The following is a 283,314-nucleotide window of genomic DNA, read 5'->3' on the forward strand; positions in this document are numbered from 1 at the left end:
GCCAAATCTCTCCGCCCCGAACTCTCGCCTTTCGTGGGCCCCAATCTCTTCCCCCCCTGAACTCTCGTCTCTCGTGGGGCCCAATCTCACCGCCCAGAACGCTCGCCGCTTGTGGGCCCCAATCTCACCGCTCCGATCCCTCACCTCTCCTGGGCCCCAATCTCTCCGCCCTGAACTCTCATCTCTCCTTGGCCCCAATCTCTCCTCCCCGAACACTCACCTCTCCTTGGCCCCAATCCCTCCATTTCGAACACTCACCTCTCCTTGGCCCCAATCTCTCCATTCCGAACTCTTCCCTCTCCTTGGCCCGAATCTCTCAGCCCCCAACTCTCGCTTCTTGTGGGCCACAATCTCTCAGCCCCGATCTCCCGGTGCTACTCCACCCCGACCTCACCACTCCTCTGCTGCTTGCCGCACCACCTGCTGTACAGGGGCCATTCTGATGATCCTGTCCATGCTCCAATCGCTGACCTGGATTCCGGTACAAAGCCAAATCTAGAATCTCAAGTCTACAAATCGAGGGCAATTTAGAATAAATCGCCTCTCAACTATGCTGCAAATATTAGAAAGACGCTTTGGATACCTGGTCTCCTGTGTGGGTCTGTTTGTTGCATCTGTTTGAACTGGAGTGGAGATGGAGGAGAAGCTGCTGGGTTTCACCCCCAATATTTCTGTGCCCAGTGGGACCAACAATTCTCCATGTGGGGCTCTCAATGGAGGCGGGTTCCCTTTCCTGAAGGACATTAATGAACCAGTTAGGTTTTACCACAAACTGCAGCTTTCATGGTTACTATTTCTAGTGCTGGTGCCAGAAATTACCAAGTTCATGAAGCTCAATTTCTCAAAGTGCCTTTGTGTTTTTGTGGGATCTCTCTCATCCACCCTTTTTCTTGACTGAAATTCACTTTACAGGGTATTAAAAGGGGAGGATTTATCGACCGGAGGCTCAAACATCACATTAACATCTGACGAAGTCACTCGATTCATCGGGAATGGAATATCATCCAGCAACTATGGATGCAAAAAGCACTGTTCATAGCGGGGAGAAAGTGTACACATGCTCTGTGTGTGGACAAGGCTTCAGCCGATCATCCAACCTGGAGAGACACAAGCGCAGTCACACTGGGGAGAAACTGTGTAAATGTGGGGACTGTGGGAAACGTTTCAACTACCCGTCCCAGCTGGAAACACACCAGCGAGTTCACACTGGGGAGAGGCCGTTCACCTGCTCTGAGTGTCAGGAGGGATTCACTCAGTCATCCAACCTGCTGATACATCAGCGAATTCACACTGGGGAGAGGCCGTTCACCTGTTCCGTTTGTGGGAAGGGATTCACTCAGTCATCCGCCCTGCTGACACACCAGCGAATTCACACTGGGGAGAGGCCGTTCAGCTGCTCTGAGTGTGGGAAGGGATTCAATGAGTCATCCAACCTGCTGGCGCACCAGCGAATTCACACCGGGGAGAGGCCGTTCACCTGCTATGAGTGCGGGAAGGGATTCATTCAGTCATCGCACCTGTTGAGGCACGAGCGAGTTCACACTGGGGAGAGGCCATTCACCTGCTCTGAGTGTGGGAAGGGATTCACTCGGTCATCCCATCTGTTGAGGCACCAGCGAATTCACACTGGGGAGAGGCCGTTCACTTGCTCTGAATGTGGGAAGGGATTCACTCAGTCATCCCACCTGTTGAGGCACCAGCGAGTTCACAAATGTTTGTAGAGGTTGGATTATGCTGTTATTGCTGCTGTTAATCACAACCCGACTGAACCATGTTCATTCTGACAATTGGGATTTGTTTCCGCTGATGAAAATTCCTTTAACTGGACAGGAGTTTAATATTCGAGATATAGACAAATAAATTCGTGTTGCTTTCAACACATTGCTGCAGGCTTTTCTCTTTCCCACCCGAGTGTTTAGCATCACCTGGCTGGAGCTCAGAGAGGACAATCTGGGGGAGGATCATATGGGTGAAGAACTTCAGCATGGACACAGTCCTTCAGGGTCATACTGAGAGCAGCAAATGCACTTTGTTCTTTCTCATCTCTCTTCACTGACAGCAACCCGTGCGGGTAAATCTTGACAATGTAAGGTGCGGATGATATCCACCCAACGGGGTTAAAAGAGCTGGGACGGGTGCTCTGCCAGCCTCTTGCCCATATCGCCAACAGCTCAGTAGATTCATGGGTTGTTCCCTGAGATTGGAAGGTAGCACATGTAGTTCCCATTTTTCAATTGTGCACAAGTCAGAGCTCGGAAACTGAAGGTCCATCAACGTGACCTCGATCACTGGGAAGGTGCTTGAAGGGATCCAGAGAGATGCTGTTTTCCATCATGTGGAAAGTGAAGGGGCCATTAGAGATACTGAACATGGATTCCGGTAAACATGGTCACGTCTTACAAACTAGCTTGAGTTTGTAAAGAAGTTGTTAGTTTGGTGGATGGGGGAATCCGGTTGACATTGTCTACCTCAGGGTGTCAAACGCATTTTCGAGGGTGGGCCTGATCCAATATCCTGGCACTTGGCATGGGACACATTCAGCAAAAGCCATTAAAATAGGAATAATTGAAGATAAACTACATCAGAATTTACATTTAGATTTTATTTACTGCCGCTGCTCCTGATCCCTGGCACCTCTTAGCTTGAGCATTCATGAACGAACCCTGCTCAAACCATAAGCACAAGGATATCGGTGCATGGTTCTGCCTGTGACCACAAGGCTGTGTCACTGCCACACACAGATACCGTTTCCTTGTTTCACATCTCCATGCAAACATCATCTCTTCACACATCCCCTTGCTACACAATTGCAGCAGACATGAGCAAGGACGTGAGGCTTATTAAAATACATATTTCATTACAGCAAAGGTTACACTGGGAGAAATGTTCAGTTATTTTCCATTACAGGCAAAATTCCGGACAAACCAGCAGCACATTGGCACCTGAACAGTGTCTCATCGGCCTACAGGCTTTTATTAAATAGATATTCTGCCTGAATATAAACTTAAACCAGCATTGCAGGCGTGATGCTCTATTCACACATTGAAAGTGAGAGAGATGCTGTGGGGCACACGCTAAGTCTAGCAGCTGAAAGTGATTGACAGACTGGGTTTTGTGTTTAGTAATCCCGGGCGTGTTACCAATACCAGCAAAGATGAAGCCCATGGAATAAAAGGGACAGTGGATACTGTCTCACTGTGAGCGAGTCAGAACGAGAAGCTTGAACAACAGCCGAATATTCACAAATGGAGACCTCACCAGACCAAAGGACATTGGTGGTGTTTAATGGGCTGTTTCTGTCACTGGGCTACACGAGACTATTTGTGACAGAAGGAAAGCGGGTCACAGGAAACAACCAGTTTACCGGCCTGCCCAGGGCCCACTCTGACCCCCACCTTCTCTCTCTCACTATTGATGGACACTGCTGCAGTAATTCTGACGTTTCCTCTCTTGTCCCTCCTACACCCCTAATACACGGCCCGACACAATCTCCCTCCCACTACATCCTCACTGTGCTGGAATCCACACCAGTCTCCCCATCTGCTCCTTGTTCTCTCCCTGGATCCTGAAACTACAGAACTTACTGATCCCTCCTGAAGTCTTCAGGCTCTAAAAGTGAAGCTTGATGGCCCTCAGTCCTCACTCCTTGATTTACCTCCCCTTCTCTCCTCCTCTTTCCCCCTTGGTTGTGATCCACACTCTGGGCCTTGGGCCTTCCCCGGGGATTCTCAGTATGAACAGGGGGATGTGTGTTGAGACAGGATGACCCAGCTCTCCACCTTTAAAGGGACAAGGAGAGGACCAGCTGGGCTGAATGGCCCTGCTTGATGACATCACTGCAGTGCCTAGCAACCACCCTCACTGAGTCCTGCTCATTATGGGCTGGGTTGAGCTCAATCCTGTTACAGGAAGGGAAACAGGAGCAGGATTCGAGCCATGTGGAGCCCAGGATTAATGGGGAAAGGTACAGGATCAATTTATACCTTATTGAGCGAGAAATGTCAGTGTCCCTGGCACTCCCTGTCCCTCAGTATCTGTGTCGGGGAGCGACCGATAGGTTCACTCTGTATCTGACCCGTGCTGTGCCCGAATGGAGTATATTTGATGCTGACATGGGCTGCTCAGCTCGATGAGCACAACATTTAACCCAAAGATGATCAGATAAACCCATCAGCTTCTCCCCTGGACACAGGTCCTGAAGGACAGGGAGTGTCTCTATTAATTTGGCTGGTGTCCTTGATCAAATTTAAACACCTCATCTCTTTTTAAAAATTTGTTCATGGGATGTGGGTGTCACCTCTCACCTCTCATTCTTCCAAACGCTGGAGAATATCGGCCTGGTCTACTCAATCTCTGATAGGACAATCCCCCCATCCCAGGAATCAGTCTGATGAATCTTCATTGCACTCCCTCTATAGCAAATTTAACTTTCTTTAAAAGCACCTGAAGGTAACAATGATGTAATTTACTGTGTTCTGTAAGAAAGTGCCCTTTTGTTTTATTTTTTCTGCACTGTATTGTGTTTAGTTAATAAAATATTGGTCCGAATTAAATTGGAGTTATTAAAATTAACTAAGCTATGTTTTATTCAAGGTCAATAATGATAGCTTTACGAATAATTTCTGCTGTTTTAACGGATTTTTAATTCCGAAGGAAGTTTTCAAGTTCCAAACTTAAAAAAAAGAACCAAGTGTTGATTTAAAACAAACTTCTGTTTGTTCACTTGAGTAGTAACGAATTCAGTGTTCTGTTTATAATCAATTTACAAGTGGAGTATAGTCACAGATGGAGCACGTGTAACCAGGCACGGGTATCTCCACGCTAATGAACAAAGGAAAAAGCTTACATTTATAGACTGTTTTCTTATCAAACTGGAGCCGGCTTTGCCTAATATGGTAGTCTCTGGCTACTGCATAATCCAGAGACACAAGTTTACATCAGCAACACATTTAGAAGCATTGTGGCCTGGTACGGTGATCATGAACCACTAGTACTGGACTTTCCTTATCCAAACAATATTTCTAATCCATTCTGTTATGAATATCGTAGCTTGGTTGGTCACAAAACACCAGCTGTTGCTAAGTGAAATCTGTCTCTCTCTCCCTAATAATAAAAACCACATTTTTCCCTCTATCGAATGAATGAAACATAAACCCCTTTCAGAAGCTGAATTAACCAGGGTCCACATGTCAACCTGTCCCACAGGTTTTTTTATGGGTTACCTTACCTGTTTTTTATATCCTTCTTTGTCTTTACTAATCCTGGTTTTCTCTCAGCGTCCTTCCAATTCCTTATATTTTCAATGTCCCTTATTGACTTCCTTACAGCATAATGCAATGACCAGAATCACTGAAGCTATTATCCCTGCTATCACCAATCCCAGCTGGAACAATTTAACTGGATGCTACTTTCCAGCATTCCTCATTCACAAGTCTCGGGATTGCCTGTTCTGTCTCTCTCTTCATCTATATGATTTGCACTGTGTGTTTCTGGGATGTCCTAATTCGCTGAATTATGAGCTTTAAAGCCATAAACAGGGAGAATATAGCGTCCTATATGTGGAATGACTCGAATGGCTTCATCCTCCAGAGGCAGTCTCATCTGCAGATAAGTTGCGTTATGATGATGTACCAGAACCAGCGTTTAGCACCGATACATGTGTTCCTCGGTGGAATCAAGCTAAAGTGATGTTCCAGTCTGGGGCATCGGGTTGAACCCACAGTCATATACGTGACAGTAGTAGTCACACAATACTGTCCTTTTCCTTTATACACGGTATTAGTTTGGCCTACGCCCCATTTATTTATTTCAATCTGCATTCTGGAGATTCTTTGTCGAGGGCGAACCCACAAGCTGGAACATCTACAAACCCATGTTGTCCCTTGCAGAGTACAACACTGCATATCTGGTGCTATCCAAGTTCCTCCCTTCTTAATCAGATATCTTGGCTATTCCTCATACTGTTTATGGATCGGACCGAGCTCAGTCTTCCACCCTTGCAAACGATTCTACCCTATACACCGTCCATGGTTTCGTTTCATTTCCATTTTTCCTCAGCAAAGGCAAGACCAGTCCCACTAGTCTAATATCTTCACTTCTTTCTCCTTCCCTAGGGTATAAAAATCCCAATTCCTATTGGCTGCATCACATCAAAGTCTATGACTTGGTTCCCCGAAACCATTTTCTCAGTTGTTCTTCATGAATAAACAAAGGGATTTGATTACTCACTCTCTTGTCCAGTTCCTTCTGTACCACATTCATCATAAATGTCACAGAGGCTACGCATGATACCTCCAGTAAGCCACATCGTGTTCCATTCACTTTCTATATCTATTCTGTTTACTCCTGCTAACCTTGCTGTGTCTCTTATTCTGAGCTATCCTGTCAGCTCTCACTTTCCTTGCGATTTAAACTAATTCTCCTTGTGTTCCCCATCTTTCTCATCCCTTGGTTCCTGTTTTCTATTCTTTACTAACACATCCTTTATTAATTATCTTCCCATTTTGTCTATTAATTGTGAATATCTCCCTTCACATAATCTAGTTGATAGATTGAAGCTCATGTTTAAAACTTTTGATTTCAATTGACAATTTAAAAACACACATTGTTATATAATACATTTCATGATTCAGTTACTTCTAGTCCATTAAATTTGGGTTATTTTACTGGATGGGACAGGTCGAGTTCTTTTTGTGAGGTGGGATGTCATTTTATTTAAGTCCCACATATGATGATCACTATCAGCATTTGTACTTGGCAAACGAATAGTTAACATTACTGATCAACATATGACATTTCTTACTTTAAAATAACCTGCCGTCATTACCTTTTAAGTTTGTATTGAAGTATTTTATAATGGTCTTGAATTACTTATTGTCCTGGAGTGATACTAACTCTTTAAGTGAACACTATTAATTTAGTGTTTGGGGTCAGGATGTGTCCCAATCCACCTGGTTCAGGGGAGACTTCCTGGTCTCCCAATCTTCCCAAGGAGCACGCTTTAGGGTTATTTCTCTATTACCACCAAAATTATGCTTTTGAGGGTCTATACCTCGGTTTATCACGGATTCCAAAACTAACCCTTTTGAGGTCCTCTGCTTCCTCCTGGAGATCGCCTCTCACTTGGATCCATGTTTTGTTATGGAGCCTGTGAGGTCTGGCCTCCTTATCTCCCACCTTCAGCTTGTAGCTGATCTGTACACAGCCATGGCCACCTTGTCCAGACAGAGACAGGCTGACTTTTTTGGTTTTTAGCCTCTCTACAAGCTTTCTTTGTTCAGTACTTAGTGGAGGCTTGAAACTGATGACCATTCTAGCTGTAAGGAAATCCTAATTTGATCAGCATTCTCGCTCCTGTTAATTCTAATGCCTCTGACAGGTAGCAGGGTATTTAACTCCATCCTGATTATTTCAAAGTCGGTTTCTCTATGGAGAATGTTTCACGACCTTGACGGTTTAAAAAGTTCTCTCACTCTCCTGAGCCACATTAGCCATTTCATGTTGTGCTGTTGTCGATAACTGAGCATGCCTGAGACTCGTTCACACACACGCAGCGGTATCCCAGTATCATGCCACATGTGACATCTGATCCAAGCCATTTGAGATGATCTTATCAAAAGATCGTGGGGTTTCTGAAGATCTTTGCTCATCTCCCTCTGCACGGTCCCGATGTCTCGGGTATTGGCCAGGCGATCAAATTCAGTTTTCTTATTGTTCAGTGTAGGCAATGACACAAACATCTCAGAGAAATCTTAGCAATTTCCTACACTTCCCTGACTTTAACAAGAATTTACATGAACACCAGATTGTACCCAGGTGATTTATGACAATTCTCCCAGGAACAATGAGTTAAGAAACATTTCTATTTGGATGTGTAACTTTCCTGTTTTCCTCTTATATCCTCACTCATTTCCTCTCATTACATTTTATACAGTGTTCACCATTTCATTCATGAGCACGGAGGAACTTTACTGTCTATTACAATATTATCCTACTGTCTTTAAACATCGATCGAACATTCCCACTTGCTCCAAGTTTTGACCCAGTTTCTTTGTTTAATTTTATTTTACCGAACCTCTCCTTAGACCTTTTGTTCTTCAAAGTATGCCAGAGAGCAATTCAGTCGACAAGAGGAAGGATGTGAGTTACCTTTAGCATAACAGTCGCCCCCAAAAACTTATTTCTGAATACATAGTTTGGACAGAACCAAAGAGACGGGACTTTTTAAAAAAAAACTTAATTATCTCAATTTTGAGCTAAATTTTCCTTCCCATGTGTTTGACCAGCGATGCTTAGCAATATATATATATATATATATAAAATCAGTTTTAATTTCACAAACAAATTATGCCCAGACTTTGTCATTTTACAAAGAAGACAAAAGTAACAATTGCGTTTGGATGCAAGTCAGTTATCTTCCCCTTCGAGCAGTGTGACTTGGACAATAGGATTACATCGGATATACAGCACAGAAACAGGCCATTCGGACCAACCAGTCCATGCCGGCGTTTATGCTCCACTCGAGCCTCCTCCCTTCTTTCCTCATCTAACTATATCCACATAACCCTCTATTCCCTTCTCCCTCATATACTTGTCTAGCCTCGCCTTAAATGCATTGATACTATTCGCTTCAACCACTCCCTGTGGCAGTGAGTTCCACCTTCTCACCACTCTCTGGGTAGAGGTTTCTTCTGAATTCCCTATTTGATTTCTTGGTGACTATCTTATGTTGATGGCCTCTAATAATGCTGGTCCCCACAAGTGGAAACACTGTATCTGATCTGTCAAAACCTTTCATAATTTTAAAGACATTAGGTCACCCCTCAGCCTTCTTTTTTCAAGGGAAGAGAGACCATGCCTGTCCATCCTTTCCCAATAGGTAAACGATCGCCTTTCTGGTATCATCCTTATAAATCTTCTCTGCACCCTCTCCAGTGCCTCCATATCCTTTTTGTAATATGGTGACCAGAATTGCACACACAAAGTCTAACCAAGGTTCGATACAAGTTTAGCATAACTTCATCACTTTTCCATTCTATAACAATTCAATTCTATAACAATCGATCCCAATAATTTAACTCAATACTTTAAATTCTTAATTCCAACTTTGTCAGCAGGCTGCGACATTCGATGTCTGCAGATAACTGGAGATAATTTTGTTTTAACTGCTGGATCTTTTGCTATGCCATCAACCTCTTATCCAACTGGAACTGGCATTGCCTGATATGGTCGTCTTTTGCTACGGCATAGTCCAGAGACTCAAGTCTGCATTTTCTTCCAACATACATCAACAACGTTAGAAGCACGTAAAACACTGGTCTTCCTGTGGCAATCGCAAACCACTAGTCTCTGAATTTTTCTTATTCTAACAGAATGTTTAGATTAGAAATATTCTATGATGAAAATATCCACGGCCAGTTGGTTGGAAACACCAACTGCTGCTCAGTGAAATCTCTCTCTAATGATAACAACCACATTTTCCCCGATATGGAATGAACTAAACATGAACACCTTTTAGAAGCTGAATTAACCGAGTTCCCGATGCCAACACCCCTCTCATCTTCCATTCACTTCAATTGAAAGGAAAAAACCAGATTGCATCGGTTGGGTTTTGAAAGATATTTACAACAGATGCTAGATATTCTTAGAGTTAGCATTGATCTATATTCTGTCTACTCGAGGAGTTTGATAACAGACTTTCTCCTGTGAATGCAGAGCTGGAATATTGGGCCGGGATGTATTTACTTGTTCATCTTGTTGACTCGAAAATGTTGCCAATGATTTGACGTGACCTGTATTTTCTTAAATATATTTCCTGAGTGGATTCAAATTTAAATTGAACCCAGGTTTGCAGGCGTGATGCTCCATTCACACATCGAAGGTGAGAGAGATGCTGTGGGGCACACGCTAAGTCCAGTATCTGAAAGTGATTCACAGACTGGGTTTTGTGTTCAGTGATCCCAGGCATGTTACCGACACCTTCCCACAATACCAAGGCTCGGAGAGGCACTCTGGAAGGTAAGGGGAACTGGCACTTGTCCACGAGAGTAACCAAAGGTATGAGAACTGAAATAATCCAGAGTTAGAAAGGAGAAAAGGCCCCAAAATGGTGGAGTCAGTAACAGGACATCAATTAGTCTCCTCTTATCTTGGAACATTAAATGTCGACACACTCTGTTATTGAAACATCACAATATTATATTCCAGCCCAGTTATAGGGGTTATCATCAGAAACAAACTTCAACTGTCAGAATGGACACGATTCAGTCGGGATGTGATAAACAGCAGCAATGATAGCAGAATCCAACCACTGCAGTCACTTGTGAACTCGCTGGTGTGTCAGCAGGTTGGATGACCGAGCGAATCGCTTCCCACATTCAGAACAGGTGAACGGCCTCTCCCCAGTGTGAACTCGCTGGTGTGTCAGCAGGTCGGATGACTGAGTGAATCCTTTCCCACACTCCGAGCAGGTGAACGGCCTCTCCCCGGTGCGAACTCGCTGGTGTGCCAGCAGGTGGTATGACACAGTGAATCGCTTCCCACACTCAGAGCAGGTGAATGGCCTCTCCCCAGTGTGAACTCGCTGGTGTGTCAGCAGGTTGGATGACTGAGTGAATCGCTTCCCACACACGGAGCAGGTGAACGGCCTCTCCCCAGTGTGACTGTGTTGATGAATTTTCAGCTTAGACGGGTAGCTGAATCCCTTCCCACTGTCCCCACATTTCCACGGTTTCTCCGTGGTGCGGGTGTGTATCCGTCTCTCCAGGTTGGATGATCAGTTGAAGCCTCCTCCACACACAACACGTTTACAGTTTCTCCCCACTGTGAATGGTGCGATGGTTTTTCAGGCTGTGTAACTGGTTAAAGCTCTTTCCACAATCAGTGCACTGAAACACTCTCACTCGGGTGTGTGGGTCTCTGCTTTCACAGTCACACTGATGTTTGTAATCTTTCCCCATAGACAGAATAAACAAACATTTCTCCTTCCACATTCAAAGGCCGATGATATTCAAGTCCTGATGAATCGAATTACTCTATCAGATCTTGACGTGACGTTTAGTTTGAGTTTCCCTCCTTCAAATCCTCCCCTTCTCACACCCTGCAAAAGGTGTTTACAAAAGTCATCACTGTAAGTACAGGATCGAAATTCAGAAGAGACAATTCTAGTTTCTATGGAACATTCTTTCCTTCTGCTGTGTGGTTTTAAGTATTGACTTAATAAAAATAATAAAGAGGGAGAAGATAGACTGAGAGTAAACTGGCAAGAAATTTAAATACAGTCAGAGCTTCTACAGATATATAAAAAGGAAGAGATAGCTAAAATAAACGTTTGTCCCTTAGAGGATGAGACGGGAAATTAATAATGAGAAACAGGGAAATGGCAGAGACTTTAAACAAATATTTTGTGTGGTCTTCACTGTGGAAGACACTAAAAGCATCCCAATAATAATAGATAATCAAGGGGTCACAGGGAGCGAGGAACTTAAAACAATCACTATCACTGGAGAAAAAGTACTGGACAAACTATTGGGACTAAAGGTGGACGTCCCCTGGACCTGATGGCCTGCATCCTGGGGTCTTAAAAGAAGTGGCTGCAGAGAAAGTGGATGGATTGGTTGTAATCTCCCAAAATTCCCTGCATTCTGGCAAGGTCCCAGTGGATTGGAAAAACTCAAATGCAACACCCCTATTCAACAAGGGAGGGAGGGAGAGAGAAAGCAGGAAACTATAGAGCAGTTAGCCTAATATCTATCATTGGGAAAATGCTGGAGGCCATTATTAAGGAAATAGTAGCAGGACATTATGAAAATCATAATAGTCAAGCAGAGACGGCATGGTTTTATGAAAGGGAAATCACGTTTGACAAACTTGCTGGAGTTCTTTGAGGATGTAACGAGCAGGGTGGATGAAGAGGGACCAGTAGCAGTTGTTTATTTACATTTCCAGAAGGCATTCGATAAGGTGCCAGATAAAAGGTTACTGCACAATATAAGAGCTCACAGGATTTGGGGTAATATATTCGCATAGATGTAGGATTGGCTAACTAACAGAAAACAGAGAGTCAGGATAAATGGGTCATTTTCAGGATGTCAAACTGTAACTAGTGGGGTGCCACAGGGATCAGTGCTAGGGCCTCAACTATTTACAATCTATATTAATGACTTGGATGAAGGGACGGAGTGCACTGCGGCCAAATATGCTGCTGATACAAAGATAGGTGGTAAAAAATTTATGAGGAGGACACAAAGAATCAGCAAAGGGTTACAGACAGTCTCAGTGAGTGGGCCAAAATTTGGCAGATGGAGTACAATGAGGGAAAATGTGAGGTTATGCACTTTGGTAGGAAGAATAAAAAAGCAAATTATTATTTAAATGGCGACTACAAAATGCTGCGGTACAGAGGGATCTGGGGGTCCTTGTGCATGAAACACAAAAAGTTAGCATGCAGGTACAGCAAGTAATCAGGAAGGCAAATGCAATGTTGGCCTTTATTGAAGGGGAATGGAGTATAAAAGTAGAGAAGTCTTGCTACAACTGTACAGGGTGTTCGTGAGACCACACCTGGAGTACTGCGTACGATTTTGGTCTCCTTATTTAAGGAGGGCTATACTTGCATTGGAGGCAGTTCAAAGAAGGTTCACGAGGTTGATTCCTGAGATGAAGGGGTTGTCTTATGAAGTAAGCTTGAGCAGGTAAGGCCTGTACTCATTGGAGTTTCGAAGAATAAGAGGTGATCTTATTGAAATGTGTAAGATTCTGAGTGGGCTTGACAGGGTAGAAGCAGAGAGGATGTTTGCCCTCGTGAGGGAATCTAGAACTAGGGTGCATAGTTTCAGAATAAGGGGTCGCCCATTTAAAACGGAGATGCGGATGGAATTTCTTCTCTGAGGGTGGTGAATCTTTGGAATTCTCTACCCAGAAAGCTGTGGAGGCTGAGTCAGTCAATATATTTAAAGGGGAGATAGACAGCTTTTTGAAGTATAGGGGAGTCAAGAGTTATGGGGAGCAGGCAAAAAAGTGGAGTTGAGGTTAAAGATCAGATCAGCCATGATTTTATTGAATGACAGAGCAGGCTCGAGGGATCCAATGGCCTACTCCTGCTCCTATTTCTTATTGTTAATCTGTGAACCTTGACCTGAACGTTCCAAAATGTTACTAATTTTGAGGAATAGAAAAAATATCTCAGCGTTGATAAATGCATCATCTAACATCTCCAACTGAGCTAACCTGCTCTAACTATGTCAGTATTTGTGTCAGCTGTGACTCAGTGGGTAAAACACTTGCCTCTGGGTCACAAGGTTGTGGGTTCACGTCGCACTCCAGAGACATAAACACAAAACTCTCGGCTGATGCTCCAGTGCAGTGCTGAGGGACTGCTGTACTGTTGGAGGTGCTGTCTTTTCGATACGATGTTAAACCGAGGCCCCGTCTGCTCCCTCAGGTGGATGTAAAAGATCCCATTGCACTATTTCAGGCAGAACAGGGGAGTTATCCCCGATGTCCTGGCCAATATTTTCCCTCAACATCAGTAAAGCAGATTATCTGGTCATTATCACATTGTAAATTGGTTGCTGCGTTTCCTACATTATGATGGAGACTACACTTCAAAAAGAACTTAATTGACTGTAAAGTGGTTTGGGGCATCTGGTGGTGGTGAAAGGTGCAAAATAAATGCAAGTGTTTTTATTTTCTATGTGTCTTTTATTACTCTACCTTCTCCAATTGTGCCTCCTTTTGTCTGCTGTCATTTCCCCATCTACTCTTCCCCACCCAACTTTACAGTTCATTTCTTGTGTACATGGTCTCTCTCTCTCCTTTCCCTCACTCTATCGCTCCCTATAAGCTGTCCATCTGCCATATCTCCCAGTTCTGATCAAATGCTCTCCCTGACCCATCATCATTTCTCCTTCCTTTATAGACAACAACAACTTTCATTTATATAGCACCTTTAAGAACATAAGAGTTATGAGCAGGAGTAGGCCATACGGCCCCTCGAGCCTGCTCCACCATTCAATAACATCATGGCTGATCATCAACCTCAACTCCACTTTCCCGCCCGATCACCATATCCCTCGATTCCCCAAACACCAAAAATGTATCTATCTCAGCCTTGAAATAACACTGTAAAATGGCCACTGGTGCTTCACAGGAGCATTATCAGATAGAATTTGACTCCGAGGGTCAAAGAGGCACATTTTAAAGAGGGTTAAAAAGGAAAAGAGTGGCTCAAGTAAATGTTGGTCCCCTGGAGGTTGAGACTGGGGAATTAATAATGGAGAACAGGGAAATGGCAGAGACGTTGAACAAATATTTTGTATCGGTCTTCACGGTAGACACTAAAAACATCCCAATAGTGGATAACCAAGGGGCGATAGGTAGGGAGGAACTTAATACAATCACTATCAGTAATGAAGTGGTACTAGGTAAAATAATGGGACTAAAGGCGGACAAGTGTCCTGGACCTGATGCCTTACATCCTAGGGTCTTAAGAGAAATGGCTGCAGAGTGGATGCATTGTTTGTAATCTCCCAAAATTCCCTGGATTCTGGGGCGGTTCCAACAGATTGGAAAACCACAAATGTGACGCCCCTATTTAAAAAAGGAGGAAAACAAAAAGCAGGAAACTATAGACCAGTTACCCTAACATCTGTCGTTGGGAAAATGTTGGAGTCCATTATTAAGGAAGCAGTAATGGGACATTTGGAAAAGCATGATTCAATCAAGCAGAGTCAGCATCGTTTTATGAAAGGGAAATCAGGTTTGACAAATTTGCTGGAGTTCTTTGAGGATGTAATGAGCAGGATGGATAAGGGGGAACCAGTGGATGTGGTGTATTTGGATTTCCAGAAGGCGTTCTATAAGTTGCCACATAAGAGATTACTGCACAAGATAAAAGCTCACTGGGTTGGTGATAATATATTAGCATGGATAGAGGATTGACTAACTAACAGAGTCAGGGTAAATGGGTCTTTTTCCAGTTGGCAAACAGTGATTAGTGGGGTGCCGCAGGGATCGGTGCTGGGTCCTCAACTATTTACAATCCATATTAATGATTTGGATGAAGGGACAGAGTGTAATGCAGCCAAGTTTGCTGATGATGCAAAGATGGATGGGAAAGCAAATTGTGAGGAGGACACAAAAAATCTGCAAAGGCTCAGTGAGTTGGCAAACATTTGGCAGATGGAGTATAATGTGGGAAACTGTGAAATTATCCACTTTTGGCTGAAATAATAGAAAAGCAAATTATAATTTAAATGAAGAAAAATTCCAAAGTGCTGCAGTACAGAGAGACCTGGGTGTCCTTGTGCCTGGAACACAAAAAGTTAGTATGTAGGTGCAGCAAGTAATCAGGAAGGCAAATGGAATGTTGGCCTTTATTGCAAGGGGGATAGAGTATTAAAGCAGAGAAGTCCTGCTACACTTATACAGGGTATTGGTGAGGCCACACCTGGAACACTGCGTACAGTTTTAGTCTCCTTATTTAAGGAGGGATATACTTGCATTGGAGGCTGTCAGAGAAGGTTCACTAGGTTGATTCCGGATATGAGGATGTTGTCTTATGAAGATAGGTTGAATAGGTTGGGCCTATACTCATTGGAGTTCAGAAGAATAAGAGGTGATTTTATTGAAACATACAAGATAATGAGGGGGCTCGATGAGGTGGATTCAGAGAGGATATTTGTACTCATAGGTGAAACTAAAAGTAAAGGACATAGTCTTAGAATAAGGGGCCGCCTATTTAGCACTGAGATGAGGAGAAATTTCTTCTTTCAGAGGGTTGTAAATCTGTGAAATTCTCTGCCCCAGAGAGCTGTAGAGGCTGGGTCACTGAATACATTTTAGGTGGAGATAGACAGATTTTTGAACGATAAGGGAGTAAAGGGTTATGGGGAGCGGGCAGGGAAGTGGAGCTGAGTCCATGATCAGATCAGCCATAATCTTATGGAATGGCGGATCAGGCTCGAGGGGCCAAATGGCCTACTCCTGCCCCTATTTCTTACGTTATTAGGGTGTTCAAGGAGGAGGGAGGGAATTTTGGAGCTTAGGGCCTCGGCAGCTGAAGGCATGGCCACCAATGGTGGTGTGATTAAAACCAGGAATGTGCAGGAGGCCAGAAATCCTGGAGGCTTGTAGGGCTGGAGGAGGTGACAGAGATAGGGAGGGGCGAGGCCACAGAGGGATTTGAAAACAAGGATGCGAATTTTAAAATTGGGGCTTCATGCCCAGTCACCATTTCTCCTTCCTTTACAGATGCTCCCTGACCACTCTCCATTTCTCCTTCCTTTACAGATGCTCCCTAACCACTCCCCATTTCTCCTTGCTTTACAGACGCTCCCTGACCACTCTCCATTTCTCCTTCCTTTACAGACGCTCCCTGACCACTCCCCATTTCTCCTTCCTTTACAGACGCTCCCTGACCACTCTGCATTTCTGCTACATTTTTTGAAATATTTAAAGATTTTAATAAATCTTTGAAGGTCGCAGGACAGGTTAACAAAGCTGTTAATAAAGCGTAAAGGATCCTGGGCTTTATAAATCGAGGCACAGAGTACTAAAGCCTGGAAGTTATGCTAAAGCGATATAAAACACTTGCTCGACCCCAGCTGGAAGATTGGGTCCAATTCTGGGCACACTTCAGGAAGGACACAAAGGCTTTGGAGAGGGGACAGAAGAGATTTACTGGAATGGTGCCAGGGATGAGGAACTTCATTTATGTGGAGACTGGAGAAGCTGGGATTGTTCTCCTTGGGGCAGAGAAGGCTCAGACGAGATTTGATAGAGATGTTAAAAATCATGAAGATGAGATAGAATGAATAGAGAAACTGTTTCTATCGGCTGATAACCAGAGGGCACAGATTTGAGGTGATTGGCAAAAAACAGAGGTCACATGAGGAAAACCATTTTCACACAAGGAGTGATTATGATTTGGAATGCACTGCCTGACGGAGCGGTGGAGACAGAGTCAATAGTAGCCTTCAAAAGTGAATTGGACAAAGACTTGAAGCAGAATGATATTGCAGGGATTTGGGGAAAGAGCGGGGGAAGCGGGATAACCGGATTGCTCCCCGAAAGTATCGGCACAGACTCGATGGGCCGAATGGCCCCCTTCTGTGCTGTAATATTCTGTGATTCTAGAATTCTTTACAGACGCTCCCTGCTCAGTCACCATTGCTCCTTCATTTAAAGACGCTCCCTGGTCCATTACTATTTCTCGTTGATTTACAGACGCTCCCTGACAGTTTGAGGCAGACACAGCGCATGCACTGACCGCTCCTTCGGGCTGGAGCGGACCCAGGACCCGGCAGGCAGGGGGAGAATGTTCCCCGGATAATATCCCCCCCCCCACGGTGTGCGGTGAATGTTCCCCGGTTTATATCCCCTCCCCCCGGTGTGGGGAGAATGTTCCCCGGTTTATATCACCCCCCCGGTGTGGGGTGAATGTTCCCCGGTTTATATCCCCCCTCCCCCCGGTGTGGGGAAAATGTTCCCCGGTTTATATCCCTCCCCCCGGTGTGGGGAGAATGTTCCCCGGGTTATATCCCCCCCCCGGTGTGGGGAGAATGTTACCCGGTTAATATCCCCCACCCCGGTGCGGGGAGAATGTTCCCAGTTTATATCCCTCCCCCCCCAGTGTGGGGAGAATGTTCCCCGGTTTATATCCCCCCCACCGGTGTGGGGAGAATGTTCCACGGTTTACATCCCCCGGTGTGGGGAGAATGTTCCTTGGTTTATATCCCACCCCCGGTGTGAGGAGAATGTTCCCCGGTTTATATCACCCCCCCGGTGTGGGGTGAATGTTCCCCGGTTTATATCCCCCCTCCCCCCGGTGTGGGGAAAATGTTCCCCGGTTTATATCCCTCCCCCCGGTATGGGGAGAATGTTCCCCGGTTAATATTCCCCCCCCCCCCGGTGTGGGGAGAATGTTCCCCGGTTCATATCCCTCCCCCCCCCGGTGTGGGGAGAATGTTCCCCGGTTAATATTCCCCCCCCCCCCGGTGTGGGGAGAATGTTCCCCGGTTTACATCCCCCGGTGGGGGGAGAATGTTCCCTGGATTATATCCCCTCCCCGGTGTGGGCATGATGTTCCCCAGTTTATATCACCCCCCCCGGTGTGGGGTGAATGTTCCCCGGTTTATATCCCCCCTCCCCCCGGTGTGGGGAAAATGTTCCCCGGTTTATATCCCTCCCCCCGGTGTGGGGAGAATGTTCCCCGGGTTATATCCCCCCCCCGGTGTGGGGAGAATGTTCCCCGGTTAATATCCCCCCCCCCCGGTGTGGGGAGAATGTTCCCAGTTTATATCCCTCCCCCCCCAGTGTGGGGAGAATGTTCCCCGGTTTATATCCCTCCCCGGTGTGGGGAGAATGTTCCCCGGTTTATATCCCCCCCCCCCGGTGTGGGGAGAATGTTCCCCGGTTTACATCCCCCGGTGTGGGGAGAATATTCCCTGGTTTATATCCCGCCCCCGGTGTGGGGAGAATGTTCCCCGGTTTATATCCGCCGGTGTGGGGAGAATGTTCCCCGGTTTATATCCCACCCCCGGTGTGGGGAGAATGTTCCACGGTTTATATCCCCCCCCCCCGATGTGGGGAGAATGTTCCCCGGTTTATATCTCCCGGTGTGGGGAGAATGTTCCCCGGTTTATATCCCACCCCCGGTGTGGGGAGAATGTTCCCCGGTTTATATCCCCCCCCCCCGGTGTGGGGAGAATGTTCCACAGTTTATATCCCCCCCCCCCGGTGTGGGGAGAATGTTCCCCGGTTTATATCTCCCGGTGTGGGGAGAATGTTCCCCGGTTTATATCCCCCCCGGTGTGGGGACAATGTTCCCCGGTTTATATCCGGGCCCGGGCCTGCACTCGGTGTTGTTGTCCCCAGCGTTTCTTTAAACCGCTCCCTGGATCTCGCTCACCTCCTGCGTCAGCGTCTGCCACCGCCGCCTGCACATGCTCAGCTCACACTGCCCGGGTGATTGATGGCAGCTCCCCACCAATAGGAAGAGTGGGGCGGGGCTGGAGGACTGAATGGGCAGTTGGTCCTCCAACCAATTGGAGTGTGTGAGGGGTGGGGCTTCCGGCAGGCTGCAACTCGTGGGGTGCAGCAAGGATCAGAGCTGGGGCCTCAGCTATTTACAATCTATATTAATGACCTAGATAAAGGGACCGAGTGTAATATTTGCTGACGATACAAAGCTCGGTGAGACAGTAAGCTGTGAGCAGAACACAAGAGTGCAAAGATACATAGATAGACGATGTGAATGGGCAGTAAGGTGGCAGATTGAGTATAATGTCGGGAAATGTGAGGTTATTCACTTTGGCAGGAAGAAAAGAAAAACAGAATATCTTTTAAATGGTGAGAAACTTTAATTGTTGGTGTTGAGAGAGATTTGGGTGACCTTGTGCAAGAAACACAGAAAGCGAGCATGCAGGTACAGCAAGCAGTAAGGGGGTGGAGTATAAGAGCAAGGATCTATTGCTACAATTGTACAGGGCCTTGGTGAGACCACACCTGGAGTACTGGGCAGTTTCAGTCTCCTTATCGAAGGAAAGATACACTTGCCTTGGAGATGGTGCAACGGAGGTTCACAAGATTGATTCCTGGGATGAGAGAGCTGTCTTTCGATGAGAGATTGTGTAGAATGGACCTATACTCTCTGGAGTTTCGAAGAATGAGAGGGGATCTCATTGAAACATACAAGATTCTGAAGGGCATTGACAGGGTAGATGCTGAGAGCTCGATTCCCTTCGGGCTGGAGTGATTAGAACTCGGGGGCTCAAAATAAGGGGCAGGCCATTTAAGACAGAGATGAGAAATTTCTTCACTCAGAGGGTTGTGAATCTTTGGAATTCTCTGCCCCAGAGGGCTGTGGATGCTCAGTCTATTCAAGGCTGAGATAAATAGATTTTTGGACTCTCGGGGAATCAGGGATATGGAGATCAGGTGGGAAAGTGGAGTTGAGGGCGATGATCTTATTGAATGGCGGTGCAGGCTCGAGGGGCCGTATGACCTACTCCTGTTCCGATCTCTGATATTCTAATATTGACATCTAAGGGGCTCTAGATTTATTAGTCCCACCCTTTATCTTAAGGGAACATACTTACTCTGAACCCTCACTATCTCCTCCTTGAATGCCTCCCACTGCTCTGACCCTAATTTACCTTCAAGTAGCTGTTTCCAGTCCACTTTGGTTAAATCACATCTCTGCTTCGTAACATTAGCTTTACCCCAATTGAGAACTTTTATTCCTGGTCTATCTTTGTCCTTTTCCATAACTACCCTAAATCTAACTGAATTGTGATCACCAACACCAAAATGATCTCCCACTGATACCCCTTCCACCTGCCCAAGCTTCATTCATTAAACCTAAGTCCAGAACCACCCCCTCTCTTGTTGGGCTTGCTACATAATGGCTAAAAAAAGTTCTCCTGAATACATTTTAATAATTCTGCTCCTTCTATATCTTTCATACTAATTCTATCCAAGTTAATATTTGGGTAGTTGAAATCCCCGACTATTACTGCCCTATTATTTTTGCATGTATTCGAAATGTGACGATATATTTGCTCTTCTGTCTCCCTCTGACTGTTTGGGGGCCGATAGTACATCCCCAGCAGTGTGATTGCCCCTTTATTGTTCTTCACTTCTCCCATGTGGCCTTATTTGATGATCCGTCGAACATATCATCCCTCCCCACAGCTGGAATTGTTTCTATAATCAATACTGCGGCGCGCTCTCCTTTTTTTTATCCCCGTCTCTATCTCGTCTTAAAACACTGCAACCAGGAATGTTGAGCTGCCATTCCTGCAGTTCTTTGAGCCGTGTTTCACTGATAGTTACAATATCATACCCCCACATGTCTGTCTGTGCCCTCAGCTTATCTGCCTTAATCCCTAGACTCCCTGCACTGGCATTGAAGTATTTCTGGATTGATTCCTGTGATGAGAGGGCTGTCTTATGATGAGAGTTTGTGTAGAATGGGCCTATACTCTCTGGAGTTTAGACGAATGAGAGGTGATCTCACTGAAACACACTGGCACTGGCATTTAGCGCTGCTAAACTCCTTATTGTCTATTTTCCAGCCTTTGTTTCCTCTGCCTTCAAAACACTAGCAAAACCCCAGTGAGGATATTGTCCAGTCCTGTTGAGGTGCAACCTGTCCGGCTTGTACTGGTCCCACCTCCCCCAGAAACACTCCCAATGCCTCAGGAATCTAAAGCCCTCCCTCCTGCACCAAACTCCAGCCATGCATTCATCTGTTCTATCCTCTTATTTCTGTACTCACCAGCACGGGGCACCGGGAGTAATCCGGACATTACTGCCTTTGAGGTCCTGTTTCTTAATCTCTTTCCTAGCTCCCTAAAATCTGCCTGCAGGATCTCATCCCTCTTTCTATCGATGTCATTGGTCCCGATATGATCCACAACCTCTGGATGTTCATCCTCCCCCCTCAACAATGTCCTGCAGCTGCTTAGTGATATCCTTGAACCTGGCACCAGGGAGGCAACATACCATCCTGGAATCATGTCTGTGCCTGCAGAAGCGCTTGTTCGTTCCCTAACTATCAAATCCACTCCCACTATTGCTCTTCCACTCTTCTTCCTCCCCGCCCTGTGCAGCTGAGCCACCTACGGTGTCGTGGACATGGCTCTGGCTGCACTCCCAAGAGAAACCATCGCCCTCATCAGTATCCAGAACTGAAAACCGGTTAGCGAGCGAGATACACTCAGGGGACTCCTGTCCTACTCTTGCCCCATAACGCTGAAAATGTTTTCAACTCATGTTTATCTCATCCGAAAGTTACAAGTGAATCTGCTTCCACCACCCGAACAGGCAGTGCGTTCCAGGCCAGAACATCTCGCTGCTTCATTAGTCCCCTCATGTAGCATCTGCTTCATTTGCCAATCACATTAAATCTGTGCCTCTGGTTACTGAACTTTCTGACACTGAAAATTGTTTCTCCTTATTAAGAGGATTGGCGGGCTGGAGGAGGTTACAGAGATAGGGAGGGGTGAGGCCTTGGAGGGATTTGAACAAGAGGATGAAAATTTTAAAGGCTGAAGCCACCAGCCGTCTCCCCCAGTGCAGAATGTGACTCACTGCTAACAGAAAGGATTTTTGTTTACTTACAAAAGATGCATAATGAAGGGAAATCAATCTCTGTATCTTTAACTAACAGCGACATGAGGGAAATTAATCACCTTTAAACACCTCACTTGGCACTGAAGTGTCTAAAACTCATAATAGGAACTCCAGGGAAACAAAATACTGACAAATGTTAAACTGTTTTGCGGACAAAAGAAATCTCGATTTAGCTTTAAAAGATGAATTGTTTAACAGGGGTTCACACAGACTCACCTGACAGGCCGACTCAGGATCCACCCCTCAAGCACCGCGATTGGTTGCAGAACACGCTGCTCCCTGGGCCCTCCGGACTCTGACCTCTCTTCCTGTTGGTTCCCAGGGCAATCAATCACCACTCGCCAACATTACGCTGCCACATTAAGTTGAGGGGTTCAGAGGAAGAAATAAAATGGGGCCGTGAATCTGAGTTAAGAAATAAAATTAGAGAAGCATGATTAAATTTATGAACAAAACTATTTAAAGTCAAATCAAATGAATTGTTGCATTTAATACATCCTTCTGGGCCAAGTGGGAAACAAGTGATGTGTGGGCTGTGCAGAGTGTCTGTGCCCAGTTACACAGCGTGTCCCTGGCTCCCCGCTCCAAGTGCACATGTTTCAGCTCACATCCAACTGACTGGATAAACCTCGCCCGTCTAAACCCCATCACACAAATAGCAGCATTTGATGTTTAGTTCTGCTCAACCTTTATAAACACTGGTTAGGCCTCAGCTGACACATTGTGCTCAATTCTGGGCATCACACTTTCAGAAGGGTATCTCCACCTTAGAGAGAGACCAGAAGAGATGTACGAAGGAGGAGGGACTTCAGTTATGTGGAGATACTGGAGAAGCTGCGGTAAGTCTCCTTGGAGCAGAAAAGGTTAAGAGGAGATTTGATAGTGTTCAAAATCATGAACGGTGTTGATAGACTAAATAAGGAGAAACACATTCCAGTGGCAGAAGGGTCAGTAACCAGAGGACACAGAGTTCAGGTGATTGGTAAAAGAAGCAGAGGCGCCATGAGGAACCATTGTATAAACAGCGAGTTGTTGCAATCTGGAATGCACTGCCTGATAGGGCGGTGGAAGCAGATTCAACAGTGGCTTTCAAAAGTGAATTGGATAAATACGAAAGGGACAATATTTGCAGAGCTATGGGGAAAGAGCAGGGGAGTGGAACTAACTGGATAACTCGACCATAGAGCCAGCACAGGCACAATGGGCCGAATGGCCTCCTGCACTTTCATTCTATGAAAATGGCCGATGATCTTATCCAGAATGCTGCGACCACATATCCCCAGAAAACCAAGACCGCCTATTTCCACCTGTGTAATATCGGCCGTCTCCATCCCTGCCTCAGCTCGCCCTCTGCTGAAACCCTCATCCATTCCTCGGTTATCTCTAGACTTGACTACTCCAACACACACCTGGCTGTCCTCCCACATTATACCCCACGTAATCTTCACCTCATCCAAAACTCGGCTGCCCGTGTCCTAACTCGCACCAAGTCTCGTTCACCCATCACCCCCTGTGCTCACTGACTTACATTGGCTCCCGGATAAGCAACACTTCGATTTCAATATTCTGATCCTTGTTTACAAATCCCTGCATGGTCTCGCCCCTCTGTATCTCTGTAATCTCCTCCAGCTCCACAACCCGCAGATATGTCTGTGCTCCTCTAATTCTGCCCTCCTGAGCATCCCTGATTATAATCGCTCAACCATTGGTGGCCTTTTCTTCTGTTGCCGAGGCCCCAAGCTCTGGAACTCCCTCCGTAAACCGCTGTACCTCCTCCCTGAAAGCATTGACTCTGGCTTTGTTCAGTTCTACACTCACTGGTTCTTCTCTCTCTCCTCCGCTGAAGGTGCTGACTCTGTCTGGGTTCAGTTCTCCACAGACTGGTTCCCCTTCCCTGAAGGTACTGACTCTGGCTGGGTTCAGTTCTACACTCACTGGTTCCCCTACCCTGAAGGTACTGACTCTGGCTGGGTTCAGTTCTACACAGACTGGTTCCCCTACCCTGAAGGTGCTGACTCTGGCTGGGTTCAGTTCTACACTCACTGGTTCCCCTCCCCTGAAGGTACTGAATCTGGCTGGGTTCAGTTCTACACTCACTGGTTCCCCTCTCTCTCCTCCCCTGAAGGTACTGACTCTGCCTGGGTACAGTTCTGCACAGACTGGTTCGCCTCCCCTGAAGGTACTGACTCTGGCTGGGTTCAGTTCTACACTCACTGGTACGCCTCCCCTGAAGGTGCTGACTCTGGCTGGGTTCAGTTCTACACTCACTGGTTCCCTCCCCTGAAGATACTGACTCTGGCTGGGTTCAGTTCTACACTCACTGGTTCCCCTCCCCTGAAGGTACTGACTCTGGCTGGGTTCAGTTCTACACTCACTGGTTCCCCTCCCCTGAAGGTACTGACTCTGGCTGGGTTCAGTTCTACACTCACTGGTTCCCCTCCCCTGAAGGTACTGACTCTGGCTGGGTTCAGTTCTACACTCACTGGTTCCCCTCCCCTGAAGGTACTGACTCTGGCTGGGTTCAGTTCTACACTCACTGGTTCCCCTCCCCTGAAGTTACTGACTCTGGCTGGGTTCAGTTCTACACTCACTGGTTCCCCTCCCTTTAAGGTACTGACTCTGGGTGTCTGTGCTCCCGTCGCCTCTTTATACACTCTGACCCTCCCTATATATCTGTAATATCTCCCTGTTTTGGTGATGAGCTCTCCCTGACCACTCACTCCCTGACTCTCACCACTTCAGGGAATCATACGGCACTGAATGAGGCCATTCGGCCCATCGAGCCTGTCCGACTCACTGAAAGACCCACTCTCTGCACCTGCCCCAAAACACCAGAAAATGTTCCCTTTGAACATTGCTGGTTTTGAAAGTTATTATTGATGTCCCAGAATTGAGGCCAACCCTCAATATCTGAGGTCTAACTAGTGAGAGATAAAGGTTGACCAGAACTTGCTTGTTGTATTCTATACTGCTATTAATGCTGGAACAGATTGATCAGCGGACCCTGCCCCTCACAGCTTTATGTTCACCTGCAAATTGCACCATTTGCTTTAGAATGTCTCCCATTTTTCCTCTTTCCCAAATCCCAGCTGGTGGCCGGTGACCCCGCTGACCCCGGGCCTGTCACCGCGGGTCAAGCCCGGGGTCAGCCTGTGGGCTGTGATTGGCCCTGGGCCCTACACCACGTGTTTATGACGCTCACCAGCCCCACGCGCGGCTCCAATTCCTGCCCCGCGCCGACAACCGACATAATCCGGGCTCCACCAACTGTCGCCACCGCCGCCCGCACATGCTCAGTGCGGGAGATCCGGGCTCAGCCCCGCCCCTCGCACACTCCGATTGATTGGAGGACCCACCTCCCGCTCGGTCCACCAGTCCCGACCCTGCTCTTCCTATTGGCCCGAGCCGCCGTCAATCACCCGGCAGCGTGAACCGAGCATGCGCAGTGGGGCGGCTATGTCTGAGGCAGCGGTTGAGAGATGGACGGAGGGAGGGAGCGGGTTAATAAACCCCGGGGGGCCGCAGGCTTCACACACACCGAGTGCGGGCCCAGGCCCCGCCCGCCCGAGAGACAGCACTCCGCATTATCCGCTTCACATACACCCGCTGTGGGCCTCAGGCCCCGAACGACAACCTGCGGCTCCGGCCTTTCCCCGAGCGGGGCCCCCGGGGAGGTGGGCTCTGGGCCCGTGCGGGGCCCCCGGGGAGGTGGGCTCTGGGCTCGGTGCCCCCGGGGAGGTGGGCTCTGGGCCCGTGCGGGGCCGCCGGGGAGGTGGGCTCTGGGCTCGGGGCACCCGGGGAGGTGGGCTCTGGGCCCGTGCGGGGCCGCCGGGGAGGTGGGCTCTGGGCTCGGGGCACCCGGGGAGGTGGGCTCTGGGCTCGGGGCACCCGGGGAGGTGGGCTCTGGGCCCGTGCGGGGCCCCCGGGGAGGTGGGCTCTGGGATCGGTGCCCCCGGGGAGGTGGGCTCTGGGCCCGTGCGGGGCCGCCGGGGAGGTGGGCTCTGGGCTCGGGGCACCCGGGGAGGTGGGCTCTGGGCTCGGGGCACCCGGGGAGGTGGGCTCTGGGCCCGTGCGGGGCCCCCGGGGAGATTGGCTCTGGGCCCGTTGGTGGGCCCCGGGGAGGTGGGCTCTGGGCCCGTGCGGGGCCCCCGGGTTGGTGGGCTCTGGGCCTGTACGGGGCCCCCGGGGAGGTGGGCTCTGGGCCTGTGAGGGGCCCCCGGGGGAGGTGGGCTCTGGGCTTGGTGCCCCCGGGGAGGTGGGCTCTGTGCACATGCGGTGCCCCCGGGGTGGTGGGCTCTGGGCCCGTGCGGGGCCCCCGGGGAGGTGGCCTCTGGGCCCATGCGGGGCCCCCGGGGAGGTGGGCTCTGGGCCTGTGCGGGGCCCCCGGGGAGGTGGGCTCTGGGCCAGTGCGGGACTCCCGGGGAGGTGGGCTCTGGGCCCGTGCGGGGCCCCCGGGGAGGTGGGCTCTGGGGGAGATTAGATTGTTAAACACACTTTGTCCACACAATGGAAAAGTGTTTGAGGAACAAGTATTTCTGGAGAGACTTTTAATCCATTGAACATTTACAGATTTTTAAATGTGTTCCGGGCTGTGGCCGTCGCTGCCAAGGCCGGCATTTATTGGCCATTCCTAATTACACTGGAGAAGTTGGTGGGGAGTCACCTACTGGAACCGCTGCAGTCCGTGTGGGGAAGGTACTCCCACAGTGCTGTTAGGGAGCCAGTTCGAGGATTTTGACCCAGTGACGATGAAGGAACGGCGATATATGACCAAGTCCGGATGGTGTGTGACTTGGAGGGGAACTTGCAGATGATGGTGTTCCCATTCACCAGCTGCCCTTTTCCTTCTGGGTGGTAAAAGCCGTGGGACAGGTTTGTTGGCAGGTTCCCTTCCATCAGAACATAAAAATTAGGAGCAGGAGTCAGCCATATGGTCCTTCGAGCCTTCTCCACCGGTCAATACGACCATGACTGATCTTCGACCTCAACTTGACTCTCCCGCCCGATCCCCGTATCGCTGGAGGACATTAGTGCACCAGTTGGGATTATTGTGACAATCCGGCAGCTTTCATGTTGACTGTTTTTTCTAGAGCCTGCCCCACAAATTCCCCGATTTATTAATCTCAATTTTACAACAAGCCTGTGTGTTTTTCTGTGTTCTCTCTCACTCCCTTTTATCTGTTTTATATTCATTGTACAGGTTTTTAGAAGGGGAGGATTTGTGGACGGGAAATTTAACTCCAACATCACATCAAGGTCGGTCAGTCTATTCATCGGGACCTGAATATCATCAAACATAACATGGACGCAAAAAGCAGAGTAGACAACGGGGAGAAACCGTACACGTGTTGTGTGTGTGGACGAGGATTCAGCCGATCCTGTGGCCTGGCGAAACACAAATGCAGTCACACTGGGGAGTACTGTGAAAATGCGGGGACTGTGGGAAAGGATTCAATTACCCGTCTGAGCTGGAAACTCATCAACACAATTACACTGGGGCGGAGGCTGTTCAGCTGCTCCATGTGTGGGAAGAGATTCACTCGATCATGTGAGCTGCTAACACACCAGCGAGTTCACACTGGGGAGAGACCTTCACCTGCTCCGTGTGTGGGTCAGGATTCATTTCTTCAACCCACCGACTGACACACCAACTTGTTCACACCAAAGTGAGACCGCTTAAATGTTCTACCTGTGAGAAGAGCTTTAAAAGCAAAAAGGAACTGCTGACACACCAGCGCACTCACACTGGGGAGTGGCCGTTCACCTGCTCCATCTGTGAAAACACATTCAACAGTAATTACTGTAGTGTTTGCCAGCACTCTAGTAATGGCTCCACGAGGTAAGGTATTGCACTTGCACTGTTGTGACCTTAGTCCTTTTATTTCAGCTCCTGAATGAGGTTACAGTAAGGTGGGCTCCCTTTTATACCTGCGGTGTGCAGGTGACCCTTAGGTCTCCACCCGTTGCACCCTCTGGTGGTACAGGCATATTGTATACAGTGTAAAGATACATTCATAGGTCTTATGTAACTGTACATTGAGTGTACAGGGTATATACATGCACAACAATTATCACCTTCTGAGACACCAGCGAGATCAGACCGGGGATAGGCCGTTCACTTGCTCCATATGTGGGAAGGGATTCCCTTGATCATTCAGCCTGATGAGACACCAGCGAGTTCACAAGTGACTGCAGGGTTTGGATTCTGCTGTTAATCACATCCAGGACTGAACCATGTTCATTCCATTGTAGAGCTCCGCTGAAGGTTGTAAGCTCAGGGAGTGGGACCTCAAGGATTGGAGTGTAAGAAAGCTGTGTTTCGGTATCCTGACAAATATATGGCGCGGAACCAGAGGAATACTTACTGGTTAGGATCTGGAATGCACGGCCTGAGAGGATGGTGGAGGCAGACTCAATCGCGGCTTTCAAAAGGAAATTGTATAAGTGCCTGAAAGAAAAAAGATTTGCAGGGCTACGGGGAAAGGGCGGGGGAGTGGGACTAGCTGAAGAGCTCTTGCAAAGAACCGGCACAGACTTGATGGGCCAAATGGCGGCCTCCTGTGCTGTAATCACTCTGATTCTCTACTGAGGAACCGTCCAGCGTAGGCCTAGGGGTGAATGATGCCCGATTCCCTGAACTGTTTCACATTGAACCCAGTTCAGATCTGGATCAATTCAGTTTACAGAAGAATAGAGAGAAATATCACCCCCAACTGAGGGAGACAAAAGCAGCCATTGGAGAAGCTCAGAGATCTTTGGAAAAGAAGAGAGTGCTCAATTATGGTAATCATTGCAAAAGCTTTTCCAGCTACATCAGGAGGCAGAAGATGGTTAAAGATGGTTTCGTGCAGGGGTGGGCCATTATTTGGGCTGGAGGGCCACTGAACAAGTTTTGCTGAGCTGTTGAGGGCCGCCCATTAATGTAACCCCTAAGGTGGACGGCCGCACGGTCATGCATCAATCGCGGGGTCCCGCACAGGCTGCTCACCAGTTCCCACCACTGGAAGAGACACCGTGCAGCAGATTTAAAGGGACCGCTCAACAGCTCCCACTGCTGGAAGAATCACCATGCAGCAGATTTGAAGGGAGCGCGCACATTGGTGAGAATACAGTGCTAAATTGGTAAATTTAAAACAGTCCCGCTCTTGGGGCCTAAATTTGACTAGTAGAGATTTCTGGCGAACTCACCAGAGGTGCGCCGCTTTTCTACACCGATTAGGGCGCCAAAAATCTTCAGGCCGAGTTAGGCCACTCCCCAGCCTCTCCTCGATGGAGGCGGAGGCAGGTCCCGGTGCTGAAAACAGTGCCGGGACCTCTGCACATGCACGCTAGAGTGTGCACACATGTGCAGTAGCTCCTCGCCCCAGAATCTCTGCGTGTGCTCTGCAGGCTGTGTGGGAGGGGCCAGAAGCGCGCTTCCACTAACCCTGGCCGAATGGGCTCCCTCATTGTTGGCCCGCTGAAGGTACATAAGAACGTAAGAATTAGGAACAGGAGTAGGCCATCTAGCCCCTCGAGCCTGCTCCGCCATTCAACAAGATCATGGCTGATCTGGCTTTGGACTTAGCTCCACTTACCCGCCCGCTCCCCATAACCCTTAATTCCCTTATTGGTTAAAAATCTATCTATCTGTGACTTGAATACATTCAATGAGCGTGCCTCAACTGTTTCCTTGGGCAGAGAATTGCACAGATTCACAACCCGCTGGGAGAAGAAATTCCTTCTCAACTCGGTTTTAAACTGGCTCCCCCATATTTTGAGGCTGTGCCCCCCTAGTTCTAATCTCCCCGACCAGTGGGAACAACCTCTCTGCCTCTATCTTGTCTATCCCTTTCATTATTTTTAATGTTTCTATAAGATCACCTCTCATCCTTCTGAACTCCAACGAGTAAAGACCCAGTCTACTCAATCTATCATCATAAGGTAACCCTCCCATCTCCGGAATCAGCCTAGTGAATCGTCTCTGCACCCCCTCCGAAGCTAGTATATCCTTCCTTAAGTAAGGTGACCAAAATTGCTCGCAGTACTCCAGGTGCGGCCTCACCAATACCCTATACAGTTGCAGCAGGACCTCCCTGCTTTTGTCCTCCATCCCTCTCGCAATGAAGGCCAACATTCCATTCGCCTTCCTGATTATCTCCTGCACCTGCAAACTAACTTTTTGGGATTCATGCACAAGGACCAATCGTGGAGCAGTAGAGGCGTGTCCTGCGCAGTTGGAGCTGAGAGCAGTGAGGGAAGCAGCTAGCAACTTGAGCTCCTGCCTGGAGAGCCCTGAGACCAGCCCAGGAAGTGAAGGAAGGAAGGGGCTTCAACACAACTTTACCCAGAGGGAGAGGAGGAAAAAGCAGAAAACTTTACAACATCTTTATCATTTCTGCAAGGAGTTGGAGAGAGGGGGAAAAAACCACAACAACCAACATCCAGTGTGGAAGGAGGGAGACTCTACTATCTCTACAGGTGGGTGTGGGTGCATTTCCCCAAACAGACTTTGTTGTATCGGTGGGGGGAGGAAAGAAGACCACTGAGGGCCGGAACATCGCGGGGGGTGTGTGTGTGTGTGGTAGTGTGTGTGGGGGCCTTGCTTACAACTAGGCCCCCCCCACAATTGGAACCCCCCCCACCCCCCACATTTGCCTAGCCTGGGATAGCTGGAGCTACCAGGCTGAAGATTGTTATTAATCACCCAATTAAAGATCGTTAGGAGTGCCTGGTGGCTCCAGCTACCCCAGGTGAAGACATCTTCTCCCCCCACCTGAAGACCACCTCAAAGACTTTTGTGTTTTGCCATCTGGGGAGTGCACCCACCCACAGCTGCGAGGAGAGACCTGCCCTCGCAGCCCCCCCCCCCTTCCCACCCCCCTCTCTCTTTTCTCTGCTACTCTGTTTCTCCCCTCTCTCTCTGAGAACCCTTTCCTTCCAAATTTTAAAAAAAAAAACAATTAAGACAACTGAGCAGAGGGAGCAAGGCCTCTCCCCAATTGTCAACGAGGGGAGAGGTGCCTCGTTAAGGGCTCCTCTGCTCAGTTAAATACACGAGGCCATTAAAGACCATTAAGGCCTGTGACTTTGGGGTGGGTGTAGCCCTTAAAGGGACCCCGTGATGGCGACCCCATCCACGCCGGTGGCAGGGCCAGCAAGGACGTATGCGCAGGTGGCAACCGCTTCCACAGCACCTCCTGCGCCACCCGCTGCCCTGCCACCATTTACACTTATAACAAAAAAACACGGGGTCAAGAGCTACACTCACCCCACAATGAGCATCGAGGAGTGCGTGCGGGCGATGGCTGGGGTAGTCGGCCCCTCGGCCATTGTCGCAGCCTCCAAGATGTCTGGGAAGGCTGTTTTCTTCCTGGGGTCGGAGCGGGCGGTGTCCCTGGCCCTCGAAAAGGGGCTCACGGTGGGCGGGACGTTCCTGCCGGTGGATCCTCTCGAAGCCACCGCGCAGAGGGTCATCATTTCAAACGTCCCGCCCTTTGTTCCCGCTGGGCTCCTCCTCCCTCACCTACAACAACTGGGGGAGGTAAGGTCAGGGATCAACCCCATACCGCTCGGCCTCAGGGAGAACAGCCTGCGCCACGTGTTCTCCTTCCGCCGCCAGCTCTTTGTCCGGCTGGCGCGGGAGGACATGACAGAAGGGCACTTTAATGTGGTGCACGAGGGGACTGCCTACCGCGTCTTCTGGACGTCGGACGGCGTGCGGTGCCATGCCTGCAGGGAGGTGGGGCATGTTCGCAAGAACTGCCCCGCCTCCAAGGCCGCCAAACCACCGAAGGCGGCCAAGGCTGGCGCTGCCGCCACCCCTCCCCCTAGTTGCGTCCGCGTGCCGGGAGCCATGGGTGCGCGGGCACCGTCGGAGGCCTTTGTTTTCAGGGCCTCCGGCGGGGGGGAGGGAGAGCGTCCGACCGGAAAGAAGGCGCGGAAGAAGACAAAACATCAAGAGGCGGGTCCCCTCGGTGCGCCGGATAATTTGACCACCGCGCTCAGCCCAACCCCGTCACCGGCGAGCGCGGGGTGCCCCGAGCCCGTGCCCGAGCCCTTGAACAACACCACAGAGGGGCCCGGGCGCGGGCAAGAAAAGGAAAAGGGGGGGGCGGAGCGGGAGGCCTCGGCAGACATGGAGGTCTCCCTGACTCCACGCGCCCCCAGGAACAAAAAGAGGCACCGCCCCAATGACGCGGAGGGGGAACAATATCCCTCCGCGGAGGAGTCGGTGCCCGCCGCGTGTCCCGCGTCCCCCACCAGCGCCCCCAAATTGCGCTGCAGGCGCGAGGAGTCTTTCCCCGGGGAGGGTGAGACAGTTGAGGCTGCCCAGCCTCTGCCTCCCGGGGATGGAGTGGAAGATCTGCCTGTCGTGGGGGGCGTGGGGACCGCGGAGGAATGCGTAGCCGCCGGGCCGGGCGTCCCGGGGACTGAGGCGGGCGAGGCCGAAAAGGCCGAACCTGAGCCCGCCCAGCTATTACCCAACTTCCCCCGGGAGTTGCTCGACCCGGCAGAAACAAAATATATTGATTTTAATGAAACTGAAGATGCTGGGCCGGGGGGTGGCAGCGGGGAGGGGGAGGAACACCCACCCTCGCCCCTTACTTTGGAGCTGGAGCACTTGGAGGGCCTGGGGATTTCCTATGGCCGGGTCTCTCCTTGTTCTCCGGTTCCTGGGGCGGAGGGGGAACCCCTTCCGCTGTCATTTCCCGACCCAGCACCATTTTTAAAAGAGCCCAGTGGGGACTCCTCTGCCGACGATCCTGGGGGTGGGATCGGGGCAGTGCCAGGGCCGGTTGGAGCGGCCGGTTCATTTGCCGTACCTTGTGCGGTCGATGGGCCGGCTGCTGGCGGCCACCTCCCGGAGGAGGACGGGGACTCGGTGGGGGACGCGGGTGAAGACCTAGAGACCACCGCCAGTGAGGCGGTGGATCTGCTCGCGGCCGCCGCTGAGGCCCTCCTCGTTCCTGCAAAGGAACTCCGGGACTTTTTGGCCCAGAGCCGGGGTCGCCGCGACCAAGCCCGACTGGCCCTGGAAAAATGGTCCGAGCCGGAGCTGATCAAGGGGTCCGTCCGCGCCGCCGTTAAAACCTTGGCCGCGGGCGGGCCCTTGACAAAGGAGCAGCACCTTGAGCTGCGCGAGCTCGAGGGACTCCTCGCTGGGCTGCGGAGGGAGCGGAGTTCAACAAAAGACTCCGCTCCCTCCCCCACAATAGGTTAAGGTAGAGGTTGCACTATGCTTTTGCCATGAAGATAACCATAGCCAGCCTCAACATCAACGGCGGCAGAGGGGCACGCCGTAGATTTGACAATTTTTCGCTCCTGCGGGAGGGGAAATATGCGGTGTGCTTCCTGCAAGAAACCCACACCGTTCCGGGAGACGAAGCCACGTGGCTCCTGGAATGGCAAGGAGAGGTCCGCATGAGCCACCTCACCGCCATTTCTAGTGGGGTGGCCATCTTGCTGGGCCCGCATTTTCAGCCGGAGATCTTGGGGGTCGAGGAGCCCGTGCCAGGCCGCTTGCTGCACGTAACGGTTCGCCTGGGGGACGTGCCGCTCCATCTCGTGAACGTGTACGCCCCTCATCCCGGCCCGCAGCAGACGCGCTTCTTTGAAGAGGTGTCCGCTCTTCTTGGCTCCGTCGACGTCGGCGACTGCATTGTCCTCGGGGGGGATTTTAACTGCACCCTCGAGGCGAGGGACCGCTCCGGTGCCCCGCAGTGCATGACGGCGATGGAGAAGTTGAGGGACCTGGTCGGGTCCTTCGACTTGGTGGACGTCTGGCGAAATCTCCACCACGACTCCAGCGCCTTTACTTGGGTGAGGCCTGCAGTTGGATGGTCTAGAGTCGACCGCCTTTACGTGTCTCGGGCGTACGTTTCCTGCGTCCCGGCGGCCTCCATGCGGCCGGTGCCGTGTTCGGACCACCACCTGGTGTGGGCGGAGCTCGCTTCGCTCCGCGCGAGGACGGGGTCCGCGTACTGGCACTTTAACAACCGGCTGCTGGAGGACGTGCGGTTCCAGGACTCGTTCCGTCGATTCTGGTCCGACTGGAGAAGGAAGCAGGGGGGCTTCCCCTCCTTGAGGCTATGGTGGGACGTGGGCAAGGCTCACGTCCGCATCTTCTGTCAAGAGTACGCGAGGGGGTCGACCAAGAGGCGGGCGGCCAGAGTCGGGCGCCTAGAAAAAGAGGTGCTCGACCTGGAAGCCCGTCTCGGTCAAGTCGTCCAGGACCCGGCCCGGCGGACGGTGTACGAAGCGAAGAAGGCCGCGCTGAAGGACCTGCAGCTCGTCGGGTCCCGAGGCGCGTTCGTGAGGTCGCGGATCCGGTTCCTGCGGGATCTGGACCGCGGCTCCCCCCCCTTCTTCTACTCGCTGGAAAAAAGGCAGAGTGTCCGTAAGCAGCTCTTGACGCTGCTGGCCGACGACGGCTCTCTCGTCTCGGATCCGGAGGGCGTCAACAACAGGGTCCGTGAATATTACGGGGCTCTGTTCTCTCCGGATCCGTCCAGCGAGGAAGCGCGTAGAGTTTTGTGGGAGGACCTGCCGAAGGTCGGCCCGGAGGGCGCCGAAAATCTGGAAGCTCCGCTAAGCCTGGCGGAGCTGACCGGTGCCCTCGCCCGGCTCTCGAGGGGAAAATCCCCGGGGCTGGACGGGCTGACCGTGGAGTTCCACAGGGCGTTCTGGGACGTCCTGGGGAGCGACTACGCGCGGGTCCTGGGGGAAAGTCTGGCGACCGGGGAGATGCCCCTCTCTTGGCGCAGGGCAGTCATCGTCCTGCTGCCTAAGAAGGGCGATCTCCGCCTCCTTAAGAACTGGCGCCCGGTCTCCCTCCTCAGCACGGACTACAAAATCTTCGCCAGGGCGATGTCTGCTCGCCTTGGTGCCGTGCTGGACCACATGATCCACCCCGACCAGTCATACACGGTCCCGGGCCGGACGATCCACGACAACATCCATCTGGTCCGGAACCTCATCCATTGCTCCCAGGAGGCTGGTCTGTCGGTCGCCTTCCTATCCCTCGACCAAGAGAAGGCGTTCGACAGGGTGGATCACGACTATCTGCTCGGAACTCTGCGCGCTTTCGGGTTCGGGACGCATTTCGTCGCCCGGATCCGACTTTTGTACGCCGCCGCGGAGTGTCTGATTAAGGTTAACGGGTCCTTGACGGCGCCCCTTCGCTTTAGGAGAGGGGTGCGCCAGGGATGCCCCATGTCCGGCCAGTTATACGCCGTTTGCGTGGAGCCTTTCCTGCGCCTCTTGCGGACGAGGTTGACGGGACTGGCTCTGCAAGGGCCGGGCGTGGAGGTCGTCCTCTCGGCTTACGCCGATGACGTGCTCCTCGCGGTAGAGGATCCCGCTGACCTGCGGAGGATGCGTGAGTGCCAGGAGATTTACTCGGCCGCGTCCTCCGCCAGGATCAACTGGGAGAAATGTTCCGGACTCCTGGTGGGTCAGTGGCGGGTGGACTCCCTGCCGGAGGAGCTCAGGCCTTTTGCCTGGAGCACGACCCATCTCCTCTATCTGGGAGTCTACCTTAGCCCCGACGAGGGAGCCTGGCCGGCGAACTGGCAGGAGCTGGAGGCCAAGGTCGCCGCTCGCCTAGGGCGCTGGACAGGACTGCTCCGAGTGCTGTCCTACAGGGGTCGAGCGCTAGTCATAAACCAGCTGGTGGCCGCAATGCTGTGGTACCGGCTGGTCACTTTGACCCCTCCCCCTGCGTTTGTCGCCAAGATACAGAAGAAGCTGGTGGACTTCTTCTGGAACAACAGGAAGCACTGGGTCTCTGACGCGGTCTTGAGTCTCCCGCTTGAGGAGGGCGGTCAGTCGTTGGTGTGCGTCAGCGCCCAGCTCGCGACTTTCCGTCTTCAGACCCTGCAGAGATACCTTTACGTCGAGCCCCCTCCTAGGTGGTGTGCTCTGGCGAGGTATTTCTTCCGCCAGCAGCTCGACCTCAATTATGACACGCAGCTCCTGTTTGTGAACTTGGGGGGTGCCAGGACCGCCCTCCGGGAGCTGCCTGTCTTTTACAGGGAACTCATCAGGGTCTGGAACAAAGTCTCCACCAAGCGCAGCTCTCCACCGGCTGGAGTGGCGGCCGTCCTGCAGGAGCCGCTGCTCGGGAATCCGTACCTCCACGGCCGAGGTTTTATGTGGCGGTCGGAAGAGAGGGCTGTGGCTGGTGAGGTGACCAGGGTCAGGGACCTGCTCGATGGCGGAGGAGCGGGCTGGATGGCGCCAGTCACGCTGGCGCGGCGCCTAAATTCTGCCAACGTCCGCCACGCGGCCGATGCCATCGAGTCGCTAAAAACAGCTCTGGGCCCTGACTCCGTTAGGTGCATCGAGGAGGCTCAAGCACGTGGGGAGATCCCGTCCGAACTGACCCCCGTCCGGACGGAATTCCTCATCGGCGCCAAACCCCGGAACCTCCCTCGGGGGCCGGCGCCTCACAACTTGAGCCGCCTCGGGGAAATCCCCTCCGTGCCTTTCAGTTCCGCGCGGAGGGGTTTCCTGTACGGGCTGCTCCTGCACACCCTCAACTTTGCCATCCTCGCCGGCCGTCCGGACACGCCATGGCGTACCATCTTGCCGTCCGGAGGAGGCGGGGGTCCCCGATGGAGGGCACTCTACGCAGGGGTCCTCCCACTATTCATCGGGGACTTGGCCTGGAGGGTGGTGCACGGAGCAGTGCCGTGCAATAAATTTTTAAGCCGGTTCACGGACTCCCAGGCCGCCTGCAATTTCTGCGGTCTGGAGGAGTCCGTGTTCCATGTTTTTATTGAATGCACGAGGTTGCAGCCCCTGTTCCACTATTTGAAGGGGCTGCTCCTGAATTTCTGGCTGCACTTCAGTCCCACTCTCCTGATCTTTGGGCACCCTGTGCGGAGGGGAGCGGGTAGGTCCGAAGGCCTCCTCGTAGGACTGCTCCTGGGCACGGCCAAGGGTGCCATCAGCCGGTCCAGGCAGCGGGCGGTCGAGGGGGTCGTTCAACCTGACTGCCTGCCTCTCTTCCGCTCTTACATCCGGTCCAGGGTGTCCTTGGAGATGGAGCACGCGGTGTCCACCGGTACGCTCGCGGCCTTCCGCGAGAGGTGGGCACCGGAGGGACTGGAGTGCATCATCACGCCCGGCAACCAAATTTTAATTTGATTTTACGTTTCAAAGTTAATTTGTTTTAATTGCCGGTGCTTTTACTGTCCCCTTCCCTTTTATAGGGGGCACTGGGGAAAAATTGTGATTTTAGTGCCCAAAAAAAAACAAAAAAAAAAGAAAAAAACACAAAAAAAAACACAAAAAAGGGGAAAAAAAAAAATGGGCCTAGTAAATGTCTGGAGTGTCACCCAGGTCGGGTGGCACCGTTTAATGTTTTATGTTTTCACAGATAAACTCAAAAGAGTTTCATGCACAAGGACCAATCGTGGAGCAGTAGAGGCGTGTCCTGCTCAGTTGGAGCTGTGAGCAGTGAGAGAAGCAGCTAGCAACTTGAGCTCCTGCCTGGAGAGCCCTGAGACCAGCCCAGGAATAGAAGGAAGGAAGGGGCTTCACCATCAACTTTCACCCAGAGGGAGAGGAGGAAAAAGCAGAAAACTTTAACAACTTTTATCATTTCTGCAAGGAGTTGGAGAGAGGGGGAAAAGACCAACAACATCCAGTGTGGAAGGAGGGAGACCCAACATTCTACAGGTGGGTGTGGGTGCATTTCCCCAAACAGACTTTGTTGTATCGGTGGGGGGAGGAAAGAAGACCACTGAGGGCCGGAACATCGCGGGGGGTGTGTGTGTGTGTGGTAGTGTGCGTGGGGGCCGTGCTTACAACTAGGCCCCCCCCCACAATTGGAACCCCCCCCACCCCCCCACATTTGCCTAGCCTGGGATAGCTGGAGCTACCAGGCTGAAGATTGTTGTTTTTCTCAATCACCCAATTAAAGATCGTTAGGAGTGCCTGGTGGCTCCAGCTACCCCAGGTGAAGACATCTTCTCCCCCCACCTGAAGACCACCCCAAAGACTTTTGTGTTTTGCCATCTGGGGAGTGCACCCACCCACAGCTGCGAGGGGAGACCTGCCCTCGCAGCCCCCCCCCCTTCCCACCCCCCTCTCTCTTTCTCCGTTACTCTCTGTTTCTCCCCTCTCTCTCTGAGAGCCCTTTTCTTCCGAATTTAAAAAAAAAAACACCCAATTAAGACAACTGAGCAGAGGGAGCAAGGCCTCTCCCCAATTGTCAACGAGGGGAGAGGTGCCTCGTTAAGGGCTCCTCTGCTCAGTTAACAGACGAGGCCATTAAAGACCATTAAGGCCTGTGACTCTGGGGTGGGTGTAGCCCTTAAAGGGACCCCGTGATGGCGACCCCATCCACGCCGGTGGCAGGGCCAGCAAGGACGTATGCGCAGGTGGCAACCGCTTCCACGGCACCTCCTGCGCCACCCGCTGCCCTGCCACCATTTAGGTTAATTACTAAAAAACACGGGGTCAAGAGCTACACTCACCCCACAATGACCATCGAGGAGTGCGTGCGGGCAATGGCTGGGGTAGTCGGCCCCTCGGCCATTGTCGCAGCCTCCAAGATGTCTGGGAAGGCTGTTTTCTTCCTGGGGTCGGAGCGGGCGGTGTCCCTGGCCCTCGAAAAGGGGCTCACGGTGGGCGGGACGTTCCTGCCGGTGGATCCTCTCGAGGCCACCGCGCAGAGGGTCATCGTGTCGAACGTCCCGCCCTTTGTTCCCGCTGGGCTCCTCCTCCCTCACCTACAACAACTGGGGGAGGTAAGGTCAGGGATCAACCCCATACCGCTCGGCCTCAGGGAGAACAGCCTGCGCCACGTGTTCTCCTTCCGCCGCCAGCTCTTTGTCCGGCTGGCGCGGGAGGACATGACAGAAGGGCACTTTAATGTGGTGCACGAGGGGACTGCCTACCGCGTCTTCTGGACGTCGGACGGCGTGCGGTGCCATGCCTGCAGGGAGGTGGGGCATGTTCGCAAGAACTGCCCCGCCTCCAAGGCCGCCAAACCACCGAAGGCGGCCAAGGCTGGCGCTGCCGCCACCCCTCCCCCTAGTTGCGTCCGCGTGCCGGGAGCCATGGGTGCGCGGGCACCGTCGGAGGCCTTTGTTTTCAGGGCCTCCGGCGGGGGGGAGGGAGAGCGTCCGACCGGAAAGAAGGCGCGGAAGAAGACAAAACATCAAGAGGCGGGTCCCCTCGTTGCGCCGGATAATTTGACCACCGCGCTCAGCCCAACCCCGTCACCGGCGAGCGCGGGGTGCCCCGAGCCCGTGCCCGAGCCCTTGAACAACACCACAGAGGGGCCCGGGCGCGGGCAAGAAAAGGAAAAGGGGGGGGCGGAGCGGGAGGCCTCGGCAGACATGGAGGTCTCCCTGACTCCACGCGCCCCCAGGAACAAAAAGAGGCACCGCCCCAATGACGCGGAGGGGGAACAACATCCCTCCGCGGAGGAGTCGGTGCCCGCCGCGTGTCCCGCGTCCCCCACCAGCGCCCCCAAATTGCGCTGCAGGCGCGAGGAGTCTTTCCCCGGGGAGGGTGAGACAGTTGAGGCTGCCCAGCCTCTGCCTCCCGGGGATGGAGTGGAAGATCTGCCTGTCGTGGGGGGCGTGGGGACCGCGGAGGAATGCGTAGCCGCCGGGCCGGGCGTCCCGGGGACTGAGGCGGGCGAGGCCGAAAAGGCCGAACCTGAGCCCGCCCAGCTATTACCCAACTTCCCCCGGGAGTTGCTCGACCCGGCAGAAACAAAATATATTGATTTTAATGAAACTGTAGATGCTGGGCCGGGGGGTGGCAGCGGGGAGGGGGAGGAACACCCACCCTCGCCCCTTACTTTGGAGCTGGAGCACTTGGAGGGCCTGGGGATTTCCTATGGCCGGGTCTCTCCTTGTTCTCCGGTTCCTGGGGCGGAGGGGGAACCCCTTCCGCTGTCATTTCCCGACCCAGCACCATTTTTAAAAGAGCCCAGTGGGGACTCCTCTGCCGATGATCCTGGGGGTGGGATCGGGGCAGTGCCAGGGCCGGTTGGAGCGGCCGGTTCATTTGCCGTACCTTGTGCGGTCGATGGGCCGGCTGCTGGCGGCCACCTCCCGGAGGAGGACGGGGACTCGGTGGGGGACGCGGGTGAAGACCTAGAGACCACCGCCAGTGAGGCGGTGGATCTGCTCGCGGCCGCCGCTGAGGCCCTCCTCGTTCCTGCAAAGGAACTCCGGGACCTTTTGGCCCAGAGCCGGGGTCGCCGCGACCAAGCCCGACTGGCCCTGGAAAAATGGTCCGAGCCGGAGCTGATCAAGGGGTCCGTCCGCGCCGCCGTTAAAACCTTGGCCGCGGGCGGGCCCTTGACAAAGGAGCAGCACCTTGAGCTGCGCGAGCTCGAGGGACTCCTCGCTGGGCTGCGGAGGGAGCGGAGTTCAACAAAAGACTCCGCTCCCTCCCCCACAATAGGTTAAGGTAGAGGTTGCACTATGCTTTTGCCATGAAGATAACCATAGCCAGCCTCAACATCAACGGCGGCAGAGGGGCACGCCGTAGATTTGACAATTTTTCGCTCCTGCGGGAGGGGAAATATGCGGTGTGCTTCCTGCAAGAAACCCACACCGTTCCGGGAGACGAAGCCACGTGGCTCCTGGAATGGCAAGGAGAGGTCCGCATGAGCCACCTCACCGCCATTTCTAGTGGGGTGGCCATCTTGCTGCGCCCGCATTTTCAGCCGGAGATCTTGGGGGTCGAGGAGCCCGTGCCAGGCCGCTTGCTGCACGTAACGGTTCGCCTGGGGGACGTGCCGCTCCATCTCGTGAACGTGTACGCCCCTCATCCCGGCCCGCAGCAGACGCGCTTCTTTGAAGAGGTGTCCGCTCTTCTTGGCTCCGTCGACGTCGGCGACTGCATTGTCCTCGGGGGGGATTTTAACTGCACCCTCGAGGCGAGGGACCGCTCCGGTGCCCCGCAGTGCATGACGGCGATGGAGAAGTTGAGGGACCTGGTCGGGTCCTTCGACTTGGTGGACGTCTGGCGAAATCTCCACCCCGACTCCAGCGCCTTTACTTGGGTGAGGCCTGCAGTTGGATGGTCTAGAGTCGACCGCCTTTACGTGTCTCGGGCGTACGTTTCCTGCGTCCCGGCGGCCTCCATGCGGCCGGTGCCGTGTTCGGACCACCACCTGGTGTGGGCGGAGCTCGCTTCGCTCCGCGCGAGGACGGGGTCCGCGTACTGGCACTTTAACAACCGGCTGCTGGAGGACGTGCGGTTCCAGGACTCGTTCCGTCGATTCTGGTCCGACTGGAGAAGGAAGCAGGGGGGCTTCCCCTCCTTGAGGCTATGGTGGGACGTGGGCAAGGCTCACGTCCGCGTCTTCTGTCAAGAGTACGCGAGGGGGTCGACCAAGAGGCGGGCGGCCAGAGTCGGGCGCCTAGAAAAAGAGGTGCTCGACCTGGAAGCCCGTCTCGGTCAAGTCGTCCAGGACCCGGCCCTGCGGACGGTGTACGAAGCGAAGAAGGCCGCGCTGAAGGACCTGCAGCTCGTCGGGTCCCGAGGCGCGTTCGTGAGGTCGCGGATCCGGTTCCTGCGGGATCTGGACCGCGGCTCCACCCCCTTCTTCTACTCGCTGGAAAAAAGGCAGAGTGTCCGTAAGCAGCTCTTGACGCTGCTGGCCGACGACGGCTCTCTCGTCTCGGATCCGGAGGGCGTCAACAACAGGGTCCGTGAATATTACGGGGCTCTGTTCTCTCCGGATCCGTCCAGCGAGGAAGCGCGTAGAGTTTTGTGGGAGGACCTGCCGAAGGTCGGCCCGGAGGGCGCCGAAAATCTGGAAGCTCCGCTAAGCCTGGCGGAGCTGACCGGTGCCCTCGCCCGGCTCTCGAGGGGAAAATCCCCGGGGCTGGACGGGCTGACCGTGGAGTTCCACAGGGCGTTCTGGGACGTCCTGGGGAGCGACTACGCGCGGGTCCTGGGGGAAAGTCTGGCGACCGGGGAGATGCCCCTCTCTTGGCGCAGGGCAGTCATCGTCCTGCTGCCTAAGAAGGGCGATCTCCGCCTCCTTAAGAACTGGCGCCCGGTCTCCCTCCTCAGCACGGACTACAAAATCTTCGCCAGGGCGATGTCTGCTCGCCTTGGTGCCGTGCTGGACCACATGATCCACCCCGACCAGTCATACACGGTCCCGGGCCGGACAATCCACGATAACATCCATCTGGTCCGGGACCTCATCCATTGTTCCCAGGAGGCTGGTCTGTCGGTCGCCTTCCTATCCCTCGACCAAGAGAAGGCGTTCGACAGGGTGGATCACGACTATCTGCTCGGAACTCTGCGCGCTTTCGGGTTCGGGACGCATTTCGTCGCCCGGATCCGACTTTTGTACGCCGCCGCGGAGTGTCTGATTAAGGTTAACGGGTCCTTGACGGCGCCCCTTCGCTTTAGGAGAGGGGTGCGCCAGGGATGCCCCATGTCCGGCCAGTTATACGCCGTTTGCGTGGAGCCTTTCCTGCGCCTCTTGCGGACGAGGTTGACGGGACTGGCTCTGCAAGGGCCGGGCGTGGAGGTCGTCCTCTCGGCTTACGCCGATGACGTGCTCCTCGCGATAGAGGATCCCGCTGACCTGCGGAGGATGCGTGAGTGCCAGGAGATTTACTCGGCCGCGTCCTCCGCCAGGATCAACTGGGAGAAATGTTCCGGACTCCTGGTGGGTCAGTGGCGGGTGGACTCCCTGCCGGAGGAGCTCAGGCCTTTTGCCTGGAGCACGACCCATCTCCTCTATCTGGGAGTCTACCTTAGCCCCGACGAGGGAGCCTGGCCGGCGAACTGGCAGGAGCTGGAGGCCAAGGTCGCCGCTCGCCTAGGGCGCTGGACAGGACTGCTCCGAGTGCTGTCCTACAGGGGTCGAGCGCTAGTCATAAACCAGCTGGTGGCCGCAATGCTGTGGTACCGGCTGGTCACTTTGACCACTCCCCCTGCGTTTGTCGCCAAGATACAGAAGAAGCTGGTGGACTTCTTCTGGAACAACAGGAAGCACTGGGTCTCTGCCGCGGTCTTGAGTCTCCCGCTTGAGGAGGGCGGTCAGTCGTTGGTGTGCGTCAGCGCCCAGCTCGCGACTTTCCGCCTTCAGACCCTGCAGAGATACCTTTACGTCGAGCCCCCTCCTAGGTGGTGCGCTCTGGCGAGGTATTTCTTCCGCCAGCAGCTCAACCTCAATTATGACACGCAGCTCCTGTTTGTGAACTTGGGGGGTGCCAGGACCGCCCTCCGGGAGCTGCCTGTCTTTTACAGGGAACTCATCAGGGTCTGGAACAAAGTCTCCACCAAGCGCAGCTCTCCGCCGGCTGGAGTGGCGGCCGTCCTGCAGGAGCCGCTGCTCGGGAATCCGTACCTCCACGGCCGAGGCTTCATGTGGCGGTCGGAAGAGAGGGCTGTGGCTGGTGAGGTGACCAGGGTCAGTGACCTGCTCGATGGCGGAGGAGCGGGCTGGATGGCGCCAGACACGCTGGCGCGGCGCCTAAACTCTGCCAACGTCCGCCACGCGGCCGATGCCATCGAGTCGCTAAAAACAGCTCTGGGCCCTGACTCCGTTAGGTGCATCGAGGAGGCTCAAGCACGTGGGGAGATCCCGTCCGAACTGACCCCCGTCCGGACGGAATTCCTCATCGGCGCCAAACCCCGGAACCTCCCTCGGGGGCCGGCGCCTCACAACTTGAGCCGCCTCGGGGAAATCCCCTCCGTGCCTTTCAGTTCCGCGCGGAGGGGTTTCCTGTACGGGCTGCTCCTGCACACCCTCAACTTTGCCATCCTCGCCGGCCGTCCGGACACGCCATGGCGTACCATCTTGCCGTCCGGAGGAGGCGGGGGTCCCCGATGGAGGGCACTCTACGCAGGGGTCCTCCCACTATTCATCGGGGACTTGGCCTGGAGGGTGGTGCACGGAGCAGTGCCGTGCAACAAATTTTTAAGCCGGTTCACGGACTCCCAGGCCGCCTGCAATTTCTGCGGTCTGGAGGAGTCCGTGTTCCATGTTTTTATGGAGTGCACAAGGTTGCAGCCCCTGTTCCATTATTTGAAGGGGCTGCTCCTGAAATTCTGGCTGCACTTCAGTCCCACTCTCCTGATCTTTGGGCACCCTGTGCGGAGGGGAGCGGGTAGGTCCTAAGGCCTCCTCGTAGGACTGCTCCTGGGCACGGCCAAGGGTGCCATCAGCCGTTCCAGGCAGCGGGCGGTCGAGGGGGTCGTTCAACCTGACTGCCTGCCTCTCTTCCGCTCTTACATCCGGTCCAGGGTGTCCTTGGAGATGGAGCACGCGGTGTCCACCGGTACGCTCGCGGCCTTCCGCGAGAGGTGGGCACCGGAGGGACTGGAGTGCATCATCACGCCCGGCAACCAAATTTTAATTTGATTTTACGTTTTAAAGTTAATTTGTTTTAATTGCCGGTGCTTTTAGTGTCCCCTTCCCTTTTATAGGGGGCACTGGGGAAAAATTGTGATTTTAGTGCCCCAAAAAAAAACCAAAAAAAAGAAAAACACAAAAAAAAAAAAAAGGGGGGAAAAAAAGGGCCTTGTAAATGTCTGGAGTGTCACCCAGGTCGGGTGGCACTCTTTAATGTTTTATGTTTTCGCAGGTAACTCAAAAGAGTTTCATGCACAAGGACCAATCGTGGAGCAGTAGAGGCGTGTCCTGCTCAGTTGGAGCTGTGAGCAGTGAGAGAAGCAGCTAGCAACTTGAGCTCCTGCCTGGAGAGCCCTGAGACCAGCCCAGGAATAGAAGGAAGAAAGGGGCTTCACCACCAACTTTACCCAGAGGGAGAGGAGGAAGCAGAAAACTTTTTACATCTTTACCATCCTGCAAGGAGTTGGAGAGAGGGGGAAAAGACAAACAACATCCAGTGTGGAAGGAGGGAGACCCAACATTCTACAGGTGGGTGTGGGTGCATTTCCCCAAACAGACTTTGTTGTATCGGTGGGGGGAGGAAAGAAGACCACTGAGGGCCGGAACATCGCGGGGGGTGTGTGTGTGTGTGGTAGTGTGTGTGGGGGCCTTGCTTACAACTGGGCCCCCCCCACAATTGGAACCCCCCCCACCCCCCCCCAATTGCCTAGCCTGGGTTAGCTGGAGCTACCAGGCTGAAGATTGTTGTTTTTCTTCATCACCCAATTAAAGATCGTTAGGAGTGCCTGGTGGCTCCAGCTACCCCAGGTGAAGACATCTTCTCCCCGCACCTGAAGACCACCCCAAAGACTTTTGTGTTTTGCCATCTGGGGAGTGCACCCACCCACAGCTGCGAGGGGAGACCTGCCCTCGCAGCCCCCCCCCCCTTCCCACCCCCCTCTCTCTTTCTCTGCTACTCTGTTTCTCCCCTCTCTCTCTGAGAACCCTTTCCTTCCAAATTAAAAAAAAAAACAATTAAGACAACTGAGCAGAGGGAGCAAGGCCTCTCCCCAATTGTCAACGAGGGGAGAGGTGCCTCGTTAAGAGCTCCTCTGCTCAGTTAACATACGAGGCCATTAAAGACCATTGAGGCCTGTGACTTTGGGGTGGGTGTAGCCCTTAAAGGGACCCCGTGATGGCGACCCCATCCACGCCGGTGGCAGGGCCAGCGAAGACGTATGCGCAGGTGGCAACCGCTTCCACAGCACCTCCTGCGCCACCCGCTGCCCTGCCACCATTTACAGTTATAACTAAAAAACACGGGGTCAAGAGCTACACTCACCCCACAATGAGCATTGAGGAGTGCGTGCGGGCGATGGCTGGGGTAGTCGGCCCCTCGGCCATTGTCGCAGCCTCCAAGATGTCTGGGAAGGCCGTGTTCTTCCTGGGGTCGGAGCGGGCGGTGTCCCTGGCCCTCGAAAAGGGGGCTCACGGTGGGCGGGACGTTCCTGCCGGTGGATCCCCTCGAGGCCACCGCGCAGAGGGTCATCGTGTCGAACGTCCCGCCCTTTGTTCCCGCTGGGCTCCTCCTCCCTCACCTACAACAACTGGGGGAGGTAAGGTCGGGGATCAACCCCATACCGCTCGGCCTCAGGGAGAGCAGCCTGCGCCACGTGTTCTCCTTCCGCCGCCAGCTCTTTGTCCGGCTGGCGCGGGAGGAGACGACGGAGGGCTATTTTAATGTGGTGCACGAGGGGACTGCCTACCGCGTCTTCTGGACGTCGGACGGCGTGCGGTGCCATGCCTGCAGAGAGGTGGGGCACGTTCGCAAGAACTGCCCCGCCTCCAAGGCCGCCAAACCACCGAAGGCGGCCAAGGCTGGCGCCGCCGCCACCCCTCCCCCTAGTTGCGTCCGTGTGCCGGGAGCCATGGGTGCGCGGGCATCGTCGGAGGCCTTTGTTTTCAGGGCCTCCGGCGGGGGGGAGGGAGAGCGTCCGACCGGAAAGAAGGCGCGGAAGAAGACAAAACATCAAGAGGCGGGTCCCCTCAGTGCGCCGGATAATTTGACCACCGCGCTCAGCCCAACCCCGTCACCGGCGAGCGCGGGGTGCCCCGAGCCCGTGCCCGAGCCCTTGAACAACACCACAGAGGGGCCCGGGCGCGGGCAAGAAAAGGAAAAGGGGGGGGCGGAGCGGGAGGCCTCGGCAGACATGGAGGTCTCCCTGACTCCGCGCGCCCCCAGGAACAAAAAGAGGCACCGCCCCAATGACGCGGAGGGGGAACAACATCCCTCCGCGGATGAGTCGGTGCCCGCCGCGTGTCCCGCGTCCCCGACCAGCGCCCCCAAATTGCGCTGCAGGCGCGAGGAGTCTTTCCGCGGGGAGGGTGAAACAGTTGAGGCTGCCCAGCCTCTGCCTCCCGGGGATGGAGTGGAAGATCTGCCTGTCGTGGGGGGCGTGGGGACCGCGGAGGAATGCGTAGCCGCCGGGCCGGGCGTCCCGGGGACTGAGGCGGGCGAGGCCGAAAAGGCCGAACCTGAGCCCGCCCAGCCAATACCCAACTTCCCCCGGGAGACGCTCGACCCGGCAGAAACACAATTTACTGTTTTTAATGAAACTGTAGATGCTGGGCCGGGGGGGTGGCAGCGGGGAGGGGGAGGAACACCCACCCTCGCCCCTTACTTTGGAGCTGGAGCACTTGGAGGGCCTGGGGATTTCCTATGGCCGGGTCTCTCCTTGTTCTCCGGTTCCTGGGGCGGAGGGGGAACCCCTTCCGCTGTCATTTCCAGACCCAGCACCATTTTTAAAAGAGCCCAGTGGGGACTCCTCTGCCGACGATCCTGGGGGTGGGATCGGGGCAGTGCCAGGGCCGGTTGGAGCGGCCGGTTCATTTGCCGTACCTTGTGCGGTCGATGGGCTGGCTGCTGGCGGCCACCTCCCGGAGGAGGACGGGGACTCGGTGGGGGACGCGGGTGAAGACCTAGAGACCACCGCCAGTGAGGCGATGGATCTGCTCGCGGCCGCCGCTGAGGCCCTCCTCATTCCTGCAAAGGAACTCCGGGACTTTTTGGCCCAGAGCCGGGGTCGCCGCGACCAAGCCCGACTGGCCCTGGAAAAATGGTCCGAGCCGGAGCTGATCAAGGGGTCCGTCCACGCCGCCGTTAAAACCTTGGCCGCGGGCGGGCCCTTGACAAAGGAGCAGCACCTTGAGCTGCGCGAGCTCGAGGGACTCCTCGCTGGGCTGCGGAGGGAGCGGAGTTCAACAAAAGACTCCGCTCCCTCCCCCACAATAGGTTAAGGTAGAGGTTGCACTATGCTTTTGCCATGAAGATAACCATAGCCAGCCTCAACATCAACGGCGGCAGAGGGGCACGCCGTAGATTTGACAATTTTTCGCTCCTGCGGGAGGGGAAATATGCGGTGGGCTTCCTGCAAGAAACCCACACCGTTCCAGGAGACGAAGCCACGTGGCTCCTGGAATGGCAAGGAGAGGTCCGCATGAGCCACCTCACCGCCATTTCTAGTGGGGTGGCCATCTTGCTGGGCCCGCATTTTCAGCCGGAGATCTTGGGGGTCGAGGAGCCCGTGCCAGGCCGCTTGCTGCACGTAACGGTTCGCCTGGGGGACGTGCCGCTCCATCTCGTGAACGTGTACGCCCCTCAGCCTGGCCCGCAGCAGACGCGCTTCTTTGAAGAGGTGTCCGCTCTTCTTGGCTCCGTCGACGTCGGCGACTGCATTGTCCTCGGGGGGGATTTTAACTGCACCCTCGAGGCGAGGGACCGCTCCGGTGCCCCGCAGTGCATGACGGCGATGGAGAAGTTGAGGGACCTGGTTGGGTCCTTCGACTTGGTGGACGTCTGGCGCAATCTCCACCCCGACTCCAGCGCCTTTACTTGGGTGAGGCCTGGAGTTGGATGGTCTAGAGTCGACCGCCTTTACGTGTCTCGGGCGTACGTTTCCTGCGTGCCGGCGGCCTCCATGCGGCCAGTGCCGTGTTCGGACCACCACCTGGTGTGGGCGGAGCTCGCTTCGCTCCGCGCGAGGACGGGGTCCGCGTACTGGCACTTTAACAACCGGCTGCTGGAGGACGTGCGGTTCCAGGACTCGTTCCGTCGATTCTGGTCCGACTGGAGAAGGAAGCAGGGGGGCTTCCCCTCCTTGAGGCTATGGTGGGACGTGGGCAAGGCTCACGTCCACGTCTTCTGTCAAGAGTACGCGAGGGGGTCGACCAAGAGGCGGGCGGCCAGAGTCGGGCGCCTAGAAAAAGAGGTGCTCGACCTGGAAGCCCGTCTCGGTCAAGTCATCCAGGACCCGGCCCTGCGGACGGTGTACGAAGCGAAGAAGGCCGCGCTGAAGGACCTGCAGCTCGTCGGGTCCCGAGGCGCGTTCGTGAGGTCGCGGATCCGGTTCCTGCGGGATCTGGACCGCGGCTCCCCCTTCTTCTACTCGCTGGAAAAAAGGCAGAGTGTCCGTAAGCAGCTCTTGACGCTGCTGGCCGACGACGGCTCTCTCGTCTCGGATCCGGAGGGTGTCAACAACAGGGTCCGTGAATATTACGGGGCTCTGTTCTCTCCGGATCCGTCCAGCGAGGAAGCGCGTAGAGTTTTGTGGGAGGACCTGCCGAAGGTCGGCCCGGAGGGCGCCGAAAATCTGGAAGCTCCGCTAAGCCTGGCGGAGCTGACCGGTGCCCTCGCCCGGCTCTCGAGGGGAAAATCCCCGGGGCTGGACGGGCTGACCGTGGAGTTCCACAGGGCGTTCTGGGACGTCCTGGGGAGCGACTACGCGCGGGTCCTGGGGGAAAGTCTGGCGACCGGGGAGATGCCCCTCTCTTGGCGCAGGGCAGTCATCGTCCTGCTGCCTAAGAAGGGCGATCTCCGCCTCCTTAAGAACTGGCGCCCGGTCTCCCTCCTCAGCACGGACTACAAAATCTTCGCCAGGGCGATGTCTGCTCGCCTTGGTGCCGTGCTGGACCACATGATCCACCCCGACCAGTCATACACGGTCCCGGGCCGGACAATCCACGACAACATCCATCTGGTCCGGGACCTCATCCATTGTTCCCAGGAGGCTGGTCTGTCGGTCGCCTTCCTATCCCTCGACCAAGAGAAGGCGTTCGACAGGGTGGATCACGACTATCTGCTCGGAACTCTGCGCGCTTTCGGGTTCGGGACGCATTTCGTCGCCCGGATCCGACTTTTGTACGCCGCCGCGGAGTGTCTGATTAAGGTTAACGGGTCCTTGACGGCGCCCCTTCGCTTTAGGAGAGGGGTGCGCCAGGGATGCCCCATGTCCGGCCAGTTATACGCCGTTTGCGTGGAGCCTTTCCTGCGCCTCTTGCGGACGAGGTTGACGGGACTGGCTCTGCAAGGGCCGGGCGTGGAGGTCGTCCTCTCGGCTTACGCCGATGACGTGCTCCTCGCGATAGAGGATCCCGCTGACCTGCGGAGGATGCGTGAGTGCCAGGAGATTTACTCGGCCGCGTCCTCCGCCAGGATCAACTGGGAGAAATGTTCCGGACTCCTGGTGGGTCAGTGGCGGGTGGACTCCCTGCCGGAGGAGCTCAGGCCTTTTGCCTGGAGCACGGCCCATCTCCTCTATCTGGGAGTCTACCTTAGCCCCGACGAGGGAGCCTGGCCGGCGAACTGGCAGGAGCTGGAGGCCAAGTTCGCCGCTCGCCTAGGGCGCTGGACAGGACTGCTCCGAGTGCTGTCCTACAGGGGTCGAGCGCTAGTCATAAACCAGCTGGTGGCCGCAATGCTGTGGTACCGGCTGGTCACTTTGACCCCTCCCCCTGCGTTTGTCGCCAAGATACAGTGGAAGCTGGTGGACTTCTTCTGGAACAACAGGAAGCACTGGGTCTCTGCCGCGGTCTTGAGTCTCCCGCTTGAGGAGGGCGGTCAGTCGTTGGTGTGCATCAGCGCCCAGCTCGCGACTTTCCGTCTTCAGACCCTGCAGAGATACCTTTACGTCGAGCCCCCTCCTAGGTGGTGTGCTCTGGCGAGGTATTTCTTCCGCCAGCAGCTCGACCTCAATTATGACACGCAGCTCCTGTTTGTGAACTTGGGGGGTGCCAGGACCGCCCTCCGGGAGCTGCCTGTCTTTTACAGGGAACTCATCAGGGTCTGGAACAAAGTCTCCACCAAGCGCAGCTCTCCGCCGGCTGGAGTGGCGGCCGTCCTGCAGGAACTGCTGCTCGGGAATCCGTACCTCCACGGCCGAGGCTTTATGTGGCGGTCGGAAGAGAGGGCTGTGGCTGGTGAGGTGACCAGGGTCAGGGACCTGCTCGATGGCGGAGGAGCGGGCTGGATGGCGCCAGACACGCTGGCGCGGCGCCTAAATTCTGCCAACGTCCGCCACGCGGCCGATGCCATCGAGTCGCTAAAAACAGCTCTGGGCCCTGACTCCGTTAGGTGCATCGAGGAGGCTCAAGCACGTGGGGAGATCCCGTCCGAACTGACCCCCGTCCGGACGGAATTCCTCATCGGCGCCAAACCCCGGAACCTCCCTCGGGGGCCGGCGCCTCACAACTTGAGCCGCCTCCGGGAAATCCCCTCCGTGCCTTTCAGTTCCACGCGGAGGGGTTTCCTGTACGGGCTGCTCCTGCACACCCTCAACTTTGCCATCCTCGCCGGCCGTCCGGACACGCCATGGCGTACCATCTTGCCGTCCGGAGGAGGCGGGGGTCCCCGATGGAGGGCACTCTACGCAGGGGTCCTCCCACTATTCATCGGGGACTTGGCCTGGAGGGTGGTGCACGGAGCAGTGCCGTGCAACAAATTTTTAAGCCGGTTCACGGACTCCCAGGCCGCCTGCAATTTCTGCGGTCTGGAGGAGTCCGTGTTCCATGTTTTTATTGAATGCACGAGGTTGCAGCCCCTGTTCCACTATTTGAAGGGGCTGCTCCTGAAATTCTGGCTGCACTTCAGTCCCACTCTCCTGATCTTTGGGCACCCTGTGCGGAGGGGAGCGGGTAGGTCCGAAGGCCTCCTCGTAGGACTGCTCCTGGGCACGGCCAAGGGTGCCATCAGCCGGTCCAGGCAGCGGGCGGTCGAGGGGGTCGTTCAACCTGACTGCCTGCCTCTCTTCCGCTCTTACATCCGGTCCAGGGTGTCCTTGGAGATGGAGCACGCGGTGTCCACCGGTACGCTCGCGGCCTTCCGCGAGAGGTGGGCACCGGAGGGACTGGAGTGCATCATCACGCCCGGCAACCAAATTTTAATTTGATTTTACGTTTTAAAGTTAATTTGTTTTAATTGCCGGTGCTTTTAGTGTCCCCTTCCCTTTTATAGGGGGCACTGGGGAAAAATTGTGATTTTAGTGCCCAAAAAAAAACCAAAAAAAGAAAAACACAAAAAAAAAAAAGGGGGGGGAAAAAAAGGGCCTTGTAAATGTCTGGAGTGTCACCCAGGTCGGGTGGCACTCTTTAATGTTTTATGTTTTCGCAGGTAAACTCAAAAGAGTTTCATGCACAAGGACCAATCGTGGAGCAGTAGAGGCGTGTCCTGCTCAGTTGGAGCTGTGAGCAGTGAGAGAAGCAGCTAGCAACTTGAGCTCCTGCCTGGAGAGCCCTGAGACCAGCCCAGGAAGAGAAGGAAGAAAGGGGCTTCACCACCAACTTTACCCTGAGGGAGAGGAGGAGAAAAGAAAACTTTTATCAACTTTTTACCATTCTACAAGGAGTTGGAGAGAGGGGGAAAAACCACAACAACATCCAGTGTGGAAGGAGGGAGACCCAACATTCTACAGGTGGGTGTGGGTGCATTTCCCCAAACAGACTTTGTTGTATCGGTGGGGGGTGGAAAGAAGACCACTGAGGGCCGGAACATCGCAGGGGGTGTGTGTGTGTGTGTGGTAGTGTGTGTGGGGGCCTTGCTTACAACTGGGTCCCCCCCACAATTGGAACCCCCCCCCACCCCCCCCACATTTGCCTAGCCTGGGATAGCTGGAGCTACCAGGCTGAAGATTTACCCTATTAAAGATCGTTTAGGATTGTGTGCCTGGTGGCTCTAGCTACCCCAGGTGAAGACGTCTTCTCCCCCCAACTGAAGACCAAACCAAAGACTGTGTTTGTTGTGTGTTTTGCCATCTGGGGAGTGCACCCACCCACAGCTGCGAGGGGAGACCTGCCCTCGCAGCCCCCCCCCCTTCCCACCCCCCTCTCTCTTTCTCCGTTACCCTCTGTTTCTCCCCTCTCTCTCTGAGGCCCCTTTCCTTCCTAATTTTAAAAAACAAAACCCAATTAAGACAACTGAGCAGAGGGAGCAAGGCCTCTCCCCAATTGTCAACGAGGGGAGAGGTGCCTCGTTAAGGGCTCCTCTGCTCAGTTAATATACGAGGCCATTAAAGACCATTAAGGCCTGTGACTTTGGGGTGGGTGTAGCCCTTAAAGGGACCCCGTGATGGCGACCCCATCCACGCCGGTGGCAGGGCCAGCAAGGACGTATGCGCAGGTGGCAACCACTTCCACGGCACCTCCTGCGCCACCCGCTGCCCTGCCACCATTTAGGTTAATTACTAAAAAACACGGGGTCAAGAGCTACACTCACCCCACAATGACCATCGAGGAGTGCGTGCGGGCGATGGCTGGGGTAGTCGGCCCCTCGGCCATTGTCGCAGCCTCCAAGATGTCTGGGAAGGCCGTGTTCTTCCTGGGGTCGGAGCGGGCGGTGTCCCTGGCCCTTGAAAAGGGGCTCACGGTGGGCGGGACGTTCCTGCCGGTGGACCCTCTCGAGGCCACCGCGCAGAGGGTCATCATTTCAAACGTCCCGCCCTTTGTTCCCGCTGAGCTCCTCCTCCCTCACCTACACCAACTGGGGGAGGTAAGGTCGGGGATCAACCCCATACCGCTCGGCCTCAGGGAGGACAGCCTGCGCCACGTGTTCTCCTTCCGCCGCCAGCTCTTTGTCCGGCTGGTGCGGGAGGAGACGACGGAGGGGCACTTTAATGTGGTGCACGAGGGGACTGCCTACCGCGTCTTCTGGACGTCGGACGGCGTGCGGTGCCATGCCTGCAGGGAGGTGGGGCACGTTCGTAAGAACTGCCCCGCCTCCAAGGCCGCCAAACCACCGAAGGCGGCCATAGCTGGCGCCGCCGCCACCCCTCCCCCTAGTTACGTCCGCGTGCCGGGAGCCATGGGTGCGCGGGCATCGTCGGAGGCCTTTGTTTTCAGGGCCTCCGGCGGGGGGGAGGGAGAGCGTCCGAGCGGAAAGAAGGCGCGGAAGAAGACAAAACATCAAGAGGCGGGTCCCCTCGGTGCGCCGGAAAGTTTGACCACCGCGCTCAGCCCAACCCAGTCACCGGCGAGCGCGGGGTGCCCCGAGCCCGTGCCCGAGCCCTTGAATAACACCACAGAGGGGCCCAGGCGCGGGCAAGAAAAGAAAAAGGGGGGGGCGGAGCGGTAGGCCTCGGCAGACATGGAGGTCTCCCTGACTCCGCGCGCCCCCAGGAACAAAAGGAGGCACGGCTCCGATGAGACGGAGGGGGAACAACATCCCTCCGTGGAGGAGTTGGTGCCCGCCGCGTGTCCCGCGTCCCCAACCAGCGCCCCCAAGCAGCGCCGTAGGCGGGAGGAGTCTGTCCCCGGGGAGGGTGAAACAGTTGAGGCTGCCCAGCCTCTGCCTCCCGGGGATGGAGTGGAAGATCTGCCTGTCGTGGGGGGCGTGGGGACCGCGGAGGAATGCGTAGCCGCCGGGCCGGGCGTCCCGGGGACTGAGGCGGGCGAGGCCGAAAAGGCCGAACCTGAGCCCGCCCAGCCAATACCCAACTTCCCCCGGGAGACGCTCGACCCGGCAGAAACACAATTTACTGTTTTTAATGAAACTGTAGATGCTGGGCCGGGGGGTGGCAGCGGGGAGGGGGAGGAACACCCACCCTCGCCCCTTACTTTGGAGCTGGAGCACTTGGGGAGCCTGGGGATCTCCTATGGCCGGGTCTCTCCTTGTTCCCCGGTTCCTGGGGCGGAGGGGGAACCCCTTCCGCTGTCATTTCCCGACCCAGCACCATTTTTAAAAGAGCCCAGTGGGGAATCCTCTGCCGACGATCCTGGGGGTGGGATCGGGGCAGAGCCAGGGCCGGTTGGAGCGGCCGGTTCATTTGCCGTACCTTGTGCGGTCGATGGGCTGGCTGCTGGCGGCCACCTCCCGGAGGAGGACGGGGACTCGGTGGGGGACGCGGGTGAAGACCTAGAGACCACCGCCAGTGAGGTGGTGGATCTGCTCGCGGCCGCCGCTGAGGCCCTCCTCATTCCTGCAAAGGAACTCCGGGACTTTTTGGCCCAGAGCCGGGGTCGCCGCGACCAAGCCCGACTGGCCCTGGAAAAATGGTCCGAGCCGGAGCTGATCAAGGGGTCCGTCCGCGCCGCCGTTAAAACCTTGGCCGCGGGCGGGCCCTTGACAAAGGAGCAGCACCTTGAGCTGCGCGAGGTCGAGGGACTCCTCGCTGGGCTGCGGAGGGAGCGGAGTTCAACAAAAGACTCCGCTCCCCCCCCCACAATAGGTTAAGGTAGATGTTGCACTATGCTTTTGCCATGAAGATAACCATAGCCAGCCTCAACATCAACGGCGGCAGAGGGGCACGCCGTAGATTTGACAATTTTTCGCTCCTGCGGGAGGGGAAATATGCGGTGTGCTTCCTGCAAGAAACCCACACCGTTCCGGGAGACGAAGCCACGTGGCTCCTGGAATGGCAAGGAGAGGTCCGCATGAGCCACCTCACCGCCATTTCTAGTGGGGTGGCCATTTGCTGGGCCCGCATTTTCAGCCGGAGATCTTGGGGGTCGAGGAGCCCGTGCCAGGCCGCTTGCTGCACGTAATGGTTCGCCTGGGGGACGTGCCGCTCCATCTCGTGAACGTGTACGCCCCTCATCCCCGCCCGCAGCAGACGCGCTTCTTTGAAGAGGTGTCCGCTCTTCTTGGCTCCGTCGACGTCGGCGACTGCATTGTCCTCGGGGGGGATTTTAACTGCACCCTCGAGGCGAGGGACCGCTCCGGTGCCCCGCAGTGCATGACGGCGATGGAGAAGTTGAGGGACCTGGTCGGGTCCTTCGACTTGGTGGACGTCTGGCGAAATCTCCACCCCGACTCCAGCGCCTTTACTTGGGTGAGGCCTGGAGTTGGATGGTCTAGAGTCGACCGCCTTTACGTGTCTCGGGCGTACGTTTCCTGCGTCCCGGCGGCCTCCATGCGGCCGGTGCCGTGTTCGGACCACCACCTGGTGTGGGCGGAGCTCGCTTCGCTCCGCGCGGGGACGGGGTCCGCGTACTGGCACTTTAACAACCGGCTGCTGGAGGACGTGCGGTTCCAGGACTCGTTCCGTCGATTCTGGTCCGACTGGAGAAGGAAGCAGGGGGGCTTCCCCTCCTTGAGGCTATGGTGGGACGTGGGCAAGGCTCACGTCCGCGTCTTCTGTCAAGAGTACGCGAGGGGGTCGACCAAGAGGCGGGCGGCCAGAGTCGGGCGCCTAGAAAAAGAGGTGCTCGACCTGGAAGCCCGTCTCGGTCAAGTCGTCCAGGACCCGGCCCTGCGGACGGTGTACGAAGCGAAGAAGGCCGCGCTGAAGGACCTGCAGCTCGTCGGGTCCCGAGGCGCGTTCGTGAGGTCGCGGATCCGGTTCCTGCGGGATCTGGACCGCGGCTCCCCCTTCTTCTACTCGCTGGAAAAAAGGCAGAGTGTCCGTAAGCAGCTCTTGACGCTGCTGGCCGACGACGGCTCTCTCGTCTCGGATCCGGAGGGCGTCAACAACAGGGTCCGTCAATATTACGGGGCTCTGTTCTCTCCGGATCCGTCCAGCGAGGAAGCGCGTAGAGTTTTGTGGGAGGACCTGCCGAAGGTCGGCCCGGAGGGCGCCGAAAATCTGGAAGCTCCGCTAAGCCTGGCGGAGCTGACCGGTGCCCTCGCCCGGCTCTCGAGGGGAAAATCCCCGGGGCTGGACGGGCTGACCGTGGAGTTCCACAGGGCGTTCTGGGACGTCCTGGGGAGCGACTACGCGCGGGTCCTGGGAGAAAGTCTGGCGACCGGGGAGATGCCCCTCTCTTGGCGCAGGGCAGTCATCGTCCTGCTGCCTAAGAAGGGCGATCTCCGCCTCCTTAAGAACTGGCGCCCGGTCTCCCTCCTCAGCACGGACTACAAAATCTTCGCCAGGGCGATGTCTGCTCGCCTTGGTGCCGTGCTGGACCACATGATCCACCCCGACCAGTCATACACGGTCCCGGGCCGGACAATCCACGACAACATCCATCTGGTCCGGGACCTCATCCATTGTTCCCAGGAGGCTGGTCTGTCGGTCGCCTTCCTATCCCTCGACCAAGAGAAGGCGTTCGACAGGGTGGATCACGACTATCTGCTCGGAACTCTGCGCGCTTTCGGGTTCGGGACGCATTTCGTCGCCCGGATCCGACTTTTGTACGCCGCCGCGGAGTGTCTGATTAAGGTTAACGGGTCCTTGACGGCGCCCCTTCGCTTTAGGAGAGGGGTGCGCCAGGGATGCCCCATGTCCGGCCAGTTATACGCCGTTTGCGTGGAGCCTTTCCTGCGCCTCTTGCGGACGAGGTTGACAGGACTGGCTCTGCAAGGGTCGGGCGTGGAGGTCGTCCTCTCGGCTTACGCCGATGACGTGCTCCTCGCGATAGATGATCCCGCTGACCTGCGGAGGATGCGTGAGTGCCAGGAGATTTACTCGGCCGCGTCCTCCGCCAGGATCAACTGGGAGAAATGTTCCGGACTCCTGGTGGGTCAGTGGCGGGTGGACTCCCTGCCGGAGGAGCTCAGGCCTTTTGCCTGGAGCACGACCCATCTCCTCTATCTGGGAGTCTACCTTAGCCCCGACGAGGGAGCCTGGCCGGCGAACTGGCAGGAGCTGGAGGCCAAGGTCGCCGCTCGCCTAGGGCGCTGGACAGGACTGCTCCGAGTGCTGTCCTACAGGGGTCGAGCACTAGTCATAAACCAGCTGGTGGCCGCAATGCTGTGGTACCGGCTGGTCACTTTGACCCCTCCCCCTGCGTTTGTCGCCAAGATACAGAAGAAGCTGGTGGACTTCTTCTGGAACAACAGGAAGCACTGGGTCTCTGCCGCGGTCTTGAGTCTCCCGCTTGAGGAGGGCGGTCAGTCGTTGGTGTGCGTCAGCGCCCAGCTCGCGACTTTCCGTCTTCAGACCCTGCAGAGATACCTTTACGTCGAGCCCCCTCCTAGGTGGTGCGCTCTGGCGAGGTATTTCTTCCGCCAGCAGCTCGACCTCAATTATGACACGCAGCTCCTGTTTGTGAACTTGGGCGGTGCCAGGACCGCCCTCCGGGAGCTGCCTGTCTTTTACAGGGAACTCATCAGGGTCTGGAACAAAGTCTCCACCAAGCGCAGCTCTCCGCCGGCTGGAGTGGCGGCCGTCGTGCAGGAGCCGCTGCTCGGGAATCCGTACCTCCACGGCCGAGGCTTTTTGTGGCGGTCGGAAGAGAGGGCTGTGGCTGGTGAGGTGACCAGGGTCAGGGACCTGCTCGATGGCGGAGGAGCGGGCTGGATGGCGCCAGACACGCTGGCGCGGCGCCTAAATTCTGCCAACGTCCGCCACGCGGCCGATGCCATCGAGTCGCTAAAAACAGCTCTGGGCCCTGACTCCGTTAGGTGCATCGAGGAGGCTCAAGCACGTGGGGAGATCCCGTCCGAACTGACCCCCGTCCGGACGGAATTCCTCATCGGCGCCAAACCCCGGAACCTCCCTCGGGGGCCGGCGCCTCACAACTTGAGCCGCCTCCGGGAAATCCCCTCCGTGCCTTTCAGTTCCGCGCGGAGGGGTTTCCTGTACGGGCTGCTCCTGCACACCCTCAACTTTGCCATCCTCGCCGGCCGTCCGGACACGCCATGGCGTACCATCTTGCCGTCCGGAGGAGGCGGGGGTCCCCGATGGAGGGCACTCTACGCAGGGGTCCTCCCACTATTCATCGGGGACTTGGCCTGGAGGGTGGTGCACGGAGCAGTGCCGTGCAACAAATTTTTAAGCCGGTTCACGGACTCCCAGGCCGCCTGCAATTTCTGCGGTCTGGAGGAGTCCGTGTTCCATGTTTTTATTGAATGCACGAGGTTGCAGCCCCTGTTCCACTATTTGAAGGGGCTGCTCCTGAAATTCTGGCTGCACTTCAGTCCCACTCTCCTGATCTTTGGGCACCCTGTGCGGAGGGGAGCGGGTAGGTCCGAAGGCCTCCTCGTAGGACTGCTCCTGGGCACGGCCAAGGGTGCCATCAGCCGGTCCAGGCAGCGGGCGGTCGAGGGGGTCGTTCAACCTGACTGCCTGCCTCTCTTCCGCTCTTACATCCGGTCCAGGGTGTCCTTGGAGATGGAGCACGCGGTGTCCACCGGTACGCTCGCGGCCTTCCGCGAGAGGTGGGCACCGGAGGGACTGGAGTGCATCATCACGCCCGGCAACCAAATTTTAATTTGATTTTACGTTTTAAAGTTAATTTGTTTTAATTGCCGGTGCTTTTAGTGTCCCCTTCCCTTTTATAGGGGGCACTGGGGAAAAATTGTGATTTTAGTGCCCAAAAAAAAACCAAAAAAAGAAAAACACAAAAAAAAAAGGGGGGGGAAAAAAAGGGCCTTGTAAATGTCTGGAGTGTCACCCAGGTCGGGTGGCACTCTTTAATGTTTTATGTTTTCGCAGGTAAACTCAAAAGAGTTTCATGCACAAGGACCAATCGTGGAGCAGTAGAGGCGTGTCCTGCTCAGTTGGAGCTGTGAGCAGTGAGAGAAGCAGCTAGCAACTTGAGCTCCTGCCTGGAGAGCCCTGAGACCAGCCCAGGAAGAGAAGGAAGAAAGGGGCTTCACCACCAACTTTACCCTGAGGGAGAGGAGGAGAAAAGAAAACTTTTATCAACTTTTTACCATTCTACAAGGAGTTGGAGAGAGGGGGAAAAACCACAACAACATCCAGTGTGGAAGGAGGGAGACCCAACATTCTACAGGTGGGTGTGGGTGCATTTCCCCAAACAGACTTTGTTGTATCGGTGGGGGGTGGAAAGAAGACCACTGAGGGCCGGAACATCGCAGGGGGTGTGTGTGTGTGTGTGTGGTAGTGTGTGTGGGGGCCTTGCTTACAACTGGGTCCCCCCCACAATTGGAACCCCCCCCCACCCCCCCCACATTTGCCTAGCCTGGGATAGCTGGAGCTACCAGGCTGAAGATTTACCCTATTAAAGATCGTTTAGGATTGTGTGCCTGGTGGCTCTAGCTACCCCAGGTGAAGACGTCTTCTCCCCCCACCTGAAGACCAAACCAAAGACTGTGTTTGTTGTGTGTTTTGCCATCTGGGGAGTGCACCCACCCACAGCTGCGAGGGGAGACCTGCCCTCGCAGCCCCCCCCCCTTCCCACCCCCCTCTCTCTTTCTCCGTTACCCTCTGTTTCTCCCCTCTCTCTCTGAGGCCCCTTTCCTTCCTAATTTTAAAAAACAAAACCCAATTAAGACAACTGAGCAGAGGGAGCAAGGCCTCTCCCCAATTGTCAACGAGGGGAGAGGTGCCTCGTTAAGGGCTCCTCTGCTCAGTTAATATACGAGGCCATTAAAGACCATTAAGGCCTGTGACTTTGGGGTGGGTGTAGCCCTTAAAGGGACCCCGTGATGGCGACCCCATCCACGCCGGTGGCAGGGCCAGCAAGGACGTATGCGCAGGTGGCAACCACTTCCACGGCACCTCCTGCGCCACCCGCTGCCCTGCCACCATTTAGGTTAATTACTAAAAAACACGGGGTCAAGAGCTACACTCACCCCACAATGACCATCGAGGAGTGCGTGCGGGCGATGGCTGGGGTAGTCGGCCCCTCGGCCATTGTCGCAGCCTCCAAGATGTCTGGGAAGGCCGTGTTCTTCCTGGGGTCGGAGCGGGCGGTGTCCCTGGCCCTTGAAAAGGGGCTCACGGTGGGCGGGACGTTCCTGCCGGTGGACCCTCTCGAGGCCACCGCGCAGAGGGTCATCATTTCAAACGTCCCGCCCTTTGTTCCCGCTGAGCTCCTCCTCCCTCACCTACACCAATTGGGGGAGGTAAGGTCGGGGATCAACCCCATACCGCTCGGCCTCAGGGAGAACAGCCTGCGCCACGTGTTCTCCTTCCGCCGCCAGCTCTTTGTCCGGCTGGTGCGGGAGGAGACGACGGAGGAGCACTTTAATGTGGTGCACGAGGGGACTGCCTACCGCGTCTTCTGGACGTCGGACGGCGTGCGGTGCCATGCCTGCAGGGAGGTGGGGCACGTTCGTAAGAACTGCCCCGCCTCCAAGGCCGCCAAACCACCGAAGGCGGCCATAGCTGGCGCCGCCGCCACCCCTCCCCCTAGTTGCGTCCGCGTGCCGGGAGCCATGGGTGCGCGGGCATCGTCGGAGGCCTTTGTTTTCAGGGCCTCCGGCGGGGGGGAGGGAGAGCGTCCGAGCGGAAAGAAGGCGCGGAAGAAGGAGAAACATCTAGAGGCGGGTCCCCTCGGTGCGCCGGAAAGTTTGACCACCGCGCTCAGCCCAACCCAGTCACCGGCGAGCGCGGGGTGCCCCGAGCCCGTGCCCGAGCCCTTGAATAACACCACAGAGGGGCCCAGGCGCGGGCAAGAAAAGAAAAAGGGGGGGGCGGAGCGGGAGGCCTCGGCAGACATGGAGGTCTCCCTGACTCCGCGCGCCCCCAGGAACAAAAGGAGGCACGGCTCCGATGAGACGGAGGGGGAACAACATCCCTCCGTGGAGGAGTTGGTGCCCGCCGCGTGTCCCGCGTCCCCAACCAGCGCCCCCAAGCAGCGCCGTAGGCGGGAGGAGTCTGTCCCCGGGGAGGGTGAAACAGTTGAGGCTGCCCAGCCTCTGCCTCCCGGGGATGGAGTGGAAGATCTGCCTGTCGTGGGGGGCGTGGGGACCGCGGAGGAATGCGTAGCCGCCGGGCCGGGCGTCCCGGGGACTGAGGCGGGCGAGGCCGAAAAGGCCGAACCTGAGCCCGCCCAGCCAATACCCAACTTCCCCCGGGAGACGCTCGACCCGGCAGAAACACAATTTACTGTTTTTAATGAAACTGTAGATGCTGGGCCGGGGGGTGGCAGCGGGGAGGGGGAGGAACACCCACCCTCGCCCCTTACTTTGGAGCTGGAGCACTTGGGGAGCCTGGGGATCTCCTATGGCCGGGTCTCTCCTTGTTCCCCGGTTCCTGGGGCGGAGGGGGAACCCCTTCCGCTGTCATTTCCCGACCCAGCACCATTTTTAAAAGAGCCCAGTGGGGACTCCTCTGCCGACGATCCTGGGGGTGGGATCGGGGCAGAGCCAGGGCCGGTTGGAGCGGCCGGTTCATTTGCCGTACCTTGTGCGGTCGATGGGCTGGCTGCTGGCGGCCACCTCCCGGAGGAGGACGGGGACTCGGTGGGGGACGCGGGTGAAGACCTAGAGACCACCGCCAGTGAGGTGGTGGATCTGCTCGCGGCCGCCGCTGAGGCCCTCCTCATTCCTGCAAAGTAACTCCGGGACTTTTTGGTCCAGAGCCGGGGTCGCCGCGACCAAGCCCGACTGGCCCTGGAAAAATGGTCCGAGCCGGAGCTGATCAAGGGGTCCGTCCGCGCCGCCGTTAAAACCTTGGCCGCGGGCGGGCCCTTGACAAAGGAGCAGCACCTTGAGCTGCGCGAGCTCGAGGGACTCCTCGCTGGGCTGCGGAGGGAGCGGAGTTCAACAAAAGACTCCGCTCCCCCCCCCACAATAGGTTAAGGTAGAGGTTGCACTATGCTTTTGCCATGAAGATAACCATAGCCAGCCTCAACATCAACGGCGGCAGAGGGGCACGCCGTAGATTTGACAATTTTTCGCTCCTGCGGGAGGGGAAATATGCGGTGTGCTTCCTGCAAGAAACCCACACCGTTCCGGGAGACGAAGCCACGTGGCTCCTGGAATGGCAAGGAGAGGTCCGCATGAGCCACCTCACCGCCATTTCTAGTGGGGTGGCCATCTTGCTGGGCCCGCATTTTCAGCCGGAGATCTTGGGGGTCGAGGAGCCCGTGCCAGGCCGCTTGCTGCACGTAACGGTTCGCCTGGGGGACGTGCCGCTCCATCTCGTGAACGTGTACGCCCCTCATCCCGGCCCGCAGCAGACGCGCTTCTTTGAAGAGGTGTCCGCTCTTCTTGGCTCCGTCGACGTCGGCGACTGCATTGTCCTCGGGGGGGATTTTAACTGCACCCTCGAGGCGAGGGACCGCTCCGGTGCCCCGCAGTGCATGACGGCGATGGAGAAGTTGAGGGACCTGGTCGGGTCCTTCGACTTGGTGGACGTCTGGCGAAATCTCCACCCCGACTCCAGCGCCTTTACTTGGGTGAGGCCTGGAGTTGGATGGTCTAGAGTCGACCGCCTTTACATGTCTCGGGCGTACGTTTCCTGCGTCCCGGCGGCCTCCATGCGGCCGGTGCCGTGTTCAGACCACCACCTGGTGTGGGCGGAGCTCGCTTCGCTCCGCGCGGGGACGGGGTCCGCGTACTGGCACTTTAACAACCGGCTGCTGGAGGACGTGCGGTTCCAGGACTCGTTCCGTCGATTCTGGTCCGACTGGAGAAGGAAGCAGGGGGGCTTCCCCTCCTTGAGGCTATGGTGGGACGTGGGCAAGGCTCACGTCCGCGTCTTCTGTCAAGAGTACGCGAGGGGGTCGACCAAGAGGCGGGCGGCCAGAGTCGGGCGCCTAGAAAAAGAGGTGCTCGACCTGGAAGCCCGTCTCGGTCAAGTCGTCCAGGACCCGGCCCTGCGGACGGTGTACGAAGCGAAGAAGGCCGCGCTGAAGGACCTGCAGCTCGTCGGGTCCCGAGGCGCGTTCGTGAGGTCGCGGATCCGGTTCCTGCGGGATCTGGACCGCGGCTCCCCCTTCTTCTACTCGCTGGAAAAAAGGCAGAGTGTCCGTAAGCAGCTCTTGACGCTGCTGGCCGACGACGGCTCTCTCGTCTCGGATCCAGAGGGCGTCAACAACAGGGTCCGTGAATATTACGGGGCTCTGTTCTCTCCGGATCCGTCCAGCGAGGAAGCGCGTAGAGTTTTGTGGGAGGACCTGCCGAAGGTCGGCCCGGAGGGCGCCGAAAATCTGGAAGCTCCGCTAAGCCTGGCGGAGCTGACCGGTGCCCTCGCCCGGCTCTCGAGGGGAAAATCCCCGGGGCTGGACGGGCTGACCGTGGAGTTCCACAGGGCGTTCTGGGACGTCCTGGGGAGCGACTACGCGCGGGTCCTGGGAGAAAGTCTGGCGACCGGGGAGATGCCCCTCTCTTGGCGCAGGGCAGTCATCGTCCTGCTGCCTAAGAAGGGCGATCTCCGCCTCCTTAAGAACTGGCGCCCGGTCTCCCTCCTCAGCACGGACTACAAAATCTTCGCCAGGGCGATGTCTGCTCGCCTTGGTGCCGTGCTGGACCACATGATCCACCCCGACCAGTCATACACGGTCCCGGGCCGGACAATCCACGACAACATCCATCTGGTCCGGGACCTCATCCATTGTTCCCAGGAGGCTGGTCTGTCGGTCGCCTTCCTATCCCTCGACCAAGAGAAGGCGTTCGACAGGGTGGATCACGACTATCTGCTCGGAACTCTGCGCGCTTTCGGGTTCGGGACGCATTTCGTCGCCCGGATCCGACTTTTGTACGCCGCCGCGGAGTGTCTGATTAAGGTTAACGGGTCCTTGACGGCGCCCCTTCGCTTTAGGAGAGGGGTGCGCCAGGGATGCCCCATGTCCGGCCAGTTATACGCTTTTTGCGTGGAGCCTTTCCTGCGCCTCTTGCGGACGAGGTTGACAGGACTGGCTCTGCAAGGGTCGGGCGTGGAGGTCGTCCTCTCGGCTTACGCCGATGACGTGCTCCTCGCGATAGATGATCCCGCTGACCTGCGGAGGATGCGTGAGTGCCAGGAGATTTACTCGGCCGCGTCCTCCGCCAGGATCAACTGGGAGAAATGTTCCGGACTCCTGGTGGGTCAGTGGCGGGTGGACTCCCTGCCGGAGGAGCTCAGGCCTTTTGCCTGGAGCACGACCCATCTCCTCTATCTGGGAGTCTACCTTAGCCCCGACGAGGGAGCCTGGCCGGCGAACTGGCAGGAGCTGGAGGCCAAGGTCGCCGCTCGCCTAGGGCGCTGGACAGGACTGCTCCGAGTGCTGTCCTACAGGGGTCGAGCACTAGTCATAAACCAGCTGGTGGCCGCAATGCTGTGGTACCGGCTGGTCACTTTGACCCCTCCCCCTGCGTTTGTCGCCAAGATACAGAAGAAGCTGGTGGACTTCTTCTGGAACAACAGGAAGCACTGGGTCTCTGCCGCGGTCTTGAGTCTCCCGCTTGAGGAGGGCGGTCAGTCGTTGGTGTGCGTCAGCGCCCAGCTCGCGACTTTCCGTCTTCAGACCCTGCAGAGATACCTTTACGTCGAGCCCCCTCCTAGGTGGTGCGCTCTGGCGAGGTATTTCTTCCGCCAGCAGCTCGACCTCAATTATGACACGCAGCTCCTGTTTGTGAACTTGGGCGGTGCCAGGACCGCCCTCCGGGAGCTGCCTGTCTTTTACAGGGAACTCATCAGGGTCTGGAACAAAGTCTCCACCAAGCGCAGCTCTCCGCCGGCTGGAGTGGCGGCCGTCGTGCAGGAGCCGCTGCTCGGGAATCCGTACCTCCACGGCCGAGGCTTTTTGTGGCGGTCGGAAGAGAGGGCTGTGGCTGGTGAGGTGACCAGGGTCAGGGACCTGCTCGATGGCGGAGGAGCGGGCTGGATGGCGCCAGACACGCTGGCGCGGCGCCTAAATTCTGCCAACGTCCGCCACGCGGCCGATGCCATCGAGTCGCTAAAAACAGCTCTGGGCCCTGACTCCGTTAGGTGCATCGAGGAGGCTCAAGCACGTGGGGAGATCCCGTCCGAACTGACCCCCGTCCGGACGGAATTCCTCATCGGCGCCAAACCCCGGAACCTCCCTCGGGGGCCGGCGCCTCACAACTTGAGCCGCCTCCGGGAAATCCCCTCCGTGCCTTTCAGTTCCGCGCGGAGGGGTTTCCTGTACGGGCTGCTCCTGCACACCCTCAACTTTGCCATCCTCGCCGGCCGTCCGGACACGCCATGGCGTAACATCTTGCCGTCCGGAGGAGGCGGGGGTCCCCGATGGAGGGCACTCTACGCAGGGGTCCTCCCACTATTCATCGGGGACTTGGCCTGGAGGGTGGTGCACGGAGCAGTGCAGTGCAACAAATTTTTAAGCCGGTTCACGGACTCCCAGGCCGCCTGCAATTTCTGCGGTCTGGAGGAGTCCGTGTTCCATGTTTTTATTGAATGCACGAGGTTGCAGCCCCTGTTCCACTATTTGAAGGGGCTGCTCCTGAAATTCTGGCTGCACTTCAGTCCCACTCTCCTGATCTTTAGGCACCCTGTGCGGAGGGGAGTGGGTAGGTCCGAAGGCCTCCTCGTAGGACTGCTCCTGGGCACGGCCAAGGGTGCCATCAGCCGGTCCAGGCAGCGGGCGGTCGAGGGGGTCGTTCAACCTGACTGCCTGCCTCTCTTCCGCTCTTACATCCGGTCCAGGGTGTCCTTGGAGATGGAGCACGCGGTGTCCACCGGTACGCTCGCGGCCTTCCGCGAGAGGTGGGCACCGGAGGGACTGGAGTGCATCATCACGCCCGGCAACCAAATTTTAATTTGATTTTACGTTTTAAAGTTAATTTGTTTTAATTGCCGGTGCTTTTAGTGTCCCCTTCCCTTTTATAGGGGGCACTGGGGAAAAATTGTGATTTTAGTGCCCAAAAAAAAACCAAAAAAAGAAAAACACAAAAAAAAAAAAAAATGGGGGGGAAAAAAAGGGCCTTGTAAATGTCTGGAGTGTCACCCAGGTCGGGTGGCACTCTTTAATGTTTTATGTTTTCGCAGGTAAACTCAAAAGAGTTTCATGCACAAGGACCAATCGTGGAGCAGTAGAGGTGTGTCCTGCTCATTTGGAGCTGTGAGCAGTGAGAGAAGCAGCTAGCAACTTGAGCTCCTGCCTGGAGAGCCCTGAGACCAGCCCAGGAAGAGAAGGAAGAAAGGGGCTTCACCACCAACTTTACCCAGAGGGAGAGGAGGAGAAAAGAAAACTTTTATCAACTTTTTACCATTCTACAAGGAGTTGGAGAGAGGGGGAAAAAACCACAACAACATCCAGTGTGGAAGGAGGGAGACCCAACATTCTACAGGTGGGTGTGGGTGCATTTCCCCAAACAGACTTTGTTGTATCGGTGGGGGGTGGAAAGAAGACCACTGAGGGCCGGAACATCGCAGGGGGTGTGTGTGTGTGTGTGGTAGTGTGTGTGGGGGCCTTGCTTACAACTGGGCCCCCCCCACAATTGGAACCCCCCCCCACCCCCCCCACATTTGCCTAGCCTGGGATAGCTGGAGCTACCAGGCTGAAGATTTACCCTATTAAAGATCGTTTAGGATTGTGTGCCTGGTGGCTCTAGCTACCCCAGGTGAAGACGTCTTCTCCCCCCACCTGAAGACCAAACCAAAGACTGTGTTTGTTGTGTGTTTTGCCATCTGGGGAGTGCACCCACCCACAGCTGCGAGGGGAGACCTGCCCTCGCAGCCCCCCCCCCCTTCCCACCCCCCTCTCTCTTTCTCCGTTACCCTCTGTTTCTCCCCTCTCTCTCTGAGGCCCCTTTTCTTCCTAATTTTAAAAAACAAAACCCAATTAAGACAACTGAGCAGAGGGAGCAAGGCCTCTCCCCAATTGTCAACGAGGGGAGAGGTGCCTCGTTAAGGGCTCCTCTGCTCAGTTAATATACGAGGCCATTAAAGACCATTAAGGCCTGTGACTTTGGGGTGGGTGTAGCCCTTAAAGGGACCCCGTGATGGCGACCCCATCCACGCCGGTGGCAGGGCCAGCAAGGACGTATGCGCAGGTGGCAACCACTTCCACGGCACCTCCTGCGCCACCCGCTGCCCTGCCACCATTTAGGTTAATTACTAAAAAACACGGGGTCAAGAGCTACACTCACCCCACAATGACCATCGAGGAGTGCGTGCGGGCGATGGCTGGGGTAGTCGGCCCCTCGGCCATTGTCGCAGCCTCCAAGATGTCTGGGAAGGCCGTGTTCTTCCTGGGGTCGGAGCGGGCGGTGTCCCTGGCCCTTGAAAAGGGGCTCACGGTGGGCGGGACGTTCCTGCCGGTGGACCCTCTCGAGGCCACCGCGCAGAGGGTCATCATTTCAAACGTCCCGCCCTTTGTTCCCGCTGAGCTCCTCCTCCCTCACCTACACCAACTGGGGGAGGTAAGGTCGGGGATCAACCCCATACCGCTCGGACTCAGGGAGAACAGCCTGCGCCACGTGTTCTCCTTCCGCCGCCAGCTCTTTGTCCGGCTGGTGCGGGAGGAGACGACGGAGGGGCACTTTAATGTGGTGCACGAGGGGACTGCCTACCGCGTCTTCTGGACGTCGGACGGCGTGCGGTGCCATGCCTGCAGGGAGGTGGGGCACGTTCGTAAGAACTGCCCCGCCTCCAAGGCCGCCAAACCACCGAAGGCGGCCATAGCTGGCGCCGCCGCCACCCCTCCCCCTAGTTGCGTCCGCGTGCCGGGAGCCATGGGTGCGCGGGCATCGTCGGAGGCCTTTGTTTTCAGGGCCTCCGGCGGGGGGGAGGGAGAGCGTCCGAGCGGAAAGAAGGCGCGGAAGAAGGAGAAACATCTAGAGGCGGGTCCCCTCGGTGCGCCGGAATGTTTGACCACCGCGCTCAGCCCAACCCAGTCACCGGCGAGCGCGGGGTGCCCCGAGCCCGTGCCCGAGCCCTTGAATAACACCACAGAGGGGCCCAGGCGCGGGCAAGAAAAGAAAAAGGGGGGGGCGGAGCGGGAGGCCTCGGCAGACATGGAGGTCTCCCTGACTCCGCGCGCCCCCAGGAACAAAAGGAGGCACGGCTCCGATGAGACGGAGGGGGAACAACATCCCTCCGTGGAGGAGTTGGTGCCCGCCGCGTTTCCCGCGTCCCCAACCAGCGCCCCCAAGCAGCGCCGTAGGCGGGAGGAGTCTGTCCCCGGGGAGGGTGAAACAGTTGAGGCTGCCCAGCCTCTGCCTCCCGGGGATGGAGTGGAAGATCTGCCTGTCGTGGGGGGCGTGGGGACCGCGGAGGAATGCGTAGCCGCCGGGCCGGGCGTCCCGGGGACTGAGGCGGGCGAGGCCGAAAAGGCCGAACCTGAGCCCGCCCAGCCAATACCCAACTTCCCCCGGGAGACGCTCGACCCGGCAGAAACACAATTTACTGTTTTTAATGAAACTGTAGATGCTGGGCCGGGGGGTGGCAGCGGGGAGGGGGAGGAACACCCACCCTCGCCCCTTACTTTGGAGCTGGAGCACTTGGGGAGCCTGGGGATCTCCTATGGCCGGGTCTCTCCTTGTTCCCCGGTTCCTGGGGCGGAGGGGGAACCCCTTCCGCTGTCACTTCCCGACCCAGCACCATTTTTAAAAGAGCCCAGTGGGGACTCCTCTGCCGACGATCCTGGGGGTGGGATCGGGGCAGAGCCAGGGCCGGTTGGAGCGGCCGGTTCATTTGCCGTACCTTGTGCGGTCGATGGGCTGGCTGCTGGCGGCCACCTCCCGGAGGAGGACGGGGACTCGGTGGGGGACGCGGGTGAAGACCTAGAGACCACCGCCAGTGAGGTGGTGGATCTGCTCGCGGCCGCCGCTGAGGCCCTCCTCATTCCTGCAAAGGAACTCCGCGACTTTTTGGCCCAGAGCCGGGGTCGCCGCGACCAAGCCCGACTGGCCCTGGAAAAATGGTCCGAGCCGGAGCTGATCAAGGGGTCCGTCCGCGCCGCCGTTAAAACCTTGGCCGCGGGCGGGCCCTTGACAAAGGAGCAGCACCTTGAGCTGCGCGAGCTCGAGGGACTCCTCGCTGGGCTGCGGAGGGAGCGGAGTTCAACAAAATACTCCGCTCCCCCCCCCACAATAGGTTAAGGTAGAGGTTGCACTATGCTTTTGCCATGAAGATAACCATAGCCAGCCTCAACATCAACGGCGGCAGAGGGGCACGCCGTAGATTTGACAATTTTTCGCTCCTGCGGGAGGGGAAATATGCGGTGTGCTTCCTGCAAGAAACCCACACCGTTCCGGGAGACGAAGCCACGTGGCTCCTGGAATGGCAAGGAGAGGTCCGCATGAGCCACCTCACCGCCATTTCTAGTGGGGTGGCCATCTTGCTGGGCCCGCATTTTCAGCCGGAGATCTTGGGGGTCGAGGAGCCCGTGCCAGGCCGCTTGCTGCACGTAACGGTTCGCCTGGGGGACGTGCCGCTCCATCTCGTGAACGTGTACGCCCCTCATCCCGGCCCGCAGCAGACGCGCTTCTTTGAAGAGGTGTCCGCTCTTCTTGGCTCCGTCGACGTCGGCGACTGCATTGACCTCGGGGGGGATTTTAACTGCACCCTCGAGGCGAGGGACCGTTCCGGTGCCCCGCAGTGCATGACGGCGATGGAGAAGTTGAGGGACCTGGTCGGGTCCTTCGACTTGGTGGACGTCTGGCGAAATCTCCACCCCGACTCCAGCGCCTTTACTTGGGTGAGGCCTGGAGTTGGATGGTCTAGAGTCGACCGCCTTTACGTGTCTCGGGCGTACGTTTCCTGCGTCCCGGCGGCCTCCTTGCGGCCGGTGCCGTGTTCGGACCACCACCTGGTGTGGGCGGAGCTCGCTTCGCTCCGCGCGGGGACGGGGTCCGCGTACTGGCACTTTAACAACCGGCTGCTGGAGGACGTGCGGTTCCAGGACTCGTTCCGTCGATTCTGGTCCGACTGGAGAAGGAAGCAGGGGGGCTTCCCCTCCTTGAGGCTATGGTGGGACGTGGGCAAGGCTCACGTCCGCGTCTTCTGTCAAGAGTACGCGAGGGGGTCGACCAAGAGGCGGGCGGCCAGAGTCGGGCGCCTAGAAAAAGAGGTGCTCGACCTGGAAGCCCGTCTCGGTCAAGTCGTCCAGGACCCGGCCCTGCGGACGGTGTACGAAGCGAAGAAGGCCGCGCTGAAGGACCTGCAGCTCGTCGGGTCCCGAGGCGCGTTCGTGAGGTCGCGGATCCGGTTCCTGCGGGATCTGGACCGCGGCTCCCCCTTCTTCTACTCGCTGGAAAAAAGGCAGAGTGTCCGTAAGCAGCTCTTGACGCTGCTGGCCGACGACGGCTCTCTCGTCTCGGATCCGGAGGGCGTCAACAACAGGGTCCGTGAATATTACGGGGCTCTGTTCTCTCCGGATCCGTCCAGCGAGGAAGCGCGTAGAGTTTTGTGGGAGGACCTGCCGAAGGTCGGCCCGGAGGGCGCCGAAAATCTGGAAGCTCCGCTAAGCCTGGCGGAGCTGACCGGTGCCCTCGCCCGGCTCTCGAGGGGAAAATCCCCGGGGCTGGACGGGCTGACCGTGGAGTTCCACAGGGCGTTCTGGGACGTCCTGGGGAGCGACTACGCGCGGGTCCTGGGGGAAAGTCTGGCGACCGGGGAGATGCCCCTCTCTTGGCGCAGGGCAGTCATCGTCCTGCTGCCTAAGAAGGGCGATCTCCGCCTCCTTAAGAACTGGCGCCCGGTCTCCCTCCTCAGCACGGACTACAAAATCTTCGCCAGGGTGATGTCTGCTCGCCTTGGTGCCGTGCTGGACCACATGATCCACCCCGACAAGTCATACACGGTCCCGGGCCGGACGATCCACGACAACATCCATCTGGTCCGGGACCTCATCCATTGCTCCCAGGAGGCTGGTCTGTCGGTCGCCTTCCTATCCCTCGACCAAGAGAAGGCGTTCGACAGGGTGGATCACGACTATCTGCTCGGAACTCTGCGCGCTTTCGGGTTCGGGACGCATTTCGTCGCCCGGATCCGACTTTTGTACGCCGCCGCGGAGTGTCTGATTAAGGTTAACGGGTCCTTGACGGCGCCCCTTCGCTTTAGGAGAGGGGTGCGCCAGGGATGCCCCATGTCCGGCCAGTTATACGCCGTTTGCGTGGAGCCTTTCCTGCGCCTCTTGCGGACGAGATTGACGGGACTGGCTCTGCAAGGGCCGGGCGTGGAGGTCGTCCTCTCGGCTTACGCCGATGACGTGCTCCTCGCGGTAGAGGATCCCGCTGACCTGCGGAGGATGCGTGAGTGCCAGGAGATTTACTCGGCCGCGTCCTCCGCCAGGATCAACTGGGAGAAATGTTCCGGACTCCTGGTGGGTCAGTGGCGGGTGGACTCCCTGCCGGAGGAGCTCAGGCCTTTTGCCTGGAGCACGACCCATCTCCTCTATCTGGGAGTCTACCTTAGCCCCGACGAGGGAGCCTGGCCGGCGAACTGGCAGGAGCTGGAGGCCAAGGTCGCCGCTCGCCTAGGGCGCTGGACAGGACTGCTCCGAGTGCTGTCCTACAGGGGTCGAGCGCTAGTTATAAACCAGCTGGTGGCCGCAATGTTGTGGTACCGGCTGGTCACTTTGACCCCTCCCCCTGCGTTTGTCGCCAAGATACAGAAGAAGCTGGTGGACTTCTTCTGGAACAACAGGAAGCACTGGGTCTCTGCCGCGGTCTTGAGTCTCCCGCTTGAGGAGGGCGGTCAGTCGTTGGTGTGCGTCAGCGCCCAGCTCGCGACTTTCCGTCTTCAGACCCTGCAGAGATACCTTTACGTCGAGCCCCCTCCTAGGTGGTGTGCTCTGGCGAGGTATTTCTTCCGCCAGCAGCTCGACCTCAATTATGACACGCAGCTCCTGTTTGTGAACTTGGGGGGTGCCAGGACCGCCCTCCGGGAGCTGCCTGTCTTTTACAGGGAACTCATCAGGGTCTGGAACAAAGTCTCCACCAAGCGCAGCTCTCCACCGGCTGGAGTGGCGGCCGTCCTGCAGGAGCCGCTGCTCGGGAATCCGTACCTCCACGGCCGAGGTTTTATGTGGCGGTCGGAAGAGAGGGCTGTGGCTGGTGAGGTGACCAGGGTCAGGGACCTGCTCGATGGCGGAGGAGCGGGCTGGATGGCGCCAGTCACGCTGGCGCGGCGCCTAAATTCTGCCAACGTCCGCCACGCGGCCGATGCCATCGAGTCGCTAAAAACAGCTCTGGGCCCTGACTCCGTTAGGTGTATCGAGGAGGCTCAAGCACGTGGGGAGATCCCGTCCGAACTGACCCCCGTCCGGACGGAATTCCTCATCGGCGCCAAACCCCGGAACCTCCCTCGGGGGCCGGCGCCTCACAACTTGAGCCGCCTCCGGGAAATCCCCTCCGTGCCTTTCAGTTCCGCGCGGAGGGGTTTCCTGTACGGGCTGCTCCTGCACACCCTCAACTTTGCCATCCTCGCCGGCCGTCCGGACACGCCATGGCGTACCATCTTGCCGTCCGGAGGAGGCGGGGGTCCCCGATGGAGGGCACTCTACGCAGGGGTCCTCCCACTATTCATCGGGGACTTGGCCTGGAGGGTGGTGCACGGAGCAGTGCCGTGCAATAAATTTTTAAGCCGGTTCACGGACTCCCAGGCCGCCTGCAATTTCTGCGATCTGGAGGAGTCCGTGTTCCATGTTTTTATTGAATGCACGAGGTTGCAGCCCCTGTTCCACTATTTGAAGGGGCTGCTCCTGAAATTCTGGCTGCACTTCAGTCCCACTCTCCTGATCTTTGGGCACCCTGTGCGGAGGGGAGCGGGTAGGTCCGAAGGCCTCCTCGTAGGACTGCTCCTGGGCACGGCCAAGGGTGCCATCAGCCGGTCCAGGCAGCGGGCGGTCGAGGGGGTCGTTCAACCTGACTGCCTGCCTCTCTTCCGCTCTTACATCCGGTCCAGGGTGTCCTTGGAGATGGAGCACGCGGTGTCCACCGGTACGCTCGCGGCCTTCCGCGAGAGGTGGGCACCGGAGGGACTGGAGTGCATCATCACGCCCGGCAACCAAATTTTAATTTGATTTTACGTTTTAAAGTTTAATTTGTTTTAATTGCCGGTGCTTTTAGTGTCCCCCTTCCCTTTTATAGGGGGCACTGGGAAAAATTGTGATTTTAGTGCCCCAAAAAAAAAACCAAAAAAAAAGAAAAACAAAAAAAAAAAAAAAAAAGGGGGGGGAAAAAGGGCCTTGAAAATGTCTGGAGTGTCACCCAGGTCGGGTGGCACCGTTTATTGTTTTTATGTTTTCACAGGTGAACTCAAAAGAGTTTCATGCACAAGGACCAATCGTGGAGCAGTAGAGGCGTGTCCTGCTCAGTTGGAGCTGTGAGCAGTGAGAGAAGCAGCTAGCAACTTGAGCTCCTGCCTGGAGAGCCCTGAGACCAGCCCAGGAAGAGAAGGAAGAAAGGGGCTTCACCACCAACTTTACCCAGAGGGAGAGGAGGAGAAAAGAAAACTTTTATCAACTTTTTACCATTCTACAAGGAGTTGGAGAGAGGGGGAAAAACCACAACAACATCCAGTGTGGAAGGAGGGAGACCCAACATTCTACAGGTGGGTGTGGGTGCATTTCCCCAAACAGACTTTGTTGTATCGGTGGGGGGAGGAAAGAAGACCACTGAGGGCCGGAACATCGCAGGGGGTGTGTGTGTGTGTGTGGTAGTGTGTGTGGGGGCCTTGCTTACAACTGGGCCCCCCCCACAATTGGAACCCCCCCCCCACCCCCCCCACATTTGCCTAGCCTGGGATAGCTGGAGCTACCAGGCTGAAGATTTACCCTATTAAAGATCGTTTAGGATTGTGTGCCTGGTGGCTCTAGCTACCCCAGGTGAAGACGTCTTCTCCCCCCACCTGAAGACCACCCCAAAGACTTTTGTGTTTTTGCCATCTGGGGAGTGCACCCACCCACAGCTGCGAGGGGAGACCTGCCCTTGCAGCCCCCCCCCTTCCCACCCCCCTCTCTCTTTCTCCGTTACCCTCTGTTTCTCCCCTCTCTCTCTGAGAACCCTTTCCTTCCTAATTTAAAAAAAAACAAAACCCAATTAAGACAACTGAGCAGAGGGAGCAAGGCCTCTCCCCAATTGTCAACGAGGGGAGAGGTGCCTCGTTAAGGGCTCCTCTGCTCAGTTAACATACGAGGCCATTAAAGACCATTAAGGCCTGTGACTTTGGGGTGGGTGTAGCCCTTAAAGGGACCCCGTGATGGCGACCCCATCCACGCCGGTGGCAGGGCCAGCAAGGACGTATGCGCAGGTGGCAACCGCTTCCACGGCCCCTCCTGCGCCACCCGCTGCCCTGCCACCGTTCAGACTTATAACCAGGAAACACGGGGTCAAGAGCTACACTCACCCCACAATGACCATCGAGGAGTGCGTGCGGGCGATGGCTGGGGTAGTCGGCCCCTCGGCCATTGTCGCAGCCTCCAAGATGTCTGGGAAGGCCGTGTTCTTCCTGGGGTCGGAGCGGGCGGTGTCCCTGGCCCTTGAAAAGGGGCTCACGGTGGGCGGGACGTTCCTGCCGGTGGACCCTCTCGAGGCCACCGCGCAGAGGGTCATCATTTCGAACGTCCCGCCCTTTGTTCCCGCTGAGCTCCTCCTCCCTCACCTACAACAACTGGGGGAGGTAAGGTCAGGGATCAACCCCATACCGCTCGGACTCAGGGAGAACAGCCTGCGCCACGTGTTCTCCTTCCGCCGCCAGCTCTTTGTCCGGCTGGCGCGGGAGGACACGACGGAGGGGAACTTTAATGTGGTGCACGAGGGGACTGCCTACCGCGTCTTCTGGACGTCGGACGGCGTGCGGTGCCATGCCTGCAGGGAGGTGGGGCATGTTCGGAAGAACTGCCCCGCCTCCAAGGCCGCCAAACCACCTAAGGCGGCCAAGGCTGGCGCCGCCGCCACCCCTCCCCCTAGTTGCGTCCGCGTGCCGGGAGCCATGGGTGCGCGGGCATCGTCGGAGGCCTTTGTTTTCAGGGCCTCCGGCGGGGGGGAGGGAGAGCGTCCGACCGGAAAGAAGGCGCGGAAGAAGGCAAAACATCTAGAGGCGGGTCCCCTCGGTGCGCCAGATAATTTGACCACCGCGCTCAGCCCAACCCAGTCACCGGCGAGCGCGTGGTGCCCCGAGCCCGTGCCCGAGCCCTTGAATAACACCACAGAGGGGCCCGGGTGCGGGAAAGGAAAAGAAAAGGGGCGGGCGGAGCGGGAGGCCTCGGCAGACATGGGGTTCTCCCTGCCTCCGCGCACCCCCAGGAACAAAAGGAGGCGCGGCTCCGATGAGGCGGAGGGGGAACAACATCCCTCCGCGGAGGAGTCGGTGCCCGCCGCGTGTCCCGCGTCCCCCACCAGCGCTCCAAAATTGCGCTGCAGGCGCGAAGAGTCTGTCCCCGGGGAGGGTGAGGCAGTCGAGGCTGCCCAGCCGCTGCCTCCTGGGGATGGAGTGGAAGATCTGCCTGTCGTGGGGGGCGTGGGGACCGCGGAGGAATGCATAGCCGCCGGGCCGGGCGTCCCGGGGACTGAGGCGGGCGAGGCCGAAAAGGCCGAACCTGAGCCCGCCCAGCCAATACCCAACTTCCCCCGGGAGTCGCTCGACCCGGCAGAAAAACAATTTATTGGTTTTAATGACACTGTAGATGCTGGGCCGGGGGGTGGCAGCGGGGAGGGGGAGGAACACCCACCCTCGCCCCCTACTTTGGAGCTGGAGCACTTGGAGGGCCTGGGGATTTCCTATGGCCGGGTCTCTCCTTGTTCTCCGGTTCCTGGGGCGGAGGGGGAACCCCTTCCGCTGTCATTTCCCGATCCAGCACCATTTTTAAAAGAGCCCAGTGGGGACTCCTCTGCCGACGATCCTGGGGGTGGGATCGGGGCAGTGCCAGGGCCGGTTGGAGCGGCCGGTTCATTTGCCGTACCTTGTGCGGTCGATGGGCTGGCTGCTGGCGGCCACCTCCCGGAGGAGGACGGGGACTCGGTGGGGGACGCGGGTGAAGACCTAGAGACCACCGCCAGTAAGGCGGTGGATCTGCTCGCGGCCGCCGCTGAGGCCCTCCTCATTCCTGCAAAGGAACTCCGGGACTTTTTGGCCCAGAGCCGGGGTCGCTGCGACCAAGCCCGACTGGCCCTGGAAAAATGGTCCGAGCCGGAGCTGATCAAGGGGTCCGTCCGCGCCGCCGTTAAAACCTTGGCCGCGGGCGGGCCTTTGACAAAGGAGCAGCACCTTGAGCTGCGCGAGCTCGAGGGACTCCTCGCTGGGCTGCGGAGGGAGCGGAGTTCAACAAAAGACTCCGCTCCCTCCCCCACAATAGGTTAAGGTCGAGGTTGCACTATGCTTTTGCCATGAAGATAACCATAGCCAGCCTCAACATCAACGGCGGCAGAGGGGCACGCCGTAGATTTGACAATTTTTCGCTCCTGCGGGAGGGGAAATATGCGGTGTGCTTCCTGCAAGAAACCCACACCGTTCCGGGAGACGAAGCCACGTGGCTCCTGGAATGGCAAGGAGAGGTCCGCATGAGCCACCTCACCGCCATTTCTAGTGGGGTGGCCATCTTGCTGGGCCCGCATTTTCAGCCGGAGATCTTGGGGGTCGAGGAGCCCGTGCCAGGCCGCTTGCTGCACGTAACGGTTCGCCTGGGGGACGTGCCGCTCCATCTCGTGAACGTGTACGCCCCTCATCCCGGCCCGCAGCAGACGCGCTTCTTTGAAGAGGTGTCCGCTCTTCTTGGCTCCGTCGACGTCGGCGACTGCATTGTCCTCGGGGGGGATTTTAACTGCACCCTCGAGGCGAGGGACCGCTCCGGTGCCCCGCAGTGCATGACGGCGATGGAGAAGTTGAGGGACCTGGTCGGGTCCTTCGACTTGGTGGACGTCTGGCGAAATCTCCACCCCGACTCCAGCGCCTTTACTTGGGTGAGGCATGGAGTTGGATGGTCTAGAGTCGACCGCCTTTACGTTTCTCGGGCGTACGTTTCCTGCGTCCCGGCGGCCTCCATGCGGCCGGTGCCGTGTTCGGACCACCACCTGGTGTGGGCGGAGCTCGCTTCGCTCCGCGCGAGGACGGGCTCCGCGTACTGGCACTTTAACAACCGGCTGCTGGAGGACGTGCGGTTCCAGGACTCGTTCCGTCGATTCTGGTCCGACTGGAGAAGGAAGCAGGGGGGCTTCCCCTCCTTGAGGCTATGGTGGGACGTGGGCAAGGCTCACGTCCGCGTCTTCTGTCAAGAGTACGCGAGGGGGTCGACCAAGAGGCGGGCGGCCAGAGTCGGGCGCCTAGAAAAAGAGGTGCTCGACCTGGAAGCCCGTCTCGGTCAAGTCGTCCAGGACCCGGCCCTGCGGACGGTGTACGAAGCGAAGAAGGCCGCGCTGAAGGACCTGCAGCTCGTCGGGTCCCGAGGCGCGTTCGTGAGGTCGCGGATCCGGTTCCTGCGGGATCTGGACCGCGGCTCCCCCTTCTTCTACTCGCTGGAAAAAAGGCAGAGTGTCCGTAAGCAGCTCTTGACGCTGCTGGCCGACGACGGCTCTCTCGTCTCGGATCCGGAGGGCGTCAACAACAGGATCCGTGAATATTACGGGGCTCTCTTCTCTCCGGATCCGTCCAGCGAGGAAGCGCGTAGAGCTTTGTGGGAGGACCTGCCGAAGGTCGGCCCGGAGGGCGCCGAAAATCTGGAAGCTCCGCTAAGCCTGGCGGAGCTGACCGGTGCCCTCGCCCGGCTCTCGAGGGGAAAATCCCCGGGGCTGGACGGGCTGACCGTGGAGTTCCACAGGGCGTTCTGGGACGTCCTGGGGAGCGACTACGCGCGGGTCCTGGGGGAAAGTCTGGCGACCGGGGAGATGCCCCTCTCTTGGCGCAGGGCAGTCATCGTCCTGCTGCCTAAGAAGGGCGATCTCCGCCTCCTTAAGAACTGGCGCCCGGTCTCCCTCCTCAGCACGGACTACAAAATCTTCGCCAGGGCGATGTCTGCTCGCCTTGGTGCCGTGCTGGACCACATGATCCACCCCGACCAGTCGTACACAGTCCCGGGCCGGACAATCCACGATAACATCCATCTGGTCCGGGACCTCATCCATTGTTCCCAGGAGGCTGGTCTGTCGGTCGCCTTCCTATCCCTCGACCAAGAGAAGGCGTTCGACAGGGTGGGTCACGACTATCTGCTCGGAACTCTGCGCGCTTTCGGGTTCGGGACGCATTTCGTCGCCCGGATCCGACTTTTGTACGCCGCCGCGGAGTGTCTGATTAAGGTTAACGGGTCCTTGACGGCGCCCCTTCGCTTTAGGAGAGGGGTGCGCCAGGGATGCCCCATGTCCGGCCAGTTATACGCCGTTTGCGTGGAGCCTTTCCTGCGCCTCTTGCGGACGAGGTTGACGGGACTGGCTCTGCAAGGGCCGGGCATGGAGGTCGTCATCTCGGCTTACGCCGATGACGTGCTCCTCGCGATAGAGGATCCCGCTGACCTGCGGAGGATGCGTGAGTGCCAGGAGATTTACTCGGCCGCGTCCTCCGCCAGGATCAACTGGGAGAAATGTTCCGGACTCCTGGTGGGTCAGTGGCGGGTGGACTCCCTGCCGGAGGAGCTCAGGCCTTTTGCCTGGAGCACGACCCATCTCCTCTATCTGGGAGTCTACCTTAGCCCCGACGAGGGAGCCTGGCCGGCGAACTGGCAGGAGCTGGAGGCCAAGGTCGCCGCTCGCCTAGGGCGCTGGACAGGACTGCTCCGAGTGCTGTCCTACAGGGGTCGAGCGCTAGTCATAAACCAGTTGGTGGCCGCAATGCTGTGGTACCGGCTGGTCACTTTGACCCCTCCCCCTGCGTTTGTCGCCAAGATACAGAAGAAGCTGGTGGACTTCTTCTGGAACAACAGGAAGCACTGGGTCTCTGCCGCGGTCTTGAGTCTCCCGCTTGAGGAGGGCGGTCAGTCGTTGGTGTGCGTCAGCGCCCAGCTCGCGACTTTCCGTCTTCAGACCCTGCAGAGATACCTTTACGTCGAGCCCCCTCCTAGGTGGTGTGCTCTGGCGAGGTATTTCTTCCGCCAGCAGCTCGACCTCAATTATGACACGCAGCTCCTGTTTGTGAACTTGGGGGGTGCCAGGACCGCCCTCCGGGAGCTGCCTGTCTTTTACAGGGAACTCATCAGGGTCTGGAACAAAGTCTCCACCAAGCGCAGCTCTCCGCCGGCTGGAGTGGCGGCCGTCCTGCAGGAACCGCTGCTCGGGAATCCGTACCTCCATGGCCGAGGTTTTATGTGGCGGTCAGAAGAGAGGGCTGTGGCTGGTGAGGTGACCAGGGGCAGGGACCTGCTCGATGGCGGAGGAGCGGGCTGGATGGCGCAAGACACGCTGGCGCGGCGCCAAAATTCTGCCAACGTCCGCCACGCGGCCGATGCCATCGAGTCGCTAAAAACAGCTCTGGGCCCTGACTCCGTTAGGTGCATCGAGGAGGCTCAAGCACGTGGGGAGATCCCGTCCGAACTGACCCCCGTCCGGACGGAATTCCTCATCGGCGCCAAACCCCGGAACCTCCCTCGGGGGCCGGCGCCTCACAACTTGAGCCTCCTCGGGGAAATCCCCTCCGTGCCTTTCAGTTCCGCGCGGAGGGGTTTCCTGTACGGGCTGCTCCTGCACACCCTCAACTTTGCCATCCTCGCCGGCCGTCCGGACACGCCATGGCGTACCATCTTGCCGTCCGGAGGAGGCGGGGGTCCCCGATGGAGGGCCCTCTACGCAGGGGTCCTCCCACTATTCATCGGGGACTTGGCCTGGAGGGTGGTGCACGGAGCAGTGCCGTGCAACAAATTTTTAAGCCGGTTCACGGACTCCCAGGCCGCCTGCAATTTCTGCGGTCTGGAAGAGTCCGTGTTCCATGTTTTGATGGAATGCACAAGGTTGCAGCCCCTGTTTTATTATTTGAAGGGGCTGCTCCTGAAATTCTGGCTGCACTTCAGTCCCACTCTCCTGATCTTTGGGCACCCTGTGCGGAGGGCAGCGGGTAGGTCCGAAGGCCTCCTCGTTGGACTGCTCCTGGGCAAGGCCAAGGGTGCCATCAGCCGGTCCAGGCAGCGGGCGGTCGAGGGGGTCGTTCAACCTGACTGCCTGCCTCTCTTCCGCTCTTACATCCGGTCCAGGGTGTCCTTGGAGATGGAGCACGCGGTGTCCACCGGTACGCTCGCAGCCTTCCGCGAGAGGTGGGCACCGGAGGGACTGGAGTGCATCATCACGCCCGGCAACCAAATTTTAATTTGATTTTACGTTTTAAAGTTTAATTTGTTTTAATTGCCGGTGCTTTTAGTGTCCCCCTCTACTTTTATAGGGGGCACTGGAAAAAGGAAAAATTTGATTTTAGTGCCCAAAAAAAAAAAACCCACAAAAAAAACCAAAAAAACCCCAAAAAGGGCCTTGTAAATGTCTTGTGTGTATCATCCAGGTCGGGTGGCACGGATACATGTTTTATGTTTTGCAGGTAGACTCTAAAAGAGTTTCATGCACAAGGACACCGCAGCATGTTGCAATTTCTCCCCATTCAAATAATATTCACTTTTACTGTTTTTTTTTCCCCCTTAGGTGGATGACCTCACATTTTCTGACATTGTATTCCATCTGCCAAATCTTAGCCCATTCGCTTAACCGATCTAAATCACTTTGCAGCCTCTCTGTGTCCTCTACACATCCCGCTTTCCCACTAATCTTTGTGTCATCCGCAAATTTTGTTCCACTACACTCTGTCCCCTCTTCCAGGTCATCTATGTATATTGTAAACAGTTGTGGTCCCAGCACCGATCCCTGTGTCGCACCACTAACCACCGATTTCCAACCCAAAAAGGACCCATTTATCCCGACTCTCTGCTTTCTGTTAGCCAGCCAATTCTCTATCCATGCTAATACATTTTCTCTGACTCCGCATACCTTTATCTTCTGCAGTAACCTTTTGTGTGGCACCTTATCGATTGCCTTTTGGAAATCTAAATACACCACATCCATCGGTACACCTCTATCCATCATGCTCGTTATATCCTCAAAGAATTCCAGTAAATTAGTTAAACATGATTTCCTCTTCATGAATCCATGTTGCGTCGGCTTGATTGCACTATTCCTATTTAGATGTCCCGCTATTTCTTCCTTAATGATAGCTTCAAGCATTTTCCCCACTACAGATGTTAAACTAACCGGCCTATGGTTACCTGCCTTTTGTCTGCCCCCTTTTTTTTAAACAGAGTCGTTACATTAGCTGCTTTCCAATCCGCTGGTACCTCCCCAGAGTCCAGAGAATTTTAGTAGATTATAACGAATGCATCTGCTATAACTTCCGCCATCTCTTTTAATATCCTGGGATGCATTTCATCCGGAACAGGGGACTTGTCTACCTCGAGTCCCATTAGCCTGTCCAGCACTACCCCCCTAATGACAGTGATTATCTCAAGGTCCTCCCTTCCCACATTCCCATGACCAGCAATTTTTGGCATGGTTTTTGTGTCTTCCACTGTGAAGACCGAAGCAAACTAATTGTTTAAGGTCTTAGCCATTTCCACATTTCCCATTATTAAATCCCCTTCTCGTCTTCTAAGGGACTAACATTTACTTTCGTCACTCTTTTCCATTTTATATAATCGGTAAAAGCTATTAATATCTGTTTTTATGTTTTGTGCAAGTTTACTTTCGTACTCTATCTTTCCTTTCTTTATGGCTTTCTTAGTAATTCTTTGCTGTCGTTTAAATTTTCCCAATCTTCTAGTTTCCCACTAACCTTGGCCACCTTATACGCATTAGTTTTTAATTTGATAATCTCCCTTATTTCCCTGTTTATCCACGGCTGGTTATCCCTTCTCTTAGCGGCTTTCTTTTTCACTGGAATATATTTTTGTTGAGCACTATGAAAGAGCTCCTTACAAGTCCTCCACTGTTCCTCAATTGTGCCACCGTTTAGTCTCTGTTCCCAGTCTACTTTAGCCAACTCTGCCCTCATCCCACTGTAGTCCCCTTTGTTTAAGCATAATACGCTCGTTTGAGGCACTACTTCCTCACCCTCAATCTGTATTACAAATTCAACCATACTGTGATCACTCATTTCGAGAGGATCTTTTACTTGGAGATCGTTTATTATTCCTATCTCATTTAACAGGACCAGATCCAAGATAGCTTGCTCCCTTGTAGGTTCTGTAACATACTTCTATTTTTTGTGTGTTTATTTATTTATTGATTGATTGTGGTCCATTTTTCATTTTGCTTTCTGGGTTGCAAGAGATCTCTTGAGACCCCAGTTTAAGTTCACGAAAGAGATTGTGAGCTTTCTCCGAGTTTTGACTGCACATACATGCAAGTTGAGTTGCAGTCAGTCGGAGGATGAGGGTATATCACCAGGAGCAGATCTACACAGTGAGAAAGATCCGATTCGTCGAACTTTTTATTTGTTATTGATTGATTGCTTTTTATATAGAAACATAGAAAATAGATGCAGGAGTAGGCCATTCGGCCCTTCGAGCCTGCACCATCATTCAATAAGATCATGGCCGATCATTCACCTCAGTACCCCTTTCCTGCTTTCTCTCCATACCCTTTGATTCCTTTAGCCGTAAGGGCCCTATCTAACTCCCTCTTGAATATATGCAATGAACTGACATCAACAGCTCTTTGCGGTATGGAATTCCACATGTTAACAACACTCGAGTGAAGAAGTTTCTCCTCATCTCAGTCCTAAATGGCTTACCCCTTATCCTTAGACTATAACCCCTGGTTCTGGACTTCCCCAACATTGGGAACAATCTTCCTGCATCTAACTTGTCTAGTCCCGTCAGAATTTTATGTTTCTATGAGATCCACTCTCATCCTTCTAAACTCCAGTGAATACAGGCCCAGTCGATCCAATCTCTCCTCATGTCAGTCCTGCGATCCCGGGAATCAGTCTGGTGAACCTTCGCTGCACTCCCTCAATAGCAAGAATGTCCTTCCCCAGATTAGGAGACCAAAATTGAACACAATATTCCAGGTGAGTCTTCACCAAGGCCCTGTAGAACTGCAGTAAGACCTCCCTGCTCCGATACTCAAATCCCCTCGCTGTGAAGGCCAACATACCATTTGCCTTCTTCTCCGCCGGCTGTACCTGCATGCTAATTTTCAATGACCATGACACCCAGGTCTCGTTGCAGCTCCCCTTTTCCTAATCTGTTGCCATTCAGATAATATTCTGCCTTTCTGTTTTTGCCACTAAAGTGGATAACCTCACATTTATCCACATTATACTGCATCTGCCATGCGTTTGCCCACTCACCTAACCTGTCGAAGTCAAGCTGCAACCATTTGCGTCCTCCTCACAGCTCACACCGCCAACCTGCTTGGTGTCATCTGCAAACTTCATCTAAATCGTTAATGTATATTGTAAATAGCTGGGGTCCCAGCACGGAGCCCTGCGGCACCCCACTAGTCATTGCCTGCCATTCTGAAAAGGACTTGTTTATCCCGACTCTCTGCTTACTATCTGCCAACCAGTTCTCTATCCACGTCAGTACATTACCCCCAGTACCATGTGCTTTAATTTTGCACACCAGTCTCTTGTGTGGGACCTTGTCAAAAGCCTTTTAAAAATCCAAATACACCACATCCACTGGTTCTCCCTTGTCCACTCTACCAGTTACATCCTCAAAAAATTGAGGATTTGTCAAGCATGATTTCCCCTTCATAAATCCATGGACCGATCCTGTCACTGCTTTCCAAATGCACTGCTATTTCATCTTTAACAATTGATTCCAACATTGTCCCCACTACTGATGTCAGGCTAACCGGTCTATAATTACCCGTTTTCTCTCTCCTTTTTTCAAAAGTGGTGTTACATTAGCTACCCACCAAGTCCATAGGAACTGATCCAGAGTCGATAGACTGTTGGAAAATGATGACCAATACATCCACTATTTCTAGGGCCACTTCCTTAAGTACTCTGGGATGCAGACTTTCAGGCCCCAGGGATTTATTGGCCTTCAATCCTATCAATTACTTTGGTCTTGGTGCTTTAGATGCAGGGTTCCTTCTATTTTTTGTATTTGTTAATTAATGGCTTATTATTCTTGTGCTTTGTTTAGTGCTTTGTAAATCTTGGTGCTAGATGCAGGTTATCTCAGCTTCCTTGTATTTTTTATTTGTTATTGAATGTTTATTTCTGTGCTTTGTTTAGTGCTTGGTGCTTTCTTAACTCTCCACAAGGTGTTTTTATGCGGCCAGATATGCTGGCCTAAGTTAGTTTGGAGTAACTATTAGCTGTTAAAACTAGCTTCATGACATCACTGCAGTGCCTAGCACCAACCTCCCTGAGCCCTGCTCATTATGGGCAAGGTTTAGTGTTTGATGGGACAGTGTAGAGGGAGCTTTACTCTGTATCTAACCCTTGCTATGTCTGATGAAACAGTGTAGAACATAAGAACAAATGAACATAAGAAATAGGAGCAGGAGCAGGCCATACTCCAGCCTGCTTCACAACCCAACATGATCATGGCTGATCCGATCATGGACTCAGGACCACTTCCCTGACTTCTACCCATAACCCTTTAATCCTTTATTGGTTAATAAACTGTCGATCTCTGTCTTAAATTTATTCAATGACCCAGCTTCCACAGCTCTCTGAGGCAGCAAATTCCACAGATTTACAACCCTCCGAGAGAAGAAACTGCCACCAAAGCAAGTATATCCTTTAGTAAAAATGGAAACCAAAACTGCACACAGTATTCCATGTGTACCCTCACCAATGCCCTGTATAACTGCAGAAAGACTTCCCTGCTTTTATACTCCATCCCCTTTGCAATAAATGCCAAGATTTCATTGGCCTTCCTGATCACTTGTTGTACCTGCAAACTAACCTTCGCAATTTTGCTCCATTTAATTAATAACTTGCTCTTTGAATTTTTCTGCCAAAGCACATGACCTCATACTTTCCAACATTATACTCCATCTACCAAATTTTTGCACACTCATTTAGCCTGTCTATGTCCTTTTGCAGATTTTTTGTGTCCTCCTCACACATTGCTTTTCCTCTTATCTTTGTATCGTTAGCAAATGTGGCTACGTTACCCTCGGCCCTTTCTTCCACATCGTTAATATACATTGTAAATAGTCGGGGTCCCAGCACTGATCCCTGCGACACCCCACGAGTTACTGATTGCCAAACAGAGAATGAACCATTTATCCTCACTCTGTTTTCTGTTAGTTAGCCAATCCTTTATCCATGCTAATATCTTACCCCCAACCCCATGATATTTTATCTTGTGCGTAACCTTTTATGTGACACCTTGTCAAATGCTTTCTGGAAGTTCAAATACACCATATTCACTGGTTCCCCTTTATCCACCCTGTTTGTTACATCCTTAAAGAATTCCAACAAATTTGTCAAACATGACTTCCCCTTCATAAATCCATGGTGACTCTGCCTGACTGAACTGTGTTTTTTGTAAATGTCCTGCTACTGCTTCCTTAATAATGGACTCCAACATTTTCCCAACCACAGATGTTCGGCTAACTGGTCTATAGTTTCCTGCTTTTTGTCTGCCTTCTTTTTTAAATGGATGGGTTACATTTGCAGTTTTCCAATCTCTGGGACCTCCCCAAAATCCAGGGAATTATGGTAAATTACAACCAAGGCATCCACTATCCCTGCCGTTACATCTCTTAAGACCCTAGGATGCAAGCCATCAGATCCAGGGGATTTATCCGCTTTTGGTCCCATTATCTTGATAACACAATCACAATCACTAAGAAGGAGGTGCTTAAGTTCCTCCCCCGCCTATAGCCCCTTGACTGTCCACTGTTGGGATATTGTTAGTGTCCTCTACCGTAAAGACTGATACAAAATATTTGTTCAGTGTTTTTGCCATCTCCATGTTCCCCATTACTAATTCCCGGTCTCGTCCTCTAAGGTATCAACATTTACTTCAGCCACTCTTTTCCTTTTTATATACCTGTAGAAACTCTTGCTATCTGTTTTTATATTTCGTGCTAGTTTACTTTCATAGTCTATCTTCCATTTCTTAATTTTTTTAGTCTTTCTTTGCTGGCTTTTAAAAGCTTCCCAATCTTCTGTCCTCCCACTAGTTTTGACCACTTTGTATGCCCTTGTTTTTAATTGGATACCGTCCTTTATTTCTTCAGTTAGCCACGGATGGCTATCTTTTCTTTTACACCCTTTTCTCCTCACTGGAATATATTTTTCTTGAGAGTTGTGAAATTGTCCTTAAATGTACGCCATTGTTCATCAACCTTCCTACACTTTAATCTATTTTCCCAGTCCACTTTACCCAACTCTGCCCTCATACCTAGATAATCTCCTTTATTTAAGATTAGTACGCTGGTTAGAGATCCAACTTTCTCATCCACCATCTGAATTTCAAATTTAGATCATGCTATGATCACTCATTCCAAGGGGATCCTTTACTAGAAGATTGTTTATTAATCTGTCTCATTACACGGGACCAGATCTAAGATAGCCTGCCTCCTGGTTGGTTCCGTTACATACTGCTGAAGGAAGCCATCCCTTATGCACTCTATGAACTCCTTCTCAAGGCTACCCTGACCAATTTGATTTGTCCAATCAATATGGAGGTTAAAATCACCCATGATTATTGTTGTTAACTTTTTACAAGCCCCCACTATTTCCTGATTTATACTCCAACCAACACATTTGCTACTGTTAGGGAGCCTATAGACTACGCCCACCAGTGACTTTTTCCCTTTATTATTCCTTATCTCCACCCAAACTGGTTCAACATCCTGATCATTTGAGCCAATATTGTTTCTCATTATTGCAGTGATTCCATCCTTTATCAATAGAGCTGCCCACCTCATTTTCCTTTCTGTCTGTCCTTCTGCATTGTCAATTGCCCCTGAGTATTTAATTCCCAGTGCTGGTCACCTTGCAACCACGTCTCTGTAATGCCTATCAGATCATACCCATTTGTATCAATTTGTGCCGTCAACTCATCTATTTTGTTACGAATGCTTCGTGCATTTAGACAAAGTGCCTTTAAGTTTGTTTTATTGCACTTTTTTCCTGCTTGTTTCCTCTCTCCTTCAAACTCACTTTCTTTAATTTTGCTTTCTAATTCCAGCTTTACTCCCCTCCCAACTGAATCTATTTTCAGATTCCCATCCCCCTGCTAAGCTTGTTTAAACTCTCCCCAACAGCACAAGCAACCCCCACCCCCGTGAGGATATTGGTCCCGGCTCTGTTGAGATGCAACCCGTCCGGCTTGTACCGGTCCCACCTCCCACAGAAGCGGTCCCAATGCCTCAGGAAACTAAAGCCCTCCCTCCTGCACCATCTCTCCAGCCACGTATTCATCTGCTCTATCCTCCTAATTCTGTACTCACTAGCTCGTGGCATTGGGAGTAATCCGGAGATTACTAGCTTTGAGGTCCTGCTTTTTAATCTCTCTCCTAGCTCTCTAAACTCTGCCTGCAGGAACTCACCCGTCTTTCTACCCGTGTCATTGGTCCGGATGTGGACCACAACCTCCGGCTGTTCAGCCTCTTCCCCCAGAATGCCCTGCAGCCGCTCAGTTACATCCTTGACTCTGGCACCAGGGAGGCAACATACCATCCTGGAGTCACATCTGTGGCCGCAGAAACACCTGTCTGCTCCCCTGACTATTGAATCCCCTCCCACTATAGATCTTCCATTCTTCTTCCTCCCCACCGTACAGCTGAGACACCCGTGGTGCAGTGAATGTGGCTCTGGCTCACTCCCCAGAGCCAGCATCGCCCTCAGCGGTACTCAGAACAGAGTTCCAGTTGGAGAGCGAGATGGACTCAGGGAACTCCTGCACTACCTGCCTAGTCCTCCTCTTCTGTCCAGGGTTCACCCAATCCCTATCTGCCTGCACATTCCTAAGCTGCGGGGTGACCACCTCTAGAAACGTGATATCCCCGTAGCTGTCAGTCTCATGGAGTCTCAGTGACTCCAGCTGCCGCTCAAGCTCCAAAACGCGGAGCTGGAGTTGGTGCAGCTGGAGACACCTCCTGCAAATGTGGTCGTCCCGGCTGTGTGAAGCTCCCAGGATTTCCCACATGCCACAGGATGTGTAATCCACGGGACTGAGCTGTCCTGTCATCCCTCGAGTTACACTCGCAGCTATCAAGTAGAACTAAACTCTAAAACTTAGAGAAATACACCCAGCAACTACTCAGCAATCCGCTGATTTAACTAACCTTTATTTGCAGACTAAATACCAACTTAACAGAGAAAAAAACCTTCATGGGACGAGAGGGAGGGGAACTAGTGAGTATAGAACTGAACCCAGCCAGAGTCAGCACCTTCAGGGGTGAGGAACCAGTGAGTGTACAACTGAACCCAGCCAGAGTCAGTACCTTCAGGGGAGGGGAACCAGTGAGTGTAGAGCTGAACCCAGCCAGAGTCAGTACCTTCAGGGGAGGGGAACCAGTGAGTGTCGAACTGAACCCAGCCAGAATTGGTGGTGAAAACTGGGAGTAGAGGAGAAACAGTTTAGAATTGTGTGTTGATTTGGATTTCAGCACAGCAGGCGGGACAATGTGTGGGACAGGGATTTACAGCTTTGGAAGAACAAGAGAGGAAAAAATATTCCATGGAAAGTAGATGTGTCTATCCTGAATTTGTGTCTTGTACTGGCAGTGATGAGATTTTTTTATCTCCTTTTACAGCGTATTAGAAGGGGAGATTTTCAGACAGGAAACACAAACCAAACATCGTGTCAAGATCTGACGGAGTCAATCCATTCATCAGGACCCGAATATCATCGGCTTTTGAAAGTGGAAGGAGAAATGTTTGTCTGTCCTGCCTGTGCGAAAACATTTCAAACATCAGTGTGACTGGAAAAGCACCGAAACACACACACCCGAGTGAGTGTTCCAGTGCACTTCCTGTGGAAAGAGCTTTAACCAGTTACACAGGCTGAAGAAACATCGCACCATTCATAGCGGGGAGAAACTGTAAACGTGTTGTGTGTGTGGGCGAGGCTTCAACTGATCGTCCAACCGGGAGAGTCACAAGGGTACCCGTACCATGGAGAAACCGTGGGAATGTGGGGACTGTGGGAAGGTATTTAGATCGCCTTCTGTGCTGGAAATTCATCGACGCATTCACACTGGGAAGAGGCCGTTCACCTGCACCATGTGTGGTAAAGGGATTCACTGGGTCATCCGACCTGCTGACACATCAGCGAGTTCACAAGTGACTGCAGGGGTTGGAATCTGCTGTTAATGCTGCTGTTAATCACATTCTGACTGAACCATGTTCATTCTGATAGTTGGGGTGTGTTTCTGCTGATGTTAATAACTCTACAACTGGGCTGGACTTTTTTATATTCTGGATATATTGCTGATTGTGTTCTCAGGGCTGCAGTGTCCATTTTAGAAACGCTGTGTGTTATCTTTTTCCCTTAATTCAGCGAATCTCAACAGAAATTCAGTTTGCAATAAAATTATGCATTTTTACTTTAATCCTACATTGATCTTTGGTACAAAATCTCCAATAGTGTCAAACTTTCCACTGAATATAATCTCCAATTAGAAAGAGCTTGCTGACAATGCTTACTGACTTGCACATTACACACAGTGGCCCCTCCATTATACACGAGAAAGAAGGGGAATGGGAATTGGTGCGGAATTAGTGTCCCCAAATGTTGCCCCTCCCGTCTGGTGTAATAATCCCTTCGGCACAGGAATGGAGACAAGTCCAGACCAAAACTGTGCGCAGGACTCCAGGTGTGGTCTTACCAACGCCCTGTACAGTTGTAGCAGGACTTCTCTACATTTAAACTCCATCCCCCTTGCAATAAAGGCCAGCATTCCATTTGCCTTCCTGATTATTTGCTGTACCTGCATGCTAACCTTTTGAGTTTCTTGTACAAGAACTCCAAGATCCCTCCGTACTGCAGCATTTTGTAATAGTCTCCATTTAAATAATTTGTGTTTTTATTTTTCCTATCAAAGGGGATAACCTGACGTTTTACCACATTATAGTCCAGCTGCCAGATTCTTCCCCACTCACTGAGCCTGTCTATATCCTTTTGTAGATTTGTTGCATCCTCCTCACAACTTGCTTTCCCACCTATCTTTGTATCAGCAAATTTGGCTGCGTTACTCTCAGTCCCTTCATCCAAGTCATTAATATAAATTGTAAATAGTTGAGGCCCCAGCACTGATCCCTGTGTCACCCCACTAGTTACAGTTTGGCAAATCTAAAATGACCCATTTATCCTGACTTTCTGTTTTATGTTAGTTAGCCAATCCTCTATCCATGCTAATATATTACCCCCACCTCCGTGAGCTCTTAGCTTCCGCAGTAAACCTTTGTGTGGCAACTTATCAAATGCTTTCTGGAAATCCATATATACGACATCAACTGGTTCTACTTCATCCACTCTGCTGGTTACATACTCAAACAACTCCAGCAAATTTGTCAAACATGATTTCCCTTTCATAAAACCATGCTGACTCTGCTTGACTGCAATATGATTTTCTAAATGTCCTGCTCCTACTTCCTTAATGATGGACTCCAGTATTTTCCCAATGACAGATGGTAGACTAACTGGTCTACAGTTTCCTGCTCTCTGTCTCACTCCTTTCTTCAACAGGGATGTTACATTTGCTGTTTTCCAGTCGGCTGGGACCTCTCCAGAATTCAGGGAATATTGGTAGATTACAACCAGTGCATCCACTATCTCTGCAGCCACTTCTCTGAAGACCCTGGGATGCATGTCATCAGATCCAGGGGACTTGTCCACCTTTAGTCCCATTAGTTTGCTGAGTACTTTATCTCTAGTGATAGTGACTGTTTTAAGTTCCCACCCACCCTACAATAGCTCCTTGAATAACAACTGTTGGGATGTTTTTAGTGTCCTCTACCGTGAAGACAGATACAAAATATGTGTTCAAAATCTCTGCCATTTCCATGTTTCCCATTATTAATTGTCCAGTCCCATCCTCGAAGGGACCAGCATTTACTTTAGATACTCGTTTTCTTTTTACATCCCTGTAGAAGCTCTTGCTGTCTGTTTTTATATTTCTTGCAGTTTGCTCTGATCTGCTTTCTTCTCCGTCTTTATCATTTTTTTAGTCGTCCTTTGCTGGTTTCTAAAAATTTCCCAATCCTCTGGCCTTCCACTGTCCTGCACAACATTGTATGCTTTTTTTTCAATTTGATACCATCCTTTACTTCCTTAGTTAGCCAGGGATGGTTCATCCATCTCTTAGTATCTTTATTTCTCACTTGAATAAATCTTTGCTGAGATTATGAAATGTCTCCTTAAATGTTTGCCACTGCGTTTCTACAGTCTTACCCTTGAACATATTTTCCCAGTCCACTTGGTGTCAGTGACAAGGGTTGGTTTATATCACATGGGAGGAGATTGGTGTCAGTGACTGTGGGGTTGGGTCAACCTTCTTTGACCTGACCAAGGCCTTTGACACTGTCAACCGTGAGGGATTATGGAGTGTACTCTTCAAATTCAGCTGTCCTCAAAAATTTTCACCATCCTCCACTTGCTTGGTGATAACATGCAAGCTGTGATCCTGAGCAATGGATCCACCACAGACCCAATTCATGTACGGACCGGGGTGAAGCAAGGCTGTGTCACTGCACCCACACTCTTCTCGATCTTCCTTGCTGCATTGCTACATCTCACCGTCAGTAAGCTTCCCGCTGGAGTGGAGATAATCTACAGAATAAATGGTAAACTGTTCCACCTCCATCACCTTCAGACCAGATCCAAGGTCGTGCCATCCTCTGTCATCGAATTACAGTATGCAGATGATGCTTGTGTCTGCGCTCACTCAGAGGACGAGCTCCAAACCATCGTCAACACATTCACCATAGTGTCTGAGAGCATAGGCCTGACACTAAACATCTCCGAAAAACAAAGGTGCTCTATCAAACTAGCCCCGCCACACAGCACTGCCCTTCCAAGGAACCACGGGTGGCTCAGCTGCACAGGGGGGAGGGACAAAGAATAAAATAGCTGTAGTAATAGGGGATTCTGTAGTAGGAGAACAGAGAGGCGTTTCTGCGGCCGCAGACGTGACTCCAGAATGGTGTGGTGCCAAGCTCAAGGATGTGACAGAGCAGACACAGGGAATTCTGGGGGGGTGGGGAGAGGGTAAACAGCTAGAGGTCATGGACCATATCAGGACCAGCACCATAGATAGAAAGAGGGATGAGGTCCTACAGGCAAAATTTAGGGAGCTAGGAAGAAAATTAAAGAGTAGGACCTCAAAGGTAGTAATCTCCAGATCACTACCAGTGCCACGTGCTAATGCGTACAAGAATAGAAGGACAGAGAGAATGAACACGTGGCTGGAGAGTTGGTGTAGGAGGGAGGGCTTTAAATTCTTGAGGGATTGGGACCACTTCTGGGGGAGATGGGACCTTTACAAACCGGACGGGTTGCACCTCAACAGTGCCAGGACCAATATCCTCGCGGGAAGCTTTGCTAGTGCTGTTGGGGAGAGTTTAAACTAGCTTGGCAGGGGGATGGGCACCTGAGAACACATTCAATAGGGAAGGAAGTAAAGCAGAAATTGGATAGCATGAATTTAGAAAGCAAATCTGTAAAACAGAGGAAACAAGGAGGTCTTCCTGTGCTAAATGGTATATACTTTAATGCAAGGAGTGTAGCGAGTAAGCCAGATGAGCTAAGAGCACAGGTAGATACTTGGGAGTATGACATTATAGCCATTACAGAGACATGGCTTAAAGAGGGGCAGGTTTGGCAGATCAATATTCCTGGTTACAGGATTTTTTGACAAGACAGAGAGGGGGGTAAAAAGGGTGTCACAGTATTGATTAAATAAACTATTACAGCGGTGAGGAGGGATATTTTGGAGAGATCATCAAATAAGGCCATATGGGTCGAATTTAAAAATAAAAAAGTGGCAATCGCACTGCTGGCTGTGTATTATAGACCCCCAAACAGAGGGAGGGAGATAGAGGAATAAATATGTCGGCAAATTGCTGTGAAGTCCAAAAACGATAGGGCAGTAATAGTAGGGGATTTTAACTATCCTAATATTGATTGGGACAAATTTAGTGTGAAGGGTATAGAGGGTGCGGAATTCTTAAACTGCATTCAAGAGAACTTGTCAGAGGGGGCGGTTTTGGATTTCGTTTTGGGGAATGAAGCTGGGCAGGTTGAAGGGGTATTAGTGGGAGAGCACTTAGGTGCCAGTGACCATAATTCAGTCAGATTCAAGTTAGTTATGGATAAGGACAAGGATAGGCCTCGAATAAAAGTCCCAAATTGTGGAAAAGCTAACTTTGCTAAGTTGAGGGGTGATTTGGCCACAGTGGACTGGAAATTGTTTAACAGGGGTTGACACATACTTACCCGATGGGCCGACTCAGGATCCACCCCTCAAGCACCGCGATTGATTGCAGAACATGCTGCTCCCTGGGCCCTCCGGCCTCTGAGCTCTCTTCCTGTTGGTTCCCAGGGCAATCAATCACCACTCGCCAACATTACACTGACAGATTAAGTTGAGATGCTCGGAGGAAGAAATAAAATGAGGCCGTGAATCTGAGTTAAGAAATAAAATTATAAAAGCATGATTAAATGAATGAGGAGAGGCAATATAAACTAAAGAGTACAATCCTAAAGGGGATGCATGAACAGTGAGATCTGCGGGTATATGTGCACAAATCGCTGAAGGTGGCAGGACAGGTTGAGAAAGCAGTTAGAAATGCTTACTGGATCCTGGGCATCACAGAGTACAAAAGCAAGGAAGTTATGATGAACCATTGTAAAACTCTGGTTCGGCCTCAACTGGATCATTGTGTCCAATTCTGGGCACCGCACATTAGGATGTGAAGGCCTTCGAGAGGGTGCAGAAAATATTGACAAGAATGATTCGTGAGATGAGGGAGTTCGGTAACGTGGATTGACTGGAGAAGCTGGAGTTGTTCTCCTGGGAGCAGAGAAGGTTGAGAGGAGAATTGATAGAGGTGTTCAAATTCATGAGGGGTCCGGACAGAGTAGATAGAGAGATACTGTTCCCATTGGTGGAGGGGTCGAGAACCAGAGGAGACAGATTTAAGGTGATTGGTAGATGAACCAAAAGCAACATAAGAAAAATCTATTTTATGCAGCGAGTGTTTAGGATCCGGAAAGCACGACCTGAAAGGTTGGTGGAGACAGACTCAATCACAGCTTTCAAAAGGAAGGTGGATAAGTATCTGAAAGAAAACATTTGCAGGGGGAAAGGGCGGGGCAGTGGGACTAGCTGTGAGCCGGCAAGGGCTCGACGGGCCGAATGGCCTTCAGTGCTGTAACCATTCTTTGATTGTGTGAGCAGAACCACTCTGTTCCCTGACTCAATCTAAAGCCTTCCTGATTGTGAGCACCTCTGTTAAAACTGTCTATCTCCGCCTTAAATATATTCAATGACCCAGCCTCCACAGCTTTCTGGGCAGAGATTTCTGCAGATTTACAGCACTCAAGAGAAGAAATTCCTCCTCATCTCAGTTTTAAATGGGCGGCCCCTTCTTTTAAGACAATGTCCCCTAGTAATCGGTTTCTCCATGTGGAAACATCCTCTCTGCATCCACCTTGTCGAGCCCCCTCCTTATCTTATAAATTTCAATAAGATCACCCCTCTTTCTTCTAAACTCCAATGTGTACAGGCCCAACCTACTTAACCTATCCTCATAAGTCAACCCCTTCATCTCCAAAATCAACTTGCATTCACTGGTTCCACTCTGTCCCTTCCCCTGAAGGTGCTGACTCTGGCTGGGTTCAGTTCTACACTCACTGGTTCCCCTCCCCTGAAGGTACTGACTCTGGCTGGGTTCAGTTCTACACTCACTGGTTCCCCTCCCCTGAAGGTACTGACTCTGGCTGGGTTCAGTTCTACACTCACTGGTTTCCCTCCCCTGAAGGTACTGACTCTGGCTGGGTTCAGTTCTACACTCACTGGTTCTCCTCCCTTGAAGGTGCTGACTCTGGCTGGGTTCAGTTCTACACTCACTGACTCCCCTCCCCTGAAGTTCCTGACTCTGGCTGGGTTCAGTTCTACACTCACTGGTTCCCCTCCCCTGAAGTTGCTGACTCTGGCTGGGTTCAGTTCTACACTCACTGGTTCCCCTCCCCTGAAGGTGCTGACTCTGGCTGGGTTCAGTTCTACACTCACTGGTTCCCCTCCCCTGAAGGTGCTGACTCTGGCTGGGTTCAGTTCTACACTCACTGGTTCCCCTCCCCTGAAGGTACTGACTCTGCCTGAGTTCAGTTCTACACTCACTGGTTCCCCTCCCCTGAAGGTACTGACTCTGGCTGGGTTCAGTTATACACTCACTGGTTCCCCTCCTCTGAAGGTCCTGACTCTGGCTGGGTTCAGTTCTACACTCACTGGTTCCCCTCCCCTGAAGGTACTGACTCTGGCTGGGTTCAGTTCTACACTCACTGGTTCCCCTACCCTGAAGGTACTGACTCTGGCTGGGTTCAGTTTCAGACACTGACATCATTCGCATTGTTCCTGCAGCAAAATGGCCGCGCATGCGCTATGCTACTCACTGAATGAAGAAGGCGGAGCGCTGAAGCTGCCTTCCTGTACGAAGATGGCCGCCGTTAGCCTGGGCCTGTGACCGGGAGAAAACCCCGAAGCTGCAACCGCCGATATTCCGGTGATTATTCCGGGCTTGCGGCGAGCACCGGTTGTTTATGAAGCCTCCCCAGCTCCTGGCTGGTCCATTACTCCCCTCCGTCCCGCTGAAAAGGACACTTCTGAGGAGCCTGTCCAAAACACATCTTGTCCGCCATTACAGGTGTCGCGCATGCTCCAAACACAGCCAGGGTCCGCGCCTGCGCACTGACCTCCGTTAAACTTGGTGCGGCACATTCTCCCCCGCGGGGCATGCTGGATACATAAGACCATGAGAAATAGGAGCAGGAGTGGGCCACCCGGACCCCTGAGCCTGCTCTCCATTCAATAACATTTGACTGGACAGTCGAGGGGGAGCGTCACTCTATCTCACCCGTGCTGTACCTGCCCTGAGAGTCTTTGATGGGACAGTGTACAGGGAGATTAACTCTATCTAACCAATGCAGTACCTAACCTGGGAGAGTTTGGGACAGGCTGGAGGGAGATTTAATCTTTATGTAACCCGTGCTGTACCTGCCTTTGAATGTCTGGTGAGACCATGTAGAGGGACCTTTACTCTGCATCTAACCTGCGTTGCAAGTTCCCTGGAAATAGTTGATGGGACAATGTGTATTTAATTGTGTATTTCACCTGTGTTGTCCTGCCATGGGAGTGTTTGATAGGTCAGCTTACAGGGTGCTTTAAATTGTGACTAACCCTTGCTGTACCTGACCTGGGATTCTTTAGGACAGTGCAGGAGGAGCTTTACTCTGTATGTAACCCGTGCTGTATCTGCCGTTGGACTGTGTAGAGAGAGATTTACTCTGTATTTAAATGGTGCTGTACTTCACCTCAGAGTGTTTGATGGGACAGTGTAGGGGGAGCTTTACTCTGTATCTAACCCGTGATGTACCTGCACTAGTTGTGTTTGATGGGGCAATGTAGACGAAGCTTTACTTTGAATCTGAGTCGGGATAAATGGGCCATTTTCCAGTTGGCAAACAGTGATTAGTGGGGTGCTACAGTGATCGGTGCTCAGTCCTCAACTATTTACAATCTATATTAATGACTTGGATGAAGGGACCGAGTGTAATGTAGTAACGATTGCTGATGATCCAAAGATGGATTGGAAAACAGATAAGATAATGAGAGGGCTCGACAAGGTGAATGCAGAGAAGATATTTGTACTCATAGGGGAAACTAAAATTCGGAGACCCAGTCTCAGAATAAGAGGTCGCTCATTCAAAACTGAGATGAGGAGAAATTTCTTCTCTCAAGGGTTATAAATCTATGGAATTTCTGCCTTAGAGAGCTGGGTCATTGAATATATTAAAGGCAGAGATGGACAGATTTTTGAGCGACAAGAGAATAAGGTGTATGGGGAGCAGGCAGGAAAGTAGAGCTGAACTCAAGATCAATCAGCCATAATCTTATTAAATGGCGGAGCAGTCTCGAGGGGCAAGTGGCCTACTCCTGCTCCTATTTATTATATTATCATCGACCCTGTTCTATCCTTCCCTGGGAGTGTGTGATGGGACAATGTAGACGGAGCTTTACTCTGTATCTAACGTGTGCTGTACCTGCCTCAGAATTTTTGTTGGGGTATTGTAGAGGGAGAGATTACTCTGTATTTATTGCATGCTGTACCTGCCCTCGGAGTGTGTGATGGGACATTGTAGACGGAGCTTTATTCTGTATCTAACCCCGTATTGTACCTGCCCTTGGAATGTCTGGTGGGACAGTGTCGAGGGAGCTTTACTCAGTATCTAAGCAAGGCAAGTCTCTCATTCCTTAGATAAGGAGACCATAACTCTGCACAGTGCTCCAAGTGTGGTCTCATCAAGGCTCTGTACAATTGTAGAGAGAGATTAGAGAGAGAATTACACTGTATCTAAATTATGCTGTACCTGCCCTTGGAATGTTTATTTGGACAGTGCAGAGGGAGCTTTACTTATTATCTAACCAATGCAGTACCTGCCCTGGGAATGTCCGGTGGAACAGTATAGAGGGATACTTAGTCTATATCTAATCCATGCTGTACTTGCCCTGGGATGGTTGGGACAGAGTAGTGGGAGATGCACCCCATGTCTAACCCCGTGCTGTACCTGCCCTGGGAGTGTTTGATGTTACAGTGCAGAGCGAGATTTACTCTGTATCTAACCCCGTGCAGTACCTACCCTGGTGCTGTTTGATGGAACAGTGTAGAGGGAGCTTTTCTCTGTATCTAACCCATGTTGTACCTTCCCTGTGAGTGTTTGGGATATTGTAGACTGAGATTTAATCTGTATCAACCCTAGTAGTGTTTGGGACAAGATGGAGTGAGATTTACTCTGTATCTAACCCCTGCATTATTGGTCGTCCTGACATCAGTCGCAGCAAAAATGCTGAAATCTACTATTAAGCACGTTGTAAGTACTAACAGGATTGGGCAGAATCAGCACGGATTTATTTAGGGAAATTGTACTTGACAAATCTGTTCGCATTTTTGAGGCTTTAACTAGCAGGATAGATCAGGGCGAACCACTGGACGTGGTGTATTTAGATTTACAGAAGGCATTCGATGAGGTGCCACACAAGAGGTTATAAAATAAAATTAGGGCTCATGGGATTGAAGGTAATATACGAGCAAGGATTAAGGATTGGTTAACGGATAGAAAACAGAGAGTAGGAATAAACGGGTGATTTCTGGGTTGGCAGGCTGTAACTGGTGGGGTGATGCAAGGATCGGTGCTTGGGCCCCAGCTATTCACAATCTATATCAATAATTTGGATGAGGGGACCAAATGTAATATATCGAAGTTTGCTGAGGTTGCAAAACTAGTTGGCAATGTAATTTGTGAGGAGGATGAAAATAGGTTTCAAGGGGATATATACAGGCTCAGTGAGTGGGCAAGAACATGGTAAATGGAATATAATGTGAAGAAATGTTAAGTTAGACACTGACAGTAAAAATAGAAAGGCAGAGTATTGTTTTTTTAATTGTGAGATTGGGAAACATTGTGTTCAGAGGGACCTGGGTGTTCTTGTACACAAATCGCCAAAAGTTAATATGCAGGTGCAGCAAGCAATTTAGAAAGCAAATGGTATATTGGCCTTTATTACAATGAGATTTGAATATTTACGTCTTATTGCAATTATACAGGGCCCTAGTGAGACCACACCAGGAGTATTGTGTACTGCTTCGTTCTCCTTACCTAAGGAAAGATAAACTAGCTGTAGAGGGAGTGCAATGAAGATTCACCAGACTGATTCCTGGGATGGGGGGGATTGTCTTATGAGAGATTGAATAGACTCGGCCTACATTCTCCAGCGTTTAGAAGAATGAGAGGTGAGAGGCGACACCCACAGTCCATGAACACATTTTTAAAAAGGGATGTGCGGTGTTTAACTTTGATAAAGGACGCCAGCCAAATTATTAGAGACACTCCCTGTCCTTCAGGACATGTGTTCAGGGGAGAAGCTGATAGTTTTATCTGATCATCTTTGGGTTAAATGTTGTGCTCATCGAGCTGAGCACCTCGTGCCAGCATCAAACACTCTCCAGTCGGGCACAGCTCGGGTTATATACAGAGTGAACTCATCGGTCGCTCCCCGGCATAGATACTGAGGGACAGGCAGTGTCCGGGACACTGACATTTCTCACTCAATAAGGTATAAATTGATCCTGTACTTCTCCCCATTAATCCTGCGCTCCACACGGCTCGAATCCTGCTCCTGTTCCCTTCCTGTAACAGCACTGCGATCAACCCAGCCCATAATGAGCAGGGCTCAGGGAGGGTGGTTGCTCGGCGCTGCAGTGATGTCATAAAGCAGGGCCATTCAGGCCAGCTGGTCGTCTCCTTGCCCTTTAAAGGTGGAGAGCTGGGACATCCTGTCTCCATACACAAACCACTGTTCATACTGAGAATCCCCGGGGAAGGCCCAAGGCCCAAGGCCCAGAGTGTGGAACACAACCAAAGGGGAAAGAGGAGGAGAGAAGGAGAGGTAAATCAAGGAGTGAGGACTGAGAGCCACCAAGCTTCAGTTTTAAAGCCTGGAGACTTCAGGAGGGATCAGTGAGTTCTGTAGTTTCAGGATCCAGGGAGAGAACATGGAGCAGATGGGGAGACTGGTGTGGATTCCAGCACAGTGAGGATGTAGTGGGAGGGAGATTGTGACGGGCCGTGTATTAAGGGTGCAGGAGGGACAAGAGAGGAAAGGTCAGAGGAGCAATTACTGCAGCCGTGTCCATCAATAGTAAGAGAGAGAAGGTGGGGGTCAGTGTGTGCCCTGGACAGGCCGGGAAACTATTTGTTTGCTGTGACCAGCTTTCCTTCTGTCACAAATAGCGTCCTGTAGCCCAGTGACACAAACAGCCAATTAAACTCCAGCCAATGTCCTTTGGTCGGGTGAGGTCTCCCTTTGTGAAACACGGCTGTTGTTAAAGCTTCTCATTCTGACTCGCTCACAGTGAGACAGTATCCACTGTCCCTTTTATTCCATGGGCTTCATCTTTGCTGGTATTGGTAACACGCCCGGTATCACTAAACACAAAACCCAGTCTGTCAATCACTTTCAGCTACTGGACTTAGCGTGTGCCCCACAGCATCTCTCTCACCTTCGATGTGTGAATAGGGCATCACACCTGCAAAGCTTGTTTAAGTTTGTATCCACGGAGCAAATTTATTTGAGAAAAGACTGTAGGAAGATGAGACACATTTCAGGTGCCAATGTGCTGCTGGTTTGCCCGGCATTTTGCCTGCCATGAGAAATAACTGAACATTTCTCCCAGTGTAACCTTTGCTGTAATGAAATGTGTCTTTTAATAAGCCTCATGTCCTTGCTCATGTCTGCTGCAATTGTGTAGAAAGAGGATGTGTGAAGTGATGGTGTTTGTATGGAGATGTGAAACGAGGAAATGGTATTGGCGTGTGGCAGTGACACAGCCTTGTGGTCACAGGCAGAACCATGCACCGATATCCTTGTCGTTATGGTTTGAGCAGGGTCAGTTCATGAATGCTCAAGCTAAGAGGTGCCAGGGATCGGGAGCAGCGGCAGTAAATAAAATCTAAATGCAAATTCCGATGTAGTTTATCTTCATTTATTCCTATTATAATAGCTTTTGCTGAATGTGGCCTATGCCAAGTGCCAGGATATTGGATCAGGCCCACCACAGAAAATGAGTTTGTCATCTTGAGGTCGATAATGTCAACCGGATTCCGCCATCCACCAACCGAACAACTTCTTCACAAACTCAAGCTAGTTTGTAAGATGTGACCATGTTTACCAGAATCCATGTTCAGTATCTGTAATGGCCCCTTCCCTTTCCCCATGATGGAAAACAACAGCTCTCAGGATCCCTTCTAGCACCTTCCTGGTGATCAAGGTCACGTTGATGGGCCTTCAGTTCCTGAGCTCTGACTTGTGGCCAATTTGGAAAATGGGAACTACATGTGCTATCTTCCAATCTCAAGGAACAACCCATGACTCTACTGAGCTGTTGGAGATATGGGCAAGTGGCTGACAGAGCACCCGTCCCATCTCTTTAAACATCCTTGGGTGGATATCATCCGCACCTTACACCGTCAAGATTAACCCGCACGGTGACTTTGCTGACTGTGAAGAGAGATGAGAAAGACCAAAGTGCCATTTGCCCCTCTCAGTGTGACCCTGAAGGACTGTGTCGAGGCTGAAGTTCTCCCCCATACGATCTTCCCCCAGATTGTCCTCACTGAGCTCCAGCCAGGTGATGCTAAACACACGGGTGGGAAAGACAAAAATCTACAGCAATGTGTTGAAAGCAACACGAATTTATTTGTCTATATCCCAAATATTAAACTCCAGTCCAGTTACCAGAGTTATTAACATCAGCGGAAACAAACCCCAACTGTCAGAATGAACATGGTTCAGTCGGGATGTGATTAACAGCAGCATAACAGCAGATACCAACCCTTGCAGTCACTTGTGAACTTGCTGGTGTATCAGTAGGTGCAATGACTGAATGAATCCCTTCCCACACTCCGGGTGGAGTAGCGGCGAGAGATCAGGGCTGAGAGATTGGGGCCCACAAGAGGCGAGAGTTTGGGGTGGAGAGATTGTGGCCTACGAGAGGCACGAATTCGGGGCCCGGAAGAGGCAAGGGCCCAGGGACAGCATGGGCCAGACCACACTGTGATCTATGGGCATTAGGATTATGTGCACCAGGTCTGTGCAGCAGAGCTTGGTCTCCAGTCGTCTTGTTTAACACTTGCCACTGGACCAAGACCTCGCTCTGTCCAGCCCGTGTGGTGGCTGGCGTACAACGGACACACAGATTAAAAGAATGCATGCACAGGCATCTCCCACCCTTCAATATGTAGTTCGGGACCTGGAATATCAGATCTCATATTGAAACATCTGTGAACTCATCCCTTTTTGGTGTGGAAGTGGGTCATCCTCGATTCAAGGGACTGTCTAATACTATACTGCACAGGAGGCCAGGGATTGACTTCCGCATCCAGCACCCACCCTGATACAGAGCGACTGGGAACTGCTGGGCCTGCTGTATAAATGCAACCAGTTGTTTTCATGGTTTGGGTGAGGCGCTGCCCCCGGTGTTTACTGGGGCCGAGCCCGGTTCTCTGACTCGGGGCGGGGGAGGGGGCCACACTCGGTGTTGCCCGGGGCCTGAGGGCCGCACTCGGTGCTGCCCGGGGCCTGAGAGCAGCACTCGGTGTTGCCTGGGGCCTGAGAGCCACACTCGCTGTTGCCCGCGACCTGAGGGCCACACTTGGTGTTGTCTGGGGCCTGAGAGCCGCACTCGGTGTTGCCCGGGACCTGAGAACCGCACTCGGTTTTGCCCGGGGCCTGAGAGCAGCACTCGGTGTTGCCTGGGGCCTGAGAGCCACACTCGCTGTTGCCCGCGACCTGAGGGCCACACTTGGTGTTGTCTGGGGCCTGAGAGCCGCACTCGGTGTTGCCCGGCGCCTGAGGGCCGCACTCGGTGTTGCCCTGCGCCGTGCTCGCTCCGCTCTGTCCCTGGGAGCCTCTCCGCACAGGGAGGTGCTCTCTGGGAACCAGTCCTTCACACGCGTTGCCTCCCTGCTGATGGAGATTGGGTGTATTCCCCCGGGCGGAGCACTCTGGGTACAATCATTCGCTATTGTCAGGGAGTGGTACAGCACAGAAGGCCATGCGACCCATCGTGTCTGTGCCAGTTCTTCAGTGGAGCTGTTCAATGAGTCTCACTGCTCTCCTCTTTACCGATAGCTCGGTATATTCTTCCCGGCAAGTATTTATCCAATTCCCTTTTAAAAGTTACGATTGAATCTGCTTCCACCACCCTTTCGGATAGTGCATTCTGGATCATAACAATTCGCTGGGTAACAAATGATCCCACATTTCACCTCTCGTTATTTTGCCAATCATCGGAAGTCTGACTCCTCTGGTTACCTTCCCTAATGCCGCTGGAAAGAATTTCCATATTTACTCTTTCTTCTAAATCATTCATAATTTTGTACATCTCTGTCAAATCTCCTTTTACCCTTTTTTGCTCTCTGGAGAAAACTTCACCAGGCTCTCCACATCACGGAAGTCCCACATCCCTGGCACCGCTACTTCCGCACCTTCTCTAAAAGCTTGGCATCATTCCGAAAGTTTGGAGCCCAAACTTGAACACAATTCTCCAGCTGAGGCCGAACCAGTTTTTTTATAAAGGTTTGGCAAACTAAACATCAAATGCTGATATTTCTCTGATGGGGTTTAAAGGGCGAGGTCCATCCAGTCAGTTGGATGTGTCAATGAGACTGCGATCTGAAATAAGCGCATTTGGAGTGGAGAGCCAGGGACATGCTGTGTAACTGGGCGCAAACAGTCCTGCACTCCCCCCACATCACTTGTTTCCCATTTGGCATGAAAGTAACGTGATAGTTGCAACAATTCATTTGATTTGATTTCAAATAGTTTAGTATAGAAATTGAATTATGTTTCTATGATTTTTTTGCCCCAACTCAGGTTCAAGGCCTAAATTTTTCGCTTCGACTGTGTACTGTCACAGGATTCCAATTCTGCGACTGTACATTGTAATTCCAACCCTGGGACTGTATATTGGAATTCTAACCCTGGGAGTGTATGTGGGCATTCTAACCCTGGGGGAGAGTACATAGGGATTCTAACCCTGGCACTGTACATGGGGATTCTAACCCTGGGACTGTACATGGGGATTCTAACCCTGGGACTGTACATGGGGATTCTAACCCTGGGACTGTACATGGGGATTCTAAACCTGGCACTGTACATGAGGATTCAAAGTCTGGCCCTGTACATGGGGATTCTAAACGTGGCACTGTAAATGGGGATTCAAAACCTGGCACTGTACACGGGGATTCTAACCATGGAACTGTATATTGTGTCCAGGCATTCGGGCCCCCTATGGAGCCGACCAGGCCTCTACTTCCCCGCAGTGCTCCAGGTGTGGTCTAGCCAGGGCTTTGTGCAGCTGCAGAAGGCAGGCAGTGCCCATGGAATAGTATCAAGGGAGGTAGCTTAGTCGTGACTTTCATTTTAAACTTTAAATCAACTTGGGAAACTTATAAATAACTTGGGAAAACTTTTTTAAAACTCCAGAAGAAACATTAAAAACTTCTGAAAAAACTTTTAACCAACATGGAAGAACTTTCAGAAATTCTTTTCTTTAAAATTTTTTTTTATTGAGGAATTGAATACAGTACCCCAATCTAACGAGAAAATAGTTTGGTGTGTTTTATTAGCATCATTTTCAGTCATTTGGAACCAGGTTACACACGACGATGCCTGGCAAGCAGGTGTGCCTCCGACCAGGTGACCTGGACGTCAGCCTCCCGCCTCACCCCAGAGGCGAGATTTCATCCCTCCATTTATGTATTTATTTGTCTGTATCCCAAATATTAAACTCCAGTCCAGTTACAGGAGTTATCATCAGCAGAAAGAAACTCCAATTGTCAGAATGTACATGGTTCAGTCAGGATGTGATGAACAGCAGATTCCACCCCTGCAGTCAGTTGTGAACTCGCTGGTGTACCAGCAGGGTGGATGACTGAGTGAATCCCTTCCCACACTCAGAGCAGGTGAACGGCCTCTCCCCAGTGTGAACTCGCTGGTGTCTCAGCAGGCCGGATGACCGAAAGAATCCTTTCCCACACTCAGAGCAGGTGAATGGCCTCTCCCTAGTGTGAATTCCCTGGTGTGCCAGCAGGTGCGATGGCTGAGTGAATCCCTTCCCACACACGGAGAAGGTGAACGGCCTCTCCCAAGTGTGAACTCGCTGGTGTGCCAGCAGGTCAGATAACTGAAAGAATCCCTTCCCACACTCAGAGCAGGTGAACAGCCTCTCCCCAGTGTGAATTCGCTGGTGTGACTGCAGGTGGGATGACTGAGTGAATCTCTTCTCACACACGGAGCAGGTGAACGGCCTCTCCCCAGTGTGAATGCGTCGATGAATTTCCAGTTCTGATGGCGACCTGAATCCCTTCCCACAGTCCCCACATTTCCACGGTTTCTCCATGGTGCGGGTATCCTTGTGACTCTCCATGGTTGGATGATCAGTTGAAGCCTCGCCCACACACACAACACGTTTACAGTTTCTCCGCGCTGTGAATGGTGCGATGTTTCTTCAAGCTGTGTAACTGGTTAAAGCTCTTTCCACAGGCAGTGCACTGGAACACTCACACGGGTGTGTGTGTGTTTCGGTGCTTTTCCAGTCACACTGAAATTTACAATATTGTCCCACAGGCAGGACAGACAATTATTTCTCCTTCCGCTTTCAAAGACCGATGATATTCAGGTCCTGATGAATCGATTGACTCCGTCAGATCTTGACGCGATGTTTGGTTTCTGTTTCCTGTCTGAAAATCTCCCCTTCTAATATGCTGTAAAAGGAAATAACAAAACTCATCACTGTCAGTGCAAGACACAAATTCAGGATAGACACATCTCGGGGCCAGGTTTCGACAGGAGTTGCTCCGATTGTTTTGGAGTATCCAATAAATCACAATTCTCCACGTTTAGTTTGTTCCACTTTCAGTCAGTTAGTTCAGTTTCTTTTTCCATCCACTTACGCCCGTTTTGGCCAGTTAAGCAAGTTTAGACAGCGAAAAGTTACTCAAAACTAACTTAGGCCTGAGTCAGTGCTCACTTTTGTACGCTCAGAAAAACCTTGTGGAGACTTTAGAAATCAGGCGCCGATAGCCAGAGATGGCGGGTGGGGGAGGGGTTGTGGAGGGAAGGGAAGTTCGAGGATTTTCCAAAGCATTAAATAGTTCACTTTTAAAAATAAAGAACCATCATCAATAATAAATGATCAATAACTCAATCAATAAATAACATTTAAAAATAAATTAAAAATCAATCAATAAATAAAAAATTAAAGGTTGCTACCTCACCGACTGCAGCACCTCTCCGTTCCGGAGCACTGCGAGCCCTCCAGCAGCACACACAGCCCTGCCTGCCTCTTACATTTTCAAGGTTGAAGAGTTAAAGCGAGGCGCGCCACCGGGGAAGAGTTTGGGCAGGGCCCGCCGCCGGGGAAGAGTTTGGGTGCGGCCCGTCGGAGAGATGGTCAGACGGCCCCATCACGGAGCTGGTGTTTGGGCGGGCCGACAGGGAGGCCTTGAGGTAAGAGCAGTGGCAGTGATGCGAGGCCCGAGGACAGGCAGCGGCGAGGTGAGGGACGGTGAGGCAAGGCGAGGGGCGGCGAGGCGAGGCTCAGGCAGGCAGGCCACTCGGCCCGGGCTAGGGGAAGTGAACATCGCGTCGTTCCTTCGGCCAGGGATAGGGTCGCCCGGAGCCACGACACGCTGGGAGGGCCAGGAGCTACTGTGTACACACACAGACCCCACTGCACACACGGGCAGCTGCCGACACTCTGTTTGGTGCATGGCTGTAGCTCCACCACCCGCTGCTTCTCTTGTGCTCAGCCCAAAGCAGGCCAGATCACCGTGGAGAACCCCGAGGTAAGTATAAGGAACACTTTTCCTTCTGGAAAGTCGGCGGACCTCTCGGAGGTGCACCGTTCTATGGGTCAGTCGAAACTTGGCCCCCTAGTTTCCATGGAACATTCTGTCCTCTCTTGTTCTTCCAAAGCTGTAAATCCCTGTCCCACACATTGTCCCTCCTGCTGTGCTGAAATCCAAATCAACACACAATACTAAACTGTTTCTCCTCCATTCCCAGTTTTCACCACCAATTCCGACTGGGTTCAGAAATACACTCACTGGTACACTTCCTTCTCCTATATGAGTGGCCTCTGGCTGGGTTCAATTGTACACTCACTGGTTCCCCTCCCATGTGTGTGTTGATTCTGGTTATTCTCAGTTTTACACTCACTGGTTCCCCTCCCTCTGCTCCCCTGAAGGTGCTGACTCTGGCTTGGTTCAGTTCTACACTCACTGGTTCCCCTCCCTCTCCTCCCGTGAAGGTACTGACTCTGGCTGGGTTCAGATCCACACTCACTGGTTCCCCTCCCTCTCCTCCCCTGAAAGTGCTGACTCTGGCAGGGTCCAGTTCTACACTCACTGATTCCCCTCCCTCTCCTCCCCTGAAGGTGCTGACTCTGGCTGGGTTCAGTTCTACACTCACTGGTTCCCCTCCCTCTCCTCCCCTGAAGGGACTGACTCTGGCTGGGTTCAGTTCTACACTCAAAGGTTTCTCTCCAATATGTGTCCCATGTGCCCGATCTCCATGTGTGAACCTCGACAGTGAGTTTCGACAGGCTATTCCACTGTCCTCACCTGAGGCCTCACACATGCATTTTCCAGCAGGGTCACTGGACCCTCCTCACAATGGCTCAGTTTCCAAACAATAAGGTGATATGTGGTTATGGGGAGCGGGCAGGGAACAGAAGAACTTAAGAAATAGGAGCAGGAGTAGGCTATAGGGCCCCTCGAGCCTGCTCCGCCATTCAATAAGATCATGACTGATCCAATCATGGACTCAGCTCCACTTACCGGCCTGCTCCCCATAACCTCTGATCGTTTAAGAAACTGTCTATTTCTGTCTTAAATTTATTCAATGTCCCAGCTTCCACAGCTCTCTGAGGCAGCAAATTCCACAGATTTACAACCGTCTGAGAGAAGAAATTTCTCCTCATCTCTGCTTTAAATGGCCGGCCCCATATTCTAAGTTCATGCCCTCTAGTTCTAGTCTCACCTATCAGTAGAAACATCCTCTCTGCATCCACCTTGTCAAAACCCCTCATAATCTTATACGTTTCGATAAGATCACCTCTCATTCTTCTGAATTACAATGAGTAGACGCCCAACCCCCTCAACCTTTCTTCATAAGTCAACCCCCTCATCCCCGGAATCAATATAGCGAACATTCTCTGAACTGCCACCAAAGCAAGTATATCCTTTCGTAAATATGGAAACCAAAACTGCACGCAGTAGTCCAGCTGTGGCCTCACCAATACCTTATATATCTTCAGCAAGACTTCCCTGCTTTTATACTCCATCCACTTTGCAATAAAAGCCAAGATAACATTGGCGTTCCTGATCACTTGCTGTACCTGCATACTATCCCTTTGTGTTTCATGCACAAGTACCTCCAGGTCCCGCTGTACTGCAGCACTTCACAATCTTTCTCCATTTAAATAATAACTTGTTCTTTCATTTTTTTTTATGCCAAAGTACATGACCTCACACCTTCCCACATTATACTCCATCTGCCAAATTTTCCCCCACTCACTTAGCCTGTTTATGTCCTTTTGCAGATTTTTTGTGTGCTCACACATTGCTTTTCCTCCCATCTTTGTATCATCAAAAACCTGGCTACGTTACATTCAGACCCTTCTTCCACGTCGTTAATATAGATTGTAAATAGTTGGGGTCCCAGCACTGATCCCTGCGGCACCCGACGAGTTACTAGTTGCCAACCCGAGAATGAACCATTTATCCTGACTCTGTTTTCTGTCAGTTAGCCAATCCTCAATCCATGCTAATATATTGCCCCTAACCTCCTCAACATTTCCTCATTAGTCCACCCCCTCATCTCCAGAATCAACCTCATAAACCTTCTCTGAACTGCCTCCCCTCTCCACCGCTGAAGATGCTGAATCTATCTGGTTTCAGTTCTGCACTCACTGGTTCCCCTGCCCTGAATTTGCTAACTCTGGCTGGGATCCATTTTGCACTCACTGGTTCCCCTCCCTCCCATCTGCCACTCCCCTTAGGGTGCTGACTCTGGCTGGGTTCAGATATAGACTCTCTGGTTCCCCTCTCATTTCCTGAAGGTGTAGACTCTGGCTGCGATCAGTTCGACAATCACTCATTTCCCTCCCCCATCTCTCTCCTCCCCTGAAGGTACTGACTCTGGCTGGGTTCATTTCCACACTCACTGGTTCCTCTCCCCTGAAGGTACTGACTGTGGCTGGGTTCAGTTCTACACTCACTGGTTCCCCTCCCCTGAAGGTGCTGACTCGGGCTGGGTTCAGTTCTACACTCACCGGTTCCCCTCCCGTGAAGGTGCTGACTCTGGCTGGGTTCAGTTCTACACTCACCGGTTCCCCTCCCGTGAAGATACTGACTGGCTGGGTTCAGTTCTACACTCATTGATTCCCCTCCCCTGAAGGTCCTGACTCTGGCTGGGTTCAGTTCTACACTCACTGGTTCCCCTCCCTCCCCTGAAGGTACTGACTCTGGCTGGGTTCAGTTATATATTCACTGGTTCCCCTTCTCTGAAGGTGCTGACTCTGGCTGGGTTCAGTTCTACACTCACTGGTTCCCCTTCCCCGAAGGTGCTGACTCTGGCTGGGTTCAGTTCTACACTCACTGGTTCCCTTCCCTCCCCTGAAGGTGCTGACTCTGCCTGGGTTCAGTTGTATACTCAGTGGTTCCCCTCCCTCCCATCTGCCCCGTCCCAGAAGGTGCTAACTCTGGCTGTGTTCAATTCCACGCTCACTGTTTCCCCTCCCTCCCCTCTCCAGCAGGCAGAGTTTAGGGAATTAGGAGAGAGATTAAAAAGCAGGACCTCAAAGCTAGTAATCTCCAGATTCCTCCCGCTGTCACGAGCTAGTGACTACAGAAATAGGAGGATAAAGCAGATGAATACCTGTTTGGAGAGATGGTGCAGGCGGGAGGGCATTAGTTTCCTGAGGCACTGGGACCGCTACTGGGGGAGGTGGGACCTGCACAAACCAGACGGGTTGCACCTCAACAGAGCCGGGACCAATATCCTCGCGGGGGGGGGGGGGGGTTGCTTGTGCTGTTGGGGATAGTTTAAACTAGCTTGGCAGGGGGATGGGAACCTGAAAATAGAGTCAGTAGAGAGGGGAGTAAAGCTGGAATTAGAAAGCAAAAAGAAATAAAGTGAGTTTGAAGCAGAGAGGAAACAAGCAGGAAAACAGTGTAAAAAAACAAACTTAAAGGTACTTTGTCTAAATGCACGTAGCATTTGAAACAAAATAGATGAGTTGACGGCACAAATAGATACAAATAGATATGATCTGATAGCCATTACAGAGACGTGGTTGCAAGGTGACCAGGTCTGGGAATTAAATATTCAGCGGTACTGGACAATTGGAAGGACAGACAGAAAGGAAAAGGAGGTGGAGTAGCTCTATTGATAAAGGATGGAATCACTGCAATAGTAAGAAACAATATTGGCTCAAATGATCAGGATTTTGAAATGGTTTGGGTGGAGATAAGGAACAATAAGTGGAAAAAGTCACTGGTGGGTGTAGACTATAGGTCCCCTAACAAAAGCTACTCTGTTGTCAGCGTATAAACCAGGAAATAGTGGGGGCTTGTAAAAAGGGAACAGCAATAATCATGGGTGATTTTACCCTCCATATTGATTGGACAAATCAAATTGGTCAGGGTCGCCTTGAGGAGGAGTTCATAGAGTGCATAAGGGATGGGTTCCTTCAGCAGTATGTAACGGAACCAACGAGAGGACAGGCTATCTTAGATCTGGTCCTGTGTAATGAGACAGGATTAATAAACAATCTCCTAGTAAAGGATCCCTTGGAATGAGTGATCATAGCATGATCTGAATTTGAAATTCAGATGGTCGGTGAGAAAGTTGGATCTCTAACCAGCGTACTAATCTTACATAAAGGAGACTGTTGTAGGAATTAGGCACCTGCTGAATATATAAAACACTAGGCATTAGGCACCTGTTGAATATATCTAAACTCATATAAGTTTAAAGCGGCCAAATATAAAATGGCTGCCCAAGCATGATGGGAACCCCGTTAGTCAAGTAATGAACTGGGACTGAGCGAGCAATGATCGAGCAATGACCCTGTGAGGCCCACTACCAGCAATGCCTGGGATATCAGATAAGCATAAGGAACCAGTGATTTCCCGAGGAAGAGAGCGATAAGCAGAGAACTTGTCTCACATAACAAGGTCATTAATCAGCCCGAGCTGACAAAAACCGAACACTAATCAGCCCGAGCTGACAAAAAACGAACATGCAGTTCCTGAGGTATCAGGGGAATTCTATTGGGGTAAAATAACCTATATGTAATCTATAATCGTTATGATTGGATTGTGTCCAGCCGTAATGGGCTGAGTAACTGTAGTAAACTGTTGTGAAACATATAAAAATCCATGAAACCCTTTGTTCTGTGGAGAGAAGCCTGGATCCAGTCCTGAGACTTCCTCCCCGCTGAGCGTTAATAAAGGCCGCATTGGCGTTGGAACCGACTCTGAGTGTTGAGTGATTATTCTGAGAAAGCATTCACGCTAACAGTGACGTCACGAACAGGATTTCGGGGTCGCTGGATGCCCTTGGAAAAACCCGGGTGAGTATAAAAAACGATTTTTAATTATAAAGGGTGTGGAAGGTGGATGCTGGTTGATCGACACGAGGAGACAGTCTAATATCTCAAACGCCTAGCCTGAATTAAGAGGACTTTTGTCCCACGTGACGGCCAGGAACCAAGTAGGCATAGGGAACACACTTCGACCGTGGGATCGTGATAAAGAGAGACATCTTCCGGACCCAGTAGTGTAATTTGAGATATACCCCGGGGTAGAACCAAGCGGTGTACAGCGGCTAACGGAATCCAAACCGGTGAACAGGGACGGACCAACAGGCAGAGCGGTGGTAGGTGGTCGTTAAGGATACGTAGAGCACTGCGGGATTTGCTTAAACGCCTTTTAAGAATTGTATAAGTTTGTGCAACAGCAGAACTTGTGACCTGACAGTAGCCAGGAGATGGTCTACTCCAAGTTGCGCTAGGAAGAAAGCGGACCTCTGAGAGTAGATTCCTAACGGTACTAGTCCTACCCAGGAATGGCCATGAAAGCAAGTAACCTCGAGTGGGGATCAGAAGGGTCCATTACCCGCCATCTGGCGGAAAAGCAAAAGAAACCAACCGAAAAAATTATTAGAGCAGGATGGGATCCTCAGGAACTACTAGCAAAGCAAAGGGAATGGTGGGAGAAGGAAAAGAAAGACAAAGAGGAAAAGGCAGTAATTTTGATACTGCGAGCACATGTAAAGTTAACAGAGAAAGTTAACCAATATGTGCAAACAAAAAGAAAGCAAATAACTGTTGAAAACGGACACATAGTGTTGCCAGTCCTGACCAGAAATAGCCCAAGTGCACTACCTAGTGAGGAAGATTGGGAATGCCTAGGGAATGAAACGGATAGTTGCGAATCGGTTCAAGGGGGAGTCTTACCACCCCCATATGCCACAATAAACCCGGCCCAGATCGCGCCGCTAAAGGTGGAATGCATACCCGAGATCCCAGCAGGAGCAAGATGTCATGGCAGTCCCGCCATACCCGCACAAACACGAATAACATACACATCGTTGTCCCCCAGGGACACGATGCAGTTGTTAGACAAACTGCCACCCCAATACCCCGCCATAGCAATGCAACCTTCTGGCAGAAGCTCAAGGAAATGACAATTTGCCACCAGCTCCATAATCAAGATATCGCTGGTATAGTTAGGATTAAAATGCCAGAAAACTACTGGGACAGACTACATAATGATAGAGCCGGCCAAAACAATAGGAAAGAAGAGAGACTTTTGTGAACGTCTGTTTTAAACTTTTTATGTTTTCATGTTCCAAAAGCCTAGTTGGAATAGGAATGCAAGTGTCTGTTTATTTCAGAAACAGAGTGAAAGTCTTTTTTTTAACCCTTTGTAGTGTTGTCCTGTATGTGGGAAGTTTTAAGACATTTTAAGTTAGAAACGCAGGTGTGGATTTATTTGGATGATAAGTTACGGAGCTAGGAAATGTACAAAGGATAGGTTTGTTGAGTAAAACATAATAAATACATGGTCCTGGTGGTTAAAAAAAAGAATTTACTTGTCGAAAGAAAACGTGCAATGATTGATTACATTGGATTGAAAGACATAAATTTAGTCTCGGAATGAGATAAAGAATGCCTTTTAAGAAAGCTTCTAGCTCAAAACAACAAAAAAAGGTTTTAAATAAAGATTGAAATTACAAAGTTTGAATTGGGATTTTGAGATATTCAGAGAAGGCACAGAAAATACTGAGGTGGATTCAAAAAAAAAAATTATTAAATTAAATCTGATCAGGTCAAACTCCTGGGCGAGTGGCGAGCTATCTGCGAAGGTGTAAAAGGGACTTTTGAAAAATAACGAAAAGCAGCCCTCAAACCTGGACTCCATTCCAGTTATGGAGAAAAGAAAAAGATAAAGACGCCATTTTGAAAGTAAACAAATGATTTTAAATTAGCAACTTTATGGAGTTGAGGGCCCTCCGTGTAAAATACAAAACCTAATTTGTAGAAAGAAAAAAAAAAGATGTAACGGACTAAATAAGTGCTGAAAAAAAAATGTTTGTGATGGAAAAAATACATAACTTACGAAATGCTAGTTGATGTTTGCTGTGAAAAAAAAAATTATTAGTTTAAGTAGAAAAAGAAAAAAAATTTGGAAGAGGTAAAAAAACACTCAACATTGATAATGATTTTAAATTATGAGAAAGTATCAATGCAGTTTGAAAAGATTTCCAAAATGGACAGTGTTTATCAAGAAAAGTCGCAAATAGTCTAAACAAGCAGAAGGGTTTTGAAGATAACGAGGAAAAAGAGAGAAATTAAAAAAAAAATTGAATTTCAGTAAACAAAATTGCTATTGTATGTGTGGTCTCGTTTTAAATCAATTATTTTTTTTAATTCTTTGGCAAGTACTTGAATTAGAAGTTAAGAAAACATTGGAGTTTACTCTAATGATTTATGCTGTTTAACAGATTCCTAATTTCTAAGCCAGTTTTGAAGGCACAAATACTTTTTATTTCAGATGATTACGTGAAGTCACGTAATGACATGAGGTCTTCTTACAAACCTGGAAAGGAGTTAACCCTTTCAATTGACAGCCATTTAAGATACTGAACATTATTAGTTTGGATTTCTTACTAGAAAAAAAGGACTCACCTAACAGAGGAAACAAAAATAAAAGCAGATCTAGCTTATGTAATAATACTTGCCTGATACAATAAAGAAATATATACTCAAACAAAACAAATTGAAGAGTTAAAAGCTAAGATAAACAGGCTGGAAGAGATAACGGGACTAGACGGATAGTGCAGTGCAGAGCCATAGCACCATCACCTATGGCAATAGAGCCAATGTACCCCACGGGGGGTAGGTGTAGTCCACAAACCCAACCTAACGGTAAAGCAGACAACGTTGTTCGGAGGAATAGCTTTGGCCTTGGTCATAATAGGAGTTTGGGTAATATTTAAGTGGGTAAAGAAATGGGGCGCACGCCCCACAGTTTCAACTCGAAATGGTTCGATTATAACCTTGTGCTTCTGATTTCGCAGTGTGACAGGGATACTCGTAGAGCAAAACCTAACCCATGGTGACGACCAGGCCGTCTGTTTAAAATTACAGATAATACCTACCAGAATGGGAATACGAACGGCACTCCTCGTAATATGGATAGCCCTGCGACAGGCACGTACCCTGGACGACACCGACGGATTGCAGCGCACTCAGGAAATAAACAACTACATGAACTATGCAGTCTTGTTTAATTTAACGGATGGAATGTGCATCCCAGCAGCCAAGGACTGGAGCAAGGACAGGACTTATTTTAATGCACGGTTACAAGTGAATCCTAATAAGAATCCTAATAAGAATAAGAGTATGTGTACAGTGCTCCACGGGTATAAGGAGCAGCTGCATTAAACGGAGGGATGTCAAAGGGCCTGATGAATGTACTTTCGGCATAATTTGCGTGCCTCCGGGACAATCCCAGCAATCGGTCATCCGCAAGAAGGGAATGGGGCTGTGTGGGTATTACGAGGAGGTGGGGGCAGCTGCAATATCATTGTATGTATGTTTCTCACCCCCTCCAACACCGCGCCCCATAAGAACCACTACATTGCCCGAGGAACTGCCTTGTCCCATAACTACTAAGGGACCAGAGAATGGGATTGTAATGTACAACGAAGGGGAATTATTGTATGATAATGTTAAACATGAAATTGTGCCTGCCCTGATCAATATTTCAGGCATCCAGATGCCGGAATACTGTACAGAACAGTCAAGGAAGATGCACAATGTATTAAGTAAAGTTGTAATGCAGCAGGCTGCCGATGCAATGGGTGCCAGTAGATTCCGAGGACAGGGGTCAGCCCTAAGGATAAAGAGGGAAATAGTTAATGATATTGCCACCGTTTTCAATACAGGGACCTCCGTAGTAAACTCGTTAGATATACAAGGGTTAAATGAGAGGGTGGGACAGCTTAGAGGGGTGATGAAGGGGTTATTAGAGAGGCTGGAGTTAAACCAGGAAGACCAAGCCAACCTAGGAAAGGAGGGTGCCGAAATCCAGTTGGATGGTATCTCAGTCTTGGAGGCTCACGCCAAAACTATCAGCCACCTCATTGATAGAGAAAAAAAAGATCCGGGAAAGCAAAGACAGGGGCAACTCTGTCACGCTTATGGTCTGTGGATGGTGGGACAGATACACCACAATCTCGACCAGATCCAACGCGGGGAAGTACCCGATTGGATAGACAGTTCACATTTGGCTCAGTTGGCTAACCAGAGGGGGACACTGGATAATTGTACCCTGAAGGGACTGACTCGAGTATACCAAGCAATTCCAGATTGCCAGATGGGTAGGACTACTGGGATAGGGATAGTCCTGATGATCCCTATAGCAACGCCGGACTCAGGGCCGTTCCCCCTATACCAACTGGAGAATATCGGAGTAATACGGGAAAATGTCTCCATACGTTACTACCTGACCACCAGCTCCGCCGTTTGTCGAGACAACATACTTACCGGGATTTCCCTAACAGATTGCAAGCAAAGGGGGGAGATCACAGTATGCCCTCACCCGGTAGGCCGAGGTGAGCTAGACGAGTGCGGGTTTAACCGAACCGACGGTTGTGTACTAGAAATAGTGCCCGCACACAGACACTTCGCGAGGGCAGGCTACGGAGGGAAGGGAAGATACTGCGTCTCTACCACAGAGCGTTCATTCCAGTATAATGACCTGCAGTGCCCTATACCATGGCCAAACTTTTGCTTTACGCCACTACGACCTGTCACGATCGGGCAAGCGCATATCACCCAGGTTAGGCGCCGGAAGCCCGAAGTTATTGATGTAACCGATCAGCTCCATGATCATTTGTAAGATTATGACGAGCCAGATCAGGTCCCTATCCCACATCCAACCGAAGTATTACGAGAATTGAGGCTCAGGGTGGGTCAATCCGTAAAGCTCTGCAAACTAAAATCAAAGTACCAGAAGAAGATATCGATGTAGACTTACAAAGTCAGCATTGGTGGAGAAAGGTCTGGGACTGGGGACTAAATGTGAACATCCATCCTTGGATTCGAATAATTTCACACATACTGGTAGGGATACAATTGATCTTAGCGATAACATGGGGCATAATGGCCTGCCAGGCATGCAGGCACCACGCACAACGAAGAGGGACCAGTGACCGTTCCCCGGATACTAAACAAGTCTGTCTAATAAGGGGGCTGGAGGATTTGCCCTTTGTCAATCTGATTTAAGCAACCGGGACACCTGAAACCGCGTGATTGGCCAGCACGTTGAGGCAGAGAATACCGGGCCGTGCACAAAATCGAATAAAGGTAGGGCGGTCGGTTAAAAGGGGACTAGGACTAGTCCCTTTACCGAAAGGAGGGAATTGTTGTAGGAATTAGGCACCTGCTGAATATATAAAACACTAGGCATTAGGCACCTGTTGAATATATCTAAACTCATATAAGTTTAAAGCAGCCACATATAAACTGGCTGCCCAAGCATGATGGGAACCCCGTTAGTCAAGTAATGAACTGGGACTGACCGAGCAATGACCAAGCAATGACCCTGTGAGGCCCACTACCAGGAATGCGTGGGATACCAGATAAGCATAATGAACCAGTGATTTCTCAAGGAAGAGAGATAAGGAGAGAACCTGTCTCACATAACAAGGTCATTAATCAGCCCGAGCTGACAAAAAACGAACACTAATGAGCCTGAGCTGACAAAAACCGAACATGCAGTTCCTGAGGTATCAGGGTAATTCTATTGGGTTAAAAGATCCTATATGTAATCTATTATCGTTATGATTGTATTGTGTCCAGCCGTAATGGGCTGAGTAACTGTAGTGAACTGTTGTGAAACATATAAAAATCCATGAAACCCTTTGTTCTGTGGAGAGAAGCCTGGATCCAGTCCTGAGACTTCCTCCCCGCTGAGCCTTAATGAAGGCCGTATTGGCGTTGGAACCGACTCTGAGTGTTGAGTGATTCTTCTGAGAAAACATTCACACTAACAGAGACGATGTAGGTATGAGGGCAGAGTTGGGTAAAGTGGACAGGGAAAATAGATTAAAGTGAAGGACGGTTGATGAACAGTGATGTAAATTTAAGGAGATATTGCACAACTCTCAAGAAAAATATATTCCAGTGAGGAGGAAAGGGTGTAAAAGAAAAGATAGCCATCCGTGGTTAACTCAAGAAATAAAGGACGCTATCCAATTAAAAACAAGGGAATAGAAAGTGGCCGAAACTAGTGGGAGGACAGAAGACTGGGAAGCTTTTAAAAGCCAGCAAAGAATGACTAAAAACATGATTAAGAAAGGGAAGATAGACTATGAAAGTAAACTAGCACAAAATATAAAAACAGATAGCAAGAGTTTCTATAGATATATAAAAAGGAAGAGTGGCTAAAGTAAATGTTGGTCCCTCAGAGGACGAGATCAGTGAATTAGTAATGGGGAACATGGAGATGGCAGAAACTCTGAACAAATATATTCTATCGGTCTTTACAGCCGAGGACACTAACAATATCCCAACAGTGGACAGTCAAGGGGCGACAGGGGGGAGGAACTTAACACAATCACGATGAAGGTGGTACTCAGTAAGATAATGGGACTAAAGGTGGATAAATCCCCTGGACCTGATGGCTGCTTCCTCGGGTCTTAAGAGAAGCAGCAGCAGGGACAGTGGATGCATTGGTTGTAATTTACCAAAATTCCCTGGATTCTGGGGAGGTCCCAGCGATTGGAAAACTGCAAATGTAACGTCCTTATTTAAAAAATGAGGCAGAAAAAAAGCAGGAAACTATAGACCAGTTAGCCTAACTTCTGTGGTTGGGAAAATGTTGGAGTCCATTATTAAAGACGCAGTAGCAGGATATTTGGAAAAGGAAAATTCGGTCATGCAGAGTCAGCATGGATTTATGAAGGGGAAGGCATGTTTGAAAAATTTGCTGGAATTCTTTGAGGATGTAACAAACAGGGTGGATAAAGGGGAACCAGTGAGTGTGGTGTATTTGGATTTCCAGAATGCATTTGACAAGGTGCCACGTAAAAGGTTACTGCACAAGATAAAAGTTCACAGGGTTGGGGGTAATATATCAGCAAGGATAGAGGATTGGCTAACTAACGAAAACAGAGAGTGGGATAAATGGTTCATTCTCTGGTTGGCAACCAGTATCTATGGGTTGCTGCAGGGATCAGTGCTGGGACCCCAACTATTTACATTCTATATTAAAGAACTTGGAAGAAGGGACAGAATGTAATGTTGCCAAGTTTGCTGGCGATACAAAGGATGGGAGGAAAAGCAATGTGTGAGTACGCATAAAATCTGCAAAAGGACATAGACAGGCTAAGTGAATGGGAAAAAATTTGGCAGATGGAGTATAATATTAGAAAGTGTGAGGTCATGCACTTTGGCAGAAAAAAAATCAAAGAGCAAGTTATTATTTAAATGGAGAAAGATTGCAAAGTGCTGCAGTACAGCGGGACCTGGGGGTACTTTTGCATGAAACACAAAAGAATAGTATGCAGGTACAGCAAGTGATCAGGAAAGCGAATAGAATCTTGGCCTTCCTGATCCATGTTTATGAAAGGATATACTTGCTTTTGAGGCAGTTCAGAGAAGGTTTCGGGGATGAGGGGGATGACTTATGAGGAAAGGTTGAGTAGTTTGGGCCTCTACCCATTGGAATTCAGAAGAATGAGAGGTGATCTTATCGAAACGTATAAGATTATGAGGGGGCGGGACAAGGTGGATGCAGAGAGGATGTTTCCACTGATGGGGGAGACTCGAACTAGAGGGCATAATCTTAGAATAAGGGGCCACCCATTTAAAACTGAGATGAGGAGGAATGTCTTCTCTCAAAGGGTTATGAATCTGTGGAATTTGCTGCCTCAGAGAGCTGTGGAAGTTGGGTCATAGAAACATAGAAAATAGTTGCAGGAGTGGGCCATTCGGTGTTTTTGTGACTGGAAAGCTGTTTCCAGTGGGGTTCTGCAAGGCTCAGTGCTGGGCCCCTTGTTTTTTGTGGTATATATCAATGACTTGGACTTGAATGTTGGGGGTATGATTAAGAAGTTTGAAGGTGACACTAAAATAGGCTGCGTGGTTGAGAATTAAGAAGAAAGCTGCGGACTGCAGGAAGATATCAACGTACTGGTCAGGGGGGCAGTAAAGTGGCAAATGGAATTTAATCCAGATAAGCGTGAGGTAATGCATTTGGGGAGGTCTAACAAGGCAAGGGATTACACATTAAATGCTACAACACTGAAAATTGTAGAGGAACAAGGGGACCTTGGAGTGTCGGTCCACAGATCCCTGAAAGTGGCTGGCCAGGTAGATAAGGTGCTTAAGAAGGCATATGGAATACTTACCTTTATTAGTCGAGGCATGGAATACAAGAGCTAGGAGGTTATGCTTGAACTGGTTAGGCCGCAGTTGGAATACTGTGTGCAGTTCTGGTCACCACATTACAGGAAAGATGTGATTATACTGGAAAGGGTACAGAGGAGATTTACAAGAATGTTGCCTGGACTGGAGAATTTTGGCTATGAGGAAAGATTGGAGATGCAGAGTCCATTTTCTTTGGATCAGAGGACACTGAGGGGAGACCTGATGAAAGTGTATTAAGTTATGAGGGGCCTGGATAGAGTGGATAGGAAGGACCTGTTTCCCTTGGCAGAGTGGTTAATAACAAGGAGGCACAGATTTAAAGTAATTGGTTCAGAGGAGATACGAAGGGAAATGTCTTCACCAAGAGGTTTGTGGGGGTCTGGAACTCACTGCCTGAAAGGATGGTAGAGGCAGAAACAATCAGCACATTTGAAAAATACTTGGATGTGCACTTAAAGTGTCATCACCTGCAGGGCTACGGACCGAGAGCTGGAGAGTGGGATTAGGCTGGATAGCTGTTTGTCGGCCGGCACGGATACGGTGGGCTGAAATGGTCTCCTGCCATGCTGTAACTTTCGATGATTTTATGATCTGGATGAAGGGACTGAGTCTAATTTATCCAAATTTGCTGATGATACAAAACTAGGTGGGACAGTAAGCTGTGAGAACACAAGAATCTGCAAGATATATATATATATATATAGATAGACTATGTGAGTGGGCAGTAAGGTGGCAGATGGAGTATAATGTAGGGAAATGTGAGGTTATTAACTTTGGTAGGAACAACAGAAGAACAGAGTATCTTTTAAATGATGAGAAACTTTTAAACGTTGGTGTTTTGAGAGATTTGGGGTGTCCTTTTGCAAGACACACAGAAAGTGAGCATGCAGGTACGCAAGCAATAAGGAAGGTAAATGGTTTGTCCTTTATTGCAAGGGGTTACAGTATAAAAGTAAGGAGGTCTTGCTACAATTGTACAGGGCCTTGGTGAGACCACACCTAGTGTACTGGGCACACTTTGGTCTCCTTATCTAAGGACGGAAACACTTGCCTTGGAGACGGTGCAACAAAGGTTCACAAGATTGATTCCTGGGCTGTCTTATGATGAGATAGTGTGTAGAATGGGCCTATACACTCTCGAGTTTAGAATAATGAGAGGTGATCTCATTGAAACATACAAGGTTCTGAAGGGGATTGACAGGTTAGATGCTAAGAGGTTGATTTGCCTGGCTGGACTGTCTAGAACTAGGGGGCACAGCCTTAGGATAAGTGGTAAGCTATTTAAGACAGAGATGAGGAGGAATTTCTTCATTCAGAGGGCTGTGAATCTTTGGCATTCTCTCCCCCAGAGGGCTGTGAACGCTCAGTGTATTCAAGGTTGAGATAGATAGATTTTTGTATATTAAGCGAATCAAGGGATATCGAGATCAGGCGGGAAAGTGGAGTTGAGGGCGATGATCAGCCATGATCTCATTGAATGGCAGTGCAGGTTCGAGGGACCTTAAGGCCTCCTCCTGCCGCTATTTCTTATGTTGATATCCAGGGGGCTCTAGATTTATTAGTCCCACCCTTTTTCTTGAAGGTAATATACTTCCTCTGAACCCTCATTATCTCCTCATTGAATGCCTCCCACTGCTCTGAGACTGATTTAACTTCAACATAAGAACATAAGATTTCAGAGCAGGAGTATGCCATTCGGCCCCTCGACCTTCTCTGCCATTCAATGAGATCATGGTTGATCTTCTACCTCAACTCCACTTTCCTGCACTATTCCATATCCCTTGATTCCCTTAATTTACAAAAATCTATCGATCTCTGTCTTAAATATGCTCAAAAACAGAGCCTCCACAGCCCTCTGGGGTAGAGAATTACAAAGATTAAGAGTAAATAAGTTTCTGCTCATCTCAGTCCTAAATGGCCAACCCCTTATTTTGAGACTGTGACCCCTGGTTCTAGACTCCTCAGGCAGAGGAAACATCCTCCCTGCATCTATCCTGTCATGCCTTGTAAGAATTTTGTATGTTTCAGTGAGATCATCTCTCATTCTTCTAAACTCTAGAGAATACATGCCTAGTCTACTCAATCTCTCCTCATAGGACAATCCTCCCATCCCAGGAATTCAGTTTGGTGAACCTTCGTTGCCATCCTCAACGGCAAGTACATCCTTCCTTTGGTAAGCAGCCAAAACTGTACACAATACTCCAGGTGTAGTCTCACCAGGGCCCTATATAATTGCAGTAAGACGTCTTTACTCCTGTACTCAAATACTCTTGTAATAAAGGCCAACATACCATTTGCTTTCTTCATTGCTTGCTGTACCTGCATATTAACTTTCAGTGATTCGTGTACAAGGACACCAACGTCCCTCTGAACATCAAGGTTTCCCAATCTCTCACCATTTCAAATAGCTGTTTCGAGTTCACTTTGGCTAAATCACATCTCAGCTTCGTAAAATTGGCTTCTCCCCAATTGAGAACTTTTATTCCTAGTCTATCTTTGTCCTTTTCCATAACTACCCTAATTCTAACTGAATTATGATCACAAGCACCAATGCTCTCCCACTGATACCCCTTCCACCTGTCCAGCTTCAGTCCCTAATACTAAGTCCAGAATTTCCCCTTCTCTTGTTGGGCTTGCTACATACTGGCTAAAAAGTTCTGCTGGTTGCTGACCCCTCTGTTAAGGGAAATAGGTCCGTCCTATCCACTATATCTAGGCCCCTCATAATTTTATACACCTCATTAAAGTCTCCCCTCAGCCTCCTTTGTTCCAAAGAAATCAAACTATTAAGAGGGTTGTTGGGCTGGAGGAGGTTACATAGATAGCGAAGGGTGAGACCCTGGAGAGAGTTGAACATGAGAATGCGTATTTTAAAGGCTGATGCCACCAGCCATCTCGCCCAGCACAGAATGTAACTCACTACTAACAGAAAGGATGTTACTTTAATACTACGAATGCATAATGCGGGGAAATCAATATCTGTCCCTTTAACTAACAGCGTCATGGAAAGAGGGAAATGAATGACCTTTAAACAACTGATTAACTTGGCACTGAAGTGTCAGAAACTCATAATTGGAACTCCAGGAAAACAAAATACTGAGCAATGTTGCATTGCTTTTTTAACAAAAGAAATCTCGACTTAACTTTTAAAAGATAAATTGTTTAACAGGGGTTCACACAGACTCACCCGACAGGCCGACTCAGGATCCACCCCTCAAGCACCACGATTGGTTGCAGAACTCGCTGCTCACTGGGCCCAACGTCCCCTGACCTCTTTCCTGTTGGTTCCCAGGGCAATCAATCATCACTCGCCAACATTATACTGCCAGATTAAGTTGAGGGGCTTGAAGAAAGAAATAAAACAAGACTGTAAACATGAGTGAAGAAATAAAATTAGAGAAGCATGATGAAATAAACGAGGAGAGACAATATAAACTAAAGGGTACAATCCGAAAGGGGGTGCATGAACAGTGAGACCTGCGGTTATATGTGCACAAATCACTGAAGGTGGCAGGACAGGTTGAGAAAGCAGTTAAAAAAGCTTACCGGTTTCTGGGCATCACAGAGTACAAAAGCAAGGAAGTTATGATGAACCTTTGTAAAACACTGCTTCGGTCTCAACTGGAGCATTGTGTCCAATTCTGGGCAGCGCACATTAGGATGTGAAGGCCTGAGAGGGTGCAGAAAAGATTGACAAGAATGATTCATGAGATGAGGGACTTCGGTTACGTGGATTGACTGGAGAAGCTGGGGTTGTTCCCCTTGGAGCAGAGAAGGTTGAGAGGAGAATTGATAGAAGTGTTCAAAATCATTAGGGGTCGGGACAGAGTAGATAGAGAGATACTGTTCCCACTGGCAGAAGGGTAGAGAATCAGAGGAGATGGATTTGAGGTGAATGGCAAAAGAACCAAAGGTGACATCAGAAAATCTATTTTACGCAGCGAGTGGTTAGGATCCGGAAAGCACGGCCTGAAAGGGTGGTGGAGACAGAGTCAATCACAGCTATCTAAAAAAAAAGTTGGATAAGTATCTGAAAGAAAACATTTGCAGGACTGGGGGAAAGGGCAGGCAGTGGGACTAGCTGGGAGCAGGCAAGGGTTCGATGGGCCGAATGGCCTTCCGTGCTGTAACCATTCTCTGATTGTGTGAATAGAACCACTCTGTTCCCTGACTCAATCTAAAGCCTTCCTGATTGTGAGCACCTCTGTTAAACCTGCCCTGCATCTTCACTGCTCCAAGGAGAACCACCCCAGATGCTGCAGCCATCATCTTATTGAATGGCGGCAGGATCGAAGGGCCAAAGGGCCGACTCATCTCCTATTTCTGATGTTCTCATGTATTCATGTCACTGGTCCCCATCCTGCACCTGCACCCTGCAGTAAGATGGCCGCCGCGCATGTTCCCTGCCCTGCAGCGGGACAATGGAAAGTATTGTGACATCGAGGAAGTCCCGCCCCCCGTGGCGGGCGGACCTGTGCTGCCCAAAGATGGCGGCCAAACTCCCGGCAACTCCCGACAGTAACTAAGGCCTGTTCCCGGCCGAAGGTGCCCCACAAGCCGACTCAGCGGCAAATCTCACCGCCCGCAAGTGTCCGTGAGTCTGTGAGTCCACAGGGAGGCTGGGCGCACTGCCTGGGCTGCTCATCCATTCTCCGCGGGGGAGGCAATCCGCAGCTAATCTCCCACAATAGGCTGGCCCCGCGCCTGCGCACAACTCCGCCCCGCCTCACCTGGGCCCCGAGCTCAAAGGCTGCGAGCGGAGCCCACCAACAAACCCCTCAACCGCAACACTCAGCCCGCAGCCAATGGCGAGGCGGTGCGGGGCACCAGCTCAACGCTCCGCACCAATCAGTGGCGGGGGGCGGGGCCGCGGCATCAATCAATCACTGGTCCATGAAGGTACTGACTCTGGCTGGGTTCAGATCTACACTCACTTGTTCCCATCCCCTGAAGGTACTGACTCTGGCTGGGTTCAGTTCTGCACTCACTGGTTCCCCTCCCCTGAAGGTACTGACTCTGGCTGGGTTCAGGTCTACACTCACTGGTTCCCCTCCCCTGAAGGTACTGACTCTGGCTGGGTTCAGTTCTACACTCACTGGTTCTCCTCACCTGAAGGTACTGACTCTGGCTGGGTTCAGTTCTACACTCACTGGTTCCCCTCCCCTGAAGGTACTGACCCCTACTGGGTTCAGTTCTACACTCACTGGTTCCCCTCCCCTGGAGGTGCTGACTCCGGCTGGGTTCAGTTCTACACTCACTGGTTCCCCTCCCCTGAAGGTGCTGACTCTGGCTGGGTTTAGTTCTGCACTCACTGGTTCCCCTCCCCTGAAGGTGCTGACTCTGGCTGGGTTTAGTTCTACACTCACTGGTTCCCCTCCCCTGAAGGTGCTGACTCTGGCTGGGTTTAGTTCTACACTCACTGGTTCCCCTCCCCTGAAGGTGCTGACTCTGGCTGGGTTCAGTTCTACACTCACTGGTTCCCCTCCGCTGACGGTACTGACTCTGGCTGGGTTCAGTTCTACACTCACTGGTTCCCCTCCCCTGAAGGTGCTGACTCTGGCTGGGTTCAGTTCTACACTCACTGGTTCCCCTCCCCTGAAGGTACTGACTCTGGCTGGGTTCAGTTCTACACTCACTGGTTCTCCTCCCCTGAAGGTACTGACTCTGGCTGGATTCAGTTCTACACTCACTGGTTCCCCTCCCCTGAAGGTACTGACTCTGGCTGGGTTCAGTTCTACACTCACTGGTTCTCCTCCCCTGAAGGTACTGACTCTGGCTGGGTTCAGTTCTACACTCACTGGTTCCCCTCCCCTGAAGGTACTGACTCTGGCTGGGTTCAGTTCTACACTCACTGGTTCCCCTCCCCTGAAGGTACTGACCCCTGCTGGGTTCAGTTCTACACTCACTGGTTCCCCTCCGCTGGAGGTGCTGACTCCGGCTGGGTTCAGTTCTACACTCACTGGTTCCCCTCCCCTGAAGGTGCTGACTCTGGCTGGGTTTAGTTCTACACTCACTGGTTCCCCTCCCCTGAAGGTGCTGACTCTGGCTGGGTTTAGTTCTACACTCACTGGTTCCCCTCCCCTGAAGGTGCTGACTCTGGCTGGGTTCAGTTCTGCACTCACTGGTTCCCCTCCCCTGAAGGTACTGACTCTGGCTGGGTTCAGTTCTACACTCACTGGTTCCCCTCCCCTGAAGGTACTGACTCTGGCTGGGTTCAGTTCTACACTCACTGGTTCCCCTCCCCTGAAGGTACTCACCCCTGCTGGGTTCAGTTCTACACTCACTGGTTCCCCTCCGCTGGAGGTGCTGACTCCGGCTGGGTTCAGTTCTACACTCACTGGTTCCCCTCCCCTGAAGGTGCTGACTCTGGCTGGGTTTAGTTCTACACTCACTGGTTCCCCTCCCCTGAAGGTGCTGACTCTGGCTGGGTTTAGTTCTACACTCACTGGTTCCCCTCCCCTGAAGGTGCTGACTCTGGCTGGGTTCAGTTCTGCACTCACTGGTTCCCCTCCCCTGAAGGTACTGACTCTGGCTGGGTTCAGTTCTACACTCACTGGTTCCCCTCCCCTGAAGGTACTGACTCTGGCTGGGTTCAGTTCCAGACACTGACATCATTCACTTTGTTCCTGCACAAATATGGCCGCGCATGCGCGCTGCTACTCTCTGAATCAAAATGGCGGAGCGCTGAACCTGACTTCCTGCACGAAGATGACCGCAGTCAGCCTGTGACCGGGAGAAAGCCCCGAAGCTGCAACCGCCGATATTTTGGTTATTATTACCGGCTTGCGGCGGGCACGGGTTGTTTATGAAGCCTCCACGACTCCCTGCTGGTCCATTACTCCACTCCGCCCCGCCGAAATGGACACTTCTCAGGAACCTCTGAAAAACTTGTCCCTCCGCCATTACATGCGCCGCGCATGCTCCAAACACTGTCTGGGCCCGCGCCTGCGCACTGAAATCCTGTAGTCTGGGTGCGGCAAATTCTCCCCCGCGGGGCATGCTGGGTACATAGCACCATGAGAAATCGGAGCAGGAGTGGGCAAGACACTGCACGGTTATATACAGAGTAAAGCTCCCTCGATGCTGTCCTAAAGAATCCTAGGGCAGGTACAGCACGAGTTCGTCACAATTTAAAGCTTGCTGTACGCTGATTCATCAAACACTCCCAAGGCAGGTACAGCACATGTTAAATACTCAGCAAGGATCCATATGCACTGTCCCACCATGTATTCCCAGGGTATGCACAGCACAGGTTAGATACAGAATAAAACTCCCTCTGCACTGTCCCAAGAACCAATCCCAGGGCAGGTACATCACAACTATTTTGTTGTTGACCTGTAAATCAAATGCATCCTGATTAAAGGAGGGAGGGGAACTATAACCGACAAAATAAACCAAATAAACTTTGGACGGTAATCTTAAATCAAATTAAAATTTTGCTTGCTGGAGGTGATGATGCACTCCAGTCCCTCCGGCGCCGACCTCTTAAAGAAGGCGGCAAGCATACTGGTGGCAGGTACAGCACATGTTAGATACAGAGTAAAGCTCCGTCTACACTGTCCCATCAAACACTGCCAGGGTAAGCTTGCAGGGAATGGAGTACGAGAAGAAGCTTGCAGGGAATGGACTGCGAGAAGAAGCTTGCAGGGAACATTAAGGCGGATTGCAAAAGTTTCTAAAGGTATGTAAAGAGAAAAAGGTTAGTAAAGACAAACGTAGGTCCCCTGCAGTCAGAATCAGGGGAAGTCATAACGGGGAACAAAGAAATGGCAGACCAATTGAACAAGTACTTTGGTTCGGTATTCACGAAGGAGGATACAAACAACCTTCCGGATATAAAAGGGGTCAGAGGGTCTAGTAAGGAGGGGGAACTGAGGGAAATCTTTATTAGTCGGGAAATTGTGTTGGGGAAATTGATGGGATTGAAGGCCGATAAATCCCCAGGGCCTGATGGATTGCATCCCAGAGTACTTAAGGAGGTGGCCTTGGAAATAGCGGATGCATTGACAGTCATTTCCCAACATTCCATTGACTCTGGATCAGTTCCTATGGAGTGGAGGGTAGCCAATGTAACCCCACTTTTTAAAAAAGGAGGGAGAGAGAAAACAGGGAATTATAGACCGGTCAGCCTGACCTCAGTAGTGGGTAAAATGATGGAATCAATTATTAAGGATGTCATAGCAGTGCATCTGGAAAATGGTGACATGATAGGTCCAAGTCAGCATCGATTTGTGAAAGGGAAATCATGCTTGACAAATCTTCTGGAATTTTTGAGGATGTTTCCAGTAAAGTGGACAAAGGAGAACCAGTTGATGTGGTATATTTGGACTTTCAGAAGGCTTCGACAAGGTCCCACACAAGAGATTAATGAGCAAAGTTAAAGCACATGGGATTGGGGGTAGTGTGCTGACGTGGATTGAGAACTGGTTGTCAGACAGGAAGCAAAGAGTAGGAGTAAACGGGTACTTTTCAGAATGGCAGGCAGTGACTAGTGTGGTGCCGCAAGGTTCTTTGCTGGGGCCCCAGCTGTTTACATCGTATATTAATGATTTAGACGAGGGGATTAAATGCAGTATCTCCAAATTTGCGGATGACACTAAGTTGGGCGGCAGTGTGAGCTGCGAGGAGGATGCTATTAGGCTGCAGAGTGACTTGGATAGGTTAGGTGAGTGGGCAAATGCATGGCAGATGAAGTATAATGTGGATAAATGTGAGGTTATCCACTTTGGTGGTAAAAACAGAGAGACAGACTATTATCTGAATGGTGACAGATTAGGAAAAGGGAAGGTGCAACGAGACCTGGGTGTCATGGTACATCAGTCATTGAAGGTTAGCATGCAGGTACAGCAGGCGGTTAAGAAAGCAAATGGCATGTTGGCCTTCATAGCGAGGGGATTTGAATACAGGAGCAGGGAGATGTTGCTACAATTGTACAGGGCCTTGGTGAGGCCACACCTGGAGTATTGTGTACAGTTTTGGTCTCCTAACATGAGGAAGGACATTCTTGCTATTGAGGGAGTGCAGCGAAGGTTCACCAGACTGCTTCCCGGGATGGCGGGACTGACCTATCAAGAAAGACTGGATCAACTGGGCTTGTATTCACTGGAGTTCAGAAGAATGAGAGGGGACCTCATGGAAGCGTTTAAAATTCTGACGGGTTTAGACAGGTTAGATGCAGGAAGAATGTTCCCAATGTTGGGGAAGTTCAGAACCAGGGGTCACAGTCTGAGGATAAGGGGTAAGCCATTTAGGACCGAGATGAGGAGAAACTTCTTCACCCGGAGAGTGGTGAACCTGTGGAATTCTCTACCACAGAAAGTAGTTGTGGCCAATTCACTAAATATATTCAAAAGGGAGTTAGATGAAGTCCTTACTACTCGGGGGATCAAGGGTTATGGCGAGAAAGCAGGAAGGGGGTACTGACGTTTCATGTTCAGCCATGAACTCATTGAATGGCGGTGCAGGCTAGAAGGGTTGAATGGCCTGCTCCTGCACCTATTTTCTATGTTTCTATGTTTCTATGTACAGCACATGTTAGATACAGTGTAAAGCTCCATCTACAGTGACGAATCAAACACCCCCAGGTCAAGTACAGAACCGGTTGGATACGGAGTAAAGCTCCCTCAACACTGTCCCATTAAACACTCCCAGTGCAGGTACAGCATGGGTTAGATACAGAGTGAAGCTCCGTCTCCACTGTTCCATTAAACACTCCCAGGGCAAGTACAGCATAATTTAAATGCAGGGTAAACCTCTCTCTAAACAGCCAATCCAAAAATCCACAGGACAAGCACAACACAGGTTCGGTACACATCATCATCATCACAGGCAGTCCGTCAAAATCGAGGAAGTCTTGCTTACACTCTCAAGGTGAGTTCTTACGTGACTAAACAATCCAGTACGGGAATTACTATCGCTGTCACAGGTGGGACAGCCAGTCGTTGAACGACAGGGTGGGTGGGACTGGTTTGCCGCATGCTCCTACGCTTGGTTTCTGCATGTTCTCGGCGATGAGACGCGAGGTGCTCAGAGCCCTCCCGGATGCACTTCCTCAACTAAGGGCGGACGTTTGTCAGGGACTCCTAGGTATCGGGGGGTTGTTGAATTTTATCAAGGAGGCTTTGAGGGTGTCGTTGAAAGGTTTCCTCTGCCCACTGTAGGATCGCTTTCCATGTAGGAGTTCCGAGTAGAGCCTTGCTTTGGGAGTCTTGTGTCAGGCAGGTGAACAATGTGTCGAGCCAGGGTATCGCTGGAGATTGAGCATGCAGTGTCCACCGGTAGACTCGTGGCCTTCCATGAGAGGTGAGCACCAGAGAGACTGGAGTGCATCATTCCAGAGGGAACAGAATTGTAATATTAATTCATTTGATTTGATTTGACAAAAGTTACCTTTATGTTGAATTGTTAATTTGTGTTTTTGATTCCCCCCAAAAAAACAAGGGGGCACGTTAATGAAAGTTTCTGGAGTGTGACCCCCCTCCACCCTTTAATCAGGAGGAACCTGATGATTGCTCCACTTAAAATAGTTGTGAACAATGTGGACCACCCAATGCAGCTGGTCGAGTGTGGTCATTGCTTCGATGCTGGGGATGTTAGCCTGATCGAGGAAACACCAGGACTGGTTTGATGAGAATGACCAGGAGATGCAAGAGCTAATTAATCACAAGCACAGGGTATTTCTGAACCTAAAACAACAACCCAACTCGGGAGCAGCAAAGCAGCATTATAGACGGCTGAAGGCTGAGGTCCAAGAAAAAACCTGTGACCGAAAGCATAGATGGTGGGTGGAGAAATCACAGGAGTTTCAGCAGCTGGCCGACAGCCATGATGTGCGAGGATTCTTCACCGCAGTCAAGGCCACCTATGGTCCAATAACCCAAGGCACCGTCACACTGCTGGCCAAGAATGGGGAAACACTCATCAAGGACACTGAGGCAGTCAGGACCCGCTGGAAGGAGCAATTCGAAGATGTCCTTAACCGAGACTCTGCCTTTGACTCGAGTGTCCTCGACTCCATCCTGCAGCATGCTACCCGCCAACATCTCAGCAAAACCTCAGCCCTGCACGAGATAGAAAAGGCCACGCACCAGCTCAAGAACAACAAGTCAATGAGAGCGGATGCAATCCCCGCTGAGGCACTAAAGTATGGTGGAGAGGCAATATTGGCATGAATGCATGACCTCATCTCTCTCATCTGGAAGGAGGAGAGCAGGCCTGGAGATCTCAGAGATGCAGTAATCATGACCATCTTTAACAAAGGGGACAAGTCCGACTGTTGCAATTACAGATGAGTCTCCCTGTTACCAGCCACTGGGAAAGACATCGCTAGAACCCTCCTCAACCGTCTTCCCCTGTGGCTGAGGAGCTCCTACTGGTGTCACAATGTGGAATTCGTCCTCTACGGAGTACAACGGACATGGAGTAGATACAGATTAAAGCTCCCTCTACACTGTCCCATCAGACATTCCCAGGGCAAGTACAACATGGGTTATGTTATGTATGCAACACTGTGTAACCAGCAATATACCGCCATCAGAGGGCATATATGTTGGAGTCCCAAGGGATCCCAGCATCCCTTGGGAGCACTGTATATAAGCAGGCCTCCCATGCTGTACGTGCAATCTGGAGTTAGAAAAACGAGACCAAGATCACACTTACTCATGTCTACAGTAGTCAATCACGTTACTTTAAGCTGGACATAACAATTGGCGACGAGATAATGAACCATCATGTGAAAATGCAGAGAACTGTTGGTATCCTGGAGACATTCTCAGAAGGGGACGATTGGGAGGTCTTCATGCAGCGACTCGACTAATACTTCATGGCCAACGAGCTGGCAGGTAATGTGAATGCTGCCAAACAAAGGGTGATCCTCCTCACTCTCTGCGGGGCAACAACCTATGGCCTCATGAAGAATTTTCTTGCTCCGGTGAAACCAACAACCAAATCGTATGAAGAACTGTGTACACTGGTCCAGGAGCACCTAAATCCGAAGGAGAGCATTCTGATGGCAAGGTATCGATTTTACAAATGTCAACGGTCTGAAGGCCAGGAAGTGGCGAGCTACGTCGACGAAATTAGGCACCATGCAGGATATTGCGAATTTGAAGGATGCCTGGAGTAAATGCTGAGAGATTTTTTGTGCTTGGCATTGGCCATGAGGATATCCTTCACAAACTATTGACTGTTGAAGCACTGCACCTGAGCAAAGCCATAACGATAGCCTCGGCATTTATTCCACCTGCGATAACACCAAACAGACTTCGCAGCGTACAGATGTTTCGGCAAGTACTGTACACAAAGTAACATCGTTTTCAGGCAGGAATGCATATGGCACAATGTGCACGCCTGCAGCTGCATGATCTCAGATGACTCAGAGTCTGCCATCAAGCGCTAATGCGAGGCAGTTAACAGTTCGTTGGCACTGCGGAGCTGATCATCGAGCCCATTAATGCAGCTTCAAACACTGTGCTTGCAAAGGCTGTGGAACACGGGGACACCTCCAGCAAATGTGCAGATGAGTTGCCAACACTGCAAAGCACCACATTGCAGTGGAAGACCGATCCATGGTGGATCAAACTGAATTAGAGACTCAAACCGAGGAGGCAGAAGTGTATGGGGTACACACCTTCATCAGGAAATGTCCACCGATCATGTTAAATGTTGAACTGAACGGAATTCCAGTATCCATGGAATTGGACATGGGTGCGAGTCAGTCCATCATGGGAAAAGGGCCTTCGACTGGCCCAAGCTGAGCCCCATTCACACCAAACTGAAAACTTACACTAAAGAGCTGATCCCTGTAATTGTCAGCACAGTATTAAAAGTCTCTTATGATGGAACCGTGCACGAACTACAACTAAGGATAGATTCAGTAGATGGCCCCACACTATTCGGCAGAAGCTGGCTGAGAAAAATACGCTGGAACTGGGAGGGCATCTGAGCGCTTTCATCCATCGATGATGCCTCATGTGCCCAACATCTGAGCAAGTTTCCTTCGTTGTTTGAGCCAGAGATCTGAAGTTTCTTGAGGGCGAAGGTGCAGATCCACTTGATTCCCGGTACATGACCCATCCATCACAAGGCAAGGACAGTGACATCTATGATGCGAGAGAAAGTGGAGATCGAGTTCGACAGGCTGCAAAGAGAGGGCATCATCGCACTGGTGGAGTGCAACGAGTGGGCCAGTCAGATTGTTCTGGTTCTCAAGGGCGATGTCATGGTCAGAATTTGCGGGGACTATAAAGTAATGATGAACCATTTTTCGCTGCAGGACCAGTACCCTCAACCAAAGGCAGACGAACTATTTGTGACACTGGCAGGAGAAAAGACATTCACCAAGTTGGACCTGACCTGGACCCACATGATGCAGGAGCTGGCGGAATCTTAAAAAGGCCACACCTGCATCAACACGCAAAGGTCTGTTCATCGACATTAGATGCACGTTTGGAATTCGATCGACCGTGGCTATTTTTAAAAGGGACATGGAGAGTCTGCTAAAGTCGGTTCTGCACATCGTGGTTTTCCGGGATGATATACTGGTCACAGGTCGGGACACCATCGAGCACGTGCAGAACGTGGAAGAGGTTCTAAGTCGGCTAGGTCATGTGAGACTCAGGTTGAAACGTTCGAAGTGTGTTTTCCTGTCGCCAAAGGTCGAGTTTTTAGGGAGAAGAATCGTGGCAAATAGCATGAGACGCACTGACACCAAGATGGAGGCCATCAAGAACGCGCCGAGACCAAAGGACGTGACGGATCTGCGATCGTTCCTGGGTCTCCTCAATTATTTTGGTAATCTCCTACCCGGGTTAAGCACCTTGCTAGAACCTCTACATATATGGCTGCGCAAGTGAGATTATTAGGCATGGGGGAGATCAAAAGAGACTGCTTTTGAGAAAGCCCAAAACCTGTTATGTTCCAACAAACTTCTTGTCCTTTATGATTCATGAAAATGTTCAGTGCTAGCTTGCGATGCATCTTTGTACGAGCTCGGGTGTGTGTTACAATATGCAAACGAATTGGGAACATTGCAACCGGTCGCCTATGCGCCCAGGAGATCGTCCAAGGCCGAAAGCACCTACAGCATGATTGAAAAAGAAGCTCTGGCATGCGTTACGGGGAGAAAAAATGCACCAGTATCATTTTGGGCTTTAGTTCGAGTTAGAAACTCATCATAAGCCGCTCATATCGCTATTCACAGAGAGCAAAGGTATTAATACAAATGCTTCTGCTCGCATCCAAAGATGGGTGCTCACGCTGTATGCATATAAATATGTAATTCACCACTGGCCAGGCGCAGAGAACTGCGCTGATGCCCTCAGTCGTCTACTTTTCCCACCACCGGGGTGGAAATGGCACAGCCTGCAGAATTGCTCTTGGTGATGGATGCATTTGAAAATGAAAATTCACCCGTTACGGCCGCCATATGTGGACCTGGACCAGCCAGGATCCTTTACTGTCCTTTGTAAAAACGGTGTCCTCCATTGGAGTTGGTCCAGCGCCCCAGCGGAGATGCATGAAGAGATCAAGCTGTTCCAGCAGCGTAAAGACGAAATGTCCATACAGAGGGACTGTCTTTTCTGGGGTAATCATATAGTTTTGCCCACGAAAGGCAGGGAAATGTTCAAACGCGACCTACACTGTGCCCACCCAGGCATAGTAATGATGAAAGCTATAGCCAGACACATGTGCGGTGGCCCGATATCGACTCAGATTTGGAGTCTTGTGTGCGCCAATACACCACTTGCTTGTAACTGAGCAATGCACCCAGGGCACCCAAGTTTGTGGTCATGGCCCTCCAAACCGTGGTCTAGGATCCACGTTGACTTTGCTGGCCCATTTCTAGGCAAAATGTTCTTCGTTCTTGTGGATGTTTATGCTAACTGGATTGAGTGTGTAATAATGTCTGTAAGCACGTCCACTGCCACCCTCGAAAACCTACGAGCCACGCTGATATCCTTGTCAGCGACAATGGGCCATGCTTCACCAGCGCTGAATTCAAGGAATTCATGACACGTAATGGGATCAAGCACATCACATCTGCACCGTTCAAGCCCGCATCCAATGGCCAGAGAGAACGTGCAGTCCAAACCATCAAGCAAAGCTTGAAACACATGTCAAAAGGCTCCCTGCAGACCCACCTGTCCCGAGTCCTGCTCAGCCACTGCACCAGACACCATTCTCTCACCGGGGTTCCCCAGCTGAGCTGCTCCAGAAAAGGGTGCTCAAAACAAGGCTTTCTCTCGTTCACCCTGATCTCCATGATCAAGTCGAGGGCAGGCGGCATCAACAAAGCATGTACCGTGATCTCACAAATTTGTCACACAATATTGAAGTCAATGACCCTGTATTTGTACTTAACTATGGACCTGGTCCCAAATAGCTTGCTGGCACTGTCGTAGCCAATGAAGGGAAGAGGATGTTTCAGGTCAAACTCGCAAATGGAATAACTTGCAGAAAGCATTTGGACCAAACCAAACTGCGATTCACAGACAGCCACAAGCAACCAACTTCGACCATCTGACGCACACACAAGTCGCAACCAACATCATGGTTGACCACGAAGCTGAACTCATCATCACCAGCAGCCCAGCAAGGTCAGCTGCGCAGCAGACCAGCGAAGAACCAACCAACTCACCTGCACCTGCATTTGTACTGAGACGATCGACTCGGGAGCGAAAAGCCCCAGATCGCCTCAACTTGCAAATAAGTGTACTATTGACTTTGGGAGGGAGTGATGTTATGTATACAACCCTATGTAACCAGAATTCTATCACCACCACAGGGCGTATCTGTTGGAGTCCCAAGGGATCCCAGCGTCCCCTGGGAGCACTGTATATAAGCAGACATTCCATGTTGTACGTGCACTCTGAAGTTAGAATAAAGAGACAGGTCACACTTACTCACGTCTACAGTACTCAATCACATTACGTTTTCTGGAATTAACAGGTTAAATATAGAATAAAGCTCCCTCTATACTGTTCCACCAAACGTTTCCAGTGCAAGTACAGCACAGGTTAGACACAGACTACATCTCCCTCTAACTTGTCCCAGCCATTCCAGGGCAGATACAGCATCTGTTAGATGTCGAGAAAATCTTCCTCTATACTGTTCCAGCGGATATTCGTGGGGCAGGTGTAGCAAGGGTGAGATACAGAGTAAATCTCCCTCTACACTGTCCCATCACACACTCCCAGGACAGACACAGCATGGGTTAGAGACAGAGTAAAGTTTCCTCTACACCGTCTCAGTAACCATTCCCTGGGCAGGTACTACCAAGCTCATGGTCTACAGGGCTGTAGTAATACCCGCCCTCCTGTATGGCTCAGAGGCATGGACACTGTGCAGTAGACAATTTTTCTCGCTGGAGAAATATCACCAATGATGTCTCCGCAAAATCCTACAAATCACCTGGCAGTACAGGCACACCAGCATCAGCGTCCTCGTCCAGGCTAACGTCCCCAGCATTGAAGCACTGACCACACTCGATTAGCTCCGCTACGCAGACCACATAGTTCGCATGCCAGACACGAGACTCCCAAAGCAAGTGCTCTATCTGGAGCTTCTTCACGGAAAATGAGCCAAATGTGGGCAGCGGAAACTTTACAAGGACACCCTCAAAGCCTCCCTGATAAGGTGCGATATCCCCACTGACATCTGGGATTCCCTGGCCAAAGACCACCCTAAGTGGAGGAAATGCATCCGGGAGTCTCATCGCCAAGAGCATGCAGAAAACAAGTGCAGCAGTGGAAAGAGCGTGCTGCAAAGCAGTCCCAGCCACCCCTTCCTTCAACGACTATCTGTCCCACCTGTGACAGAGTCTGTGGCTTTCGTATTAGACTGTTCAGCCACCAAGTAATTCACTTCAGTTGTGGAAGCAAGTCTTCCTCGATTCCGAGGGACTGCCTATGATGATAATGATGATGACAACACAGATTAGATGCAGAGTAAAGCTCCCTCTGCAATGTCTCACCAGACATTCCCAGGCAGAGACAGCTTTGGTTTTTGAAGGTTAAATCTCCCTCTATCCTGTCCCAAACACTCCCAGGGTTGGTACAGCATTGGTTAGATACAGAGTTAATCTCCCTCTACACTGTCCCATCAAACACTCGCACAATAGGCACAGCATGGGTTAGTCAGAGAGTAAAGCTCTCCATAGACTTATCCATCAAACACTCCCATCGCAGTTACGGCATGGGTTAGATATAGAGTACAACTCCTGCGACATTGTCCCATCAAACACTCCCAGCGCAGGTACAGCACAGGTTACATACACTGTAAAGCTCCCCCGACACTGTCCATCAAACACTTCCAGGACAGGTAAAGCACGGGTTAGATACAGAGTAAATCTCCCTCTACACCGTCCCATCAAACACACCCAGGGGAGGAACAACACGGGTTAGATACTGAATAAAGCTCACCCTACACTCTCCTATCAAACACTCCATGGAAAGATACAGCACGGATTAGATAAGAGAGAAAAGCTTGCTTTCCACTATCGCATCAAGAACTGCCAGAGCAGATAGAGCATGGATGAGACAGAAAGTTTTAGGCTGGGTTTTCCAGAACTTGGAGCCTGGGCAACAGAAGGCACAGCCACCAATTATAATCAGGGATGCTCAGGAAGACAGATATTTCATAGGCGGTGTGGTGGGTGGGGGGGTGGTGGCTGGTGGCGGTGTGGTGCTGGTTGGGGCTGGAGGAGTTTACACAGCCAGGGAGGGGCGAGGCCATAGAGAGTTTTGAAAATAAGTATTAGAATTTTGAAATCAAAGCGTTGCTGAACCAGAAGCCAATGTAGTTCAGCGAGCACAGGGCTGATGGGTGAGCTGGACTTGGTGAGAGTTAGGGCACGGGCAACCTAATTTTGGATCCACTCTAGTTTATGCAGGTGAGAATGTGTCAGGACTGCGTTGGAATAGTCAAGTCCATAAGTAACAAAGGCAGGGATGAGGGGTCAGCAGCGGATGAGCTGAGGCAAGGGCGATGTTACAGAGGTGCAAATATGCATTCTTAATTATGGTGAGGATATGTGGTCAAAAACATACTTCAGGGTTAAGTATGGCACCATTGTTGCAAACAGTCCGGTTCAGGCACAGACATAAGTTGGGGAGAGGGATTGAGTCGGTGGCCAGGGAACTCAGTTTGTGGCAATGAAAATTACAAATTCAGAATATTTCACAGACTATCACGTGCAAAATGTGTGGATGCATTTTAAAATTCAATTGGTTCCAAAACCAGGTTACAGAAAGTAACGGATTTCAAATCTTATGCAAGGCAGTTCAATAAAGGGGCGGTCGAAAGATTTTCAGCTGAGTTTAAAGTAAAACACTGCAGTTAAGTCTACTACAACTACAACTCGTGTACTCAAACGGAACAAGTTTGGGGTTTGATATAATAGAAGGTGAACTAGGTGAGAAGTGATGTAAGTGAGATTAAGAAAATGCCCTAAAATGGAACAGTCGGTCACAGAACATCAATTGGTCTCCTCTGATCATGGAGGAATCAAATATTCGACATACTGTGTTAGAAACGAAGACAATTTGTTCAACATTTATACAAGATATTAATCTCCAGCCCATATATAGGAGTTATTAAGATAATAAGAAATAAACAAGAGCTGCCACAATGAACATGGTTCAGTGCCCAAAGCAATCCCAGTAAATCCTGTCCTAGTTACAAATGCAGCTTTTCTCCTCACACCATTTAAAACTGAGATGAGGAGGAATTTCTTCTCTCAGAGGGTTGTAATCTGTGGAATTCTCTGCCCCAGAGAGCTGTGGAGGCTTGGTCATTGAATATATTTAAAGCTGAGGTAGACAGGTTTAACAGAGGTGCTCACACTTAGGAAGGCTTTAGATTGAGTCAGGGAACAGAGAGGTTCTGCTCACAAAATCAGAGGATGGTTACAGCACGGAAGGGCATTCGGCCCGTCGAGCCCTTGCCGGCTCCCAGCTAGTCCCATTGCCCCGCCCTTTCCCCCCGGTCCTGCAAATGTTTTCTTTCGGATACTTATCCAATTCCCTTTTGAAAGCTGTGATTGAGTCTGCCTCCACCAACCTTTCAGGCCGTGCATTCCAGATCCGAACGACTCACTGCATAAAATAGATTTTTCTTACACTGTCTTTGGTTCTTCTGCTCATCCACCTTAAATCCGTCTCCTCTGGTTCTCGACCCTCCACCAATGCGAACAGTATCTCTCTATCTACTCTGTCCGGACCCCTCATGATTTTGAACACCTCTATCAATTCTCCTCTCAACCTTCTCTGCTTCAAGGAGAACAACCCCAGCTTCTCCAGTCAATGCACGGAACTGAAGTCCCTCATCTCGTGAATCATTCTTGTCAATCTTTTCTGCACCCTTTCTCAGGCCATCACATCCTAATCTGCGGTGCCCAGAATTGGACACAACGCTCCAGTTGAGACCGAACCAGTGTTTTATAAAGGTTCATCATAACTTCCTTGCCTTTGTACTCTGTGATGCCCAGGATCCTGTAAGCTTTTTTAATTGCTTTCCCAACCTGTCCTGCCACCTTCAGCGATTTGTCCACATATACCCGCAGATCTCACTGTTCTTGCATCCCCTTTAGGATTGTACCCTTTAGTTTATATTGTCTCTCCTCGTTCATTTAATCATGCTTTTCTAATTGTATTTTTCAACTCAGATTCACGGCCTCATTTTATTTCTTCCTCTGATCCGCTCAAATTAATCTGGCAGTGTAATGTTGGCGAGTGGTGAAAGATTGTCCTGGGAACCAACAGGAAGAGAGGTCAGAGGCCGGAGGGCCAAGGGAGCAACGTGTTCTGCAACCAATCGCGGTGCTTGAGGGGTGGATCCTGAGACGGCCGATCAGGTGAATCTGTGTGAATCGCTGTTAAACTATTCATCTTTTAAAGTTAAATCGAGATTTCTTTTGTCAACAAAACAGTTTAACATCTGTCAATATTTTATTTCCATTTATGAGTTCCTATTATGAGTTTCAGACACTTCAGTGCCAAGTGGACCAGGTATTTAAAGGTCATTCATTTCCCTCTTTCCATGTCACTGTTAGTTAAAGGGACAGAGATTGATTTCCTCTCATTATGCATGCGTAGTAGTAAACATAACATCCTTCCGCTTGGTATTGAGTTACATTCTGTGCTGGGCGAGATGGCTGCTGGCATCAGCCTTTAAAATACACATTCTCTTGTTCAAGTCTCTCCAGGGTCTCACCCTTCCCTATCTCTGTAACCTCCTCCAGCTCAGCAACCCTCTAAATAGTTTGTTTTCTTTGGAACAGAGGAGGCTGAGGGCAGACGTTAATGAGGTGTATAAAATTATGAGAGGCCTAGATAGAGTGGAGAGGAAGGACCTATTTCCCTTCGCAGAGGGGTCAGCAACCAGCTGAACCTTTTAGCCAGTACTTAGCAAGCCCAACAAGAGAGGGGGAAGTTCTGGACTTAGTATTAGAGACTGAAGCTGGGCAGGTGGAATGGGTATCATTGGGAGAGCATTGGTGCTAGTGATCGTAATTCAGTTAGATTTAGGGTAGTTATGGAAAAGGACAAAGATAGACCAGGAATAAAAGTTCTCAATTGGGGAAAAGCCAATTTAACTAAACTGAGATGTGGTTTAGCCAAAGTGGACTGGAAACAGCTACTTGAAATGGTGAGAGATTGGGAAATGTTGGTGTTCAGAGGGACCTTTGTGTCGTTGTACACAAATCACTGAAAGTTAAAATGCAGGCACAGCAAACCATTAAGAAAACAAATGGTATGTCGGCCTTTATTACAAGAGGAGTTGAGGATAATAGTAAACATAAGAAAAGGAACATGAGAAATAGGAACTGGGGTCGGCCATACCCCTCGAGCCTGCTCCGCCATTCAATCAGATCATGGCTGATCTGATCATAGACTCAGCTCCACTTACCCGCCCGCTCTCCATAAACCCTCATCCCCTTATCATTTAAGAAACTATTTCTGTCTTAAATTTATTCAATGTACCAGCTACCACAGCTCTCTGAGGCAGCGAGTTCGACAGATTTACAACCCTCTGAGCGAAGAAATTCCTCCTCAACTGTTTTAAATGGGCGGCCCCTACTTCGAAGATCATGCCCTCTAGTTCGAGTCTCCCCCCATCAGTGGAAACATCAGCTCTGCATCCACCTTGTTTCGATAAGATCACCTCTCATTCTTCTTAATTCCAATGAGTCGAGGCCCAAACTATTCAACCTTTCCTCATAAGTCAACCTGCTCATCCCTTATATCAACCTATTGAACCTTATCTGAACTGCCTTCAAAGCAATCGTAAATATGGAAAACAAAACTGCATGCAGTATTCCAGGTGTGGCCTCACCAAAACCTTATATAGCTGTAACAAGACTTCCCCACTTTTATACTCCATCCCCTTTGCAAAAAAAGTCAAGATACCATTGGCCTTCCTGATCAATTGCTGTACCTGCATACTATCCTTTTGTGTTTCATGCACAAGTAACCCCAGGGCCTGCTGTACTGCGGCACATTGCAATCTTTCTCAATTTAAATAATAGCTTGCTCCTAGACATCTTACTGCAATTATATAGGACCCTGGTGAGAATACACCTGGAGTATTGTGTACAGTTTTGATTGCTTACCTAAGGAAGGATGTACTTACTATTGAGGATGGCAACGAAGGTTCACCAAACTGATTCCTGGGATGGGGCATTATCCTTTGAGGAGAGATTGAGTAGACGAAGCCTATATTCTGTACAGGATAGAAGAATGAGAGGTGATCTCATTTTAAAATATACAAAATTCTTACGGGGCTTGACAGTGTAGATCAGAGGTGTCAAACATACGGCCCGCGGGCCGGACACGGTCCCGCAAGTCCCTTCCTCCGGCCGCCACGTGTTTTAATTTATGTGACCCCCTTCCCCCCCGGCCCCAGCCCCGATATTTTGCTTGCTGACTGGAACACAACCTGAATTTGTCGGCCGTCACGGAGCAGGAGGAGGGTGGCGGAGGCACGGGGAAGGTCAGTCAGTGTCCACGGGGAGCAATTCTAGGACAACGAGGGCACTCACATGGATTGTCAATGGGAGATAAGATTTGAGTGAGGCAGTGAGTAGATAAATACCGAGAGAGAGGGGGAGGAGTGTCGCTGGAACTCCAGGTGATGTAACAGATGATGGGGGTTAGTGCAGGGTAGGTAGTGAGGGGGTTGTGTTCCTGCAATTCTCCGCCATCCTCGGCCCCAGTGAGGCGCTGATTTTGAAATTCTCAGCATCCTGTTCACACCCCTCGATGGCCCCGCCCCTCACTATCTCTGTAACCTCCTCCAGCCCCTACACCCCTTCCTCTCTCTGTAACCTTCTCCAGCCACTACACCCCTCCGTTTCTCTGTAACCTCCTCCAGTCAATGGGAGATAAGATTTGAGTGAGGCAGTGAGTAGATAAATACCGAGAGAGAGGGGGAGGAGTGTCGCTGGAACTCCAGGTGATGTAACACCCCTCCCTATCTCTGTAAACTCGTCCAGTCCCTACACCCCTCCCTATCTCCGTAACCTCCTCCAGCCCTACACTCCTCCCTATCTCTCTAACCTCTTCGAGCCCCGACAGCTCTCCCTGTCTCTCTAACCTTGTTAGGGTTAACTTCAAACCACCACTAGGATTCTGTTAGCCTTAAAGTAAATGCAGGTTTTATTAATACAAGCCGGCAGGGGAGCTATCCTTGAAGGAATGCTCGAAGATACTGCCAGAGACATCTTACTTTATACAGTTTCAGATTATAGCATTAAGTAATTACGCAAGTTACAATGATTTCATGCTGATTGATTAATACATGATTGATTGGTACAGCGCTTCCTCCAATCTGGCATCTACATGCCTTAATTGGCAATTCCAAATACATGTTGTTATGATTATTTTATTTAACTCTTATTTTGTTATACAATTCCAATTCTATGTTATCTGTGTCCATACCCAGCTCCCAAGGCCTTTAGTCTATGAATTGGAGCATCTGCTCCTCTGTGGAATGCATCCCTCACATGCTTCCCACAAAAAACAGGCTGTGGGTTCCATTTTAAAAACCTGTTAACTCCATTTTAAAACATCACAATTATTATTATTCATTGTAATTACAATTTGTAATCTGCCCTTTCAGTCCCTCCTGTTGGTCCCTGATTATTTCTAAATAATCAGCTGACCACATATATGTTCTGAGCCATCTGCTGGAAATGGTGATATCAAGTCCATATCCCTGGGATCACTTGTAGTTCCATCTTTTGCGGAGTCTTTACATACTACCCCTGACCATTTCCCTGGGATATTGGCACATCACTTATATTTCGTTTTGTACATACAGTGCATAAGCTCGGGGTCTTGGTTGTTTCCCTAACGCGTTCCAAAGTCACTCGCCTCCCTATCATGCCTACATTACATAATTAACAGGGTTGTTTGCTGTTCGGCTAGAACCACGTGGTTGTATATCTCTCTGATCTTACACATCAGATATAGTTGGATCACGATACATATCCCTTCCACTACCATTATTACCACAATTGAATGCCACATCAATTTGAGGACTGCGTAGGCTTTAGGTGATCAGCCCTTAAAAAACCCACCATGAACAACAATTTTCCATTCCCTGCCTTATCCTTACCTGATTCCTATTTCTCCCGCCTCCGTTTCGTTGGTCAGGCGACAGGATTGGGACACTCATGACTCAGATCAGGTATTCATGCCGTCTTTTTGTTTGATTAACCTTCTTTGGATCTAGCAAAGGCTTTCTGCGTTCTTGGTTACGGGTCTTGGCCAATCTCTTCTTTCTGCGCCTCTTGTATCTGCCTGTACAGTCTCCCAGTAGCATCAACACCACTATCAGCTGCACTAGGACTAACACATGGGATATAATTCTAATCCCTATCTTGTAACTTTGCTCGGGTAAGCCTCACCTGTCTTTGCACTTGTTACATAACATCACCAACCAACTCAAGGCTATTACTATCTGTATTGCCACTAGGGTATGGGAAAGGATCCTTATCCAGGAATGTATAACCTCAAGTACCAAGGCGGGTTTTTCAGGTTATCCTTTATTTCACTCTCCAGTTCTTCAGCTTTCTCCTTCAGCTCTTAATATCTTTTAATGTTATTTCTTGAGCTAGTTAAATATTCAAGTAACAGGGGAATTGATTGTGCTTGCTCTTCCATGTAAACATCAATATCTTGCTTAATCTCATCGCTTACATTGTCTTCCTGGCATGTCATGCGTGCTCTTCCCCCTGCCACGAACAGTCTTGGAGTAACGTAAGTTCCCAGGCTAGTTACCACACAATATTGTCCTCGCCCTTGATACGTGTAATGTAGGTTCGGGCAGGTTTTATTCCAATGACGCACCCTTCCGTAGTATTGTCAAACCCGCATCTATCCTTGCTCCCGTCTCCCACTAGATGAGGACCTATAGTTAGGGTTCCTCCTCTCCGGTACATGGATAAAGATATTCCCCTTATATTACCATTCTTTTTGATCTCATACTGATCCATCGCGGATGTACTCTTCCCCTCGTATTTTGTTTGTTTCCCCTCTCATCCTCCTGTAACCGCATACACCCTTGTCATTCCTTTCAAAAAGGGCCACATTACAGCAAAGTCTAAAGGGACAAAGCGTGTTAAAAAGACAAGCCTGAAGGCTCTGTGCCTCAATGCGAGGACTATTCGTAATAAGGTGGATGAATTAACTGCACAGGTAGCAATTAATGAATATGATATAATTGGCACCACGGAGACATGGCTGTCCTGAGGCTGTGTCCCCTGGTTCTGGACTTCCCCAACATCGGGAACAAGCTACCTGCATCTAACCTGTCCCGTCCCGCCAGAATCTTTATGTTTCTAGGAAATCCCCTCTCATCCGTCTAAACTCCAATGTATAAAAACCAAGTTGATCCAGTCTCTCCTCATATGACAGTCCAGCCATCCCGAGAATCAATCTGGTGAACTTTCGCTTCACTTGCTCAATAGCAAGAACGTCCTTCCTCACATTAGGAGACCAAAACTAAACACAATATTCCAGGTGAGGCCTCACCAAGGCCCTGTACAACTGCAGTAAGAATCTGTTAAATCTGCATTTTACTGCAATTTTATGACATTCTGAACCGATAAAGAAATGGAATCGTGTCTCTCAGTCTCTGCCTCACTCTCTACCTCTGTCTCTTTAGAGATCTGTGCATGTGTTTGCGTGTTTGAGTCTTTGTCTCCCTCACTCTGCCTCTCTCTGACTCACTCTGTCTCTCCCTGTTTCTCTGTTTGTCTCGGTCTCTCAATCTGCCCGTGTCTTTCTCACAGTGTCCAGTTCTGTTGCAATGGGATTCTCTCAGTTTCTCTGTCTGACTGTCTCTCTCTTTCCCATCATTACTGTCTGTCTATGTCTCTGCCTGCCTGTCTCTCTTTGCCTGTCTCTGTTCGATCCTGTCCGTAACCTGTTGAGTATTTCCATCATTTTTTGTTTTTATCTCTGTCTCTCTCTCTCTATCTTCTCTCTCACTATCTCTCTCTCTCTCTTTGTCGCTTTCTTTGTCCATGTCTTTTTCTTTGTCTCTGGTTTTCCATTACTATTTGCCTCTCTCTCTTTATGGAGCACACACACACACACACACATCTCTGTGTATGTGTGTGTTTGAGTCTTTGTCTCACTCAGTCTCCCTATCCCTCTCAGTCTCACAATTGATCTCTCTCTATTTCTCTAGCTCGCTGTCTGTCTCTCCCTGTTTCTCTGTTTGTGTCTGTCTCTCAAAGTGTCTGTCTCTTTCTCATGATGTCCACTTCTTTTCACAGCTCGATTCCTGCTGTCTCAAAATCTACACCCGTCAGTCCATCATTGGTATAGTCGTGCGTATCCCTGCCTGTCACGCGGGAGGAATCATTTTCGAAATGTAGAATTGTACCTCTGTTATTCGGTATAGATTCATATTAACAGTTCCAGAGCAACATAGAAGAGTAAAAATACAGCAAGAGGAGATTGGCTCTTCCAGAATTTTAGGAAACAGAGACTTTTTCAGGACTCTGCGGCGTTCTGATGCAGAGAGATGGATGATTGAGTTTTATGTGAGTAACATTTAAAGAGGTAGAAACCCAGTCGTCGTGCCTGGGTGATTAAGGCGATGGACCAAAAAACCCACTGGGGTTTCACCGTGCAGGTTCGATACTGTCGACTACCGATTTCAGCGTTTTGCATTCCATTTCACAATTTAACCAGATCCCTGCAAAACGGATCCTGAGTTCGGTGGAATAACGTCCCACACCTTGCAACACTGACATTTTTTTCTCATGTTCATTAATTTGCAATATTCACGATACATACGGATAGAAAAACGCAAAAATCAGCCAAATTAGCGACAGTGATTCAGCCTGTCGATCCTTCTTTATACTAAGGCACTCTGTGTATGTCCATTGGTGCGTGTATATTTTTGGTTGTGTGTGTGTGTGTCTCTGTATCTGTCTATCTGTATGCATGTCACTGTGTATGTGCAACTGTCTGTGGATATCATCACCATGCATTTGGTATGTCCTGGAACTTTTTAAAAAGACTTGGGGAAAATAATATAGTTGTGACATTTGATATCGGCTTTGGTTCAGCGGCAGCATTTTCGACTTCAAGTCCCACTCCTGAGACTTGAGCAGAAAATCTTGGCTGACACTCAAGTGCAGTACTTGCGGAATTTTGCATCGTTGAAGCTGTTGACTTTTGGATGAAATGTCAAATTGAAGCTCCGTCTGCTCTCTCCGGTGAATGCGAAAGTTCCCACAGCATTATTAGATAAAGAGTAGTGAGTTGTCCCCGTGTCACTTTTATATAAATATTCTGAACTGCTCACTGAAAACCTGTGTGTATGCGTGTGTCTGTGAGGGTGGAGCTCAAGCCCAGATTCTCATCGAGACAGAATGTGAAGGTTCGCAAGTCCAGAATGGCTGAGTGTATAAGTCGTTGCATTTAGGATCTAATGGGTTTATACCCGCGTGGGTTCGAACCCCACTCCTCGTAGCTCTTGAATTTTGCACCGATTTTCTCCCATCCTGCTCAGTGTTACCCGAATACCTTCTGTTGAATCTGTAACTCTGTCACACTCTCAACTGACAAAGAAATGGGATTGTGAAATGTATCTGTGCCTCTCACTCTCTGTCTTTAGAGAGCCCTGTATATCTTTATGTGTTTGAGTCTCTGTCACTCTCTGACTCACTCTGTCTGTGGACCTAGAAGCTGAATTCAGGGAGCTCGGAGTTAAATTAAAAAGTAGGACCTCAAAGGTCGCAAACTCAGGATTGCTACCAGTGCCACCTGCTAGTCGGAGCAGGAATCGCAGGATAGCTCAGATGAATACGTGGCTTGAAATGTGGTGCAGATGGGAGGTATTCAAGTTCCTGGGACTTTGGAACCGGTTCTGGGGGAGGTGGGACCAGAACTAAACCGGAAGGTCTGCACCTGGGCAGGACCCAAAACAATGTCCAAGGGGGAGTGTTTGCTAGTGTTATTGGGGAGGGTTTAAAGTAATATGGCAGGGCGACGGGAGACAGAGGGAAGTCGAATGGGAACAGAACGAAAGATTAAAAGTAAAGGTGGAGGGCAGAGAATCCCACTGCAAAAATCAAATAGGGCCACTTTACAGCCAAATTCTAAAGGGTCAAAATGTGCTACAATAACAAGCCTGAAGGCTCTGTGCCTCATTGTGAGGTGTATTCGTAATAAGGCGGATGAATTAACTGCACAAGCAGCAATTACTGAATATGATATAATTGGCATGACGGAGACATAGCTCCAGGGTGACCAAGGCTGGGAATTCAACATTCAGGAAGCATAGGCAGAAATGAAAAGGTGTTGGGGTAGCGTTGCTGGTTAAAGAGGAAATTAAGGCAATAGTAAGGAACGACATTAGCTTGGAAGATGTGGAACATGTATGGGTGGTGCTGCGGAATACCAAAGGGAAGAAAACGCGAGAGGAGTTGTGTACAGATCAGCAAACAGTAGTAGTGAGGTTGGGGACAGCATCAAACAAGAAATTTAGGAATGCATGCCATAAAGATACAGCAGTTATCAAGGACGACCTTGCTCTAAATGTAGATTGGGCTAATAAAACAGGAAGCAATACGGTGGAGGAGGATTTCCTCGAGCGTATTAGGGATGGTTTTCTCGACCAATATGTCGAGGGACCATCTAGAGGGCTGGCCATCCTAGACTGGGTGGTGTGTAATGAGAAAGGACAAATTAGCAATCTTGTTGTGCGAGGCCCCTTGGGATGAGTGGCCATAATAAGGTAGAATTCTTTATTAAGGTGGCGAGTGCCACAGTTAATTCAGAGACTTGGGTCCTGAACTTAAGGAAAGGTAACTTCGATGATATGAGACGTGAATTGGCTAGAATAGACTGGCGAATGATACTTAAAGGGTTGACGGTGGATAGGAAATGGCAAACATTTAAAGATCACATAGACGAACTTCAACAATTGTATTTCCCTGTCTGGAGTAAAAATAAAACTGGGAAGGTGGCTCAACAGTAGCTAACAAGGGAAATTAAGGATAGTGCAAGGAAGAGGCATATAAATTGGCCAGAAAAAGACGCAACCTGAGGACTGGGAGACATTTAGAATTCAGCAGAGGAGGACAAAGGGGTTAATTAGGAGGGGGAAATTGGATTATGAGAGGAAGCTTGTTGGAAACATAATAAAGTTCTATAGATATGTGAAGACAAAAAGATTAGAGAAGACAAACGTAGGTCCCTTGCAGTCAGATTCAGGTGAATTTATAATGGGGAACAAAGAAATGGTAGACCAGTTGAACAATTACTTTGGTTCTGTCTTCACGAAGGAAGACACGCATAACCTTCCAAAAATACTAGGGCACCAAGGATCTAGCGAGAAGGAGGAACTGAAGCAAATCCTTATCAGTCAGGTAATTGTGTTAGGGAAATTGATGGAATTGAAGACCGATAAATCCCCGGGGCCTGATAGTCTGCATTGGAAAGTACTTGAGGAAGTGGCCCTAGAAATAGCGGATTCATTAGTGATCATTTTCCAACAGTCCATGGACTCTAAATCAGTTCGTATGGACTGGAGATTAGCTAATGTAACACCACATTTTAAAAAAGGAGGGAGATAGAAAATGGATAATTATAGACCGGTTAGCCTGACATCAGTAGTGGGGAAAATGTAGGAATCAATTATTAAAGATGAAATAGCAGTGCATTTGGAAAGCAGTGAAAGGATCGGTCCAAGCTGCATGAATTTATGAAAGGGAAATCAAGCTTGACAAATCTTCTGGAATTTATTGAGGATGTAACTAGTATAGTGGACAAGGGGAACCAGTGCATGTGGTGTAATTACTTTCAAAAGGCTTTCAACAAATTCCCACTCACGTATTGGTGTGCATAGTATTGGGAGTAATGTACTGACGTGGATAGAGAACTGGTTGGCAGACAGGAAGCAGAGAGTCGGGATAAACGGGTCCTTTTCAGAAAAGCAGGCAGTGACTAGTGGGGTGCCGCAGGGCTCAGTGCTCGGACCCCAGCTATTTACAATATACATGAATGATTTAGATGAAGGAATTGAGTGTAATATCTTCAAGTTTACAGATGATACCAACAGGGTGGCGGTTTGAGCTGTGAGGAGTACGCTAAGAGGCTGCAGGGTGACTTGGACAGGTTAGGTTAGTGGGCAAATGCATGGCAGATGCAGTATAATGTGGATAAATGAGAGGTTATCCACTTTGGTGGCAAAAACACGAAGGCAGAATATTATCTGTATGGCGGCAGTTTAGGAAAAGGGGAGGTGCAATGGGAGCTGCGTGAGGTGGTACACCAGTCATTGAAAGTTGACATGCAGTTGCAGCAGGCGGTGAAGAAGGCAAATGGTATGTTGACCTTTATAGCTAGGGGTTTTGGGTATAGGAGTACTGAGGTCTTACCGCTGTTGTACAGGGCCTTTGTGAGACCTCACCTGGAATATTGTGTTCAGTTTTGGTCTCGTAATCTGAGGAAGGACTTTCTTGCTATTGAGGGAGTGCAGCGAAGTTTCACCATACTGATTCCCGGGATGACAGGACTGACATATGAGGAGAGACTGGATCGACTGGGCTTGTAGTCACTGGAGTTTAGAAGTAAGAGAGGGGATCTCATAGAAACATAAAAAATTCGGACGGGACTTTACAGGTTAGATGCAGCAAGAACGTTCCCGATGTTGGGGAAGTCCAGAATTAGGGGACACAGTCTAAGGATAAGGGGCAGGCCATTTAGGATCGAAGTGAGGAGAAACTTCTTCACTCAGAGAGTTGTTAACCTGTGGAATTCCCTATCGCAGAGAGTTGTTGATGCCAGTTCATTGGCTATATTCAAGAGGGCGTTAGATATGGCCATGAAGGCTAAAGGCATCAAGAGGTATGGAGAGAAAGCAGGAAAGGGGTACTGAGCTGAATGATCAGCCATGATCTTATTGAATGGTGGTGCAGACTCGAAAGCCCGAATGGCCTACTCCTGCACATATTTTCTATGTTTCTCTGTTTGTCCCTATCTCTCAATCTGTCTCTTACTTTCTCACGGTGTCAAAGTTCTGCTCCAATGGGATTCTCTCAGTCTCCCTGTCTATTTGGCTCTCTCTTTCCCATCATCCCTCTCTGTCTGACTGTCTCTCTCTATCTGTCTATGTCTCTGCCTGCTGTCTTTCTTTGCTCTGTCTCTAACCTGATGAGTATTTCCATCATTTTCTCTTTTAGTCTCTATCTCTCTTTCTCGATCAGTCTCTCTCCTTGTCACTGTCTTTATCATTGTCTTTCTCTCACTCTTTCCCTCTCTCTCTGAATAGATCACACACACACATCTCTGTGTATGTATGTATTTGAGTCTTTTTCACACTCAGTCTGTCACTCCTTCATTGTCTCACACTTTCTGTCTCTCGTTGTCTCTATCTCGCTCTCTGTCTCTCCCTGCTGTCGGACTAGAAATCCATTGGGATTTTCCCACGCAGATTCGAATCCTGCCAACTACGATTCTCAGCATTTTTCATTCCATTGCACAATTTAACCAGTTCTCTGCCAAACTGATCATGAGATAAATGGAATAACGTCCCACACCTTTCAACACTGACATTTGTTTCTCATTTTTATTAATCTGCAATATTCACGATACATCCGTTTAAAACATCGCAAAAATCAGTCAAAGTTGCGACAGTGATTCAGCCTGTCTATCCCTCGAGATGTCTCAGGCATCTGTGCATGCCCGTTGGTGCGTGTAAATTTTTGGTTATGTGTGTGTGTGTCTCTGTGTCTGTCTATCTCTATTTTTGTCTCTCCATATGTGCAACTGTCTGTGGAAATCATCACCATGAATTTGGTATGTCCTGGAACTTATAAAAAAGACTTGGGGAAAATAATACGGTTGTGAACTTTTGTATCGGCTTTGGTTCAGTGGCAGCATTCTCGACTGAATCGGGAGTTTGTGTGTTCATGTCGAACTCCTTGGACTTGAGCATATCATCTTGGCAAACACTCAAGTGCAGCACTTGGGGAATTTTGCAATGTTGAAGCTGTTGACTTTCGGATGAAATGTTAAATTGAAGCTCCGCCTGCACCCTCGGGTGGATATGAAAGCTCCCAGAGCATTACTCGAAACAGAGTAGGAGAGTTGCCCCCGTGTCAATATTCCTAAAAATGTTCGTAAATGCTCACTAAAAGACTATGTGCATGTGTTTGTATGTGGGGTTGGGGTTGAAGCCTAGTTTGTCACAGAGACAGAATCCAAGCTCTCACAGGACCAGGATAGCCGAGTGGTTAAAGCGTTGGCCTTAAACCTCAAAGGGTTTTCCCAGCGTGGGTTCTTCCCCGCTCCTGGTTTTTATTTAAATTAACACGGATATCCTCCCATTCTGATCAGTGATGTCCGATTTTCATCGGTTGAATCAACAATTTTCTGTAACTGTGTGACACTCTGAACCGATAATGAAATAAAATTGTGAAAGGTATCAGTGTCGCTCGGTCCCTGCTTCTCTCTTTCTCTTCACAGAGTTGTGTATGTGTTTGGATGTTTGAGTCTTTGTCTCTCTCAGTCTGACTCAATCTGTCTGTCCCTGTTTCTCCGTTTGTCTCAGTCTCTCAATCTGTCTCTTTCTCACGGTGCCCACGTCTGTTCCAATGGGATTCTCTCAGATTCTTTGTCTGACTGGCTCTCTCTTTCCCATCATTTCGGTCTGTCCATGTCTTTGCCTGCCTCTGTTAGTCCCTGCCTCTAACCTGAGAAGTATTTTCATTATTTTCTGTTTTAGTCTCTATCTCTCTCTCTCTATCTGTCTCTCTCCTTGTCACTGTCTTTATCATTGCCTTTCTCGCACTCTTTCCCTCTCTCTCTTAATAGATCACACAAACACATCTCTGTATATTTATGTGTTTGAGTCTTTTTCTCACCCATTCTGCCTCTCCTTCTCAGTCTCACACTTTCTGTCTCTCGTTGTCTCTATCTCGGTGTCTGTCTCTCCCTGTTTGTCGGTTTGTCTCTGTCTCTCAATGTGTCTGTTGACTTCTCATTGTGTCCAGTTCTGTTCACAGCTCGATTCCTTCTCCAACAGAGCAGTTACCCGTCAGTTCCTCGTTAGTATAGTGGTGAATATCCTCGCCTGTCACGCAGGATCCCTGGGTTCAATTCACCGTGCGGGAAGGCAGTTGTTTCAAAATGTAGAATTTTACTTTTGTTTCTTGGTAGAGATACATATTAAAAATTACAGAGCGCTATCGAACTGCAAACATACAGGGAGAGGAGTTTGCCTCTTCCAGATTTTTAGCAAACGGAGACGTTTTCAAGATTCTTTGGCCGTCTGCTGCACAGAGATGGATGACTGAGTTTTTTCTGAGTAACGTTTAAAAAGCCAGCGACACAGTAGTCGTGGCCGAGTGGTTAAGGCGATGGACTAGAAATCCATTGGGATTTTGCCGCGCAGGTTCGAATCCTGCCGACTACGATTCTCAGCATTTTTCATTCCATTTCACAATTTAACCAGTTCACTGCCAAACTGATCATGAGATAATTGGAATAACGTCCCACACCTTTCAACACTGACATTTGTTCTCATTTTTATTAATCTGCAATATTCACGATACATTCGTTTAAAAAATCGCAACAATCAGTCAAAGTTGCGACAGTGATTCAGCCTGTCTATCCCTCGAGATGTCGAAGGCAGCTGTGCATGCCCGTTGGTGCGTGTAAATTTTTGGTTATGTGTGTATCTGTGTCTGTCTATCTCTATTTTTGTCTCTGTGTATGTGCAACTGTCTGTGGAAATCATCACCATGAATTTGGTATGTCCTGGAACTTATAAAAAAGACTTGGGGAAAATAATACGGTTGTGAACTTTTGTATCGGCTTTGGTTCAGTGGCAGCATTCTCGACTGAATCAGGAGTTTGTGTGTTCAAGTCGCACTCCTTGGACTTGAGCATATCATCTTGGCTAACACTCAAGTGCAGCACTTGGGGAATTTTGCAATGTTGAATCTGTTGACTTTCGGATGAAATGTTAAATTGAAGCTCCGTCTGCCCCCTCGGGTGGATGTAAAAGGTCCCAGAGCATTACTCGAAACAGAGTAGGAGAGTTGCCCCCGTGTAAATATTACTAAAAATGTTCGTAAATGCTCACTAAAAGACTATGTGCATGTGTTTGTATGTGGTGTTGGGGTTGAAGCCCAGTTTGTCACAGAGACAGAATCCAAGCTCTCACAGGGCCAGGATAACCGAGTGGTTATGTCGTTGGCCTTAAACTTCAAAGGGTTTTCCACCGTGGGTTCTTCCCCACTCCTGGTTTCTATTTATTTTAACACAGATTTCCTCCCATTCTGATCAGTGATGTCCGATTTTCATCGGTTGAATCAACAATTTTCTGTAACTATGTGTCACTCTGAACCGATAATGAAATGAAATTGTGAAATGTATCTGTGTCGCTCGGTCTCTGCCTCTCTCTCTCTCTCCACAGAGCTGTGTATGTGTTTGTATGTCTGAGTCTTTGTCTCTCGCAGTCTGACTCACTCTGTCTGTCCCTGTTTCTCCGTTTGTCTCAGTCTCTCAATCTGTCTCTTTCTCACGGTGCCCACGTCTGTTCCAATGGGATTCTCTCAGATTCTTTGTCTGACTGGCTCTCTCTTTCCCATCATTTCGGTCTGTCCATTTCTTTGCCTGTCTCTGTTAGTCCCTGCCTCTAACCTGAGAAGTATTTCCATCATTTTCTGTTTTAGTCTCTATCTCTTTCTCTCTATCTGTCTCTCTCCTTGTCACTGTCTTTATCATTGTCTTTCTCTCACTCTTTCCCTTTCTCTCTTAATAGATCAAACACACAAATCTCTGTCTCTGTATGTGTTTGAGTCTTTTTCTCACCCAATCTGCCTCTCCTTCTCAGTCTCACACTTTCTGTCTCTCGTTGTCTCTATCTCGGTGTCTGTCTCTCCCTGTTTGTCGGTTTGTCTCTGTCTCTCAATGTGTCTGTCGACTTCTCATGGTGTCCAGTTCTGTTCACAGCTCGATTCCTGCTCCGACAGAGCAGCTATCCGTCAGTTCCTCGTTAGTATAGTGGTGAGTATCCCCGCCTGTCACACGGGAGAACGGGGTTCAATTCCCCGACGGGGAGGCAGATGTTTTAGAATGTTGATTTTTACTTCTGTTTCTTGGTAGATACATATTAAAAATTCCAGAGCGAAATCGAACTGTGAAAATACAGGTAGAGGAGTTTGCCTCTTCCAGATTTTTAGCAAACGGAGACATTTTCAGGATTCTTTGGCCGTCTGCTGCACAGAGATGGATGACTGAGTTTTTTCTGAGTAACGTTCAAAAAGCCAGCGACACAGTAGTCGTGGCCGAGTGGTTAAGGCGATGGACTAGAAATCTATTGGGATTTTCCCGCGCAGGTTCGAATCCTGCCGGCTACGATTCTCAGCATTTTTCATTCCATTTCACAATTTAACCAGTTCTCTACCAAACTGATCATGTGATAATTGGAATAACGTCTCACACCTTTGAACACTGACATTTGTTCTCATTTTTATTAATCTGCAATATTCACGATACATCCGATTAAAAAATCGCAACAATCAGTCAAAGTTGCGACAGTGATTCAGCCTGTCTATCCCTCGAGATGTCAAAGGCATCTGTGCATGCCCGTTGGTGCGTGTAAATTTTTGGTTATGTGTGTCTCTGTGTCTGTCTATCTCTATTGTTGTCTCTGTGTATGTGCTACTGTCTGTGGAAATCATCACCATGAATTTGGTATGTCCTGGAACTTATAAAAAAGACTTGTGGAAAATAATACGGTTGTGAACTTTTGTATCGGCTTTGGTTCAGTGGCAGCATTCTCGACTGAATCAGGAGTTTGTGTGTTCAAGTCGCACTCCTTGGACTTGAGCATATCATCTTGGCTAACACTCAAGTGCAGCACTTGGGGAATTTTGCAATGTTGAAGCTGTTGACTTTCGGATGAAATGTTAAATTGAAGCTCCGTCTGCACCCTCGGGTGGATATGAAAGGTCCCAGAGCATTACTCGAAACAGAGTAGGAGAGTTGCCCCCGTGTAAATATTACTAAAAATGTTCGTAAATGCTCACTAAAAGACTATGTGGGGTTGGGGTTGAAGCCCAGTTTGTCACAGAGACAGAATCCAAACTCTCACAGGGCCAGGATAACCGAGTGGTTATGTCGTTGGCCTTAACTTCAAAGGGTTTTCCACCGTGGGTTCTTCCCCACTCCTGTTTTCTATTTATTTTAATACAAATTTCCTCCCATTCTGATCAGTGATGTCCGTTTTTCATCGGTTGAATCAACAATTTTCTGTAACTATGTGTCACTCTGAACCGATAATGAAATGAAATTGTGAAATGTATCTGTGTCGCTCGGTCTCTGCCTCTCTCTCTCTCTCCACAGAGCTGTGTATGTGTTTGTATGTCTGAGTCTTTGTCTCTCTCAGTCTGACTCACTCTGTCTGTCCCTGTTTCTCCGTTTGTCTCAGTCTCTCAATCTGTCTCTTTCTCACGGTGCCCACGTCTGTTCCAATGGGATTCTTTCAGATTCTTTGTCTGACTGGCTCTCTCTTTCCCATCATTTCGGTCTGTCCATTTCTTTGCCTGTCTCTGTTAGTCCCTGCCTCTAACCTGAGAAGTATTTCCATCATTTTCTGTTTTAGTCTCTATCTCTTTCTCTCTATCTGTCTCTCTCCTTGTCACTGTCTTTATCATTGTCTTTCTCTCACTCTTTCCCTTTCTCTCTTAATAGATCAAACACACAAATCTCTGTCTCTGTATGTGTTTGAGTCTTTTTCTCACCCAATCTGCCTCTCCTTCTCAGTCTCACACTTTCTGTCTCTCGTTGTCTCTATCTCGGTGTCTGTCTCTCCCTGTTTGTCGGTTTGTCTCTGTCTCTCAATGTGTCTGTCGACTTCTCATGGTGTCCAGTTCTGTTCACAGCTCGATTCCGGCTCCGACAGATCAGCTATCCGTCAGTTCCTCATTAGTATAGTGGTGATTATCCCCGCCTGTCACGCGGGATACCTGGGCTCAATTCCCCGACGGGGAGGCAGATGTTTCAAAATGTTGATTTTTACTTCTGTTTCTTGGTAGATACATATTAAAAATTCCATAGCGAAATCGAACTGTGAAAATACAGGTAGAGGAGTTTGCCTCTTCCAGATTTTTAGCAAACGGAGACTTTTTCAGGATTCTTTGGCCGTCTACTGCACAGAGATGGATGACTGAGTTTTTTCTGAGTAACGTTTAAAAAGTCAGCGACACAGTAGTCGTGGCCGAGTGGTTAAGGCGATGGACTTGAAATCCATTGGGATTTTCCCGCGCAGGTTGGAATCCTGCCGACTACGATTCTCAGCATTTTTCATTCCATTTCACAATTTAACCAGTTCTCTACCAAACTGATCATGTGATAATTGGAATAACGTCTCACACCTTTGAACACTGACATTTGTTCTCATTTTTATTAATCTGCAATATTCACGATACATCCGATTAAAAAATCGCAACAATCAGTCAAAGTTGCGACAGTGATTCAGCCTGTCTATCCCTCGAGATGTCAAAGGCATCTGTGCATGCCCGTTGGTGCGTGTAAATTTTTGGTTATGTGTGTCTCTGTGTCTGTCTATCTCTATTGTTGTCTCTGTGTATGTGCTACTGTCTGTGGAAATCATCACCATGAATTTGGTATGTCCTGGAACTTATAAAAAAGACTTGTGGAAAATAATACGGTTGTGAACTTTTGTATCGGCTTTGGTTCAGTGGCAGCATTCTCGACTGAATCAGGAGTTTGTGTGTTCAAGTCGCACTCCTTGGACTTGAGCATATCATCTTGGCTAACACTCAAGTGCAGCACTTGGGGAATTTTGCAATGTTGAAGCTGTTGACTTTCGGATGAAATGTTAAATTGAAGCTCCGTCTGCACCCTCGGGTGGATATGAAAGGTCCCAGAGCATTACTCGAAACAGAGTAGGAGAGTTGCCCCCGTGTAAATATTACTAAAAATGTTCGTAAATGCTCACTAAAAGACTATGTGGGGTTGGGGTTGAAGCCCAGTTTGTCACAGAGACAGAATCCAAACTCTCACAGGGCCAGGATAACCGAGTGGTTATGTCGTTGGCCTTAACTTCAAAGGGTTTTCCACCGTGGGTTCTTCCCCACTCCTGTTTTCTATTTATTTTAATACAAATTTCCTCCCATTCTGATCAGTGATGTCCGTTTTTCATCGGTTGAATCAACAATTTTCTGTAACTATGTGTCACTCTGAACCGATAATGAAATGAAATTGTGAAATGTATCTGTGTCGCTCGGTCTCTGCCTCTCTCTCTCTCTCCACAGAGCTGTGTATGTGTTTGTATGTCTGAGTCTTTGTCTCTTTCAGTCTGACTCACTCTGTCTGTCCCTGTTTCTCCGTTTGTCTCAGTCTCTCAATCTGTCTCTTTCTCACGGTGCCCACGTCTGTTCCAATGGGATTCTTTCAGATTCTTTGTCTGACTGGCTCTCTCTTTCCCATCATTTCGGTCTGTCCATTTCTTTGCCTGTCTCTGTTAGTCCCTGCCTCTAACCTGAGAAGTATTTCCATCATTTTCTGTTTTAGTCTCTATCTCTTTCTCTCTATCTGTCTCTCTCCTTGTCACTGTCTTTATCATTGTCTTTCTCTCACTCTTTCCCTTTCTCTCTTAATAGATCAAACACACAAATCTCTGTCTCTGTATGTGTTTGAGTCTTTTTCTCACCCAATCTGCCTCTCCTTCTCAGTCTCACACTTTCTGTCTCTCGTTGTCTCTATCTCGGTGTCTGTCTCTCCCTGTTTGTCGGTTTGTCTCTGTCTCTCAATGTGTCTGTCGACTTCTCATGGTGTCCAGTTCTGTTCACAGCTCGATTCCGGCTCCGACAGATCAGCTATCCGTCAGTTCCTCATTAGTATAGTGGTGATTATCCCCGCCTGTCACGCGGGATACCTGGGCTCAATTCCCCGACGGGGAGGCAGATGTTTCAAAATGTTGATTTTTACTTCTGTTTCTTGGTAGATACATATTAAAAATTCCATAGCGAAATCGAACTGTGAAAATACAGGTAGAGGAGTTTGCCTCTTCCAGATTTTTAGCAAACGGAGACTTTTTCAGGATTCTTTGGCCGTCTACTGCACAGAGATGGATGACTGAGTTTTTTCTGAGTAACGTTTAAAAAGTCAGCGACACAGTAGTCGTGGCCGAGTGGTTAAGGCGATGGACTTGAAATCCATTGGGATTTTCCCGCGCAGGTTGGAATCCTGCCGACTACGATTCTCAGCATTTTTCATTCCATTTCACAATTTCACCAGTTCTCGAACAAACTGATCATATGATAATTGGAATAACGTCCCACACCTTTCAACACTGACATTTGTTCTCATCTTTATTAATCTGCAATATTCACGATACATCCGATTAAAAAATCGCAACAATCAGTCAAAGTTGCGACAGTGATTCAGCCTGTCTATCCCTCGAGATGTCTAAGGCAGCTGTGCATGCCCGTTGGTGCGTGTAAATTTTTGGTTATGTGTGTCTCTGTGTCTGTCTATCTCTATTTTTGTCTCTGTGTATATGCAACTGTCTGTGGAAATCATCACCATGAATTTGGTATGTCCTGGAACTTATAAAAATGATTGGGGAAAATAATACGGTTGTGAACTTTTGTATCGGCTTTGGTTCAGTGGCAGCATTCTCGACTGAATCAGGAGTTTGTGTGTTCAAGTCGCACTCCTTGGACTTGAGCATATCATCTTGGCTAACACTCAAGTGCAGCACTTGGGGAATTTTGCAATGTTGAAGCTGTTGACTTTCGGATGAAATGTTAAATTGAAGCTCCGTCTGCACCCTCGGGTGGATATGAAAGGTCCCAGAGCATTACTCGAAACAGAGTAGGAGTGTTGCCCTCGTGTAAATATTACTAAAAATGTTCGTAAATGCTCACTAAAAGACAATGTGCCTGTGTTTGTATGTGGGGTTGGGGTTGAAGCCCAGTTTGTCACAAAGACAGAATCCAAGCTCTCGCAGGGCCAGGATAAACGAGTGGTTATGTCGTTGGCCTTAAACATCAAAGGGTTTCCACCGTGGGTTCTTCCCCACTCCTGGTTTCTATTTATTTTAACACAGATTTCCTCCCATTCTGATCAGTGATGTCCGATTTTCATTGGTTGAATCAACAATTTTCTGTAAATATGTGTCACTCTGAACCGATAATGAAATGAAAGTGTGAAATGTATCTGTGTCGCTCGGTCTCTGCCTCTCTCTCTCTCTCCACAGAGCTGTGTATGTGTTTGTATGTCTGAGTCTTTGTCTCTCTCAGTCTGACTCACTCTGTCTGTCCCTGTTTCTCCATTTGTCTCAGTCTCTCAATCTGTCTCTTTCTCACGGTGCCCACGTCTGTTCCAATGGGATTCTCTCAGATTCTTTGTCTGACTGGCTCTCTCTTTCCCATCATTTCGGTCTGTCCATTTCTTTGCCTGTCTCTGTTAGTCCCTGCCTCTAACCTGAGAAGTATTTCCATCATTTTCTGTTTTAGTCTCGATCTCTTTCTCTCTATCTGTCTCTCTCCTTGTCACTGTCTTTATCATTGTCTTTCTCTCACTCTTTCCCTTTCTCTCTTAATAGATCAAACACACAAATCTCTGTCTCTGTATGTGTTTGCGTCTTTTTCTCACCCAATCTGCCTCTCCTTCTCAGACTCACACTTTCTGTCTCTCGTTGTCTCTATCTCGGTGTCTGTCTCTCCCTGTTTGTCGGTTTGTCTCTGTCTCTCAATGTGTCTGTCGACTTCTCATGGTGTCCAGTTCTGTTCACAGCTCGATTCCTGCTCCGACAGAGCAGCTATCCGTCAGTTCCTCGTTAGTATAGTGGTGAGTATCCCCGCCTGTCACGCGGGAGACCGGGGTTCAATTCCCCGACGGGGAGGCAGATGTTTCAAAATGTTGATTTTTACTTCTGTTTCTTGGTAGATACATATTAAAAATTCCAGAGCGAAATCGAACTGTCAAAATACAGGTAGAGGAGTTTGCCTCTTCCAGATTTTTAGCAAACGGAGACTTTTTCAGGATTCTTTGGCCGTCTGCTGCACAGAGATGGATGACTGAGTTTTTTCTGAGTAACGTTTAAAAAGTCAGAGACACAGTAGTCGTGGCCGAGTGGTTAAGGCGATGGACTTGAAATCCATTGGGATTTTCCTGCGCAGGTTCGAATCCTGCCGACTACGATTCTCAGCATTTTTCATTCCATTTCACAATTTAACCAGTTCTCGAACAAACTGATCATGTGATAATTGGAATAACGTCCCACACCTTTCAACACTGACATTTGTTCGCATTTTTATTAATCTGCAATATTCATGATACATCCGATTAAAAAATCGCAACAATCAGTCAAAATTGCGACAGTGATTCAGCCTGTCTATCCCTCGAGATGTCTAAGGCAGCTGTGCATGCCCGTTGGTGCGTGTAAATTTTTGGTTATGTGTGTCTCTGTGTCTGTCTATCTCTATTTTTGTCTCTGTGTATGTGCAACTGTCTGTGGAAATCATCACCATGAATTTGGTATGTCCTGGAACTTATAAAAAAGACTTGGGGAAAATAATACGGTTGTGAACTTTTGTATCGGCTTTGGTTCAGTGGCAGCATTCTCGACTGAATCAGGAGTCTGTGTGTTCAAGTCGCACTCCTTGGACTTGAGCATATCATCTTGGCTAACACTCAAGTGCAGCACTTGGGGAATTTTGCAATGTTGAAGCTGTTGACTTTCGGATGAAATGTTAAATTGAAGCTCCGTCTGCACCCTCGGGTGGATATGAAAGGTCCCAGAGCATTACTCGAAACAGAGTAGGAGAGTTGCCCCCGTGTAAATATTACTAAAAATGTTCGTAAATGCTCACTAAAAGACTATGTGCATGTGTTTGTATGTGGGGTTGGGGTTGAAGCCCAGTGTGTCACAGAGACAGAATCCAAACTCTCACAGGGCCAGGATAACCGAGTGGTTATGTCGTTGGCCTTAACTTCAAAGGGTTTTCCACCGTGGGTTCTTCCCCACTCCTGGTTTCTATTTATTTTAACACAAATTTCCTCCCATTCTGATCAGTGATGTCCGATTTTCATCGGTTGAATCAACAATTTTCTGTAACTATGTGTCACTCTGAACCGATAATGAAATGAAATTGTGAAATGTATCTGTGTCGCTCGGTCTCTGCCTCTCTCTCTCTCTCCACAGAGCTGTGTATGTGTTTGTATGTCTGAGTCTTTGTCTCTCTCAGTCTGACTCACTCTGTCTGTCCCTGTTTCTCCATTTGTCTCAGTCTCTCAATCTGTCTCTTTCTCACGGTGCCCACGTCTGTTCCAATGGGATTCTCTCAGATTCTTTGTCTGACTGGCTCTCTCTTTCCCATCATTTCGGTCTGTCCATTTCTTTGCCTGTCTCTGTTAGTCCCTGCCTCTAACCTGAGAAGTATTTCCATCATTTTCTGTTTTAGTCTCTATCTCTTTCTCTCTATCTGTCTCTCTCCTTGTCACTGTCTTTATCATTGTCTTTCTCTCACTCTTTCCCTTTCTCTCTTAATAGATCAAACACACAAATCTCTGTCTCTGTATGTGTTTGCGTCTTTTTCTCACCCAATCTGCCTCTCCTTCTCAGACTCACACTTTCTGTCTCTCGTTGTCTCTATCTCGGTGTCTGTCTCTCCCTGTTTGTCGGTTTGTCTCTGTCTCTCAATGTGTCTGTCGACTTCTCATGGTGTCCAGTTCTGTTCACAGCTCGATTCCTGCTCCGACAGAGCAGCTATCCGTCAGTTCCTCGTTAGTATAGTGGTGAGTATCCCCGCCTGTCACGCGGGAGACCGGGGTTCAATTCCCCGACGGGGAGGCAGATGTTTCAAAATGTTGATTTTTACTTCTGTTTCTTGGTAGATACATATTAAAAATTCCAGAGCGAAATCGAACTGTGAAAATACAGGTAGAGGAGTTTGCCTCTTCCAGATTTTTAGCAAACGGAGACTTTTTCAGGATTCTTTGGCCGTCTGCTGCACAGAGATGGATGACTGAGTTTTTTCTGAGTAACGTTTAAAAAGTCAGAGACACAGTAGTCGTGGCCGAGTGGTTAAGGCGATGGACTTGAAATCCATTGGGATTTCCCCGCGCAGGTTCGAATCCTGCCGACTACGATTCTCAGCATTTTTCATTCCATTTCACAATTTAACCAGTTCTCGAACAAACTGATCATGTGATAATTGGAATAACGTCCCACACCTTTCAAAACTGACATTTGTTCTCATTTTTATTAATCTGCAATATTCACGATACATCCGATTAAAAAATCGCGACAATCAGTCAAAGTTGCGACAGTGATTCAGCCTGTCTATCCCTCGAGATGTCTAAGGCATCTGTGCATGCCCGTTGGTGCGTGTAAATTTTTGGTTATGTGTGTCTCTGTGTCTGTCTATCTCTATTTTTGTCTCTGTGTATGTGCAACTGTCTGTGGAAATCATCACCATGAATTTGGTATGTCTTGGAACTTATAAAAAAGACTTGGGGAAAATAATACGGTTGTGAACTTTTGTATCGGCTTTGGTTCAGTGGCAGCATTCTCGACTGAATCAGGAGTTTATGTGTTCAAGTCGCACTCCTTCGACTTGAGCATATCATCTTGGCTAACACTCAAGTGCAGCACTTGGGGAATTTTGCAATGTTGAAGCTGTTGACTTTCGGATGAAATGTTAAATTGAAGCTCCCTCTGCACCCTCGGGTGGATATGAAAGGTCCCAGAGCATTACTCGAAACAGAGTAGGAGAGTTGCCCCCGTGTCAATATTCCTCAAAATGTTCGTAAATGCTCACTAAAAGACTATGTGCATGTGTTTGTATGTGGGGTTGGGGTTGAAGCCCAGTTTGCTACAGAGACACAAACCAAACTCTCACAGGGCCAGGATAGCCGAGTGGTTAAGGCGTTGGTCTTAAACTTCAAAGGGTTTTTCCAGCGTGGGTTCTTCCCCACTCATGGTATCTATTTAATTTAACACGGATTTCCTCCCATTCTGATCAGTGATATCCGATTTTCATCGGTTGAATCAACAATTTTCTGTAACTATGTTACACTCTGAACCGATAATGAAATGAAATTGTGAAATGTATCTGTGTCGCTCGGTCTCTGCCTCTCTCTTCACAGAGGTTTGTATGTTTGAGTCTTTGTCTCTCTCAGTCTGACTCACTCTGTCTGTCCCTGTTTCTCCGTTTGTCTCAGTCTCTCAATCTGTCTCTTTCTCCCTTTGCCCACGTCTGTTCCAATCGGATTCTCTCAGATTCTTTTTCTGACTGGCTCTCTCTTTCCCATCATTTCGGTCTGTCCATGTCTTTGCCTGTCTCTGTTAGTCCCTGCCTCTAACCTGAGAAGTATTTCCATCATTTTCTGTTTTAGTCTCTATCTCTTTCTCTCTATCTGTCTCTCTCCTTGTCACTGTCTTTATCATTGTCTTTCTCTCACTCTTTCCCTCTCTCTCTTAATAGATCACACACACATCTCTGTCTCTGTATGTGTTGGAGTCTTTTTCTCATCCATTCTGCCTCTCCTTCTCAGTCTCACACTTTCTGTCTCTCGTTGTCTCTATCTCGGTGTCTGTCTCTCCCTGTTTGTCGGTTTGTCTCTGTTTCTCAATGTGTCTGTCGACTTCTCATGGTGTCCAGTTCTGTTCACAGCTCGATTCCTGCTCCGACAGAATACTTGCCCGTCAGTTCCTCGTTAGTATAGTGGTGAGTATCCCTGCCTGTCACGCGGTGAGACCGGGGTTCAATTCCCCGACAGGGCGGCAGTTGTTTCAAAATGTTGAATTTTACATTTGTTTCTTGGTAGAGATACATATTAAAAATTCCAGAGCGACATCGAACTGTGAAAATACAGGCAGAGGAGTTTGCCTCTTCCAGATTTTGAGCTAACGGAGACTTTTTCAGGATTCTTTGGCCGTCTGCTGCACAGAGATGAATGACTGAGTTTTTTCTGAGTAACGTTTAAAAAGCCAGCGACACAGTAGTCGTGGCCGAGTGGTTAAGGCGATGGACTAGAAATCCATCGGGATTTTCCCGCGCAGGTTCGAATCCTGCCGACTACGATTCTCAGCATTTTTCATTCCATTTCACAATTTAACCAGTTCTCTGCCAAACTGATCATGAGATAAATGGAATAACGTCCCAAACCTTTCAACACTGACATTTGTTTCTCATTTTTATTAATCTGCAATATTCACGATACATCAGTTTAAAAAAATCGCAAAAATCCGTCAACGTTGCGACAGTGATTCAGCCTGTCTATCCCGCGAGATGTCTGAGGCATCTGTGCATGCCCGTTGGTGCGTGTAAATTTCTGGTTACGTGTGTGTGTCTCTGTGTCTGTCTATCTCTATTTTTGTCTATGTATATGCGCAACTGTCTGTGGAAATCATCACCATGAATTTGGTATGTCCTGGAACTTATAAAAAAGACTTGGGGGAAAATAATACGGTTGTGAACTTTTGTATCGGCTTTGGTTCAGTGGCAGCATTCTCGACTGAATCAGGAGTTTGTGTGTTCAAGTCGCACTCCTTGGACTTGAGCATATCATCTTGGCTAACACTCAAGTGCAGCACTTGGGGAATTTTGCAATGTTGAAGCTGTTGACTTTCGGATGAAATGTTAAATTGAAGCTCCGTCTGCACCCTCGGGTGGATATGAAAGGTCCCAGAGCATTACTCGAAACAGAGTAGGAGAGTTGCCCCCGTGTAAATATTACTAAAAATGTTCGTAAATGCTCACTAAAAGACAATGTGCATGTGTTTGTATGTGGGGTTGGGGTTGAAGCCCAGTTTGTCACAAAGACAGAATCCAAGCTCTCACAGGGCCAGGATAAACGAGTGGTTATGTCGTTGGCCTTAAACTTCAAAGGGTTTCCACCGTAGGTTCTTCCCCACTCCTGGTTTCTATTTATTTTAACACAGATTTCCTCCCATTCTGATCAGTGATGTCTGATTTTCATCGGTTGAATCAACAATTTTCTGTAAATATGTGTCACTCTGAACCGATAATGAAATGAAATTGTGAAATGTATCTGTGTCGCTCGGTCTCTGCCTCTCTCTCTCTCTCCACAGAGCTGTGTATGTGTTTGTATGTCTGAGTCTTTGTCTCTCTCAGTCTGACTCACTCTGTCTGTCCCTGTTTCTCCGTTTGTCTCAGTCTCTCAATCTGTCTCTTTCTCACGGTGCCCACGTCTGTTCCAATGGGATTCTCTCAGATTCTTTGTCTGACTGGCTCTCTCTTTCCCATCATTTTGGTCTGTCCATTTCTTTGCCTGTCTCTGTTAGTCCCTGCCTCTAACCTGAGAAGTATTTCCATCATTTTCTGTTTTAGTCTCTATCTCTTTCTCTCTATCTGTCTCTCTCCTTGTCACTGTCTTTATCATTGTCTTTCTCTCACTCTTTCCCTTTCTCTCTTAATAGATCAAACACACAAATCTCTGTCTCTGTATGTGTTTGCGTCTTTTTCTCACCCAATCTGCCTCTCCTTCTCAGTCTCACACTTTCTGTCTCTCGTTGTCTCTATCTCGGTGTCTGTCTCTCCCTGTTTGTCGGTTTGTCTCTGTCTCTCAATGTGTCTGTCGACTTCTCATGGTGTCCAGTTCTGTTCACAGCTCGATTCCTGCTCCGACAGAGCAGCTATCCGTCAGTTCCTCGTTAGTATAGTGGTGAGTATCCCCGCCTGTCACGCGGGAGACCGGGGTTCAATTCCCCGACGGGGAGGCAGATGTTTCAAAATGTTGATTTTTACTTCTGTTTCTTGGTACATACATATTAAAAATTCCAGAGCGAAATCCGAACTGTGAAAATACAGGGAGAGGAGTTTGCCTCTTCCAGATTTTTAGCTGACGGAGACCTTTTCAGGATTCTTTGGCCGTTGCTGCACAGAGATGGATGACTGAGTTTTTTCTGAGTAACGTTTAAAAAGCCAGCGACACAGTAGTCGTGGCCGAGTGGTTAAGGCGATGGACTAGAAATCCATTGGGATTTTCCCGCGCAAGTTCGAATCCTGCCGACTACGATTCTCAGCATTTTTCATTCCATTTCACAATTTAACCAGTTCTCGAACAAACTGATCATGTGATAATTGGAATAACGTCCGACACCTTTCAACACTGACATTTGTTCTCATTTTTATTAATCTGCAATATTCACGATACATCCGATTAAAAAATCGCAACAATCAGTCAAAGTTGCGACAGTGATTCAGCCTGTCCATCCCTCGAGATGTCTAAGGCAGCTGTGCATGCCCGTTGGTGCGTGTAAATTTTTGGTTATGTGTGTCTCTGTGTCTGTCTATCTCTATTTTTGTCTCTGTGTATGTGCAACTGTCTGTGGAAATCATCACCATGAATTTGGTATGTCCTGGAACTTATAAAAAGGACTTGGGGAAAATAATACGGTTGTGAAATTTTGTATCGGCTTTGGTTCAGTGGCAGCATTCTCGACTGAATCAGGAGTTTGTGTGTTCAAGTCGCACTCCTTGGACTTGAGCATATCATCTTGGCTAACACTCAAGTGCAGCACTTGGGGAATTTTGCAATGTTGAAGCTGTTGACTTTCGGATGAAATGTTAAATTGAAGCTCCGTCTGCACCCTCGGGTGGATATGAAAGGTCCCAGAGCATTACTCGAAACAGAGTAGGAGAGTTGCCCCCGTGTAAATATTACTAAAAATGTTCGTAAATGCTCACTAAAAGACAATGTGCATGTGTTTGTATGTGGGGTTGGGGTTGAAGCCCAGTTTGTCACAAAGACAGAATCCAAGCTCTCACAGGGCCAGGATAAACGAGTGGTTATGTCGTTGGCCTTAAACTTCAAAGGGTTTCCACCGTAGGTTCTTCCCCACTCCTGGTTTCTATTTATTTTAACACAGATTTCCTCCCATTCTGATCAGTGATGTCCGATTTTCATCGGTTGAATCAACAATTTTCTGTAATTATGTGTCACTCTGAACCGATAATGAAATGAAATTGTGAAATGTATCTGTGTCGCTCGGTCTCTGCCTCTCTCTCTCTCTCCACAGAGCTGTGTATGTGTTTGTATGTCTGAGTCTTTGTCTCTCTCAGTCTGACTCACTCTGTCTGTCCCTGTTTCTCCGTTTGTCTCAGTCTCTCAATCTGTCTCTTTCTCACGGTGCCCACGTCTGTTCCAATGGGATTCTCTCAGATTCTTTTTCTGACTGGCTCTCTCTTTCCCATCATTTCGGTCTGTCCATTTCTTTGCCTGTCTCTGTTAGTCCCTGCCTCTAACCTGAGAAGTATTTCCATCATTTTCTGTTTTAGTCTCTATCTCTTTCTCTCTATCTGTCTCTCTCCTTGTCACTGTCTTTATCATTGTCTTTCTCTCACTCTTTCCCTTTCTCTCTTAATAGATCAAACACACAAATCTCTGTCTCTGTATGTGTTTGCGTCTTTTTCTCACCCAATCTGCCTCTCCTTCTCAGTCTCACACTTTCTGTCTCTCGTTGTCTCTATCTCGGTGTCTGTCTCTCCCTGTTTGTCGGTTTGTCTCTGTCTCTCAATGTGTCTGTCGACTTCTCATGGTGTCCAGTTCTGTTCACAGCTCGATTCCTGCTCCGACAGCGCAGCTATCCGTCAGTTCCTCGTTAGTATAGTGGTGAGTATCCCCGCCTGTCACGCGGGAGACCGGGGTTCAATTCCCCGACGGGGAGACAGATGTTTCAAAATGTTGATTTTTACTTCTGTTTCTTGGTAGATACATATTAAAAATTACAGAGCGAAATCGAACTGTGAAAATACTGGTAGAGGAGTTTGCCTCTTCCAGATTTTTACCTGACGGAGACTTTTTCAGGATTCTTTGGCCGTCTGCTGCACAGAGATGGATGACTGAGTTTTTTCTGAGTAACGTTTAAAAAGCCAGCGACACAGTAGTCGTGGCCGAGTGGTTAAGGCGATGGACTAGAAATCCATTGGGATTTTCCCGCGCAGGTTGGAATCCTGCCGACTACGATTCTCAGCATTTTTCATTCCATTTCACAATTTAACCAGTTCTCGAACAAACTGATCATGTGATAATTGGAATAACGTCCCACACCTTTCAACACTGACATTTGTTCTCATTTTTATTAATCTGCAATATTCACGATACATCCGATTAAAAAATCGCAACAATCAGTCAAAGTTGCGACAGTGATTCAGCCTGTCTATCCCTCGAGATGTCTAAGGCATCTGTGCATGCCCGTTGGTCCGTGTAAATTTTTGGTTACGTGTGTGTGTCTCTGTGTCTGTCTATCTCTATTTTTGTCTATGTATATGCGCAACTGTCTGTGGAAATCATCACCATGAATTTGGTATGTCCTGGAACTTATAAAAAAGACTTGGGGAAAATAATACGGTTGTGAACTTTTGTATCGGCTTTGGTTCAGTGGCAGCATTCTCGACTGAATCAGGACTTTGTGTGTTCAAGTCGCACTCCTTGGACTTGAGCATATCATCTTGGCTAACACTCAAGTGCAGCCCTTGGAGAATTTTGCAATGTTGAAGCTGTTGACTTTCGGATGAAATGTTAAATTGAAGCTCCGTATGCAACCTCGGGTGGATATGAAAGGTCCCAGAGCATTACTCGAAACAGAGTAGGAGAGTTGCCCCCGTGTCAATATTCCTAAAAATGTTCGTAAATGCTCACTAAAAGACTATGTGCATGTGTTTGTATGTGCGGTTGGGGTTGAAGCCCAGTTTGTCACAGAGACACAAAGCAAGCGCTCACCGGACCAGGATAGCCGAGTGGTTAAGGCGTTGGCCTTAAACTTCAAAGGGTTTTTCCAGCGTGGCTTCTTCCCCACTCCTGGTATCTATTTAATTCAACACGATTTCCTCCCATTCTGATCAGTGATATCCGATTTTCATCGGTTGAATCAACAATTTTCTGTATCTATGTGACATTCTGAACCGATAATGAAATGAAATTGTGAAATGTATCTTTGTCGCTCGGTCTCTGCCTCGCGCTCTCTCTCTCTTCACAGAGGTTTGTATGTTTGAGTCTTTGTCTCTCTCAGTCTGACTCACTCTGTCTGTCACTGTTTCTCCGTTTGTCTCAGTCTCTCAATCTGTCTCTTTCTCACTTTGCCCACGTCTGTTCCAATGGGATTCTCTCAGATTCTTTTTCTGACTGGCTCTCTCTTTCCCATCATTTCGGTCTGTCCATGTCTTTGCCTGTCTCTGTTGATCCCTGCCTCTAACCTGAGAAGTATTTCCATCATTTTCTAATTTAGTCTCTATCGCTCTCTCTCTCTATCTGTCTCTCTCTTTGTCACTGTCTTTAACATTGTCTTTCTCTCACTCTTTCCCTCTCTCTCTTAATCGTTTACACACACACATCTCTGTCTCTGTATGTGTTGGGGAATCTTTTTCTTATCCATTCTGCCTCTCCTTCTCAGTCTCACACTTTCTGTCTCTCGTTGTCTCGATCTCGGTGTCTGTCTCTCCCTGTTTGTCGGTTTGTCTCTGTCTCTCAATGTGTCTGTCGACTTCTCATGGTGTCCAGTTCTGTTCACTGCTCGATTCCTGCTCCGACAGAGTGATTGCCCGTCAGTTCCTCGTTAGTATAGTGGTAAGTATCCCCACCTGTCACGCGGGAGACCGGGGTTCAATTCACCGATGGGGAGGCAGTTGTTTCAAAATGTTGATTTTTACTTCTGTTTCTTGGTGGAGACACATATTAAAAATTCCAGAGCGACATCGAACTGTGAAAATACAGTGGAGGAGTTTGCCTCTTCCAGATTTTGAGCAAACGGAGACTATTTCAGGATTCTTTGGCCGTCTGCTGCACAGAGATCGATGACTGAGTTTTTTCTGAGTAACGTTTAAAATGCCAGCGACACAGTAATCGTGGCCGAGTGGTTAAGGCGATGGACTAGAAATCCATTGGGATTTTCCCGCGCAGGTTCAAATCCTGTCGACTACGATTCTCAGCATTTTTCATTCTATTTCACAATTTAACCAGTTCTCTGCCAAACTGATCATGAGATAAATGGAATAACGTCCCACACCTTTCAACACTGACATTTGTTTCTCATTTTTATTAATCTGCAATATTCACGATACATCCGTTTAAAAAATCGCAAAAATCAGTCAAAGTTGCGACAGTGATTCAGCCTGTCTATCCCGCGAGATGTCTGATGCATCTGTGTATGCCCGTTTTGCGTGTAAATTTTTGGTTATGTGTGTGTGTGTCTCTGTGTCTGTCTATCTCTATTTTTGTCTCTGTATATGTGTAACTGCCTGTGGAAATCATCACCATGAATTTGGTATGTCCTGGAACTTATTAAAAAGACTTGGGGAAAATAATACGGTTGTGAACTTTTGTATCGGCTTTGGTTCAGTGGCAGCATTCTCGACTGAATCAGGACTTTGTGTGTTCAAATCGCACTCCCTTGGACTTGAGCATATCATCTTGGCTAACACTCAAGTGCAGCCCTTGGAGAATTTTGCAATGTTGAAGCTGTTGACTTTCGGATGAAATGTTAACTTGAAGCTCCGTCTGCAACCTCGGGTGGATATGAAAGGTCTCAGAGCATTACTCGAAACAGAGTAGGAGAGTTGACCCCGTGTCATTATTCCTAAAAATGTTCGTAAATGCTCACTAAAAGACTATGTGCATGTGTTTGTATGTGTGGTTGGGGTTGAAGCCCAGTTTGTCACAGAGACACAAACCAAGCTCTCACAGTACAAGGATAGCCGAGTGGTTAAGGCGTTGGCCTTAAACTTCAAAGGGTTTTTCCAGCGTGGCTTCTTCCCCACTCCTGGTATCTATTTAATTTAACACGGATTTCCTCCCATTCTGATCAGTGATATCCGATTTTCATCGGTTGAATCAACAGTTTTCTGTAACTATGTGACACTCTGAACCGATAATGAAATGAAATTGTGAAATGTATCTGTGTCGCTCGGTCTCTCCCTCTCTCTCTCTCGCCACAGAGCTGTGTATGTGTTTGTATGTTTGAGACTTTGTCTCTCTCAGTCTGACACACTCTGTCTGTCCCTGTTTCTCCGTTTGTCTCAATCTCTCAATCTGTCTCTTTCTCACGGTGCCCACGTCTGTTCCAATGGGATTCTCTCAGATTCTTTTTCTGACTGGCTCTCTCTTTCCCATCATTTCGGTCTGTCCATGTCTTTGCCTTTTTCTGTTAGTCTCTGCCTCTAACCTGAGAAGTATTTCCATCATTTTCTGTTTTAGTCTCTATCTCTCTCTCTCTATCTGTCTCTCTCCTTGTCACTGTCTTTATCATTGTCTTTCTCTCACTCTTTCCCTTTCTCTCTTAATAGATCACACACACACATCTCTGTCTCTGTATGTGTTGGAGTCTTTTTCTCACCCAATCTGCCTCTCCTTCTCAGTCTCACATTTTCTGTCTCTCGTTGTCTCTATCTCGGTATCTGTCTCTCCCTGTTTGTCGGTTTGTCTCTGTCTCTCAATGTGTCTGTCGACTTCTCATGGTGTCCAGTTCTGTTCACAGTGGCTCGATTCCTGCTCTGACAGAAATGGTACACGTCGGTTCCTCGTTAGTATAGTGGTGAGTATCCCCGCCTGTCACGCGGGGAAACCGGGTTTCAATTCCCCGACGGGGAGGCAGTTGTTTCAAATTGTAAAATTTTACTTCTGTTTCTTGGAAGAGATTCATATCAAAAAGTTCCAGAGCAATATCGAACTGTATAAATACAGGTGGAGGAGGTTGCCTCGTACAGATTTTTAGCAAACGGAGAATTTTTCAGGAGTCTTTGGCCATCTGCTGCACAGAGATGGATGACTGAGTTTATTCTGAGTATCGTTTAAAAAGGCAGCGACACAGTAGTCGTGGCCGAGTGGTTAAGGCGATGGAGTCGAAATCCATTGGTTTATTCTGCGCAGGTTCGAATCCTGCCGACCACGATTCTCAGCATTTTTCATTCCATTTCACAACTTAACCGGTTCTCTGCCAAACTGATCCTGAGATAGATGGAATAACGTCCCACACCTTTCAACACTGACATTTTTTTCTCATTTTTATTAATCTGCAATATTCACGATACATCCGTTTCAAAAATCGCAAACATCAGTCAAAGTTCCGACAGTGATTCAGCCTGTCTATCCCTCGAGATGACGAAGGCATCTGTGCATGCCCGTTGGTGCGTGCAAATTTTTGGTTATGTGTTTGTGTGTCTCTGTGTCTGTCTATCTCTATATATGTCTCTTTGTATGTGCAACTCTCTGTGGAAATCATCACCATGAATTTTATATGTCCTGGAACTTATAAAACAGACTTGGGGGAAATAATAAGGTTGTGAACTTTTGTATCGGCTTTGGTTCAGTGGCAGCATTCTCGACTGAATCGGGAGTTTGTGTGTTCAAGTCGCACTTCTGAGACGTGAGCATTATGATCTTGGCTAACACTCAAGTGCAGAACTTCGGGAATTTTGCAATGTTGAAGCTGTTGGCTTTCGGATGAAATGTTAAATTTAAGCTCCGTCTGCACCCTCGGGTGGAGATGAAAGTTCCCAGTGCATTACTCGAAAAAGAATAGGAGAGTTGCCCCCGTCTCAATATTACTAAAAATGTTCGTAAATGCTCACTGAAAGCCGATGTGTATGTGTTTGTATGTGCGGTCGGGGTTGAAGCCCAGATTCTCACAGAGACAGAATGCAGGTTCTCACAGGACCAGGATAGCCGAGTGGTTGAGGCGTTGTCCTTGAATTTTAATGGCTTTTTACCGCGAGGTTTCGTACCCCACTCCTGGTATCTCTTTAATTTAACACGGATTTCCTCCCATTGTGATCAGTGAGACCGGATTTTCATCGGTTGAATCAGCAATTTTCTGTAACAATGTGACACTTTGAACCGATAATGAAATGAAATTGTGAAATATATCTGCGTCGCTCGGTCTCTACCTCTCTCTCTCTCTTCAGAGAGTTGTGTATGTGTTTGTATGTTTGAGTCTTTGTCTCTCTCAGTCTGACTCACTCTGTCTGTCCCTGTTTCTCTGTTTGTCTCTGTCTCTCAACCTGTCTCTTTCTCACGGTGCCACGCCTGTTCCAATGGGATTCTCTGAGACTCTTTGTCTGACTGACTCTCTCTTTCCCATCATTTCGGTCTGTCCATGCCTTTGCCTGTCTCTGTTAGTCCCTGCCTGTAAGCTGAGAAGTATTTCCATCATTTTCTGTTTTAGTCTCTATCGCTCTCTCTCCATCTGTGTCTCTCCTTGTCACTGTTTTTATCATTGTCTTTCTATCACTCTTTCCCTCTCTCTCTGAATAGATCACACACACACATCTCTGTATATGTATATGTTTGAGTCTTTTTCTGACTCAGTCTGCCTCTCCTTCTCAGTCTCACACTTTCTGTCTCTCGTTGTCTCTATCTCGCTGTCTGTCTCTCCCTGTTTGTCGGTTTGTCTCTGTCTCTCAATGTGTCTGTCGACTTCTCATGGTGTCCAGTTCTGCTCACAGTTGCTCGATTCCTGCTCTGACGGAAGTGGTGCACGTCAGTTCTTCGTTAGTATAGTGGTGAGTATCCCCGCCTGTCACGCGGGAGACCGGGGTTCAATTCCCCGACGGGGAGGCAGTTGTTTCAAATTGTAAAATTTTACTTCTGTTTCATGGAAGAGATTCATATCAAAAAGTTCCAGAGTAATATCGAACTGTAAAAATACAGGTAGAGGAGGTTGCCTCGTATAGATTTTAAGCAAACGGAGAATTTTTCAGGAGTCTTTGGCCATCTGCTGCACAGAGATGGATGACTGAGTTTTTTCTGAGTGACGTTTAAAAAGGCAGCGACACAATAGTCGTGGCCGAGTGGTTAAGGCGATGGACTAGAAATCCATTGGGTTATCCCGCGGAGGTTCGAATCCTGCCGACTACGATTCGCAGCATTTTTCATTCCATTTCACAATTTAACCGGTTCTCTGCCGAACTGATCCTGAGATAGATGGAATAACGTCCCACACCTTTTAACACTGACATTTTTTTCTCATTTTTATTAATCTGCAATATTCACGATACATCCGTTTCAAAAATCGCAAACATCAGTCAAAGTTCCGACAGTGATTTAGCCTGTCTGTCCCTCGAGATGACGAAGGCATCTGTGCATGCCCGTTGGTGCGTGCAAATTTTTGGTTATGTGTGTCTCTGTGTCTGTCTATCCCTATATATGTCTCTGTGTATGTGCAACTGTCTGTGGAAATCATCACCATGAATTTTGTATGTCCTGGAACTTAGAAAACAGACTTGGGGGAAATAATAAGATTGTGAACTTTTGTATCGGCTTTGGTTCAGTGGCAGCATTCTCGACTGAATCGGGAGTTTGTGTGTTCAAGTCGCACTTCTGAGACTTGAGCATTATCATCTTGGCTAACACTCAAGTGCAGCACTTGGGGAATTTTGTAATGTTGAAGCTGTTGGCTTTCGGATGAAATGTTAAATTGAAGCTCCGTCTGCACCCTCGGGTGGATATGAAAGTTCCCAGTGCATTATTCGAAAAAGAATAGGAGAGTTGCCCCCGTCTCAATATTACTAAAAATGTTCGTAAATGCTCACTGAAAGCCAATGTGTATGTGTTTGTATGTGGGGTTGTGGTTGAAGCCCAGTTTCTCACAGAGACAGAATGCAGGTTCTCACAGGACCAATATAGCCGAGTGGTTGAGGCGTTGGCCTTAAATTTTAATGGCTTTTTCCCGCGCTGTTTCGTACCCGACTCCTGGTATCTCTTTAATTTAACACGGATTTCCTCCCATTCTGATCAGTGAGACCGGATTTTCATCGGTTGAATCAGCAATTTTCTGTAACAATGTGACTCTCTGAACCGATAATGAAATGAAATTGTGAAATATATCTGCGTCGCTCGGTCTCTACCTCTCTCTCTCTCTTCAGAGAGTGGTGTATGTGTTTGTATGTTTGAGTCTTTGTCTCTCTCAGTCTGACTCACTCTGTCTGTCCCTGTTTCTCTGTTTGTCTCTGTCTCTCAATCTGTCTCTTTCTCACGGTGCCACGCCTGTTCCAATGGGATTCTCTGAGACTGTTTGTCTGACTGGCTCTCTCTTTCCCATCATTTCGGTCTGTCCATGCCTTTGCCTGTCTCTGTTAGTCCCTGCCTGTAAGTTGAGAAGTATTTCCATCATTTTCTGTTTTATTCTCTATCGCTCTCTCTCCATCTGTCTCTCTCCTTGTCACTGTCTTTATCATTGTCTTTCTCTCATTCTTTCCCTCTCTCTCTTAATAGATCACACACACACATCAATGTATATGTATATGTTTGAGTCTTTTTCTCACTCAGTCTGCCTCTCCTTCTCATTCTCACACTTTCTGTCTCTCGTTGTCTCGATCTCGCTGTCTGTCTCTCCCTGTTTGTCGGTTTGTCTCTGTCTCTCCATGTGTCTGTCGACTTCTCATGGTGTCCAGTTCTGCTCACAGTTGCTCGATTCCTGCTCTGACGGAAGTGGTGCACGTCAGTTCCTCGTTAGTATAGTGGTGTGTATCCCTGCCTGTCACGCGGGAGACCGGGTTTCAATTCCCCAACGGGGAGGCAGTTGTTTCAAGATGTAGAATTTTACTTCTGTTTCTTGGAAGAGATGCATATTAAAGAGTTCCAGAGCAATATCGAACTGTAAAAATACAGGTAGATGAGATTGCCTCGTTTCGACTTTTAGCAAACGGAGAATTTTTCAGGAGTCTTTGGCCGTCTGCTGCACAGAGATGGATGACTGAGTTTTTTCTGAGTAACGTTTAAAATGACAGTAACAAAGCAGTCGTGGCCGAGTGGTTAAGGCGATGGACTAAAAATCCATGGGGTTATCCCGCGCAGGTTCGAATCCTGCCGACTACGATTCTCAGCATTTTTCATTCCATTTCACAAGTTAACCGGTTGTCTGCCAAACTGATCCTGAGATAGATGGAATAACGTCCCACTCCTTTCAACACTGACATTTCTTTCTCATTTTTATTAATCTGCAATATTCACCATCCATCCGTTTCAAAAATCGCAAACATCAGTCAAAGTTGCGACAGTGATTCAGCCTGTCTATCCCTCGAGATGTCTGAGGCATCTGTGCATGCCCGTTGGTGCGTGTAAATTTTTAGTTATGTGTGTGCGTGTCTGTGTGTCTGTCTATTTCTATATATGTCTCTGTGTATGTGCAACTGTCTGTGGAAATCATCACCATGAATTTGGTATGTCCTGGAACTTATAAAAAAGACTTGGGGGAAATAATAAGGTTGTGAACTTTTGTATCGGCTTTGGTTCAGTGGCAGCATTCTCGACTGAATCGGGCGTTTGTGTGTTCAATTCGCACTTCTGCGACTTAAGCATTATCATCTTGGCTAACACTCAAGTGCAGCACTTGGGGAATTTTGCAATGTTGAAGCTGTTGATTTTAGGATGAAATGATAAATTGAAGCTCCGTCTGCACCCTCGGGTGGATATGAAAGTTCCCAGTGCATTACTCGAAAAACAATAGGAGAGTTGCCCCCGTCTCAATTTTACTAAAAATGTTCGTAAATAATCACTGAAAGCCGATGTGTATGTGTTTGTATGTGGGGTTGGGGTTGAAGCCCAGATTCTCACAGGGACAGAATGCAGGTTCTCAGAGGACCAGGATAGCCGAGTGGTTGAGGCGTTGGCCTTAAATTTTAAAGGTTTTTTCCCGCGTAGGTTCGTACCCCACTCCTGGTATCTCTTTAATTTAACACGGATTTCCTCCCATTCTGATCAGTGAGACCGGATTTTCATCGGTTGAATCAGCAATTTTCTGTAACAATGTGACACTCTGAACCGATAATGAAATGAAATTGTGAAATGTATCTGTGTCGCTCGGTCTCTGCCTCTCTCGCTCTCTTCAGAGAGTTGTGTATGTGTTTGTATGTTTGAGTCTTTGTCTCTCTCAGTCTGACTCACTCTGTCTGTCCCTGTTTCTCTGTTTGTCTCTGTCTCTATGTCTGTCTCTTTCTCACGGTGCCACGTCTGTTCCAATGGGATTCTCTGAGACTCTTTTTCTGACTGGCTCTCTCTTTCCCATCATTTCGGTCTGTCCATGTCTTTGCCTGTCTCTGTTAGTCCCTGCCTGTAAGCTGAGAAGTATTTCCATCATTTTCTGTTTTGGTCTCGATCGCTCTCTCTCCAACTGTCTGCTTGTCACTGTCTTTATCATTGTCTTTCTATCACTCTTTCCTTCTCTCTCTTCATAGATCACACACACACATCTCTGTATATGTATATGTTTGAGTCTTTTTCTCACTCAGTCTGCCTCTCCTTCTCAGTCTCACACTTTCTGTCTCTCGTTGTCTCTATCTCGCTGTCTGTCTCTCCCTGTTTGTCGGTTTTTCTCTGTCTCTCAATGTGTCTGTCCACTTCTCATGGTGTCCAGTTCTGTTCACAGTGGCTCGATTACTGCTCTGACAGAACTGGTACACGTCAGTTCCTCGTTAGTATAGTGGTGCGTATCCCCGCCTGTCACGCGGGAGAGAGGGGTTCAATTCCCAATGGGGAGGCAGTTGTTTCAAGATGTCGAATTTTACTTCTGTTTCTTGGAAGAGATGCATATTAAAAAGTTCCAGAGCAATCTCGAACTGTAAAAATACAGGTTGATGAGATTGCCTCGTCCAGATTTTTAGCAAATGGAGAATTTTTCAGGAGTCTTTGGCCGTCTGCTGCACAGAGATGGATGACTGAGTTTTTTCTGAGTAACGTTTAAAATGACAGTGACAAAGCAGTCGTGGCCGAGTGGTTAAGGCGATGGACTAGAAATCCATGGGGTTATCCCGCGCAGGTTTGAATCCTGCCGACTACGATTCTCAGCATTTTTCATTCCATTTCACAAGTTAACCGGTTGTCTGCCAAACTGATCCTGAGATAGATGGAATAACGTCCCACACCTTTCAACACTGACATTTCTTTCTCATTTTTATTAATCTGCAATATTCACGATCCATCCGTTTCAAAAATCGCAAACATCAGTCAAAGTTGCGACAGTGATTCAGCCTGTCTATCCCTCGAGATGTCTGAGGCATCTGTGCATGCCCGTTGGTGCGTGTAAATTTTTAGTTATGTGTGTGCGTGTCTCTGTGTCTGTCTATTTCTATATATGTCTCTGTGTATGTGCAACTGTCTGTGGAAATCATCACCATGAATTTGGTATGTCCTGGAACTTATAAAAAAGACTTGGGGGAAATAATAAGGTTGTGAACTTTTGTATCGGCTTTGGTTCAGTGGCAGCATTCTCGACTGAATCGGGCGTTTGTGTGTTCAATTCGCACTTCTGCGACTTAAGCATTATCATCTTGGCTAACACTCAAGTGCAGCACTTGGGGAATTTTGCAATGTTGAAGCTGTTGATTTTAGGATGAAATGATAAATTGAAGCTCCGTCTGCACCCTCGGGTGGATATGAAAGTTCCCAGTGCATTACTCGAAAAACAATAGGAGAGTTGCCCCCGTCTCAATTTTACTAAAAATGTTCGTAAATACTCACTGAAAGCCGATGTGTATGTGTTTGTATGTGGGGTTGGGGTTGAAGCCCAGATTCTCACAGGGACAGAATGCAGGTTCTCAGAGGACCAGGATAGCCGAGTGGTTGAGGCGTTGGCCTTAAATTTTAAAGGTTTTTTCCCGCGTAGGTTCGTACCCCACTCCTGGTATCTCTTTAATTTAACACGGATTTCCTCCCATTCTGATCAGTGAGACCGGATTTTCATCGGTTGAATCAGCAATTTTCTGTAACAATGTGACACTCTGAACCGATAATGAAATGAAATTGTGAAATGTATCTGTGTCGCTCGGTCTCTGCCTCTCTCGCTCTCTTCAGAGAGTTGTGTATGTGTTTGTATGTTTGAGTCTTTGTCTCTCTCAGTCTGACTCACTCTGTCTGTCCCTGTTTCTTTGTTTGTCTCTGTCTCTATATCTGTCTCTTTCTCACGGTGCCACGTCTGTTCCAATGGGATTCTCTGAGACTCTTTTTCTGACTGGCTCTCTCTTTCCCATCATTTCGGTCTGTCCATGTCTTTGCCTGTCTCTGTTAGTCCCTGCCTGTAAGCTGAGAAGTATTTCCATCATTTTCTGTTTTGGTCTCGATCGCTCTCTCTCCAACTGTCTGCTTGTCACTGTCTTTATCATTGTCTTTCTATCACTCTTTCCTTCTCTCTCTTCATAGATCACACATACACATCTCTGTATATGTATATGTTTGAGTCTTTTTCTCACTCAGTCTGCCTCTCCTTCTCAGTCTCACACTTTCTGTCTCTCGTTGTCTCTATCTCGCTGTCTGTCTCTCCCTGTTTGTCGGTTTTTCTCTGTCTCTCAATGTGTCTGTCCACTTCTCATGGTGTCCAGTTCTGTTCACAGTGGCTCGATTACTGCTCTGACAGAACTGGTACACGTCAGTTCCTCGTTAGTATAGTGGTGAGTATCCCCGCCTGTCACGCGGGAGAGAGGGGTTCAATTTCCAACGGGGAGGCAGTTGTTTCAAGATGTCGAATTTTACTTCTGTTTCTTGGAAGAGATGCATATTAAAAAGTTCCAGAGCAATCTCGAACTGTAAAAATAGAGGTAGATGAGATTGCCTCGTCCAGATTTTTAGCAAATGGAGAATTTTTCAGGAGTCTTTGGCCGTCTGCTGCACAGAGATGGATGACTGAGTTTTTTCTGAGTAACGTTTAAGAAGGCTGCGACACAGTAGTCGTGGCCGAGTGGTTAAGGCGATGGACTAGAAATCCATTGGGTTATCCCGCACAGGTTCGAATCCTGCCGACTACGATTCTCAGCACTTTTCATTCCATTTAACAATTTAACCGGTTCTCTGCCAAACTGATCCTGAGATGGATGGAATAACGTCCCACTCCTTTCAACTTTGAAATTTTTTTCTCATTTTTATTGATCTGAAATATTCACGATACATACGTTTCAAAAATCGCAAACATCAGTCAAAGTTGCGACAGTGATTCAGCCTGTCTTTCCCTCGAGATGTCTGAGGCATCTGTGCATGCCCGTTGGTGCGTGCAAATATTTAGTTATGTGTGTGTGGGTCTCTGTGTCTGTCTATCTCTTTATATGTCTCTGTGTATGTGCAACTGTCTGTGGAAATCATCACCATGAATTTGGTATGTCCTGGAACTTATAAAAACGACCTGGGGAAAATAATACGGTTGTGAACTTTTGTATCGGCTTTGGTTCAGTGGCCGCATTCTCGACTGAATCGGGAGTTTGTCTGTTCAAGTCGCACTCCTGAGACTTGAGCATATCATCTTGGCTAACACTCAAGTGCAGCACTTGGGGAATTTTGCAATGTTGAAGCTGTTGACTTTCGGATGAAATGTTAAATTGAAGCTCCGTCTGCACCCTCGGGTGGATATGAAAGTTCCCAGTGTATTACTCGAAAAAGAATAGGAGAGTTGCCCCCATGTCAATATTACTAAAAATGTTCGTTAATGCTCACTGAAAGCCGATGTGTATGTATTTGTATGTGGGGTTGGGTTTGAAGCCCAGATTCTCACAGAGACAGAATCCAGGTCCTCACAGGACCAGAATAGCCGAGTGGTTGAGGCGTTGGCCTTAAAACTCAACGGGTTTGTCCCGCGTGGGTTCGTCCCCCACTTCTGGTATCTCTTTAATTTAACACGGATTTCCTCCCATTCTGATCAGTGAGACCGGATTTTCATCGGTTGAATCAGCAATTTTCTGTAACAATGTGACACTCTGAACCGATAATAAAATGAAATTGTGAAATGTATCTGTGTCGCTCGGTTTCTGCCTCTCTCTCTCTTCAGAGAGTGTTGTATGTTTGAGTCTTTGTCTCTCTCAGTCTGACTCACTCTGTCTGTCCCTGTTTCTCTGTTTGTCTCTGTCTCTCAATCTGTCTCTTTCTCACGGTGCCACGTCTGTTCCAATGGGATTCTCTCAGACTCTTTGTCTGACCCGCTCTCTCTTTCCCATCATCATTTCGGTCTGTCCATGTCTTTGCCTGTCTCTGTTAGTCCCTGCTTGTAAGCTGAGAAGTATTTCCATCATTTTCTGTTTTAGTCTCTATCGCTCTCTCTCTATCTCTCTCTCTCCGCGTCACTGTCTTTATTCATTGTCTTTCTCTCACTCTTTCCCTTTCTCTCTTAATAGATCACACACACACATCTCTGTATATGTATATATTTGATTCTTTTTCGCACTCAGTCTGCCTCTCCTTCTCAGTCTCACACAAACTGTCTCTCGTTGTCTCTATCTCGCTGTCTGTCTCTCCCTGTTTGTCGGTTTTTCTCTGTCTCTCAATGTGTCTGTCGACTTCTCCTGGTGTCCAGTTCTGTTCACAGTGACTCGATTCCTGCTCTGACAGAGCTGGTACACGTCAGTTCCTCGTTAGTGTAGTGGTGAGTATCCCTGCCTGTCACGCAGGAGACCGGGGTTCAATTCTCTGATGAGGAGGCAGTTGTTTCAAGATGTCGAATTTTACTTCTGTTTCTTGGAAGAGATGCATATTAAAAAGTTCCAGAGCAATATCTTGTGTTGGGGGACTTTACGAACCGAGCTACCATTACCAGTCGCTCCCTTCTGTACTGTGCAATGATTGTAAAGCTAATTCAGTGACTTGAGCCATTCTAAAATGTCTCACTGTTTTTGATGATGCATTTCACTTGCTTGTCTAATTTGGAAAGAGTTCAGAATTGTGCATTGTGACGAAGTTTTCCTTTACAGGTGGAGCCAAATTTGTTTAAAAATATTCTGTTCCCACCCTGCCCCAACCCCCCCCCCCCCCCCCCACCGCACCCCCAACCCCCAATTTCAGAACACTGCAGTACTGACTGGGACGGTCACAAGTTCGATCCTTGATCTGGGCTGTTAGTTGAGCTCAGCCAAGGCAGCAGTTCACAGGTTATAATTGTCCTCTGTACAACTGGGAAGTGTGTGGATGTCATTTGAGGACAGGAGTTGAGGCTGGGATGCCTACCACAGTGGAAATCCTGCTGGCACTCACTGAATCGACTGACCGTGAGGCACTAGATGTTAACTAATATCTGTGGAATTGCACCGAGCCAGATTCAGCACTTTCTGGAGATAATAAAGCTCAGGCGATGAAATGAATGTTGATTTTAGACAGTAAATGTCTAGAATAAGGAATTTCGGACGGACAGGAGGGGACAGAATGTTCCATAGAATCTAGAATTGTCTATTCTTAATTTATATCCTGTACTTAAAGTAACAACGTTTGTAACCACCATTTATTTGCAGGGTATTAGAAGGGGAGGATCTGCAACTGGGAAATGCAATCCAGACATCGTGTCAAGATTTGACAGATTCCCCAGATTGATCAGGATCATCTTATCATCAGCCTTTGTAAAAACACCAATCACAGCGGGGAGAAACAGGACACCTGTTCTGTGTGTGGATGCTCCTACAACCAATCGTTCAGCCTGTGAGACTCGTGCACCCACCTGACTCAACACTGTAAATGTGGGGACAGCGGGAATGGATGCTGTTGTGCGTGGAAAGAGATTCAGTCGCTCATCTCACCAACTGACATTCGAGCAGATAGATAACAAACTTTCCCCTGTGAATATAGAGCTGGGTTGTTAGTCCGTGATGTGTTCACTTATTCATCTTGGTGACTCTAAACCTTTGCCAATTATTTCATGTGATCAGTTTACATGTACATATTTTTTAAAATGCATTTGCTGAGTGGATTCAAATTTAAATTGAACCCAGGTTTGCAGGCGGGATGCTCCATTCACACATCGAAGGTGAGAGAGATGCTGTGGGGCACACGCTAAGTCCAGTATCTGAAAGTGATTACCAGACTGGGAACTTGTCCCGGAGAGTAACTGATGGTATGAGAACTGTAATAATCCAGAATTAGAAAGAAGAAAAGGCCCAAATTGGTGCAGTCAGTAACAGGACATCAGTTAGTCCCCTCTGGTCTTGGAGATATCAAATATCGACACACTGTGTTATTTGAAACATGAAAATATTAAGCTCTAGCCCAGTTATAGGTTATTCACATCAACAGAAACAAACCCCAAGTGATACAACAAACATGATTCAATCAGGATGCGATTAACAGCAGCAAAAACAATAGAATCCAACTCCTGCAGTCACTTGTGAACTCGTTGGTGTCTCAGCAGTTGGGATGACTGAGTGAATCCCTTCCCACACTCAGAACAGGAGAACGGCCTCTCCCCAGTGTGAATTCGCTGGTGTGTCAGTAGGTGGGATGACTGAGTGAATCCATTCCCACACTCAGAGCAGCTGAACGGGCTCTCCCCAGTGTGACTGTGACTATGCATTTTCAGCTTACAAGGTTGGGTTCAGTTCTGCAACCGCTGTGCGCAGAGTGAGAATAAAATCAATGAGCTGCCGATTCTCTCCGCTGGACAATGGGTCTTTTGTGCTGGCCCAATAGGGTGAGACGGGCTGGCCGAATAGGGTGAGCCCAGGCTGGCCCAATAGGTGAGTCCAGGCTAGTCCAATAGTGTGAGCCGGGCGGGCCCAATAGTGTGAGCCGGGCTGGCCTAGTAGGGCGTGGCCAGGCTGGCCCAATAGGTGAGCCCGGGCTGGCCCAATGAGTTGAGCCTGGGATGGCCTGGGCCAGGTGAGCCTGGGCTAGCCCAATAGGGTGATCACAGGCTGGCCCAATAGGGTGAGCCAGTTTGGCCCAGAGTCACCAGACAACAATCACCAGAACAACAAGGTTCCCTTTCAGGGGCCACTGATCTGGGCACAAACATGATGACCAATAAAACTGACAGACACCCTGAATCCCCGCCCACCCAATGTCCCTGCCGTGTCGAAACTCCGAATGGAGCACTTGCTTTAGGAGGCTTGTATTGGGAATATGGACAGCAGAAATTGTAGAGTACACTCCATAACGCCTCATGGTTGACCTTGTCAAAGGCCTTCGTCATGTCAAAGAATGTTGAACCAAAGCCTCAGTCACTGACACCAAGTTCCTCCCATGTGATATAAACCAACCCTTGTCACTGACAACAAGTGGACTGGGAAAATATGTTGGAGGATAAGACTGTAGAAATGCAATGGCAAACATTTAAGGATATATTTCATAACTCTCAGCAAAGATTTATTCAAGTGAGAAATAAAGATGCTAAGAGAAGGATGAACCATCCCTGCCTGACTAAGGAAGTAAAGGATGGTATCAAATTGAAAAAAGGCATATAATGTTGCGAACGACAGTGGAAGGCCTAAGGATTGGGAAATTTTTAGAAACCAGCAAAGGACGACGAAAAAATGATAAAGACAGTGAAGATAGCAGATGAAAGCAAATTAGCAAGGAATATGGAATCAGAAAATAAGAGCTTCTACAGGGATATAAAACGGAAACGAGCAGCTGAGGTCCCTTAGAAGGTGAAACTGGAGTATTAATAATGGGAAACACGGAAATGGCAGAGACTTTAAAAAAATAATTTTGAATCGGTCTTCATGGTAGAGGGCACCTAAAAACTTCCTAATAGTTGATAACCAAGGAGCTATTGCGGGGGGCGGGGGAGCGGGGGAGCAATCACTATCACTAGAGATCAAGTACTAATCAAACTAATGGGACTAAAGACGGACAAGTCCCCTGGACTTGATTACATGCATTCTAGGTTCTGAAAAAAGTTGCTGCAGAGATAGAGGGTGCATCGGTTGTAATCTAACAAAATTCCCTAAATTCTGGCGAGGTCCCAGTGGACAGGAATACCGCAAATGTAACACCCCTAATTAAAAATGAGTGAGACAGAGAGCAGGAACCAATAGACCAGTTAGCCTACCATCTGTCAGTGGAAAAATACTGGAGTCCATCATTAAGGAAAAGTAGCAAGACATTTAGAAAATCATATTGCAGTCAAGCAGAGTCAGCATGATTTTATGAAAGAGAAATCATGTTGACAAATTTCCTGAAGTTGTTCGAGGATGTAACGAGCGAAGTGGATACAGGAGATCCAGTTGATGCTGTATATTTGGATTTCCATAAAGCATTCCATATGGTGCTACACAAAAGGCTAATGCACAAGCTAAGAGCTCATGGGGTTGGGGTTAATGTATCACCGTGGATGGAGGATTGGCAAACTAACAGAAAACAGAGAGTCGGGATAAATGGATCATTTTCAGGTTGGCAAACTGTAACTAGTGGAGTGCCACAGGGATCAGTGCTGGGGCCTTAACTATTTACCATTTATATTAATGACTTGGATGAAGGGACCGAGTGTAACATAATCAAATTTGCTGATGATACAAAGATAGTTGGGAAAACAAGCTGTGAGGAGGACGCAAATAATCTACGAAAGGATATAGCCAGGCTCAGTGAGTGGGCAAAATCTGGCAGATGGACTGTAATGTGTTAAAATGTCAGCTTATCCCCTTTGGTAGTACAAATAAAAAAGCAAATTATTCTTTAAATGGGGACGATTACAAAATGCTGCAGCACGGAGGGATCTGGCGGTTCTTGTACATGAAATGCAAATATTTAGCATGCAGGTACAGCAATAATCAGGAAAGCAAATGGTATGCTGGCCTTTATTGCAAGGGAGATGGAGTATGAAAGTAGGGAAGTCCTGCTATAAATGTACAGGGCGTTGGTAAGACCACACCTGGAGCACGGCACACAGTTTTGGTTTGGACTTGACTCCATTGCCGTGCCAGGGGTTTTGCTACACCAGATGGGGGACACCATTTGGGGATACTGATTCCCCACCAATTCACATTCCCCTTCTTTCTGGTGGATAATGGAGGGGCCGCTGTGTGTAATGTGCAAGTCAGTAAGAATTGTCAGCAAGCTCTATCTAATTGGAGATTATATTCAGTACAAACGTTTACATTATTATAGATTGTGTACCAAAGATCAAGGTAGGATTAAAGTAAAAGTTCATAATTTTATTTTTGAGAGTTGCTGAATTAAGGGGAAAGATAACACACAGAGTTTTTAAATGGACACTGCAGCCCCGAGAACACAATCAGCAATATATCCAGAATACTAAGGTCCAGCCCAGTTTCAGGGTTATTATCAGCAGAAACAAACCCCAACTATGAGAATGAACATGGTTCAGTCGGGATGTGATTAACAGCAGCAATAACAGCAGATTCTAACCCTTTGTGTTACTTGTGAACTCGCTGGTGTGGCAGCAAGTCGGATGACTGAGTGAATCCCTTCCCACACTCAGAGCAGGTGAACAACCTCTCCCCAGTATGAACTCACTGGTGTGTCAGCAGGTGGGATGACCGAGTGAATCGCTTCCCACACTCAGAGCAGGTGAACTTGTTCTCCCATGTGTGAACTCGCTGGTATTTCAGCTGGTGGGATGATGCAGTGAATCCCTTTCCACACAGAGAGCAAGTGAATGGCCTCTCCCCAATGTGACTACGTCGATGAATTTCCAGTTCTGACGGCGATCTGAGTCCATTCCCACAGTCACCACATTTCCACGGTTTCTCCGTGGTGTGGGTGTCCTTGTGAATCTCCACAGTTGGTCGATCAGTTGAAGCCTAACCCATGTGCACAAAACGTTGACAGTTTCTCGGTGCTTTGTATGCTGCGATGTTTTCTTCAGGCTGTGTAACTGGTTAAAGCTCTTTCCACAGTCCGTGCACTGGAACACTCACTCGGGAGTGTGTGTCTCAGTGCCTTTCCAGTCAAACTGATGTTTTAAATCTTTTCCCACAGGCAAGACAGACAAACATTGCTCCTTTCACTTTCAAAGGCCGATGATATTCAGGTCCTGATGCATCGAGTGACTCTGTCAGATCTTGACATGATATTTGGTTTGTGTTTCCTGTCTGAAAATCTCCCCTTCTAATACGCTGTAAAATGGGATAACAAAACTCATCGCTGCCAGTACAGGACAGAAATTCAGGATATACTCATCTAGTTTCCATGGAACATGCTTATCTCCCTTGTCCTTCCAAAGCTATAAATCCCTCTCCCACACGTTGGCCCACCTGCTGTGCTGAAATCCAAATCAACACAAATTTCGAGACAGTTTCTCCTCCACTCCCAGTTTTCACTACCAATTTTGGTTGGGTTCAGGTTTACACTCACTGGTTCCCCTCCGTCTCCTTCCCAGAATGTGCTGACACTGGCTGGGTTCAGTTCTACACTCACAGGTACACTTCCTTCTCCTAAAGGTGCTGACTCTGGCTGGGTTCAGTTATACACTCACTGGTTCCCCTCCCCTGAATGTGTTAAATGTGGCTGGGTTCAGTTCTACAATCACTGGTTCCCCTTCCCTGAAGTTGCTTACTCGAGCTGGGTTCAGTTCCAGACACTGATATCATTCACTTTGTACCTGCACCAAGATGGCCGCACATTGCACTGTGCGACTAACTGAATCAAGATGGCGGAGCGCTGAACCTGCCTTCCTGCACCAAGATGCCCGCTGTTAGCCTGGGCCTGTGATTGGGAAAAAGACCCGAAGCTGCAATCGCCGATATTCTGGTTACTATTCCGGGCTTGCGGCGGGTACCGGTTGTTAATGAAGCCTCCCTTACTCCCTGGTGGTCCATTATTCCCCTTCGTCGCACTGAAAAGGATACTTCTGTAGAGCCTGCCCGAAATGTGTCTCCTCCACTATTACACGAACCGCGCATACTCCAAACAAAGCCATGACCAGCACCGGCGCACTGAGCTCCTGGACTCTGCGTGCGGCACATTCTCCCCCACGGGGCATGCTGGGTACATAAGACCATGAGAAATAAGAGCAGGAGGGGGCCACCCGGCCCCCGGAGCCTGCTCCCTATTCAATAACATTGGACGGGATAGTCTAGGGGGGGGGCTTTACTCCATATCTAATCCGTGCTGTACTTGCTGTGGGAGTATTTGACGCGACATTATCGAGGGAGCTTTACTCTGTGTATAACCCGTGCTGTACCTGCCCTGGGAGTGTTTGATGGGACAGTGTAGAAGAAGCTCTAATCTGTATCTAACCAATGCAGTATCTGCTCTGGAATGCTTGGGGCAGGGTTGAGGAAGATATACTCTGTATCTAACCTGCTTTGTACCTGCCCTTGCAATGTCTGCTGGGAGAGTGTTGAGGGAGCTTTATTCTGTTTCTAAGCAAGGCAAATATATCCTTCCTTAGATAAGGCGACCAAAACTGTGCACAATTCTAGAGAGATTAGAGAGAGAATTACACTGTATCAACATTGTGCTGTAGCTGTCCTTGGAGTGTTTATTTCGACAGTGTAGAGGGAGCTTTACTTAGTGTATAACCAATGCAGTACCTGCTCTGGGAGTGTTTGATCGAACAGTGTAGAGGGAGATTTACTTTATATGTAACAAATGCTGTATCTGCAACGGAATGGCTGGGTCAGGGTAGAAGGAGACGTACTCCGTGTAACCTGTGCTGTACCTGTCCTGGGAGTGTTTGATGGGGCAGTGTAGAGTGAGTTCTACTCCGTATCTGACGCTGCTGTACCTGCCCTGCGAGTGTTTGATGGGAAAGTGTAGAGGGAGCTTTACTCTGTATCTAACCACGTGCTGTACCTGCACTGGGAGTGTTTGATGGGACAGTGTTGAGGGAGCTTTACTCTGCATCTAACCACATGCTGTACCTGCCCTGGGAGTATTTGATGGGACAGGGCAGAGGGAGCTTTACTCTGTATCTAACCCGTGCTGTACCTGCCCTGAGAATGTTTTGTGGCAGGGTTGAGGAAGATATACTCCATGCCTAACCTATACTGCACCTGCCCTGGGACTGGTTAATGGCAAAGTGTAGAGGGAGCTTTATGCTGTATCTAAACCATGTTGTACGTGCCTTGGGAGCATTTGGGATATTGTAGTCTGAGATTTACTCTGTATCAACCCTGATAGTGTTTGAGACAGGATAGAGTGAGATTTACTCTGTATCTAACCCGTGCAATACTGGTAGTTCTGATATCAGTAGTAGTGAAAATGCTAAAATCTATTATTAAGCACGTAGTATGTAATAACACGATTGGGCAGAATGAACACGGATTTATGAGAGGGAAATTGTACTTGACAAATCTGTTAGCATTTCTTGAGTTTGTCACTCGCAGGATAGACAAGGGCGAAGCACTTGATGTGGTTTATTTAGATTTACAAAAGGCATTCAATGAGGTGCCACAAAAGGGATTATTAAACAAAATTATCGCTCGTGAGATTAGGGGTAATATATGAACAAGGATTGGTTAACGGTCAGAAAACAGAGAGTAGGAATAAACGGGTGATTTTCGGGTGGGCAGGCTGTAACTGGTGGGGTGCTGCAAGGATCGGTGCTTGGGCCCCAGCTATTCACAATCTATATCAATAATTTGAATGAGGGGACCAAATGTAATATATCGAAGTTTGCTGAGGCTACAAAGCTAGTTGGGAATGTAAGTGTGAGGAGGATGAAAAGAGGTTTCAAAGGGATAGAAAAAGGCTCAGTGAGTGGGCAAGAACATGGTAAATGGAATATAATGTGAAGAAATGTTAAGTTAGATACTGACAGTAAAAATAGAAAGGCAGAGTATTTATTTTAAATGGTGAGTGATTGGGAAATGTTGGTGTTCAGAGGGACCTGGGTGTTCTTGTATACAAATCGCTAAAAGCTTATATGCAAGCAATTAAGAAAGCAAATGGTATATTGGCCTTTATTACAAAAAGATTTGAGTATAAGAGTAAAGACATCTTACTGCAATTATAAAGGGCTCTGGTGAGACCACACCTGGAGTATTGTGTGCAGTTTTGGTCTCCTTACGTAAGGAAAGATAAACTTGCTATAGAGGGAGTGCAATGAAGGTTCGCCAGGCTGATTTCTGGGATGGGGGGATTGTCCTATGAGAGATTGAGTAGACTAGGCCTATATTCGCTCTCGTACAGAAGAATGAGAGATGAGAGGCGAGGCCCACATCCCATGAACGAATTTTTAAAAAGAGATGTGAGGTGTTTAAATTTGATCAAGGACACCAGCCAAATTATTAGAGACTCTCCCTGTCCTTCAGGACCTGTGTCCAGGGGTGAAGCTGATGGGTTTATCTGATCATCTTTGGATTAAATATTGTGATCATTGAGCTGAGCACCTCGTGCTAGCATCAAACACTCTCCAGTCGGGCACAGCGCGGGTGAGATACAGAGTGAACCCATCGGTCGCTCCCCGACACAGATACTGAGGGACAGGGAATGTCTGGGACAATGACATTTCGCACTCAATAAGGTATAAATTGATCCTATACCTCTCCCCATTAATCCTGAGCTTCACACGGGTCATATACTGCTCCTGCTTCCCTTCCTGTAACAACACTGAGCTCAACACAGACCAAAATGATCAGGGCTCAGGGAGGTTGGTTGTTCGGCACTTTAGTGATGTCATAAAGCAGGGCCATCAGCCCAGCTAGTCCTCTCCATATCCCTTTAAAGGAGGAGAACTGGGACATCCTGTCTCAACACATATCCCTCTGTTCATACTGAGAATCCCCGGGAAAGGCCCAAGGCCCATAGTGTGGAACACAACCAAGGGGGAAAGAGGAGGAGAGCTGGGATATCCTGTCTCAACACACATCCCCCTGTTCATACTGAGAATCCCCGGGGAAGGCCCAAGGCCCAGAGTGTGGAACACAACCAAGGGGGAAAGAGGAGGAGAGAAGGGGACGTAAATCAAGGAGTGGGGACTGAGGGCCACCAAGCTTCAGTTTTAGAGCCTGTAGACTTCAGGAGGGATAAGCGAGTTCTGTAGTTTCAGGATCCAGGGAGAGAACAAGGAGCAGATGGGGAGACTGGTGTGGATTCCAGCACAGTGAGGATGCAGGGCGAGAGAGATTGTGTCGGGCTGTGTATTAGGGTTGTGGGAGGGACAAGAGAGGAAAGGTTAGAGGAGGAATTACTGCAGCAGTGTCCATCAATAGTGAAAGAGAGAAGGTGGGGGTCGGAGTGGGCCCTGGACAGGCCGGTAAACTGTTTGTTTGCTGTGACCAGCTTTCCTTCTGTCACAAATAGCCTCCTGTAGCCCACTGACAAAAACAGCCCATTAAACGCCCAATGTCCTTTGGTCTGGTGAGGTCTCCCTTTGTGAAACATGGGTTGTTGTTAAAGCTTCTCATTCTGACTCACTAGTGAGACAGTATCCGCTGTCCCTTTTATTACATGGGCTTCATCTTTGCCGGTATTGGTAACACGCCCGGGATCACTAAATACAAAACCCAGTCTGTGAATCACTTTCAGCTACTGGACTGAGTGTGTGCTCCACAGCATCTCTCTCACCTTCAATGTGTGAATAGAGCATCACGCCCGCAAAGCTCGTTTAAGTTCATTTCCACGCAGCAAATCTATTTAAGAAAAGCCTGTCGGCCGATGAGACACTGTTCAGGTGCCAGTGTGCTGCTGGTTTGTCCGGCATTTTGCCTGTAATGGAAAATAACTGAACATTTCTCCCAGTGTAACCATTGCTGTAATGAAATGTGTCTTTTAATCAGCCTCACGTCCTTGCTCATGTCTGCTGCAATTGTGTACAAAGGGGATGTGTGAACAGATGGTCTTTGTATTGAGATGTGAAACAAGGAAACGGTATCTGTGTGTGGCAGTGACACAGCCTTGTTGTCAGAGGCAGAACCATGCACCGATATCCTTGTGCTTATGGTTTGAGCAGGGTTAGTTCATGAATGCTCAAGCTAAGAGGTGCCAGGCATTGGGAGCAGCGGCAGTAAATAAAATCTAAATGCAAATTCCGATGTAGTTTATCTTCATTTATTCCTATTTTAATGGCTTTTGCTGAATGTGTCCCATGCCAAGTGCCAGGATATTGAATCAGGCCCACCCGAAAAAATGAGTTTGACATCCTGAGGTAGACAATGTCAACCGGATTCCCCCATCCACATCCTGACAACTTCTTTACAAACTCAAGCTAGTTTGTAAGACATGACCTTGTTTTCCGGAATCCATGTTCAGTATCTCTAATGGCCCCTTCACTTTCCCCATGATGGAAAACAGCATCTCTCAGGATCCCTTCAAGCACCTTCCCAGTGATGGAGGTCACGTTGATGGGCCTTCAGTTCCCGAGCTCTGACTTGTGCACAATTGAAAAATGGGATCTACATCGGCTACCTTCCAATCTCAGGGAACAACCCATGAATCTACTGAGCTGTTGGCGATATGGGCAAGTGGCTGGCAGAGCACCCATCCCATCTCTTTTAGCACCCTTGCGTGGATATCATCCACACCTTACACTGTCAAGATTTACCCGCACGGGTTGCTGTCAGTGAAGAGAGATGAGAAAGACCAAAGTGCCATTTGCCCCTCTCAGTATGACCCTGAAGGGCTGTGTCCATGCTAAAGTTCTTCCCCCATATGATCCTCCCCCCAGCTTGTCCTCTCTGAGCTCCAGCCAGGTGATGCTAAACACTCGGGTAGGAAAGAGAAAAATCTACAGCAATGTGTTGAAAGCAACACGAATTTATTTGTCTCCATCCCAAATATTAAACTCCAGTCCAGTTGCAGGAGTTTTCATCAGCGAAAACAAACCCCAACTGTCAGAATGAACATGGTTCAGTCGGGTTGTGATTAACAGCAGCAATAACAGCATAATCCAACCCCGACAATCATTTGTGAACTCGCTGGTGCCTCAACAGGTGGGATGACTGAGTGAATCCTTTCCCACACTCAGAGCAGGTGAACGGCCTCTCCCCAGTGTGAATTCGCTGGTGCCTCAACAGATGGGATGACCGAGTGAATCCCTTCCCACACTCAGAGCAGGTGAATGGCCTCTCCCCAGTGTGAGCTCGCTCGTGCCTCAACAGGTGGGATGACTGAATGAATCACTTCCTGCAATCAGAGCAGGTGAACGGCTTCTCCCCGGTGTGAATTCGCTGGTGTGTCAGCAGGGTTGATGACTGAGTGAATCGCTTCCCACACACGGAACAGGTGAACGGCCTCTCCCCAGTGTGAATTCGCTGATGTATCAGCGGGTTGGATGACTGAGTGAAACCCTCCTGACACTCGGAGCGGGTGAACGGCCTCTCCCCACTGTGAACTCGCTGGTGTATTTCCAGCTGGGACGGGTAGTTGAAACGTTTCCCACAGTCCCCACATTTACACAGTTTCTCCCCAGTGTGACTGCGCTTGTGTCTCTCCAGGTTGGATGATCGGCTGAAGCCTTGTCCACACACAGAGCACGTGTCCACTTTCTCCCCGCTACGAACAGTGCTTTTTGTATCCATAGTTGCTGGATGATAATCCATTCCCGATGAATCGAGTGATTTCGTCAGATGTTAATCTGATGTTTGGTTTGAGCCTCCGGTCTATAAATCCTCCCATTTTAATACCCTGAAAAGTGAATTTCAGTCAAGAAAAAGGGTGGATGAGAGAGAATCCACAAAAACACAAAGGCACTTTGAGAAATTCAGCTTAATGAACTTGGTAATTTGTGGGGCCAGCCCTCGAAATAGTAACCATGAAAATTGCCAGTCTGTGGTAAAACCCAACTGGTTTATCAATGTCCTTCAGGAAATGGAACCCACCTCCATTGACAGCCCCACATGGGGAATTGTTGGTCCCACTGGGCCCAGAAATACTGGGGGTGAAACCCAGCAGCTTCTCCTCCATCTCCACTCCAGCTCAAACAAATGCAACAAACAGACCCACACAGGAGGCCAGGTATCCAAAGCGTCTTTCTAACATTTGCAGCACAGTTGAGAGGCGATTTATTCTAATTTGTCCGAGATTTGTAGACTTCAGATTCTAGATTTTACATAAGAACATAAGAACAGAAGAATTAGGAACAGGAGTAGGCCATCTAGCCCCTCGAGCCTGCTCCGCCATTCAATAAGATCATGGCTGATCCGGCCGTGGACTCAGCTCCACTTACCCACCCTCTCACCGTAACCCTTAATTCCCTTATTGGTTAAAAATCTATCTATCTGTGACTTGAATACATTCAATGAGCTAGCCTCAACTGCTTCCTTGGGCAGAGAATTCCATAGATTCACAACCCTCTGGGAGAAGAATTTCCTTCTCAACTCGGTTTTAAATTGGCTCCCCCGTATTTTGAGGCCTTGCCCCCGAGTTCTAGTCTCCCCTACCAGTGGAAACAACCCCTCTGCCTCTATGTTGTCTATCCCTTCCTTGATTTTAAATGTTTCTATAAGATCACCCCTCATCATTCTGAACTCCAACGAGTAAAGACCCAGTCTACTCAATCTATCATCACAAGGTAACCTCCTCATCTCCGGAATCAGCCGAGTGAATCGTCTCTGTACCCCCTTCAAAGCCAGTATATCCTTCCTTAAGTAAGGTGACCAAAACTGCACGCAGTACTCCAGGTGCAGCCTTACCAATACCCTATACAGTTGCAGCAGGACCTCCCTGCTTTTGTACTCCATCCCTCTCGCAATGAAGGCCAACATTCCATTCGCCTTCCTGATTACCTGCTGCACCTGCAAACTAACTTTTTGGGATTCATGCACAAGGACCCCCAGGACCCTCTGCACCTCAGCATGTTGTAATTTCTCCCCATTCAAATAATATTCCCCTTTGCTGTTTTTTTTCCCATGGTGGATGACCTCACACTTTCTGACATTGTATTCCATCTGCCAAACCTTAGCCCATTTTCTTAACCTATCCAAATTTCTTTGCAGCCTCTCTGAGTCCTCTACACAACCCGCTTTCCCACTAATCTTAGTGTCATCTGCAAATTTTGTTACACTACACTCGGTCCCCTCTTCCAGGTCATCTATGTATATTGTAAACAGTTCTGGTCCCAGCACTGATCCCTGTGGCACACCACTAACCACCGATTTCCAACCCGAAAAGGACCCATTTATCCCGACTCTCTGCGTTCTGTTCGCCAGCCAATTCTCTATTCATGCTAATACATTTCCTTTGACGCCACATACCTCTATATTGTGCAGTAACCTTTTGTGTGGCACCTTATCGAATGCCATTTGGAAATCTAAATACACCACATCCATCGGTACACCTCTATCCACCATGCTGGTTATATCCTCAAAGAATTCCAGTAAATTAGTTAAACATGATTTCCCCTTCATGAATCCATGCTGCGTCTGCTTGATTGCACTATTCCTGTCTAGATATCCCGCTTATTTCTTCCTCAATGATTTTGCTTTGTACTGGAATCCAGGTCAGCGATTGGAGCATGGGCAGGACCATCGGAACGGCCCAGGTACAGCAGGCGATGCGGCAAGCAGCAGAGGAGTGGTGAAGTCGGGGTGGAGTAGCGCCGGGAGATCGGGCCTGAGAGACTGCGGCCTACAAGAGGCGAGAGTTCGGGCTGAGAGTTTGGGGCCAAGGAGAGGCAAGAGTTCGGAATGGAGAGATTGGGGCCAAGGAGAGGCGAGAATTTGGGGAGGAGAGATTGGAGCCAAGCAGAGGCGACAGTTCGGGGAGGAGAGATTGGGGCCAAGGAGAGGCTAGAGTTCAGGGCATAGAGATTGGGGCCCACAAGCGGCGAGAGTTCTGGGTGGCGACATTGGGCCCCATGAGAGGCGAGACTTCGGGCGGAGAGATTGGGGCCCACGAAAGGCGAGAGTTCGGGGCTGAGAGATTGGGCCCCACGAGAGATGAGAGTTTGGGGTGGAGAGATTGGGGCCACAAGAGTTGTGAGTTCGGGGCCCAGAATCGGCAAGGGTCCAGGGACAGCATGGGCCAGACCGCACTGCGATCTATGGGCATTGCAAATATGTGCACCAGGTCTGTGCAGCAGAGCTTGGTCTCCAGTCGTCTTGGTTAACCTTTGCCACTGGACCAAGACCTCACTTTGTTCAGCCCGTGTGGTGGCTGGTGTGCAACGGTTACCCACGTTAAAATAATCCACACACAAGCTTCTTCCACACTTTAATATGTAGTTCGGGACCTGGAATATCAGGTCTCATCGTGAAACATCTGTGAACTCATCCGTTTTGGTGTGGAAGTGGGTCATCATCGATTCAAGGGACTGCCTAATTCTATACTCTGCAGGAGGCCAGGGAGTGACTTCCGCATTCAGTGCCCACCCTGATACGGAGCAGCTGGGAATTGCTGGACATGCTGTATAAACGCAAGTATTTGTTTTCGTGGTGTGGGGGAGGCACTGCCCCCGGGATTTGCTGGTGCCGGGCCCGGAGGCTTTGACACGCAGGCTGAGAGCCGCATTCGGTGTTGCCCGGGACCTGAGAGCCACACTCGGTGTTGCCCGGGGCCTGAGAGCCGCACTCGGTGTTGCCCGGGGCCTGAGAGCCACTCTCGGTGTAGACCGGGGCCTGAGAGCCGCACTCAGTGATGCATGGGGCCTGGGAGCCACACTCGGTGCTGCCCGGGACTGAGAGTCACACTCGGTGTTGCCTGGCGCCTAAGAGCCACACTTGGTGATGCTAATGCCGTGCTCGCTCCAATCAGTTCCCGGGAGCCTCTCCGCACAGGGGCGTGCTCTCCAGGGACCAGCTCTACCCAAGTTGCCCCCCTGCTGATGGAGATAGGGCGTATTCCGACGGGCGGAGCACTCTGGGTAAGATCATCCGCCATTGTCCCCGGAGGACGGCACAGGAGGCCATGCAGCCCATCCTGTTGTACCGGCTCTTTGGTGGGCTGTTCAATGAGTCTCACTCCTCTGCTCTTTACCCATTGCTAGATATATTTTTCCCAGCAAGTATTTATACAATTCCCTTTTAAAAGTTACAATTCAATCTGCTTCCACCGCCATTTCAGACAGTGCAATCTGGATCATAACAATTCGCTGAGTAACAAATGATCCCACATCTCACCTCTCGTTATTTTGCCAATCATCGGAAGTCTGACTCCTTTGGTTACCTACCCTAATGCCACTGGAAACACCTTCTCCATATTTACTCGATCTAAATCGTTCATAATTTTGTACATCTCCATCAAATCTCCTTTTACCATTTCCTGCTCTCTGGAGAAAACGTCACCAGGCTCTCCACATCACGGAAGTCTCATCTCCCTGGCACCATTCCTTCTGCACCTTCTCTAAAAGCTTGCCATCATTACGAAAGTTTGGAGCCCAAACTTGAACACAATTCTCCAGCTGAGGCTTAACCAGTGTTTTATAAAGGTTTAGCAAATTAAACATCAAATGCTGTTATTTCTCTGATGGGGTTTAAAGGGCGAGGTCCATCTCGTCACTTGAATGTGTCAATGAGACTGTGAACCTAAAGAAGTGCATTTAGAGTGGAGAGCCAGGACATGCTGTGTAACCGGGCGCAAACACACCTGCACAGCCCACACATCACTTGTTTCCCATTTGGCATGAAAGTAATGTGTTAATTGCAACAATTCATTTGATTTGATTTCAAATAGTTTAGGATAGAAATTGAATCATGTTTCTATGATTTTTCCCCAACTCAGATTCAAGGCCTCAATCTCAAAACCCGAGACTGTACATTGGGATTCCAATCCTGGGACTGTACGTGGGGATTCTAACCCTGGGAGAGTACTTGGGCATTCTAACACTGGGAGAGTACATGGGGATTCTAACCCCGGGACCATATATGGGGGTTCTAACCTAGGCACTATAAATGGGGATTCTAACCCTGGGACTGTACATGGGGATTTTATCCCTGGGTGAGTATGTGGGCATTCTAACCCTGGGAGAGTACATCGGGAATCTAAACCTGGGACTGTACATGGGGATTCTAACGCTGGCATTGTACATGCGGATTCTGACACTGCGAATGTAGAGAGGGATTCTAACCCTTGGATTGTACATATGGATTCTGACCCTGGGAATGTACATGGCGTTCAGGCATTCGGGCCCCCTTCATAGATGACTGAGCCTCTACTTCTCCGCAGTGCTCCAGGTGTGGTCTAGCCAGGGCTTTGTGCAGCTGCAGTGGGATGGCAGCACCCATGGAACAGTACGAAGGCAGGTAGGTTACTACTGACTTTCATTTTAAACTTTTAATCAACTTGGGAAAACTTTTAAAACTTCAAGAGAAACTTTTAAACAACTTGGGGAAACTTTTAAAAACTCTGGAGAAAATTTTAAATAATTTGGGAAACCTTTTTTAAAACTCCCGGAGAAACTTTTAAAACTGCTGAAGAAACTTTTAAAGAACGTGGAGGAACTTTTAAGAATAATTTTCTTTTAAAAATGTTTTATTAAGCAATTGAATACTGTACCCCAATCTAAATAGAAAATAGTTTGGTGTGTTTTATTAGCATCATTTTCAGCCGTTTGAAAGCAGGTTACTCACGACGACACCCAGCAAGCAGGTGTGCCTCCGACCCGGCGACCGCGACATCACCCGGCCCCTCCTGCGGCGGGCCTACATCCCTCGAGCGGCGGGTTTTCGTCCCTCCAGCAGCGGGCCTATATGTCTCTCCTCGTCGATGGCTGGACCTCCCCTTCCCAACTGGTGGCCTGGCTATGATTCTTTCACCCTCCTACTCCTTGCTGACCTCCCACTTGGAACTCCAGCAGATAACTGACTTCCTAATGCCTGCCCCCAACTAAGCCTCGGACCACTTACCAACAAGGGTGCTACTCAGCGCCGAGCTTGCAGCCAACATTTCGCCTTAGGCAATTAGGCTCATACAGAAGTGCCTGGTCTCCAGCCGTCTTGGATCCCTTGCCACTGGACCAAGACCTTGCTCAGCGATGCCACCCCACGTTAAAAGAACTCATACACAGGCATCTTCCACTCCGTTAACATGAAGTTCGGGACCTGAAACGACAGGACTCCCATTGGACAGGCCAGAATGCCGCACCACCATAGTTGCCCAGGAACTTAGAAGCTTTGACATCGACATCGCCACCCTAAGCGAGATCCGGCAGGCAGGGGAAGGCCAGCTCAAGGAACAAGATGGAGGTTACACCTTTTTCTGGAAAAGAAAACCAGATGAAGAACGCCACCTTCTTAAAGTCGGCTTCGCCATCAAAATGAGCTGGTCGACAGCCGCAAAGACACCCTTGTGAGGTGAACGAACGCCTCTTGATGCTTCAACTCACCATATCCCGGAACCAATGCGCCACAGTCATCGGTGCGTATGCCCCAACACTGGATGCAATGGATGAGACCAAAGAGGGTTTTTATTCCAACCTCGAAACATCCCTGACCTGTGTCCCCGCAGGTGACAAACTGATCCTCCTCGGTGACTTCAATGCCGGGGTCGGCAAAGATACAGTCCTCTGGGGAGGTATGATTGGCAGTGAGGAGGTAGGGAAAGCCAACTCCAGCAGTATCCTACTCCTGACAAAATATCTAGAACATGAACGTCTCATCACCAACACCTTATTCCGCCAGAAGGAAAAATACAAGGCATCGTGGCAACACCCTTGCTCCAAATGCTGGCACCTGCTCGATTATGTCATCGTCCGAGCCAGGGATCGCAAGGGTGTGCGCATCACCAACGTCATGACAGGAGCTGACGACTGTTGGCCGGACGACCGCCTGACTCATCATCGACATTAACCCCAAAGTAGAGGGGACAGCAGAAGCAGTGCCACAAGAAAGTCAATGCCGGGGCACTTAAATACCCAGGTAAGACAGCCCTAAAAAGCCAACGCTTCACAGCTAACCTGACGTGCCTTGATGACGCTGAGATGCTGAATGCCCACAGTTCTTGGTCTGCCCTCCAGGCCTCATAACCAGTGCCTGTGAAGAGATACTTGGTCAGTCAACCAGAACACACGAGGACTGGTTTGATGAGAATGATCAGAGATCCAAGAATTTATATTTCTGAGGCTCAAGCAAAAACCCAACTCAGGAGCAGCAAAGCAACACTACAGGCGGCTCAAAGCTGAGGTCCAACAAAAAACCTGGCACCTAAAGAACAGGTAGTGGATGGAGAAAGCACAGGAGATACAATAACTGGCCAACAGCCATGATGTGCGAGGATTTTTCATATCAATCAAGGCCACCTACGGTCCAAACTCCCAAGGCCCCACCCGACTACTGGCCAAGAATGGGGAAACACTCATCAAGGACACCGAGGTTGTCAAGGCCCGCTGGAAGGAGCACTTCGAAGATCTCCTCAATCGACATTCTGACTTTGACTTGAGTGTTCTTGACTCCATCCCACAGCATGCGTCCCACCCCCACTTCAGTGAAACAACAACGTTGCATTAGGTAGGAATTGCCATAAGACAGCTCAAGAACAACAAGGCTACGGGAGCGGATGGAATCCCTACTGAGGCGCTAAAGCATGGCGGAGATGTGCTGTTGGCATGGATACATGACCTCATCGCTCTCATCTGGAGGGAGGAGAGCATGTCGGGAAATCACAGAGACGCAGTGATCGTGACCATCTTTAAAAAAAGGGGGGGCAATTCCAACTGCAGCAACTACAGAGGGATCTCACTGCTAATCAGGCACTGGGAAAGTTTTTGCTCGAGCCCTCTTCAACCGTCTTCTCCCTGTGGCCGAGGAGCTCCTCCTGGAATCAAAGTGCCCCACGGGGCACTTCTGACATGATCGTTGCAGCGCGACAGCTGCAGGGAAAATGCAGGGACCAGCGCCAGCCGTAATACATGGGCTTTTTCAACCGTACAAAGGGATTTGACACTGTGAACCATGAGGCTCTATGGAGCGTCCTCCTCCATTTTGGATGCCCTCAAAAATGTGTCAACATCCTTCACCTGCTCCATGATGACATGCAGGTGATAATCCTTACCAACGGATCCATTACAGATCCAATCCACGTCCGGACCAGTGTCAAACAGGGCTGCGTCATTGCTCCCACCCTCTTCTCAATCTTCCTCGTTACCATGCTCTACCTCACAGTCAAAAAATTCCATGCTGGAGTGGAACCAAACTACAGAACTAGCAGGAAGCTGTTTAATCTTCGCTGCCTCCGGGACAAAGTCCAAGATAACTCCAACCTCTGTCGTTGAGCTACAGTACGTGGACAACGCCTGTGTCTGCGCACATTCTGAGGCTGAACTCCAGGATATAGTCGACGTATTTACTGAGGAACACGAAAGCATGGGCCTTACGCTAAATATCCGTCAGACAAAGATCCTCCACCAGCCAGTACTCAACGTACAACACTGCCACCCAGTCATCAAGATCTACGGCGCAGCCCTTGACAACATGGACCATTTCCCATACCGCGGGAGCGTCTTATCAACAAAAGCAGACATTGATGAGGAGATTCAACACCACCTCCAGTGCGGCAGTGCAGCCTTCAGCCGGCGGAGGAAAAGAGTGCTCAAAGCCCAGGCCCTCAAAGCTACCATCAAGCTCATGGTCTACAGGGCTGTAGTAATACCCACCATCCTGAATGGCTCAGAGGCACGGACCATGTACAGCAGACACCTCAAGTCGTTGGAGATATATCACCAATGATGTCTCCACAAGATCCTACAAATCCCCTGAAATGACACGCGCACCAACATCAGTGTGCTCGTCTAGGCTAACATCCCCAGCATTGAAGCACTGACCACACTCGATCAGCTCCGCTGGGCAGGCCACACAGTTTGCATGCCAGACATGAGACTCCCGAAGCAAATGCTCTTTGTGCAGGTCCTTCATGGCAAACAAGCCAAACGTGGGCAGCAGAAAGGTTACAAGGACACCCTCAAAGCCTTCCTGATAAAGTGCGACATCCCCACTGACACCTGGGAGTCCCTGGCCAAAGACCGCACTAAGCAGAGGAAGTGCATCCGGGAGGGCGCTTGAGTCTCAATGCAGAGAGCATTCAGAAATCAAGCGCAGGCAGCGGAAAGAGTGTGCGGCAACCCAGTCCCACCCACCCCTTCCCTCAACGACTATCTGTCCCACCTGTGACAGAATCTGTGGCTCTCGTATTCGACTGTACAGCCGCCAATAAACTCAGTTCAGGAGTGGAAGTAAGTCTTCCTCGATTCCGAGGGACTGCCTATGATAATGATGAGATGTGGATTCTAACCCTGGGACTGAACATGGGGATTCTAACCCAAAGAGTGAATATTTCTGGGCCTTCTCTGTTACAATTATGTAGGACTTAAACCATATGGTCGGTACTAAGCATCGCCTTTAGGGGAGATGGTGAGAAATTCGAGGTGTGGAGAGTGAGAATAAAATATCTGAAATTTCCTTTACCCACTGGGACCCGGTTGGAAACAGACACTGACACTTTGTTCCTGAATCAAGATGGTGGCGCATGCGCGGTGCGACTCACCGAATCAACATGGCGGAGCACTGAACCTGCCTTCCTGCACAAAGATGGCCGCCGTTAGCCTGGGCCTGTGACGGGGAGAAAGACCCGAAGCTGCAACCGCCGATATTCCGGTTTTTATTCCGGGCTGGCGGCGGGCACCGCTGGTTTATGAAGGCTCCCCCGCCATCCGCTGGTCCATTGCTCCCCTCCACCCGCTCAAATTGAGCGCTTCTGCGGAGGGCATGTTACCCATTTCTCCTTCGCCACTACATTCGCCGCGCATGCTCCAAACCCAGCCAGGACACGCGCCTTCGCACTGAACTCCTGCAGTCTGGGTTCGGCATTTTCTTGACCGTGGTGCATACTGGGTAAATACGCCGCCATTGCAATACTGCGTTGGTGAATTGAACTGGATTTACTGGGATTGATTTGGGCATTGAACCATATTCATTCTGGCAGTAATTGTTTGTTTCTGCTGGTCTAAATAACCCCTATATCTGCGCTGGAGATTAATGTTCTATATTAATGTCCTGTGATAGTTTGAACTGGTGCTCTCCTCTCTCTATCCTGTGACAGTTGGAGCTGGTGCTCTCCACTCTCTCTCCTGCTACATTTGGAGCTGGTGCTCTCCACTCTCCCGTTGGTGTAGGAGGGAGGGCTTTAGTTTCCTGAACAATTGGGACCGCTTCTGGGGAAGGTGGGACCTGTGCAAGTCGGGACAGGATACACCTCAACAGCGACGGGACCAATGTTCTCGCGCGTGGTTTTGCAAGTACAGTTGGGAGGGTTTTAAATTAGCTTGGCAGGGGGATGGGTACCAGCAGAGGTCTCTGAGCTAGCTGGAGTGGGTGAGAGCTCAGATGAACTGAACCCCAAGAAAGAATGCAAAAGCCAGAAGGCAACAAAGCAGAGTAGCACTGGTGGAAGTGGAAACCACAAGGTGATAAGAAGGTACAACATGTATGAATATAAAGGGGCTGCAGGAGGGGTCAAAACTAAAAATCATGGTTTAAAAATTAGTATTAAAATACTCTACCAAAACGCACGCAGCATTCGAAATAATTTAAATGAGTTGACGGCACAAATCATTACAAATGGGTATGATTTGGTGGCCATTACAGAAACGAGGTTGCAGGGTGGCCAAGACTGGGAATTAAACATACAGGTGTATCTGACAATTCGGAAAGATAGACAAGAAGGGAAAGGAGGGGTGTTAGCTCTATTAATAAAGGATGATATCAGGGCAGTTGTGAGAGACGATATTGGCTCTAATGAACAAAATGTTGAATCATTGTGAGTGGAGATTAGAGATAGTAAGGGGAAAAAGTCACTAATGGGCATAGTTTATAGGCCCCCAAATAATAACTTCACGGTGGAGCGGACAATAATCAAGGGAATAATGGAGGCATGTGAAAAAGGAACAGCAGTAATCATGGGGGATTTTAACCTACATATCGATTGGTCAAATCAAATCACACGGGGTAGAAACATAGAAACATAGAAAATAGGTGCAGGAGTAGGCCATTCATCCCTTCTAGCCTGCACCGCCATTCAATGAGTTCATGGCTGAACATGAAACTTCAGTACCCCTTTCCTGCTTTCTCGCCATACCCCTTGATCCCCCGAGTAGTAAGGGCTTCATCTAACTCCCTTTTGAATATATTTAGTGAATTGGCTTCAACTACTTTCTGTGGAAGAGAATTCCACAGTTCACCACTCTCTGGGTGAAGAAGTTTCTCCTCATCTCGGTCCTAAATGGCTTAACCCTTATCCTTAGAGTGTGACCCCTGGTTCTGGACTTCCCCAACATTGGGAACACTCTTCCTGCATCTAAACTGTCTAAACAGGTCAGAATGTTAAACGTTTCTATGAGGTCCCCTCTCATTCTTCTGAACTCCAGTGAATACAAGCCCAGTTGATCCAGTCTTTCTTGATAGGTCAGTCCCACCATCCCGGGAATCAGTCTGGTGAATCTTCGCTGCACTCCCTCAATAGCAAGGATGTCATTCCTCAAGTTAGGAGACCAAAACTGCACACAATACTCCAGGTGAGGCCTCACCAAGGCCCTGTACAACTGTAGCAACGCCTCACTGCCCCTGTACTCAAATCCCCTCGCTATGAAGGACCACATGCCATTTGCTTTCTTAACCGCCTGCTGTACCTGCATGCCAACCTTCAATGACTGATGTACTATGACACACAGGTCTCGTTGCACCTCCCCTTTTCCTAATCCGTCACCATTCAGATAATTGTCTGTCTCTCTGTTTTTACTACCAAAGTGGATAACCTCACATTTATCCACATTATATTTCATCTGCCATGCATTTGCCCACTCACATAACCTATCCAAGTCATTCTGCAGCCTCATAGCATCCTCCTCGCAGCTCACACTGCCACCCAATTTAGTGTCATCCGCAAATTTGGAGATACTACATTTAATCCCCTCGTCTAAATCATTAATGTACAATGTAAACAGCTGGAGCCCCAGCACAGAACCTTGCGGTACTCCACTAGTCACTGCCTGCCATTCTGAAAAGTACCCATTTACTCCTACTCTTTGCTTCCTGTCTGCCAACCAGTTCTCAATCCACGTCAGCACACTACCCCCAATCCCATGTGCTTTAACTTTGCACATTAATCTATTGTGTGAGACCTTGTCGAAAGCCTTCTGAAAGTCCAAATATACCACATCAACTGGTTCTCCTTTGTCCACTTTACTGGAAACATCCTCAAAAAATTCCAGAAGATTTGTCAAGCATGATTTCCCTTTCACAAATCCATGCTGACTTGGACCTGTCATGTCACCATTTTCCAAATGCGCTGCTATGACATCCTTAATAATTGATTCCATCATTTTACCCACTACTGAGTTCAGGCTGACCGGTCTATAATTCCCTATTTTATCTCTCCCTCCTTTTTTTAAAAGTGGGGTTACATTGGCTACCCTCCACTCCATAGGAACTGATCCAGAGTCAATGGAATGTTGGAAAATGGCTGTCAATGCATCCGCTATTTTCAAGGCCACCTCCTTAAGTACTCTGGGATGCAGTCCATCAGGCCCTGGGGATTTATCGGCCTTCAATCCCATCAATTTCCCCAACACAATTTTCCGACTAATAAAGATTTCCCTCAGTTCCTCCTCCTTACTAGACCCTCTGGCCCCTTTTATATCCGGAAGGTTGTTTGTGTCCTCCTTAGTGAATACCGAGCCAAAGTACTTGTTCAATTGGTCTGCCATTTCTTTGTTCCCCGTTATGACTTCCCCTGATTCTGACTGCAGGGGACCTACGTTTGTCTTTACTAACCTTTTTCTCTTTACATACCTATAAATACTTTTGCAATCCGCCTTAATGCTCCCTGCAAGCTACTTCTCGTACTCCATTTTCCCTGCCCTAATCAAACCCTTTGTCCTCCTCTGCTGAGTTCTAAATTTCTCCCAGTCCCCGGGTTCGCTGCAATTTCTGGCAAATTTGTTTGCCACTTCCTTGGCTTTAATACTATCCCTGATTTCCCTAGATAGCCAGGGTTGAGCCACCTTCCCTTTTTTATTTTTACGCCAGACAGGCATGTACAATTTTTGCAGTTCATCCATGCGGTCTCTAAATGTCTGCCAGTGCCCATCCACAGTCAAGCCCTTAAGTATCATTCGCCAATCTATCCTCGCCAGTTCACGCCTCATACCTTCAAAATTACCCTTCTTTAAGTTCTGGACCATGGTCTCTGAATTAACTGTTTCATTGTCCATCCTAATGCAGAATTCCACCATATTATGGTCACTCTTCCCCAAGGGGCCTCACACAATGAGATTGCTAATTAATCCTCTCTCATTACACAACACCCAGTCTAAGATGGCCTCCCCCCTAGTTGGTTCCTCGACATATTGGTTTAGAAAACCATCCCTTATGCACTCCAGGAAATCCTCCTCCACCGTATTGCTACCAGTTTGGCTAGCCCAATCTATGTGCATATTAAAGTCACCCATTATAACTGCTGCACCTTTATTGCATGCAGCCCTAATTTCCTGTTTGATGCCCTCCCCAACATCACTACTACTGTTTGGAGGTCTGTACACAACTCCCACTAACGTTTTTTGCCCTTTAGTGTTCTGCAGCTCTACCATATAGATTCCACATCATCTAAGCTAATGTCTTTCCTATTGCATTAATCTCCTCTTTAACCAGCAATGCTACCCCACCTCCTTTTCCTTTTATTCTATCGTTCCTGAATGTTGAATACCCCTGGATGTTGAGTTCCCAGCCCTGATCATCCTGGAGCCACGTCTCCGTAATCCCAATCACATCATATTTGTTAACATCTATTTGCACAGTTAATTCATCCACCTTATTGCGGATACTCCTTGCATTAAGACACAAAGCCTTCAGGCTTTTTTTTTTACACCCTTTGTCCTTTTAGAATTTTGCTGTACAGTGGCCCTTTTTGTTCTTTGCCTTGAGGAGGAATTCATAGAATGCGTACGGGATAGTTTCTTAGAACAGTGTGTTACAGAACCTACAAGTGGGCAAGCTATCTTAGATGTGGTCCTGTGTAATGAGACAGGAATAATAAACGTTCTCCTAGTAAAAGATCCTCTCGGAATGATTGATCACAGTATGAATTTGTAATACAGATTGAGGGTGAGGAAGTAGTGTCTCAAACGAGCGTACTATGCTTAAAAAAGGGGACTACAGTGGGATGAGGGCAGAGTTAGCTAAAGTAGACTGGGAACACAGACTAAACGGTGGCACAATTGAGTTACAGTGGAGGACTTTTAAGGAGCTCTTTCATAGTGCCCAACAAAAATATATTCCAGTGAAAAAGAAGGGTGGTAAGAGAAGGGATAACCAGCCGTGGATAACCAAGGAAATAAAGGAGAGTATCAAATTAAAAACCAATGCGTATAAGGTGGCCAAGGTTAGTGGGAAACTAGAAGATTGGGAAAATTTTAAACAACATCAAAGAATGACTAAGAAAGCAATAAAGAAGGGTAAGATAGATTATGAATGTAATCTTGCACAAAACATAAAAACAGATAGTAAAAGCCTTTACAGATATATAAAATGGAAAAGAGTGACTAAAGTAAATGTTGGTCCATTAGAAGATGAGAAAGGGGATTTAATATTGGGAAATGTGGAAATGGCTAAGACCTTAAGCAATTATTTTGCTTCGGTCTTCACAGTGGAAGACACAAAAACCATGCCAAAAATTGCTGGTCACGGGAATGTGGGAAGGGAGGACCTTGAGATAATCACTTTCACTAGGGGGGTAGTGCTGGACAGGCTAATGGGACTCAAGGTAGACAAGTCCCCTGGTCCTGATGAAATGCATCCCACTGTATTAAAAGAGATGGCGGAAGTTATAGCAAATGCTTTCGTTATAATCTACCAAACTTCTCTGGATTCTGGGCAGTTGCCGTCGGATTGGAAAGCAGCTAATGTAACGCCTCTGTTTAAAAAAGGGGGCAGACAAAAAGCAGGTAATTATAGGCCGGTTAGTTTAACATCTGTAGTGGGGAAAATGCTTGAAGCTATCATGAAGGAAGAAATAGCGGAATATTTAGATAAGAATACTGCAATCAAGCAGACGCAAGATGGATTCATGAAGGGGAAATGATGTGCAACTAATTTATTGGAATTCTTTGAGGATATAAAGAGCATGATGAATAGAGGTGTACCGATGGATGTGGTTTATTTAGATTTCCAAAAGGCATTCGATAAGGTGCCACACAAAAGGTTACTGCAGAAGATAAATGTACGCGGAGTCAGAGGAAATGTATTAGCATGGATCGAGAATTGGCTGGCTAACAGAAAGCAGAGAGTCGGGATAAATGGGTCCTTTTCGGGTTGGAAATCGGTGGTTAGTGGTGTGCCACAGGGATCGGTGCTGGGACCACAACTGTTTACAATATACATAGATGACCTGGAAGAAGGGACTGAGTGTAGTGTAACAAAATTTGCAGATGACACAAAGATTAGTGGGAAAGCGGGTTGTGTGAGGACACAGAGAGGCTCCAAAGAGATTTAGATAGGTTAAGCGAATGGGCTAAGGTTTGGCAGATGGAATAAAATGTCGGAAAATGTGAGTTCATCCACCTTGGGACAAAAAACAGTAAAAGGGAATATTATTTGAAAGGGGAGAAATTACAACATGCTGCAGTGCAGAGGGACCTGGGGGTCCTCGTCCATGAAACTTCTTCACCCAGAGAGTGGTGAACCTGTGGAATTCTCTACAACAGAAAGTTGTTGAGGCCAATTCACTAAATATATTCAAAGAGGAATTAGATGTAGTCCTTACTACTCGGGGGATCAAGGGGTATGGTGAGAAAGCAGGAATGGGGTACTGAAGTTGCATGTTCAGCCATGTACTCATTGAATGGCGGTGCAGGCTCGAAGGTCCGAATGGCCGACTCCTGCACCAATTTTCTATGTTTCTATATATATTGAATAAATCAGCTTGGTTCAAACACAGTGTGTCGAATGTTTGATTTCTCCATAATAATAACTAATTAATGTTCTGTTACCGACTGTTCCATTTTGGGCCTTTTCTTACTGTAGATTATTTCACTTCTACCCCAGTTGATCTTTTATGATATCAAATATCGAGGTTGTTCTCTTTGAATATACGACTTGTGGGTGTCATAAACTGAACCGGAATGTTTCACATTACACTCATATGACATTCCTTTCAAGCAACCATTGAAAGTACTATGTTGCTTAAGACTGGAAATCTATTATTTTGTACATTGTTTAACGCTTTTTGAATGTGGTTACTATATGTAATCGTCTTTGAAATGTGTGATCTTTTTAACTGTCTTTCCTGATGTAATAGTTTTGTTGATATAATTTCTTGTTACTAACATAGCTTCAGAATTTCTTGTATCAAGATAATTGTTTAAATACTTCCATTATCGGGTCTTTAGCTCCTCCACTGATCCCTGTGAACAACCTTTGATTCGGGACTGGGTTTGGGCGCGGGTTTAGGGTTTAGTGGTTGTGGTTATTTGTTAGGATTGGGGTTAGTGGTTGGGATAGTCAGTCGGATATTAGGCACCTTGGAATCCCGGGCCAAAGTCCACCATAAGCGATGGAAGAGCTTCCAGGAGGGCACTGAACACCTCGAGTCTCATCGCCGAGAGCATGCAGAAAACAAGCGAAGGTAGCGGAAGGAGCATCTGACAAAGCAGACTCCTCACCCAGATTTTCCATCAACGACTGCCTGTCCCACCAGTGACAGTGACTATAATTCCCATATTGCACTGTACAATCACCTGAGAACTCACTTTTAGAATGGAAGCATTTCTTCCTCAATTTCGAGGGATTGTCTATGATGATGATGATGAGGCTTAGGAGATAGTAATTCTCTGAACACCTCCAGTCTCAACGCCGAGAGCATGCAGATATCAAGTACAGGCAGCAGAAAGAGCGTGCACAAACCAGTCCCACCTACCCGTTCCCTCAACGACTATCTGCCCCATCTGTGACAAGTCAGTGGCTCTCGTATTGGACAGTTCAGCCACCAAAGAACTTACTACAGGAGTGGAAGCAAGTCTTCCTTGATTCCGAGGAACAGCCTATGATGATGAGTAATTAACACAGAAACCATTATTGACAATATAAATGTCACTGGACGTGTCCTTTTCCATTTCATGCCTTTAACCTCATGCAGACGAGTCACAAACCTGCCTCACAAACTGTTCATTCAAAGAACCTTCTTTCCTGCAAGCCTCATTTCCTCCCTTCTCTACAAATCTCACCGAACATTTAATTAGGGACATTAGATTTTGGTATTTTGGAACAAGAACAGACGGATACGTTTGCTGTGCTGGTTACATCAAATTATCAGCCTGTCTGAAAAGTGCTTCTGACAATAACCTATTACAAAATTGAAAAGAATTGAAAAGCAAATTATAATTTAAATGGAGAAAAATTGCAAAGTGCTGCAATACAGAGGGAGTTGGGGGTCCTTGTGTATGAAACACAAAGCGTTAGTATGCAGGTAAAGCAAGTAATCAGGAAGGCAAATGGAATGTTGGACTTTATTGCAAGGGGGATGGATTAGAAAAGCTAAGAATTCCTGCTGCAACTGCACAAGATATTGGTGAATCCAAACCAAGAGTACTGCATGCAGTTTTTATCTCCGTAGTTAAGGAGGAATATACTTGCATTGGAGGTAGTTCAGAGAAAGTTCACTGGGTTGATTGCAGTGATGAGGTGATTGACTTATGAAGATAGGTTGAGTAGGTTGGGCCTATGCTCATTGGAGTTCAGAAGAATGAGAGGTGATCTTATTGAAAAATATAGGATCATGAGGAAGCTCGACAATATGCTTGCAGAGAGGATATTTCCACGCACAGGGGAAACTAAAACTAGGGGGCAAAGTCTCAGAATAAGGGACCGCCCATTTAAAACTGAGATGAGGAGGAATTTCTTCTCTCAGATGGTTGTAAATCTGTGGAATTCTCTGCCCCAGAGAGCTGTGGAGGCTCGGTCATTGAATATATTTAAGGCGGAGATATATAGATTTTTCAGCAATAAGGGAATAAAGGGTTATGGGGAACGGGCAGGAAAGTGGAGCTGAATCCATGATCAGATCAGCCATGAGGGGCCAGGTGACCGACTCCTGTTCCTACTTCTTATGTTCCTGTACCAGGCCCCACCAGTCACCATGTGATTCCACCGTCATATCTTCATCCATTACTCAGCTTTTGTCCTCACTAGAGCTGGTTTCAGCATCATGACCATTGCCCACACTAAGACTCTCTAATTCCCGAATGGTGCACAAACGCCAGCATGGACTGATTATTCCGAATGGCCCATTTGTGTTTCGTAAATCCTATGTAATTTTATAGTCTCAGTGTAAGTGGTCCCTGGATTTGGTGCCTCAGTGTAACTGGTCCAAGGATCTCGTGTCGCAGTGTAAGTGGTCCCTGGATTTGGTGTCTCAGTGTAAGTGGTCCCTGGATTTGGTGTCACAATGCGAGTAGTTTTTGGATTTGTTGTCGAAAGCACCTCGTCACTGGGACTGAGTGCAAACCCGCAGCCCAGCATTGCATTCAGCACAGAATGATCCCACTCAGTCTATTCCCAATTAACACGGTCCACATTAATTCAACAGAAACAACCCAGTGCCCACAAGTAACTGCTGCCCCGCTTTTAACTTCAGTGAATTATAAACATTTTAAAATAAAAATGAACCGCATCATAGCACAACAGAGGTGATTAATTTCAGTAAATCCCTTTCACTCATACACCTCCTTCACCCCGACCCATCAACTCCCTCTCTAAATACAACTCCTCACCCCAGCTCCTCTTTCCCACTGGAGGTAAATCTCAGGAGCTTCTGTGTGACGGTGCGATGATCACTGGACAATAAAGCGCAGAGACGGCGGGGAGGGGGGGTGGGGGCTGCTCATTATCCTCGATTTGATTTAATCCGCTTTCCCACTGATTACTGCAGACAGACATGGTCACCTTGTAACAGAATGGTCAATGTGACGTCACTTTTTGAACAAGAGCACACAAGACAATGTGTTATCAATAAATGGTAAAGTTATTAAACACCCCGCAATTGCATTGTAAACAGAATGGAAATAAATTGTTGGAAAATAATTGGTGAAGATAATTATTTATCTCTGTGGAATTGACTAGCAAACATTAAGAGTGTCGTGTTTTGTTTACAAACACACATAAATATTTATATATATAGCAAAGACTCTGTGTTTGCCCTTTTCAGTTGTTCTGCTCAACCCGGCCGATTTTGACGTGTGCATTTTAGGACCCTGCGGCAGCCCATCCGGCGGTGCTTGCCGGGTCAGGATATAAAGAGACCGTGCGCTGTTCCTCCTCCCACTGCCTGGGGGAATGGGGCAGGTATTTAAAGGGACAGGGACTCCCCTTTCTCTGCTTCTTTATAGTTAAAGGGACAGTCCAGTTCATCTTGGGGTGTCGGAGGACTTCACTAACAGAGCTCCCATTGACAGTCGCTCCCTTCTGTACTGTGCAGTGATTGTAAAGCTGTCCATTTCAGTTACTTGAACATTTCTAAAATGTCTCACTGATTTTGATGATCCAATTGTATAATTTGGAAAGAGTCCAGAATTGTGCAGTGTGAGGAAGATTTCATTTAAAGGTGGAGTAAAATTTGTTTCAAAATATTCTGTTCTAATCCTTCCCCAACCCCCCAAATTTTAGAACACTACAATACTGACTGGGAAGGTCCCAAGTTCAATCCTTGATCTGGGCTGTTGGTTGACCTCAGCCAAGGCAGCAGTTCAGGGGTTATAATTGTCCTCAATACCATTGGGCTAAATAAGAGTAAAAATCAGACACTGCCCCTGCTCTTCAGACCGATCAAGTGACGTCAACTGGGAAGAGTGTGGATGTCATTTGAGGACAGGATTTGAGGCTGTGATGCCTACCAAAGTGGGAATCCTGCTGGCACTCACTGTGTCGACTGACGGTGAGGCACGAGAGGTTTTCTAATGTCTGTGGAATTGCACCCAGCCAGATTCAGCACTTTCTGGAGATAATACATCTCAGGCGATGAAAGGAATGTTGATTTTAGAGAGTGAGGATGGAGGGTAGAGTCTTGAATAAGGAATTTTCAGCTTAGGGGGGACAGGAGAGGACAGGATGTTCTGTAGAATCTGGAATAGCGTGTTCTGAATTTCAATCCTTTACTTAAAGTAACAACGTTTGTAACCACCATTTGCAGGGTATTAGAAGAGGAGGATCTGCAGCTGGGAAACTCAAACCGGACATCACGTCAAGATTTGAGAGATTCCCTGGATTGATTAGGATCACCTTATCATCAGCCTTTGTAAAAACACCAATCACAGCGGGGAGAAACAGGACACATGTTCTGTGTGTGAATGTACCTTCAACCAATCGTTCAGCCTGTGAGACTCGTGCGCCCACCTGACTCAACACTGTAAATGTAGGGACAGTGGGAATGGATGCTGTTGCACGTGGAAAGTGATTCAGTCGCTCATCTCACCAATTGACATTCGAGGCGTTAGATAACAGACTTTCTCCTGTGAATATAGAGCTAGGTTATTCGGCTGTGATTTGTTTACTTATTCATCTAGTTGATTCTAAACCTTTGCCAATTATTTGATGTGATTGGTTTAGAGAGAGATGCTGTGGGGTGTTGTGGAAAAATATTTCCGAGATTGTATAATATATAAAAAGAGGTTTATTAAATCGGAGACAAAGCTTTGGGAGAAGTGTTAGATACCCCTGTCTCTGAACCAGCTTCTCAATTTGATATCTCCAGTGAGCTTCTTTTATCTTACAAATTACGTCACTTTACATCACGTGCTTTAGCACTAGTCCTTAAGTCGCATTACAAAGTTTACAAAGCTTTTCATACAATTACTGTCCAAGGCTGAGCTCTTGATATAAACCAGCCTCGCATTGTGACAGGAATTATATACATCCAAGAGGACTAGTTCCCCTTTTATCAACAAAAAGACAAGTGGCAGGCTTTTTGGCACTGGTATAGACAAACATACCCCCACTTATCTCTCCAGTCGTTCATTATCTCACTTTCCTATCTCCATAATTCAAGGTCAGCATAACTTGAAGTCTAACTGTGTTTTTTTGTATAAAGCATATTACATCAGTATTGTCCCTTACAAAATTCATTCAAGGGGAAAATAAAAACAAATGTTTGATCCCGTATACTAGTCAAGTATATGTCCAAAAATCCGCTCCAACAATATTCTCCCTTTTGGTCCTGGAGGAAGTTCGCGAAATCTAGATGACCACAATGATAGTAGCATGGTGTCATATATTCGTCCTTTGGGGTATGTTACTTCCCTGATGTTCCGTATGTCCACCTTGCCTGTAGCTCTAGGCTACCCTTCAAAGATAGTGGTCGGTGTCAACGTCATCTGTTTCTTCATCCTTGGTGTCTTCAGGTATTTCCATCAGGTGTGCTGCTGCTTCTTCGGCGATTACACTGGCTACTGGATCAGTCGGGCCATCATAACTTTACAGCAGATATTAAAACACCCGATAATCAGACAGCAAGTAATTATTATTACAACCAGAATAATTATTCCATGCATAAGATAGGACCCCCAGGATTCCCCTAACAGCCAGTCAAACCAGCCAGATCCTCCTGCTGTCGTGGATAACTTCGTTACGTCCCTTCTTATGTGATCAGCGAGGTTGGTTATGTTTTCTGAATTATCGGGAATGTAAGTGCAACATTCAGCTCCAATTAAAGCACATGTGCCCCCACTTTGTGCTAGTATCTAGGGCCATTCGGTTCTGGAGTACCATTGTGCGCATGGCTACCATTTCAGCCGTTATGCCCTCCATTGCTTCAGCAGTGTCGTTAACTATCTGTTCCAGTACCCTCTCTAGGTTACGTAATTCATCCATGGTGCGTCCTATCCCGAATGGGAGCATCATGGCCCCAAATAGCCTCTCTACCGGGGTAAGAGCTCGTCATATTCGACCTGGTGTCTGTGCTTCTGCTAAAGTATGTACCCGTCTGACAAAGCTGACCACATATCCCAAATAACAGGACCCCCTCCAGTCCTGTGGCAACCAGGGGTAGGCCTTGTGCCCGCACACAAAATAAGTGCCATTGTATGCTTTTAGATTCGATCCCAATCTCTCTCTCTCAGCCCCCGTCGCCACCTAATCTCAGGGTCCCAGTCCTGGCTACTTGTCTGATTCTTCAAACCCTCCATTTCAAGGAACCCCTGGTTTATTGTTTCGCTGTCTGTTATGTTCCACCTGGTGAGGTTAAAGTATTGCGTACAATTGCTATATCCTGCTCAAAACCTGTTTCCTCACCATTCAGGTTTCTAGTGAAACAAATGTCAGCGGTGAGCCTTCCAACTCCTGAGGTGTTGGTCAAAACCATGAATGGGGGTCGTACCGACCTATTGTATTCCGGCTGGTACCATCCGTCAATGCATCCAAAAGGTAACCCCCCATCTCCACGTTTCTTTATTACCCACTCCACTACTTCCGAAATGTTGAGGGAGATTGACCTCAAAGGGATGCCTCCTTTGCTATGTATGGGGATGTGCAAACATACCCAGCAACCAGAAAAGTTCCCATTTTGCGCGTAAACATAAGACATGTATAAAAAGGTATTCACATGTAACTCTCGTTTCGGTCTAGCTAGCAGGCTGGACCAAACATGAACTATGATAATCGCACCGGTCACAATATATAGTTTCATCTTATTACTCTATAATTAACAAATAGTCAAAGGCAAAATGGCCATATGGCTTGCTTGAAGAATCTCTCGCTGTCAATCTGTAAATAGACAAACAACAACAACTAATACGTGTGCTAAACGGCTGGTTCAAAAACCTTAAGCTGGGTCCAATGCTTCCATTGTCCGTTCCCTTTAACATCGATGCAGGCACAAGTGTCCCCGCTGATTATAACCTCATATGGTCCTATCCATTTTGGGGCAAACCCCAGTTTTCCCGGGAGGACCCTTACCATAACGCGACTTCCCGCCAACGGGACTTCAGGGAGCTTTGTAAGCTCTGCTTCCGCGTATCTTTCTTGCTGATTGTCCCTAACTAATTTACACATCCCTTTTAATTGAATACTTAGTTCCAAGGCATACCTTTTTATTTTGTCTTTTAATGGGCCTACATCGGCCCCCCCTGTTATGATGTTCTCTGGTAATTGCATCGCCCTTCCTGTCATTAGTTCATAAGGGGTTAATCCGGTTGTCCAGTTTGTCGTGGCTCTTAACTTCCTCAATATAATGGGTACTACTTCCGTCCACGTTTTTCCTGACGTTTGCATGGCCTTTGCCAGGGCGTTCTTAGGGTATGGTTCATGCGCTCTACCATCCCAGAACTCTGCGGGTGGTAGGGGATGTGGAATTTTTGTTTTATGCCCATCAGCTGGCATATTGTTTTTACAATCTTCCTGGTGAAGTGGGTGCCTTGGTCAGAATATCCTTACCACTGTTGAGGCAGTGCAATCACGTGTGGGGAAAACTTCTACCCACCGGGTAAGTTGATCTATAATCACTAGGCAATATCTTTTTTCCATGGGATGGGGACAAAGGACCTGTGAAATCAATTTGTACATGTTCCCATGGCACCCGTTGTCGGGGCTGGTGTCCCATTTTAATTTTAATGGGCCGGCCTGGATCATATTGTGCGCACGTAATGCATCGATGGCAATGTTTGGTGATATCTCTCCCCATCCCTTTCCACCACCAATCTCTCCCAAGACTCCCGGTCATGGCCTCTCATCCTGATTGAGACAGGCCATGATGCAACTCCAATAAGGTATTCTGTATGCATTCAAGCGCCATTACCTTGTAATTTCGTCTCCAAACGTTATCCTTCCCTTGCGTTGCGCCCTGCTTTGTCCACATACCTATTTCCTCCTCAGAAGTGTCCTGGTGTAGTTTCTCAATACTTATCTTTTCGTCTCGGGCTCCAGCAGCACTGACTTAATTTTAATAATTTAAAATCATTATCAATGGAGAGTGTTTTTTACCTCTTCAAATTTTTTTTTTCCAATTAAACCAATATCTTTTTCACAGCTGATATCAACTGGTATTTAGTAAGTTATGTCTTTACCCATCGCAAACACCCCTTTATTTTTTCCAGCACCTAATTATTGCATTACGTCTTTTTTTTTAGATCACCTTTCTTCAAATTAGGTTTTGTATTGAAAATCATCAGACAATCGAAGACAGTTTTTCTTTCCAATCGTTCAATTTGTTTATTTTCAAAGTTGCGTCTTTATCTTTTTCTTTTCTAAACTGCTAAAGCTTACTGTTTTAGCATTTTTCAAATGTCCCTTTTACACCTTCACAGATAGCTCACCACTAGCCCAGGAGTTTGACCTGATCCCTGAAGGTATTTCTCAATTTAAATCTTTTTTTTTACTGAGCTGGAAGCTTTTGTGTCAAGGTTTTACACAAAGGAAAATGGGAGCATTTTAAAAGGCATTCGTTATCTCATTCCTCGACTAAATTTATGTCTTTCAACCCAATTGCATGTTTTCTTTCGACAAGTAAGTGAGCGTGTCAAATAAATTCTTTTTTTTTTTACTACTGGGACCATGTATTTTTTATATTTTATTCAACAAACCTATCCTTTGTGCATTTCCTAGCTCTGTAACTTATCATCCGAATATATCCGCACCTGCGTTTCTAACTTAAAATGTAATACCATAAGGTTCACACTTTCTTAAACTTCCCATATATAGGACAACACTGCGAAGGGTTAAAAAAACTTTCACCCTGTTTGGAAAAGGTGGGTGGAACTAAAACAGTCAGCCAATCCATACCTTCCCATACAGGTTTTTCATTCATTCCGCAGTCAAAATCACTCAAGTATTCTCATTTAAAATAGACATTCACAAAAGTCTCTCTTCATTCAACAAAGCTTAAGTCTGGCCAGTTCTATTTTTGGATCCATATGTCACTTAAGATAGTCACTATCAGCTTTCTTATGGCATTATGTAATTACACAAGTTACAATTAATGATAGGAATTAATTAATGACCCGGGCAGCCCGCGTTTTACATTCCCTTCCTTACCTTCCATGTTTGCCAGTCTTGTACGTTTCCCTTTGTTTCTGTAATACTCACGGCCATGACTACTCTGTGGAGACCATTGTCTTCGCAACAAAGCTAGTGTGTTTCCTTACCACCGGAGTTTCGGCTCTAGGTTGGAGTGATCAGCTCCCTTCTGCACCGACCTTATTTGCTAAAGGGACAAGTCAAACTGGTTAGTCAGCCTCCTCCTGCTATCTACTTACTCGTATCTTATACACTATCCGTCGTGCTCAGACACCTCTCTCTCAATCTCTAACAACAGATTCCAAATACTGTCTTAAGTGATCACGTCTGATCGGACAGTATCCTGTTTGTGACGCCAGTTTGTTGTGGAAAAATATTTCCGAGACTGTATAATATATAGAGAGAGGTTTATTAAATCGGAGACAAAGCTTTGGGAGAAGTGTTAGATACCCCTGTCTTTGAACCAGCTTCTCAATTTGATATCTCCAGTGAAGTTTTTTATCTTACAAATTATGTCACTTTACATCACGTCCTTAAGTCCAATCATCGCATTAGAAGGTTTACAAAGCTTTTCATACAATTACTGTCCAAGGCTGAGCTCTTGATATAAACCAGCCTCGCATTGTGACAGGAATTATATACATCCAAGAGGACTAGTTCCCCTTTTATCAACAAAAAAACAAGTGGCAGGCTTTTTGGCACCGGTATAGACAAACATACCCCCACTTATCTCTCCAGTCGTTCATTATCTCACTTTCCTATCTCCATAACTCAAGGCCAGCATACCTTGAAGTCTAACTGCGCTTTTTTTTATATAAAGCATAATGCATCAGTATTGTCCCTTACAAAATTTATTCAAGGGGAAAATAAAAACAAATATTTGGTCCCGTATACTAATCAAGTATATGTCCAAAAATCCGCTCCAACAGGGGCACACACTCAGTCCAGTATCTGAAAGTGATTAAGAGACGGGGTATTGTGTTTAGTGATCCCGGCCGTGTTTCTGACACCTTTGCTCGATACCAAGGCAAGGAGAGGTATTCTGGAAGGTAAGAGGAACTGGGACTTGTCCCTGAGGGTAACCAAAGATATGAGACTGAAATAATGTAGAATTAGAAAGTAGAAAATGCACAAAATGGTGCAGTCGGTAACAGGAAATAACTTAGTCCCCTCTTATCTTGGAGACATCAAATATCGACACACTCTGTTATTTAAAATATCAAATTATTAAACTCCAGCCCAGTTATAGGGGTTATTCATATTAGCAGAAACAAATTCCAAACCAACACAAGAAACAAGATTCAGTCAGGAAGCCATTAACACCAGCAATAACAGCAGAATCTAACCCCTGCAGTCACTTGTGAACTCGCTGGTGTGTCAGCAGGTTGGATGACTGAGTGAATCACTTCCTACACTCAGAGCAGGTGAACGTCCTCTCCCCAATGTGACTGTGATGATGCATTTCCAGTTTACAAGGTTGGGTTCAATTCTGCACCCACTGTGCGCAGAGTGAGAATAAAATCAATGAGCTGCTGATTCTCTCTGCTGGACACTGCGTCTTTTGTGCTGGTCCAATAGGGTGAACCCATGCTGCCCCAATAAGGTGAGCCCAGGCTGGCCAGTTGGCTGAGCCTGGGCTGGCCCAAAAGAGTGCAATTGAGTGGCCCAATAGGGTGAGGCCGTGCTGGCCCAATAGGGTCAGCCCGTGCTTGCCCAATTGGATGAGCCCATGCTGGCTCAATAGTAAGATCCTGGGTTGGACCAATAGGGTGAGCCCAGGCTGGCCCAATAGGTTGAGCCCAGGCTGGCCCAATCGGTTGAGCCCAGGCTGGCCCAATAAGGTGAGTCGGGCTGGCCCAGAGTCACCAGGCAACAATCAGCACAAGAAGACTCCCTTTCAGGGGCCACTGTCCTGGTCACAAACATCTGGTCCAATCAAACTGACAGACAACCTGAAGCCCCGCCCACCCATTGTCCTTGCAGAAAAAGCCACGCATGCGCCTCGAGACCCGCCCAGACCAAGATGGCGGCCGCTAAGCCCGCTCCCTCCAACCTGACCAAGATGGCGGCCGCTCAGCCCATCTCCCACCCCCCCACCATGACCAAGATGGCGGCCGCTGAGCCCGCTCCCTCCACCCTGACCAGTATGGCGGCCGCTGAGCCTGTTCGCTCCGCCCTGACCAAGAAGATGGCCGCTGAGCCCACTCCCCCGGACGCTCTTGACCGTGTCTGCAACTCGTGGGTAAACACAGCGTCTGCAGGCTGTGATTCGGGGCCTGGGGACGAGCCCGGGTGTGTGTGAAGCGGATGGTGCGGAGTGTTGTCTCTCGGGCCTGGGCCCACACTTGGGCTGTGTGACCCCTCTCACTCCCCGGGTTTATTAAACCAGGAAACTATTGGTTCTGCACTTTGTGATTGACAAGCGGCAAGCCCCGCCCCCTCCTAGCCCGACTCATTCCATGCAGGTGGTGCAGGGAAATAGGACTTGAGGAAGGCACTTCGGCTGGGGGAGACATGTACTGGGACTGGGGTAAGGCACATCGGTTGGGGGAGACATGCACTGGGACTGTGATAAGGCACATCGGCTGGGGGAGACATGCACTAGGACTGGGGTAAGGCACATCGGCTGGGGGAGACATGCACTAGGACTGGGGTAAGGCACATCGGCTGGGGGAGACATGCACTAGGACTGGGGTAAGGCACATCGGCTGGGGGAGACATGCACTAGGACTGGGGTAAGGCACATCGGGTCGGGGAGACATGCACTGGGACTGGGGTAAGGCACTTCAACTGGGGGAGGGATACATTGGGACTGGGAAAAGGCACATCGGTGGGGGAGGGATACATTGGGACTGGGGTAAGGCATTTCAACTGGGGGAGGGATACATTGGGACTGTGGTAAGGCATTTCAACTGGGGGAGGGATACATTGGGACTGGGGTAAGGCACATCGGTGGGGGAGGGATACATTGGGACTGGGGTAAGGCACTTCAGCTGGGGAGGGATACATTGGGACTGGGGTAAGGCACATCGGTGGGGGAGGGATACATTGGGACTGGGGTAAGACACATCGGCTGGGGGAGGGATACATTGGGACTGGGGTAAGGCACTTCAACTAGGGTAAGCATGCACTGGGACTGCGTTAAGGCACTTCAACTTGGGCAGGCATGCACTGGGACTGGGTTAAGGCACTTCAACTAGGGTAGGCATGCACTGGGACTGGGTTAAGGCACTTCAACTAGGGTAGGCATGCACTGGGACTGGGTTAAGGCACTTCAACTAGGGCAGGCATGCACTGGGACTGGGGTAAGGCACTTCGGCTGGGGAGGGATACACTGGGACTGGGGTAAGGCACTTCAAATGTGGGAGGGATACATTGGGACAGGAACAAGGTACTTCAACTGGGGGAGGGATACACATGGACTGGGGTAAGGTACTTCGGCTGGGGAGGGATACACTGGGACTGGGGTAAGGCACTTCAAATGTGGGAGGGATACATTGGGACAGGAACAAGGTACTTCAACTGGGGGAGGGATACACATGGACTGGGGTAAGATACTTCGGCTGGGGAGGGATACACTGGGACTGGGGTAAGGCACTTCAAATGTGGGAGGGATACATTGGGTCAGGAACAAGGTACTTCAACTGGGGGAGGCATGCACTAGGACTGGGGTAAGGCACTTCAACTGTGGGAGGGATAAACTGGCACTGGGGTAAGGCACTTCAACTGGGGGAGGGATAAACTGGCACTGGGGTAAGGCACTTCAGCTGGGAGGGATACCCTGGGACTGGGGTAAGGCACTTCAACTGGGGGATGCTAACACTGGGACTGGAGTAAGACACTTTGGCTGGGGAGCGATACAATGTGACTGGAGGAAAGGCACTTCAACTGTGGGAGGGATACACTGTGTCTGGAATAAGACACTTCAACTGCGGGAGGCTTACACCAGGACTGGGCAAAGGCACTTCAGCTGGGAGGGATACCCTGGGACTGGGGTAAGGCACTTCAACTGGGGGATGCTAACACTGGGACTGGAGTAAGACACTTCAACTGGTGGAGGGATACACTGGGACTGGAGGAAAGGCACTTCAACTGTGGGAGGGCTACACTGGGTCTGGAATAAGACACTTCAAATGGGGGAGGCATAAACTGAGACTGTGTTAAGGGCACTTCAATTGGGGGAGGGATACACTGGGATTAGGGTAAGGCACTACGGTTGGGGGAGGCATGCACTGGGACTAGGGTAAGGCACTTCGGCTGGTGGAGAATATACTGGGAATGGGGTAGGGTACTTCGGCTGGGGGAGGCAAGCACTGCAATGGGGATAAGGCATTTCGGCTGGGCAAGGCATGCACTGCGCCTGGGGTAAAATACTTTGGCTGGGGGTGGCATGCACTCATACTGTGGCAAGGCACTTCGGCTGGGGGAGGCATGCACTGGGATGGGGTAAGGGACTTCGGTTGTGGGGGAGGTGTGCACTGGGTCTGGGGTAAGGCACTTTGGCTGGGATAGGCATAAACTGTGACTGGTTTAAGGCACTTTGGTTGGTGGAGGCATATACTGGGACTGGGACAAGGCATTTTGGCTGGGAGAGGCATGCACTGGGACGGGTGTAAGCGACTTCGGTAGGCAGAGGTGTGCACTCGGACTGGAGTAAGGCACTTCAACTGGGAGAGGCATGCACTGGGACTGGGGTAAGGCACTGCATCTGGGTAGGGATACAGTGTGACTGCAGTAAGGTACTTCGGCTGGGGAGGGATGCACTGGGACTGTAACAATGCACTTCAACTCGGGGAGGCATGCACTGGGACTCGGGGTAGGCTCTTCAACTGAGGGAGGTATATACTTGGACTAGGGTAAGGCACTTCAAATGTGGGAGGGATACATTGGGACAGGAACAAGGTACTTCAACTGCGGGAGGCATACACTGGGACTGGGGTAAGGCACTTCAACAGAGGGAGGGTTACACTGGGACTGAATTAAGGCACTACAGCTGGGGGAGGCATATACTGGGATTGGGTTAGAGCACTTTGGCTGAGGAGGCATGCACTGGGACTGGGGTAAGGCACAATGGCTGGGGGAGGCACTTCAACTGGGGGAGGGATAAACTGGCACTGGGGTAAGGCACTTCAGCTGGGGAGGGATACCCTGGGACTGGGGTAAGGCACTACGGCTGGGGGATGCATATACTGGGACTGGGGTAAGGCACTTCAATTGGGACAGGGATACACTGGACCGGGGTAAGGCACTTCAACTGAGGGAGGGATGCACTGGCACTGGGGTAAGGCACTTCAACTGGGTGATGCCAACACTGGGACTGGAATAAGACACTTCAATTGGTGGAGGGATACACTGGGACTGGGGTAAGGCACTTCAACTGGGGGATGGATTCCCTGGGACTGGAGGAAAGGCACTTCAACTGGGGGAGTGATACACTGGGATTGGGGTAAGGCACTTTGGTTGGTGGAGGCATGCACTGGGACTAGGGTAAAGCCCTTTGGCTGGGATAGGCATAAACTGCGACTGGTTTTCGGCACTTTGGTTGGTGGAGGCATATACTGGGACTGGGACAACGCATTTTGGCTGGGAGAGGCATGTAATGGATTTCGGCTGGCAGAGGTGTGCACTCGGACTGGAGTAAGGCACTTCAACTGGTAGAGGCATACACTGGGACTGCGGTTAGGCATTTCAACTGGGAAAGGCATGCACTGGGACTGGGGTAAGGCACTTCATCTGGGGAGGGATACAGTGGGACTGGGGTAACATACTTCGGCTGTGGAAGGAATACACTGGGATTAGGGTAACGCACTTCAACAGGGGGAGAAATACCTGGGACTTGTGTAAGGTATTTCAACTCGGGGAGGGATAAACTGGCACTGGGGTAAGGCACTTCAACTGAGGGAGGCATACACTGGGACTGGAGTAAGAAACTTTGGCTGGGGAGCGATACAATGTGACTGGAGGAAAGGCACTTCAACTGTGGGAGGGATACACTGTGTCTGGAATAAGACACTTCAACTGCGGGAGGCTTACACCAGGACTGGGCAAAGGCACTTCAGCTGGGAGGGATACCCTGGGACTGGGGTAAGGCACTTCAACTGGGGGATGCTAACACTGGGACTGGAGTAAGACACTTCAACTGGTGGAGGGATACACTGGGACTGGAGGAAAGGCACTTCAACTGTGGGAGGGCTGCACTGGGTCTGGAATAAGACACTTCAAATGGGGGAGGCATAAACTGAGACTGTGTTAAGGGCACTTCAATTGGGGGAGGGATACACTGGGATTAGGGTAAGGCACTACGGTTGGGGGAGACATGCACTGGGACTAGGGTAAGGCACTTCGGCTGGTGGAGAATATACTGGGAATGGGGTAGAGTACTTCGGCTGGGGGAGGCAAGCACTGCAATGGGGGTAAGGCATTTCGGCTGGGCAAGGCATGCACTGCGCCTTGGGTAAAATACTTTGGCTGGGGGTGGCATGCACTCATACTGTGGCAAGGCACTTCGGCTGGGGGAGGCATGCACTGGAATGCGGTAAGGGACTTCGGTTGTGGGGGAGGTGTGCACTGGGTCTGGGGTAAGGCACTTTGGCTGGGATAGGCATAAACTGTGACTGGTTTAAGACACTTTGGTTGGTGGAGGCATATACTGGGACTGGGACAAGGCATTTTGGCTGGGAGAGGCATGCACTGGGACGGGTGTAAGCGACTTCGGTAGGCAGAGGTGTGCACTCGGACTGGAGTAAGGCACTTCAACTGGGAGAGGCATGCACTGGGACTGGGGTAAGGCACTGCATCTGGGTAGGGATACAGTGGGACTGGGGTAAGGTACTTCGGCTGGGGAGGGATGCACTGGGACTGTAACAATGCACTTCAACTCGGGGAGGCATGCACTGGGACTCGGGGTAGGCTCTTCAACTGGGGGAGGTATATACTTGGACTGGGGTAAGGCACTTCAAATGTGGGAGGGATACATTGGGACAGGAACAAGGTACTTCAACTGCGGGAGGCATACACTGGGACTGGGGTAAGGCACTTCAACAGAGGGAGGGTTACACTGGGACTGAATTAAGGCACTACAGCTGGGGGAGGCATATACTGGGATTGGGTTAGAGCACTTTGGCTGAGGAGGCATGCACTGGGACTGGGGTAAGGCACAATGGCTGGGGGAGGCACTTCAACTGGGGGAGGGATAAACTGGCACTGGGGTAAGGCACTTCAACTGGGGGAGGCATACACTGGGACTGGAGTAAGAAACTTCGGCTGGGGAGCGATACACTTTGACTGGAGGAAAGGCACTTCAACTGTGGGAGGGATTCACTGGGTCTGGAATAAGGCACTTCAACTGCGGGAGGCTTACACCGGGACCGGTCTAAGGCACTTCAGCTGGGGAGGGATACCCTGGGACTGGGGTAAGGCACTCCGGCTGGGGGATGCATATACTGGGACTGGGGTAAGGCACTTCAACTGGGACAGGGATACACTGGACCGCAGTAAGGCACTTCAACTGAGGGAGGGATACACTGGCACTGGGGTAAGGCACTTCAAATGGGTGATGCTAACACTGGGACTGGAATAAGACACTTCAACTGGTGGAGGGATACACTGGGACTGGGGTAAGGCACTTCAACTGGGGGATGGATTTCCTGGGACTGGAGGAAAGGCACTTCAACTGGGGGAGTGATACACTGGGATTGGGGTAAGGCACTTTGGTTGGTGGAGGCATGCACTGGGACTAGGGTAAAGCCCTTTGGCTGGGATAGGCATAAACTGCGACTGGTTTTCGTCACTTTGGTTGGTGGAGGCATATACTGGGACTGGGACAACGCATTTTGGCTGGGAGAGGCATGTAATGGATTTCGGCTGGCAGAGGTGTGCACTCGGACTGGAGTAAGGCACTTCAACTGGTAGAGGCATACACTGGGACTGCGGTTAGGCATTTCAACTGGGAAAGGCATGCACTGGGACTGGGGTAAGGCACTTCATCTGGGGAGGGATACAGTGGGACTGGGGTAACATACTTCGGCTGTGGAAGGAATACACTGGGATTAGGGTAACGCACTTCAACAGGGGGAGGGATACCTGGGACTTGTGTAAGGTATTTCAACTGGGGGAGGCATGCACTGGGACTGCGGTAAGGCACTTCAACTGGTGGAGGGATACACTGGGACTGGGGTAAGGCACTTTGGTTTGGCGAGGCATTCACTGGGACTGATTTAAGGCACTTTGGCTGGGTGAGGCATATACTGGGACTGAGGTAGGGTACTTTGGCTGATGGAGGCATGCATTTGCACTGAGAAACGCTACTTCGGCTGGGGGAGGCATATATTGTGACTTGGGTAAGGCACTTCGGCTGGGGGAAGCATGCACTGGGACTGGGCTAAGGCACTTCAACTGGGGGACGCTAACACTGGGACTGGGCTAAGGCACTTCAACTGGTGGAGGCATGCACTGGGACTGGGGTAAGGCACTTCAACTGGTGGAGGCATGCACTGGGACTGGGCTAAGGCACTTCAGCTGGGGGAGGCATGCACTGTGACTGGGATAAGGCACTTTGGTTGGGGGAGGCATGCACTGTGACTGGGATAAGGCACTTTGGTTGGGGGAGGCATATACTGGGACTGGGACAAGGCATTTTGGCTGGGAGAGGCATGCACTGGGACGGGTGTAAGCGACTTCGGTAGGCAGAGGTGTGCACTCGGACTGGAGTAAGGCACTTCAACTGGGAGAGGCATGCACTGGGACTGGGGTAAGGCACTGCATCTGGGTAGGGATACAGTGTGACTGCAGTAAGGTACTTCGGCTGGGGAGGGATGCACTGGGACTGTAACAATGCACTTCAACTCGGGGAGGCATGCACTGGGACTCGGGGTAGGCTCTTCAACTGAGGGAGGTATATACTTGGACTAGGGTAAGGCACTTCAAATGTGGGAGGGATACATTGGGACAGGAACAAGGTACTTCAACTGCGGGAGGCATACACTGGGACTGGGGTAAGGCACTTCAACAGAGGGAGGGTTACACTGGGACTGAATTAAGGCACTACAGCTGGGGGAGGCATATACTGGGATTGGGTTAGAGCACTTTGGCTGAGGAGGCATGCACTGGGACTGGGGTAAGGCACAATGGCTGGGGGAGGCACTTCAACTGGGGGAGGGATAAACTGGCACTGGGGTAAGGCACTTCAGCTGGGGAGGGATACCCTGGGACTGGGGTAAGGCACTACGGCTGGGGGATGCATATACTGGGACTGGGGTAAGGCACTTCAATTGGGACAGGGATACACTGGACCGGGGTAAGGCACTTCAACTGAGGGAGGGATGCACTGGCACTGGGGTAAGGCACTTCAACTGGGTGATGCCAACACTGGGACTGGAATAAGACACTTCAATTGGTGGAGGGATACACTGGGACTGGGGTAAGGCACTTCAACTGGGGGATGGATTCCCTGGGACTGGAGGAAAGGCACTTCAACTGGGGGAGTGATACACTGGGATTGGGGTAAGGCACTTTGGTTGGTGGAGGCATGCACTGGGACTAGGGTAAAGCCCTTTGGCTGGGATAGGCATAAACTGCGACTGGTTTTCGGCACTTTGGTTGGTGGAGGCATATACTGGGACTGGGACAACGCATTTTGGCTGGGAGAGGCATGTAATGGATTTCGGCTGGCAGAGGTGTGCACTCGGACTGGAGTAAGGCACTTCAACTGGTAGAGGCATACACTGGGACTGCGGTTAGGCATTTCAACTGGGAAAGGCATGCACTGGGACTGGGGTAAGGCACTTCATCTGGGGAGGGATACAGTGGGACTGGGGTAACATACTTCGGCTGTGGAAGGAATACACTGGGATTAGGGTAACGCACTTCAACAGGGGGAGGGATACCTGGGACTTGTGTAAGGTATTTCAACTCATGGAGGGATAAACTGGCACTGGGGTAAGGCACTTCAACTGAGGGAGGCATACACTGGGACTGGAGTAAGAAACTTTGGCTGGGGAGCGATACAATGTGACTGGAGGAAAGGCACTTCAACTGTGGGAGGGATACACTGTGTCTGGAATAAGACACTTCAACTGCGGGAGGCTTACACCAGGACTGGGCAAAGGCACTTCAGCTGGGAGGGATACCCTGGGACTGGGGTAAGGCACTTCAACTGGGGGATGCTAACACTGGGACTGGAGTAAGACACTTCAACTGGTGGAGGGATACACTGGGACTGGAGGAAAGGCACTTCAACTGTGGGAGGGCTGCACTGGGTCTGGAATAAGACACTTCAAATGGGGGAGGCATAAACTGAGACTGTGTTAAGGGCACTTCAATTGGGGGAGGGATACACTGGGATTAGGGTAAGGCACTACGGTTGGGGGAGGCATGCACTGGGACTAGGGTAAGGCACTTCGGCTGGTGGAGAATATACTGGGAATGGGGTAGAGTACTTCGGCTGGGGGAGGCAAGCACTGCAATGGGGGTAAGGCATTTCGGCTGGGCAAGGCATGCACTGCGCCTGGGGTAAAATACTTTGGCTGGGGGTGGCATGCACTCATACTGTGGCAAGGCACTTCGGCTGGGGGAGGCATGCACTGGAATGCGGTAAGGGACTTCGGTTGTGGGGGAGGTGTGCACTGGGTCTGGGGTAAGGCACTTTGGCTGGGATAGGCATAAACTGTGACTGGTTTAAGACACTTTGGTTGGTGGAGGCATATACTGGGACTGGGACAAGGCATTTTGGCTGGGAGAGGCATGCACTGGGACGGGTGTAAGCGACTTCGGTAGGCAGAGGTGTGCACTCGGACTGGAGTAAGGCACTTCAACTGGGAGAGGCATGCACTGGGACTGGGGTAAGGCACTGCATCTGGGTAGGGATACAGTGGGACTGGGGTAAGGTACTTCGGCTGGGGAGGGATGCACTGGGACTTTAACAATGCACTTCAACTCGGGGAGGCATGCACTGGGACTCGGGGTAGGCTCTTCAACTGGGGGAGGTATATACTTGGACTGGGGTAAGGCACTTCAAATGTGGGAGGGATACATTGGGACAGGAACAAGGTACTTCAACTGCGGGAGGCATACACTGGGACTGGGGTAAGGCACTTCAACAGAGGGAGGGTTACACTGGGACTGAATTAAGGCACTACAGCTGGGGGAGGCATATACTGGGATTGGGTTAGAGCACTTTGGCTGAGGAGGCATGCACTGGGACTGGGGTAAGGCACAATGGCTGGGGGAGGCACTTCAACTGGGGGAGGGATAAACTGGCACTGGGGTAAGGCACTTCAACTGGGGGAGGCATACACTGGGACTGGAGTAAGAAACTTCGGCTGGGGAGCGATACACTTTGACTGGAGGAAAGGCACTTCAACTGTGGGAGGGATACACTGGGTCTGGAATAAGGCACTTCAACTGCGGGAGGCTTACACCGGGACCGGTCTAAGGCACTTCAGCTGGGGAGGGATACCCTGGGACTGGGGTAAGGCACTCCGGCTGGGGGATGCATATACTGGGACTGGGGTAAGGCACTTCAACTGGGACAGGGATACACTGGACCGCAGTAAGGCACTTCAACTGAGGGAGGGATACACTGGCACTGGGGTAAGGCACTTCAAATGGGTGATGCTAACACTGGGACTGGAATAAGACACTTCAACTGGTGGAGGGATACACTGGGACTGGGGTAAGGCACTTCAACTGGGGGATGGATTTCCTGGGACTGGAGGAAAGGCACTTCAACTGGGGGAGTGATACACTGGGATTGGGGTAAGGCACTTTGGTTGGTGGAGGCATGCACTGGGACTAGGGTAAAGCCCTTTGGCTGGGATAGGCATAAACTGCGACTGGTTTTCGTCACTTTGGTTGGTGGAGGCATATACTGGGACTGGGACAACGCATTTTGGCTGGGAGAGGCATGTAATGGATTTCGGCTGGCAGAGGTGTGCACTCGGACTGGAGTAAGGCACTTCAACTGGTAGAGGCATACACTGGGACTGCGGTTAGGCATTTCAACTGGGAAAGGCATGCACTGGGACTGGGGTAAGGCACTTCATCTGGGGAGGGATACAGTGGGACTGGCGTAACATACTTCGGCTGTGGAAGGAATACACTGGGATTAGGGTAACGCACTTCAACAGGGGGAGGGATACCTGGGACTTGTGTAAGGTATTTCAACTGGGGGAGGCATGCACTGGGACTGCGGTAAGGCACTTCAACTGGTGGAGGGATACACTGGGACAGGGGTAAGGCACTTTGGTTTGGCGAGGCATTCACTGGGACTGATTTAAGGCACTTTGGCTGGGTGAGGCATATACTGGGACTGAGTTAGGGTACTTTGGCTGATGGAGGCATGCATTTGCACTGAGAAACGCTACTTCGGCTGGGGGAGGCATATATTGTGACTTGGGTAAGGCACTTCGGCTGGGGGAAGCATGCACTGGGACTGGGCTAAGGCACTTCAACTGGGGGATGCTAACACTGGGACTGGGCTAAGGCACTTCAACTGGTGGAGGCATGCACTGGGACTGGGGTAAGGCACTTCAACTGGTGGAGGCATGCACTGGGACTGGGCTAAGGCACTTCAGCTGGGGGAGGCATGCACTGTGACTGGGATAAGGCACTTTGGTTGGGGGAGGCATGCACTGTGACTGGGATAAGGCACTTTGGTTGGGGGAGGCATGCAATGGGACTGGGGTAAGGCACTTCGGCTGGGGGAGGCACATACTGTGACTGGGATAAGGCACCACAGCTGGGGGGGGGTTGCACTGGGACTGGGGTAAGGCACTTCGGCTGGGCGAGGCATAGACTGGACTGGGGTAAGGCGCTTCAACTGAGGGAGGGATACACTGGCACTGGGGTAAGGCACTTCAACTGGGGGAGGCATAAACTGGGACTGGGATAAGGCACTTCGGCTGGGGGAGGCATGCACTTGGACTGGGGTAAGGCACTTCGGCGGGGGAGGCATGCACTGGGACTGGGGTAGGGTACTTTGGCTGGGGAAGGCATACACTGGGATTAGGGTAAGGCACTTCGGCTGGGCAAGGCATGCACTGCGACTGGGGTAAAATACTTTGGCTGTTGGAGGCATGCACTCACACTGTGACAAGGCACTTCAGCTGGGGGAGGCATGCACTGGGACTGGGGTAAGGCACTTCAGCTGGGGGAGGGTTGCACTGGGACTGGGGTAAGGCACTTCGGCTGGGGGAGGCATGCACTGTGACTGGAGTAAGGCACTTCGGCTGGCAGAGGCATGCACTTGAACTTTGGTAAGGCACTTCGGCTGGGGAGGCATATACTGGGACTGGGGTAAGGCACTTTGGCTGTGGGAGGCATATACTTGGACGGTGGTAAGACACTTCGGCGGGAGGAGAAATGCAATGGGACTAGTGTCGGGCACTTCTGCTGGGTGAGCCATGCATTGGGACTGGGGTAAAGCCCTTCGGCTGGGGGAGGCATGTATTGGGACTGGGGTAAAGCACTTCGGCTGGGGGAGGCATGTATTGGGACTGGGGTAAAGCCCTTTGGCTGGGGGAGGCATGTATTGGGACTGGGGTAAAGCACTTCTGCTGGGGGGGTCATGTATTGGGACTGGGGTAAAGCACTTCTGCTGGGGGAGGCATGTACTGGGACTGGGGTAATGCACTTCGGCTGGGGGAGGCATGCGCTGGGATGGGGGCAAGGTACTTTGGCTGGCCCTTGCTATCTTATGGGGAGCTCTGTCCTCTGTCACTTCAGGAATTCAAAGTGGATCAAGTTACAATTTGCAAAGTCAGTGAGACCTTGGGATGGGTGGTTCCAGTTACACATTCCAGTGAAATCTCAGGGTGTGGCTTATCCTCCAAGGGACCAATCATAGACAAATGGTGCGGCGTGGCGGCCATTTTGGCAGTACAAATAAGCGCGTTCTTTATTAACCCGCTCCCTCCCTCCGCCCATCTCTCACCTGCTGACTCACCCACTGTGCATGCTCAGTTCACACTGCCTGGCTGATTGACAGCAGCTCCCGACCAATAGGGAGAATGGGGGCGGGGCTGGAGGACCAGGCAGGCGGTTGGTCCTCCAGCCAATCAGACTGTGTGAGAGGTGAGGCTTGCAGCCCCGCAGTGGGCGGGGCTGGGTCTGGATCTCGCTCATTGGCTGAAACTCTGCCCCATTGTTAAAGCTGATGTCCCTCAAACTCCAGGAGGAAATGGGACATTTCTGTCGTGGCTTTAAACAGATGGAACTCTGTGGGGTGGAGGAAACATTGCAGCATTTGGTAGTGACATGGATTCATTCAGGCCAGACAGCGGGGATTATTTCAGGAAATAACACAGTGTAGTTGTTTCTGTTGAAACAGATGAAACCCTGTCGTTGTGGAGCAACCACACTTCTCATGTCCTGGTCAATCACGTGTGCAACAAGTGTCGTCATGGAAGTAAAGGATGGTATCAAATTGGAAAAAATGGCAGATAATGTTGTGAAGGACAGTGGAAGGCCAGAGGATTGGGAATTTTTAGAAACCTGCAAAGGATGACGAAAAATGAAAAAGATAGAGAAGATAGCAGATGAGAGCAAACTAGAAAGAAATATAAAAACAAACAGTAAGAGCTTCTGCTGGGATATAAAAAGGAAACGAGTATCTAAAGTAAACATTGCTCGCTTAGAGGATGACATTGGAGAATTACTAATGGGAAACTCGGAAATGGCAGAGATTTTGAACGAATATTTTGTATTAGGCTTCACGGTAGAGGACACTAAAAACATACCAACAGTTGATAACCAAGGAGCTATTGCGGAGGGGGAGTGGGGGGGATGACTTAAAACAATCAATATCACTACATATAAAGTGCTAATCAAACTAATGTGACTAAAGGTGGACAAGTCCTCTGGACCTGACGGCATAAATCCTCGGGTCTTAAAATAATTAGTTGCAGAAATAATGCATGCATTGGTTGTAATCCACCAAAATTCCCTGAATTCTGGAGAGGTCCCAGTGGACTGGAAAACTGCAAATGTAACACGCCTATTCAAGTAAGGAGGGAGACAGGGAGCAGGAAACTATACATCAGTTAGCTTACCATCTGTCAGTGGGAAAATAATCGAGTTCATCATTAAGGAAGTACTAGCAGGACATTTAGAAAACCATACTGCAGTTAGGCAGAGATAGCATGGTTTTATGAAAGGGAAATCAGGTTTGACAAATTTGCTGTAGTTGTTTGAGGATGTAACGAGCAGAGTGGATAAGGGAGAACCACTTGATGTTGTATATTTTAATTTCCAGAAAGAATTCGATAAGGTACCACACAAAATATTACTGCACATGCTAAGAGCTCATGGGGTTGTGGATAATATATCAGCATGGATAGAGGATTGTCGAACTAACAGAAAATAGATTGTCCGGATAAATGGATAATTTTCAGGTTGGCAAACAGTAACTAGTGGGGTGCCGCAGTGATAAGTACTGGGGCCTCAACTAATTACAATTTATATCAATGACTTGGATGAAGGGACCGAGTGTAACGCAGCCAAATTTGCCGATGGTACAAAGATAGGTGGGAAAGCAAGTTGTGAGGAGGACGCAAAGAATCTACAAAGGGATATGGATAGGTTCAATGAGTGGGGAAAAATCTGGCAGATGGACTATAATGTGGTAAAATATCAGGTGATTTCCTTTGGTAGGAAAAAAAAAGCAAATTATTATTTAGATGTGGACGATTATAAAATACTGTTATACAGAGAGATCTGGGGATTCTTGTACATGAAACTCAAAATGTTTGCATGCAGGTACAGCTGGCCTTTATTGCAAAGGGGATGGAGTCTAAAAGTAAGGAAGTCCTGCAACAACTGTAAGACCACACCTGGGCTACTGCGCACAGTTTTGGTCTGGACTTGTCTCCATTCTCGTGCCGAGAGGCTTGATACACCCAGATGGGAAGGACAACATTTGAGTACACTGATTCCCCACCAATTCCCATTCCCCTTCTTTCTGGTGGATATGGAGGGGCCACTGTGTGTAATGAGCAAGTCATTAAGAATTGTCAGCAAGCTCTTTCCAATTGGAGATTTTATTCAGTGGAAACTTTCACACACTATTGTAGATTTTGTACCAAAGATCAATTTAGGATTAAAGTAAAAGTTCATAATTTTATTGCAAACTAAATTTCTGTTGAGAATTGCTGAATTAAGGGGAAAGATAACCCACAGTGTTTCTTAAATGGACACTGCAGCCCTGAGAACACAATCAGCAATATATCCAGAATATTAAAGTCCAGCCCAGTTACAGGGTTATTAACATCAACAGAGACAAACCCCAACTGTCAGAATGAACATGGTTCAGTCAGGATATGATTAACAGGCTCAATAACAGCAGAATCCAACTCCTGTCGTCACTTGTGAACTCGCTGGTGTTTCAGCAGGGTGGATGACTGAATGAATCCCTTCCCGCACTCCGAGCAGGTGAATGGCCTCTCCCCAGTGTGAACTCGCTGGTGTGTCAGCAGGTGGGATGCCTGAGTGAATGCCTTCCCACACTCCGAGCAGGTGAACGGCCTCTCCCCAGTGTGTACTCGCTGGTGTGTCAGCAGGTTGGATGATTGAGTAAATCCCTTCCCACATTCAGAGCAAGTGAATGGCCTCTCCCCAGTGTGAACTCCCTGGTGTGTCAGCAGGTGGGATGAACATGTGAATCCCTTCCCACACTCATAGCAGGTGAATGGCCTCTCCCCAGTGTGAACTCGCTGGTGTGCCAGCAGATTGGATGAACAAGTGAATCCCTTCCCACACTCCGAGCAGGTGAACGGCCTCTCCCCAGTGTGTACTCGCTGGTGTGACTGCAGGTGGGATGACTGAGTGAATCCCTTCCCACACTCAGAGCAAGTGAACGACCTCTCCCCAGTGTGAACCCGCTGGTGTGTCAGCAGGATGGATGGCTGAGTGAATCCCTTCCCACACTCAGAGCAGGTGAACGGCCTCACCCCAGTGTGAACTCGCTGGTGTGTCAGCAGGTTGGATGAACAAGTGAATCCCTTCCCACACTCACAGCAGGTGAACGGCCTCTCCCCAGTGTGAACTCGCTGGTGTTTCAGCAGGTTGGATGAACAAACGAATCCCTTCCCACACTCCGAGCAGGTGAACGGCCTCTCCCCAGTGTGAACTCGCTGGTGTTTCAGCAGGTCGGATGATGCATTGAATCCCTTCCCACACTCCGAGCAGGTGAACAGCCTCTCCCCAGTGTGAACTCGCTGGTGTTTCAGCAGGTCGGATGACTGAGTGAATCGCTTCCCACACTCAGAGCAGGTGAATGGCCTCTCCCCAGTATGACTGTGTTGATGAATTTCCAGGACAGATGGTGATCTGAATCCCTTCCCACAGTCCCCACATTTCCACGGTTTCTCCATGGTGCGGGTATCCTTGTGACTCTCCAGGTTGGACGATCAGTTGAAGCCTCACCCGCACACACAACACGTTTACAGTTTCTCCCCGCTGTGAATGGTGCGATGTTTCTTCAGGCTGTGTAACTGGTTAAAGCTCTTTCCACAGATATTTGAAATCTTTTCGCACAGACAGAACAGACAAACATTTCTCCTTCCACTTTGAAAGGCCGATGATATTCAGGTCCTCATGAATTGATTGACTCCGTCAGATCTTGACACGATGTTTGGTTTGTGTTTCCTGTCTGAAAATCTCCCCTTCTAATATGCTGTAAAAGGAGATAACAAAACTCATCACTGTCAGTACAAGACACAAATTCAGGATAGACACATCTAGTTTCCATGGAACATTCTTTTCTCTCTTGTTCTTCCAAAGCTGTAAATCCCTATCCCACACATTGTCCCTCCTGCAGCGCTGAAATCCAAATCAACACACATTTCTAGCCTGTTTCTCCTCTACTCCCAGTTTTCACCACCAATTCTGGTTGGGTTCAGTTCTACACTCACTGGTTCCCGTCCCTCTCCTCCCCTGAATGTTCTGACTGTGGCTGCGTTCAGGTCGACACTCACTGGTTCCCCACATCCCTTGAAGATACTGAGTCTGGTTGTGTTCAGTTCCGGACTCACTGGTTCCCTACCTCTGCTCCCCTGATGGTGCGGTCTCTGGCTGGGGTCATTTCTGCAATCACTGGGTCCCCTCCGTCCCTCCCCTCTTTCCCTACAACTGAAGATGCTGACTCTGGCTGGGTTTACTTCTACTGTCACTGGTTCCTCTCCCTTGAAGGTACTGATTATGGATGGGTTTAGTTCTACACTCACTGGTTCCCCTCCCCTGAAGTTACTGACTATGGCTGGGTTCAGTTCTACACTCATTGGTTCCCCTCCCGTGAAGGTGCTGACTCTGGCTGGGTTCAATTCTACACTCACTAGTTCCCCTCCCCTGAAGGTGCTGACTCTGGCTGGGTTCAGTTCTCCACTCACTGGTTCCCCTCCCCTGAAGGTACTGACTCTGGCTGGGTTCAGTTCTACACTCACTGGTTCCCCTCCCCTGAAGGTACTGACTCTGGCTGGGTTCAGTTCCAGACACTGACATCATTCACTTTGTTCCTGCACCAAGATGGCCATGCCTGCGCTGTGCTGCTCAGTGAATCAAATTGGCGGCGTGAACATGCCTTCCTGCACCAAGATGGCCGCCGTTGGCCTGGGCCTGTGACCGGGAGAAAACCCCAAAGCTGCAACCGCCGATATTCCGGTTATTATTCCGCGCTTGCAGTGAGCACCGATTGTTTATGAAGCCTCCCCAGCTCCCCGCTGGTCCATTAGTTTCTATAGGTATGTAAAGAGAAAAAGGTTAGTAAAGACAAACGTAGGTCCCCTGCAGTCAGAATCAGGGGAAGTCATAACGGGGAACAAAGAAATGGCGGACCAATTGAACAAGTACTTTGGTTCGGTATTCACGAAGGAGGACACCAACAACCTTCCGGATATAAAAGGGGTCAGAGCGTCTAGTAAGGAGGAGGAACTGAGGGAAATCCTTATTAGTCAGGAAATTGTGTTGGGGAAATTGATGGGATTGAGGGCCGATAAATCCCCAGGGCCTGATGGACTGCATCCCAGAGTACTTAAGGAGGTGTCCTTGGAAATAGTGGATGCATTGACAGTCATTTTCCAACATTCCATTGACTCTGGATCAGTTCCTATGGAGTGGAGGGTAGCCAATGTAACCCCACTTTTTAAAAAAGGGAGTGAGAAAACAGGGAATTATAGACCGGTCAGCCTGACCTCAGTAGTGGGTAAAATGATGGAATCAATTATTAAGGATGTCATAGCAGTGCATTTGGAAAATGGTGACATGATAGGTACAAGTCAGCATGGATTTGTGAAAGGGAAATCATGCTTGACAAACCTTCTGGAATTTTTTGAGGATGTTTCCAGTAAAGTGAACAAGGGAGAACCAGTTGATGTGGTATATTTGGACTTTCAGAAGGCTTTGGACAAGGTCCCACACAAGAGATTAATGTGCAAAGTTAAAGCACATGGGATTGGGGGTAGTGTGCTGCTGTGGATTGAGAACTGGTTGTCAGACAGGAAGCAAAGAGTAGGAGTAAATGGGTATTTTCAGAATGGCAGGCAGTGACTAGTGGGGTACCGCAAGGTTCTGTGCTGGGGCCCCAGCTGTTTACGTTGTACATTAATGATTTAGACGAGGGGATTAAATGTAGTATCTCCAAATTTGCAGATGGCACTAAGTTGGGTGGCAGTGTGAGCTGCGAGGAGGATGCTATGAGGCTGCAGAGTGACTTGGATAGGTTAGGTGAGTGGGCAAATGCATGGCAGATGAAGTATAATGTGGATAAATGTAAGGTTATCCACTTTGGTGGTAAAAACAGAGAGACAGACTATTATCTGAATGGTGACAGATTAGGAAAAGGGGAGGTGCAACGAGACCTGGGTGTCATGGTTCATCAGTCATTGAAGGTTGGCATGCAGGTACAGCAGGCGGTTAAGAAAGCAAATGGCATGTTGGCCTTCATAGCGAGGGGATTTGAGTACAAGGGCAGGGAGGTGTTGCTACAGTTGTACAGGGCCTTGGTGAGGCCACACCTGGAGTATTGTGTACAGTTTTGGTCTCCTAACTTGAGGAAGGACATTCTTGCTATTGAGGGAGTGCAGCGAAGATTCACCAGACTGATTCCCGGGATGGTGGGACTGACCTATCAAGAAAGACTGGATCAACTGGGCTTGTATTCACTGGAGTTCAGAAGAATGAGAGGGGACCTCATAGAAACGTTTAAAATTCTGACGGGTTTAGACAGGTTAGATGCAGGAAAAATGTTCCCAATGTTGGGGAAGTCCAGAACCAGGGGACACAGTTTAAGGATAAGGGGTAAGCCATTTAGGACCGAGATGAGGAGAAACTTCTTCACCCAGAGAGTGGTGAACTTGTGGAATTCTCTACCACAGAAAGTAGTTGAGGCCAATTTACTAAATATATTCAAAAGGGAGTTAGATGAAGTCCTTACTACTCGGGGGATCAAGGGGTATGGCGAGAAAGCAGGAAGGGGGTACTGAAGTGCATGTTCAGCCATGAACTCATTGAATGGCGGTGCAGGCTGGAAGGGCTGAATATCCTACTCCTGCACCTATTTTCTATGTTTCTATTACTCTGCTCCGTCCCACTGAAAAGGACACTTCTTAGGAGCCTTTACAAAACGTGTCTCCTCCGCCATTACATGCACCGTGCATGCTCCAAACACAGCCAGGACCCGCGCCTGCGCACTGAGCTCCTGTCGTCTGGGTGCGGCTCATTCTCCCCTGCGGGGCATGCTGGGTACATATGACCATGAGAAAAAGGAGCAGGAGTGGGCCAGCCAGACCCCCGGGCCTGCTCCCCATTCAATAAGTTCATGGCTGGTCTGATCACAGACTCAGTTCCACTTCCCTGCCCACTCCCCAGAAATTTTACTCCCTTATCGCTCAAAAATCTGTCTATCTCCGCCTTAAATATATACAATGACCCAGCCTCCACGACTCTCTGGTGCAGAGAATTCCACAGATTTACAACCCTCTGAGAGAAGAAATTCCTCCTCATCTCAGTTTTAAATAGGTTGAGGAGAAAGATTGCATTTGTGACTAGAACACGATTTACTGTGATTGCATTGGGCACTGAACCATGTTCATTCTGGCAGCACTTGTTTGTTTCTGGTTATCTTAATAACCTCTATACCTGAACATAAAACATAAGAAATAGCAACAGGAGTAGGCCATATGGCCCCTCGAGCATACTCCGCCATTCAAAAAGATCATGGCTAATCTGATCATGGACTCAGTTCCACTTCCCCGCCTGCTCACCATGCCCCCATATTTCCATATCTTTTAAGAAACTGTCTATTTCTGTCTTAAATTTATTCAATGGCCCAACTTCCACAGCTCTCTGAGGCAGTGAATTCCATAGATTTACAACCCTCGGAGAGAAGAAATTGCTCCTCATCTCTCTTTTAAATGGGCGGCCCCTTATACTAAGATCATGCACTCTAATTCTAGACTCCCCATTATCAGTGGAAACATACTCTCTGCATCCACCTTATCAAGCCCCCTCATAATCTTATACGTTTTGATAAGATCACCTTTCATTCTTCTGAATTCCAGTGAGTAGAGGCCCAACCTACTTAATTGTTCCTCATAAGTCAAACGACTCATGCCCAGAATCAACCTCGTGAACCTTCTCTGAGCTGCCTCCAAAGCAAGTATATCCTTTCATAAATATGGAAACCAAAACTCCACGCAGTATTCCAGGTGTGGCCTCACATATAGCTGTAGCAAGATTTTCCTGCTTTTGTACCCTATCCCTTTTGCAATAAAGGCCAAGATACCATTGGCCTTCCTGATCACTTGCTGTACCTACATACTATCCTGTTGCATTTCATGCACAAGTATCCCCAGGTCCTGCTGTACTGCGGTACTTTGCAATCTTTCGCCATTTAAACAATATGTTGCTCTTTGATTTTTTCTGCCAAAGTGCATGACCTCACACTTTCCAATATTATAGTCCATCTGCCAAATTTTTGTTCACTCACTTAGCCTGTCTATGTCCTTTTGCAGATTTATTGTGTACTCCTCACACATTGCATTTCCTTCGATCTTTGTATCATCAGCAAACTTGGCTATGTTACACTCAGTCTCTTTTTCCAAGTCGTTAATATAGATTGTAAAGCTGGAGATTAATACCCTCTATAAATGTTGAATAAATTATCTTCGTTTCAAACACAATTTGTTGAATATTTGATTCCTTCATGATCAGAAGAGATTAATTGATGTTCTGTTACGGACTGTTCCCTTTTCGGGCTTTTTCTTAATCTAACTTATATCACTTCTCACCTAGTTCGCTTTCTAGCATATCAAACTCCAAACTTGTTCCATTTGCATACATGAGTTGTGGTTGTAGTCGACTTAACTGCAGTGTCTCACTTTAAACTCAGCTGAAATCTTTTGAACCACCCCTTTATTGAACTGTCTTGCATAAGATTTGAAATCCGTTACTTTCTCGATCAGTTAACCTGTTTTTGAAACCAATTGAATATTAAAAACTCATCCACATATTTTGCACGTGATAGCCTGTGAAATATTCTGATATTTTTAATCATCATTACCACAAGCTCTGTTCCCTAGTGACCGACTCCATCCCTCTCCCCAACTTCTGTCTGAGCCTGAACCAGACTGTTCGCAAACCTTGGTGACATACTTAACCCTGAAATAAGTTTTTGACCACATATCCACAAAATAACTAAGAATGCCTATTTCCACCTCTGTAACATCGCCCATCTCCGCTCATGCCTCAGCTCATCCACTGCTGAAGGCCTCATCCATGCCTTTTTTTACTTCTGGATTTGACTATTCCAATGCACTCCTCCCACATTCTGACCTACATAAACTAGTGTTGATCCAAAACTCGGCTGCCCATGTCCCAACTCGCACCAAGTCCAGCTCACCCATCACCCCTGTGCTCGCTGACCTACAGTGAAGCAATGCCTTGATTTCAAAATTTCCGCTCACACTGCCCCCACAACACCCCCACGCCCGCCGCTCCCGCCCATGAGATATCAGTCTTTCTGAGTATCCCTGATTATAATTGTTCAACCATTGGTGGCTTTTGTGGCTGTGCCTTCTGTTGCCCAGGCCTCAATTCTGGAACATCCAGCCTAAACATTTCTGTCTAACCCCTGCTGCACCTGCCCTGGCAGTTTTTGATGGGATAGTGTAGAGCACGTTTTTCTCTGTATCTACTCTGTGCTGTATCTTCGCTCAGAGTGTTTGACGGGACAGTGTAGAGTGATTTTTACTCAATATGTAACCCGTGTTGTTCCTGCCCTGGGTGTGTTTGATGGGACAGTGTAGAGGGAGATTTACTCTGTATCTAACCCGTGCTTTACCTATCCTGGGAATGGTTAATGGGACAATGTACAGGGATATTTACTTTGCATTATAACCCTTTCTGTACCTGCCGTGGAGTGGCTGATAGGACAGTGTAGAGGGAATTTACTCTGTATCTATCATTTGTGTACTTGCCCTGGGAATGTTTGCTGGGACAGTGTAGAGGGAACGTTACTCTGTTTGTACCCAGTGCTGTACGTGCCCTAGGAGTGTTTGATGGACAGTGTAGAGGGAGTTTTACTCTGTATCTAACCCGTGCTGTACCTGTGATTGGAGTGTTTGATAGATCAGTGTAGAGGGTACTTTCCTCTATATCTAACCCGTGTTGTACCTGCCCTGGGAATGTCTGGTTGAACATTATAGAGGGAGATCTCCTCAATATCTAATAAATGCTGTCTCTGCCCTGGAATGCCTGGGACGTTAGAGGGAGATGTACTTTGTGTCGAACCTGTACTGTACTTGCCCTGGGAACTGTATAGCGGAAGCTTTGGTCTGTATTTAATCCATGTTGTACCTGCCCTGGGAGAGTGTGATGGGACAGTGTATTGGGATCCTTACTGTGTACCTACTCATATCCGTTATACCCCTTGGAGGACAAAATGCGCACTGTGACTCCGGAAGGAGCTCCTCAGCCGGAGTGACTGGAGTGCATCATCACCCCCAGCAACCAAATTTTAATTTGATTTAAGTTTACTGTCCAAAGTTTAATTGGTTTATTTTGTTGGTTATAGTGCCCCCCCACCCCAGCTTTAATCAGGGGGCACTTGATTTACAGATCAACAACGAAATACTTGTGCTCTCCCTGCCCTGGGATTTTTTTATTGGAACAGTGTAGAGGGAGAAATTACTCTGTAATTATCCCGTGCTGTTCCTGCACTGGAGTGTTTGTGGGACATGTACTCCATATGTGCTGTACCGGCCCTCGTCTGTTTGTTGCGACAATGTTGAGGGAGCTTGATTCTGGATATAACCCATGCTGTACCTGCCCTGGGACTGTTTAATGGGACCGTGTAGAGAGAGTTTACTCTCTGTTTAAACCGTGCTGTACTTCACCTGAGAGTATTTAATGTGGCAGAGTAGAGTAGCGGGAGCTCTACACTGTATCTAACCCATGTATCACATCATGGGCCACCCCAACCTGCGAGAGAACATCTCCACAGGTTGGGGCTATAAAAAGAGCAGGGGCGAGCCACTGCAGCTTCAGTGTGAGCTGACACAAATGTGTGACGGCTTCGAGGTAGACGACTGGGTGACATCATCAGGGCCCAGATTGCCATTTGGAGCGTGAGCAGGAGCATCGGCAGGGCCCTGGTACAGCAGAGGAACATGGAAGGTTGTGGTGGACTTGTGACGAGTGATCGGGGCAGAGGAGTGATGAGGGAGCATGCCTGAGATTTGGTGGGTGATCGTGATGGAGGTTTAGTGAATGTTTGGTGCAGAGATGGGGCAGGAGATTGTGGCAGAAATGCGGTGAGTGTTTTTTTGGAGGGGGAGCGGAGAGGGATCGTGCTGGAGGTGAAGCGAATGTTTGTGGTGGAGGAGTGGCGAGAGGTCGTGGCGGAGGTGCGGCGAATGAGGGTACCGGGCGCAAAAGAGGCGAGAGCCCAGGGGCAGCACGGACCAGCCCACACTGTTATATTTGTGCACACTAGCTCCGTACAGCAAAACAGGTCTCCAGTAATCCTGATTAACCCTTGCCACTGGACCAATCCTAGCTCTGTCATGCCCGTGTCGTGGCTGGTGTGCAACGGTCACCACACGTTAAAAACAATCCACCCATTGGCATCTTCCACCTCCTCAATTGGAGGTCAGGACTGGAACATTGGGTCCCTCATTGAAACATCTGTGAACTCATGTGGAAGCAAATCATCCTCATTCGAGGGGCCAGCTATGGTCATCTAAACGGTGCTTTACCTGCCCTGGGATTGTTCAGAACAGTGTAGAGGGAGCTTTATTCTGTATCTATCACATGCTGTAGTTTCCTCTGGCACTGACTCTCACTGGGGTACAGTTCCTTTGGCACAGATTTACTGTATATTTAATTCGTGCTGTACCTATCCTGGGAGTGTTTGATAGGATAGTGTAGAGTGAGCTTTATTCATTATCTAACCAATGCAGTATCCACTCTGGAATGCATGGGACAGGTTGAGGGAGATATACTCCATATCTCACCTTGGAATGTCTCGTGGGATAGTGTTGAGGAAGCTTTACTCTGTATCTAAGTAAGGCAAGGATATCCTTCCTGAGAGAAGGAGACCAAAACAGTGCACAGGACTCCAGGTGTGGTAAGGAAGTGAAGGGTTCTGGGGAGCGGGCAGGGAAGTGGAGCTGAGTCGATGATCAAAACAGCCATGACCTTATTGAATGGGGAGCAGGCTCGGGGTTCTGGGTGGCGCACTCCAGCTCCTATTTCTCATGGTCGTATGTACCCAGCATGCCCCGCGGGGGAGAATGTGCCGCACCCAGACTACAGGAGCTCAGTGCGCAGGCGCGGGCCCTGGCTGTGTTTGGAGCATGCGTGGTGCGTGTAATGGCGGCATCGACACGTTTTGGATAGGCTCCTCAGAAGTGTCCTTTTGAGCGGGACAGAGCGGAGTAATGGACCAGCCGGGAGCCGGGGAGGCTTCATAAACAAATTGTGCCCGCTGCAAGCCCGGAATAATAACCGGAATATCGGTGGTTGCAGCTTCGAGGCTTTCTCCCGGTCACAGGCCCAGGCTAACGGCGGCCATCTTCGTGCAGGAAGGCAGGTTCAGCGCTCCGCTATTTTGATTCAGTGAGTAGCAGAGCGCATGCGTGGCCATCTTGGTGCAGGAACAAAGTGAATGATGTCAATCTCTGGAACTGAACGCAGCCAGAGTCTGTACCTTCAGGGGAGGGGAACCAGTGAGTGTAGAACTGAACCCAGCCAGAGTCAGTAACTTCAGGGGAGGGGTACCAGTGAGTGTAGAACTGAACCCAGCCAGAGTCAGTACCTTCAGGGGGTGGGGGGGGACAGGGAGGGGATAACAGTTCATGGTGTTGGTGGTAATATATTAGCATGGATGGAGGATTGGCTAACTGACAGAAAACAGAGAGTCAGGATAAATGGTTGCTTCTCGGGTTGACAATCAGTAACTAGTGGGGTGTTGCAGGGATCAGTGCTGAGACTCCAACTATTTACAATCCATATTAATGACTTGGAAGAAGAGACAGAGTGTAACGAAGCCAAGTTTGCTGATGATACAATGATGGGAAGAAAAGCAATGTGTGAGGCAGGGACACAAATTCTGCAAAAGGACATAGGCAGGCTGAGTGAGTGAGCATAAATTTGGCAGATGGAGTATAACGTTGGAAAGTGTGAGGTCATGCACTTCGGCAGAAAAAAATTAAACAGCAAGTTATTATTTAAATGTTGAAAGGTTGCAAAGTGCTGCAGTACAGCGAGACCTGGAGGTAATTGTACATGAAACATAAAAAGATAGTATTCAGGTACAGCAAGTGATCAGGAAGGCCAATGGAATTGTGGCCTTTATTGCAAAGGGGATGGAGTATAAAAGCAGGGAAGTCTTGCTACAGTTGTACAGGGTATTGGTGAGGCCACACCTGGAATATTGCGTGCAGTTTTGGTTTCCAAATTTCCGAAAGGATATACTTGCTTTGGAGGCAGTTCAGAGAATTTTCACAAGGTTGATTCCAGGGATGAGGGGGTTGACTTATGAGAAAAGGTTGAGGTTGGGCCTCTACACATTGGAATTCAGAAGAATGAGCGGTGGTCTTAACGAAATGTGTAAGATTATGAGGAGGGTTTGACAAGGTGGATGAAGAGAGGAATTTCCACTGATAATGGGGAGACTAGAACTACGGGGCATAATCTTAGAATACGGGGCCGCCCATTTAAAAGAAGACATTTCTTCTCGCAGAGGGTTGTGGATCTGTGGAATTCACTGCCTCAGAGAGCTGTGCAAGCCGGGACATTGAATAAATTTAAGACAGAAACAAAGATTCATAAACGCTAAGGGAATAAGTGGTTATGGGGAGCGGACAGGGGAGTGGACTCGAGTCCATGATCGGATCAGCCATGATCGTATTAAATAGAGGAGCAGGCTCGAGGAGCCGTATGGGCTATGCCTGCTCCTATTTCTTATGTTCTTATGTTAACTAGTGAGTGCAGAACTGAAACCAGACAGATTCAGCATCTGCATTGGATGAGAGGGGAGCCAGTGAGTTTGGAACAGATTCCAGCCAAAGTCAGCACCTTCAGGGGAGGGGACCAGTGATTGTAGAACTTGTTCCAGCCAGAGCTGACACCTCTAGGGGAGGAGATGGAGGGGAACCAGTGAGTGTGGAACTGAACCCAGCCAGAGTCAACACCTTCAGGAGTGGAACCAGTGAATGCAGAACTGAACCCAGCCAGAGTCAGCACCTTCAGGGGAGGGGAACCAGTGAGTGTAGAACTGAACCCAGCCAGAGTCAGTACCTTCAGGGGAGGGGAACCAGTGAGTGTAGAACTCAACCCAGCCAGAGTCAGCACATTCAGAGGAGTAATGCGAAGGGAACCGAGTGTCGAACTGAACCCAGCCAGAGTCTACACCTATAGGAGACGAGAGGGAGGGGAACCAGTGAGTGTAGACCTGAACCCAGCCAGAGTCAGGACATTCAGGGGACGGGAAACCAGTGATTGCCGAACTGAACCCAGCCAGAGTAAGCACCTTCAGGGGAGGAGAGGGATGAGAACAAGTGAGTTTAGAACTGAAACCAGACTGAGTCAGCATCTTCAGTGGAGGGGAGGAGGCAGTTCAGAGTAGGTTCACAAGGTTGATTCCGTAAATGAGGGGGTTGACTTATGAGAAAATGTTGAGGAGGTTGGGGGCAATATATTAGCATGTACAAAGGATTGGCTAACTAACAAAAAACAGAGTATTGGGATAAATGGTTCATTCTCAGGTTGGCAACCAGTAACTAGTGGGGTGCTGCAGGGATCAGTGCTGGGACCCCAACTATTTACAATCTATATTAACAACTTGGAAGAAGGGGCAGAGTGTAATGCAGCCAAGTTTGCTGATGAAACAAAGATCGGAGGAAAAGCAATGTGTGAGGAGGACACAAAAAATCTGCAAAAGGCATAGACATGCTAAGTGAGTGGGCAAAAATTTGGCAGATAGTATATGATGTTGGAAAGTGTGAGGTCATGCACTTTGGCAGAAAATAATGAAAGAGCAAGTTATTATTTAATGGAAAAAAATTGCAAACTGCTGCAGTACACGAGACCTGGGAGAACTTGTGCCTGACACGCTAAATGTTAGTACGCAGGTATAGCAAGTGATCAGGAAGGCCAATGGACACTTGGCCTTTATTACAAAGGGGATGGAGTATAAAAGCAGGGAAGCCTTGCTACAGTTATACAGGGTATTGGTGAGGCCACACCTGGAATACTGCATGCAGTTTTGGGTTCCATATTTACGAAAGGATATACTTGCTTTGGAGGCAGTTGAGAGAAGGTTCAGTAGGTTGATCCGGAGATGAGGGGGTTGGCTTATGAGGAAAGGTTGAGGAGGTTGAAGTTCAGAAGAATGAGAGGTGATCACATCGAAACATATAAGATTATGAGGGGGCTTGACAAGGTGGATGCAGAGAGAATGTTTCCACTGATGGGGGAGACTAGAACTAGAAGGCATAATTTTAGAATAAAGGGCCGACCATTTAAAACTGAGATGAGGAGGAATTTCTTCTCAGAGTTGTAAATCTGTGGAATTCACTGCCTCAGAGAGCTGTGGAAGCTGGGTCATTGAATAAATTTAAGACAGAAACAGACAGTTTATCAACCGATAAGGGAATAAGGGGTTATGGAGAGCGGGCAGGAAAGCAGACCTGAGTCCATGGTCAGATCAGCCATGATCGTATTTAATGGCGCAGTAGGCTGGAGGGACCGTATGGCCTACTCCTACTCCTATTTATGTTCTTCTGAGTTTGGAACTGAACCCAGCCAGAGTCAGCACCTTCAGGGGAGGGGAACCAGTGAGTGTAGAACTGAACCCAGCCAGAGTCAGTACCTACAGGGGAGGGGAACCAGTGAGTGCATAACTTAACCCAGCCAGAGTCAGTACCTTCAGGGGAGGGGAACCAGTGAGTGTAGAACTGAACCCAGCCAGAGTCAGTACCTACAGGGGAGGGGAACCAGTGAGTGTAGAAATGAACCCAGCCACAGTCAGCACCTTAAGGGGAGGGGAACCAGTGAGTGTAGAAGTGAACCCAGCCAGAGTCAGCACCTTCAGGGGAGGGGAACCAGTGAGTGTAGAACTGAACCCAGCCACAGTCAGCACCTTCAGGGGAGGGGAACCAGTGAGTGTAGAACTGAACCCAGCCACAGTCAGCACCTTCAGGGGAGGGGAACCAGTGAGTGTAGAACTGAACCCAGCCACAGTCAGCACCTTCAGGGGAGGGGACAGAGGGCAACCAGTGATTGTCGATGAAATTGGATTTTAGAATCTCACTGTCGAAAGACCCTGGCAATAGTCAAAGTAGGACAGCAGCAAACCCGGTTGCCCGAGCAACAGGAGGATGGAGCTGTAATAATAAAGTACATCACAGACAATGATCCAAGAAATAGCATGGGACAGGATGTTCGGCTGCGAGAATGTAAACCACAGTCAGCTGAGACTGCGAGATGTGCACTTCTCTGTAAATGTCACAGACATTGTGGTTGAGATGTACAAACCACACAATTCGAGCAAAGTTGTATTAATACAGTCAACACCATGTTTTAGAAGCAATGTTAAATGTCATGAAACCTTGCGTTGGGCCGAGCACGTGTGTCTCTGACAAAAATAGGTCAATGTCGCTGTAAAACTGAACCCAGCCAAGTCATTACATTCAGGGGAGGGGAGAGATGGGAGGGAGGGGAAGCATGGAGTATAGAACTGAACCCAGCCACAGAAGGTACCTTCAGGTTCATAGAAACATAGAAACATAGAAAATAGGTGCAGGAGTAGGCCATTCAGCCCTTCTAGCCTGCACCGCCATTCAATGAGTTCATGGCTGAACATGAAACTTCAGTACCCCATTCCTGCTTTCTCGCCATACCCCTTGATCCCCCTAGTAGTAAGGACTACATCAAACTCCCTTTTGAATATATTTAGTGAATTGGTCTCAACTACTTTCTGTGGAAGAGAATTTCACAGGTTCACCACTCTCTGGGTGAAGAAGTTTCTCATCTCGGTCCAAAATGGCTTACCCCTTATCCTTAGACTGTGACCCCTGGTTCTGGACTTCCCCAACATTGGGAACATTCTTCCTGCATCCAACCTGTCCAAACCCGTCAGAATTTTAAACGTTTCTATGAGGTCCCCTCTCACTCTTCTGAACTCCAGTGAATACAAGCCCAGTTGATCCAGTCTTTCTTGATAGGTCAGTCCCACCATCCCGGGAATCAGTCTGGTGAATCTTCGCTGCACTCCCTCAATAGCAAGAATGTCCTTCCTCAAGTTAGGAGACCAAAACTGTACACAATACTCCAGGTGTGGCCTCACCAAGGCCTTATACAACTGTAGCAACACCTCCCTGCCCCTGTACTCAAATCCACTCGCTATGAAGGCCAACATGCCATTTGCTTTCTTAACCGCCTGCTGTACCTGCATGCCAACCTTCAATGACTGATGTACCATGACAGCCAGGTCTCGCTGCACCTCCCCCCTTCCTAATCTGTCACCATTCAGATAATAGTCTGTCTCTCTGTTTTTACCACCAAAGTGGATAACCTCACATTTATCCACATTATACTTCATCTGCCACGCATTTGCCCACTCACCTAACCTATCCAAGTCACTCTGCAGCCTCATAGCATCCTCCTCGCAGCTCACACTGCCACCCAACTTAGTGTCATCCGCAAATTTGGAGATACTACATTTAATCCCCTTGTCTAAATCATTAATGTACAATGTAAACAGCTGGGGCCCCAGCACAGAACCTTGCGGTACCCCACTAGTCACTGCCTGCCATTCTGAAAAGTACCCATTTACTCCTACTCTTTTTGCTTCCTGTCTGACAATCACTCCCTGGTTGCCCTCCCATCTGGTGTAGCAATCCCCTCAGCACGGGAATGGAGGCAAGTCCAGACCAAAACTGTACGCAATAATCCAGGTGTGGTCTTACCAACGCTCTGTCCAGTTGTAGCAGGACTTCCCGACTTTTATACTCCGTCCCCCTTGCAATAAAGGCCAGCATTCCATTTGCCTTCCTGATTACTTGCTGAACCTGCATACTAACTTTTTGAGTTCCATGTACAAGAAACCCCAGATCCCTCTGTATAACAGTATTTTGTAATCGTCCATTTAAATAATAATTTGCTTTTTTATTTTTCCTACCAAAGGAGATAACCTGACATTTACCACATTATAGTCCATCTGCCAGATTTTTCCCCACTCACTGAGCCTGTCTATATCCCTTTGTAGATTTGTTGCGTCCTCCTCACAACTTGCTTTCAAACCTATCTTTGTATAGTCAGCAAATTTGACTGCATTACACTGGGTCCCTTCATCCAAATCATTGATATAAATTATAAATAGTTGAAGTCCCCGCGGCACCCCACTAGTTACAGTTTGCCAACCTGAAAATGACCCATTTATCCCGACTCTGTGTTTTGTGTGTTACCCAATCCTCGATCCATGCTGATATAGTATCGACAACCCCGTGAGCTCTTAGACTGTGCAGTAACCTTTTGTGTGGCACCTTATCGAATACTTTCTGGAAATCCAAATATACAACATCAACGGGTTGTCCTTTATCCACTCTGCTCGTTACATCTTCAAACAACTCCAGCAAATTTGTCAAAAATAATTTCCCTTTCATAAAACCATGCTGACTCTGCTTGACTGCAATATGATTTTCTAAATGTCCTGCTACTACATCCTTAATGATGGACTCCAGTATTTTCCCATTGTCGGATGATAGGCTAACTGGTCTATAGTTTACTGGTTTATGTCTCCCTCTTTTCTTCAACAAGGATGTTACATTTGCAGTTTCCAGTCCACTGGGACCACTCCAGAATTCAGGGAATTTTGGTAGATTACAACCAATGCATCCACTATCTCTGCAGCCACTTCTGTTAAGACCCTGGGATGCATGCTATCAGATCCAGGGGACTTGTCCACCTTTAATCCCATTAGTTTGCTGAGTACTTTATCTCGAGTGACAGTGATAGTGATTCTTTTAATGTCCCCGCCCCCAGCAATAACTCTTATCAAATATTGGGATGTTTTTAGTGTCCTCTATCGTGAAGACCGATAGAAAATATTTGTTCAAAATCTCTGCCATTTCTGTGTTTCCCATTATTAATTCTCCAGTCCCATCCTCTAAGGGACCAATGTTTACTTTAGGTACTCTCTGCAGAAGCTCTTACTGCCTGTTTTTATATTTCTTGCTAGTTTGATCTCGTATGCTATCATCTCTGTCTTTATCATTATTTTTAGTCGTCCTTTGCTGGTTTCTAAACATTTCCCAATCCTCTGGCTTTCCACTGTCCTTGGCAACATTGTATGCCTTTTTTTTCCAATTTGATACCATCCTTTACATCCTTAGTTAGCCAGGGATGGTTCATCCTTCTCTTAGTATCTTTATTTCTCTGCTGAGATTATGAAATATCTCCTTAAATGTTTCACAAAGCATTTCTACAGTCTTACCCTTTTACATATTTTCACAGTCCACTTGGTGTCAGTGACAAGGATTGGTTTATATCACATGGGAGGAGATTGGTGTCAGTGACTGTGGGGTTAATTCAACCTTCTTTGACACTGTCAACCGTGAGGGATTATGGGGTGTACTTTTCAAATTCGGCTGTCCTCAAAATTGGTCACCATCCTCCACTTGCTTGGTGATAACATGCAAACTGTGATCCTGAGCAATGGATCCACCACAGACCCAATTCATGTACGGACCGGGGTGAAGCAAGGCTGTGTCACTGCAACCACGCTCTTCTCCATCTTCCTTGCTGCATTGCTACATCTCACCGTCAGTAAACTTCCCGCTGGAGTGGAGATAATCTACAGAATAAATGGGAAACTGTTCAAACCTCCATCGCCTTCAGACTAGATCCAAGGTCGTGCCATCCTCTGTCATCGAATTACAATATGCAGATGATGCTTGTGTCTGCGCTCACTCAGAGGATGAGCTCCAAACCATCGTCAACACGTTCACCGTAGTGTCTGAGAGCATAGGCCTTACACTAAACATCTCCGTAAAAGAAAGGTGCTCCATCAACCTATCCCCGCCAAACAGCACTGCCCTTCACCCCCACCCCACCCCGGATGATCAAAATCCACGATGAGCCCTTTGGCAAAATGGTCCATTTTTCATACCTCGGGAGCCTACTGTCAACAAGGGCACATATCAATGACTAGGTCCAACACCACCTTCTGTGTGTCAGCACAGCCTTCGGTCGCCTAAGTCATAAGTCAAGGACACCCTCAAGGCCTCCTTGAAGAAGTTCAACATCCCTGCCGACACCTGGGAATCCCTGGCACAAGATCGCTCAAAATGGAAGAGAATAATCTGTGAGGGCGTCGAACACTTCGAGTCTCTCCACCTGGAGCAAGTGGAGACCAAGTGCTGACGGCGGAGGGAGCACACGACAACCCAAGCACTTCAACAAACCGGCACTTCAACCAACGTACTTTCAACCACCGTCTGTCCAACCTGCGACAGAGACTGTAGCTCCCGCATTGGACCTAACAGACATCTGAGACCTCATTTGTAATGTGGAAGCAAGTCATCCTCGACTCCAAGGGACTGCCTATGATGATGGTTGGTTTATATCAGACAGGAGGGGATTGGTGTCAGTGACTGTGGGGTGGGTTTTTTATCAGACAGGAGGGGATTGGTATCAGTGACTGTGGGGTGGGTTTATATCAGACAGGAGGGGATTGGTGTCAGTGACTGTGGGGTGGGTTTATATCAGCCAGGACGAGATTGATGTCAGTGACTGTGGGGTGGGTTTATATCAGACAGGAAGAGATTGGTGTCAGTGACTGTGGGGTGGGTTTATATCAGACAGGAGGAGATTGGTGTCAGTGACTGTGGGGTTGGTTTATATCAGACAGGAGGGGATTGGTGTCAGTGACTGTGGGGTGGGTTTATATCAGACAGGAGGGGATTGGTGTCAGTGACTGTGGGGTGGGTTTATATCAGATAGGAGGAGATTGGTGTCAGTGACTGTGGGGTGGGTTTATTTCAGACAGGAGAAGATTGGTGTCAGTGACTGTGGGGTGGGTTTATATCAGACAGGAGGGGATTGGTGACATGGAATCATAGCAGTTTACAACACAGAAGGAAACCATTTGGTCCACTGTGTCTGTGTGGCTGAAAAAGAGCTATCCAGCCTAATCCCACTTTCCAGCTCTTGGTTCAGAGCCCTGTCGGTTACGGCACCTCCAGTGCGTATCCAAGTACTTTGGTAAATGCGATGAGGGTTTCTGCCTCTACTGTTCTTTCAGGCAGCAAGTTCCAGACTCTGGAGGTTATGCTTGGACTGTGTAAAACACTAGTTAGACCACAGCTAGAGTATTCACACAGTTCTGGTTACCACAGTGCAGGAAATATGTCTTTGCACTGGAGAGGGTACAGATGAGATTTACAAGGATGTTGCCTGGACTGAAGAATTTTAGGTGAAGAATTTTAGATGGGCTGGTGTTATTTTCTTTGGAATAGAGGAGGCTGACGATAGAATTGCGTACAAAATTATGGAGGATCCCAGATGGAGTGGATAGGAAGGACATAAGAACATGAGGACAAATAAATAGGAGTAGGCCATCGGACCCCTCGAGCCCACTCCGCCATTCAATAAGATCATGGCTGATCTGATCTTGGTCCCAACTCCACTTCTCTGCCCACTCGCATAAACCGTTGACTTCTTTATCTATCAAAAATCTGTTGATCTCCACCTTAAATATATTCAATGACCCAGCCTCCACAGTTCTCTGGGGCAGAGAATTCCAAAGATTCACGACCCTCTGGGAGAGAAATTCTTCCTCATTTCCATTTTAAATGGACAACCCCTTATTCTGAAACTATGCACCCTGGTTCTAGTTTCCCTCACGAGGGGAAACATCCTCTCTGCATCGACCCTGTCAAGCCCCCTCAGCATCTTATACATTTCAATATCACCTCTCAGTCTTCTAAACTCCAATGAGTACAGGCTCAACCTATCTTCATATGACAACCCCTTGATCTCAGGAATCAACCTTGTGAACCTTCTTTGAACTGCCTTGTGAACCTTCTCTGAACTGACCTATTTCCCTTCGCAGAGAGGTCAATAACCAGGGGGCACAGATTTAAAGTAATTGGTAGAAGGATTAGAGGGGATTGAGCAGAAACTTTTCACCCAGAGGTTGGTGGGGGTCTGTAACTCACTGCCTGAAAGGGTGGTAGAGGCAGAAACCCTCACCACATTTGAAACATACTTGGATATGCACTGGAAGTGTCATAACCCACAAGGCTGTGGAGCAAGAGCTGGAAAGTGGGATTAGGCCGATAGCTCTTTTTCGACCAGTACAGACACAGTGGGCGAATGGCCTCCTTCTGTGCTGTAAATGTCTATGATTCTGTGGTCGTTGAAATCCCCGACGATTGCTGCCCTATTGGTTTTGGACTTCTCAGAAACATTCCTCCATATTTGCTTTTCTATCTCCCTCTGACTGTTTAGAGTACACTCCCAACATTGTGATTGGCCCGCTTTTGTTCATCAGTTCAACACATATGGCCTCATTTGATGATCCTTCCAACATCTCATCCCTCCTCACTGCTGTAACAACACCTCAGCTGATCTGCCTTATCCCCTAGACTTCTTGCATTGAAGTATATACCATTAAGCGCGGCCAAACTCCTTTGATGTCGATTTTCTAGCCTTTGTTTCCTCTGCCTTCCAAACTCATTTACGAATTTTCTACTCCCATTTCCAAGCTTTGCTTCTCTCCCTTCTGAATCTACGCTCAGGTTCCCATCCCCCTGCCAAGCAAGTTTAAACCCTCCCCAACAGCATTAGCAAACCCCCGGGAGGATAATGGTCGGGGCCCTGTTGAGGTGTGACCTTATCCGGCTTGTATAGTCCCCAGCCCCTCAGGAATCTGTCTGTTCACGCTCGCCCCTCAGAATGTCCTGCAGCCTCTCAATGTTATCCTTGACCCTGGCACCAGGAAGACAACCGACCATCCTGGAGTTATGTCGGTGGCTGCAGAAAGGCCTGTCTGTTCCTGTAACTATTGAAATCCCTTTCAATATTGCCGACCTGACCTTGCCCTTCCCCCCGTTCCGTACAGTTGAGCCACCCATGATGCCTTGGACTTGACTCTGGCTGTACTCCCTGAGGAACCACCAGTACAGAGAGTGAGATGCACTGAGAGGTGTCCTGCACTACCTGCCTGGTCCTCCATGTCTGTCTGGGCAGTCACCCATTCCCTCTCTGCCTGCACACTCTTATGCTGCGAGGTGACGACCCCCTGAAAGGTGCTATCCACGTAGCTCTCAGCCTCGCGGATGCAGTGACACTCGCTGCTGCTCAAGCTCCGAAACCCGGAGATCGAGCTCCTCCAGATGACGACACTTATTGCACACGTACTTGACCAGGACACGAGAAGCGTGGTTGTTCCACAATGACAGGGTTTCATCTGTTTAAACAAAAACAACTCCACTGTTATTCCCTGAAATAATCCCCGCTGCCCGGCCTGAATGAATCCATGTCATTCCCAAACGCTGCAATGTTTGCTCCACCTCACAGGTTTCAATCTCTTGAAATGCATGCCTCACCCAGCCAAAGTGCCTTGCCCCAGTCCCAGTGCATGCCTCCCGCAGCTGAAGTGCCTTATCCCAGTCCTGTTTCTCAGCACCACCTGCATGGAATGATTCAGGGGGGAGCGGGGGCTAGACAGTGCGAGGGGCTTGTCGCCTGTCGGTCACATAGTGCAGAACAAATAGTTCCCTTGGGTTAAATAAACCCCGGTGGGGGGAGGTGGGGGGTCACACAGCCCGAGTGCGGGCCCAGGCCAGAGTGACGACACTCCGCACCATCCGCTTCACACACACCCGGGCTCGGGCCCAGGCCACGACTCACAGCCTGCAGGCCCCGTGTTCACCCTCCGGTTCCAGGCCCGGCACACACTTTTGGGCCAGCCTGGACTCACCCTATTGGGCCAGCATAAAAGACCCAGTATAAACCGAGACAGGGTCTAGTGTAATATAAACAGAGACAGGGTCTAGTGTAATATAAACAGAGACAGGGTCTCGTGTAATATAAACAGAGACAGGGTCTAGTGTAATATAAACAGAGACAGCGTGTCGTGTAATATAAACAGAGACAGGGTCTAGTGTAATATAAACAGAGACAGGGTCTAGTGTAATATAAACCGAGACAGGGTCTAGTGTAATATAAACCGAGACAGGGTCTAGTGTAATATAAACAGAGACAGGGTCTAGTGTAATATAAACTGTGTCGGGGCCCAGTGTAATATAAACAGAGACACGGTGTAGTGTAATATAAACAGAGACAGGGTCTAGTGTATTATAAACCGAGACAGGGTCTAGTGTAATATAAACAGAGACAGGGTCTAGTGTAATATAAACAGAGACAGGGTCTAGTGTAATATAAACAGTGTCAGGGCCCAGTGTAATATAAACAGTGTCAGGGCCCAGTGTAATATAAACAGAGACAGGATCTAGTGCAATATAAACAGAGACAGGGTCTAGTATAATATAAACAGAGACAGGGCCCAGTGTAATATAAACACTGACAGGGCCCAGTGTAATATAAACAGAGACAGGGCCCAGTTTAATATAAACACTGACAGGGCCCAGTGTAATATAAACAGAGACATGGTCCAGTGTAATATAAACAGAGACAGGGTATGGTGCATTAATAACTGACACAAAGCCTAGTTTTACACGAAAAACAAGTCTTTAATATTGAAAGAATTTTTTGGCAATAATAATTGAAGAGGTGATAGTGTCACACTAACAGAAGCCTTTAACAATTTAACAATACCAGAAACATACTCGATAGAATACAACAGAGACACAATCTACAGTTATAATAACAGAGGTGTGCACTAGAACTGGAACTACAGGGGCAGGTTATTTTCAGGTCTAGTGTAACAATTCCAGAGACAGGGTCCGGAGTAATAACAGCAAATGCATGGCCCACTGTGAGAGTAACAAAGTGTTTGATCCAATAATAACAGAGGCAGACTCGAGTGCAATACTGAACACAATGCTGGATCGAGTGTGATGATCAACAAAACAAAGATTGGGTCTCCTCTAATAGTGTGTGCAAGTCAGGGCCTATTGCTATAACCTCATTCACCCATCCCCCTGTGCTCACTGACCGACATTGGCTCCTGGTTAAGCAACGCCTCGATTTTAAAATTCTAATCTTTGGTTTCAAAACTCTCCATGGCCTCGCCCCTCCCTATCTCTGTAAACTCTTACAGCCCCACCACCCTCCGAGTTTCTGCACTCCTCCAAATCTGTCCTTGCCCATCCCTGATTTTAATCACCCCACCATTGGTGGCCGTGTCTTCAGCTGCCGAAGCTCTCAGGTCTCGAATTCCCCCCTAAACCTCCACCTCTTCTTTCAAGGTTCTTTTTAAAAACTACCTCTTCAAATCAACCTTTTGGGAATCTGTCCTGATATCTTTCTCTGTGGCTCTGTGTCAAAAATGTTTTCTTATTGATATCGATCGTGTTAAGCGCCGTGAGATGTTTCATTGCATTAAAGGCGCTATATTAATGTAAGTTCTGGTTGTTTTCTTGTTGTAACAAATGCTTTGCCGAATGTCTGAGAACAGAATCAAAGTATGAATGTGTGGGTCAGTGTAATAACACCGGCACGGTCTAGTGTAACGGGAACAGGGAACAGACCCTGTCAGCCTTGGCTCAGTGGTAACACTCTCGGCCGAGTGAGGGTTCAATTCCCAATCCAGAGCCCGAGCACATCATCTAGGCCCAGACTCCAGGTGTCAGTACAGAGGGAGTGCTGCACTGTCAGAGGTCCGTCTTTCAGGTGAGACAGTAAACCGATGCCCTGTCTAGATTTTAAGTTGGATGTAAAAGATCCCATGGCCACGATTCAGAGGAAGAACAGGCGGAGTTCACCCTAGTGTCCTGGGTAATGTGTATCACTCAACTTACATCACTGAGAACGGATTGTCTTGTCATCATTACATGGCTGTTTGTGGGATCCTGCTGTGCACAAATTGGCTGCTGCATTTCCTACATTACATCTCCCCAAAACCCCCTCACCCCAACCCCTCCTTCACCCCTACTCTCCAACCACCCCTCACCCCTACTCTCCAACCCCCCTCACCCCCATCCCCTCCTTCACCCTACTCTCCAACCCCCCCTCACCCCAACCCCTCCTTCACCCCTACTCTACAACCCCCCTCACCGCAACCCCTCCTTCACCCCTACTCTCCAACCCCCCTCACCCCAACCCCTCCTTCACCCCTACTCTCCAACCCCCCTCACGCCAACCCCTCCTTCACCCCTACTCTCCAACCCCCCCTCACCCCCTCATCACCCCTACTCTCCAACCCCCCTCACCCCAACCCCTCCTTCACCCCTACTCTCCAACCCCCCTCACCCCAACCCCTCCTTCACCCCGACTCTCCAACCCCCCTCACCCCAACCCCTCCTTCACCCCTACTCCCCAACTCCTCACCCCAACCCCTCCTTCACCCCAACCCCTTCTTCACCCCTACTCCCAGCCCCTCTTGTGTCTTGAATTGCATTCACTGTAATGGAAACTGACAATTGGAACTGGTCAGTATTTGAAAGATATTTACAACAAATTCGAGATGTTCTGAGAGTCAGTATCTCTCTCTATTCTGTCCACTCGCGGAGTTAGATGACCAACTTTTTCTTGTGAATATCGAGCTGGAGTATTGGGTCGTGATGTATTCACTCGTTCATCCTGTTGCCTCTAAATATTGAGTCTTGTGGTTTCAGACACCAGATAATCAAGCTCAGAAAACCAGACTGACTTTTACTGACGTTATTAACAGCACTGCAAACATACAGACAGTATAGTTACCGGATCCGGAGAACAGGGATAATGGAGTGGGTTCCCAGGGCTCCTCTCCCCAGGTGTGTCTAACAAGCTGCGGATACACTGGCGATATTTATACTGAACTTGTTTGCGACATTCCAGATCTGACGCTGCTCAAACCATAACCACAAGGATATCGGTGCATGGTTCTGCCTGTGACCACAGGGCTGTGTCACTGTCACACACAGATACCGTTTCCTTGTTTCACATCTCCATACAAACACCATCACTTCACACATCCCCTTTCTACACAATTACAGCAGACATGAGCAAGGACATGAGCCACATTAAACTGCACAAACATTTCATAATAGCAAAAGTTAAACTGGGAAAAATGTTCAGTTATTTTCTGTTCAGGCAAAATGCAAAACAATCCAGCAGCTCACCAGCACCTTTACAGCGTCTCATCGGCCGACAGGCTTTCATTAAGTACATTTACTGAGTGCATTTAAATTTAAAACCAGGTTTGCAGGTGTGATGCTCCATTCACACATCGAAGGTGAGAGAGATGCTGTGGGGCACACGCTAAGTCCAGTATCTGAAAGTGATTAACAGACTGGGTTTTGTGTTTACTGATCCCGGGTATGTTACAGACACCTTCCCTTGATACCAAAGCTCGGAGAGGGACTCTGGAAGGTATGGGGAACTGGCACTTGTCCCTGAGAGTAACCGAAGGTATGAGAACTGAAATAATCCAGAGTTAGAAAGGAGAAAAGGTCCCAAAATTGAACAGTCGGTAACAGGACATCAATTAGAAACAAATACTCAACTGTGCGTTTGAAACAAAGCTGACCTGTTTTTTTTATTTGTTCATGGGACATGGGATATGGGTGTCACTGGCAAGGCCAGCTCTGGGCCAATAGGAAGAGCGAGGGGCGGGGCTGGAGGACTGAGCGAGCAGTTGGTCCTCCAACCAATCGGAGTGAGCGAGGGGCGGGGCTTGCGCCCCCCCCCCAGTGGGCGGGGCTGGGCCCGGATCTCCCACACTGAGCATGCATGGGCTGCGGCGGCCACAGTTGGTGGAACCCGGATGATGTCGGACAGGAGACAGTCGACTGTCGGTGCGGGGCAGGAATTGGAGCCACGAGTGGGCGGGTGAACGTCAAACACCTGCTGTGGGCCCCAGGCCCCAATCACAGCCCAGAGACCCGGGTTTACCCCGTGGTGACAGGCCCGGGTCAGCGGGGTCACTGGCCGACATCTTGGACGGGTTAGAACATCAGAACATCAGAAATAGGAGCAACAGTGGGCCATCCGGCCCCTCGAGCCTGCTCCGCCATTTAACACCATCATGGCTGATCCAATCATGGACTCAGTTCCACTTCCCTGTCCGCTCCCCATAATCACTTATCCCCTTATCATTTCAGAAACTGTCTATTTCGGTCTTAAATGTATTCAATGTCCCAGCTTCCACAGCTCTCTGAGGCAGTGAATTCCACAGATTTACAACCCTGAGAGAGATTCCTTCTCATCTCAGTTTTAAATGGGCTGCCCCTTATTCTAACATTATGTCCCCTAGTTCTACTCTCCCCCATCAGTGGAAACATCCTCTCTGCATCCACCTTGTCAAGCCCCCTCATAATCTTATGCGTTTCGATAACATCTCTCATTCTTCTGAATTCCAATGAGTAGAGGCCCAACCTACTCAACCTTTCCTCATAAGTCAACCCCCTCGTCCCTGGAATCAACCGAGTGAACCTTCTCTGAACTGCCCCCAAAGCAAGTATATCCTTTCGTAAATATGGAAACCAAAACTGCACGCAGTGTTCCAGGTGTGGCCTCACCGATTCATTATATAGCTGCAGCAAGACTTCCCTGCTTTTATACTCCATCCCCTTTGCAATAAATGCCAAGATACCATTGGCCTTCCTGACCACTTGCTGTACGTGCATACTATCCTTGTTTCATGCACAAGTACCTCCAGATCCCGTTGTACTGTGGCACTTTGCAATCTTTCTCCATTTAAATAATAACTTGCTCTTCGATTGTTTTCTGCCAAAGTCCAGTACCTCACACTTTCCAACATTATACACCATCTGACAAATGTTTGCTCACTCACTGAGCCTGTCTATGTCCTTTTGCAGATTGTGTGTGTCCTCCTCACACATTGCTTTTCCTCCGATCTTTGTATCATCAGCAAACTTGGCAACGTTACACTCGGTCCCTTCTTCCAAGTCGTTAATATAGATTGTAAATAGTTGGGGTCCCAGCACTGATCCCTGCGGCACCCCATTAGTTACTGGTTGCTAACCAGAGATTGAACCATTTATCCCGACTCTCGGTTTTCTGTTCGTTCGCCAATCCTCCATCCATGCTAAATTATTACCCCCAACCCCGTGAACTTTTATCTTGTGCAGTAACCTTTTACGTGGCACATTGTCAAATGCCTTCTGGAAATTCAAATAAACCACATCCATTGGTTCACCTTTATCCATCCTGTTTGTTACATCCTCAAAGAACTCCAGCAAATTTGTCAAACATGACTTCCCTTCATAAATCCATGCTGACTCTGCCTGACCGAATTTTGCTTTTCCAAATGTCCTACAACTGCTCTTTTAATAATAGACTCCAACATTTTCCCAACCACAGATGTTAGATTAACTGGTCTGTAGTTTCCTGCTTTTTGTCTGCCACCTTTTTTAAAAAGGGGTGTTACATTTGCAATTTTCCAATCTGCTGGGACCTCCCCAGAATCCAGGGAATTTTGGTAAATTACAACCAATGCATCCACAATCCCCGCCGCTACTTCTCTTAAGACCCGAGGATGTAATCCATCAGGTCCAGGGGATTTATCTGTCTTCAGTCCCATTATCTTACTGAGTACCACCTCCTTAGTGATTGTAATTGTGTTACGTTCTTCCCCCACCCTGCAGCCTCTTGACTATCCACTATCGGAATATTGTTAGTTTCCTCTACCCATGTCATTGGTCCCGATGTGGACCACAATCTCCGGCTGTTCACCATCTCCCCCCCAGAATGCCCTGCAGCTGCCCAGTGACATCCTTGACTCTGGCACCAGGGAGGCAACATACCATCCTGGAGTCACGTCTGTGGCCGCAGAAACAACTGTCTGTTCCTCTGACTATTGAATCCCCTACCACTATAGATCTTCCATTCTTCTTCCTCCCCCCCGTGCAGCTGAGACACCCGTGGTGCCGTGGATTTGGCTCTGGCTGCACTCCCCAGAGCCACCATCGCCCTCACCGGTACTCAGAACAGAGAACCGGTTGGAGAGCGAGATGGACTCAGGGGAACTCCTGCACTACCTGCCGAGTCCTCCTCTTCTGTCCAGGGGTCACCCAATCCCTCTCTGCCTGCACATTCTTAAGCTGCGGGGTGACCACCTCTAGAAACGTGAGATCCCCGGAGCTCTCAGTCTCATGGATGCATCGCAGTGACTCCAGCCGCTGCTCAAGCTCCAAAACGCGGAGCTGGAGTTGGTGCAGCTGGAGACACCTCCTGCACATGTGGTCGTCCCGGCTGTGCGAAGCTTCCAGGATTTACCACATGCCAAGGATGTGTTATCCACGGGACTGAGCTGTCCTGTCATCCCTCTAGTTACACTCGCAACTATCAAGTAGAACTAAACTCTAAACCTCAGAGAAATACACCCAGCAACTACTCAGCAATCCGCTGATTTAATTAACTGGCTCTCCTTAGATAATAAAGTTCACATATATTTACTGGCAGATCCGACTTCCAACAATGCCAAAGGTTTCCTATTGAAAAGCAAAAGAAAAAGATTTACCAATCCACCAGCCAATCACTGACCCGCTTGGCTGTGACCCTGCACCAGCTGGTTCCTCCCGGACCTCTTCCCCCCCCCCCGCATCCCGGACCGCCCCTCCTCCCCTCTCCCCCCTCGGACCGCCCCTCCTCCCGGACCGCCCCTCCTCCCCTCTCACCCGCCCCCCCCCCCCCATAGGCGACCCCTCCTCCCCTCTCCCCCGACGGCCCCTCTCCCCCCCAGACAGCCCCCCCCTCCCCCAAATGGCCCCGACTTAATGAAAGCCTGTCGGCCGATGAGATGCTATTAAGGTGCCGGTGAGCTGCTGGATTGTTCTGCATTTTGCATGAACAGAAAATAACTGAACAATTATCCCAGTTTAATCTTTGCTGTTCTGAAATGTTTGTGTAGTTTAATGTGGCTCATGTCCTTGCTCATGGCGGCTGTAATTGTGTAGAAAGGGGATGTGTGAAGTGATGGTGTTTGTATGGAGATGTGAAACAAGGAAACGGTATCTGTGTGTGGCATTGACACAGCCCTGTGGTCACAGGCAGAACCATGCACCGATATCCTTGTGGTTATGGTTTGAGCAGGGTCAGATCAGGAATGTCGCAAACCAGTTCAGTATAAATATCGCCAGTGTATCCGCAGCTTGTCAGACACACCTGGGGAGAGGAGCCCTGGGAACCCACTCCATTATCCCTGTTCTCCGGATCCGGTAACTATACTGTCTGTATGTTTGCAGTGCTGTTAACGTCAGTAAAAGTCAGTCTGGTGTTCTGAGCTTGATTATCTGGTGTCTGAAACCACAAGACTCAATATTTAGAGTCAACAGGATGAACTAGTGAATACATCACGACCCAATACTCCAGCTCTATATTCACAGGAGAAAGTAGGTCATCTAACTCCTCGAGTGGGCAGAATAGAGAAAGATACTGACTCTCAGAACATCTCGAATCTGTTGTAAATATCGTTCAAATCCTGACTGGTTCCAATTGTCAGTTTCCATGACAGTGAAGGCAATTCAAGACACGAAGGGGCGAGGGCGGGGGGATGTAATGTGGGAAATGCAGCAGCCAATTTGTGCACAGCAGGATCCCACAAACAGCCATGTAGTGATGTAAGTTGAGGGATACACATTGCCCAGGACACCGGGGTGAACTCCGCCTGTTCTTCCTCTGAATCGTGGCCGTGGGATCTTTTACATCCAACTTAAAATCTAGACAGGGCATCGGTTTAATGTCTCATCTGAAAGACGGCACCTCTGACAGTGCAGCACTCCCTCTGTACTGACACCTGGAGTCTGGGCCTAGATGATGTGCTCGCGCTCTGGATTGGGAATTGAACCCTCACTCGGCCGAGAGTGCTACCACTGAGCCAAGGCTGACAGGGTCTGTTCCCTGTTCCCGTTACACTAGACCGTGCCGGTGTTATTACACTGACCCACACATTCATACTGCAGTGGGCCTTGACTCTCTTATCAGACATTCGGCAAAGCATTTGTTACAACAAGAAAACAACCAGAACTTACATTAATATAGCGCCTTTAATGCAATGAAACATCTCACGGTGCTTAACACGATCGATATCAATAAGAAAACATTTTTGACACAGAGCCACAGAGAAAGATATCAGGACAGATTCCCAAAAGGTTGATTGAAGAGGTAGTTTTTAAAAAGAACCTTGAAAGAGGAGGTGGAGGTTTAGGGGGAATTACAGAGCTTAGAGCTTCGGCAGCTGAAGACACGGCCACCAATGGTGGGGCGATTAAAATCAGGGATGGGCAAGGACAGATTTGGAGGAGTGCAGAAACTCGTAGGATGGTGGGGCTGTAAGAGTTTACACAGATAGGGAGGGGCGAGGCCATGGAGAGTTTTGAGACCAAAGATTAGAATTTTAAAATCGAGGCGTTGCTTAACCAGGAGCCAATGTAGGTCAGTGAGCACAGGGGGATGGGTAAATGAGGTTATAGCAATAGGCCCCGACTTGCACACACTATTAGAGGAGACCCAATCTTTGTTTTGTTGCACAAGACACTGCCTGTGTGACCATCACACTCGATCCAGCATTGTGTTCAGTATTACACTCGAGTCTGCCTCTGTTATTATTGGATCAAACACTGTCTTTGTTACTCTCACAGTGGGCCATGCATTTGCTGTTATTACTCCGGACCCTGTCTCTGGAATTGTTACACTAGACCTGAAAATAACCTGCCCCTGTAGTTCCAGTTCTAGTGCACACCTCTATTATTATAACTGTAGATTGTGTCTCTGTTGTATTCTATAGAGTATGTTTCTGGTATTGTTAAAGTGTTAAAGGCTTCTGTTAGAGGGCACAGTGTCACACTTTGTTATTATTGCAAAAATGCTGTTTCAATTATTAAATACTTGTTTACAGTGTAAAACTAGGCCGTGTCTCTGTTTGTTACACGCCGGACCCTGTCTCTGTTTGTATTACGCCGGACGCTGTCTCCGTTTGTATTACGCCGGACCCTGTCTCCGTTTGTATTATGCCGGACCCTGCCTCCGTTTGTATTACGCCGGACCCTGGGTCTTTTGTGCTGCCCAATAGCGTGAGCCCAGGCTGGCCCAATAGCGTGAGCCCAGGCTGGCCCAATAGCGTGTGCCCGGGCTGGAACCGGGGGTGCAAACACTGGGTCTGCGACCGAGCCCGGGTGTGTGTGTAACGGACCGAGCCCGTGTGTGTGTGTAACGGATGGTGCGGAGTGTTGTCTCTCGAGCCTGGGCCCGCGCTCGGGCTGCGTGACCTCCCGAGATTTATTAACGCAGGGAACTATTTGTTCTGCACTTTTCTGATGGACAGGCGACAAGCCCCGCCCCGTGTCCTGGCCCGCCCCCTCTAAGCCCAAATCATTCCATGCAGGTGGTGCCGAAAAACAGGACTGGGGTGAGGCATATACTGGGACTGGGGCAAGGCATATACTGGGACTGGGGCAAGGCACTTCAGCTGGGGGAGGCATATACTGGCACTGCGGTAAGGCACTTCAGCTGGGGGAGTCATGCACTGGGAGTAGGGTAAGGCACTTCAGCTGGGGGAGGCATGCTTGAGCATGGGGTTTGAGAGCTTGAGCAGCAGCGAGTGTCACTGCATCCGCGAGGCTGAGAGCTACGTGGATAGCACCTTTCAGGGGGTCGTCACCTCGCAGCATAAGAGTGTGCAGGCAGAGAGGGAATGGGTGACTGCCCAGACAGACATTGAGGACCAGGCAGGTAGTGCAGGACACCTCTCAGTGCATCTCACTCTCTGTACTGGTGGTTCCTCAGGAAGTACAGCCAGAGCCAAGTCCAAGGCATCATGGGTGGCTCAACTGTAAAGGGGGGGGCAGTGGGAAGAGGAAGGTCAGAGATACAGAGGGGTGTCGGGCTGGAGGAGGTTAGAGAGATAGAGAGGTATGTAGGTGCTGGAGGAGGTTAGAGGGATAGGGAGGGTTTAAAAGCTGGAAGAGGTTACAGAGGGGGAGGGGTCTAGTGCTGGAGGAGATTACAGAGGGGGAGGATTGTAATGCTGGAGGGGGTTATAGAGATAGGGAGAGGTGTCGGACCTGCAGGAGGTTAGAGATAGGGCGGGGTTTAGGGCTGGAGATTACAATGAGGGAGGGATGTAGGGGATGGAGGTTACAGAGATAGGGAGGGGTTTAGGGCTGGAGGAGGTTTTCGAGAACAGGATGAGTGTAAGGGCTGGAGGAGGTTAGAGAGAGAGAGATGTTTGTAGGGTCTGGAGGAGATTACAGAGATAGGGAGGGTTGTAGGGCTGCAGCTGGTTACAGAGATAGGGAGGTGTGCAGTACTGGAGGAGATTACATGGATAGGGAAGGGTGTAGGGGCTGTAGGTTACAGAGATAAGGAAGGATATAGGGGCTGTAGGTTACAGAGAGAGGAACGGGTGTAGGGGCTGGAGTAGGTTGCAGAGATTGGGAGGGTTGTATGGGCTCAAGGAGGTTAGAGATAGGAAGGGGTATAGGGCTGGAGGAGGTTACACAGATAGGGAGTGGTATAGGGCTGGAGGAGGTTACAGATATAGGGAGAGGTGTAGGGCTCGAGGAGGTTACAGAGAAAGGGAGGGTTGTCGGGCTGGAGGTGGTTACGGAGATAGGGAGGGGTGAAGGGGCTGGAGGAGGTTACAGAGATAGGGAGGGGTGTAGGGGTAGGAGGAAGTTCGAGATAGGGAATGGTTCAGGGCTGGAGGAGGTTACACGGATAGGAAGAGGTGTAGTGCTGAAGGAGGTTACAGAGATATGGAGGAGTGTAGGGTGGGAGGAGGTTAGAGGGATATGAGGTTAGAGGGATATGGAGGAGTGTAGGGCTGGAGGAGCTTACAGAGATAGGGAGGGCTGTAGGGGCTGGAGGTTGTTACAAGGGATAGGGAGGGTTGTCGGGGCTGGAGGTGGTTGCAGAGATTGGAACGTTGTAGGGGCTCGAGGAGGTTAGAGATAGGGAGTGGTGTAGGGGCTGGAGGAGGTTACACGGATAGGAAGAGGTGTAGTGCTGAAGCAGGTTACAGAGATAGGGAGGGGTGTAGGGGCTGGAGGTTACAGAGATAGGGAGTGGTGTAGGGGCTGGAGGAGGTTACAGAGATAAGGAGGGGTTTAGGCTGGAGGAGGTTAGAGATAAGGAGGGGTGTAGGGTTGGAGGAGGTTACAGAGATAGGGAGGGGTTTAGGACTGGAGGAGGTTAGAGAGTTCGGGACGGGTGTAGAGACCAGAGGACGTTAGAGATAGGGAGGGTTGCCGGGGCTAGGGGAGGTTACAGAGATAGGGAGGGATGTAGGGCTGGAGGATGTTGCAGAGATAGGGAGGGGTGTACGGCTGGAGGATGTTGCAGAGATAGGGAGGGCTGTACGGCTGGAGGAGGTTACAGAGATAGGTAGAGGTGAAAGGCTGGAGGTGGTGAGAGATAGGGAGGTGTGCAGGGGCTGGAGGAGGTTTGAGAGATAGGGAGGGGTGCACGGGCTGGAGGAGGTTAGTGAGATAGGGAGGTATGTAGGGGCTGGAGGAAGTTACAGAGATAGCGAGGGGTGTCGGTCTGAAGGAAGTTAGAGATAGGGAGGGGTTTAGGGCTGGAGGAGGTTACAGAGAGAGGGAGGGGTGTAGGCGCTGGAGGGGATTACAGAGAAAGAGAGGGGTGCAAGGACTGGAGGGGATTACAGACAAAGGGAGAGGTGTAGGTTCTGGTGGAGGATGGAGATAGTGAGTGGTGTAGGGACTGGAGGTTGCAGAGATATGGAGGGCTGTCGGGGCTGGAGGACATTACAGAGAGAGGGAGGGGTGTATGGCAGGAGGAGGTTAGAGAGATAGCGAAGGGTGTAGCGCCTGGAGGAGATTAAAGAGATAGGGAGGGGTGTATGGGCTGGAGGAGGATATAGAGGGGGAGGCTTGTAGTGCTGGAGGACGTTACAGATAAAGGGAGGGTTGTCGGGGCTGGGGGAGGTTACAGAGATCGGAAGGGTTGTCGGGGCTGGAGGAGGTTACAGATAGGGGAGGGTGTAGGGGTTGGAGGAGACTACAGAGATGGGGAGGGATGTAGGGACTGAAGGAGGTTCCATAGATACGGAGGGCTGTAGGGATGGAGGAGGTTACAGAGATAGCGATGGTGTTGGGGCTGGAGGTTACAAAGATAGGGAGGGTTGTAGGAACTGGAGGTGGTTACGGAGATAGGGAGGGGTGTTGGGCCTGGATGAGATTAGAGGTAGGGAGGGAATTAGGGCTGGAGTTGCTTACAGAGATAGGGAGGGGTCTAGTGCTGGAGGAGGTTAGAGATCGGGAGCTGTGTAGGTGCTGAAGGTTACAGCGATAGGGACGGGTGTAGGGGCTGGAGGAGGTTAGAGAGATGTGGAGGTGTGTTGCACTGGAGGTGGTTACAGATGGGGAGGGATGTAGGGCTGGAGGAGATTGCAGAGATAGCGAGGGGTGTAGGGTCTGGAGGAAGTTACAGAGATAGGGAGGGGTGTAGGGTCTGGAGGAGGTTACAGAGATAGGGAGGGGTATAGGTCCGGAGGAGGTTACAGAGATAGGGAGGTGTGTAGGGTCCGGAGGAGGTTACAGAGATAGGGAGGGGTGTAGGGGCTGGAGGAGGTTAGAGATAGGGAGAGGTGTAGGGACTGGAAGAGGTGACAGAAATAGGGATGGATCTAGAGTTGGAGGAGGTTACAGATAGGGAGGGGTGTTGGGGCTGGAGGAGGTTATAGAGATAGGGAGAGATGTCGGGGATGGAGGAGATTAGAGATAGGGAGGGGTGTATGGGCTGGAGAGGTTACAGAAATAGGGAGAGGTATAGGTCTGAAGGAGATTGCAGAGATAAGGAAGGGTCTAGGGGCTCGAGGAGGTTACAGAGATCGGGAGGGGTGCAGCGATTGGAGGAGAGTACAAACATAGGGAGGGGTCTACGGGCTGGAGGAGGTTACAGAGATAGGGAGATAGGTAGGTGCAAAAGGAGGTTAGAGATAGGGAGGTATGTAGGTGCTGGAGTAGGTTGGAGAGATACCAAGGTGTGTAATGCTGGAGGAGGTTACAGAGGGGGAGGGTTGTCGTGTTGGAGGAGGTTGCAGACGTAGGGAGGGATGTAGGGGCAGGGGGAGGTTAGAGAGATAGCAAGGGGTGTCAAGCTGGAGGAGGTTACAGAGATACGGAGGTGGATAGTGGCTGGATGGGGTTAGAGATATGGAGGGGTGAAGGGGCTGGAGGAGGGTTAGAGAGATAGGGAGGGGTGCAGGGGCTGGAGGAGGTTTACAGAGATAGGGAGGGGTGTAGGGGCTGGAGGAGGTTTAGAGATAGGGAGGGATTTAGAGCAGGAGGAGGTTCGAGAGATTGGAAGGGATGTAGGGCTGGGGCTTTGGGGCTGGAGGAGGTTTAGAGAGATATGAGAGGTGTCGGTGCTGGAGGAGGTTGAGAGAGATAGGGAGGGGTGCAGGGCTGGAGGAGCTTACAGAGATAGGGAGGGTTGTAGGGCTGAGGAGGTACCAGAGATAGGGAGGGGTGTAGGGTCTGGAGGAGGTTACATAGATAGGGAGGTGTATAGGGGCTGGATGGGGTTACAGAGATAGGGAGGTGTGTAGGGGCTGGAGGAGGTTTAGAGAGATAGGGAGGGGTGTCGGGCTGGGGCTTTGGCGCTTGAGGAGGTTTAGAGAGATATGAGAGGTGTCGTTGCTGGAGGAGGTTACAGAGATCGGGAGGGTTGTAGGGCTAAGGAGGTTTAGAGAGATAGGGAGGGGTGCAGGGCTGGAGGAGGTTACAGAGATGGGGAGGGGCTGGAGGAGGTTACAGAGATGGGATGGGGAGGGGAGGGGAGGGGAGGGGAGGGGAGGGATTTGAACACGAGGCTGAGAATTTTAAATCAGCGCCTCACTGGGGCCGAGGAGGGGGGAGAAGTGCAGGAACACAACCCCCTCACTACCTACCCTGCACTAACCCCCATCATCTGTTAAATCACCGGGAGTTCCAGCGACACTCCTACCCCTCTCTCTCAGTATTTATCCACTCACTGCCTCACTCAAAGCTTATCTCCCATTGACAGTCCATGTGAGTGCCCTCGTTGTCCCAGAATTGCTCCCCGTGGACACCGACTGACCTTCCCCGTGCCTCCGCCGCCCTCCTCCTGTTCCGTGACGGCCGACAAATTCAGGTTGTGTTCCAGTCAGCAAGCGAAAGATCGGGTGTGGGGTGTATAAATTAAAACACGTGGCAGCCGGAGGAAGGGGCTTGGGGGGTCGTGTCCTGCCCACGGGCCGTATGTTTGACACCCCTGAGCTACACTGTCAAGCCCTGTAAGAATTTTCTATGTTTCAATGAGATCACCTCTCATTCATCTAAACTGGAGAGAATATCGGCCTGGTCTACTCAATCTCTGCTCATTGGACAATCCCCCCATCCCAGGATTCAGTCTGGTGAACCTTCGTTACCATCCTCAATGGTCTGTACATCCTTCCTTAGGTAAGCAGCCAAACTGTACACAATACTCCAGGTGCAGTCTCACCAGGGCCTGATATAATTGCAGTAGGATGTCTAGGAGCAAGTTATTTTTTAAATGGAGAAAAATTACAAAATGCTGCAGTACAGTGGGACCTGGGGTCACTTGTGTATGAAGCACAAAAGGATAGTATGCAGGGACAGCAAGTGATCAGGAAGGCCAATGGTATCTTGGCCTTTATTGCAAAGGGGATGGAGTATAAAAGCAGGGAAGTCTTGCTACAGCTATATAAGGTATTAGTGAGGCCACACCTGGAATACTGCATGCAGTTTTGGTTTCCATATTTACGGAATGATTTACTTGCTTCGGAGCCCGTTCAGAGAAGGTTCACGAGGTTGATTCTGGGGATGAGGGGGTTGACTTATGAGGAAAGGTTTAGTAGTTTGGGCCTCTACTCATTGGAATTCAGAAGAATGAGAGGTGATCTTATCGAAATGTATAAAATTATGAGGGGGCTTGACAAGGTGGATGGAGAGAGGATGTTTCCACTGATGGGGGAGACTCGAACTAGAGGGCATGATCTTAGAATAAGGGCCACCCATTTAAAGCAATGAGGAGGAGGAATTTCTTCTGAGGGTTGTAAATCTGTGGAACTCGCTGCCTCAGAGAGCTGTGGAAGCTGGAACATGAAATAAATTTAAGACAGAAATAGACAGTTTCTTAAACGATAAGGGAATAAGGGGTTATGGGGAGTGGGCGGGTAAGTGGAGCGGAGTACATGATCAGATCAGCCGGGAGAGGCGGGAGTCGAGAGAGGCAGCGGCCTATAAAAGGCTCAGCAGTCCGGGGAGCGTCGAGAGAGGCGGGAGTCGAGAGAGGCAGCGGCCTATAAAAGGCTCAGCAGTCCGGGGAGCGTCGAGAGAGGCGGGAGTCGAGAGAGGCAGCGGCCTATAAAAGGCTCAGCAGTCCGGGGAGCGTCGAGAGAGGCGGGAGTCGAGAGAGGCAGCGGCCTATAAAAGGCTCAGCAGTCCGGGGAGCGTCGAGAGAGGCGGGAGTCGAGAGAGGCAGCGGCCTATAAAAGGCTCAGCAGTCCGGGGAGCGTCGAGAGAGGCGGGAGTCGAGAGAGGCAGCGGCCTATAAAAGGCTCAGCAGTCCGGGTACCGGTGCAGCTCCAGCTGGGAGAGAAGGCAAAAAAGAAGTAGAAAGAAATCAAAAGGTGACGTCACAGCCAACGTGGTAAGTGATTGGCTGCTGATTGGTGAGTAGTTTTTCTTTTTCTTTATTAGTCAGTAACTTTTAACATTGTTGTCGGCAATTTAAGTGTATCTAAGGGTTAAGTCATGGCAGGACAGCTCGGTCATGTGATATGCTCCTCCTGTACCATGTGGGAACACAGGGACAACACCAGTGTCCCTGACGACTACATGTGCGGGAAGTGTGTCCACCTCCGGCTACTGACGGTCCGCGTTGCGGAGTTGGAGCTGAAGGTGGATTCACTCTGGAGCATCCACGATGCTGAGAATGACGTGAGTATCACGTGTAGCGAGTTGGTCTTGCTGCAGGAGAAGGGTCCACAGCCAGCGAGGGAATGGAAGACCAGCAGGAAGAGTAGTGCAAGGAAGGTAGTGCAGGGGTCCCCTGTGGTCATCCCCCTGCAAAACAGATACACCGCTTTGAGTACTGTTGAGGGGGATGACTCATCAGGGGAGGGCAGCAGCAGCCAAGTTCATGGCACCGTGGCTGGCTCTGTTGCACAGGAGGGCAGGAAAAAGAGTGGAAGAGCGATAGTGATAGGCGATTCAATTGTAAGGGGAATAGATAGGCGTTTCTGCGGCCGCAACCGAGACTCCAGGATGGTATGTTGCCTCCCTGGTGCAAGGGTCAAGAATGTCTCGGAGCGGGTGGAGGACATTCTAAAAAGGGAGGGAGAACAGCCAGTTGTCGTGGTGCACGTTGGTACCAATGACATAGGTAAAAAAAGGGATGAGTTCCTACGAAATGAATTTAAGGAGCTAGGAGCTAAATTAAAAAGTAGGACCTCAAAAGTAGTAATCTCAGGATTGCTACCAGTGCCACGTGCTAGTCAGAGTAGGAATCGCAGGATAGCTCAGATGAATACGTGGCTTGAGCAATGGTGCAGCAGGGAGGGATTCAAATTCCTGGGGCATTGGAACTGGTTCTGGGGGAAGTGGGACCAGTACAATCCGGACGGTCTGCACCTGGGCAGAATCGGAACCAATGTCCTCGGGGGAGTGTTTGCTAGTGCTGTTGGGGAGGAGTTAAACTAATATGGCAGGGGGATGGGAACCAATGCAGGGAGATAGAGGGAAACAAAAAGGAGGCAAAAACAAAAGACAGAAAGGAGATGAGGAAAAGTGGAGGGCAGAGAAACCCAAGGCAAAGAACAAAAAGGGCCACTGTACAGCAAAATTCTAAAAGGACAGAGGGTGTTAAAAAAACAAGCCTAAAGGCTTTGTGTCTTAATGCAAGGAGTATCCGCAATAAGGTGGATGAATTAACTGTGCAAATAGATGTTAACAAATATGATGTGATTGGGATTACGGAGACGTGGCTCCAGGATGAGCAGGGCTGGGAACTCAACATCCAGGGGTATTCAACATTCAGGAAGGATAGAATAAAAGGAAAAGGAGGTGGGGTAGCATTGCTGGTTAAGGAGGAGATTAAGGCAATAGTTAGGAAGGACATTAGCTTGGATGATGTGGAATCTATATGGGTAGAGCTGCAGAACACCAAAGGGCAAAAAACGTTAGTGGGAGTTGTGTACAGACCTCCAAACAGTAGTAGTGATGTTGGGGAGGGCATCAAACAGGAAATTAGGGGTGCGTGCAATAAAGGTGCAGCAGTTATAATGGGTGACTTTAATATGCACATAGATTGGGCTAACCAAACTGGAAGCAATACGGTGGAGGAGGATTTTCTGGAGTGCATAAGGGATGGTTTTTTAGACCAATATGTCGAGGAACCAACTAGGGGGGAGGCCATCTTAGACTGGGTGTTATGTAATGAGAAAGGATTAATTAGCAATCTCGTTGTGCGAGGCCCCTTGGGGAAGAGTGACCATAATATGGTGGAATTCTGCATTAGGATGGAGAATGAAACAGTTAATTCAGAGACCATGGTCCAGAACTTAAAGAAGGCTAACTTTGAAGGTATGAGGCGTGAATTGGCTGAGATGGATTGGCGAATGATACTTAAGGGGTTGACTGTGGATGGGCAATGGCAGACATTTAGAGACCGCATGGATGAACTACAACAATTGTACATTCCTGTCTGGCATAGAAATAAAAAAGGGAAGGTGGCTCAACCGTGGCTATCAAGGGAAATCAGGGATAGTATTAAAGCCAAGGAAGTGGCATACAAATTGGCCAGAAATAGCAGCGAACCTGGGGACTGGGAGAAATTTAGAACTCAGCAGAGGAGGACAAAGGGTTTGATTAGGGCAGGGAAAATGGAGTATGAGAAGAAGCTTGCAGGGAACATTAAGACGGATTGCAAAAGTTTCTATAGATATGTAAAGAGAAAAAGGTTAGTAAAGACAAATGTAGGTCCCCTGCAGTCAGAATCAGGGGAAGTCATAACGGGGAACAAAGAAATGGCGGACCAATTGAACAAGTACTTTGGTTCGGTATTCACGAAGGAGGACACGAACAACCTTCCGGTTATAAAAGGGGTCGGGGGGTCTAGTAAGGAGGAGGAACTGAGGGAAATCCTTATTAGCCGGGAAATTGTGTTGGGGAAATTGATGGGATTGAAGGCCGATAAATCCCCAGGGCCTGATGGACTGCATCCCAGAGTACTTAAGGAGGTGGCCTTGGAAATAGTGCATGCGTTGACAGTCATTTTCCAACATTCCATTGACTCTGGATCAGTTCCTATGGAGTGGAGGGTAGCCAATGTAACCCCACTTTTTAAAAAAGGAGGGAGAGAGAAAACAGGGAATTATAGACCGGTCAGCCTGACATCGGTAGTGGGTAAAATGATGGAATCAATTATTAAGGATGTCATAGCAGTGCATTTGGAAAGAGGTGACATGATAGGTCCAAGTCAGCATGGATTTGTGAAAGGGAAATCATGCTTGACAAATCTTCTGGAATTTTTTGAGGATGTTTCCAGTAGAGTGGATAAGGGAGAACCAGTTGATGTGGTATATTTGGACTTTCAGAAGGCGTTCGACAAGGTCCCACACAAGAGATTGATGTGCAAAGTTAGAGCACATGGGATTGGGGGTAGTGTACTGACATGGATTGAGAACTGGTTGTCAGACAGGAAGCAAAGAGTAGGAGTAAATGGGTACTTTTCAGAATGGCAGGCAGTGACTAGTGGGGTACCGCAAGGTTCTGTGCTGGGGCCCCAGCTGTTTACACTGTACATTAATGATTTAGATGAGGGGATTAAATGTAGTATCTCCAAATTTGCGGATGACACTAAGTTGGGTGGCAGTGTGAGCTGCGAGGAGGATGCTGTGAGGCTGCAGAGCGACTTGGATAGGTTGGGTGAGTGGGCAAATGCATGGCAGATGAAGTATAATGTGGATAAATGTGAGGTTATCCACTTTGGTGGTAAAAACAGAGAGACAGACTATTATCTGAATGGTGACAGATTAGGAAAAGGAGAGGTGCAAAGAGACCTGGGTGTCATGGTACATCAGTCATTGAAGGTTGGCATGCAGGTGCAGCAGGCGGTTAAGAAAGCAAATGGCATGTTGGCCTTCATAGCAAGGGGATTTGAGTACAGGGGCAGGGAGGTGTTGCTACAGTTGTACAGGGCATTGGTGAGGCCACACCTGGAGTATTGTGTACAGTTTTGGTCTCCTAACCTGAGGAAGGACATTCTTGCTATTGAGGGAGTGCAGCGAAGGTTCACCAGACTGATTCCCGGGATGGCGGGACTGACCTATCAAGAAAGACTGGATCAACTGGGCTTGTATTCACTGGAGTTCAGAAGAATGAGAGGGGACCTCATAGAAACATATAAAATTCTGACGGGGTTAGACAGGTTAGATGCAGGAAGAATGTTCCCAATGTTGGGGAAGTCCAGAACCAGGGGTCACAGTCTAAGGATAAGGGGTAAGCCATTTAGGACCGAGATGCGGAGGAACTTCTTCACCCAGAGAGTGGTGAACCTGTGGAATTCTCTACCACAGAAAGTTGTTGAGGCCAATTCACTAAATATATTCAAAAAGGAGTTAGATGAGGTCCTTACTGCTAGGGGGATCAAGGGGTATGGCGAGAAAGCAGGAATGGGGTACTGAAGTTGAATGTTCAGCCATGAACTCATTGAATGGCGGTGCAGGCTAGAAGGGCCGAATGGCCTACTCCTGCACCTATTTTCTATGTTTCTATGTTTCTATTGAATGGCGGAGCAAGCTCGAGGGGCCGTACGGCCTACTCCTGTTCCTATTTCTTATATTCTTATGTTTACTCTTATCCTCAAATCCTCTTGTAATAAAGGCTGACATACCATTTGGTTTCTTCATTGCTTGCTGTACCTGCATATTAACTTTCAGTGATTCGTGTACAAGGACACCAAGGTCCCTCGAAACACCAACATTTCCCAATCTCTCACCATTTCAAGTAGCTGTTTCCAGTCCACTTTGGCTAAATCACATATCAGCTTAGTAAAATTGGCTTTTCCCCAATTGAGAACTTTTATTCCTGGTCCATCTTTGTCCTTTTCCATAACTACCCTAAATCTAACTGAATTACGATCACTAGCACCAAAATGCTGTCCCATCGATACCCCTTCCACCTGCCCAGCTTCAGTCCCTAATACTAAGTCCAGAAATTCCTCCTCTCTTGTTGGGCTTGCTACGTATTGGCTAAAAAGTTCTGCTGGTTGCTGACCCCTCTGCGAAGGGAAATAGGTCCTTCCTATCCACTCTATCTAGACCGCTCATAATTTTATACACCTCATTAAGGTCTCCCCTCAGTCTCCTCCGTTCCAAAGAAAACAAACTATTAAGAGGGTTGGTGGGCTGGAGGAGGTTACCGAGATAGGAGAGATTTGAACAAGAGGATGAGTATTTTAAAGACTGATGCCACCAGCCATCTCGCCGAGCACAGAATGTAACTCACTACCAACAGGAAGGATGTTACTTTAACTACTACATATGCATAATGTGGGGAAATCAATCTCTGTCCCTTTAACTAACAGCGACATGGAAAGAGGGAAATGAATGACCTTTAAACACCAGGTCCACTTGGCACTGAAGTATCTGAAACTCATAATAGGAACTCAGAAATAGAAATAAAATACTGACAAATGTTAAACTGTTTTGTTGACAAAAGAAAACTCGATTTAACTTTAAAAGATGAATTGTTTAACAGAGATTCACACAGACTCACCTGACAGGCTGACTCAGGATCCACCCCTCAAGCACCGTGATTGGTTGCAGAACACGCTGCTCCCTGGGCCCTCCGGCCTCTGACCTCTCTTCCTGTTGGTTCCCAGGGCAATCAATCACCACTCGCCAACATTACGCTGCCACATTAAGTTGAGGGGCTCGGAGGAAGAAATAAAATGAGGCCGTGAATGAGTTAAGAAATAAAATTAGAAAAGCATGATTAAATAAACAAGGAGAGGCAATGTAAATTAAAGGGTACAATCCTAAAGCGGGTGCATGAACAGTGAGACCTGCGGGTATATGTGGACAAATCACTGAAGGTGGCAGGACAGGTTGATAAAGCAGTTAAAAAAACTTACAGGTGGCTGGGCATCAGAGTACAAAAGCAAGGAGGTTATGATGAACCTTTATAAAACACTGGTTCGGTCTCAACTGGAGCATTGTGTCCAATTCTGGGCACCGCACATTAGGATGTGAAGGCCTAAGAGCGAAGCAGAAAAGATTGACAAGAATGATTCACTAGATGAGGGACTTCAGTTCCGTGGATTGACTGGAGAAGCTGGGGTTGTTCTCCTTGGAGAAGAGAAGGTTGAGAGGAGAATTGATAGAATTGTTCAAAATCATGAGGGGTCCGGACAGAGTCGATAGAGAGATACCGTTCCCATTGGTGGAGGGGTCGAGAACCAGAGGAGACGGACTTAAGGTGAATGGCAAAATAACCGAAAGTGACATCAAAAAAATCTATTTTATGCAGCAAGTGGTTAGGATCCGGAAAGCACGGCCTGAAAGGGTGGTGGAGGAAGACTCAATCACAGCAGTCAAAAAAAAAGGAACATGGATAATTATCTGAAAAAAAACATTTTGCAGGGCCGGGGGAAAAGGGAGGGGAGTAGGCAAAGGTTCGACGGGCCGAATGGCCTTCCGTGCTGTAACCATTCTCTGATTGTGTGAGCAGAACCACTCTGTTCCCTGACTCAATCTAAAGCCTTCCTGATTGTGAGCACCTCTGTTAAACCTGCCCTGCACCTTCACTGCTCCAAGGAGAACCACCCCAGATGCTGCAGCCTTCATCTTATTGAATGGCGGCAGGCTCGAGGGGCCAAAGGGCCGACTCATCTCCTACTTCTGATGTTCTCATGTATTCATGTCACTGGTCCCCATCCTGCATCTGCTCCCTGCAGTAAGATGGCCGCCATGCATGCTCCCTGCCCTGCAGCGGGACAATGGAAAGTATTGTGACGTCAAGGAAGCCCCGCCCCTGTTGCTCCCTGCTCCCCATGGCGGGCGGACCCCTGCTGCCCAAAGCTGGCGGCCGAACTCCCGACAATCCCAGACAGTAACCAAGGCCTGTCCCCGCACGAAGGTGCCCCGCAGCTGCCACCCAAATCTCACCGCCCGCGCGTGTCCGTGAGTCTGAGTCCTCAGGGAGGCTGGGCGCACTGCCCGGGCTGCTCATCCATCCTCCACGGCTGGGGGGGGGGGGGCAAAACGTCGCCCGTCGGCAGCTAATCTCCCACAATAGGCTGGCCCCACGCCTGCGCACAACTCAGCCCCGCCTCACCTGGGCCCCAAGCACAAAGGCTGCGAGCGGAGCCCCCCAACAAACCCCCCAACCGCAACACTCAGCCCGCAGCCAATGGCGAGGCGGCGCATGGCACCAGCCCACCCAGCGCCCTGCTCCGCGCCAATCAGTGGCGGGGGGGCGGGGCCGGGGCACCAATCAATCACTGGTCCCTGAAGGTGCTGACTCTGGCTGGGTTCAGTTCTACACTCACTGGTTCCCCTCCCCTGAAGGTACTGACTCTGGCTGGGTTCAGTTCTACACTCACTGGTTCCCCTCCCCTGAAGGTACTGACTCTGGCTGGGTTCAGTTCTACACTCACTGGTTCCTCTCCCCTGAAGGTACTGACTCTGGCTGGGTTCAGTTCTACACTCACTGGTTCCCCTCCTCCCTGAAGGTGCTGACTCTGGCTGGGTTCAGTTCTACACTCACTGGTTCCCCTCCCCTGAAGGTGCTGACTCTGGCTGGGTTCAGTTCTACACTCACTGGTTCCCCTCCCCTGAAGGTACTGACTCTGGCTGGGTTCAGTTCTACACTCACTGGTTCCCCTCCCCTGAAGGTACTGACTCTGGCTGGGTTCAGTTCCAGACACTGACATCATTCACTTTGTACCTGCACCAAGATGGCCGCGCATGCGCGGTGCTACTCACTGAATCAAGATGGCGGAGCGCTGAACCTGTTCGAATATGGCCGCCGTTCGCCTGGGCCTGTGACCGGGAGAAAGCCCCGAAGCTGCATCCGCCGATAATCCGGTTATTATTGCGAGCTTGCGGCGGGCACGGGTTGTTTATGAAGCCTCCCCAGCTCCACGCTGGTCCCTTACCCCGCTCCGTCCCGCTGAAAAGGAGACTCCTTCGGAGTCTGTCCAAAACACATCTTCTCCGCCATTACACGCACAGCGCATGCTCCAAACACAGCCAGGGCCCGCGCCTGCGCACTGAGCTCCTGCAGCCTGGATGCAGCACATTTTCCCCCGTCGGGCATGCTGGGTAGATATGACCATGACAAACAGGATCAGGAGTGGGCCAGATACTGCAAGGGTTATATACAGAATGAAGCTCCCTCTGTACTGTCCTAAACAGTCCCAGGGCAGGTACAGCACGGGTTAGTTACAATTCATCAAACACTCCCAGGGCAGGTACAGCACATGTTAAATACACAGTAAGGGTCCCTGCACACTGTCCCACCAGGTATTCCCAGGGCATGTACAGTACGGGTTAGATAAAGAATAAAGCTCCCTCTGCACAGTCCCAAGAAACAATCCCAGGGCAGGTACAACGCAACTATTTTGTTGTTAATCTGTAAATCAAATGCCCCTGATTAAATGGAGGAGGGCACTATAACCAACAAAATAAACTAATTAAACTTTAGATGGTAAACTTAAATCAAATTAAAATTTGGTTGCTCGAGGTGACGATGCACTCCAGTCCCTCCAGTGCCGACCTCTTACAGAAGGCCGCAAGCGTACCGGTAGCAGGTACAGCAGTGGTTAGAGACAGAGTGAAGCTCCCTCTACACTGTCCCATCAAACACTCCCAGGGCAAGTACAGCATAATTTAAATGCAGGGTAAACGTCTTTCAAAACAGCCAATCCAAAAATTCACAGGACAAGCACAACACAGGTTAGGTACACATTATCATCATCATAGGCAGTCCCTCGAAATCAAGGAAGACTTGCTTACACTCTAAAGGTGATTTCTTAGGTGACTAAACATTCCAATACGGGAATTACAGTTTCTGTCACAGGTGAGACAGCCGGTCATTGAAGAAAATGGTGGGTGGGACTGGTTTGCCGTATGCTCCTACGCTTGGTTTCTGCATGCTCTCATTGATGAAACTCGAGGTGCTCAGCACCCTCCCGGATGCACTTCCTCCATTTAGGGCGGAATTTAGCCAAGGGCTCCTAGGAATCAGTGGGGATGCTGCATTTTTATCAAGGAGGCTTTGAAGGTGTCCTTGAAAAGTTTAATCTGATCACCTTGGGCTCGCTTGCCATGTAGGAGTTCTGAGCAGAATGCTTGCTTTGGGAGTCTTTTGTCAGCCATGTGAACAATGTGGCGAGCCAGGGTATCTCTGGAGATGGAGCACGCCGTGTCCACAAGAGATGGACACTGCAGAGACTGGAGTGCATCATTGCAAGAGAGAACAGAATTTTTATTTTAATTAATTTGATTTGATTTGACAAAGGTTCCCTTTATGTTGAATTATTAAGTTGTGTTTTTGGTGCCCTCAAAAAAAAAACAAAGGATCATTTTAATGAAAGTTTGTGGAGTGTGACCACCCTCCCCCCCATTTAATCAGGGGGCACTTGATTATTGTTCTACTTAAAATAGTTGTGAACAATGTGGCCCACCCAACGCAGTTGGTCGAGTGTGGTCAGTGCTTCGATGCAGAGGATGTTGGCCTGATCGAGGAAACACCAGGAATGGTTTGATGAGAATGACCAGGAGATCCAAGAGCTAATAAATCGCAAGCACAGGGCATTTCTGAACCTAAAACAACAACCCAACTCGGGACCAGCAAAGCAGCATTACAGGTGGCTTCAGGCCGAGGTCCAAGAAAAAACCTGTGACCTAAAGCATAGATGGTTCGTGGAGAAATCACAGGAGGTTCAGCAGCTGGCTGACAGCCATGATGTGTGAGGATTCTTCACATCAGTCAACGCCACCTACAGCACAACCGCCCAAGGCACCACCCCACTGTTGGCCAAGAATGGGGAAACACTCATCAAGGACATCGAGGCAGCCATGACCCGCTGGAAGGAACACTTCGAAGATCTCCTTAACCGACACTCTGCCTTTGACTCGAGTGTCCTCGACTCCAACCCACAGCATGCTACCCACCACCATCTCAGCAAAACCCCAGCCCTGTACGAGGTGGAAAAGGCCATCCGCTAGCTCAAAACCAACAAGGCAATGGGAGTGGACGAAATCCCCACTGAGGCACTAAAGTATGGTGGAGAGGCACTATTGGCACAAATGCATGACCTCATCTCTCTCATCTGGAAGAAGGAGGGCATGCCTGGAGATCTCAGAGATGCAGTAATCGTGACCATCTTTAACAAAGGGGACAAGTCCGACTGCGGCGATTACAGATGAATCACCCTGGGAAAGCCATCACTTGAATCGTCCTCAACCATCTTCTCCCTGTGGCTGAGGAGCTCCTCCCGGAGTCACAGTGTGGTTTTCATCCTCTGCGGAGTATAACGGACCTGAGTAGTTACACAGTAAGGATCTCAATACACTCTCCCACCAGACACTTGCAGGGAAGTTACAGCATGGGTTAGATACAGAGTAAAGCTCCCTCCACACTGTCCCATCAAACATTCCCAGGGCAAGTACAACATGGGTTAAATAGATATTAAAGCTTCCTCTATACTGTTCCATCAGACGTTCCCAGGGCAAGTACAGCAGAGGTTAGACACAGACTACATCTCCCTCTGACTTGTCCAGCCATTCCAGGGCAGATACAGCATCAGTTCGATATAGAGAAAATCTCCCTCTATACTGTTCTGCTGGACATTCCCAGGGCAGGTACAGCACGGGTTAGATACAGAGTAAAGCTCCCCTTACACTGTCCCATCAACCATTCCCAGGGCAGGTACCACCAAGCTCATGGTCTACAGGGCTGTAGTAATACCCGCCCTCCTGTATGGCTCAGAGGAATGGACCATGTACAGTAGCCACCTCAAGTCGCTGGAGATATATCACCAATGATGTCTCCACTAGATCCTACAAATCCCCTGGGAGGACTGGCACAGCAACATCAGCGTCCTTGTCCAGGCTAATGTCCCCAGCATTGAAGCACTGACCACACTTGATCAGCTCCGCTGGGCAGGCCACATAGTTCGTATGCCAGACACGAGACTCCCAAAGCAAGTGCTCTAGGTGGAGCGCCTTCACAGCAAATGAGCCAAAGGCGGGCAGTGGAAACATTACAAGGACACCCTCAAAGCCTCCCTGAAAAAGTGCGACATCCCCACTGACACCTGGGAGTCCCTGACCAAAGACTGCCCTAAGTGGAGACAGTGAATCCGGGAGGGCGCTGAGCACTTCGAGTTTCAATGCCGAGAGCATGCAGAAATCAAGTGCAGGCAGTGGAAGGAGCATACGGCAAAGCAGTCCCACCCATCCCTTCTCTCAATGACTATCTGTCCCACCTGTGACAGAATCGATGGCTCTCATATTGGACTGGTCAGCCACCAAATAACTCACTTCAGGAGTGGAAGCAAGTCTTCTTTCTATTTTTCCTCGATTCCGAGGGACTGCCTGTGATGATGATGATGATGACAACACAGGTTAGATGCAGAGTAAAGCTCCCTCTACAATGTCTCACCAGACATTCCCAGGTCGGTACAGCGTGGGTTATTAAAGGTTAAATCTCACTCGAGCCTGTCCCAAACACTCCCAGGGTAGGTACAGCACAGGTTAGATACAGAGTTAATCTCCCTCTATGCCGTCCGATCAAACACTCGCACAACAGACACAGCACGGGTTAGTCAGAGAGTAAAGCTCTCCATGGACTGATCCATCAAACACTCCCATCGCAGGTACAGCACGAGTTAGATACAGAGTAAAGCTCACTCTACACTGTCCCATCAAACACTCCGAGGTAAGATACAGCACGGATTAGATAAGAGAGAAAAGCTTGCTCTACACTATCCCATCAAAAACTGCCAGAGCAGATACTGCATGGGTTCGACAGAAAGGTTTAGGCTCGGTTTTCCACGACTTGGGACCTGGGCAACAGAAGGCACAGTCACCAATTATAATCAGGGATGCTCAGGAAGACAGATATCTCATGGGTGGGGGGCAGGATGGTGGTTGTGGGGCTGGAGGAATTTACAGAGCTAGGGAGGGGCGAGGCAATTTAGGGGTTTGAAAATATTAGAATTTTCAAATCAAGGCGTTGCTTAACTAGAAGCAAATGTAGGTCAGTGAGGACAGGGGTGGTGGGGAGCTGGACTTGGTGCGAGTTAGGGCATGGGAAGCCGAATTTTTGATTAACTCTAGTTTATGTAGAGTCGAACGTGGGAGGAGTGCATTGGAATAGTCAAGTCCAGAAGTAACAAAAGCATGGATGAGGGCTTCAGCAGTGGATGAGCTGAGGCAAGTGTGGAGATGGATGATGTTACAGAGATGGAAATAGGCAGTCTTAATTATGCCGTGGATATATGGTTAAAAAACCTATTTCAGTGTTAAGTATGACACCAAGGTTGCAAAAAGTCTGGTTCAGGCAGAAGTTGGGGAGAGGGACGGAGTCTGTGGCTAGGGAACCGAGGTTGTGGCAATGACAATTACAAATATCAGAATATTTGACAGGCTATCATGTGCAAAATGTGTGGATGAGTTTGTAAAATTCAATCGGTTACAAAAACGGGTTACAGAA

General features: G+C 49.6%; 19 non-coding genes and 1 pseudogene across 19 annotated transcripts; 19 read left to right on the forward strand and 1 right to left on the reverse strand.

Annotated features, from left to right (window-relative positions):
- Nucleotides 1–102,398: 102,398 nt before the first annotated feature.
- LOC139235512 (zinc finger protein 665-like) lies at nt 102,399–235,239 on the reverse strand (annotated as a pseudogene).
- On the forward strand, nt 152,790–152,871 carry trnas-aga (transfer RNA serine (anticodon AGA)). Its single transcript has one exon. It is a non-coding gene; the product is annotated as a tRNA-Ser (tRNA).
- trnas-aga (transfer RNA serine (anticodon AGA)) lies at nt 154,741–154,822 on the forward strand. Its single transcript has one exon. It is a non-coding gene; the product is annotated as a tRNA-Ser (tRNA).
- Nucleotides 156,675–156,756, forward strand: trnas-uga (transfer RNA serine (anticodon UGA)). Its single transcript has one exon. It is a non-coding gene; the product is annotated as a tRNA-Ser (tRNA).
- On the forward strand, nt 158,609–158,690 carry trnas-uga (transfer RNA serine (anticodon UGA)). Its single transcript has one exon. It is a non-coding gene; the product is annotated as a tRNA-Ser (tRNA).
- On the forward strand, nt 160,270–160,341 carry trnad-guc (transfer RNA aspartic acid (anticodon GUC)). The gene has a single exon. It is a non-coding gene; the product is annotated as a tRNA-Asp (tRNA).
- Nucleotides 160,558–160,639, forward strand: trnas-uga (transfer RNA serine (anticodon UGA)). Its single transcript has one exon. It is a non-coding gene; the product is annotated as a tRNA-Ser (tRNA).
- On the forward strand, nt 162,220–162,291 carry trnad-guc (transfer RNA aspartic acid (anticodon GUC)). The gene has a single exon. It is a non-coding gene; the product is annotated as a tRNA-Asp (tRNA).
- trnas-uga (transfer RNA serine (anticodon UGA)) lies at nt 162,508–162,589 on the forward strand. The gene has a single exon. It is a non-coding gene; the product is annotated as a tRNA-Ser (tRNA).
- trnas-aga (transfer RNA serine (anticodon AGA)) lies at nt 164,445–164,526 on the forward strand. The gene has a single exon. It is a non-coding gene; the product is annotated as a tRNA-Ser (tRNA).
- Nucleotides 166,114–166,185, forward strand: trnad-guc (transfer RNA aspartic acid (anticodon GUC)). Its single transcript has one exon. It is a non-coding gene; the product is annotated as a tRNA-Asp (tRNA).
- trnas-aga (transfer RNA serine (anticodon AGA)) lies at nt 166,402–166,483 on the forward strand. Its single transcript has one exon. It is a non-coding gene; the product is annotated as a tRNA-Ser (tRNA).
- trnad-guc (transfer RNA aspartic acid (anticodon GUC)) lies at nt 168,064–168,135 on the forward strand. Its single transcript has one exon. It is a non-coding gene; the product is annotated as a tRNA-Asp (tRNA).
- trnas-aga (transfer RNA serine (anticodon AGA)) lies at nt 168,352–168,433 on the forward strand. Its single transcript has one exon. It is a non-coding gene; the product is annotated as a tRNA-Ser (tRNA).
- Nucleotides 170,306–170,387, forward strand: trnas-aga (transfer RNA serine (anticodon AGA)). Its single transcript has one exon. It is a non-coding gene; the product is annotated as a tRNA-Ser (tRNA).
- Nucleotides 172,272–172,352, forward strand: trnas-cga (transfer RNA serine (anticodon CGA)). The gene has a single exon. It is a non-coding gene; the product is annotated as a tRNA-Ser (tRNA).
- On the forward strand, nt 173,946–174,017 carry trnad-guc (transfer RNA aspartic acid (anticodon GUC)). Its single transcript has one exon. It is a non-coding gene; the product is annotated as a tRNA-Asp (tRNA).
- trnaf-aaa (transfer RNA phenylalanine (anticodon AAA)) lies at nt 176,196–176,276 on the forward strand. The gene has a single exon. It is a non-coding gene; the product is annotated as a tRNA-Phe (tRNA).
- trnas-aga (transfer RNA serine (anticodon AGA)) lies at nt 178,156–178,236 on the forward strand. Its single transcript has one exon. It is a non-coding gene; the product is annotated as a tRNA-Ser (tRNA).
- Nucleotides 180,116–180,196, forward strand: trnas-aga (transfer RNA serine (anticodon AGA)). The gene has a single exon. It is a non-coding gene; the product is annotated as a tRNA-Ser (tRNA).
- Nucleotides 235,240–283,314: the final 48,075 nt, after the last annotated feature.

This window comes from Pristiophorus japonicus, chromosome 23, assembly GCF_044704955.1.
Source record: "Pristiophorus japonicus isolate sPriJap1 chromosome 23, sPriJap1.hap1, whole genome shotgun sequence".
In the NCBI taxonomy this organism is placed as follows: domain Eukaryota; kingdom Metazoa; phylum Chordata; class Chondrichthyes; family Pristiophoridae; genus Pristiophorus; species Pristiophorus japonicus.